Here is a 233240-nt window from a genome sequence, read left to right as displayed (position 1 = left end):
CCTGCCCTGAACCTGCCTGCTTGATCGTACTGCCTGCCCTGACCTCGAGCCTGCCTGCCACTCTGTACCTCCTGGACTCTGACCGTATGATCTTTTTGCCTGTCCACGACCATTCTCTTGCCTGCCCCTTGGATACTAATAAATATCAGAGACTCAAACCATCTGCCTCCCATGTCTGCATCTGGGTCTCGCCCAGATACTTTTTTTATACTTTAGGTCAGTTCAGATGGCTGGTTGATAACTTTTTTACTGAGGAAATTACTTTTGTTTTTCATGATCATGTTTTTGTCACACCCTGATCTGTTTCACTGGTCTTTGTGATTGTCTCCACCCCGCGCTGTGTCGTTATAGTTTTGTTAGTTACAATATTTACAAGCAATTTAAGAAAAGTATGTTTTTATCGCATTGCAATTGTAAATATTGTGAATTTGTACGATTGCGTGCAGGGCTCCCTTGTAAAAGAGGCTTTTATCTCAATGAGATTTCCCTGTTTAAATACATTTCAATAAAATATAATTCCATCCATTGGTCACTGTACAATAAGTACCATTATTACAAAATACAATTGTTATTGCTATCTACAGCCTAGTTCATCTTTGCTTTCTCTCTCTCTCTTTCTCTCTCTGGTGCCTTTTTTTCACTCATCATGGCGAACATTTCATCTTAGAAGCTGTTAAATCAGATGTAGGCCATGTAATCTGTGTCTTGAAGATATTCTGACACGACAGTAGTAGTACCTCCAAGACACAGGTTACATGGCCTACATCTGATTTAACAGCTTCTAAGATGAAATGTTCACCGTTTAATGTCCTTACGCTATAAATCTGACAGCATATTGCAGGTGGTATTCATCTGAGATGAGTCATCTTCAGAGATGAGGGGGCTGGAGGCTGTGTGGATGGAAGACATTGGATTGCATCAGACAATGGTTCCCACATGTTCACTGACCAAATGTTGTGAAACTCCAAGGAGGCCAGCATCACATCATGGACAGGACGGGTATAATACAAATATGGGCAGGATAGATCTCTTAAGGCCAAATCGTAACACAAGATCTGTGAATGTAACTCGAATTTTGGAGAAAGTCTATTTGACATCATTGCATGATTTACGCAGAATTCTGAGTTACACACGGATTTTGTGCTAATTTAACTGTTAATATACAATGAATATACAAAACCTTAACACCTGCTCTTTCCATGACATAGACTGAATGCAGGTGAAAGCTATGATCCCTTATTGATGTCACAAATCCATTTCAATCAGTGTAGATGAAGGGGAGGAGACAGGTTAAAGAAGGATTTTTAAATCTCGAGACATGGATTGTGTATATGTGCCATTCAGAGGGTGAATGCGCAAGACAAAAGATTTAAGTGCCATTGAACGGGGTATGGTAGTAGGTGCCAGGTGCACCGGTTTGTGTCAAGAACTGCAATGCTGCTGGGTTTTCACAGTCAAAAGTGTCCTGTGTGCATCAAGAATGGTCCACCACCCAAAGGACAACCAGTCAACTTGACACCACTGTGGGAAGCATTGGAGTCAGCGTGGGCCAGCATCCCTGTGGAACGCTTTCAACACCTTGTGGAGTCCATGCCCCGACGAATTGAGGCTGTTCTGAGGGCAAAAGGGGGGGTGAAACTCAATATTGGGAAGGTGTTCCTAATGTTTGATATACTCAGTGTAGTGTTTATCAAGAGGGTTGAAGATCTCAGCCCACAACTTTCTCACAGCTTGTCTGGTCTGCTAACTCTACTATGTCCCTCATGTCATGTTTCATGACCTCTGCAACCAAGCCAACTGCATATTAAACACTGCATCGTACACATACTCTGTGTCTCCAACCATATCTAAGTGCACCTATGTGTCAGCAACTTAAGGTAAGCATATATATGACATCTTGAGAATCCTCTCACCATGCTGTGACATCTGGTAGAGGTTCAAAAACACATGTATCGATGGCTACATCATTATAAATGTTGAACTCAGCTCTGCTGCAGAGACTTATTACCACAGGGACTAACACTGAAAGTCAATACCAAACATAGAAATAGAAGGGGGGCCATGACGATGCAGTCAAATTGCCATGTTTTAGCAATTGTAGTTCTATAATTGCACGCGCATCTAGTAGGGGAGGAGTCTGGTCATAGGTGTGAGGGTATTTGGGTGTGGGTTGGGATCAGTGGAGGCTCCCCAGAGGAGGAAGGGGAGGACCATACTGTCTACTACTGAATGCATAAGATACAGCTAGCTAGCACTGCAGTGCATAAAAGGTGGTGAGTAGTTGACTCAAATTGAACAGTTTTGAACAAATTCATTTCTTCCTAAATTAAGGTGAAGCAAGAGAGAGAGAAATAGCTATATTTGGTAGTATATATACAGTTGAAGTCGGAAGTTTACATACACTTAGGTTGGAGTCAAGTCGGTTATGATATCTACTTTGTGCATGACACAAGTAATTTTTCCAACAATTGTTTACAGACAGATTATTTCACTTATAATTCACTATATCACATTTCCAGTGGGTCAGAAGTTTACATACTCTAAGGTGACTGTGCTTTTAAACAGCTTGGGAAATTCCAGAAAATGATTTCATGGCTTTGGAAGTTTCTGATGGGCTAATTGACATCATTTGAGTCAATTGGAGATGTACCTGTGGATGTATTTTAAGGCCTACCTTCCAACTCAGTGCCTCTTTGCTTGATATCATGGGAACATCAAAAGAAATCAGCCAAGACCTCAGAAAAAAATTTGTTGACCTCCTCAAGTCTGGTTCTTCCTTGGGAGCAATTTACAAACTGACCTAAGACAGGGAATTTTCACTAGGATTAAATATCAGGAATTGTGAAAAACTGAGTTTAAATGTATTTGGCCAAGGTGTATGTAAACTTCCGACTTCAACTGTATATATACAGTGGGGGAAAAAAGTATTTGATCCCCTGCTGATTTTGTACGTTTGTCCACTTACAAAGAAATGATCAGTCTATAATTTTAATGGTAGGTTTATTTGAACAGTGAGAGACAGAATAACAACAAAAAAATCCAGAAAAACGCATGTCAAAAATGTTATAAAAGGATTTGCATTTTAATGAGGGAAATAAGTATTTGACCCCTCTGCAAAACATGACTTAGTACTTGGTGGCAAAACCCTTGTTGGCAATCAGAGGTCAGACGTTTCTTGTAGTTGGCCACCAGGTTTGCACACATCTCAGGAGGGATTTTGTCCCACTCCTCTTTGCAGATCTTCTCCAAGTAATTAAGGTTTCGAGGCTGACGTTTGGCAAATCGAACCTTCAAGCTCACTCCACAGATTTTCTATGGGATTAAGGGCTGGAGACTGACTAGGCCACTCCAGGACCTTAATGTGCTTCTTCTTGAGCCACTCCTTTGTTGCCTTGGCCGTGTGTTTTGGGTCATTGTTATGCTGGAATACCCATCCACGACCCATTTTCAATGCCCTGGCTGAGGGAAGGAGGTTCTCACCCAAGATTTGACGGTACATGGTCCCGTCCATCGTCCCTTTGATGCGGTGAAGTTGTCCTGTCCCCTTAGCAGAAAAACACCCCCAAAGCATAATGTTTCCACCTCCATGTTTGACGGTGGAGATGGTGTTCTTGGGGTCATAGGCAGCATTCCTCCTCCTCCAAACACAGCGAGTTGAGTTGATGCCAAAGAGCTCCAATTTGGTCTCATCTGACCACAACACACCAGTTGTCCTCTGAATCATTCAGATGTTCATTGGCAGACTTCAGACGGGCCTGTATATGTATTCTTGAGAAGGGGGACCTTGCGGGCGCTGCAGGATTTCAGTCCTTCACGGCGTAGTGTGTTACCAATTGTTTTCTTGGTGACTATGGTCCCAGCTGCCTTGAGATCATTGACAAGATCCTCCCGTGTAGTTCTGGGCTGATTCCTCACCGTTCTCATGATCATTGCAACTCCACGAGGTGAGATCTTGCATGGAGCCCCAGGCCGAGGGATATTGACAGTTCTTTTGTGTTTCTGCCATTTGCGAATAATCGCACCAAATGTTGTCATCTTCTCACCAAGCTGCGTGGCGATGGTCTTGTAGCCCATTCCAGCCTTGTGTAGGTCTACAATCTTGTACAATCAGCAGGGGATCAAATACTTTTTTCCCCCACATACATACATACATACACACACACACCTACTCATTCAAGGGTTTTTCATGATCTTTTACTATTTTCTACATTGCAGAATAAAATTGAAGACATCAAATCTATGAAATAACACATATGGAATCATATAGAAACCAAAAAAGGATCGTACCCTTTTTTCAATTTTCGGCAAAAATGACATACCCAAATCTAACTGCCTGTAGCTCAGGACCTGAAGCAAGGATATGCATATTATTGATACCATTTGAAAGGAAACACTTTGAAGTTTGTTGAGATGTGAAATTAATGTAGGAGAATATAACACATTAGATCTGGTAAAAGACAATACAAACCAAAAATATGTGGATGTTTTTTTCCCCCATCATCTTTGAAATGCAAGAGAAAGGCCATACAGTACTTTCAGATAGGAGTCTAGTTGTAATTTAGATGTTTGCCACCAGATGGCAGCAGTGTGCGTGCAAAGATTCAGACTGATCGAGTGAAGAATTATTACATTACTGCACAATATTTTGTATCAAGTCTGCCAGGAGTTTTCCCAATTGTGCCAAATTGGTCAAATGATACATTTTCAAGTACATAACTATAGAGAACATGCTATGGTAATGCTATGCTATGATAATAAAAAATATAAGTTTACACACCCCCAGGAATGTCATACATGATGGATCATTAGCTTATACACTAACTTTCACACATCTAGATGGCCGGGCGGGGTGTGTGTGGAGCTAGAGACAGCAGTGGGGTAAAACTGTAGACCCCAGTTCCTACATTTGAACATAAAAATGGATTTTATCAAACAAAACTATGCTACATTTTATCTCTGGGACCTCCAGGATGACAAATCAGAGCAAGATTACTGAATGTAAGTACATTATTTACCTTCAGAGGTGAATTTATCAAACCAGTTGCCGTGATAAAAGTGTTTTGTTGTTGTGCACTCTCCTCAAACAGTAGCATGGAATTGTTCACTATAATAGCTACTGTTAATTAGACACTGCAGTTGGATTAACAAGAATTTAAGCTTTCTGCCCATATAAGACATGTCTATGTCCTGGAAAGTTGGCTGTTGTATACAACGTCATTATAGTCACATTATCGCATGTTAGCAACAACCGTCCCGTAGAGGTTAAACAAATCTAAATATAATTATATTTGAGAATCTTCAAATAGCCACCCTTTGCCTTGATGACAGCTTTGCACACTCTTGGCATTCTCTCAAACAGCTTCATCTGTAATACTTTTCCAACAGTCTTTTAGGAGTTCCCACATATGCTGAGCACTTGTTGGTTGCTTTTCCTTCACTCTGCGGTCCGACTCATCCCAAGACATCTCAATTTTGTTTAGGTCGGGAGATTGTGGAGGCCAGGTCATCTGATGCAGCACTCCATCACTCTCCTTCTTGGTAAAATAGCACCTACACAGCCTGGAGGTGTGTTGGGTCATTGTCCTGTTGAAAAACAAATGATAGTCCCACTAAGCCCCAAACATGATGGGATGGCATATCGCTGCAGAATGCTGTGGTAGCCATGCTGGTCACTCAGAAACATGCTGATCACTCAGAAATGTATTCCAGTGTCTGCCTACAAGCAGAACATCTTTGCCAGTGTGTGTGATTGTGTAGGCTACCTGCCCCTCCGAAGCATAGGCTACTGCAGTCTACTGACATTCCAAGCGTGATTGAGAATTGTTTTTTTTTCGAGAACTATGGATTAACTTTTTCAATGCTAGTTAAGAACACTATAGTTATCACGTGTCATATTGGATTCATAAAGTACAAAAAAGTACAAAAATATATATTTTAAGTGCCGCACTGCTACCTAGCTCTGGTCCGACGTTAAGCCAAATCTCAGAAGTTCCAAGACACTCAAAGCTCATTCATAGAAGCCGCTCCTACTTAGGTATAAATCTGTGGGCCTATTTCAGATAATGCATGTCATAACAAGATGCCCAGCACTTCAAGCCAAGCCTCCACTTCCAACCTCTCTAGCTCTCTTCCGACCCACAAAAGTTCAGTCGCATCTCTGCCCTACACTTGTCTTTCCAAAGCATGTAAACAACTATAGCTTGCAAGCTCCATAGCAAGCAACTCTATCTGCACTGATTGGTGAAGTAATTAAATGTCAAGCTAAATGTAAAAAAATGTTTTAAAAGGAACAGAAAGGAATGATATAAACCATTACTTTTTTTTGTTCGAACCAGTTCAGAACTTTACCGGTGTCATGGCTGTCGAAAGGATCAGACCAAAGTGCAGCGTGGTTGTAGTTCCACATTTTATTAAATCTGTGAAACTTTGCAAAACATAAATAACTGAATTTACAAAACAACAAACCGTGACGCAGAGAGAAACAAACACTACTCAAAAGATAATAACCCACAAAAACAGGAAGAAAAAACCCCTACTTAAATATGATTTCCAATCAGAGGTAACGAGGACCAGCTTCCTCCAATTGGAGATCAATCCAAACAACCCCAACATAGAAATAGAAAAACTAGAACTTAAACATAGAAATAGAAAACATAGAAATACACAAAACACCCCCTGTCACGCCCTGACCTACTCTACTATAGAAAATGACATCTTACTAGCGTCAGGACGTGACAACTGGTCGAAACAGCGGAACGAAAAAATATATAATTTTGGTTCCAACCCTGTAGACGAAACTGAAGTAATCTAAACTGGGCACTATTTGATACGACAACATTTGATACTGTATGTAACAGCCGAGCAACAGGCAATAAGACGAACAGTGCAAAAATGTCTCTGTCAGTCAGCATCAGTTATATGGGGCCATCAGCATATGCTATAACAGGAAGAACAGGCAGAAAGCCTAGACTTTGTGTTCTACAGGGTGGTATTTATGCTTGAGCCAGCCCAGTACATATATTCCTGCAAATACACTAAAGATTTATTCTAAACAGAAACGTTGTTTCCATCCAACCATTTAATGCGGATTAATTACCTGACGCATGAAAAAAGTAATGACCGGGCTGATGGAAATATGAAATGCCGGTACAATTTGATAAATGTCGACAGACAATTTGTTCATTTGACATGGTGGGATCTTTTTGTGTCTGTAAAATTAATTATGCAAAAAATGGCGATGATATGTTGTGTGGTCCTCCCACTAAAATCCGGGAAACCATGCAGTTTATTAGGGTACAGATGAAATAAGTTATGATGAAATTCACGGTGTTGTGAATGTGCAAAGTGATGAGCTTGGCTGCCATTTGACAAATAAAATAATATTGCTCTTATCCATAATAATCTCATAATGTACGTAGCCTACCCGCACTGTATCTGCGAGCTGTTGGCTAGAGCGTATGTGTCAAGACCAGAGTGTCAAGACCAGAGTGGGCACATTTGCTAAATACAGTGCCTTGCAAAAGTATTACAACCTGGAATTAAAATTGATTTTTTGGGGGGTTGTATCATCTGATTTACACAACATGCCTACCACTTTGAAGATGCAAAATATTTTTTCTTGTGAAATAAGAAAAAAGACAAAAACAGAAAACTTGAGGATGTACAACTATTCACCCCCCCGAAGTCAATACTTTGTAGAGCCACCTTTTGCAGCAATTACAGCTGCAAGTCTCTTGGGATATGTCTCTATAAGCTTGGCACATCTAGCCACTGGGATTTTTGCCCATTCTTCAAGGCAAAACTGCTTCAGCTCCTTCAAGTTGGATGGGTTCCTGCTTGTGTACAGCAATCTTTAAGTCATACCACAGATTCTCAATTGGATTGAGGTCTGGGCTTTGACTAGGCCATTCCAAGACATTTAAATGTTTCCCCTTAAACCACTCAAGTGTTGCTTTAGCAGTATGGTTAGAGTCATTGTCCTGCTGGAAGGTGAACCTCCGTCCCAGTCTCAAATCTCTGGAAGACTGAAACAGGTTTCCCTCAATAATTTCCCTGTATTTAGCACCATCCATCATTCCTTCAATTCTGACCAGTTTCCCAGTCCCTGCCGATGAAAAACATTCCCACAGCATGATGCTGCCACCATCATGCTTTACTGTGGGGATGGTGTTCTCGGGGTGATGAGAGGTGTTGGGTTTGTGCCAGACATAGCATTTTCCTTGATGGCCAAAACGCTAAAGTTTACTCTCATCTGACCTTCTTCTGACCAGAGTCTCCCTCATGCCTTTTGGCGAACACCAAATGTGTTTGCTTATGTTTTTCTTTAAGCAATGGCTTTTTTTCTGGCCACTCTTCCTTAATTCAGCGTCTCATCCCGTCACCGGGATCAAAATCCAGCGAAAAATCATATCGCCAATTAGCATTAAAAAAAAATCATAATTTAAAAAAAATATATATATATATATATATATATATATTTTTTTATAGATACACCTCTCCTGAATCGACCCACGTCGTCCGATTTCAAAAAGGTTTTACAGGAAAAGCAAATCATTAGATTATGTTAGATGAGTCCATCGTAAAAAGCAGCTTCATAGCCATTTTCCGACCAACCACTTGCATCACATATAATCAAAAAACAGCTAAATGCAGCACTAACCTTTTACAAACTTCATCAGATGGCACCCCTAGGACATCATGTTATACAATGCATGCATTCTTTTGTTCAATAAAGGTCATATTTATATATAAAAACAGCATTTTACATCTCTGTCTGAGGTTGACTACATAATTTCCCCTCAAAAGCGTCCCGGTAAACAATGCTACATTTCCCTAAATTACTATCCTATAACGATTTTTTTAATTTATATTGTCTACCTAACATTTATAGATGAATATCTCTTGAGAACACCTGTCATACCAGATTTTAAATTAACTTTACTGGGTAATCACACTTTGCGATAAAAGGAGATGCGATACTCAGAAAATGAGCTAATATACAGAGCTCGGCGCCATCTTGGAAACAATCGCATGTCACATCTCATCTTGTATAATATTGTCAATAATCGCCTACCTTTAGTTGTCTTCATCAGAAAGCATCCCAGGTCCACAACAGATGTATTTTCGGTCAAAAAGTCCATACTTCACGTTCCATTAGCCTGATGTTGGTAGCACGTCCTATGGCTCTCTCCAAGCGCAGGGCTGAAGTTCCGGATAAAATGCGATTCTCCCGCATGTAGGTTCGTTCAAACATGTCAAACGTTGTAAAACATTAATCTTCAGGGCCTGTAACACCAAGAGAGCCAATAAGATTCGAGGGGGATGATGTCATGGCCTTTAAAACCGTTTCCAAAGGTGGGGGCAGACATGGCCGCCGGCGTCATAATGGTGATGGCCCATCCCCTGTGACCAATTTCTAACTCGTCTCATTCAATGAGTTTTGACTCTATAAGGCTCAAACCACTGTGAAAAGACTGGCGACATCTAGTGGAAGCAATAGGAAGTGCTCACTGAACCATGGTTAACGGTGTTATTTATAGGGAAAGATGAGAAGTCGAGTCCACAATTCAGAATTCCACTTCCTGTTTCAATCGGTCTCGGGGTTTTGACTGCCATTTGAGTTCTGTTATACTCACAGACACCATTCAAACAGTTTTAGAAACTTTAGAGTGTTTTCTATCCATATATAATAAGTATATGCATGCCCTAGCTTCTGAGTTTGATTAGTAGGCCGTTGAAAATGGGAACGATTTTTTTTCAAAATGCGCTATCCTACGGTATCCTCAAGAGGATAAAGCTCAGCTCTGTGGAGTGTAAGGCTTAAAGAGGTCCTATGGGCAGATACTCCAATTTCTGCTGTGGAGCTTTGCCGCTCCTTCAGGGTTATCTTTGGTCTCTTTGTTGCCTCTCTGATTAATGCCCTCCTTGCCTGGTCTGTGAGTTTTGGTGGGCGGCCCTCTCTTGGCAGGTTTGTTGTGGTGCCATATTCTTTCCATTTCTTAATAATGGATTTAATGGTGCTCCGTGGGATGTTCAAAGTTTCGGATATTGTTTTATAACCAAACCCTGATCGGTACTTCTCCACAACTTTGTCACTGACCAGTTTGGAGAGCTCCTTGGTCTTCATGGTGCCGCTTGCTTGGTGGTGCCCTTTGCTTAGTGGTGTTGCAGACCCTGGGGCCTTTCAGAACAGGTGTATATATACTGAGATCATGTGACAGATCATGTGACACTTAGATTGCACACATGTGGACTTTATTTAATTCATTATGTGACTTCTGAAGGTAATTGGTTGCACCAGATCTTATTTAGGGGCTTCATAGCAAAGGGGGTGAATACATATACACGTACCACTTTTCCGTATTTATTTTTTATTTTTTATTTTTTGAAACAAGTAATTTTTTGTGTATATCCATTACATGAAATCCAAATAAAAATCCATTTAAATTACAGGTTGTAATGCAACAAAATAGGATATACACCAAGGGGGGGTGAATACTGTTGCAAGGCACTGTAACGCAACAATTATGGTAGTTTACTGGTAAACGTCAAAAGTTTCCAGTAATGTACCCTCCCTTTGCAACCCTAGCTGCACACAATGTGACCTATATACTACTTTCAAGCTAAGAAAATGTATGTAAATGTGTAATTTGAATAGCATCCCTTTAAGATATTCTATACCCTAAACATCCTCGCAAGCATGAGCTAAGCACGGAAGTTCGCCTAAGCTATTCTATAAACTTCATCCCAAGCACGAGGTTAAGCAGTAAGCACAGAAGTGCACCATATGTTGTGCATGCCAACATGCCGCTGTCTACAGAACTATTCTGACAAGGGACATACCGGTGGGATAGAAGCGGGTGGAAGGGAGGATACAGAGACCCGATGTGTGTCACACTAGCCAGCCTGGGAATGCAGAGTGATGGTATTCCTATCCGGAAACTAAGTTACACAGCTTTAGGCTTCTGGATCCTGCACAAAGATCATTTGGTAGACGTTAAAGGCTGCCGGCACTTACACGCAAGAGAGACAGGGGTGGGGGACAGGGGACAGAGGTGGGGGAGAGTGGGGGAGGCGCTCTGGAAGGAGTGGGTAGGTATCCATGTTTCTGAGGCACGAGAATCAGGGTCACCTTCAACCACGTCCAGAAATATCACCCACCAGCCAAAAAAGTGTGATGTTTTCCTCAGGAGCAGTGCCAGCGACAGACCCCTTTACCCCTGTCGTTCCTAACTGTCAAGCGCTACGTCATCTCACAGCACCCACTTCAGACCCACAATCATTCGCCACGCCAGATAACGCATGTGAGCTCCATGAGATCATGTCGTCCCCGTTGTTCCACCTCGTGATATGAAATTCAGCAGGACCGTCATCTCACAGGGAGCCACCCGTCACCAACATGACAGAAATCCACTTATCACTGCGGTAAGGGACACCACACACCATGCAAGGAGCGTGTCGTGTCGGCCCAGGGGTACACAGCACAGGGGTGGCCTTTTCTGATTTCCCCCCTCCTTCCCCCTGCCCGAGAGTTTCTCCTTCTTTTCTCCTGCTCTCATGGGGAGCCATATCTCATAACTTTCGTCCCTCTCTTCAATGCCTTGCCCACTAGTCAACACAGAGCCAGTCCTGACCTCCGTGGGGCCCTGAGCAAAATTCTGCTAAGGGGCCCTCCTACCTGACCCGTGAGCCATCTAAACCATTTTCCATTGCCACACAGTCACACTTGACACCCCAGTGCTCCCACTACAATCCTCCCTCCTTTAAAACAGTTTGCTCCATCTGTCAGTCTTAGAATAGACCTATACAGAACCGAATGAAGTATAAACAAACAATATTTATTGAATATAATATTTTCTAGAGAATCTTAAGATACGTGAATATTTACATTAGCATAAATACAAATTGTAGAAAATATTAAATGTAGAAAATAATCCAATATAACACTAAACTTTGGCTCTGCTGCCTGGTAATTAGTCCAGTCCTCACAATATTATACAATTAGCTTTGTCGATATTTTTCTCTGTATATATCAACGATGTCGCTCTTGCTGCGGGTGATTCCTTGATCCACCTCCACGCAGACGACACCATTCTGTATACATCTGGCCCTTCTTTGGACACTGTGTTAACAAACCTCCAAACAAGCTTCAATGCCATACAACACTCCTTCCGTGGCCTCCAACTGCTCTTAAACGCTAGTAAAACTAAATGCATGCTCTTCAACCGATCGCTGCCCGCACCCGCCCGCCCGACTAGCATCACTACTCTGGACGGTTCTGACTTAGAATATGTGGACAACTACAAATACCTAGGTGTCTGGCTAGACTGTAAACTCTCCTTCCAGACTCATATTAAGCATCTCCAATCCAAAATGTAATCTAGAATCGACTTCCTATTTCGCAACAAAGCCTCCTTCACTCATGCTGCCAAACATGCCCTCGTAAAACTGACTATCCTACCAATCCTCGATGATGTCATTTACAAAATAGCCTCCAGCACTCTACTCAGCAAACTGGATGCAGTCTATCACAGTGCCATATACCACCCACCACTGCGACCTGTATGCTCTCGTTGGCTGGCCCTCGCTACATATTTGTCACCAGACCCACTGGCTCCAGGTCACCTATAAGTCTTTGCTAGGTAAAGCTCCGCCTTATCTCAGCTCACTGGTCACCATAACAACACCCACCCGTAGCACGCGCTCCAGCAGGTATATCTCACTGGTCATCCCCAAAGCCAACACCTCGTTTGGCAGCCTTTCCTTCCAGTTCTCTGCTGCCAATGACTGGAACGATTAGCAAAAATAGCTGACGTTGGAGACTTATATCTCCCTCACTAACTTTAAGCATCAGCTATCTGAGCAGCTCACCGATCGCTGCAGCTGTACACAGCCCATCTGTAAATAGCCCATCCAACTACCTACCTCACCCCCATATTGTTTTTATTTACTTTTTTTTGCTCTTTTGCACACCAGTATTTCTACTTGCACATCATAATCTGCACATCTATCACTCCAGTGTTAATTTGCTATATTGTAATTACTTCGCTGCTATGGCCTATTTATTGCCTTAACTCCTTACTCCATTTGCACACACTGTATATAGATTTTTCTATTGTTATTGACTGTACTTTTGTTTATCACATGTGTAACTCTGTGTTGTTGTTTGTGTCGCACTGCTTTGCTTTACATTTACATTTTTACATTTAAGTCATTTAGCAGACGCTCTTATCCAGAGCGACTTACAAATTGGTGCATTCACCTTATAATATCCAGTGGAACAACCACTTTACAATAGTGCATCTAAATCTTTTAAAGGGGGGGTTAGAAGGATTACTTTATCCTATCCCAGGTATTCCTTAAAGAGGTGGGGTTTCAGGTGGGGGAGGCGAGCAGGCCAGAGGTGGATGAACGCAGTGCCCTTGTTTGGGTGTAGGGCCTGATCAGAGCCTGAAGGTACGGAGGTGCCGTTCCCCTCACAGCTCCGTAGGCAAGCACCATGGTCTTGTAGCGGATGCGAGCTTCAACTGGAAGCCAGTGGAGAGAGCGGAGGAGCGGGGTGACGTGAGAGAACTTGGGAAGGTTGAACACCAGACGGGCTGCGGCGTTCTGGATGAGTTGTAGGGGTTTAATGGCACAGGCAGGGAGCCCAGCCAACAGCGAGTTGCAGTAATCCAGACGGGAGATGACAAGTGCCTGGATTAGGACCTGCGCCGCTTCCTGTGTGAGGCAGGGTCGTACTCTGCGAATGTTGTAGAGCATGAACCTTTACCTTGGCCAGGTCGCAGTTGTAAATGAGAACTTGTTCTCAACTGGCCTACCTGGTTAAATAAATACAAAATATGCAATGTAAACATAAGCCTATAGGCTATGGCTGCAGCGATATGTCTTAAAATAGTCAAATAAAACCTTTATAGCTGTGTGATGAACTTTGGTTCCCTCTACAGCCTGGGCATTTTCAGCATCAGCATGGGGACCAGTCTATCTGGACTGTCTGGAAGAAATTGAGAAAATATGTCACATAGTTAGTTAAGCAGACATTTACACAAATGCACTTCTGCCATACAATCTTAAATGTTACTAAGCGTGTAAACATTTGAATGTTTGAATTAAAATCTTACCATCAAAATATTCCTCTTCTGCACTTTCTTGGGGCAAAATCATCAATGATTTCATCATAGAACATGTGTTTCCCCACGTCATGATGTATGCTCATGATGGCCGGACCACTCAAACATTCCTGTGACATGGGAGACCTCAGGTAGCTTTTGATGAGCTACTGTTACTGGTAGGGTGACTGAAATTCTTAGGGCTATCCAAAGGTTAGGATAGAGTTCCTCCAGGTTTTTCTCACAGAGAAAGGAAAGCAGCTCAAAGGCAGTCATCTTATCTGATGGCAGATCTGAATCTCGTATGCCAAATCCATTCCACTGATGTCACAGTCATCTATGAAGGTTAAAGTGTTTTCAACTTCCATGCAGTGAGCCTTTAAAGATTCACTGGACATCTGAGAGGCAGTGCTGATGTTCAGCAGCACTCCATATTTGGTTTTCACCTGGTTGAGTGTTTCAAAGCTCTCATCCATGGATGTCACAGCAGAGTCGACCACAATGTTGAAGTAGTTGACTTCAAGGTTTTTCAGTGCGTCAGTCCCTGGTTCATCAGGAGCCTCATGGCTGAAATGCCTCTTGCTGTTTCTCAGTCTCTTCTCTTTCAGAACAGCCTCCACATTCATTTCTTCACAAATGCTTTTGGCTGTTGTCTGGGCCTCAGAGAATCCAGTTTCCCGGTATGTAGTGAGGGAGGCCTTTGCATTTGAGATGAAATTCACTGCGATATCCAACTGCATTGAGTGGGATTGGAGGAGCTTGCTCAGCTTGTTTGTCATTGTCAGTATCTCACACCATACGACACAGCAAATCAAGAAGCGGTAGGACCCAACTTCCTCTGCAAGTGCTTGTGCCTCCACTTTGGCCACAGGATCGTTGATCGTCTGTCTGGCTTCCAGTAATGCCTCCCGAACCTCAGAAGCCTGATTCCTGATTCATGAACACTTTGGAGTCTACTCTCTCAAGAGCGTCTGCTAAATGACTTAAATGTAAATGTAAATGTTGTCACTTCATGACCTCACGGTTGTGTTCACGTGTTTCTTCAAAACACTCCATCTTTGTGTATCAGCTGAAAATAAGGTGAAGAGCTTGTGCACATGTCCAAAAAACCCAACTGTATATTTTGAAGATTCGGCAGCATCTGCAATGACAAGGTTTAGAGTATGTGCTCCACATGGGATGAACACAGCTTTGGGTTTTTTTATTGAGCAGTCTAGCTTGTACTCCTTGGTGCTTGCCCTTCATGTTTGCCCCATTATCATAAGCTTGCCCTCTGCAATATTCAAATGGAATCTTAAGCTCGTTCAGCTTATCTAACATGACAGTGGACAGATTCAAGCCTGTTGTAACCTCAACATTCACAAAGCAGAGGAAGTGCTCGTTGATCTCTGGCTTTCCCTTTAAAGCCACGCTTCTCAGAATAATGGACATTTGCTCCTGGTGACTAATGTCAGTTTTACAGTCCAAGATAATGGAGAAGTACTTTGAGTCTCTTACTTGAGTCACTATTGCTTCCAGAATCTTGTCACTCACAATCTGTATCAGCTCATTCTGTGTGCGCTTCCCAAGGTAATGAGCATATATGTGTCTTTCCATCTTTCATTTCGCTGAGATGATTTTCCATAACGGGGTCAAATTTTGCCAGTAATTCAACCTCTTTTAAGAAGTTTCCATTATCTGGTTGGAAGAGTTTGTGTGATGAACCCCTGAATGCTAGGTGTCTTTCAGCCAGAGACTAGGTGATACTTATTAAACGTGAAAGGACATCCCGCAATCTCTTTCTTTCAGCCCCCAAAATTGCCTTTTGTATCTGGTCAAGAGTCTGTCCCCTACTTAGGCGCAGATCAAGTTCTCTCAACTTAATCATATTGTTTGTGTGTTCAGGACTACCCTCATGGTATTTCAGAATGGCGTTGATATTTGACTAGTCATTCACGCCTTCCTTTATTATTTTGTAGTCTTTTGTAGAAAAGAGCTTACAGCAAAAACAATACACAGTGTTGTTTTTGATTGCGTATGAAAGCCAGCTCCTGGTAATCTTTCCCCATTTGACAGCTGTCTCTGTAACAAGGCTGAATGGAAACCTCTTCTAGACTTGTCTTTAGGGTAAGAAAAATCCAGTCCTGGTTTGAATGGACCTCTGCGCACTAACTCAGTCCTCATAAAGTCTGTTAAGACTGGGGGTCAATCTGCTGGGTCATTTGGTGGAGCAGCAACTGTTCTATTAGGGTCTGAGCTGCTTGTATCTGATGCTGGCTCTACACCTCTTGTTGTGCTAGTACGGGCTGAGGCTGCCTGTACTTCAACTGGGTCTGTGTTAGTACCTGCTGAAGACGGCTGTATTGGGTCTGTGTTCATATTTGCTGAAAGCTGGCTGTACTGGGTCTGTGTTAGTACTTGCTGAAGCTGCCAGTACTGTGTCTGTGTTAGTATTTGCTGAAGCCAGCTGTACTGGGTCTGTGTTAGTACTGGCTGAGGCTGGATGTGGATCAACTGAGTCTGTGCTTGTACTGGCTGATGATCCAGCATCTCCTCTACTGACAAACTTAAGCATTGCACGTGTAAATTATAGATAACAATACTATTATTAATTGTATCAGCTGCATCAGGCCCATTCAAAATGGCTCCCCTAGATTTCCTTTTATACATTTCCAAATATAAAATATTATTTATACTATGGCTTGGCTGAATAATTGATGGTTATTATTTACTGAGAAATGTGCATCCATGTTGCCCAGTATGTCCAGATAATCAACATTTTAAATTCAATATATAAATCAATAGTCAATGTCAATCCATTTATTTCCATCTTGCATTAGTCCAGAGTTGTAACTAAACCTTGACTGAGAGACTAGATAATCATTGTCTTGTTTTAAAATTATGTGCGCCTTTGAGGAGTGCCATCACGCCCATATATTGTCTGGATGGGCCCCACAGAGGTTGCTGCTGGAAAGCGCGAGTTTTGTGCAAGCGCATATGGAACGTGTGTTCACGTGAGACGCGGTTATATTTTCCGAAATGCAGTTTATCAAACGTAATAAATAGTTGTATTTCAATCTCACTTTTGTCAGGCACAAAGTCACAGAACACAGCCCTGGAAGTGGCTGGCAAGCAAGCAAGACATAGACAGACCAAGAGATGCACTGCCCAGCTAGGTTAGCGAGACAGACAGACTAGAGAGAGATGCACTGCAAGCTAGCACATCAACTTAATGTTACTCTTATTTGCTGACATCAAACTTGTACAGGAGAGAACACAAGTTTACCTGATTGCTGTTCCCACAATTCACCCTCATGGTGTTTTTCTTTCTCTTTTTGTGACCAGAAAGACAGTTCCGCCTCATCCTCTCAATGAAGTTGAAAACATTGACACCCGCTTTGACACGAGGGGGAGGCTGAACAAGCTGAACATCCAGCTCCAGAGGACACGAAGGCAGCTGCGTACCGTTCTCAAACCCTTGCTCACCAGGGAGTTTAAGTTCCTTCTGGCCTCTTCAACAATGTTGTACTGTACTGTATTGTATGACCTGAACTGCTCTGTGCTGGCTCAGATATTATATTTTCACATTTGCCTTTCCAGCCTGGTTCCAGCAAATCTAAAGCCTGTAAAAATGTGTGATAGCATAAACCTCAAACAGGTATCACAGTCATAAACAGAACATACACATATCAAAAAGAATCATGAGAATAGCACGTGGTTGAGTTTGCAAAGTAGCACCACGATGTGTGTGTAGTGCAGATTATATTGCAAGAACCATTCATAAATAGGTACACAGTACAGTAGGTGTGAGGTTTAGACCTCATCTTCAGTTGGTAAAACAATGATCAGATTCCCCTTTTTCTTTGTGGAGCTGACCAGAAGAGAAAACTGATTCCCTAACAAACTCTCAAACCCTCTGGGTCCAAGTGTACATGAGGTGCTGACACTCTGCACGGCGCCTGCCTGCCTCTCCCATGACCCCCTCTGACCCTCATCCTCCACCCAGGGGACACACCCTGTACCCACTACTGAGCTGAGCTAGACCAAGCCAAACCGAGCTGTACTGCACCAGCCTGGTCATAGATCTACCATAATTGCTGGAAGCATGCTGGAAAGGACGATGTGAAAGAAAATAGAATCAATCCAGTACAGTATTGGTTTGTATTGGCATGAAAGCGTGAATTGCTTAAGTATCTTTTCTCCTTTACCCCACAACAGAGACCAACAGCTGCAGGAACCTTAGAAACACACCAGGCTATCCCCAAAATCCAAATATCCCTTCCCAGCACAAGTCAGATGGCCTTCTTTAAATGTCACACACGGCCCACGATCACCAGAGAACAAAATGTTCCCCTTCTAACACTGAGAACATTGTCCATTTCTATTTGTGTGTTGGCTCTCCTCGACTCTACAAGTGCCAAATAGTTTCCCCTTACAAACTGACCAAAAACTACATCAATTCACAAAGGATCCTCTTGTCTCCGCCAGTGATCGCCATAGAAGAGCGGCCAAATTACGAAACAACGTGTTTTTGCCAACATCGTCCCATCGAGGGAAGGCGAACAGGTGGACGGCACAACATGGGAGACAAGGCTGTAGGACAAGGGCCAAGGCCTCTCCACCAGCAATGTGACTTCAACGGAGGGGATAGTGCTGACAGTTAATAATACAGAGAAAGAGTTACAACCTGATCTACATGTCTAATGAGGGCACTCGGGGAGTGGCGCAAGGCCCCCGGAGACATGCCTTCATCTGTCTTGGATGCCAGCGGTTCCGATTTGCATGTTTTGGTATAGAGGGCTGGCGGAGCAGCGGTCCAAGCTTAAACACATGCATGCAGCATCTCTTAACCCTCCCCCCCTTGCGGCTGGAAATGAAGCCATCATTTCCGTAAATAAGACAACTGGGCCTAGAGGGGCAGGTGAGACAGGAGCCAAGCTGGGGGAGACAGGTGCAGGTGTCATCTAGGCCCCTCCCGCAAAACCTCATCCTCTCCATCGCATGTACCTGTTTGTGGGGGCATCCTGCCAAGCACCAGAGACTTCTGAGAATATCTTACTCACCCATACCACCTTCTGACACTGTCATACTCACTCATACCGCACGAAGGGATTTTATGTATTTTCATCTTTGAATAACTGACCACACACACACACACACACACACACACACACACACACACACACACACACACACACACACACACACACACACACACACACACACACACACACACAGAGACTCTAGCCCCATACACTTAACTTTCACCTGTAACTCTTCAAACCTGTTTCACTGGCGAAGAATCAATCTCAATTTCACTTGCTGTTATCCCTCTAAGCCAGGTAATTCCCAAACTGGGGTACGCAATGCCATCGGGGGTACGCAAAATAAAAATGTGATTCACATTTTCAAACATACATTTGGGGCTATACATTTGGGTGAGGTTTTTTCTCTTGCCTGAGTAGCCTCTTTTCACTGCCAAAATTCAAATTAAACCATCTAGTGTTCAGCAAAATAACAACACAATGACAAATACAGGTAGCCTAGTCAAATAATTAACATCCAATCACATTAACCTGTTGCGTAATCGTACTGAAGGTAGCTAAGGCGTGAAGCGCAGGAGAGCAGAGATGTCAATGTAGCCTCTTTAATAGGCAAGTCCCAAAATGGTACAGGTACAAGGTCCATAAACGCCCAAGACAATGGAACACACAGTTACTCACGGAAGGAGGAAAACAACGCTCCTACTATACTTAACACACGGTCCCACACGTGAATAAACTGAGGAACAAACCTCCATGAGCAACATGAAAATAACCCCGCACAAACCTAAGCGGGGAAACGGGTAAATATACACACAGAAATTAAAGCAAATGAAAACCAGGTGTGAATGAACCAAAGACAAAACCAACAGAAAAGGAAAAATGGATCAGTGATGGCTAGTAGGCCGGCGACGCCGACCGCCGAGCACCGCCCGAACAAGGAGAGGAACACCTTCGGTGGAAGTCGTGACATAAACATTACTCTCTGATGGGAATTCCACTAACGGTCCGTATGTAGCCAAACGTAACTGCTGCTCATGTTGGTATCTGTACTGATGGTGCAAAAGCCATGACAGGGAGACATAGTGGAGTGGTAATGCACGTGCAAGCAGTTGCTCCCGACGCCATTTGGCTACACTGCAGCATCCACCGAGAGGCTCTTGCTGCCAAGGGAATGCCTGACAGCTTGAAAGACGTTTTGGACACAACAGTGAAAATGGTTAACTTTGTTAAAGCAAGGCCCCTGAACTCTCGTGTATTTTCTGCACTATGCAATGATATGGGCAGGGACCATGTAACACTGGTTATCAAAGGGCAAAGTATTGACACATTTTTTTGAATTGAGAGACGAGCTTAAAGTTTTCTTTACTGACCATAATTTTCACTTGTCTGACCGCTTGCACGATGACGAGTTTCTCACACGACTGGCCGATCTGGGTGATGTTTTTTGTCGCCTGAATGATCTGAATCTAGGATTACAGGGACTCTCCGCAACTATATTCAATGTGCCGGACAAAATTGAGGCTATGATTAAGAAGTTGGAGCTCTCCTCTGTCTGCATTAACAAGGACAACACACAGGTCTTTCCATCATGGTATGACTGTTTGTGTGCAAATGAACTCAAGTTTATGGACAATGTCAAATGTGATATAGCGAAGCACCTGAGTGAGTTGGGTGCGCAATTAAGCATGAACTTTCCCAAAACGAATGACACAAACAACTGGATTCGTTATCCCTTTCATGCCCTGCCTCCAATCCACTTACCGATATCTGAACAAGAGAGCCTCATCGAAATTGCAACAAGCGGTTCTGTGAACATTTTATTTAATCAAAAGCCACTGCCAGATTTCTGGATTGGGCTGCGCTTAGAGTATCCTTCCTTGGCAAATCACGCTGTTAAGACACTGATGCCCTTTGCAACCACGTACCTATGTGAGAGTGGATTCTCGGCCCTCACTAGCATGAAAACTAAATACAGGCACAGACTGTGTGTGGAAAATGATTTAAGACTGACACTCTCCAATACAACCCAACATTGCAGAGTTATGTGCATCCTTTCAAGCACACCCTTCTCATTAACCTGTGGTGAGTTATTCACAATTTTTGATGAACAAATAAGGTTTTGTATGTAAGATGGTTAAATAAAGAACAGAATTATTGATTATTATTATATTATTATTTGTGCCCTGGTCCTATAACAGCTCTTTGTCACAAAAGCGCACACTAATTCTTATGTTTAATAAATGTATCGTATAGTGTGTGTGGCAGGCTTACAATGATGGCAAAAAAACAACATTTGAGAGTGCGCTGACCCTGGTGCTAGAGGGGGTACGCAACTGGAGGTTGAATGTTTGAAGGGGTACGGGACTATAAAACGTTTGGGAACCACTGCTCTAAGCCATTGCTGTCAAAATCACTCAAACCACCACAGATATCTTCTGCCTGTAACAGAAGTACTGCACAGCACTCACACACAAACACAGTCTAATATGTGCCTCCATCTGACACCAATATGATGCACCAGCACGTCAGCACAGTGGGCCCGCAACACAAAACCATACCACAGAATGCCTGTCAGCCAAAGCCAGCTGAGAGGCATTTCCCCTGATGCAAATAGCACTACTAAGATGGAGAGCGATACGATACAGGTTGTCAGGATATAATGGTATCACCATCAAAGGGAATTCCCTTCCAATCACACACAGTGAGATCCTCCATTGAGATGAGATAAAGTGTACTGTGCTTTTAGTGACACTCCTCTCCCTTTAAATCTGAGAACGCAGGCAGGCAGGCAGGTAGGCAGGCAGGCAGGCAGGCACATCTCCTTCTCCTCCAGGTCTGAGGTTAAAACAAATCTGATGGATTGCCTACACAAATAAAGCCCAGCTAGCTGCCTGCTGCAATCGGATGAGGCTTTAAAGACTTCAAACGACAGACACTGTTTTAATGTTCAGCTTCTGCTTCCGTCTTTCACATTGCAGAAAGAAACGTGCATGTGACAAATTGGGATTATGCTGTGTCCTTTGACTCCTGACCTGTGAATTTGATAAGCCCTTGATTGTTTTGATAGAGGCTTCCGGCTTGGGGTGTGTCATTGAATTCAAGTAAAGGAGTTTGAAAAGGAAGTAGACATTTTAAATACATTTTAATGATCTATACCAGGGGTATACACATTTTACCCTATGAGGTCAAAAGCCTGCTATTTGTCCATTCCACCTGATAATTAGTTGAACACAGCTGGTGTCCCAGGTCTAAATCAGTCCCTGATTCGAGGGGTACAATGAAAAAACGCAGTGGAACTGGCTTCGAGGTCCAGAGTTGAGTTTGTGGGCTCTATACTATACTGGAAGTTCCGAATCACAAAGTGGCATGCACTCATCAATCATCCATGAAGTACTCTGTAAAATAAAAAGTTCAAACCTAATAAAGGGTGCACGCTGACTGTGTGCAAGTTAAGATGCACTCTAAATTAAGCACGGGTGGCCAGACAACGTTTTCACCGTTTCCTGCTCTACATCACGTTAAAGGGAACGTTCTGGTTATTCACTCACTCCAACTATTATGCTTTTCACACACATACAAGTTGTAAACTCCTAATTCGTTTTCTGTAAGGGACACACACAGTCGGCTCCTGTGTCACAGCAGTGGCTATTGCATAAATGCCATGCTATGTCCATGGCATGTTAACCTGCTGAGGATGCCATTTCTCCAGATCACATCTCACAGCAGCCAGTACAGTACTTGTGTTATGGTATCTAAACTTTGATCCAAGTTAAGATGTCCCCATGATTGTGTGTGTTGTATGTTTACGTCTAAGAGGACCTTTGTCTTACTGGTAATGAGAGAAACTGCAACAGAATCTCAAATAACGGATTACCCTCGGAACTGACAGAGAAAGATGGTTCGTTCATGCAATAACCAGCAATTATAGGCTATTGCTGGAAATGCTTGGCTAAATCCAAACCTCTGAACTTTGTCATTTGGCATATAGATGACCTTATTTTGTGTTATTGATAACAGTCAACTATAACACATGTTGAAAGAAAAAACCTGATAAAGGATATATCCCACTCTTGATTGTTGTTGATATCCAGGCAAGTGGGGTCAGACCAAAAATGTCCATATATTAGGTGCACAAAACCGTGTTCAGAAGACCTACTGACGACAGGTGAAATCCCTGCTAACAATACTATGAAATACAGCACACATATTTAGAGCAAACCTATAGTCAGTAAAGTCCCTGCATGCTTATAAACGTTCAATGAACCAGTAACTGAAGCTAAATGGTTAGGCTATGAAGCACTGGGAAAAGAATGACCTATGAACGTCTTTAGGAAGCTTAATAATATACATATTCAATATACATAATTTAAATCATGATATCAGAGAACTGGATCACAAGACTAGTAAACGAATCGACTGTAGCCTACTTGGGTGAGACAGGTGTAGGCTAGGCTATGTATTAAGCCGGCAATAGCCAAGGCACTACACTTGTTTCTATAGATAGGCTATAAAAATAACTTCAAGATGTCAGTGATTCAATTATTTACTTGGCAAGAATAAATTCAATCTTGTAAAGCCACTGGCCATGTTGTCATGATCGCACCACACTGTAAACATAGCAAGAAGATTATGTGAATTTCAAAGCCTCAACTGACAGACTGACTACAAAACGTTGAACACTTTTCCTCCCACGCAAACGACCCGCTCAGTGGACCCTCAGCAAAAGACCACCGCAGTGCTAAAAGATTACATACAACTCGGTGTTTCTGTTTACCCAACCTGGTTTACATTGTCCTGTCAAAAAGGTATTTCCACAAAAGCCAAGTAACCCTGTAGTAAGTCTTCTTTCAAGCCTTCGCTGATAACCTTTCCTCCTTCTCTGAGACCGTCCACGCTGCAGGGCAGCTGTTGCTGACGCATGGGTGTCTTGAATGAAATCTGAGAGAGTTCTCTCAGGTAGGATCATCACTTGCAGTAGTCCAAACTTCTCACACTTTGACAGCGGCTCGTTTCTCACGCTTTAGTGATAAACATTAGCCTATCCATGACAACTGAGGACATAACAGCAACATTTAATACTGGAATAATAACATAGTAACGCAGTCATTACTTGAGTATTTTCGTGCACTGTTCCAAAACGTTGTGGGATGCACGAGAACATTCAAGACTATCTCTTTATATGGCTATCGACAGGTCGTCATTTAAACATCCTTAAAAAACAATACAGGTGTTGAATATGCTGCTGCCTACCACTCTCACTGGTCTGTTTCTTTTTCTCTAGAGTGGCCTAGATAGATTGTCTATGCCAATTTTCAAGTGGTAGTCTTTCTAAAGCAATTTTTATAACATTTAACATGTTGTTATATATATTAAATGGACATTTGAGTGCCTGGCACTTGAGTTAATATACTCTTATACACTACACATGCATATAGGCTACCTGCACTCCAACCTATATAAAATAGCACATGCAGTCAGTCACTGCATCCTACATTGCACAAATATTACAGAGATTTCGTAAAATGTTATTCATTTTAAGAAGGCATGTATAACTTTGAAAACCGATCCACATAGTGTAGGCCTAAAACTCTCTACTGTGTCGGTGTGATGAACTGAGAGAATGTTTAGGTTTCCCAGAGATTCATTAATCATATGCTGCCTTTCCTGCTCCTATTTAAATCCTGTTTCTATTCTATTAGTTACAATGTGTAACCATTGATGTCCCAGGACCAAGATTGGTAAACACTGTTGAAGTGTATAATTGTAATACATGCTGTACATGCAGACACAGCATCATTCAAAGACTGGAATTTGATACTCCTGGTATTGGATATGACTGAAAAATAATCTCAAAGACATTCATACATGAGCTGCACCTTTATTTGCCAAGGTAGAGTACATGATCAGTAAATATATTAAATGTACAGGCTACAATGTGGGGATCTCATGCATGGTAATAACCACATCTCCATACAACTTGCATCCTTGGCACAAAGTTATATTATATTCTGCTCAATCCATAGGCTTCATTAATGTCATGCAGACTGTTTTGAAGTTGATACAACTGGCTATGATAGCTGAGGTTCATAGCTAGGTTCTGAACTAATATGTATACCAAACGTTTGGGTCCATACACAGATCGGCTAGATTGCTAGCTACACATCCATAGGCATACAGGTATTTTTATCCTCCACTGTACAATAAGCAAGGGACATAGCTAGCTAGCTACGTTATTTCACCTATCTGCCTTGCATGGCAAATATCAGCAAGGCAAGCTTACAAAATTGTACATTAAATTTACAGTAAATGCTTTAGCTAGCTAGATTCTTTACATACAATGTTTCACAAGACAGCAGCCTGGTTTTCTGGTTGTTGAAGGAGTCCCTAAAACATTAAACAACCAGAATTACAATTTCATACTCATGTCAGAACACCCATAAAGCTAACCAGCTAGCTAATGTTAGCTAGTCAGCTAGGTTGCTAAATCGCGATTTTCGTAAATTAACTTTATGATAAAAAAAATATGCATACTCGTTTGTCTCTACATTAACTAACATATTCCTGTCAACTGTAACATTTTTTTTTGCATGTTTCGTTATGACGTTATAATCACTAACATTTGTTCCATCCTTGTATTTTTGTCAGCCATCTTTGCTGAAGAAAGTCTCCAGCCTTGGGTCTTATCGTGTCAAATTCGTCATGGGAACCACTCGATATGATTGGTCATCACCCAGCGGTCACCACTGGTGATTTGCATACAGTTGGGAAAAGTTTATATTTTTCACTGCCTCCCACGCCACCTTTACACCGCCCAAAGGTCCCCCGCCCTCTCAGCTTCTCACCGCTTTCCTTCCATTGAAATGAACGGGAAGCGGCGTTGGTAATTGCTTAATTAATTAAAGTGCTTGCTACATCCTGACGTGAGGTGCCAAACTAGCTGCCAAACTAACCCTAATTCAGATGACCATCCTACCCATGCCAGATTACGGAGACATAATTTATAGATCGGCAGGTAAGGAAGCTCTCGAGCGGCTAGACGTTCTTCACCATTCAGCCATCAAATTTGCCACCAATGCTCCTTAAAGGACACATCACTGCACTCTTTACTCCTCTGTTAACTGCTCATCTCAGTAAACCCGTCACTCCCCCCTATCTGAGATATCTACTGCAGCCCTCATCCTCCACATACAACACCCAGGGGCGAAAATCTGATATCAACTTTGGAGGGGACAATTACATGAAATTTTCTCAAGAGCAATTCCTGAGGGGGACACCAAAAGTAGTGCTGTAACACATAGCCTACATTGTAATATGGTAAATGTATATTGAGGAACCAAAGAAATAAGGTGTTTGCCGTACTCCTAACTACCGGTACCCAAAACTACACAACTAATCACAACAGCAATACCATTGCATTTAACAAATCTTAGTTCAGTCACCAGTTTAAGTTGAGAGTGGGGGTATCCATGGCATTTTCCAATTATGTTCCTATTTTACAAGTCAAAAAAATTGAGAACCTTTCATAATGTTGCCAAAAAAAGACTCAACAAAACTTACCTGAGACTCCCTGTCTCTGCCAGTCTGTCCCTGCATATCTGTCCCCAACTCTGCTGTCTGTGTGCCATCTGTTGCCTGCTCTGCCTAATGACATCATTGTGAAACATTTCCATTAGAATTTCATTTCTTTCTTATGAACATTTTATCAACTAGTCTTTGAGATATTAGGCTACTAGGGTTCTTACTATGCGTTTTGGTGTATTGAAAAATACTCTGATGTCCGTCTTTTATTTTTCTGCCATTTTTCTACCTGGCTGGCTGGCTGGCTGGCTACACACACACACAGTGTGTAGGTTATTTACAGTAGGAGATGGGCTTCTATCATCTTCTATCATTCTATTTGGGCTTCGATCTAAAAGGTAGCTAGCAAATGTGAAACGGATTAAAATGACAAGAGTTGACAGCTGTATGAGTTCACCATTTACACAACATATGCTGCAACCTTTTGTAATTTTAATAGTTTGTTTCATATTGGCTGGCTTCCAACAATAGCTGAATTTGCAAAGCTAGCGAGCACCAATTCAGTTTCAGTGGTGTTTGCTATAATCTTTGCTACCCGGGTTAAATAAAGGTGAAATAAAATAAATAAATAAAAGTTCCCTTGCGACAATTTAGCTTTTGCAACGAGACCATTAAATATATTTAAGACAATGGTAGAAGAGAGTGTAGTTCTGTTCAGTTTGGACTTCAGTTTATTGCTAACCTTATCACAGGGACTTTGAAGCACTAATTTACATAATCTGCATGCTGATCTTGGAATAAATTGACGATAGCAAAGATTCCATCTTTGACGACGCCACATAAATGGAATAGGTACTAGCTAGCTTAATAGTTAATATTTGCGCGCTAGCTCTGCATACTCAGCTAGTGTGTGTGCGCGATTGACTAGATTAACCTCACGTCAGTTACATTCATTGAGTGCCTTTCAGACAGTAGACACGACCCCTCTGTTACCTTGCCAACTAAGGAACTGGCAGTGGATCAAACCATTGTGAGGCAAAGGGTGGGGGGTCGCAATCTTTTGAAACTTAAAAACGCGCTATTAAGTGTCTATAATCAGCACAATTGCTTTCATTGCGTATTATTAATATTATTAAATTACATAGTTATGTTTCAGTGATATATTGGGGGGGACAAATCATATTTTTCCCAGGATGGGGGGGTCGTGTCCCCCCCGTCCCCCCTGGGATTTCCGCCCCTGACAACACCCGTTCTGCCAGTCACATTCTGTTAAAGATTCCCAAAGCACACATATCCCTGGGTCGCTCGTCTATTCAGTTCGCTGCAGATAGCGACTGGAACGAGCTGCAACAAACACTCAAACTGGACAGTTTTATCCCCAATCTCTTCATTCAAAGACTCAATCATGGACACTCCTACTGACAGTTGTGGCTGCTTTGTGTGATGTATTGTTGTCTCCATCTTCTTTCCCTTTGTGCTGTTGTGTGTGCCCAATAATGTTTGTACCATGTTTTGTGCTGCTACCGTGTTGTGTTGCTACCATGTTGTTGTTCTGTTGTGTTCCTACCATGCTGTGTTGTCATGTGTTTCTGCCTTGCTATGTTGTTGTCTTTTGTCTAGTCCTGTATTTATATTGTATTTATTTATTTATTTTATTTATTTATTTTAATACCAGGCCCCCGTCACCACAGGAGTCCTTTTGCCTTTTGGTAGGCTGTCATTGTAAATAAGAATTTGTTCTTAATTGACTTGCCTAGTTAAATAAAGGTTCAATAAAAAATTGAAATAAACACCCTTGCACAGAAGTACTTTTCGCTGCTCCGCCATCGTTTATTTGATAGAGGTTAGGTTTTTCAGTTTAGACTTCTGGCATACTCTACGCGACAGTCATCAAAGTCTTAATTAAATAGGTCATTTTTTGGAGTATTGCACAGGCATGTTTTTCAATATAGCTACAGGTATCATGGTAAATGACTAGTTTGAAGACGCAGTCTTTTTCTATCCAAACATAGTATTTAATTTCACAACAAGACAAAGTCACATTGTAACATACCAATTTTCACCAAGCGATCCAAAAAATTAAGAAATAATCATCTTAAACCAGAAATCTAAACACAATATTTATTTGGAGAGAGTTGATTTATAAGGAGTCTATTTGTGCATCTGTTCTTTGGCTTAAAAAAACATGGTTCTAGAAAGTAGTCAACATACTTCAGTGTGTGTGACCATGGAACTGTAAGTCCATGGATCCTTCATAAATCCTTCTGGTTTGTCAATAACCAACAACTATTCCTTTGGTCAGTACAACTCCAGTAATATAATCGACCAACGTTCGAGTGAGAACATACCCAGTTTCTCACCAAAGATCAAGACAGAACAAAGGACCTTATGAAAGAAAGCAGCCCAAATATATAAACGTCAATTACACATTTTTATTACATTTAGTAATGGGTCATGACCGTCCATATTTACTCTAATCTGTACTGTGTCAGTAGTGTGCCAGTATTCATCCCATTATCATTCTTATTGTGGTGGATAAAAACAGGAATGAGAAAATTAGAATGAGAGAATAGTGTGCATTGTAAATGGACTGAATTAATTCCTTCACATGGATAGCATGTTTAACCCATTTATGACCCATGTATCATGCATATAATCAAAACAGGATGCCTCATCTTGTTTTCTCTTCCAACTGAAAGTCTTAGAAGGTCAAATGTTCTCTGCATCTCAGTGTCTTGTAATGTAATTCTCTGTTTCTCTCTCGGTCTCTGTCTCTGTAACATAGTGAGCACACATATTCTCAGAAGGCCTGGAGCGTTCCAGCATTGGCACTTGCTCCTGAAAAGACAGACTGTGTGGGTGTGTGGGTGGATGTGGGTGGGTGCAAACTTAACACGCTTAAATTTTTGGATGAACATAAGGTTCAACAACTGACACATAAACTGAACACGTTCCACAGACATGTTATTAACAGAAAGGGAATAATGTGTCCCTGAACAAAATCAAAAGTAACAGTCGGTATCTGGTGTGGCCACCACCTGCAGTAAGTACTGCAGTGTATGTCCTCCTCATGGACTGCACCAGATTTGCCAGATCTTGCTGTGAGATGTTACCCCACTCTTCCACCAAGGCCCCTGCAAGTTCCCGGACATTTCTGGGGGGAGTGGCCCTATCCCTCACCCTCCGATCCAACAGGTCCCAGACGTGCTCAATGGGATTGAGATCTGGGCTCTTCGCTGGCCATGGCAGAACACTGACATTCCTGTCTTGCAGGAAATCATGCACAGAATGAGCAGTATGGCTGATGGCATTGTCATGCTGCAGGGTCATGTTAGGATGAGCCTGCAGGAAGGGTACCACATGAGGGAGGATGTCTTCCCTGTAACGCACAGCGTTGAGATTGCCTGCAATGACAACAAGCTCAGTCTGATGATGCTGTGACACACCGCTCCAGACCCTGATGGACCCTCCACCTCCAAATCGATCCCGCTGCAGAGTACAGGCCTCGGTGTAACGCTCATTCCTTCGACGATAAACACAAATCCGACCATCACCCTGGTGAGACAAAACTGCGACTCGTCGGTGAAGAGCACTTTTTGCCAGTCCTGTCTGGTCCAGCGATGGTGGGTTTGTGCCCATAGGGCCGGTGATGTCTGGTGAGGACCTGCCGTACAATAGGCCCACAGTCTGAGCACTGATGGAGGGATTGTGCGTTCCTGGTGTAACTCGGGCAGTTGTTGTTACCATCCTGTACCTGTCCTGCTGGTGTGATGTTCGGATGTACCGATCCTGTACAGGTGTTGTTACACGTGGTCTGCCACTGCGAGGACGATCAGCTTTCCATCCTGTCTCCCTGTAGCGCTGTCTTAGGCGTCTCACAGTGCAGACATTGCAATTTATTGCCCTGGCCACATCTGTAGTCCTCATGCCTCCTTGCAGCATGCCTAAGGCACAATCACGCAGATGAGCAGGGACCCTGGGCATCTTTCTTTTGGTGTTTTTCAGAGTCAGTAGAAAGGCCTCTTTAGTGTCCTAAGTTTTCATAACTGTGACCTTAATTGCCTACCGTCTGTAAGCTGTAAGTGTCTTAATGACCGTTCCACAGGTGCAAGTTCATTAATTGTTTATGGTTCATTGAACAAGCATGGGAAACAGTGTTTAAACCCTTTACAATGAAGCTCTGTGAAGTTATTTGGATTTTTACGAATTATCTTTGAAAGACAGGATCCTGAAAAAGGGACGTTTCTTTTTTTGCTGAGTTTATTAGATACAAGCAGACATGTCCACAGGATTTGTGAAGCTGTCACACTGCTATCTGATGAGTGCTGATTGCAGATATTTATAGAAAACAATTCTAAATGTATTATGCCTATTGCTTGAAGTTAGGAACATGACTAGCAAGTCAATCTGGTTATGCTACGTGTGTGTTGATCTCATTCAAAGTTGCATCACTGTAATAGGGAAACTCGTTCGAGGAGCTTACTGCAGTACACAGACAGAACACACTCAAATAGCACAACTAACTGGTAACATTGTAAAGTGCCCTAAGAAAATATTCTAATCAAAGCAGAGGGAAGCTTTTTCTCCCTGTTTTGAGATCTAATAGCTTAATCATAGTTATTTCAGATTATTTATGACTCACTATTACAGGTAATAGATTTAAACCTTTACATTTAAACCTGATTTCCTTCCTCCTGTTCGTAGCATGCATTTCTTTCTTGTTTATAAAGTAATTTAAGTCATATAAAAGTCATCGTATACATCCCTTTCCTGCAGTCAATCGCCCTCTAGTGGTATCATGAGTGGAATGTTATTACTATTTTTCATAATGTCATAGTTTATTAATTATGTTGACTGGTTTTGTTATATTTCAGTCTTTTGTGATGTATATAAAGTGTAATATTGGGATGCAAACTCAAAATTGAATTTATGTCAACTCTATATCTGGCATGGTACAGGTGACTTATTTTTTTTAAGCCCATAACCATGTGTGTGAGTTATATACTTTTATTTCAAAGTAGGTTTGTTTAAGAATACCATGAAACACTCTGTGTGACCCTGATTTAGACCACTGCAGTAAAAAGTTTAAACCGACTTTAATCCATTAACTCTGATGGAACAAACATTTATCTCTGATGGAACAAACATGGGTTGAAGCATGGGGCTGGACCCAATGGGAGGTTTTGGAAGTTAAGGGTGAATGACACTGCTTGGTGTCTTCTGGAATGGCCCAACACGTCCGCCCTGGACTGTTACTGGACTGTTACCTGGAGCCGATCCCAGACCCAGCTGGAGGTCTAGATCTGGCAAAGAGCCCACATTCCAGGATCCCATGAGCCAAACAGAGGCTGAGTCTCAAATAGCACCCTATATTAACTACATAGTGCACTAAAAGTAGTGCACTATATAAGAAATATAGGGTGCCATTTGGGACACACAGAGAGCGGCAGCTGGTGCACCCCGATCCTGCAAGCTGGATAAACAGACAGCTGGATCTCTCACACTTTCCATCCCAGCAGGTCAAGGAGACACGCATCCAACCTATAAAGAGAGCAGAGAGCGGAGATAGTTTGTGTCCCAGACATCATACATGGAGAGGAAACCATTTAAGATTATTGACCGGATGGTAGTCATAGATTGTAACGATTGTGTGAGATATTTAGGAGCCATAAATGGAACAAATTCCTTTATGAGGACAGATGCCGTTCTGCCAGCGGGACCCCTCGCCAACAGTCAATGGAATAGCAGGGCGCGAAATACTAAACAACAAAAATCTCATAATTCAAATTTCTCAAACATACAACTATTTTACACCATTTTAAAGATAAACTTCTCGTTAATCCAACCACATTGTCCGATTTCCTTTACGGTGAAAGCATAACATTAGATTATGTTAGGACATCACCTTGCAAGAAAAACCACACAGCCATTTTCCACGCAAGGAGAGGTGTCACAAAAACCAGAAATACAGCTAAAATGAATCACTAACCTTTGACGATCTTCATCAGATGACACTCCCAGGACTCAATGTTACACAATACATGTATGTTTTGTTCGCTAAAGTTCATATTTATATCCAAAAACCCAATTTTACCTTGGCGTGTGATGTTCAGAAAATGTTTTGCCTCCAAAACTTCCAGTGAATGAGCACATCAATTTACAAAAATACTCATCATAAACGTTGCTAAAATTTACAAAAGTTATTGAAAGAATTATAGATACACTTCTCCTTAATGCAACCGCTTTGTCAGATTTCAAAACAGCTTTACGGCGAAAGCACATTGTACAATATTCTGAGTACAGAGCTTGGCTATCAAAGCAAGCTACAGTGGGGGAAAAAAGTATTTGATCCCGTGCTGATTTTGTACATTTGCCCACTTACAAAGAAATGATCAGTCTATAATTTTAATGGTAGGTTTATATGAACAGTGAGAGACAGAATAATAACCAAAAAATCCAGAAAAACACATGTCAAAAATGTTATAAAATGATATGCATTTTAATGAGGGAAATAAGTATTTGACCCCTCTGCAAAACATGACTTAGTACTTGGTGGCAAAACCCTTGTTGGCAATCACAGAGGTCAGACGTTTCTTGTAGTTGGCCACCAGGTTTGCACACATCTCAGGAGGGATTTTGTCACACTCCTCTTTGCAGATCTTCTCCAAGTCATTAAGGTTTCGAGGCTGACGTTTGGCAACTCGAACCTTCAAGCTCCCTCCGCAGATTTTCTATGGGATTAAGGTCTGGAGACTGGCTAGGCCACTCCAGGACCTTAATGTGCTTCTTCTTGAGCCCTCCTTTGTTGCCTTGGCCGTGTGTTTTGGGTCATTGTCATGCTGGAATACCCATCCACGACCCATTTTCAATGCCCTGGCTGAGGGAAGGAGGTTCTCACCCAAGATTTGACAGTACATGGCCCCGTCAAATGATGCGGTGAAGAAAAACACCCCCAAAGCATAATGTTTCCACCTCCATGTTTGACGGTGGAGATGGTGTTCTTGGGGTCATAGGCAGCATTCCTCCTCCTCCAAACACGGCGAGTTGAGTTGATGCCAAAGAGTTCCATTTTGGTCTTATCTGACCACAACACACCAGTTGTCCTCTGAATCATTCAGATGTTCATTGGCAAACTTCAGACGGGCATGTATATGTATTCTTGAGCAGGGTGACCTTGCGGGCGCTGCAGGATTTCAGTCCTTCAAGGTGTAGTGTGTTACCAATTGTTTTCTTGGTGACTATGGTCCCAGCTGCCTTGAGATCATTGACAAGATCCTCCCGTGTAGTTCTGGGCTGATTCCTCACCGTTCTCATGATCATTGCAACTCCACGAGGTGAGATCTTGCATGGAGCCCCAGGCCGAGGGATATTGACAGTTCTTTTGTGTTTCTTCCATTTGCGAATAATCGCACCAAATGTTGTCACCTTCTCACCAAGCTGCTTGGCGATGGGCTTGTAGCCCATTCCAGCCTTGTGTAGGTCTACAATATTGTCCCTGACATCCTTGGAGAGCTCTTTGGTCTTGGCCATGGTGGAGAGTTTGGAATCTGATTGATTGATTGCTTCTGTGGACAGGTGTCTTTTATGCAGGTAACAAGCTGAGATTAGGAGCACTCCCTTTAAGAGTGTGCTCCTAATCTCAGCTTGTTACCTGTATAAAAGACACCTGGGAGCCAGAAATCTTTCTGATTGAGAGGGGGACAAATACTTATTTCCCTCATTAAAATGCAAATCAATTTATAACATTTTTGACATGCGTTTTTTGTTGTTCAAATAAACCTAACATTAAAATTATAGACTGATCGTTTCTTTGTCAGTGGGCAAACATACAAAATCAGCAGGGGATCAAATGCTTTTTCCCCCCACTGTATACAGTTACCCGCCAAGTTCTGGAATCAACAAAACTCAGAAATAGTATTATAAATCTTCACTTACCTTTGCTGATCTTCGTCGGAATGCACTCCCAGGACTCACACTTCCACAAGAAATGTTAGTTTTGTTCGATAAACTCCATATTTATGTCCAAATACCTCCGTTTTGTTCGCGTGTTCAGATCACTATTCCAAAGGCACAATGCGCGAGCGCAAAACCCTCGCCGAAAAGTCAAAAAGTTCCATTAACGTTCGTAGAAACATGTCAAACGATGTTTACAATCAACCCTTAGGGTCTTTTTATCATAAATCTTCGATAATATTCCAACCGGACAATAGCGTATTCATTACAGAGGAAAAAGAAGGAATGGTGCGCCTGCGTGACCGTGCAGTAAACAACTCATTGGCCTCAGGCAGTCTACTTGTTGAGTCAGCTCTTATTCTCTCCCCAGTCACATTAGAAGCATGAAACAAGGTTCTAAAGACTGTTGACATCTAGTGGAAGCCTTAGGAAGTGCAAAATGATCCCACAGACAATGTAGTTTGGATAGGCAATCACTTGAAAAACTACAAACCTCAGATTTCCCACTTCCTGGTTGGATTTTTCTCAGGTTTTTGCCTGCCATATGAGTTCTGTTATACTCACAGACATAATTCAAACAGTTTTAGAAACTTCAGAGTGTTTTCTATCCAAATATACTAATAATGTGCAAATATTCGACTCTGGGCCTGAGTAGCAGGCAGTTTACTCTGGGCACGCTTTTCATCCAAACGTGAAAATACTGCCCCCTATCACAAACAGGATATTGAGTGTAGTTTCCCTTACAGAAAAACCACATGACTTTCACGTGATCACGTGACAACATGTAAAAGCACATGTGGAAACTGCAATTTCACATGTGAAAGTGCAAATTTGATTATCACATGTGAAAATGCAATTCCACGTGAGAGTTAGGTTTTCACATGTGAATGTTTTTTACGTGTGTTAAATGTAAATTAAATATTCACATGAAAATTGTTCACATGACACTGCAAATTCCACGTGAGTGCATGTGAGGTGAAAACATGTTATTAACATGTAAATTATTAGATTTAGATCTGAGAATTTAGATTTTCAGATGTGAATCTGCAAATTTCACGTTTTTTTGTAAGGGAAGTTATGTAATGGTATGGGCTGACTTGCTGACCACACCGCATGCGCCATCGCGCACATGTTTTTTTTGTCCCCCCTACACCAGACTCGATCAGGACACGCAGGTTGAAATATCAAAACGAACTTTGAACCAACTACATTAATTTGGGGACAGGTCAAAAATAATTCAACATTTAATGCAATTTAGCTAGCTAGCTTGCTGTTGCTAGCTAATTTGTCCTGGGATATAAACATTGGGATGTTATTTTACCTGAAATGCACAAGGTCCTCTACTCTGACAATTAATCCACAGATAAAAGGGTAAACCGAGTTTGTTTCTAATAATCTCTCCTCCTTCAGGCTTCTTCTTTGGACATTAAATGTCAGTTGGCAGCCAACATTAGGTGCATTACCACCACCAACTGGAATGGAGTGTGGACCTCCGTTCATCTTTCAATCACCCACGTGGGTATATGCTCCTAAAAACCAATGAGTAGATGGGAGAGGCGGGACTTGCAGTGCGTCAAGCGTCACAAATAGAACCAAATTCTATTTTACCGCCTGGCTATGCAGACGCTCGTTGACGTGCGCAAGCAGTGTGGGTGCAATGATTGAATAACATGTATGTGTACATCTATTTTGCAACACTCACGCACGTGACGCGGGAGAGGCATGAGAGAGGATCAACTGTCATAACCGGCTGCCTCTTACTGCCAAGTCCCGACCGCTAACGTTATAGCTAATGTACAACGGTTGTGAGTAGCCACTGGTTGGGGTAAAGAGAGAGGAGCTAATAGTTCGAATGGTATGGAGAAAGCTACATTTCTATCAAAATGTTTAAAATATTCAAGTAGTGAGTCACAAACAAAAGATGCGTTATGCGAATATAGAATGCAACTTTTAAATAAAACTCATAGTCTGTAAATATGCCCGTATAGTTTCACAAACATATGCCATGATCCAAAAGCAAAGATGTCATCATTAATAGATGTTAAGTCCTCTATATGGGGAACTTTGAGCGGTTCTGTCCCGATTCCGATGGACATTTTGGTGTACAAAGCGCTCTGGGAACGTGGTAGGGTCCTGTACCTTATAGTGCCAGAAAGCCTCATCTGTCTGCTCTCCTTTTTGTTCTCCTTCAAACATTTCTAATTTCTTTAGAGATTGAGGGAGAACATAAGAATAAAAATAAATGTGATTAATACTTTCGGGACATGTGACAAATAAAGTTTGATTTGACTATTATGAAAATGAAAGTAAGTCGCTCTGCTAAATGACTGAAATGTAAAAGAAAAATGTATTACTTCATGACGTCATCTAGCGGATTCTAGCGATAACTGGACAACCAACAGCTACTTTCCTTGAAAAATAGTTTGAAACACTGCTCCCAAACACTACAAGACAGTAACGTTTGCTAACTAGCTAGCTAGTTTAAAGTTACATATATGTAACTCGCTCACCAGTGTAAATAAATATGCTGAAAATTTAGTTGAGGATCCCCTGATCACCGTAAGGACAGCGAGGGATTTGTTGCTTGTAAGTTACTTTCTTGGACTAAGAGGATCAACTGTCATCAACGGGCTGCCGAGTCTCAACTGCAAACTTTATAGCTACAACGGTTGTGGTAAAGATAGAGCAGTTAATAGTTCAAATGGTTTTTTTTAAATAGGGAAGTCAATTAAGAACAAATTCTTATTTACAATGACAGCCTAGGAACAGTGGGTTTAACTGCCTTGTTCAGGGGCAGAGTGACAGATTTTTACCTTGTTAGGTCAGCGATTCGATCTAGCAACCTTTCAGTTACTGGCCCAACGCTCTAACCACTAGGCTACCTGCCGGTATGGAGATAGATTTCTATCAAAATGTTTAAAATGTATAAGTAGCAAGTCACAAATAAAAGGTGTCATCATTCTCTATATGGGGTACTGAGCGGTTCTGGACCGGTTCCGACTGACATTTTGGCAAACAAAATGCTCTGTGAACGTCAAAGGGTGCCTTTTAATGGAAGGAAACCTCATCTGTCTGCTCTCTGCTCTCTCAGCGAAGCTGACTTGAAAGTGTCAGGTTTCAGACCCCACATTTGAATGGGAGTGACATCTAAAATTGGCTGGTCTAACCAGACAAAGGAATGATTTCATGTGTCTGTGAAATGGGAGAGTCCAGCAGATGCAACAATAACAGTTTTATCTTGCTGTGATTTTCACAGACAGATTTAGAGCTCTCAACATAAAAAAATACTAGATAATTTGATAGAATTGAAAAAAGAACACTTTCTCTTGGTCACTGACGGACAAAATCACTTCATACTTAAAGCTAAAGCTGAGGTTGTAATGAGTCTGAACACATTTGAATGGTGTCTCTGCGCCACTCAGTGGACGTTAGGGAGAAAATTCTCTGTCATCAGTTATATGAAATAGTGCCAATCTTTAATATTTATTTACAACTATAAGACAATTGTTTTTATATTTAGAAAGCATTTCAGTCATATCAAGTCCTATTGCCCACTTTTGTAAATATGGAAAAAATTATATATGATTTTTCATATTTCCATAATATTTGTACTATGTACATGAGCTTGTGTCCTCAAAAGTGACTACACCTCAGCAATTTATAACTATATTACCAGAAAGGTGATTTCCAGACCTTTCTATAACTATCCAACATTAACAGTTATTGTTTAGAGAGTGGAGAGGGTGAAAAGCTTCAAGTTCCTCGGTGTGCACATCACTGACAACCTGAAATGCTCCATCCACACAGACAGTGTGGTGAAGAAGGAGCAACAGCGCCTCTCCAACGTCAGGAGTCTGAAGAAATTTGGCTTGGCCCCAAAGACTCTCACGAACGTCTACAGATGCACCATTGAGAGCATCCTGCTGTATCACCGCCTGGTACGGCAACTGCACCTTCCACAACCGCAGGGCTCTCCAGAGGGTGGTGTGGTCAGCCCAACGCATCACCGGTGGCACCCTGCCTGCCCTCCAGGACATCTCCAGCACCCAGTGTCACAGGAAGGCCAAGAAGATCATCAAGAACCTCAGCCACCAAAGCCACGGCCTGTTCACCCCACTACCATCTAGAAAGCAGAGACTGTACAGGTGCATCAAAGCTGGGACAGAGAGACTGAAAAATCACTTCTATCTCCAGGCCATCAGACTATTAAATAGTCAACACTAGCCGGCCTCCGCCCAGTACCCTGACCTGAACTTTAGTCACTGTTTTCTAGCCTGCTACCACCTGGTACTTAACCTGCACCTTAGAGAGTGCTGCCCTATGCACATAGTCATTGAAAACGGGTTACTTTAATAATGTTTTACCAACTTCATATGTATATACTGTATTCTAGTCAAGGCTCATCCTACATACAGCTGATGTCGGAAGATTACAAATACTTAGGTTGGAGTCATTAAAATTCATTTTCCAACCACTCCACAAATGTCTTGTTAGCAAACTATAGTTTTGGCAAGTTGGTTAGGACATCTACTTTGTGCATGACACAAGTAATTTTTCCAACAATTGTTTACAGACAGATTATTTCACTTATAATTCACTGTATGACAATTCCAGTGGGTCAGAAGTTTACATACACTAAGTTGACTGGCACAGCTTGGAAAATTCCAGAAAATTATGTCATGGCTTTAGAAGCTTCTGATGGGCTAATTGACATCAGTTGAGTCAATTGGAGGTGTACATGTGGATGTATTTCAAGGCCTACCTTCAAACTCAGTGCCTTTTTGCTTGACAACATGGGAAAATCTAAAGAAATCAGCCAAGACCTCAGAAAAATAATTGTAGACTTCCACAAGTCTGGTTCATCCTTGGGAACAATTTCCAAATGCCTGAAGGTACCACGTTCATCTGTACAAACAATAGTATGCAGTTATAAATACCATGGGACCACGCAGCCATCATACCGCTCAGGAAGGAGACTCATTCTGTCTCCTAGATTTGAACGTACTTTGGTGCGAAAAGTGCAAATCAATCCCAGAACAACAGCAAAGTACCTTGTGAAGATGCTGGAGGAAACAGGCACAAAAGTATCTATATCCACAGTAAAACGAGTCCTATATCGACATAACTTGAAAGGCCGCTCAGCAAGGAAGAAGCCACTGCTCCAAAACCGCCATAAAAATGCCAGACCACGGTTTGCAACTGCACATGGGGACAAAGATCGTACTTTTTGGAGAAATTTCCTCTGGTCTGATGAAACAAAATTAGAACTGTTTGGCCATAATGACCATCATTATGTTTGGAGGAAAAAGGGGGAGGCTTGCAAGCCAAAGAACACCATCCCAACCGTGAAGCACGGGGGTGGCAGCATCATGTTGTTGGGGTGCTTTGCTGCAGGAGGGACTGATGCAATTCACAAAATAGATGGCTTCATGAGGAAGGACAATTATGTGGATATATTGAAGCAACATCTCAAGACATCAGTCAGGATGTTAAAGCTTGGTCGCAAATGTGTCTTCCAAATGGATAATGAGTCCAAGCATACTTCGAAAGTTGTGGCAAAATGGCTTAAGGACAACAAAGTCAAAGTATTGGAGTGGTCATCACAAAGCCCTGACCTCAATCCTATAGAACATTTCTGGGCAGAACTGAAAAAGTGTATGCGAGCAAAGAGGCCTACAAACCTGACTCAGTTACACCAGCTCTGTCAGGAGGAATGGGCCAAAATTCACCCAACTTATTGTGGGAAGCTTGTGGAAGGCTACCTGAAACATTTGACCCAAGTTAAGAAATAAAAGCTGAAATAAATCATTCTCTCTACTATTATTCTGACATTTCACATTCTTAAAATAAAGTGGTGATTCTAACTGACCTAAGACAGAGAATATTTACTAGGATTAAATGTCAGGAATTGTGAAAAACTCAGTTGAAATGTATTTGGCTAAGGTGTATGTAAACTTCCGACTTCAACTGTAACTGCTGCTATACACACCTTTTATATTCATATACTGTTCATACATACACATCATCATTTACAGTGAATTCGGAAAGTATTCAGACCCCTTGACTTTTTAAACATTTTGTTACGTTACAGCCTTGTTCTAAAATGGATGAATTCATTTTTTTCCCTCATCAATCTACACACAATACCCCATAATGACGAAACAATAACAGTTTTTTTAAAATTTTTTTGCAAATTTACTACATTAAATATTACATTTACTCAGTACTTTGTTGAAGCACCTTTGGCAGCTAAAAGCTTGGCACACCTGTATTTGGGGAGTTTCTCCTATTCTCTGCCGATCCTCTCAAGCTCTGTCAGGTTGGATGGGGAGCATCGCTGCACAGCTATTTTCAGGCTTCTCCAGAGATGTTTGATCAGGTTCAAGTCAGGTTCATGACATTCAGAGACTAGTCCTGAAGCCACTCCTGCGTTGTCTTGTCTGTGTGATTAGTGTCTTTGTCCTGTTGGAAGGTAACCTTCGCCAAAGTCTGAGGTCCTGAGAGCTCTGGAGCATGTTTTCATCAAGGATCTCTCTGTACTTTTCTCCGTTCATCTTTCCCTCAATCCTGACTAGTCTTCCAGTCCCTGCAGCTGAAAAACATCCCCACAGCATGATGCTGCCACCACCATGCTTCACCGTAGAGATTGTGCCAAGTTTCCTCCAGACGTGACGCTTGGCATTCAGGTCAAAGAGTTCAATCTTGGTGTCATCAGACCAGAGAATCATGTGCCTTTTACTGAGGAGTGGTTTTTGTCTGGCCACTCTACCATAAAGACCTGATTGGTGGAGTGCTGCAGAGATGGTTGTCCTTCAGGAAGGTTCTCCCATGTCCACAGAGGAACTCTGGAGCTCTGTCAGAGTACTTGGAGTCCAAGCCCGCTTGGAGTTTGCCAAAAGTCACCTAAAGGACTCTCAGACCATGAGAAACATGATTCTCTGTTCTGACGAAACCAAAATTGAACTATTTGACTTGAATGCTAATTGTCACATCTGGAGGAAACCTGGCACCATCCCTGGTGGCAGCATCATGCTATGGTTATGTTTTTCAGTGGCAGGGACCAGGAGACTAGTCAGGATCGAGGGAAAGATGAACGGAGTGAAGAACCTAAGAGATCCTTGAGGAAAATCTGCTCCAGAGCGCTCAGGACCTCAGACTGGGACAAAGGTTCACCTTCCAACAGGACAATGACCCTAAGCACACAGCCAAGACAACGCACGAGTAGCTTCGGAACTAGTCTCTGAATGTCATTGAGGTAGCCCAGCCAGAGCCCGGACTTGAACGCGATCAAAAATCTGTGGAGAGACCTGAAAATAGCTGTGCAGCGACACTCCCGATCCAACCTGACAGATCTTGAGAGGATCTGCAGAGAAGAATGGGATAAACTCCCCAAATACAGGTGTGCCAAGCTTGTAGCGTCGTACCCAAGATGACTCAAGGCTGTAATCGCTGCCAAAGGTGCTTCAATAAAGTACTGAGTAGAGGGTCTGAATACTTACGTAAATGTCATATTTCAGTTTTTGCTTTGTCATCATGGGGCATTGTGTGTAGATTCATGAGGAAAAAACAAGTTAATCCATTTTAGAATAAGACTGTAAGGTACCAAAATGTGGAAAAAGTAAAGGGGTCTGAATACTTTCCAAATGCACTATTTAATTTTTCCTTTATTTAACTAGGCAAGTCAGTTAAGAAAAAAAATCTTATTTACAATGACTGCCTACCAGTAAACAATGGGTTAACTGCCTTGATCAGGGGTAGAACAACATATTTTTACCTTGCCAGCTCAGGGATTTGATCCCACAACCTCTCGGTTACTGACCCAACGCTCTAACCACTAGGCTACCTGCCGCCCCAATAATGTACATCTGTGATTGAGTTAGTGATTCAAAGGTGTTATAACATGTTTTTAATTTGCTTTGTTTATTGAAACTGAATTGACACGCCTTGAGCTGAATAATAATATATAACTTTACTTTAATACATGCTTTTGTCACTTCTAGGTTAGACTACTGCAATGCTCTACTTTCAGACTACCCGGATAAAGCAATAACTAAACTTCAGTTAGTGCTAAACATGGCTGCTAGAATCTTGACTAGAACCAAAAAATGTGATCATATTATTCCAGTCCTAGCCTCTCTACACTGGCTTCCCGTTAAGGCAAGGGCTGACTTCAAGGTTTTACTGCAAACCTACAAAGCATTACATGGGCTTGCTCATACCTATCTTTCCGATTTGGTCCTGCAGTACATACCTACACGTACGCTACGGTCACAAGACGCAGGCCTCCTTATTGTCCCTAGAATTTCTAAGCAAACAGCTAGAGGCAGGGCTTTCTCCTCTAGAGCTCCATTTTTATGGAATGGTCTGCCTATCCATGTGCGCGACGCTGACTTGGTCTCAACCTTTAAGTCTTTATTGAAGACTCATCTCTTCAGTAGGTTCTATGATTGAGTGTAGTCTGGCCCAGGAGTGTGAAGGTGAATGGAAAGGCACTGGAGCAACGAACCACCCTTGCTGTCTCTGCCTGGCTGGTTCCCCTCTCTCCACTGGGATTCACTGCCTCAAACCCTATTACAGGGGCTGAGTCACTGGCTTACTGGTGCTCTTCCATGCCATCCCTAGGAGGGGTACGTCACTTGAGTGGGTTGAGTCAGTGACGTGATCTTCCTGTCTGGGTTGGCGCCCCCCCTTGCGTTTGCCGTAGGGGAGATCTTTGTGGGCTATACTCGGCCTTGTCTCAGGATGGTAAGTTGGTGGTTAGAGATATCCCTCTAGTGGTGGGGGGGCTGTGCTTTGGATTATATCCTGCCTGTTTGGCTCTGTCCGGGGGTATCGTCGGACGGGGCCACAGTGTCTCCCGACCCCTCCTGTCTCAGCCTCCAGTATTTATGCTGCAATAGTTTATGTGTCGGGGGGCTAGGGTCAGTCTGTTATATCTGGAGTATTTCTCCTATCTTATCTGGTGTCCTGTGTGAATTTAAGTATGCCTCTCTCTCTTTTTCTTTCTTTCTTTTCTTTCTTTCTTTCTTTCTTTCTTTCTTTCTTTCTTTCTTTCTTTCTTTCTTTCTTTCTTTCTTTCTTTCTTATCTCTCTCGGAGGACCGGACCTGAGCCCTAGGACCATGCCTCAGGACTACCTGGCCTGATGACTCCTTGCTGTCCCCAGTCCACCTGGTCGTGCTGCTGCTCCAGTTTCAACTGTTCTGCCTGCGGCTATGGAACCCTGATCTGTTCACCGGACGTGCTACCTGTCCCAGATCTGCTGTTTTCAACTCTCTAGAAACAGCAGGAGCGGTAGAGATACTCTGAATGATTGGCTATAAAAAGACAACTCACATTTACTCCTGAGGTGCTGACCTGTTGCACCCTCTACAACCACTGTGATTATTATTATTTGAGAACGTTGAGGTGACTATACTGCTTGGCGTTACCCTGGATTGTAAACTGTCATGGTCAAGGCATATTGATACAGCAGTAGCTAAAATGGTATGTCCATGATAAGGCGCTGCTCTACCTTCTTGACAACACTGTCAACAAGGCAGGTCCTACAGGCCCTAGTTTTGTCGCACCTGGACTACTGTTCAGTCTTGTGGTCAGGTGCCACAAAAAAAGGACTTAGGAAAATTGCAATTAGTTCAGAACAGGGCAGCACGGCTGGCCCTTGGATGTACACAGAGTGCGATAAATTAATAATATGCATGTCAATCTCTCCTGGCTCAAAGTGGAGGAGAGATTGACTTCCTCACTGCTTGTATTTATGAGAGGTATTGACATGTTGAATGCACCGAGCTGTCTGTTTGAACTACTGTCGCACAGCTCGGACACCCATGCATACTCCACAAGACAAGAGGTCTCTTCACAGTCCCCAAGTCCAGAACAGACTATGGAAGGTGCACAGTACTAAATAGAGCCATGACTACATGGAACTCTATTCCACATCAAGTAACTCATGCAAGCAGTAAAATCTGTTTTAGAAAACAGATTAAAAAAACATCTTATGGAACAACGGGGACTGTGAAGCAACACAAACATAGGCACAGACATATACACACACACACACACACACACACACACACACACACACACACACACACACACACACACACACACACACACACACACACACACACACACACACACACACACTTTGTACTGTATATATGTGGTAGTGGTGGAGAAGGGGCCTGAGGGCGCACGGTCTGTGAATGTATTGTAATGTTTTTAAAATTGTATAAACTGCCTTCATTTTGCAGGATCCCAGGAAGAGTAGTCGCTGCTTTGGCTAATGTGGACCCATAATAAATACAAATACACATACACCTCTCCCTCTCTTTTGCAAATTCATGTATGCAGCAGTAGCCTACTCCACACAAACTGACTCTGTATTCCAACAGGCATGCTTTTCATGGCTTTTCGCGACTATGTCCTTTATGTAGCCCTCTCTTCATGTAGCCCTCTCTCTCTAGTTGTGTGGCAGTACAATTAGACTATGTGGTTTGTAAACAGGCAGCCTATGGAATTGTGTGTGGACTGTGTGGGCCTAACCATAAATAAAATTGTGCAGTGCCTCAACGCTCCACCTAGTAGGAAATAACCCTTAAGAATATATGGTCTACATATAAGTGTCACGTTCGTCATAGGAAGGAGACCAAAGCGCAGTGTGGGTATCGTTCCACATCATTTATTTTAATGTGAAACTATGCAAGCCATACAATAAACCATACACAAATCAACAAACCGTGACAAAGAGGTGCTACATGCACTAACTCAAAATAATCTCCCACAAACAAATGTGGGAAAAACAACTACTTAAATATGATCCCCAATTAGAGACAACGATGACCAGCTGCCTCTAATTGGGGATCATCCAAAAACCCCAACATAGAAAAACAGAAACTAGAACCAAACAACATAGAAAAATAAAACTAGAATAAACCCCCCCAGTCACGCCCTGACCTACTCTACCATAGAAAATAAGAGCTCTCTATGGTCAGGACGTGACAATAAGAAAATATATATAACAACCAACTGTTCCTTTAACTGTAGAATAAGTACAAACACAAAGTAAAGTTATATCAATAAAATGTATTGATAAAGCCCTTCTTACATCACCTGATGTCACAAAGTGTTGTACAGAAACCCAGCCTAAAACCCCAAACAGCAAGCAATGCAGGTGTAGTAGCACGGTGGCTAGGAAAAACTCCTAGGAAGAAACCTAGAGAGGAACCAGGCTATGAGGGGTGGCCAGTCCTCTTCTGGCTGTGCCGGGTGGAGATTATAACAGAACATGGCCAAGATGTTCAAATGTTCATAGATGACCAGCAGGGTCAAATAATAATAATCACAGTGGTTGTAGAGGGTGCAACGGGTCAGCACCTCAGGAGTAAATGTGAGTTGTCTTTTTATAGCCAATCATTCAGAGTATCTCTACCGCTCCTGCTGTTTCTAGAGAGTTGAAAACAGCAGATCTGGGACAGGTAGCACGTCCGGTGAACAGATCAGGGTTCCATAGCCGCAGGCAGAACAGTTGAAACTGGAGCAGCAGCACGACCAGGTGGACTGGGGACAGCAAGGACTCATCAGGCCAGGTAGTCCTGAGGCATGGTCCTAGGGCTCAGGTCCTCCGGAAGGGGAGGGAGATAGAGAGAATTAGAGGGAGCATACTTAAATTCACATAGGACACCAGATACGACAGGACAATTACACCAGATTTCACTTCTCTAGGGTAGGAGGCAGTATTTTGACGTCCGGATGAAAGGCGTGCCCGTAGTAAACTGCCTGCTACTCAGGCTCAGAAGGTAGGATATGCATATTATTAGTAGATTTGGATAGAAAACACTCTGAAGTTTCTAAAACTGTTTGAATGATATCTGTGAGTATAACAGAACTCATATAGCAGGCAAAAACCTGAGAAAAATCCAACCAGGAAATGTGGAAATCTGAGGTTTGTAGTTTTTCAAGTGATTGCCTATACAGTATACAGTGACTTAGGGTTAATTTTGCACTTCCTAAGGCTTCCACTAGATGTCAACTGTCTTTAGAATGTTGTTTCATGCTTCTACTGTGAATAGGGAGAGAACAAGAGCTCCTGGAAGTACATGAGTGAGAAAATGACATGGGCTCAGTGACGCGCACTCACGTGAGAGTTAGCTGTGTTCCTTTTCTTGTTTGAAGACATTGGAATCGTCCGGTTGGAATATTACTGAAGATTTATGTTAAAAACATCCTAAAGATTGATGCTATACATCGTTTGACATATTTCTACGAACGTAAATATAACTTTTTTTTACTTTTTGTCATGACATTTTGATAGCGCTTCCTGCATTTGGAGTAGTGGACTGAACGTGCGAACAAAAAGGAGGTATTTGGACATAAATGATGGACTTTATCGAACAAAACAAACATTTATTGTGGACCTGGGAGTGCATTCTGATGAAGATCATCAAAGGTAAGTGAATATTTATAATATTATTTCTGAGTTTTGTTGACTCCACAAAATGGCGGGTTTGGTTTCGTCTCTGAGCGCTGTACTCAGATTATTGCAAAGTGTGCTTTCGCTGTAAAGTTTTTTTGAAATCTGACACAGCGGTTGCATTAAGGAGAAGTGTATCTATAATTCTTTGAATAACAGTAATATTTTATCAACGTTTATGATGAGTATTTCTGTAAATTGATGTGCTCATTCACTGGACGTTTTGGGAGGAAAAACATTTCTGAACATTACATGCCAATGTAAAATGGGGTTTTTGGATATAAATATGAACTTTATCGAGCAAAACATACATGTATTGTGTAACATGAAGTCCTATGAGTGCCATCTGCTGAAGATCATCAAAGGTTAGTGATTAAATTTAGCTGTATTTCTGGTTTTTGTGACGCCTCTCCTTGCTTGGAAAATGGCTGTGTGGTTTTTCTTGCATAGGTGCTGTCCTAACATAATCTAATGCTATGCTTTCGCCATAAAGCCTTTTTGAAATCGGACAATGTGGTTGGATTAACGAGAAGTGTATCTTTAAAATGGGATAAAATAGTTGTATGTTTGAGAAATTTGAATTATGAGATTTTTGTTGTTTTGAATTTGGCACCCTTCTATTTCACTGGCTGTTGGCAGTGTGTCCCGCAGGTGGGACGCTAGCGTCCCACATACCCCAGAGAGGATAACAGACTGACCCTAGCCCCCCGGCACATAGACTATTGCAGCATTGATACTGGAGGCTGAGACGGGGGTTGGGGGACACTGTGGCTCCGTCCGACGATACCCCCGGACAGGGCCGAACAGGCAGGATATAACCCCATCTACTTTTCCGAAGCACAGCCCCTACACCATTACAGGCATATCAACAGATCAGCAACTTACTACCCTGAGATAAGGCTGAGTATAGCCCACGAAGATCTTCTCCACCGCACAAGCCCGAGGGAGGGCAAAACTGGACAGGAAGATCACTGACTCAACCCACTCAAGTGACGCACCCCTCCTAGGCATGGCATAGAAGAGCACTAGTAAGCCAGTGACTCAGCCCCTATAATAGGGTCAGAGACAGAGAATCCCAGTGGAAAGAGGGGAGACGGCCAGGCAGACACAGCAAGGGTGGTTCGTCACTCCAGTGCCTTGCCGTTCACCTTCACAACCCTGGGCCAGACTACACTCAACCATAGAACCTACTGAAGAGATGAGTCTTCAATAAAGACTTAAAGGTCGAGACCGAGTCTGCGTCTCTCACATGGATAGGCAGACTATTCCATACAAATGGAGCTGTACAGGAGAAAGCCCTGACTCCAGCTGTTTGCTTAGAAATTCTAGGGACAATAAGGAGGCCTGCGTCTTGTGACCGTAGCGTACATGTAGGTATGTACGGCAGGACCAAATCGAAGCGATAGGTAGGAGCAAGCCAATGTAGGGCTTTTTAGGTTGGCCTTGTAACTGTAATCATTCGTTTTTGCAAAGTAATTAAATATGCTTGTATTTAGAATTCCATTCTCAGACATTTCTTGAATGCCTATTACTGTAACTCAAATGTAGTCTCTTGCATGTTTGAGTTATCTTTATAGAGTCAGATAAACATGTTAATAGGCTAATTGCATAGTCTTATTATGGGTCGCATGTAAGGTATATATAATATCATATATGATAAATATTACCCCCCTACAGAGGAGTTACTTAAAGACTGTGTCCCTGCTCTAGTTGAGGGAATTAGATTGTAAGCATTCTCTATAACAGGGATAAACTGTAAGTAGCAGTACACAGTTTCCCAAACGTGGATGCATAGTTGACCTACCCCACAATGCAGGGGTTCTTCAACTTTTTAGTGTATTGCTGCAGACTACTCCAAGGCAGTGAGTGCTGCCACCTCTTATTGGAGGCTTCTGGAATGGATTAGTGGCCCTCTCAAGGGGATGACCCAGACCCTCCACAGCCTAAGGAAGGAAGCTATGCTAAGGGCCACTGTAGCAGGTGGCCAGCCTGCTGCAGGCTCCTCTTGTTAAACTGTATTTAGAAGGCGGGAAGGGTCCCTTGGGTGTTTTAGGGCTCCAGGCAGAGGTTAACAAAGCATCTGAGGGTAGTGGTTGGTTTTCATGGTATGTTTTGATAGTGTTCTCGTAATCTTCACCGACCCCCCCATATAGGCCTACAGCGCATTTTATTATTCAAAGACATGACATAACACTGTGTAATACAGTACGTTTATGGGAGTCAAAATATTGACTATGTACAGTAACTAAAGTCTAGATCATTCAAATGTTTATGCTTCAGTGCCTACCAGGCCAAGAGCTCAGTCAGTTCATTCCAGTTCACTGAGCACACTAACGGCCAGACCATTCCTTCCCTCATCATCGGTGTCTCCCTCCTCCTTCCTTAGTCAGCTGTTCAGACCCTGCATCTGCCCTCCCACAAGTGTTCGCCCTCTCCAACCCCAAATAGTCCCATCAGGCCTTTCCCTCCCTGTCTCTCTCTCTCTCTGTTACTCTCTTGCTCTCTCTTTCTCTCCTTTGGGAGTTGTGGGCAACTAAGTTAATAAGAGAGGAAGATAGTTTAAACTCCCTTGAGTAATGTCCTGCTTCTCTAATTGTGGTTAAGCCACTGCCCCTCCATACCCACTAAGAGGAAATTATACTTATCACCCACCTTAACCCTTTACTGGCGACATGTCACAACTGATGTGCTAAATAGTGAAGAGTCGACTGGGACCTGAATACTGATCATATTTGCCATTATGAGAGAGAGAGCCCTGATGAGGTATTAGTAGCTGTCTTTTATATAACTAGGCAAGTCAGTTAAGAACAAATTCTTATTTACAATGATGGCCTACCCTGGCCAAACCCTAACAACACTGGGCCAATTGTGCATCACCCTATGGGACTCCGAATCACACCTGGTTGTGATACAGCCCGGAATCAAACCAGGGTCTGTAGTGACACCTCTAGCACTGAGATGCCATGCCTTAGACCGCTGCACCACTCGGGAGCCCGTGTAGGTGACCGCATAGATGAAGTCTTGTGAAGTTCTATCCTTAAGACTGTCTTTTTACCCTTATATAGAATGTGATCCTGGCTCCTGTGGGCTAAGCCAACCCCTCTGTCTCAGTGGGGACCCCCAAGCTGGGTATATAACTCTTCCAGAGATGGTCCTCTGTCAGCCTCCACCTCGACACACACGGTCTCACTCACACACTTTCCCATCCAGGACAATGGCCCCCAAGAAGCCCGAGCTGAAGAAGGAGGTGGCAAAATCGACCCCACCGGCTCCAGACCCAGAGAAGCCCAAGGAGCCCGAATTTGACCCCAAAAGCATTGCGGTGAGTGTCCAACTCGTAGCTCTAGAATGTATGTTGTAATTCTACGGTCTAACCTCTCTGTGAGTCTTTGCTGTCATCTCCTCTCATCCACCTGTGTTTGTAGTAGAACTTATGACAGTAAATATGAGAGAAGAGGATGCTATCCTTAGTTGATGAGTTAGAGATGTGTTAGTTGTACAGGGGAGTCTGTCAAAAGTTTAGGAATTTGCCTAGTGAAAAACCCATTGTTGTATTAGTTGGCAAAGTTCTATTGGCAAAATTTCTTGGCGTGGCTGTCCTCTGCAAAGGATGTGACATTTTCAGGGTATTTGTTTTATGTGGTTCGGGGTTTTGTGTTTGTGTAATGGGTGTTTGATTTAGTATTTCCGGGTTTTTGGTTGATGGTCTATGTGTTTGTATTCTATGGTTAGTCTGGTGTGTGTGTTTCTATGTTTGGTTAATTGGGGTTGGGACTCTCAGTTGAAGGCAGGGTTGTCTATCTGCCTTTGATTGAGAGTCCCATATATTAGGGTGTGTTTGTGTGTGTGATTTGTGGGTGATTGTTCTGTGTTGAGCCTATGCTTTGCAGACTGTCAGTTTATCGTTCGTTTTCTTGTTTGTTGTTTTTGTATTCGTGTTGATTTAATTAAATGTTCAAAATGAACAACTGCACACCTGCTGCGTATTGGTCTACCTTTTCTGATGACGATTTCGCATTATCGTCAGAAGACGAAGATACTTGTGACATGATGTAATAACCTTTCAGGTTAGTTATGTTCAGATCATTAAACCGTCTCTGCTTGGTACAGTAATTGTTGAAGATAACATCTGAATGAAATTATGTTGGAAGTAAATCAAAGTATATTATAAGCGTTCCTAATCAATTACATATTTTTTTCATTTTCTGTTTCTTTGGCCTTGGCAACTGGCATTCACCGTACGATCAAAGACTTGTTGGCGTAGTGGCACACATCTGACAGAACTTTCCAGCGACTGGATCAAGCAAACAGTTCATAGAACTGTTTTATGTTCCCAACATGCTCTTTCAATGGAAAAATAGCATTTCAACCCATAACTCTTCCTTGTCAGGTTGTTTTTCTTGGGGATGATAAAAAAACAAATTGGGCTGGTATTTGGTGCCAGAGATGTTCTACACCCGGATTCATCTGCATTCTTCTGTCTCTCTGGGGTTCTAGAACAGCCTTTCTAACGGGTCCCCAGTTGGAACTTTGCGTTCCTGTTAGTCTGTGTTGGACAGTGGAGGAGAATTAGGTTTCACACAAAGCCCACCATCTCGAAACTAGGGGGCCCTGTTACTCTTAGAGACACAAATGGGGTGTCCACAGCTGACCTTGGAGGTTTTCAAAGAACTCCCCCCATCTCATATACATAGGATGCGCCTCGGATGCACCTCATCCTTCACAATACAATTGCTAAATGTGTTTACAATTATGAGCTGGGCAAAATCAGTAGCAATATTCCCACTATTGAAGTGTTATTTTTTTCTATTTCAGATGGAGTTCACTGCAGACCAAATTGACGGTAAACTGATCTTCCTTTAAAAAATCCAACATCTTTTGATGTCAATTTTACTATTTGTTATGGGGAAAGTTTACTGGATGACCTGACCTGTTGATGACTTACTAATTTCCCCAGCTAACCCTGGTCATCTGTGTTCTTCCCCAGAGTTCAAAGAGGCCTTCATGCTTTTCGACAGGACCCCCCAAAGTGAGATGAAGATCTCTTACGCCCAGTGTGGTGATGTGATGAGGGCGCTGGGCCAGAACCCCTCCAACGAAGAGGTCATGAGAGTCCTAGGGACACCCAAGCCACAGGGTCAGTGGGCACACCAGTATTCTATAGACATTGTAAAGTAGTAGTTGTCACTGGTTACATGTTCACACAGACATAGACATCAATAATTTGCTCTGCAAGTGTATCCACCAGGAGCAACATTTTAACTGACGGCATCACAGTTTGTAGACATATCTGCCTTTGGACAATGACTCCAGCCTTTGAACATGTGCATGGCCACACCATTGCTTAAGTCGCTATCTTTCTCCTACTTTCCGTTATCTCTTTATTCACCTTGAGCTCTGTAGAGGCTTGTATGTTGATGGGTTGAGTTGGTTTCATCGAAAGTAAGTCCTTCCCTTGCTCACCATGCCACTATAGACATGAACACCAAGCTGATCGGCTTCGAGACCTTCCTACCAATGTTCCAGCACATCTCCAAGTCCAAGAACCGGGGTACCTTTGAGGACTTTGTGGAAGGACTGCGTGTCTTTGACAAGGAGGGCAACGGCACCGTCATGGGCGCCGAGCTGCGTCTTGCACTCGCAACTCTTGGTTAGTGCGCATGTTCTATGTAGCTATAATCTCATGTTTATGATGTGATTATAGATGTGTAATGTATGTTCTATGAAGTTAATGTGAAACACCTAAGGGTATCTGAATAGAGGATTGGTTTGGGGTTTGGCTTCCGTTATGGAAAAAACACATTATTTCACATGTGAAATTTCAAGTGATTTTCACGTGATCACATAACCTTTGACGTGGATAAAATGTCACATGTGAAATATTCTTCACATGAGATTTCACTGGTGATGCCCCTGCAAGCATAAATCTGTCGTTAGGGTGTCCCCGGAAAGTCACGCGGTCGGAGTGTTTTCGACTTACATATTTGGCACGCTTTTGCATACATTATTATAACGTGTATGTTGATTTATACAGTAATTATTATTCAACATGTCCTCACCTGGGATTTGGACTCACAAACTCTTGGTTCACGGCATTCAGATCTTCTTGCTATGCCACCATTTCTGTGTCAATGACCGATTTCACCTGTATTCCTACGCTTTGGACTTCAAAGTAAATCTCAGCTTTTTTTAGATACACTCAAGAAAAACTATTATATTTATCATAGTGATTGAGGAGTAACATTAAAACAGAATAGTATGGTGCACCAACATTAGACTACAGAGAAAAACATCAAATTGCTGCACTTCTGAGCATGTTACAGACTTTATGGCACAGGAGAAAGATCAGTGTAACCTAAATCCCGAAGTTGTGAGTTCAAATCCCAGGTGCGGTCATACTGAAAATTCAGTACAAAGTAATCATGTGAAAGGATTGTCATTGGTTAAAGACTTTTACACTACTTTGGCTGAACAGCAAACCACTTACCTTACACCATTTAATTTGGCTGAACAGCATACCACTTACCCCTACACCATTTAATTACTTCCCTTACAAAAAACATGTGAAATCTGCAGTTTCACATGTGAAATAGCTGTTTTCACATGTTGAGCTGAAATGTTCACAAGTGAAAGCAAAAGAGGCACATGTGAGGTCAGTTGTTCACATGTGAAACCATGTGTTCACGTGTATTAAATGTAGAGTTTACATGTTAACACCATATTTTCACATTAGAGATTTTCACATTTGAAAACATTCACATTTGAAAATTTAATTTGCAGTTTTACATGTAGTTTCATGGTACACCATGTTGAAAATGGTACCACATGTTGAAACCACATGTTGAACATGGTACCACATGTTGAAAATGTGACAACATTCTCATGTTGTCACATTTATTTCACATGAGATCATGTTTTCACGTGTAGTTTGATGTTATCACGTTATCGCATTATCTTCACATAACATCACGTGATATCATGTAATTACGCGAGATCACATGTGAAACACATTATGATCAAATGTGAAATTCATGTTTTTTCCCTTAAGGTTTGTCTATGAGGAGTCTTTAACATAATTTGAAAATGTCTCACACCCCTCCGTTACACCGGCAGGAGAGAAGATGACAGAGAAAGAGATAGAGGTAGTGATGGAAGGCCAAGAGGACAGCAATGGCTGCATTAACTACCAAGGTGACCACTTCATGCAGTGTGCTGAGGAAACTTACTGGTTCCCACCTATGGTTAATACATTCTCTGTTTCTATCGCTCTATTTCAGCCTTTGTGAAACACATCATGACTGGGTGAATGACCAAGTGAGTACAGCATTTGAACTGTGAAGTACATGACCTTTTTGTCTGCACCCTGAGTCGTGCGTCAAACTGATGCTGTAACGAAAGTGAAATGACAGGTGTCTCTCTCTGTTGCAGAATTCAAGATGTCGCTGACCCGAATCTCTCGTTTGTTCCTCTCCTCTTTCGTTCAAATCTTTGTCCTCAATGTGTGTGACCGATTCTGTGTGTCACAACGTTTCGACAACGGAAATAAATGTTCAATGTCAAACATCTAGGTCCAAAAGCAATGTTCATCTTTATATTCCATGGTGTGGTTGCGTGACTGTTTCAAAGTGACAATATTGAGAGATTGGTAACTGTTTTCAAAATGGCGTGCACTTCATCTGAAATAGGAGCACTGTGTACTCCCTAAAGTGGGGGAGATCCTCTCCTTCTTTGGTGGTCCCATTGAAATCCATTACGTAATGGGTCTCTGGTGCATTCTTAGGTTTCACATGTCAAAAGCCTGCGTCTGTCACGTACGCATATTTAGACTCGCTAATGGAGCAATGACGTGATAACGTTCCAAACAGGTGAGTGACAACTGTGCTTCTGTTTGTTAGCTACATATCTGTGAGGGTTGAGGATTTAGAGGGAGGGAGAGCAAGTTGTGAAATGTGTATATTCATGCATGTACAGCATATTATGTTGCTAAGTAACTGTTTTCTACTGGTAGAACAATAAATAGAAACATGGCCTTGTATCTATGTCAATTCAGTCACATCAGAATGCCCACGTATTAGCATCATATGTTTGGGGATCTAATTTAACCTAAGCACAATTCATAACACTGAAACCATAAACCAAAATTATAATTGCCTCAATGGTAATGCGAACTGGCACCAGAACAGTTGTATGCTGTAGCTACTGTAAGACAAGGTAAATTAACAATAATTGGAAAATCCCTAGCTTTGCTGGTGAGATGGACTGATTCGGAGGTTAGAGAGGATCTGACCCTATACACAGAGGATGAGACAACTGTTAAGAGCTCTCCCTATTTAGTGAGCGATGCCGGAGCCATTGGGTGCAGCTGCTGTTGACATAAGCTGGAGCTTATGGACTGTTGTACCGACCGACTTAACACTGAAGTATGAGGACGCCCAGCCCTGCAGATGCAGAATCATAAAAGCTAACCCACCCATCCTCTACCCCAATATGTACACATACACACACACACACATTCTTCTTAAACAACAAATATGTTTGCATGATCTACTTTCTCATTTTAAAAAAATCATATAGGCCTGTCTCCCTCCACCCATCACCTGTTGGTCATGATGAGACACCATAAACGTTGGCATCCCTTTGCCTTTTTCACACATGACTTCGGCTAATCCACGTCAGCTGTTGTTTTCTCTTTGTATTTGTAGGGTTAGATGATATGTTACAGTGTGTGAGTATTTGTGAGTAAGATCATACCCAGTGTATGGAAGAGGAATCTAGAGAGGGAGGGGAGAGGAGGGGAGGGGTCTATGACAACACACACGTCTGGAGGGAGGGTAGGAGGGTAACCTCCCTGTAAAAGTCTAACATCGGATGCCAGATAATCCTCTGGACAATAGCCTTGTCCTGTAAACAGTCCAACAGCCGCACAATCTGCCCCCCCCCCAAAAAAAAACACACCCTTGAACTCTCCCTGAAGACTGGGCTTGGCAAGGGCCAGAAAGGAGATGGACACCTTCCAGACATGGCTGGTCAGTTGGTGTAGCACTCTCCGATTTTTTTTTTTATAGCAGAAAAGATGACGGAATGATGTAAAGAGTTTGAGTCACTGACCAGTAGGACTTTAATGCAGTAACATTAGTGCATTGTATTGAGTGTCACTAATACACTACGGTAAGTATGTGTCAATGCATGTAACTGTGCTAAAACACACAGAATACTTATACAAATACTCTAGTACTGTAAGTTGTTCAGTACATTAAAGAGCATTGGTTACACTCATAAAGAAATTATACAGAATACATGCATGTGTATCACAAAATGTAGACCGCTAAGGAAGTAGCCGACACTAGTGTATGACTGACAAAAAAAGGCTGACTACAGTACATTACACCATGTTGTGCATAGTGCTGTGACCTCACAAAGAGACAAGTTTTAGCGTGGGAGACATGAACGCTTGTACCAACTCCTTAGAGCAGAGTCTATGACTGTACATTGAGTGTGCCAAACATTAGGAACACCTTCCTAATATTGAGTTGCACCCACTTTTGCCCTCATAACAGCCTCAATTCGTAGGGGCATGGACTTTAGAACGTGTCGAAAGTGTTCCACAGAGATGCTGGCCCATGTTGACTGTAATGCTTCCCACAGTTGTGTCAAGTTGGCTGGATGTCTTTTGGGTGATGGACCATTCTTGATACACACAGGAAACTGTTGAGCATGTGTAAAGCGGTGCGCCTGGCACCTACTACCATACCCTGTTCAATGGTACTTAAATCTGTTGCCTTGCCATTCACCCTCTGAATGGCACACATACACAACCCATGTCTCAATTGTCTCAAGGCTTAAAAATCATTCTTTAACCTGTCTCCTCCCCTTCATCTACACTGATTGAAGTGGATTTAACAAGTGACATCAAGGAGGGATTATAGATTTCACCTGGATTAACCTGGTCAGTCGATGTCATGGAAAAAGCATAATGATTGGTACACTCAGTGTAAGTCTGTGCTGGGGGAGGTTGTCCAGAGAAAGGATGCCACCTAGTGGCTAAGAAATCAAGGAGCTTTTTCTCAAATCAAATCAAATCTAATTGTATTGGTGCCATACACATGGTTAGCAGATGTTAATTCGAGTGTAGCGAAATGCTTGTGCTTCTAGTTCTGACAATGCAGTAATATCTAACAAGTAATCTAACAATTCCCCAACAACTACCTAATACACACAACCCTAAAGGGATGGAATAAGAATATGTACATATAAATATATGGATGAGTGATGGACGAAAGGCATAGGCAAGGTGCAATAGATGGTATAAGGTACCGTATATACATACATATGAGATGAGTAAAGTAAGATATGTAACATTATTAAAGTGGCAACGTTTAAAGTTACCCGTGATCCATTTATTAAAGTAGCCAGTGATATGAGTTTCTATGTAGGCAGCAGCCTCTCTGAGTTAGTGATTGGTGTTTAGCAGTCTGATGCCCTTGAGATAGAAGCTGTTTTTCAGTCTCTTGGTCCCAGCTTTGATGTACCTGTACTGACCTCTCCTTCTGGATGGTAGCGGGGTGAACAGGGAGTGGCTTGGGTGGTTGTTGTCCTTGATGATCTTTTTGGCCTTCCTGTGACATTGGGTGCTGTAGGTGTCCTGGGAGGCAAGTAGTTTTCCCCCGGTGATGTGTTGTGCAGACCGCACCACCCTCTGGAGAGCCTTGTGGTTGAGGGGGGTGCAAATGCCGTACCCGGCAGTGATACAGCCCGACAGGATGCACTCGATTGTGCATCTGTAAAAGTTTGTCAGGGTTTTAGGTGACAAGCAACATTTCTTCAGCCTCTTGAGGTTGAAGAGGCGCTGTTGCGCCTTCCTGACCATACTGTTTGTGTGGTTGGACCATTTCAGTTTGTCTGGGATGTGTACACCGAGGAACTTAAAACGTCCCACATTCACCACTACTGTCCCTTCGATGTGGATATGGGGGTGCTCCCTCTGCTGTTTCCTGAAGTCCACGATCATCTCCTTTGTTTTGTTGACGTTGAGTGAGAGGTTGTTTTCCTGACACCACACTCCGAATGCCCTCACCTCCTCCCTGTAGACTGTCTCGTCGTTGTTGGTAATCAAGCCTACCACTGTAGTGTCGTCTGCAAACTTGATGATTGAGTTGGAGGCGTGCATGTCCACGCAGTCATGGGTGAACAGGGAGTACAGGAGGGGGCTGAGCATGCACCCTTGTGGGGCACCAGTGTTGAGGGACAGCGAAGTGGAGATGTTGTTTCCTACCTTCACCACCTGGGGGCGGCCCGTCAGAAAGTCCAGGACCCAATTGCACAGGGCAGGGTTGAGACCCAGGGCCTCCAGCTTAATGATGAGCTTGGAGGGTACTATGGTGTAGAATGCTGAGCTGCAGTCAATGAACAGCATTCTTACATAGGTATTCCTCTTGTCCAGATGGGATAGGGCAGTGTGCAGTGTGATGGCGATTGCATCATCTGTAGACCTGTTGGGGCGGTATGCAAACTGAAGTGGGTCTAGGGTGGCATGTAAGGTGGAGGTGATATGATCCTTGACTAGTCTCTCAAAGCACTTCATGATGACAGAAGTGAGTGCTACGGGGCAGTAGTCATTTAGTTCAAAGAAGGTGTTTAGTTTGTCTGGAAGCGAGACATCAGTGTTCGTGACGTGGCTGGTTTTCTTTTTGTAGTCCGTGATTTCCTGTAGACCCTGCCACATACGTCTCGTGTCTGAGCCGTTGAATTGCGACTCCACTTTGTCCCTATACTGACATTTCGCTTGTTTGATTGCCTTGCGGCGGGAATAACTACACTGTTTATATTCGGCCATGTTCCCAGTCCTCTTTCCATGGTAAAATGCGGTGGATCGCACTTTCAGTTTTGCGCGAATGCCGCCATCCATCCACAGTTTCTGGTTAGGGTAGGTCTTAATAGTCACAGTGGGTACAACATCTCCAATGCACTTCCTTATAAACTCACTCACAGAGTCAGCGTATAGATTGATGTTATTCTCTGAGGCTGCCCGTGAACATTTCCCAGTCCGTGTGATCAAAACAATCTTGAAGCGTGGATTCCGATTGGTCAGACCAGCATTGAATAGTTCTAGTCACGGGTACATCCTGTTTGAGTTTCCGCTTATAAGACGGTAGGAACAAGATAGAGTCGTAGTCGTATTTGTTGAGGGAGGGCCTTGTATACATCCCGGAAGTTAGAGTTGCAGTGATCGAGTGCATTTCCTTCACGAGTGCTGCAATCAATATGCTGACAGAATTTAGGTAGCCTTGTTCTCAAATTTGCTTTGTTAAAATCCCCAGCTACAATAAATGCAGCCTCAGGATATATGGTTTCCAGTTTACATAGAGTCCAGTGAAGTTCCTTGAGGGCCGTTGTGGTGTCTGCTTGAGGGGGTATATACACAGCTATAACGATAACTGATGAGAATTCTCTTGGGAGATAATATGGCTGGCATTTGATTGTAAGGAATTCTAGGTCGGGTGAGCAGAAGAACTTAAGTTCCTGTATGTTGTTATGATTACACCATGAGTGGTTAATCATGAAGAATACACCCCCGCCCTTCTTCTTCCAAGAGAGGTGTTTATCTCTGTCGGAACGACGCATGAAGAAGTCCGGTGGCTGAACCGACTCCGACAACGTATTCTGAGAGAGCCATGTTTCCGTGAAAAAGAGAATGTTACAATCTCTGATGTCTCTCTGGAAGGCAACCCTTGCTCTAATTTCGTCTACCTTGTTGTCAAGAGACTGGACATTGGCGAGTAGTATACTCGGAAGCGATGGGCGGTGTGCACGCCTACGGAGCCTGACCAGGAGGCCGCTCCGTCTGTCTCTTCTGCGGCGACGTTGTTTTGGGTCAGCTTCTGGGATTAGATCCACTGTCCTGGGTGGTGGTCTGAACAAAGGATCCGTTTCGGGAAAGTCGTATTCCTGGTCGTAATGTTGGTAAGTTGACGTCGCTCTTATATCCAATTGTTCTTCCCGACTGTATGTAATAACACTTAAGATTTTCTGGACTAACAATGTAAGAAATAATACATAAAAAAACTAAATACTGCATAGTTTCCTAAGAACTCGAAGCGAGGTGACCATCTTTGTCGGCGCTATCTTGATTCCTGTTCCCATCTCTGTTCCTACTTGACTGCCTTTAGTTGAAATCTAAAATAAATCTGCCTCACATGCCTAAAACCAGACTAGAACAGAAAGACATATTCTGTCTTCTTACACGTACAATATATTGGCCCTGTGATAGACTAGTGTCCTGTCCAAGGGGTGTGTGTGTACATTAAGCTGCCTCATGCTATAGAAACAGCCAAGGCTCATGCAAGGCTACTTACTTACTTACACTAATATGGCAATTAAATATTGCAATTAAATGAACAGTGCCATACCATAGCCTACACACTATTATGCAAAGCTGTAGTGAGTGTCAATATGGAATAGACAGAACAATTTCAAACCACAGAACTGCAGATGGGATTTATCTTATTTATTTGGCTTTGAACGACCTTAATCAGTAGTAAAATATGAATATTTATTTCAAGGTATGTTAAGACCAATTGTTAGATATTGTTTACAATGTAAGAGAGGAATAATTTCAAATCACCTGAAATAAAATGCAGACCAAACACACCATAGTAATTTCAGACATGTACCATCTGCCTCTTTCTCCCCCTCTCCCTCCTTTGTCCCTAACTGGAGGAAAAAAATGCATGCTTATTCTCAAGTGGTCTGGTTGCTAAGCAACTCCAGGGGCTAACCTCAACCCTGCCTTGTGGTTATGACTTCCTTAACAAAGTGTATGACACAATGCAATGCTTTCTGGCAACACTCTGTATGTAACATGTATTACACATGCAAACCATTGCTTTGCAAAATATCAGTATGAGTTTCTAGGTGGCTCAATATACCAGACCTGGGGTGAAATATGCCAAGTACTTTTATATAATACACTTGAAGTGTGCTTGATTTAGTTGGAATTTGCACTTTGGGGACTATTCCATTGGTTACATAAGGAAACAAATGATATTCCATTCACTGTAAGTGTATGTGTAGTCTAGTTACACGTAATTACACAATTGTAACCAATTACTGCCATCTATGGTTGGTTTAGTATGGAGGAGTGTTAGAACAGTCAGTCTGCCAGAGCAGAAGGCCAGACCTATAGATGTTTAAAGGTCACTAACTGTGGCAAGCATAATGCTTCCCTTGCTATACCCCACCCACAGGTTTTAGGGCAAGAGGGGTATTGCCACTCCCTCTAAGCAGGTTTTCCAGTAATTCTTACATAATCATCGATAAATTGACATTAAGCCAGGCCTAGAGGAATGGAAATTCAAATATATTAGATTAGATGAGACATTATTTTAATGTGAGAAAATAACAAAATGTAATTGGTAAAAATTGTGTCTGTCACCTATTACGTAGGGCAGAAGGCTACTTAACAAGGTAGGTCTCCCATTGTGTCATTCGTTTGGGTTAGCATTGTAGAAGCCCTGCAATTTGTTCATATCAGCTAAACTAGTTTTAATATCATCATCTAACACCATTTTATCAACATATCAGACAGAGGAGGCTGGTGGAAGGAGCTATAGGAGGACGGGCTCGTTGTAATGGCTGGAATTGAATAAATGGAAAGGTGTCAAACACGTCAAACATATGAAAACCACATGTTTTACTCCGTTCCATGAATTCCATTCGAGCCATTACAATGAGCCCGTCCTCCTATAGGTCCTCCTACCAGCCTCCTCTGAGATCAGTGTTGGCCTACACACAAACCTCTTTCATTTCAAGCATTCTAGTGCAGAACGCTCAGGAAGGATTTTCAGAACAGTCTCTGTCTGTACTCTGGCGCCCTCCTCCCCTTCAGGCCGCCTAGCGACAACTACTCTTCTCTGTCGGGTGTCCACTGAGTGACTGCAGCTGGAGAGACAATAACTGTCTGCCACACAGGTAAGAGAGAAAGACGCCTTATATATTTATAGCAAACCTAGTACATTCTGCAAGACAATTCTCCTAGGTGTCTTCGATTGATTAAGAATTCGAGCAGTTTCCGGTTTTTTTTTCCGGGGCAAAACAAAAGCGCCATTCATGCTTATCATTTAGCTTTGAGGCACCGAGCGAATCTTTCTTTCCGTTGCCTAGGTCTGGGTGTGAGGAGAAGTTGGGCCTGGGTACTGTCTTGCTTTCGCTAGCTGCTTCATCACAACAGGTACGAGCCCCAAACAAGCCATGTGGACAATTGGATCAAAAGTAGCTAAATGGATTTGTCCATAAACATGCACTTTGTAGTTTGTTATATATTTTGACTTTTAACTTAATTATTGAGATATGACAGCTGTCATGATGTGTAAACTGAGGCTAAGCTAGCTAATGAATGTAGCCAAGGGTTGTAATTTAGTTAGCAAGCTACAAATGAGCTAGCTAGCGAGCAAACTAATTAGCTTAGCGTTAACTATCTAACTAGCCAATCATTATGGCCACAGATTTTAGCTACGATTTTAAGATAGTAGTGCCCTTCTTTTTTTTTTTTGCCTACTTGAGGCCTGTCTTTACTTTGGGTAGCGTGTCTTGCTTGAGAACTGAAAGAAGAAATCACACAGTGTTCCTTACAGGATAGGTTTTTGCCTGATATAGCATTTCTGCTTTGATCCAAACGTAGCAAACGTTTTAGTTAGATTTCTGTGCATCTGGATCCTATGAAATTGGATTTTCTCAGCGGTGCTTTCCGCGGACAATGGTGCTGATGTTGGCTGGTGGCTACACTTTACCATCAGGCCACTTATTGTCAGTGGCTTGCCTGACTGTGGTTACTTGTTGTCCACTATAGACAGCCAAAAGTAGACTGTCAAACGAATGTTATTTCACCTGCTTATTACCTAATTCGCCAACTGTTAATTATTAATATTTCAGGGAATGCTTTGTAATGGTTTGGTCTTGCAGCACCTCCCTTTCCAGGGATGCATGCGATGTCAAGTACTGCTATTACAACTTTGTAATCAAGTAGTAGGCCGGGTGTTCTTTTTAAGCCATTTTGTTAGAAAATGTAGACCTCTTCATCTTGGCTCAAAGTCTAATCTGATTTGTGAGGAGATGAATTCCGCGAGCCCTTGCCATGTGGCGCTTTGTCTAAAACAAATCGATTCACGGTAGAATCGATTAACTGTTGTTCATACTATTTCGAAATGATTCAGCACCCTTGTAATTTTCATATTGAGGTTTATTCTTGCCAAATTGGGCCATAAGATGATGCGGTTTGTCGGTGCTTTTTCTGTGGCGGACACACCTCTTTCTCGCTCTGCCCTCCGCAATTTGTCATAGCTCTTGTGCTGTGAGTTGCAGTGAGAGATGAGCATGCATTGTTTCGCTACTTGCCGGTAGGTCTGTACATTTGTTAGATGAATCCAACACTCTCCATTAACCCTCGACACTTTTTGCTCGAGGTCGAAATCATAGACAGAGTCTATTGCAAAGGAATATCGAGGGACAAAGGCTTATCTCTCTCCTATCCAATTCCTCCGCCACGCCCATCTTGTTAAATGTATCCCGGAGAATGCTGTAAGAATTGTACTTCCCTGAACTCATACGTTGGACATCTGTAGAAATGACTTATTCCTTATTCCTGTTTGAGGAGCTCTTCGAGAACTAGACATAATTTCCATTATCATTGTATTATATGCTCATTAGTATTGGGATATAGCCTAACTTAAGAAAATTAGGAAAATGGTTTATTCCTAGCCATCATTTGAAGGTTTTGTTGGTACAAAAAAAATGCTGACAAATGTCCCTCTACTGTCTGAGAAACGTTAAGTTTTCACATTGCCATGCATAATTTGATTGGACCGCCCAATTAGGGAGCTCTGTGAAACATGTCTAAAGCCTAATTGGATGAGCTGGTCTGAGGGCTACATGCTACTGCAGTGTAGTATGATATTCATAGGACATACTATGATTCAATTATGCCCCTAATTTATGGCGGTAATTTGTTGTTCTGTGTTCTCTGCAGGGAATTTACATCTGCACTCATCCGTTTTGACCTCACTGAATGGGATCAGAGGCAGGGACCATAATTCAGTTAAGACTAGTTCTACAACGTTACCCCAGCAACAGTGTTTTTAGTATTCATTTTCAAGTTAAGTTAAAGACTAAACTGGCGGTCACCTAACTCTTTTTATAAACAAGATGCACAAAACTAGAGTGCCTCATTGTGATTGGATGACGAAAAAGAGATCCTAGCCAACACTAATTGCCATTGGTCCAATATTTAGCCAAAGCACTCCTTACTTTCTGCACTTCAGGGTTCACTATGAGTCAAAGAGTTGTCTTGGAGACCCATGCTGAGTGCATTAGCGTAGCCTAGTGTAAGTTGCTGCTGAGACCCAGCTGTAGGGAATAGGGCGCCATTTGGGATCGCTGTCTGTCTGCCTGCCCTGGCACAAGCAGCTGAACACATGCCTCTGTGCGGTCATCAGCGGTCCATGCCAGCAGATGTCTCTCACACTCAACAGCTGGCCAGATGAACAGGACATGACTTGTTAACTTAACATGATCGTTCGCACCCGTGAAATAAACCTTATAAATCTCAAACCAGTCCATTATTCTTAAAGGACATTGGATGACCAATGTTACCAAAGTATGTCATGGTTGACAACTCTTACTAGCTTCATCTCTGTTGGTTGCATTTGAGTGCACGATAAATCGGTCTGCGTCCTTGCTCTCTCTCTTGCACTCTGTTATAAGATGTACAGATGTATAGGAATTAGTATCCCACGCTGCTGCTATTTTTCCTCAGGGACATTTGCAGTACAGGATGCACGCAAATGCCAGACATTCTTTGAGGGCCACTCTCACTGATTCCCTGCGCCATGAGCCTCTGACATCTTAGCATATATATGCAGAATTACTTTAACGTGCTAGCTATAAACAAACTGGAAAAGCAGGTCCACCCTTATTTATGCAGTCATTGGATTCACCTAACGTTTGAGAAGGAATAGGCTACCTACATTTTAGCCTGCATTTAATGTGGAATACATAAACCTATCAATGATATTGACTGAAATACTTGAGGATACCTTTAGCCTAATTAATGAACTGCTCCGTCCAGAATTCCCTTATACCTCATGCAGGTAGGAGATCTCCAGAACAGATCCTAGGTCTGGTCCTGGCTCTCTGTCAGATCTCAAGGACACGCATACTCTACTGTTGCACAGGAGGTTGGTGGCACCTTCATTTGGGAGGACGGGCTCGTTGTAATGACTGCTGCGGGAATCAGTGGAATGGTGTCAACCACATTCCATTCGCTCCATTCCAGCCATTATTATGAGCCGTCCTCCCCTCAGCAGCCTCCACTGTACTGCCGTGTGCTGTGGTGTAAGGGTGGTGCAGGTAGCAAGGTCACTGAGCCACAGCACTGCGGAGACGGACAGAGCCCAGGTGAGCTTCCTTTGGTTTAGCTGGCTCTCTACTAATCTGGGATTATCTTGGGCTCGTTGTGATGCTGATTCTTTGAGTGGTGGTTAGACTCTGCCTGTAAGGATGTTAGGCTGCCTAGCCTATTTCCTCTTAGTTGTTTTGTGTGAAAAATCCTGAAGTAGGCCTAATGTTACTCGACGGTATTCATTCTCCACCACCACTCATCATATTTGTGTATTGAGGAGAATAACATCTTAACAGTAGGACCTAACACACCCATGGGTCCTGATTCAGCACCGGGCCAACCCTGGGCAGGAACACGGTCAATGTTTCTCGTGTACTTTTTTTTTTTTAACCTTGAGACTGGCTGGTTCTCAAGCTCAAGAGGAGTGGTAGCCTAATGCTGCACGCATGAGCACCATTTGCACTGGCGCTCGGAGAGCATCTTTGACATCTGTTTCCAACAGATACTGAGGTTTCCTGAGGAAGCCGGCACCACCAGCTCTCCCTCTCTCTCTCGCTCTCGTTCTCTTTCACTATGTCTCTTTTTACTCCCCCCCCCCCTTCCCTCTCTCTCTCTCTTTCTCGCTCATCTCGCTCCACAGAGCACGGCGCTGTAGAGAGCTGCCTATAGATAGCCTGCTCTGCCCTGGCCAGGCCTCTGAGGCAACCGTCTGTAGTATGAGACCAATGTTCATGGTCCACATGGATGCCGCTAGAGACGGAGAGGGGGACAAAAGGGAGAGGGAGCGCGGTGACGTCCTGCCTTTATCCCATCCATTCCTAATAGCGGGGACCGACTGTGGAAACTAGGTCATATCCACTGACCGAGGCAGCCAACTGTGAGTGGAGCGGGTGGGCAGGACTCATGGAGTGGGTGACCCTCTGTCAGTAAAGACGAACGCCTACAGATCACACACGCACACATCCCCATAACCCACTAGCCAAAACCTCAAGCTGATTCATGGTTACTCTCAGCCTTAAGTCGGATGTATTGACAACATCATGCAGCCCTGCTCTGTTTGCAGCACGGTAACAGTGTTTCTTTCCAGCCCAAGACCCAGAGACATGTTGACTGTGTAACGGAGAGGCTGCTTGTTCTATAAGTGATCTATCTATCTGTAGCAGACTCTACACCTGTCGCAGACCGGCCAACTCATTATGATTTAGCCTGGGCTTAAATGTGCAGACATGTCACTGTGTGTTTATTAGTCAACATGCTGAGTAGAAGATTCAGACCCAGCGGCCAAAACCGGCTACAATGGTATCATTACAGTGACTTTAATGCCGCAGTTGCAACCAGCTTTTCCCGCTGGGGAGTGGTTAGAGACTCTTGCATTGTGAGGGTGTCCTAGACCTAACAGTAGGGTGTGTCCAGGGCATCTTGGCTGCTATATTTTGGTGACGGGGGTGATGACTACCTTGAAATAGACGGTTCACTTTGAGTCTATGAATATCAATGGACTCGCTGGAGCCATCCGTTTATTTACAGTTGAAGTCCGAAGTTTACATACACTTAGGTTGGAGTCACTAAGTGTAATTCACTGTATCGCAATTCCAGTGGGAATTGAGTTGACTGTGCCTTTTAAACAGCTTGGAAAATTCCTGAAAATTATGTCATGGCTTTAGAAGCGTCTGATAGGCTAATTGATATCATTTGAGTCAATTGGAGGTGTACCTTTGGATGTATTTCAAGGCCTACCTTCAAACTCAGTGCCTCTTTGCTTGACATCATGGGAAAATCAAAAGAAATCAGCCAAGACCTCAGACAAAAATTGTCAGCAAAGGACCTTGTGAAGATGCTGGAGGAAACAGGTACAAACGTATCTATATCCACAGTAAAACGAGTCCTATATCGACATAACCTGAAAGGCTGCTCAGCAAGGAAGAAGCCACTGCTCCAAAACCGCCATAAAAAAGCCAGACTACGGTTTGCAACTGCACATGGGGACAAAGATCATACTTTTAGGAGAAATGTCCTCTGGACTGATGAACAAAAATAGAACTGTTTGGCCATAATGACCATCGTTATATTTGGAGGAAAAAGGGGGAGGCTTGCAAGCCGAAGAACACCATCCCAACCATGAAGCACGGGGGTGGCAGCATCATGTTGTTTGGTGCAGGAGTGACTGGTGCACTTCACTGACCTGAACACTAGGAAGAAGAGCGCTGCTTTACCCTCACTGTGGCATCAGAGGATGGTGCGTCTTTTTAATCTTCCCATGAAATAGCCTAGCCAAGCCAGAATAAACTACGGCATTTGTACTTTCAACACTTGAGTGCATTGGAAGATATCTTTGGAAGCTTTCCCACTTGCGTTGTTCACACTACTAGGATCTACTTCGTTTAGCTTGTTCCTGGCATCTGAGAGTGTTTGTAGTGAAGTCAACGTTGGGGCCCGCATGCCCTGACTGAACCGCTGGAGATCTGAAGTGAAGGGGGGGGGGGGGGGTGGTGAGGGTGTGTCCTAGAGGACATCGGTGATGACTGACAACAATGTCTTCTCCCTGACCCCCTGACCTGAGGGAGTGTATAGAGCCAGGCCTAGTAACATGGAGGAATGTTGAGAAACCATGTCAGTCAGTCAGCTGATGGGGACGGGATCAGCATGACTGGAATGTCCTCTCCTCACAGCACTGCTCATAAATAAATACAGTCTTTGGCTTCTGTCACCACAGTGAAGAACACAAGAGCTCACAGATTATGACAGTGTCCCTTGTTGAAGATGCAAGACCTAGCCTACTTTTGGGTTTGCTTGTCATCGTCCCCTCCTGAATCATTGAAAATAATACTGTGACTAATTTAGTTTTGTGACGGATGGTGGGCACTCTGTAGGGTAAGTTGTTCTGAGTTCAGGTGGTATTTTTAGGCCTAAAAATACTGCATGAACTCAGAGCTACTGACCCTACGCAGCAGGTCTGTTGCCTAGCCCTAAATTAAGGGGGGGTCCACCAAAAAATACACATTGGTTTCCTTACCCTGTAAGCAGTCTGTGGCCAAGATATAACAGCAAATCCATGCTTTGGTTTAGTTTCCTGAGCACTGTTTCCAAATGCTAACGTTTTTAGCATATGTGGCACAAGTCCCATTCAAGTCATGGTACAGATGTTAGCATTTTTCGCGCATCTACAGTATGTTCCATGGACTGCTTACAGGGTTGTAGTGGGGTAATATTTGATATATGCATATTATATATACCTCACGTGCGACTCATAATAAGACCAAGCAATTAGCCTATTAAAATGTTTATCTGACTCCATCAAATATAGTTAAACCATGTGCAGTCAAGTATTATGTGTTTAGCTGACTAAGATCAAGGACTGGTCATGAGGAGCGAATATCAAAGCAAGTATTTTTTTAATAACTCTGTAAAATGAATGGCTTCACATCCAAGGCATAAGGCTTAAGGTACAAGGCAATACTGACATTAACAAAGCATCATTCTAGGCATATACACTGAGTGTACAAAACATTAAGGACAGCTGCTCTTTCCATGACGGACTGACCAGGTGAAAGCTATTATTAATGTCACTTGTTAAATCCACTTCAATCAGTGTAGATGAAGGGGAAGAGACGGGTTAAAGAAGGATTTTTTAAGCTTTGACAATTGAGGTATGGATTGTGTATGTGTACCATTCAGAGGGTGAATGGGCTAGACAAAATATTTAAGTGCCTTTGAACGGGTTAGGATAGTAGGTGTCAGGCGTACCTGTTTGTGTCAAGAACTGCAACGCTGCTGGGTTTTTCATGCTCAACAGTTTCCTGGGGGGAGGGGAATCAAGAATGGTCCACCACCCAAAGGACATTCAGCCAACTTGACACAACTGTGGGAAGCATTGGAGTCAACATGGGTCAGCATCCCTGTGGAACGCTTTCAAAATCTTGTAGAGTCCATGCCCTGATGAACTGAGGCTGTTCTGAGGGCAAAATCCATGTCTCAAGGCTTAAAAATCCTTCTTTAACCTGTCTCTTCCCCTTCATCTACACTGATTTTGAAGTGGATTTAACAAGTGACATCAATAAGGGATCAAAGCTTTTACCATTACAGGCCGAAACGGATTGAGATTATGTCACTTTGATGTCATTTCAACCAGTTTTGCCCAGTATTTCCCCATTGGGTCTGGGTTCATGATCCTCTTTATCCCCAAACAATACCGGCTTCTCATGGAGTCAGGATAATGCCTGCCAGAGTTGCACAAATTGCATCAACATTTTCAAATAGGCATCTGAAAATAGAGCCAAGGTTGGGGGGGATTTTGGTCCGATCACCAGAAACCTTGTTTGAACTTGACCTTCTTTCTTGTAATTACAGAGAAGATTAGGCTCTGGTTTCCTCTTTGGGGAGAAATCACTGCAAGGCTTTTGTGAACTAAATTGTGTAATACTGTGTGGTAATTTCAGAACAATCCTGTTTTACATGTAACCGGTCCGTTTTTCCTTAGCCTAGCAGCTTCACCCTCTCGACTATCCCAAGAGGGCAGTCTTCCAGTGCTGAGTCACAGCGACAGTACAGACGGCCCTGGCTGGAGCCACAACAGTGACGATGTTAAGAACGGACACTCGGGAAGGAGGACCCCGGAGAGGGCAAGGTGGATGCATTGCTGTAGCCTTTCTGGGATCTTGTTTCTGGTCTTTTCTGGGACAGTGAAAGCAGGAAACCCCAGTTCACCACATCAGAAAGAAACATCCCACTGTTCCATATTGTAGCAGCTTGTTTTTCTGTTTCTTTCTGAAATTCCGTCTCTGTCCCATGCGATGCTCCCACCCATTCTTCTGACTCTCCTGTCTTTCTCATCGGGATTAGACTGAACCAGCTGTTTTTGTCAAAACGTTCCTTGTCCTTCCGTGCGTCCCAAATGGCACCATATTCCCTATAGGCACTACTTTGGGCCCTGGTCAAAAGTAGTGCACTATATAGGGAATAGGGTCCCATTTGAGACACTATGTGGATCTGCATGGATGGGTAACGAACACTCCGGGCTGCAGACTACAACCGTTTTCCCCTCTCTCCCGTTTCCTCTTTAAAATTCTGTCTGTCTGTGTCCCGTGGTCCGGCTGCAGACATCGGATGACACCTCGCCCTACAGTTACACAACAGTCAGGTGGACTTCCCGTAGTCGACACGTTCTGCTTCACCCCGTTGTCACGCAGAGGAGAAAGTGAGTGTTGAGGAAGTGGAAAGGACTCTACTTTCAACGCAGTCCGGCCTGGAGTCGCTTATTTCAAGAGCTGCCCGTGGCAACAGTTCATGCAGTATTCGCTGATCGGGTTCAACGATAGTCCTGCAAGAGTTCAGTGGGTTGGGGTTACGTAAAGGGAGAGAACTGTTTGTTTCGAAAGGGGCTTAAGCTTAATGAAACCCCAATCGGGTCATTAAGATCATCTCATATGGACCCACCCCCCAGACACAGAAAAATATTCTGATATACGGCATGTGTTATGCTCAAATCACCCACGTACTTGCTTCTAATTTCACATGGATATACATGGTATGCTAAAACCGATTTCAAGTGGAAAACTGAAGACTGCGTCAAGCCTAATCTGAGAGGAGAACATCTAGGCTATTCAGATTTTTATATATGTATGTATATTGGAAACGACACCAGAGGAGAGATGTCTCTATTTTACCATTGTATCTGCCATCTGACATTGGGGACGTAGGCTAGAATGAGGCTGAGTATTAGAAGACTGAGGAGAGTTCCTCCATTTCTTCTCCGTTGGATTCTGCTGTATCATGCCGCTGCACTGGGCTGGGCGTGTGTCCCCCCCTGTATGAGCATGCGCCAGCTTTCTTTCTGCAAGGACCAGAGGCTTTGCAGGCGCGCCTGCCTTATCCTTCCATCCCTTTGCCCCCCCCCCCTCTCTCTTTCGCTTTCCTCTTTCGCTCTCCTTTCTCTTTCCCTCTCTCCTTTTAATCTCTCCTCTCTCTTTTCCTTTCCTTCTCCCAACAACAGTCTCTTTCCCCATGTCCCTTCCCTCTCCAGCAGTCTTTCTCTCTCTCTCCTCCCTGTCAGTGTCAATGTCTGTGTCGTCTTTTCTGTCACTCCCATTCCCTCGCCATCTTTTTTCTTCTTCTTTCTCCCCTCGCCCTTTACCGCCCCTCCTCCTCCTCCCTCAGACGCTGTCCCTCCCTATGTGTCGTCTGCTTTCCTTCTCTCCCAGTTCTCTTCTCTCCATCGTTGAGCTAGGCTAAATCCCACGCTGCGTACTTTGTCCTTGCTGTGTTCTATCTGCTGCTCTAATACTTTCTCCCTCTAGCTTTCTCATTCCTTTTCTTCCAGCAAGGCAGTGGGGTAAGGGCTGGGTCCTCTCTGATGCGTTCGTGTTTAGAGTGACCCGCCTCCCTCTTTTTCTCTTTCTCCCTTCTGTCTCTCTCTCTCTCTCTCCCTCAGACTTCCCCCCTCTCTCTCCTTCTCTCTGCTTGCTGCAGCGACTGCTGATGAATATTAAAGAGGAGAGAGAGAGGCTTCCTTTGGACTCTCTCTGAGTGCAGTGCTGCTCTAGCCCCCCCTCTCCTGGCTGTCTGCTGATATATAGGGGTGTGTGTGTGTGTGTGTGTGTTAGAGAGAAGTCTGATTCAGCGAGTAGCTCTCCAGGCTGACAGAGCTCCAAATCAACTCAGCCCCTTCTGCCATTTTATTCCTCCCACTCCCGCTTTTTTAGAACTGCAATATGTAACTTTTTGGGCAACCTGACCAAATTCAAGTTATAGATCAGCCATTCTCATTGAAAGCAAGTCTAAGAAGCAGTAGATCTGTTCGATATGCACTATTTCTATGCTTCCTGTTCTTAAGTTTCATTTTTGCGTCTTACTTTTGATTTTGTACGCCAGCTGAAAATACAATATTTTAGATTGTACAATAAATCCGAATCTTTTTGGTCACATAAACTGAGAAAAAAAAGCAGTGATACTAGCAATAGCAGTGTGAGGGTTTCTTCTTTTTCTCATTTCATTCAACTGTTACCGTGCACCTGCAACAAAGATGGCTCAGACGTGCGAGTGCCTTTTTGAATTACGTCACATCAAATGAAATTGGGCAAACTTTTTCGAATTTCAGCAACCAGGACATGGCAGAGCGATTTCTGCATATTGCACCTTTTTTAAGTGTTAAACAAAGACAATCCACAGAGGAGATGACATGGTACTGGGGAGTTTTTAGGTGATACTCTTGAGATTTGACCACTTTTAAGCTATGTCCTAGACAAATGGAGACATCGGTTAACACGTCCTGTCTCAATGCTCGGGTGGCGCGGGACGAAGATTAGGTGTAAAACGCCTGTGAGACGCTCAACAGAGGATTAACGTGAGCGTCCGTCTGCCCCTCTGGCATTTCAGATCAACAATCATATCACCAGTTTGGTCTCCTCTCTCCCTTCCCTCTGCTTTTTGGATAATTGCCTCCTTTCTTAGTACCTCTCCAACAAGCCGATAAATGGGGCCCTGGGCCCTCCTTTTTAGTAACTGAGTGAGCCTATTCGCATTTAGCATGTCTTTCCCTGTACCTCTTTGTTCGAGCCCTGAGGTAGACGAATTGCAGTGGGTTGACAGTGCGTAAGGAGGTCTGTGGTTCAGGTACACGTCAGGCTGTGATGCTCTTTGTAAATCTTCTTTGTCTCTCTCTCTCTCACACACGCTCCCTCTCTCTCTTTCTCTCTCTCCGCCTCCCTCCCTCCCTCCCTCCCTCCCTCCCCCCTCCCTCCCTCCCTCCAGCAATCAGGCCAAGAAAGAGAATCAGAACACAGCTGCCAGACCAGTCGCAGGCCAACTCAAATTACAGGGTGGGCTTGGCCAGGACGTGGTTTCAGCCCTTCTCCCTCGCCCAGTACGCCCATCCCCCGACCTCTGTCACTGGGAGAAATGAAATGATGTCTAAAGATCACTGCAGTCCAGTCATTGTTTGTTAAATGCTGTGTGTTTCAGAGGACTAGACCCTCCTGATTTCATGTTTTTCCTCTCTAGGCATTGAGACTAACTTAGCCAATACTTATATCTTATACTATTTGTCCAGGACATAGGCTAGCTAACAGTTGCCAAGTGCTCAGATCTCACAGTGGCCAGATCTCAACCTGTCTATGTCTATTTAGAGTGAGGTCCTATTAAAAAAAAAAAGATCTTTTTTTGTCAGAACAGTGGCGTTTCACTGCAGTAAATTAGTCTATAGAGACGGCCAAATATAGACAGCTATGCCCTTGACTGGTTGGCACGCCTTAGGAAGAACTGTTAGGCACAGGTCCAAAAGCAGGTGCTGATTTGTGTTGTCAGCAAACTAAAAAAACAGTCTTCTGTGCAGTATCGCTAAATGACGCAGTTCTACAGTCTTGTAAGTTAGTCCAGAAAATATACACACGTGCAACATGACCCCAAGCATAACAGAAAACAATCGCCCGCTTAATAAGAAGCGCAACAACTCGTCCACATAACACCAGCCAAACCGCTGGACTTAAGGAAACAGGAACAGGATATGCCTGGCAGGTTGTCACGCACTGAGCTGCTGCCGTGTGTATTTTGAGAGGAACTCTCTCTTCCCCTTTGAGAAGACAGGAGGAAATCCCCCCCCCCCCGCATTAATATCATTGGTGCATCTGATCTTGTAGTCTCTATGAGCTGCAGTGCACAGCTTGTTTCTGCATGAGGAGGAGGAGGAGCGCGCGCGTGTCTGTGTGGTGTCGTCTTTGAGCTGCTGTTTCTGCAAGAGCAGGAGAGCAGCTCTCATGGTTTGCCAGTGTTTAACTTGGCCACTTCATCATCTTGCTTCATAACAAATAGAAGCACGCTCGCATTACAGTACACCAACCCTGACATGATGACCTCCGTTACAGGGAAGTAGCTCATACGTGTAGCTCAATATCACGATGAATCATGATTATCTAAGCTTAGTTGAGGAAGAGGAGGATTGCCTTGAGTCTGTAGAGTAACTCAAAAGGTTCGAATAGCCTAGGTGTCGTCTCTCTACATTCACTACTGAGGTGACAGCTTTGCTTGGGGCCTCGAATCGGGGAAGAATACGCTGAGACATTAGGCCTACATTGCATTGACATGTCCTTTGGTACCACATTAGAAATGATGGATCTTTAGGGCCTACCTAGCAAAAGCCTCAAGAAACAAAGCAACCTAGCCTGTCCTTTCAAATCATGATCACTGAGAAAGGGCGTCAGAGTCCAGACAAATGTTTCTGGAACTTCATCTTCCCCCCCTAGCCCCGCCAGTCTGTTGTTGCTCCACGTCTGTCTGCGTTAGCAAAGTCCTTTGACTGCATAAAGCTTATATAAGACAAAGGAAAAAGTCCTGATTGTCCCTATCGGTCCCTATGAGGGGGCGACATGGAAATCGCAGCGTTGCAGCCCGTTGGTGTGACAATGGCCATAAGAGTTGGCAAGACAGCAGCACAAACGGATATGGGACCAGGCTCGGGCTGCCTGGGGTGAGTGGACAAATCCGTTGCTGTTCTTGTACGAAGGTTCTGGGTTGGTGACTTAAGACCTTTGGGTCGAAAACACTGCACAATAAAACTGTGGGAGATTTCAACAGTGCGCTGGTATCTGTCTTTCTTTAGCTCGGCAGCCATATCCCTGTCTGTGGGGAACAAGCATGTGTGCTGGGTGTCGATTTGGAATCGTTGTCAATGACTTCTCTGTCACCTTCACCCTTTTCCATTGTAGCCCATTACTGAGATCCCACCAACTTTGGTAGGTTCTCGCACGCCTCTGCTCCTCTGACCCACTTTAAATAAGCCAACAGCAAAGCAATGCTTAGAATCCTCTCAGTTCAGTCCGGGTTCCATGCGGTCTGAAAAATGTGATACAGCACCGTCTCATTTTTTTTCAAGGCATTATTAAAATTCAGTCATTATCTATTTCCACCTGCCAAAGTAGTCTCACGTGGATAGCATCAAAACGAAGTAGAGCATTAACTCCATGGTTTCTCTTCCGTCTGTCTCCTCTCCTCGCAGCCTGAACTCGTTTCACCATGGATCAGCATCAGGACTTCAACTCGAGCCTGGACGGCCACGCCGCCGTGCAGTTCAACTCTGGGGAGACCACGGCCTCGGCTGCCCTGGCCAACATGACACTGAAAGAACCCCAGGACCAGCAGGAGGTCAAGAAGCCTAACGGGATGCCAGACGCACACATGGGACCTGGGGTCACGGAAGGTCAGTGACGGACTTGGTCACCAGGACTGTAGATTGTGACAGCAGAGGGTGGTTATGGAAAAGAGGGCAATCAGATACACGTTCTTGGAAAAACAGTGTCACGTTTTCTTAGAATCTGCTCAATCTGTCTTAGTGTTTTCTTGTAGGCCATAATGGTAAAAAGCAGACCGAGGCGATCTGTTGCATCCAGACAGATGGAAGTAAAGAATGTTATTGTTCTCTGCGAGACCCTTCCTTAGATTGCATGGTTAAATAACCCTACAGACATCAGTGTGCGCGTGCGTTTACAGTAATCCAGGCGTTTGGGTCAGTCTCCTCAGACAGACACTCTATAGTGTGTTATACAGACCCAACTCTCTCTTCCAGAGAACAGGATTGATGTTGAAACGAATAATCCTGACAGGCCACAAGAGCAGGGAGAGGGAAGCATACGCTGATAATATAAACACACGCTTTGGTTTTGAGTGTCATCTACAGAGGATCTTCAAAGGGATACTACGAGATTCTGGCAATTGTTCTACTTCCCCCAGAGTCAGATGAACTCGTGGATACCATTTGCATGTCTCTGCGTGCGGTATGAAGGAAGTTAGAGGTAGCCGACGCTAGCTATTGTTAGCGCAGTGACCGGAAGCCTACAGGTACAGTAGCGTACGCCTGAATCTCCCAATATCCCTATAACGTACAGAGCTTTGCCAAGTTCTGTTGGATGACATGCCCCAGCTGTCCCAGCCTTTTTAGGTTGTGATTACTGTACTGTAGGCGACAGTATGTCAGTGACCATATGAGGCCTAAATATTACATGATATAGCCAGAGTATATCTAGAAAATAATGGAAGGGATATTCCTTCAAGGATGTGGCTTCAAGTTCTCAAATCTGGTGTTTTTATCCTTAGTATTTGTCTTCACGTAGAATACTTCCTCTTTAGGGAGCAGAAGAGGATTACTACCGCTCTTATTGTAAAGCGTACACTACTGAAGAACAAAATGAACACCTTCTAAAGCAAGGCATCTTGTGTTTTGAGTTGGAAATGTAGGCCACACTGGGACTGGGGGCTGTTTTTTGTTTTTCAAAAATATATTCCACTATACCTCTTAACTTCTTGGGGCTATGTGGGACGCTAGCGTGCCACCCGTGGTGCACCCTATCAACAGCAGGTACATTTCAAGAGCGGCAAATTTGAAACCAAATAAATGTCAAAATTCAAATTTTTCAAACATACAACTATCTTACACCCTTTGAAAGATAAACATCTCCTTAATCTAACCACGTTGTCCGATTTCAAAAAGGTTTTACGGCGAAAGCATAAAGTTAGATTATGTTAGGAGAGTACATTGACAATAGCTGTGTAATGTTTTGTCAATTCAAAGACAGGCGTCACCAAAACCATAAAACCAGCTAAAATGATGCACTAACCTTTTACAATCTCCATCAGATGACACTCCTAGGACATTATGTTAGACAATGCATGCATTTTTAGTTCTATCAAGTTCATATTTATATCCAAAAACAGTGTTTTACTATGGCATTGATGTTGAGGAAATCGTTTCCCTCCAATAACCGGCAGTCAAGTCAGCACCACAAATTAAATAATTAAAATTAGAAAACATTGGTAAAATATTATATTGTCATTTAAAGAATTATAGATTTACATCTCTTGAACGCAATCAACTTGCCAGATTTAAAAATAACCTTACTGGGAAATCACACTTTGCAATAATCTGAGCACTGCGCCCAGAAAAATATGCTTTGCTATACAGACAAACGGCCATGTTGGAGAGATCTAAAATCGAAAATACTATGTAAATAATCCATTGCCTTTGATTCTCTTCATCAGATGTCACTTCCAGGAATCCCAGGTCCATAACGAATGTAGTCTTTGTTCAAAAAAGCTCATCATTTATATCCAAAAAGCTCCGTGTTGTTAGCACATGATCTAAGCCAGCCGGACTTCTCGTCATGAACGAGGGGAAAAAATATATTTACGTTCGTTCAAACATGTCAAACGTTGTATAGCATAAATCATTAGTGCCTTTTTTAACCAGAACATGAATAATATTCAAGGTGGACGAATGCATTCTCTTTTATAACGTATTGGAACGAGGGTACCCAACATGAACTCGCGCGCCAGAGTCTAATCGGCCATCACCGTTCCATGGCTCTTGTTCGGTCAGATCTCACAGTAAAAGACTCAAAACACTTTGTAAAGGCTGGTGACATCTAGTGGAAGCAATAGGAAGTGCCAAAACATTAATTAACCCCTGTGTGTTTCAATGGCATAGGCTTAAAGGTAATTCAACACATCAGGTATCCACTTCCTGTCAGAAAATGTCTCAGGGTTTTGCCTGCCAAATGAGTTCTGTTATACTCACAGACACCATTCAAACAGTTTTAGAAACTTTAGGGTGTTTTCTATCCATATATAATAAGTATATGCATATTCTAGTTACTGGGTAGGATTAGTAACCAGATTAAATCGGGTACGTTTTTTTATCCAGCTGTGAAAATACTGCCCCCTAGCCCCAACAGGTTAACTGCCTCGCTGCGTCCTCAATATGTTCACCAACCACCTACCTCAAAATATAGGCTAGCCCGCTCTTTTGTTCCCGCTAACCTGAGGTGATGCCCGTTTTTTATTTTAAATTTTTTATTTCTTCTCTCTCACAAACAAATAATCTTGCCTCTGTCTCTCGTAGAAGATTTGCTGGAGCTGTCACCGGAACTGGAATCACAGCCTCAAGCACCGGTGTCAGAGGTCTCTGTGTCTAAAAGCGCCCTCTCGGGTATGCCACTCCTCACCTCCGACCCCTTTATTTCTAATAGGGGCTGTGTGAGCTGCAGGGATGGGCTCAATTCCATTTTGATTAGTGTTCATTCGGGAAGTGTTTCAGGAATTGATTCATGAATCTTGAAATACTTCATCAACGAATCATAAATTGATCACGAATAGATTATTATGAAATGGAACCGAGTCCACCTCTGGTTGTGATTGTTGTGGCTTCAAAAGCAATTTGCTCATTGGTTCTTTTGGCCTCTGCCTCTACGCCAATCATCATCCAGCTTCTTGTCCCAACTACCTCAACATGCATTTGTTTTCGCGTCTTGCTTCACAGCTGCCTGCTTCACTTTTCACAGATACCCCCGAGTGCCTTTGTATCCCCCAAAATCAGGTGCTGCTAACCTCTCTTTTCCTCTGTTTTTCTCTCTTCCTCCAGTTTTCAGTTTACGTAATCACCGTCTACATCGACCAATGCTTCTTTTTAAATAGTTGCCTCTGTCTCTCTCTCTCTCACTCTCATTTCTACAGACAAAGGTCAGTTCTTCTGAGGGCGTCTGCCTTTCCTTCCTAATGCATTTTTAATGAAATCTCTTGTCAGGATTTAAGGATGATCCTGCTGCTGGACTCTCAACAATCCATTATTTCCTGCTTCTGTTCATAAATTGCATTTTTTTTTTGTTAATTCTGAATGATTACGCCATGCTTCTGAGTTCTGTTCTGAGTTCTGTTCTGAGTTCTGTGTGGGTGAGCTATCTTGTTGTTGAGGCTTTTCAGAGCACTTTTTATTCGGGTCACACAGACACCCCCCCCCAGGTCGTAGCATCAGGCCTACAGTTGTGGCTCTTGTATTCATGATTGTCAGCATCCTTACTGTTAGCATGACGTTTTAGGCTGTTGCCACGTCAAAGACAGTGGACGTAAGCTTCCTGTATTTAGACAATGGCCCCGCCGGCGGTCAGTAAGTTAAGAACCATCGTGGTTTTTGAATCTGATAACGGCGTTGTGTAAGTGGCACTCTGCAGTAACATGGTCTCTCACAGTCACAACCTCAGAATAAGGGGGGTGTTTCTGGGCTAATGGGTCAATATGGTCACCACTTAACTGGTGCTGTGGCCTTGGTCAGCACGGTGGCGCCATGGTAACAGAAGGCTGAACCCCACGTCCCTATAGAGCCATAGCTAGTCACCTTAGAGCATTTTAAACATGGCTCGTAGGATTGATGTCATGGACTTCATTCAGCCTCACACTCGGTTCATTTACCGTAGGACGTGATGTCACGGGGGTTCATAATGCTTCGTATAATCGCGTCCTTGGTGTTATAACCCCTTTAGCTACTAATTCACTCAGTGACTCCAGGTCTCTCAACTGTCAGTGGGCCTTTATTCAACAACGATTTATGGTATTGCCAGAAGGACAAAAGGCACTTTGGCGGTTGTGTTCTCAACGACAGCCCACAGCTATAGATACCACAGCGTCTGCTCTACCGTGCGCCACAGACGAGCTTTGGCTCTAACCCCTGTCCACGGAAAACATGAACGATTGAGCAATTTCCATGAATAGAACGACGTGCGTAATGTAATTAGTTCACTTCCTCCAAACCTTCCTTGAACCACCGGCATGAACAATATACGGCAGGACAAGAGGACAAGGCTAGATATCTAGATTCAGGCCTACATTGTAGGGACTCGCGTTCCTTTCACTGAGTCTATTGTATGTCTGCTACCAGCATTAGTCCGTAAGTTACACTCGTCAACACAGGGTAGCCGACTGTAATACAAGGACCATGGTGCATGTGTCTGGCGCTTTAGTCCTTAACTGGGGTTCAGTGACTCTGACTGCCCTAATTAGCTGGAGGCAAAATCATTTATAGCCACTTAGATGATGCTGAGCTGGCAGCCTGAGAAATGTTAATTGTCGATATGGAGGAATCATCAAGCTTTCCTGAAATCCAAATTTGCTGTTAAGCGTTTCTTATTAACGCCTATGCTAACCCCCCCCTCCACCCCCACCCCAGAAAATGTTAGGTACGGTGCCTTCAGAAAGTATTCATACCCCTTGACTTATTCCACATTTTATGTTACAGCCTGAATTCACCCATCTACACACAATAGCTCATAATGACAGTGAATATTTTTGTTGTTGACATTTTTGCAAATTGATTTGAGAATAAAAACCCCAAATATCTTATTTACATAAGTATTCACGCCCCTGAGTCAATACTTTGTAGAAGCACCTTTGGCAGCGATTGCAGTTGTGAGTCTTTCTGGGTAAGTCTCTTAAGAGCTTTCCACACCTGGATTGTGCAACATTTGTCCACTTATTCTTTTCAAAATTCTTTCAGCTCTGTCAAATTGGTTATTGATCATTGCTAGACAACCATTTTCAGGTCTTGTCATAGATTTTCATGTAGATTTGAGTCAAAACTGTAACTCGGCCACTCGGGAACATTGACTGTCTTCTTGGTAGGCAACTCCAGTGTAGATTTGGCCTTGTGTTGTAGGTTATTGTCCTGCTGAAAGGTGAATTCATCTCCCGGTGTCCTTTAGGATTTTGCCTGTGCTTAGCTTCATTACATTTTCTTTTTTTATCCCGAAAAACTCCCCAGTCCTTAATGATTACAAGCATAACCATAACATTATGCAGCCACCACTATGCTTGAAAATATTGAAAGTGGTACTCAGTAATGTGTTTGGGGCAAATCCAATACAACATAAGACTTTGTATTAAGGATTTTTTATTTTTTTATTTTTTCAGTATTAGGCCTACTTTAGTGTCTTGTTGCAAACAGGATGGATGTTTTGGAATAGTTTTATTCTGTACAGGCTTCCTTCTTTTCACTCTTGTCAATTAGGTTAGTATTGTTGAGTAACTACAGTGTTGTTGATCCATCCTCAGTTTTTTAAACTCAACTGTTTTAAAGTCACCATTCTTCCTCTTCGGCAACTGATTTAAGAAGAACGGTCGTATCTTTGTGGTGACTGGTTCTACTGAAACATCATCCAAAGTATAATGAAGCTTACCTTACGTGTGGGGTACAGAGAGATGAGGTAGTCATTCAAAACTCATGTTAAACACTATTATTGCGCAAAGAGTGAGTCCATGCAACTTATGCGACTTGTTTAAGCAAATTTTTACTCCTGAACGTATTTAGGCTTGCCATTTAAAAAGTGGTTAAATACTTATTGACTCGAGACCATTCAGCTTTATTTTTGATTGAATTTGTAAACATTTCGAAAAACAGAATTCCACTTTGCGATTACGGGGTGTCGTGGGTAGGCTAGTGACAAAACAATCTCAAAGGAATCCATTTTAAATTCAGGCTGTAACACAACAAAATGGGAAATAAGTCAAGGGGTGTGAATACTTTCTGAAGACACGGTAGATCAACAGATAGACGGTGTAGGGCAGCCGTGACTGTCCCTGAAACTACACTTGTGCAAGACCGAGAGTGGTTTTAGCGAGCTTTAGACTAGAGGACTTATTTCAGCAGGTGGCTTGTGTGTGTGTGTGTGTGTGTGTGGTTAAGTTTGATCATACATGTGTGAGTTCTCGCTGTATGTTGGAGATCAGCTTACCGGTGCCTGTAGAAAGTCTAATGAAGACCCCCCCTTTTTTTCTCCTTTTGTCTTCTTCCCCATCCTCTTCCTCTCTCATCGAACCCTGGACCACGCAGCTACCGGAGGGATGACCGCTACAGGTCAAGGTATGACCGCAATGCCCATCTGACATCTCTCTTCCTCAGACTACATGTAGCCATGAGGAAGTGGAGTTTCCGAGACCGACTACCACCCATACATATCCGTATCAAATCATCATCGACGTCTTTTTTTTTTCTTCAGATATTCACCCCAATAGCTCGTATACCAATTGAAACCAAGATCGGGTTTAGCATTGAGAGTAAAGGACAATCTCCAGTATTGATTTGAACCACAACTCATCTCAATCACCATTGTAGTAGTACCACAGCGTTTGCATTATAGAACAGAGGACACTGTGTTATTGGAATGTTTCACCATATAGATTCCCAATTTTATATTGATCCCTCGAAACGTATTCATCTTAAGTGGGTAACGGAGTTTGATTTCAAGCGCAAGGTTGATCATTTAAGGATTTCAGAATGGTTCTTGCGCTGAGTGATACCACTCCATAGCTATAGTTTTAACCATTTTAATTAGTTTAACGTTACAAACATTGGAGTAAAACAAGCTTTTTTGGGGGGGGTTCTGACGGGACATGACGGTTGAACTAAGATCGAGGCAAAAGTTCTGTTCTTCAAGAATCAATGGGTAGATATCATTTATAAGTCCAGAAAAATGTGTAGCAACTGCAGTTTCCCCCTTTTTGTAAAGGAAGAAACCATGATGTATTGTACGTGAGGTTAGCAGCCAGAAAACCCGCCCCACCGCAAACCTGCATTTGCAAATGAAACAACCCGGCAGCCAGACTAGCATTGATTCATCGCCATTGCGATTTCATTTATCACAACAATCCAAGAGCGAGAGAAATTCAGAGCTGTTGGGTCATTGTGAGTACTGTGTTGAATGAGATACTTTTTTTTTTTTTTTGTATTGATATGGCTTTGCTTTGACTTCTGTTGTGCATTTTGGTTTTATTTCTTTCAGGCAGAAGTCGAGAGCTTAGGGTCTGAGCTGTTAGGTGCTTTTTATGAACCCATAGCTACATACATGGTTCATAGCTCTCATTGTGTAGTCTACCCATCTTTTCTGCTAGAAACATGGAAGCAAAATGTTTGCAACTGCATTGAATGTGATTTGCAAACGGAGCTTCTTATGAAAACACCTACAGCGCTCAAGATTTAGGTACCAAAACGATCCAGATAATTACAGTTGATATATTTGATGTTTCATTGTTGTTCCTGTTGATGCCAGCAAAAAAAGGTTCCTTTGTTTTGTGTTCCTGCTCCTTCAGTGGTTGTTTTCTTTCCTTTCCTTTCGATTCTTTCTTTCCCTTTATTTCTGTTCCTTTTGTTGGGTGTTGAATGTGTGTCTCTGAGGAGGAGGTATTCTCTAACACCACAGTCCTGCTGTGGATCTATCCCTCTGTCCCTTATCGTTCTGCTTCCCGGTTCCCACCACACCAGAGGAGCTCACTGCGTCGCTCAGCCCCACGCCAGGAGGCGTCAGTCCTGCCACAGAGAGCGGCCGCAGTAGCAGGTCCGGCTTTGCCGATGGCGGGAGCGAAGACGGGGAGCGGGCTGGGTCGGTAAGCCCCCGGGCGTCTCCTTCAGCCCCTGAAGCCCCAATCGAGAGGGACACTCCAAGGCTCTTCTCCCCAGACTCGCTGGGGTCTGAGGTGAAGAGGAGCTCATCTGACAAGGTCTCTGATGTCTCTGTGGGCCACAGCCTGAGCGGCTCTGGGTCTGAGGACGAGGATGAGAAGGACGTATGTGAGAGCAAGGAGTCTCCTACCTCAGCCTATGAAGACAGGATCAGTCCTGGGAAGCCTCAGAGCCCTCTCTTCATGGAAAAGGAGGGGATGAAAGAGCAGGTGGATGAAGAAAAAGAGGAGGATAGCGACGAGGAAGAGGAGGAGAGAACAGAGGTGTCAACGATCCGCAGGAGGCCACGGCGTGAGATCAGCTCAGAAGAGGAAGAGCAGCAGAAAGATGAAGGTCGCGCCCCTGTCATTCCCGTTGCCATGACCCCGGAGGAAGCCAAGCAGCGCGTCCTATCCTTTGACTACACGGAGCCTGAGGGACACCACCCGGGTCAGGGCATCCCTGCAGGGTGGCAGAACGGGACAGACAAGACCCCCCCAGAGAGCAAGAGCCCTGACTCCAATAGGGCCGACCCTGGATCTCCCTTCTCCCCTAGCACCGCAGCCGACCGGACCCAGGACCAGTCTCCTCTTATCGAGCACCAGCCAGACGCCCGCGACGCGGTGGAGCAGGAGACTGAGGAGGTGGTGCAGGAGGAAGAAGAGGTGCAGGAGAAGGTAGCTAGTCCCCTGCCCATGATTGCTGTGCCCCAGATGGAGGTTGAGCCCGTCCAGAAGGATGATGAGCCTGCGAAGACCTCAAATGACACTCAAGGCCAATACCTGGAGTCGGCAGACGAGGACGTCATCGCAGCGGTGACGGCAGCTCAGTCGGTGACCAAAGCCAAACCTGCAGAAGCCAAACCTTCAGAAACGAAGCCCAAGGCTGGCAAGCCTGCTAGTGGCCTCAAAGGTGATGCCAAAGGAGGTGCTCCTACAGCAGCCAAAGGCCCGGTCAGGAAAGATAAGAAAGTGACCGCTACTGCTGTTGCCCCTCCCCCCAAGGCCACCGCTGCTAAAACTCAGAAAGCACCCCCAAAAGATGCCGCCCCACCGGGCGGAAAAGCAAACGCTCCGGGTGCCCAGCTGAAAGGTCTGTTTTCCGTTCTAGTTTATCAATCCCACCTCTCCACCTCCTCCTCCTTTCTTTTCTCTCACAGATATTTTCTTCTTCTCACTAGAGCAACACAATAAAGCAGCACCCTTTCTGAAAAACACGCACAAAATGTGAACGTGTTCGGTTGATGAAACGGACTGCTTGTAGCCGCCACCGCCGGTTTCTTTCTCGTCTCTTCTGTGTTCAATTCGCTCTCTTTCGAGCTTTTTCTTTTCTCTGTGTTCTGTCTGTGTTTCCAGCCCCTGTTTATGTCACTAGCCTTCCTGTGCCCAAGTTATTTTCGCTGGCAATGTTTCCCCACTGGTCAGCCCCTTTTGCATGCCACTTGCATGTTTGTTGGGTGTGCAACATCACATCATCGTGACTGTGTATTTATGGGTCACCTTTCCTTCCACCTCCCGTCTTCTGAAACACACACACACACACACACACACACACACACACACACACACACACACACACACACACACACACACACACACACACACACACACACACACACACACACACACGTATGGTTCACACATGTATGCACACACACACACACCACACTCTGGCTACTGTTTCCTATCTATCATATGAGGAGAAAAGTGTAAGTCAGCACTGTTTGTCAGGTTTAATGTAAGCATCCATGCATACTATCTTCCCCTGTAGTGTAGGTGGTCTCAGAGTGTATTTGTTACACACTACTTATCATGAGATGGATCACTGGTTGTCTTTATGCTAATCATCTTAAGGTTGCCTCAATGGCCAATTATCGGTAATGATCAGATGATGGCTGATAAGCACTTGCACATGACATGATAACGAAATGATTTCCATTTCAAAAGGTACATTTTCTGTAAAAGCTTTTCTAAATGATTACTGGAGTGTAAATAATGAAATCAGTTTAATGGCAACCACCCACTCTTATCAATACAGCCATGTCACTCACTCAGGGTCCTAGTTGGACCTAATGGGGTCGTTCATTGATAGGCAGGCAATAATGTTGATATCTCCTAACTAACCATTTGAAAGCATCACAGTCACCACGGAGACTCAATTTCCTGCTTATCCAATAACATGCAGGCCTGACGTCAAATAAAAAGGACGGTTTCTAAGCAGTTGTCTGTACCACATTCATTGGCCCTAAAACGAATTTAGTTCCCGCCTCAAATGATTAGCCTAGTCCCAGACAGTGTATTATGATCTCTGAGTGGACTGATTCGGGGGGGATCGAAATCAGGCCAAGAGGCTTGAAGTCATTTTTGAAACTCTAGTTTTTAATAAAGACGACACAACGTGCTGAAACCTCCCCGTGCGGTCTAATGTCAATACGCAGATCATTTCGAATCTGGGCCAAGTTTCAAATTTAAAGTTCAATAAAAGTTTATGACAAATGTACTTTCTGGCAATGCATTTCAATGTGCTGACAATTTACTGTGAAATCCAAAAGCAACTTTAAAGCATCCGGATCCAGCAACTAGAGTAGATGACACGCATTGTCCGTTAGCATTTTCATGCCTGGGATGAATAGGCAGTTTAGCATTGGAGAGTTAGCCTAGCCTAGTACAGCGAGGTCTCAAAGTTGCTGATGAGACAGGGCTATGATATTAGTACTGACTCTCAGTCCCTTTCTTTGACCCTCTCTTGCAGCCAAGGCCGGTGCAGGGGCTGGGAAAGAAGCAGCTGAGAAAAAGGTAGGTGATCATTGATGTGTGGACCAGAGGTCTGACCTCTGGAGTGAACTTGAGATATATTGATGCCTGCTGTATCTCAGTGCTTCACTTTACAGCTGCAAAGGAGGTTCCAAACGTGTTGGCTCAAATTTGACAGAAACTTTTGCATCAACCCTCTCTCTGCCTTCAACTGAATGCCCTAACAAACGAACGGTTTTGCTCTGCAATTGCAGTACAGCACATCTGCATGTAAAGCCATTCACCAATCACACACCGTTTTTGACATTTTATTGAATTTAAGATTTTTACTGTTTACATTTTTTTAAATTGCTTAAATTGGTTTTAATTGTTTAAGTCTATCGCTTATAGCTTTTTGTTAAGTTCCACCATCGTAATGCATTTCTTTAAATGTTGTTTGCTTTCACTTTTGTCTTTTCCTTTGTGTTTCATAACACTTTTTTACCACCTTTGGTCACAAGACACCCAACGCCACCACACCTGTCAAAGCATCCACCCCCAAACGACCCTCCTCGGTCCAAACCACCCCCAACAAAAAGCCTTGGTCCTCTTCCTCTGCCCCAGCCTGCAACACTAGCAGGCCCAGCTCAATATTTAAACCCAGTCCAGGCAGTGCAAGAGCCAGAGAACCCAGGCCAAGGGTAAGTAACACACATGGACAGGCCTCAAGTTTGACCACGATCCCAGGCTCAGGCCAGCCTATCCATTGGCTCATAATGCTCAATGGCATTATGACTTGAATACTTCAAAGTTCCATGGTGTTGAATGATCTTATGCAGTGCCTCTCCTAAACCCAAAATAGTCAGTCAGTTCTTTCCCAAATTAGTCTTTTGAGTCTTTTGTTTCAACACAGGTTCATCGCTTGTTGTGTAGTTTCTAGTTTTTCCATTCTAGAAGTAACCGTACTGTTTGGTTTCCAGACTGGAGATGGGAAGACAGCCAGCACCAGGACACCAGGTGCCAAACTCCAGGGTGCTGGGACCAGGATGCAGACCAAGACCACTGCTGGAGGTCAGTCAGTACTCAGGACATGTTCAACAGATGCTCAACTCTCAATGTGTTCCTTTACACTCGTACAGCAGTACCTACAACGTGAACACATGAAATGCAATCACCATTAATCCATTGAGAGTTCCCCAATTCGAGAGAGGTTAACAAATGGAGTGTGAGCAGAGATGAGAGAGCATGATAAGGATATGGTCAGACTCCGTATCCCCATTTGAAAAAGGTTCAACTCTAACAACAGCTTGATACCTACATTTGCCATCTCTAACACGTGGCAGCTTGATAACTACATTTACGTCCCCAGCATGTTAGATGGTGTCACCACCCTTTGCTGTGCTCTCTTTGGAATGGCGTGATGGAGAGAAAAATGTACCTAGAAGTGTCTGGGCATTTTGACTTTAACTACAGGCTGAGCAAAACATCACCAGCACCTAGTTCAAATAATTGAACTTTTGCAGGTCTTGTTCCAGAAAACTTCTTCTCGGGAGCACAACATAGATTGGAATAACCTAATCCTAGATTATGTTTCTCCTAACCTTGTAGTGGATTCCCCCAAGACGCCCCAAGACCGTAGTGGCTACAGCAGCCCCAGCACACCCAAGTCCCCCGCCAGCCGGGAGGTGAAGAAGGTGGCGGTGGTGCGGACCCCTCCTAAATCCCCTGGGTCCATGAGGGGGCGCAGTCCGGTGCCCCTGGCCGCCCCCATGCCCGACCTAAAGAACGTCCGGTCAAAGATTGGCTCCACGGAGAACATCAAGCACTCGCCTGGTGGAGGACGGGTAAGGGCTTGAAACCGTTTTCTTTCGTTTTTATGATATGTAGGGTTGAAGAATTCCAGAAACCTTCCCAAAGTTTGCAGGTTTTTCGTGAACCCATGGTAAGAGGAAGAGAAGGTGAGGGAATCTGCCAACAGGAAGTCCTCCAACTGGGATTTCTGAAAAACCCAGGAACTTCTGAAAGTGGCCTGAAATGTACAACAGTAGTGCTGTTTTTTCTTAGGTATCTTTCTTCCAAGCTTGAGTTGTTTATCACAGGCCGGAATCCACGTACTACTCCAGTCATTGCGATTTCAAGGCTTATGTTTGAGTTGTGATCACAAATGGCTTTATAGTATTTGTTGAATATGTCCAGAACAATAAAAAATGGTTTGTTCTGTTATTAGTTCCTTGGAAGTTGTAAGAACGCTTTCTCCCTCCTGACTCTTTCAGGTGCAAATAGTTGAAAAGAAGATGGATTTAAGTAACGTTCAGTCAAAGTGTGGCTCCAAAGCCAATCTCAAGTATACCCCAGGAGGTGGCAATGTGAGTAACACAGACAGCATGGCGGTCAAGAGACTGCAGACAGGGACATTACCCATTTTCTAACTCCTACAGTACCCAACCCACACACTTCCATAAAGACTGGTCACTTGATCATTGATCTGTAACTGTTTTTGAGGTCAGTGCATGTCAGATATCCCTGACCTGTAAAATAAGGTCATTGCCTCATGCCTGTAACTTCTGAGGGTGATAAATCTAGCTATTGAATTGGTATCTGCAGTGCAGACACCAACCCTGAACTTTGAGGCTATCTTGCAAATAATCTGGTCTAAGTAAACTGCTAAATAGTAGATAGCAGCAAGATCCACATCGCAGCCTTGCAGCTGCTGCAGCAACCTGCCAGAAAGAGGATATTTTCGCCTCTCCTCTACCTCTTCCAGGTGCAAATTTTACATAAGAAGATCGACTTGTCTAGTGTTCAGTCTAGGTGTGGCTCCAAAGACAATCTCAAGCATGTCCCCGGAGGTGGTAATGTGAGTAACTTGAGGATGAACTCATGGTTTGGTCTTGAGTCTTCCTGCAGTTAGGACCAGCTCATGGCCTTGGCCAGAACATAAAGGCTATTCCTTCTCCACTCTACTCCTCCTAGACTTAAATAAAATGAGGACTTCACTAGCTTATAGTTACTTAAGTTTGAGTTTACAGGCTTTTTTTCATTTCTGTTAAATTTACTCTCTGATATTCTCTCATTATGGTAGCACAAGCTTTGTGAGTTTGTCAACTATTTCAACTCAATTCCTTTTAAATCAGTTAGGCTATCGCTTGATTCAATAGAGGAACATTAAATAAATCAATAAAGTGAATGGAAAAACGTTACAAATAAGATGAAGGTGCTGAGGTAATTATAGTCTTGGAAGTATTCAACGTAACAAATGAGACCCCACTCTAAATAATGGTTTCGAGTAGGAATACTTCTCTGAAGTCTTAACATCTTACAGTTGCAGCACGTTATGAAATGTCCTTTTAGCAGCACGTTATGAAATGTCCTTTTAGCAGCACGTTATGAAATGTCCTTTTAGCAGCACGTTATGAAATGTCCTTTTAGCAGCACGTTATGAAATGTCCTTTTAGCAGCACGTTATGAAATGTCCTTTTAGCAGCACGTTATGAAATGTCCTTTTATTTTTCCAAATGCGAAAACATTCAAAATCACATGTAGGCTAAATCATTTTTTTTTTTTTCAAATTAAATGTAAAACAATAAGACCTGTTCATGTGGAGGTTCAAGCTGGGATCAAGCCAAATATCTTTGAGATACTGCATTAAGTTCTGGTCACTGCCATTTGTCCCCTTAAAGCTTAAAGTTTTCATAGTTTTCAAAGACACAACTTTCAAAGCAGATTCCTCATACAGTTGCCCTTTCCAGATTCATTCCACACTGGCCTAGCTTAAATGCAAGCATTGGGATTTGATCTGTATTTCTACCCTATACAAATCAATTCCAACACAATACACTAAGTTTACAACATCGGTTTAAAACCTAGACTCTTCTAGAATATGAGAATTGCTGACCTTATCGCATCACAAGCAACCCAGTCCCCCTCACCAATAAAGCCATTGTTTCTCTCAATGAGTCACGATTACAGACCAATCAGACCAGAGTGGATGGTACAGCGTAGCGTACTGACTGTCAGCAGCACAGGTCTGTCAACCAATGTCTTCTCATTGAGCTGACTAAATGCCTTACAGTAATGGAATGTGCACGTCAGGCGTCATTAAATCTGGCTTTGGATTGATACAGTACAGCCTTAGTATACAGACCTGAAATGAGATGACCCAAAACGATGAGGGATTTACTATGATTAAATGTGCGCTCAATAGAGCTCTCCACAAAACGATTTGACGAAGTATGAGGAAAGATCCAGCGAAGTATAATTAATTAATCTATTTGATTTCTATGGGCTGATGGGTATTTTCACCAGGTTTATCTACCAGGTTTATCTCTAGGGACTACTGTGTGCTTTGGCATTCCCTAAAAAGAGAATGATCTGTTAGATAAATGATGTGAGTTGATGTTGTGTAGTGTATGTACACAGTGGGCCCTGGCACAGCGGGGATACAATAAGCCCAATTAGACCAATAGAAAAGAGTAGCAGACTAGAGTAGCATCTGAGACTAAATCTTACTTGCTTCAAGTTTCTGCAAAGGGCAACACAAAAACCACCCAGAAAGCCAAGATAAAGGCCTAATCAATGTCTTTAAAAACGTTGATTTCATTAAACTGCAACGGGACACTGGTTTAAGGTTAGGGCGTTGCGTAGCACCTTGGCCCCTTTGAGTCCCTGAAAACGGATGCATGGGTAAGGCATTAACAGGGGGCAGGGCATCCTTGCCTGGAGATGCTGTTGCCAAGTTTGTGTTTTTTGGTCTGTCTGCCCTAGATCTGTCTCCTCAAATGTGTCTCCAATAGCCTGTATGATGCACCCCAAAGGCTTGTAGTCTCAAACTCTCCAAGTCCAATACACGGTTCAGTGTCTTGAGCTGAACACCTCGACATCAGTGCTGGTTGTTACCTTGCATGGACATGGATGACGTGAATGCAGTAGTGATGAGACAAAGTAGAACGTCATTGACTTATAATGGTGGCATGGTTCTCCTGGTTGGTGTATGACCGTGAGCATGCAGTCCCAGCGGGCAAACTTTTGGGGCGGTAAATCCACAATGACGTCATTTTTCTGGTTCTGAAATTGTCCGATTTTACAACCAGTTCAAGTCATCATCTCGTTGATGACCAATATCAAGATGTCTGGGAAAGATGGTCATATTCTGGTCCGATGATCAGTTAAAGGCATCTTTTAGCTAAACAAGACATCGACAAACATTTATTATACTCAGAATACAACCTATGATGTTAACCAGTTTTGCATGCTGGGCTCAACCTGAATCCTGTCAATTGTGATATTAACCTCCAACTCATTGTCCCCTCTGCCACCACCCATCAACCTCTAAATCAATACTGTCTGTACTGTTAAGTCTACAAATCAAGACAGCATGGCATTAGGGAAACCACTGTATAGCTAGGAAGTATTTGTTTATATAGGCCATAACTAGTGACCTCTAATGCATTGCTGGTGCTGTCTAAGTAGAGATGTAAGATTCAACTCTTACAACAGAAATGATGAGGCCAGTTTATTTATAGTGGTACCGGTAAATGGATAGTGATTGGGCTGCACTGAGTTGGATGTGGCTGCAGCGTTGTAGTCTTGCTGTAGTCGTGTTTAGCTGCTTGGAGAAACGGGGCTGGGCTTCTGTTCTGTGTGTAGAGAATAATGTGATGAAAGACTGTATCTCTATGCAGCACTGACACCACCATGTGTCTGTACTGCGTAAATACATGTTCAAACTGCATACCAGCAAATAGCTGCATGTTTGGATGTGTATATGTTTGTGTGTATGTACACAAGTGGGTATATGGTTGAATTTTTTTCCTCAGCAATATTCATTTAAAAATATAGGCTTATTTTTTTCATTTTATTCAAGAGTTAACCTATTTCGCTTAGGTTGCTTTGGGAGTCTGATTTTGTCTAGATTGTCGTGTAGACTTGTTTTAAATCATGGATGGAGTGATTTTATGAGAGCTCTGGTCATTTGAATTTCATATTCATAAACTCAGCAAAAAAATAAACGTCCTCTCACTGTCAACTGCGTTTATTTTCAGCAAACTTAACGTGTAAATATTTGTATGAACAAGATTCAACAACTGAGACATATAAACTGAACAAGTTCCATGTTACTAACAGAAATTGAATAATGTGTCCCGGAACAAAAGGGGGGGGGGGGGGTCAAAATCAAAAGTAAGTCAGTATCTGGTGTGGCCACCAGCTGCATTAAGTACTGCAGTACATCTCCTATTCATGGACTGCACCAGATTTGCCAGATCTTCCTGTGAGATGTTACAACACTCTCCCACCAAGGCACCTGCAAGTTCCCGGACAGTTCTGGGGGGAATGGCCCTAGCCCTCACCCTCCGATCCAACAGGTCCCAGACGTGCTCAATGGGATTGAGATCTGGGCTCTTCGCTGACCATGGCAGAACACTGACATTCCTGTCTTGCAGGAAATCATGCACAGAACGAGCAGTATGGCTGGTGGCATTGTCATGCTGGAGGGTCATGTCAGGATGAGCCTGCAGGAAGGGTACCACATGAGGGAGGAGGATGTCTTCCCTGTAACGCATAGCATTGAGATTTCCTGCAATGGCAACAAGCTCAGTCCGATGATGCTGTGACACACCGCCACAGACCATGACGGACCCTCCACCTCCAAATCGATCCTGCTCCAGAGTACAGGCCTCGGTGTAACGCTCATTCCTTCGATGATAAACGTGAATCCGACCATCACCCCTGGTGAGACAAAACTGCGACTCGTCAGTGAAGAGCACTTTTTCCCAGTCCTGTCTGGTGCAGCGACGGTGGGTTTGTGCCCATAGGTGACGTTGTTGCCGGGGATGTCTGGTGAGGACCTGCCTTACAACAGGCCCACAAGCCCTCAGTCCAGCCTCTCTGTCTATTGCGGACAGTCTGAACACTGATGGAGGGATTCTGCGTTCCTGGTGTAACTCGGGCAGTTGTTGTTGCCATCCTGTACCTGTCCCGCAGGTGTGATGTTCGGATGTACCAATCCTATGCAGGTGTTACACGTGGTCTGCCACTGCGAGGACGATCAGCTGTCCATCCTGTCTCACTGTAGCGCTGTCCTCATACCTCCTTGCAGCATGCCTAAGGCACATTCACACAGATGAGCAGGGATCCTGTGCATCTTTCTTTTGGTGTTTTTCAGAGTTAGTAGAAAGGCCTCTTTAGTGTCCTTAGTTTTCATAACTGTGACCTTAATTGCCTACCGTCTGTAAGCTGTTAGTGTTTTAACGACCGTTCCACAGGTGCATGTTCATGAATTGTGTATGGTTTATTGAACAAGCATGGGAAACAGTGTTTAAACCCTTTACAATGAAGATCTGTGAAGTTATTTGGATTTTTACGGATTTTTACGAATTATCTTTGAAAGACAGGGTCCTTTTTAAAAAGGGACGTTTCTTTTTTTGCTGAGTTTATATATATTTTTTTTATTATTTAGCAATTTACTTCTATAAACATTTGATCAGATATATAGATTATAAAAGTGTTGTTTTCATGAATGTCAGTCATTTTGTGATTACTTTCATCCTCCTGATCATCGGGTATCTTGTCTCGCTTCTCAGGAAAACAGATGTGGGGGAATGTGTAGTAGGGAATATTCCTGTAAAAATTGAAACGAAAAGGTGAAAGGCTGGTAATCCAATCATCTAATCAAATATGTATCCTTACATACATGGCGCGGGTTAAACTGGGTTAGAAAACAGCATTGTATCGTCATAGTTTCTAGAGATGTAATGAAACATCTTTGCATCGTACCCAAGAGGGCCTTTGCATCCAAATTTGAGACCTAGTTGTTTCATTTAGATTCAAATTTCATCATTATGACCTGATTTTTGATAACGATGACTGAATTCCCTGAAATATTCGAGCTATCTTTTCATTTTTAAGGAAATTCTCATGTGTGGGTGCAATAGAATAACCCCTCTTTCCCTTTTTACATCCAATATCTATTTAGGACAATGCTAGAAGCGAGTCTATTCAGGAAGCCATTCATGGTGGTGTCCTTGCATGTGACTGATGCTGACTCATTCTAGATTGTCTCTCTGTATTCTGCCTCCTAGCATTGCCCAATAATGACCACTCCTCTGGTCTGATTCTATCTATGGTCTGGTGATCTCCTTTGTTGTTTCTCCCCATTTGCCATATCCAGGTTCAAATTACTCACAAAAAGATTGACCTCAGCAACGTACAGTCAAAGTGTGGATCGAAGGCCAACATTCACCACAAACCAGGTAACTTACGTACAGAATAAAACCTTACGGTGACTGAAATGAAACAACATGCAACAAGAGATACCCTGAGGCTATTGGTGGTCTATACTCAGCCATATCAACAAATAGTTTTATGCTCCCTGACGAATGTGAAGTAGGAAAATGTGTTGAATAACCTTTGCAGTGCTAAAGAATGCCGCTTGTTTTCATTAGGTGGAGGCAATGTGGAGATCAAATCTGAGAAGATGGACTTCAAGGTTCAGTCTAAGATTGGGTCCATGGACAACGTTGGTCATGTGGCTGGAGGTGGCGGGCGGAAGGTAAACAGTCACTGTCACTAATGTCCGAATTGACACGCACGTCTTTCAAAAAAAACAACTGTACAACCCTATTACAATCAATTACTCATTTCTATTCTGAAATACTGAATTATTCTGCCCGAATTCTGGAGTCAACACTCTGCACACAATTCATTGCTAATATTCTCTCTGGCTTCAAATCTCTGAAATCTAAACTAAATGATCACTCTTCTTGCTTGGCAAACTCTTCCTTAGCAAACTGAGCGTGCCGTGAAACTTGCTTATAAACATTTCTAAAATGTCACGCAAAAGAGCGATTAACACAGGGTCACATTGATGACTAAGTAGGCCTCTCTCTGCATTGCCAATAGGCATACGCCTGAGTATGTCATGAACTTTTTTATCAATATTTCATATAAAGCCTAACAATAGATCATAAATACATTTTATTGCAAATACAGTTACCTTAAGGTAACTGATCGCTGTTAAAAATAACTCTACCACACACAGTACATGAAGGCCAATTTTAAACTCAATACAGTAAGAAACTGAGGCAGTATTTTCCCTAATCTCGGCACCCAGAACCAAATCAGATACTCAATATTTTCATTGTTAAGCCTATATCAAGAGATTATATTTTCCCTTGCAATGGCAACTCTGGCGACCCATTCTCCTGCTCTCCTTCCTCTTCTCTTTGCCCAGCATGTTTGGGTGGCAGCACCTCCTCTCATTTAGCCTGTGTACCAGTCTCTTTAGCTAATCCACTCCATGTCATGTGCCAAAGAGAGTGGCCTTTCTGCCATCTTCAAATATGATCATTCTATCATTAATGAGCTTGAGGAGAATGGAGGATTTGATCCTGATTCGATCACCCTTAGAGCTATCCTCCAATCACAACTATTATGCAAATATTGGAACTTTTTAGTCTCCACAGAACACGCGAGTAGGGTCTATCTGCAGACCGCGTCCTACATGCCGCGCCCACTACATGCTGCGCCCACAACGCCCCACTTACTACATGCCGCGCCCACTGCCATTAAGGCTAGGACACCGGCAGTTGAGAGGAACGCACTTGTTTGAAATGGAAAAGCGTTGTGGTAGCTACTGATAAAGAAGAACATCAAGACGAAGCAGCTGCTTTACAAGTGGGATGCACTGTTGAACGTTACATCCCGAGGGGTTTGTGCTGATTGTACGGAGATTGGGACAGCCGCTTAAATGGCGTCCCTTAAGAGGGCAAGAACAACATGTACGCCAGGAGAAGTGCAGTATTTTCATAAGCAGACATATACTTGGAATATGGAGGACGAACGGAGGGAAAAAGAGAGGCAGAGGAGGTCTAAGAGAGAGGGGGAGGAAGGAAGAGGGGGAGCTTGAGTTGGTTAAAAATAGCTGGGAAAAAGGAGATGGTTTGTTAAAGAAGAACGGTAGAAAGTGTAGGCAGAGTGAGCTGAAGGGCGAAGTATCGGAGGTGGTAGGTGTGGTGAAGTTCTCGGAGCCCGAGGCTTGCACCGAGGGTCAGGACAAAGACCGTAGGAGTGAAGTTTTTGGAAAAAGTGGACCCTTGCCTTTTGGCTGATCCATTTGTAGTTTCAGTGTGGGTGAAAACAGCATTGGGTGCTGTGGAATCAGTGAAGGTAACCAGAAGTGGTCTTGTGATAATTATATGTGTTTCTGCTGGTCAGAGGTAGCAGGCACTCCGTGTTAAACGAATGGGGACAAGAGACATGAATTGTTCTGCTCTCAAGAAAAGTGCACCATTGAAAGGAGTGATTACTGGGGTAGCGGTAAATGTGAACGCTGATCAACTGGAGGGGAAGATTCTCGGTGTTTGTGATGCTCGTCGTTTGGTGCGACGCAGACAGGGTGGCGCGAGCGGAGAAACAGAAGAGTCCTTTGTCTGTTCTTTTGAGTTTTGATGTTGAGTCTTTACCCGACAAAGTGATGTTAGGATATATAAGTTGTCCTGTACGAGCTTTTGTGCCGACTACATTACATTGTTACAGGTGTCAAGCTTATGGGCATGTGGCAGCAGTGTGTAGGAGGAAGGTCCTAAGTGTGAGAAGTGTACAGAAACGCACGAGACAAAGGAATGTGTAGTATTGGGGAAAGTAGTGGTATGTGTTAATTGTAGGGGTGCCCATGGAGCTGGGGATCAGAAACGTCCCATGCGAGAGAAGCAGGTTGAGGTTTCCAGGGTTAGAGTAGTGCAGAAGTTGTCATATGCTGAGGCAGTGAAGAAAGTAGAGGAAGATGGGTCAAGGGGGAGGGATCCTGAGAGGAGTGGTGTGAGTAGTAGGTCAGTACAGAAGGATTAACCAACAAGTGATATATGTTTCAGTAAGATTAGATTATGGGATGGAATGTAAATCACAGAAAATAGAGGTGGTGGCAGCTGCAGAGAGGTATTTGGGTGTGCGAGACTTGACATCAGAAGAGTTACAGGGTGTGTTAGGTGGTGGTGACCCATCCTTTCAGCCTGAAGTAGGACTAAATAGATTTAAATAGTGGAGTATGGTATTTATTATTATTATTTGAGTGTAGTGTTAGATGGTAGGGTATTTGAAATTTAAAAAAAAGTTAGAAAGGAAAAAATAATTAAGCTAAGTATAAGGGAGTTCAGTCTAGTGGGTGGCGGTAATCCAACATTTATTGGATGCCAACCCCCGTTAAACCTCATCAAAGAAAACACTGGCAGTTATTTTAACTTTACGGCGACGGTAATCACTACTCGGTAGTGCCATGCAAGAGTTGGGTTGGCTACACTAGCCGTAATGCCGTAACGTTAACAGAACTGCGGGAAAGCAGTGCTCGGCAAGCGGGGGAGAATGACACTGTACCGGTGTTCTAGTTAGCTAGCTACTTCCCTCGCCATATCGTTAACAGAACTGCAGGAAAACAGTACTCGGCAGGCGGGGTCGAAGGACACTGTGTACCGGCCCCCTTCTTATGTGGGGTTTTTCGGCGGTTGGCAACCAACGCTGGTGCATCCACCTACTGTGCTGGAGTGTGTGCCAGAGACAGCGCAAGCAGCTGCAATGCAGTGGGCGTGGCATGTAGTAACCGCAGTCTGCAGATAGACGTTATTGTAACACATTGGTATCCGGTTGCTGAGCAACCATTTTTGTTTGTCCAGAAGAAACTAGTCTGTCAGAATTTGCTAGCTCATGTCTAAATTCTCAAACTAAATACTGCAATTCCAACCACAAAATTATTTTAAGCCTCAAAATACAACAACTTGCCTAGCTAACAGCTAAATATTTGTTTTTGACTTTGTTATTCATTATATTTTCGAGGATCCACATGTTCTCATGGAAAGTAATGTTATTTCCAACAACCAATGAGCAACTCCACCACATATTTGAATGTTGAGATTATTGAAAGGCCAGTCTCGTTGGCAATGACAAGGAGTGGAATGTTAGCTAAAGACTGGTAAGTTACTCAGACTACCTTTCATTTTCACTGATTCCAAGCTGGCACTGCAGACCAATCTCTTGCTTATTTTTGTTCTTTCTTTTAGTTTTTAAACAACTTTCATGTATTATTTTTTATTTTTTGTACAGACTTTCTTTCATTCATTTATTTTATATATATATTTTTTTTCATTTGATTTATTTTGTTTGATTTGTTTGTTACGTTTCATTTGTTTTGTTTAACACCAACGCATGTTTTCCTGTCCATACTGGGTGTGGTATCCATCCATAGAGAGAGAAGGGGAAGGAAGCCGAGGGGGTTTCTGGAGAAGGAGACACCTCCCTAAATAGGGAAGCTCCTATCCCCAGCCCTACTGGCCCCTCCACTGATCCCCCTCAGTCGCCCCGTTCTGAACACAGCCCAATCGAGGGGGCGTCCTGGTAAAGCTAGAAGTCTCCAGTAAGTACACAATGTCTTACTTCAGACTAAAACCCCAAAGTCGCCAAAATTGTCCAGTCAATTGGACGGATCAAGCCACAACAGAGATACTCAACCTTGAAAATGAAGGCCTATATTCCCCCTTAAAAAACATGCAAGCACCCACACATGCATGCACATGTGCAGCCAAACACACACCCACCCACACAGCATGCCCATAGGACTCCACACACTATCAAGAGGGAAATTGTATACATGTAACCACAAGAGGGCATCAACACAAAGTCAAGAGCCTTTCAAACTGCAGCATCACTGGTCCTTTGTGATATGCACAACCTCTTCACCATTCTACATTCTGATGTCGTCACATAGAAAGTATCATACTGGATTTGTGCTGATTTGACTTCCACTCATCCCATGTCCAGATTAAGCCTAGTCCTGGACTAGAATACACGTTTAATGGAAATTCTCCATTTAGAATTAATTTTAGTCCAGGACTAAGCTTAACGGGAAACCTGGCCCCGACGATTTACACAGACACAATCCATGAATGATGCATAATTACACATGGAAGATTTGGCTCATCACTGTTGGTGCCCTTGCTCGCCATTCACAAAATGTATCAATCTTCACTCCTGCAGATTGAAAGCCACAAACTGAGTTTCCGTGAGACGGCGAAAGCCCGCACCGACCACGGAGCGGAGATTGTCCCGGTGGAGATCATCGCAGGCGGCTCACCCGCCCGTCTTCTCAGCAACGTGTCGTCCCCTGGCAGCCAGAACATGACAGAGACGCCGCCGCTATCTATGCTAGCGGACCAGGTCTCCGCCTCCCTCGCCAAGCAAGGCCTGTGATTCGACCACGTCCCTCCCTGAAAAAGCATTGTAGGTTACCAAGGGAACCAACCACGTGATAAAAAAGAGAAACGAAGAGAAAAAGAAGCACCTCACTGAGTCTCCCTTCCTCCTTGAAATTCAAAGTCGCTCACAGGATTTGCCGACCGGGGATATCAGTCAGGGCAAAGGGGTCCGTTAATGAACAGCTGTTTATGGTCTTGATAGTTAGATAGACACAGGTAATGAAAACATATATACGTGAAAGAAAAGCAACATTATTCTATACCCATAAAAACGCAGCCAGGCCTTATAAAGACATTTACCCTCCTTTCCATTTACAGTGCAATTAATTGGGCTGAACGCAACTGCTCGCATGAAAATATTGCACATTACTTTGCTTATTGCCATGCAGTGGATGTTTGCATTTGCTCATTTATTAAGCCTTAAAATGTGAAGTAGCCAAAGACTCAACTCTTTTTCTCAACTAGAAAAGATCAGCTAAATTAAAGTGACACTGTACTATACCATTCAAATGATACTAGGTGCCAAATAGACTTGCCCTTTCGTGCTTAAAACACTCCGATATTCCCCAGTTGAGAAATCCGCGAAGATTTATTTACGGTATAATGAAATTCGAACGTTGTTGTAAACAGTTGCTGTGATGTAATGAATAGCGTGTAGGTAAGTAAATTGACTCTGCCTTTTGAGATGATTAAAATAGACATTGTGAAATTATGAAATAAACAATTTTCATGAGAAGGACAATTACAAGAATATTTAACTTAGAGTTAAAGCCCATGCATGTCCTGCTCAAAACATATCAAGGAGAGGATCCCATTGCTGAGCAATTTAAATCAATTAAGTAATCAATTAATTATGGAGTAATGGAGCTACATTGTGCATATGTCAATCAATTGGATAAGATTGCTCATTTGAAGTTGAGAGGGGGTTTTGTGTGTATGGTATAGTCTACGTGCTGATATTTTGGTGGTATATCACCAATCCTCACCAAGTTTCTTCTCAGCAGTGAGTCTGGATCTGAGTACCTCCCAGTTGATTTCTAGAATGGAAATCCATTCTAGACCATCTGATTGGTCCAGAGCCAGAACACACGTGGGTATAGGGGCGTTGTGAAATTTCGTCATTGGCTTTGATACTCTGATTGGTTAGAGATGATCCAATCGCTGATTACTTTGTTTTGTATAACACCCCTTATTTTGACGTCAACAACAAACGACTTGAATGATGGCTGTCTCAAGACTGCAGTATGTAGGAACGATTGAGCAGCGGAAGAATTCAGTTTGAGTGGTCAGGCACCTGAAATGCCACTGCACACCCACAACACACATGCCTAGACAAGTCTCAATTTTACCTGCATGAAATTCAAAACCTGATATAGGATGTGCTCCAAATCTCTACCCTACTCCCGAAGTGTGCACTTGCACACTCCCTCTGTCAAAGATGATCAAATGAGCACCCCCTACATACCCACAGCGCACTACTTACGTAGCGAATTTTAACTAAAGTAAATATTTCTTCGCAATGATAGAGCACTTTTTTTTTTACGCTGTAGATCAAACCTTATGTTGCACACTTTCTTTCCTACTAGTAGCCCTATTCTGTGGATGTAAGACATATTAAACTGCTATTTACGAATGCTTATAGATGCACCTGCTGACACCCTGCTATTATTTTTCTATACTCCCGACGCATTCTTGTTTTTGAAGGTAGTTTTTACACACTGAAGTTCTCAAGTCGACCACCACTACATGTGTGTGAATGATAACTGGCTGGCTTTCCTCCTCATTCCTCATGGTCAACATGAACATTATGTACTGAGCTGAAAATCTATAAAAAGGGGGTTAAGCGAATATTAATTGTTACGATTGAACAAATCTATTCAAGGTAAGACATGTAAGCATATTATCTACCTAAAGCCCCAAAAATACTCAAATCAAATGTTATGTCACATGCTTCATAAACAGGTGTAGACTAACAGTGGAATGCTTACTTATGAGCCCTTCCCAACAACGCAGAGAAAAATAAGGAATAAATACACAATGATTAACGATAACTTGGCTATATACATGGGTTACCAGTACAGAGTCGACGTGCAGGGGTACAATGAAATGGAGGTAGATATGTACATATCGGTAGGGATACTAAGACTGATATTCACGTTAGTCCACATATCCTTTAAGACCGTTTTAGAAAAGGTTACATAAAACAACACGATGCACCTTGTGTGGTGAATGATGTTCCGCAAAAGTGTAAGGCTGTTTTTTCCAAGTTAGTATATTATTTCGAAGCTGAAAATTGAAATGTCATGTCACTCTTCTAGTTTTTCCCAGGTAACCACACACAGTAAATTAATCTGAGGGAGTGGTTTCCTGATGTGAAAGGACAGCATAACCTCAACTTTTATTCATTAAACCTTTTAAGCAAACTGGTAATTGTACAGTTATTAAATCTGTTGCGACAAGAGGGGAAGAAAGTTGGTGCAAAGGGTGTTTAGGCCTAGGACGTAATGTCATTAATTTAAGGGAAGGAAAAGGGTAATTTGGGGCTTTTCAATGTAGTAAATACCTTTTCCCTTTTGCCTCAAAGGGAACAATGATACAAGTTGTTTCACCTTTCTCTGCTGAGTTTTTATTTTGACAGTCGTGATTGTCCTTATTGTGATGTGCATTTTATTAATATTTGGTTTACACCGATACTTGTTGCTGTAAACGTGGATTAGGAAATAAAGTCAGTATTGGAACAGCAATGTTAAAGGTTTCTTCTTTCCATTACATTTGTGAAGACGGTGTTTCAAAGAATGACAGGGGTATTTCCTGTCACACAGACCTCGTTTGTGAAATATGCAAGGGCTTTACACATGTAGAACGTACAAGCTCATAGGGAACACAAGAACACAGTTGATACAATATAATTCACTTTTATTTTGAGAAGAACACGCTGCCTGCCCGTCGGATTCATCAATCCATAAACTTTTTTTTTTGCCTCTGCATAAAGAAAGTGTTCAATATAGTGTACTTGTCGTGGCTTCTCCCTATACAATCAGGACAGCTACAGCCTGAACATCAAACATTTAAATTATTTACAAAATATACTCTTTTTGTACAAACTATTACATGCTAAAGGATATACCACTCACCCACCCCCATTCACCACGTTGGAAATTCTAAGTACGAAAATAGCCCAGACAATACAATATCGGCTTTTCAACGCTAGTCAAACCCTATTGTACATCGAAACAGTTTCTGCCCGGTGGGTCCTCCGATCCCCACTCGCAGACAGAAAACCGTAGTGGATAGGCGGGACTTCTGTGAGGAGAAAGGGACAGGCATCGATGGTCCCTAGAAATAAGAGTCCGGTTTGTCTTTCGTTCGGTCTGGACAGACACGACTCCCGTGGGAGAATTATTCACCAGGGAAGGCCTCACATTACCTCCTCGAAATGAGACAGCAGAATCAAGGAAGATGGAGACAAAAAGGCTCAACTGAACAGTGATGTGAATGATTTTTTTCCCCCCGCACATTTTTTTTCTTCTTGTGAGACTCAAACACAACTCATGACATGATTCCATACTAGCGGTAATTGGAACAAGAGCAAGGCATTGGTTGAGGCAGGCTTACGTTTAGCTAACTAACATGTGGTTTTGACTGCTGGGGCAGAGCATGAATCAGACGCACAAAGTGACCAAGTAGAAACAGCCAGGCTCAAATTGACTCCAACTGAAAGCCCTACGTGGGTGATGGCCACAGCCTTCTGACTCAAACATGAGGCTTTCTGTACAATACTCCAATTCATCTGCAGGGAGGGACAAAGCAGGGGGTGCTGGGAACTAGGGCAGCTGATGGCAGATCTGGGCTGTGTTCAGTAGGTACCAAAGTAATATAATGGGCAGGGATTACCTGGACTTGTCCACCATTTCAGAACATTTTGTTTGCTCTAATGAACACAACCCAAACTTAAAGAGTTTTGTTTTGCATTGTTACATGAAAATCATTTTGACTTAACCAACATGACATTTGAACCCCCAATAAAACTCAGAGCTTGAGAGATTTTAATCCAATTGTGGAACTGCATTGACAATCCAACAGGTACATTGACATCTGCCTTGTGCAATTCCAAAAACAGATAGGGACACAGGACCGAGACAAATTAGGAACATTTACATATTTTTGTCTCATGTTTTCTTTTACTATACCGAGTGACATGAAATTGCATGGCAATTATGCATTACAAGCTGGAAACATTGCATCGGATGTGAACTACTGCAACTCGTGTCAATAGCTAGGGTACAGAAATGTAAAGTGGAGCAAATAATGAAGGGCCTTGATCCAAGATGAAGCCAAAATACTACATTAAAAAACAGGAGCTTTCTTTGTAATTGGAACCCAACTGCACGCGTTTAGTGATTTCTTGCACATTATCCAAACCAAATCAGAAAAGCGTGAAATAAGGGCACGCACAACACATCGAAAATTAAGACAGAAATCCAATATGCACACAGTTGAACAAAGACACTGAAATCAACTTCTACAGGATCATTCCCATGTAGGGGAGGTGATGTGTTTTTTTATGTCGTTATATTAGTTAACATATCCACATGATTATTTATTTGCTTCACTTTGGCTTGGCTGATTGAATGATCTATTCAAACTAGTGTATGTGTAATCTCATATTGAGGGTGGTGTTACTTGCTGTGCTAATTTTATACACTGCCCCAACAACCACTTGTGCCATCAGTCTATGTGACGGGATTGAAAGGAAATATATTATTAAACCTATATGTAGAAAACAACTATACCAATGCAGACAAACCGAGATGAAAGAAAAGCAGACATCAAAGAAAATGGCAAACTGATTACTACTACAGCTCTGTGAAACAAGTGCATAAAGGAACATTTCAGGTTCACTCCGATTCTCTGGGGAGGGACTAATATTATTAGGTTGATTCAAGGGGACAACATAAGCTATGACAACAAGGCATTGCTGTTTTGTGTTTTACTCACTCCATTTTACATTGACATGGGGTGGGGAATAGAAAGCTACAAAGGTACACACACTGCCTGAGTGGCTGCTTAGCCCTCAGCCCATTGACCCAGAAACAGGAAGCAACTCTACGTCCTGCTCATCACAAATTCAGCTTTCAGTCTAATTTCTCTCCTTTTTTCCCCATTCACTTTTATATATATTTGTTCATTTCGGTGACCAAGAAAAGAAAGAACAAAACTGATTTCTGATGGGGGTCTCTGTCTATGTTCACTAAAAACTGTGAAAGAATTTGACTGATGTTTGAATATCAAACAACAGGAGTCCATTATTCCATTGTTGATGTAGTTCTTGTTTTGAGTCTTGTGAAAGAAAAAAAAGTGACGAGTCCTTTATGCGGGGAGAGCCTTCGTTCATCGGTGGGAGGGTCTGGTGAGAGTGGTGGTGGTGGGGAGGGCTTTCTGCTTGCTGCTGTCGTCAGGGGGAAGCGGCGAGGGGGGACCCCCGGTGTCAGACTCCGATCTGGACGAGCCCGTCTTGCATCCGGAGATGTGGCGCATGGTTCTGTAGGGGCGCTCCTCGGCGTTCCCTGGCTGCTCCTCGGGCTCCGGCGGCGGGTCGTTCTCCAGGGGGAAGCTCCTCCGGTCCCATGGGTGTACTGGGATGGGAACCTGGAGAGGGAGAGAGGAAACTCACGTCAGAGACTGGACACAGGGCTATCACTCACTTATCAAAGATGATCGGTCTGTGTATATTTATACCCAAAGGGCTGGTGCCTTCTCATATATCCTCTACAATCTGCCACAGTATTCACAAAGACGGCATGCACACCGATTAAACACCTGACGTGTGTGTATAGTACGAAAGTGTATGTGCTACGAGGAGCCTACCAGTTCTTCGTAGGTTCCGTCAGGTGTGGAGCAGCGCGTGTCTTCGTTGGAGAGCAGGCGGTAGGAGTCCCTGGATCCTATAGGGGTGTAGGAGTACCCTCCTGCTGTGTAACACCCTGGGGCGTAAGGGTAGGACTGCAGGTCGGGGCTGGCCGGGGAGCAGGGGGAGGCAGCGCTACCGTAGTCCTGCAGGGCGTGGAAGTGGGCTGTGTCCGGGGAGGAGGGGTTGTTGCTGCCCAGCAGGGGAGTGGTGCGACCGTCCGACCGGCCACTGACATATGAACTGGAAGGGGGGGGAAGAGGGGAGTTAACTTGACAACTTGACATGAAGAACAAAAATTAAGTCTTCAGCTAGACTTCAATTGAAAAGAAAGGAGAACAATAGCCTTAAGTAGAGAAACCTATCATCTAGATTCTAGAAGACCAAAGGTCAAATAGGGGCTGCTTATATTTTTCCTGTTTCACTGCATGTATGAGTGTGTGAATTGGAAATTCTTTTTTTGTTGTTGAATATCCCAACTCCCCGAGACACCCTTGGAGAGTGGGGTCAAGGCCAGCGATCATGGCGACGCTGGAGCAATTAGGGTTAAGTGCCTTGCTCAAGGGCACGGTCGGCAGATGTTTCACCTAATCCGCTCGTGGGATCTGAGAACCAGCGACCTTGGCCCAACACTCTTAACCGCCAGGCTATTTGCCAAGATGTTCCCTGTGCTGCACTGCAGTATAACATACTGGACCAGGCTATTTTAGGGAGAAACGGTGCAAAAAATGTCAAGGTTCTGAGATAAGAGAATCACAATCAATATGCAGCTCAGAACCTCATCTCTGCTACAGATCACACCAAAAAGACTGATTTCTGGATTAATAAAGAAATTAGAAAAACCTCCACATACACTGCTTCTTGGAAAAACTATGGGGAGTGGGTGGATTAGGGCAGACTGTGTGTGTGTGTGTGTGGGTCTTGAATTGGGGCAGTTCATGCTGCAGGGGTGTCTTCTTGCAACTCATATTGTGGGTATGGGGTGTTTTGGCGTGTGTTACTGACCGGCTGCCTCTCCTCTTGGCAATGGCGCTGGCCGTCCAGCTCCAGCGGGAACGCTCCTGGTCCTCGCAGGACTGGTGCAGCTGGGAGAATGCAGTGTCTGTCAGGTCCTCAACCTGGAGGGAGAGAGGGAAAGAAAGATCAGCCATCCAAGTTAGTGCTGTAACACGTTGGTTTGGTTATTACCATTAAATGTATTACATTAGAGCGATACGGTGAAACCGAAGCAGTTATTTGGAGGTTGGTGGCGGCTCTATCTAGATGTTTGACATCTTTGGGCAACTAAATCATACTCCTGGTCTGCATCAGTAAACTACACCAACTGAGATTCTGAAAAGGTCATACCAAGAAAAACATTTTTTTTTTTTTACCTCCTCAATGTCAGCCTCCTCAGCGATTGGCTTAGCACAAATGTCAACCTCCTTCCAACTGCAAAATGGAAGCCAGATAATTAATACATCAGTAATTCACCACCCGTGTGTGTGTGAGTATGCGTGTTCAAGTGAGTGAATGTACAGCTGATGTGCGTAGCTCTGGGCAGTCTCTCTTAGGCACAGATTTAGGATCAGCTTACAGTCTCCCAAATCATATCCTAACAATTGCTATTTGCCCTTCTGGACATATCTATGGATCAGCATCACAGTCCCATATCCTAACCGTTATTAATCTATTAGATGGGGGAAATTCCCAAACTGACTCTGGATCGGTGCTTAGTTTCCTGACTCTAGGCAACTTCCCCATGCCGAGGTAGACATGGCGGCCATTTTGTGTCTTGCGTACCTGGGGGTGAGGATCTCTTTGTACTGCAGTTTCTCTACGCGGGTGGTGGCAGCCACAGACATGGGGATGACGATGTTGTTGATATCAAAGGAGCTCTCTCCCCTCCTCCTGCGGATGGGCTGATGCTGTACGGGGTAGAAGGGGAGTAGGGTCAGTCACTGTCAATCCAACTGCTAAAATACTTCTACAAATTACTTTACCATTATTGTTTCAATCACATAGTACATGCATGCGCACACAGCTGTACAGGCCAGCTGTGTGTGTCGTACCGGGGTGCTGTTGTCCCTCAGGCTGCTGTTGAAAGAGGTGAAGGGCATGGAGCAGGTCTCTGAGGAGGCTGACAGCTGTCGGAGCAGGGAGCTGTGGGTGGGGGTGTGGAGCCCAGCAGATAGAGACTGGCACAGACTGCCCCCATCCAGGTACAGCTTAGGGGTGTCTGAGGAGAGGTCAAGAGAGAGCGAGTATGGGGGAAGAATAAGAGAGTAGAGAAAAATCTCATGAAATACACTGGAATCCTCCCAGATTGATATAAATCCATCTCTCAAGTACTCAAGCCTTAAAAATTCAGTAAGTGACACTGGATAAAATGGATACGGAAAAAAGAATAAAAAGTTTAAGCGATATGGAAAGGGTCAAACGTACAGTGAAAAACGGTGGAGGTGTCTACCCTTCAGAAGTCAATTGAGCTGCTCAAGCTATGAGACAGGTGTTTAGGGAGAGGGAAAGATAAAGAGAGAAAGAGAGGAAAATAAACAGACTGTAGGCAACTTACTGTCCATCCGGTCCAGTGAGTGTTCTCGGGGCCTCTTGCGTGCGTGGCTTTTGTCGTAGGGCCCATGGCCCCGCTCCCCTCGGTAGTGGGGGCGGCCCTCCAGCTTGGTGGACCCCAGCAGGCTGTCCAGCTGCTGCCTGTGTAGCTTCTCTGAACGCACCTTGTGGTGGGACAGGCCTGGTGAGGATGGAGCAACATGGAGGGTTAGGCAGTGTGTATGTTTTGCACACACACACACACACACAGGGATATATTGTATATTACATGAATACAGTTTTCTACTTTAGCCACGACCAGTCAATATACACTGCTCAAAAAAATAAAGGGAACACTTAAACAACACATCCTAGATCTGAATGAAATAAATGGGGGGCCCCACACCATGACTGACCCACCGCCAAACCGGTCATGCTGGAGGATGTTGCAGGCAGCAGAACGTTCTCCACGGCGTCTCCAGACTCTGTCACGTCTGTCACGTGCTCAGTGTGAACCTGCTTTCATCTGTGAAGAGCACAGGGCGCCAGTGGCGAATTTGCCAATCTTGGTGTTCTCTGGCAAATGCCAAACGTCCCGCACGGTGTTGGGCTGTAAGCACAACTCCCACCTGTGGACGTCGGGCCCTCATACCACCCTCATGGAGTCTGTTTCCGACCGTTTGAGCAGACACATGCACATTTGTGGCCTGCTGGAGGTCATTTTGCAGGGCTGTGGCAGTGCTCCTCCTTGCACAAAGGCGGAGGTAGCGGTCCTGCTCCTGGGTCGTTGCCCTCCTACGGCCTCCTGATGTACTGGCATGTCTCCTGGTTGCGCCTCCATGCTCTGGACACTACGCTGACAAACACAGCAAACCTTCTTGCCACAGCTCGCATTGATGTGCCATCCTTGATGAGCTGCACTACCTGAGCCACTTGTGTGGGTTGTAGACGCCGTCTCATGCTACCACTAGAGTGAAAGCACCGCCAGCATTCAAAAGTGACCAAAACATCAGCCAGGAAGCATAGGAACTGAGAAGTGGTCTGTGGTCTCCACCTGTAGAACCACTCCTTTATTGGGGGTGTCTTCCTTATTGCCTATAATTTCCACCTGTTGTCTATTCCATTTGCACAACAGCATGTGAAATTTATTGTTAATCAGTGTTGCTTCCTAAGTGGACAGTTTGATTTCACAGAAGTGTGATTGACTTGGAGGTACATTGTGTTGTTTAAGTGTTCCCTTTATTTTTTTGAGCAGTGTATATATATTTCTGATTTTGTCTAACAGTGTTAATTGACTGTAAAAACATCCTGATGAAGTAGACTCCACCACAACACTAAAGCGGTCATATTTTCAGCCAGGTCTGTGAGTGGGTCTGCGTGAGCGGAAAAACGCAAACAAAACTGGCTTAGAAACGTACATTTTAACCTTGTGCTGCAGAGCTCTGGATTATGTAACATTGTAATGAAATGATTATCGGTGTATCATGCTCCATCCATCTGTGCTCTCTGAATAGGGTCCATGCATTTGAAGCAGAAAACTACCGAAGCTTCTTCAATCAATCGCACAGAGGAAAGCGCTTTGTCATTTAGGCAGCTGAGTCACTGTATTTACCAGGAAATGCTGGGCCTCATACACCTCACACCTGAATACTACAGAGTACCAAAGAAAATAAACTTGTTATGTAGGACTGAGAATTGTCAGGCTGGTGGGGCCTCGTACGTTTCGTGTTGTTACACAGGTATATGAACAGCCAATACCGATCATATTAAGAGCTTTGCAAAACTAAGAGAACCTTCCTGTATGTCGCCTTACAGTGTACATTTGGGTCTGTAACGTTACACAACGTTTAAGGTGTAGAAAATTAACATGCTTAGGAACAAATGGCTATACGAGCCTTCCACACTGGGAGGCAATACCCCGGTGCTTGGCTTAAAGTCTCAGCCTTGGTTTTTTTGTTGAGGTGATGAGGCTTTACTTACGGACTGTGGAGAGGAGGGAGTTGGTCATCTTGTGTTTGTCTTTGGGGGTGAAGGAGGCGGAGGGGTCGTGGGGGCGTCCCACGGAAAGCTTGTGCTTCAGGGAGAGCTTCTTCAGGGGTTTGATCTTCTCCAGCGGCCGGCTGTTCCAGTGGGACTTGAGGACGCGCTGCAGGTGCAGACTCATCGTCACGTCTGCACAAACACACAGAGGGAGATGGGGGTTTGTGGTTAGTAGCAGATAAATTTTTTTTATTTTTTTTATAAATCATCTTTATAAGCTCTTGGCAAGAGCTCTCAAACTATGTTGTTTATGACTTACGACGTATCGATAATTCACTGTCCATATAGTTCGGCTGATCATTTCCTTTTACTTGTGTTTTACATCAAATGGTACGTTTGTTTCTGCATATGTACCAAGATGTTCAAATAAACCTACCTACACAGGGCACATTGTCCTGGCAAAATAGAAACAAACCACCAATCAGGTATCGAGAACTGTATAGGCGTAGATTCTAGGGGAACTACAGATCAGATCAAACTTGTAAAAACTACAAACCCCATTAACCGTGCACTACTAAAAATGGCCAACACCATTGTGTGTGCCAGCTACAGCAGCCATATTGGACCCCTCGCTACCACCTACAGACAGTAGCACTGAATGGTCAGACTGCATTGCCTTTTCAACTACCAGCCATCCCCTCTCACCAGTTGACCTAGTTCTGACTGCACCATCCATCTCCAGCCAGTCCTTTATACCTCATTACGCTGCAGACTTTTGACGCTTTCACATCTCTCAGGCCTAGCTAGCTAGCTAGCTCCTCTCATGTGGAAAAGGAACATCTGGGACTGCGAGAGAGGGCGAGGGTGGATGCAGTGAGCAGCAGTGGTTTGACAGAGCGTCAGAGTGGATTTCTCCCGCAATCCACCAGGGGGAGGACTTCAGCAGTCCCAGACTGGAAGCTCTAGAAGCCCCTCCACCCCCGCCAACCCCCCTGAGGATTTGGCCTGCTTTCATCCTGCACTCTACATCCTATTTCCCCCTGCCTTTAATCTAAGCACTGGCAGGCCCACATCACAGGTCCGGGCCACAGGCCTTTACTACAGCAGTAGAGAAGTGTGGGAGGGAGCTCACTAGTGGAAATCAGAGTCAGAATGAAATACACGGAACATGACATGTGTGGAACAATGCCCCTTGATTGGATTGAAGCTGGTGGTGCTGCTGCAAGTTCTTGATACATCAAAGCTCCAGCTCAAATTCTGCCTAGAAAACAGTCTATATAATGTGGTGCGCCTAAGTAGTCAATACTGGATCGTTATCACTTATAAACCAACTATGCTGCTCCACTACCCAGCAAGCACAAGCTGGCACAGCAACCTCTGTCCCTTGTTAGCCAACCCCTAGCCCTTGACCCAGGGCATGACGAGGGCAGAGCTACTTACAACAGTGAGAGAGAAGATGTGGTGTAACGTAGCTACAAGGCGTACGTTGTCGCCGGCTGGAGCGGGTTTGGATGTACCAACCGATCAATCTTACCGTCTGTGAGGGAGAGGATGGGGTGCACGCAGGGGTCGAACTGGGACAGCCTCTCCAGTAGAGGGCGCTCATACTGGACATCAGAGGAGGAGAGGGTGCGGCCGCCACACGTCATACACTGGGGGTTGACCTCGCAGCCGCAGCGAGGACCCGGTACGCTCAGCCTCTGGCCCTGGAGAAGAGAGGGAGGGGAAGGGAAGGGGGATGGTTCTTTAAACCTATTTAACCAGGTAGGTCTAAGTAATCGAGTGAGTGCAAATTCTCAATGCAACAACAAGGACAAACGGGTAAGATCCAGACACATGGGGAACATGTAAACAGAGGGAAACCATCTCTGAAGTAGCTCGGATTGAGCTAGTCATCATATTCCTGTTCCAACAACAACATACTGTTGCACATCAACACTGCGTCTAAAGTCTCTAAAAAATTAAACATGGGTACTTTCTACAACGCCTGCCTTCTTGTAAGGCAAACAAAATGGGACCAGATTCAATTGTTTAAGAAATAAAAACATAGATACATAGCACCACTAGCTTAGCTTTTCCTGCCATAACGTAGGGTAACGCCTTTGAAACTGTGGCGGTGCTGGTTTAACAAGATAAGCCAGAGTTCCTGTTATGTTTAACGCTTTAACAACGATCTGAAGCGCTAGGAGCTGAGCGGAGAGCTTGTTCACAGCCCGTTCCCGTTATGGCAGCGTTTCCTTTTACTGAACAGAGCACGAGTGTTGATCTGGGATAAGCTCCCCCTGTCCAGTCAAACCGCTTTGAGTTGTGGGCGTCTGTCAGGCAGCTCCTCCTAGTCCGAGATATAACGCCGCTGCTTTAAACAGAACACAAGTCAGCGGCATTCAGCCCTACCTGTGTCGTTGAAGACTAGCCACCTGTTCCAAGGCCACTTCACATGGAGGAATACACCTCTTTGGAGAATGCAGAGGTAGAAGACATCTAGCCTATACACACACACACACAGAGGGTGTGTTCTCTCTCTATGAGAGTTCGAATGCAGATCCTTAAAATGTACTGGCGTGGAGGGCTGGCAGTCATTCACCACTAACCCCATATGCTGTAGTCAGTACATTGACAAACACGTACACTCCCCACGTGTAATCACACTTAATGCTAGCACAAACACAGACGCTCGCATGTCCTTTCACACTTGTAACTCAAGACACACACAGACCGGCATACATTCACTTTTTTTTTTGCCACTTGCCCTTTGGACAAGTAGTACCGACTTTGTATTTGTCCGAAAGCTCAAGTCACTTGTCCCCCAAATAATTATGGTCTGTAACACCATGGGCTAAAAGGGAGAGCTAAAAACCGCATTGTATGATGCAAGGAATCACTTTACAAAATACAATTATCATTATTATTACCATACAGAGAACCGCAAAAATGTAGGCTACCCTCTGCCAATAGGCTTCTTTGCATATGCAAGCCTGTCTGAAAATAGAACACTGCCCCTTTAAGGCTCTCCTGGAGGATGGTTGGCTGACAAAATATTGCAACATCACAATTACAACTAATAACTGTCTTTATAACATACTTTCCTAATTTAACGAATCAGGGATCAAATGGCTAAAGTTGGCTACCTCAAGCAAGGTAACTAACAAATACGTGTTTATCTGCCTTGTAAGGCTAAAATATTCAGGCTTCAGTGGAGATCTACTGACAGCATTGGGAATCATTTGTCATTTGGGCTAGGTCTAATCATACACACATTTTAACGTTGTCAGAATGACACGACCAATGCTTAATATAACTTTCCAAATGTGTCAAGATTTATTTCTCAACTCTTTTTGAGTACTTGAGAGGCAGTTTTACAGCAGCAATATTTAGCTTTGGTTTATTAACACACCCGTTCATTATTCACGACGAGTGCTGCTGGAACGTTTAAAAAAATTTGTAGATAGTAATTTTTTTAGGACATCGGACATGACAATGACATTAATATGATGCTTTAAGCTAAACAGTTAACTAGCCAGGCAACACCATATGTTTTGAATTGGTTCTTTAGTTTATCGGTTGTCCATCGTTATTTTACAGGCCTTCCTGCTGTAAATGTCTCCCCCTCTCTCCTCGGACCCAATCACACTGGAACACACCAGGTGATGCCCACGCCATGACTTTTCAAGGATTTTCAGGATCATACGAACCCTGTTTGCTGACCAAAGGTATGCTATACCTCATCAAATAACACACTAACTAGCGAGGGATATGAGCAAACGTGGCTACGTGCAGTTCTGCGCTTTGATCTCAAAAGTGATTGACATACCCCCGCCTGTCGACGCAATATAATTCTATTCTGATGCGCTCTGCATAAATTGGGAGAACAGAGCACAAAAACGCATGTGGAGGATACTCCGGTCCAATTCTGACGTGTGTATTTGTTTGATACTGTGATTGTTTTTACTTACTACAGTATTCTATATTCTGCTCGTCGGATATTTATTTTTACGTGCCCCGGACAGGCGGTAATGTCGAGCCGTGAACAAATGTACACACACACACCAATCCACCACCCATGAGTAAAAGGACACACATTGCAGATGGCATATCCTTATAAACACACACGTAATATATAGGCTATACACAGACACAATATCAGCCGACCACTCTGTAGTTCAAAGAACACTGAGCCATACCAGCAAACAATACACCCATTCGCTACCCAGTAAAAAGAAGAAAAAGAGAGCTGAAAACACAATATGACAATGTAGCAGTGAAAGCACACCAACACAAAAACATTACACACACACACAGTAAAGCGCGCACACCAACCTTGCGGTTGAGGTTGGTGACGGTGCTGGGCCTGACGAGGCGTCGTCTCTTGCAGCTGAGGAGGGGCCGTGTTCGGGCCGACACACACGTGTCATCCTGAGGGGAGCACAATAGCTGGGGCTGGGACGAGGGCTGGTTCTGCTGCTGCTTCCTCAGCTGCTCCTCCGGGTCAGAACCCTCTGGAGAACCAGGCCGCAGGCTGGAGGGAGGGACAGTTACTCATCAATACTACGCTACACGAAAGAAGACAGAGAAACCCTGTGAATCTACCTCCACGAGCTGCTGATAAATATTAGGGCTGAGTGATTAGTGCTTTTTACGGTCGGTTCGCTTTCGATTATTTGGGTTGAATGTTGTAACACAGAAAATAAAACGATTCATAAAAGTCCCATGATGGTAGTGACTGCCCATCAGTACTGCTTGTCACTTATTAAGCATCATTTACTTTAATCAAATATTTCAGTTGTGTATATTATTTATTTTTCATTTGATGAATTTATTCTTTCATTCCAAGTCATCATCTCAGAGCTGCTGCCAATGCTTTCTGACAAAAATCCCTATTTTGTAGTTCCTCAAGGTAAACAAGGCATACTTTTATGACCGCTGAATACCAACTATCAAATCACTTAGATGATGTATTTTCAGGTTGAGAACACGAAGCGACAGCTGCTCTCTATATCCCCTCACAATCACGCATTGTTCTGCCTCTTCTGTAGCAGGCATAAAAGAAACAGAGACCGAACAAGTAGATGTACAATGGATTATGCTCTTTGTGGTTCACTACAATATCGGCCAATTGGAAACTACAACTCCCTACTACATCGAATAGTTCAGGCTGGATCTGATTCATCTCCAGAGAAACTGTGAAATGTGCGCATTGAGCTCACAGAAAAACAGAACAAAATGGAATTCAGATAATTGAACCATTGTCGGTCAACTAGTTTAAAAACCGAAAAAAATAACAGAAATGTTGGTTAATCGCTCAGCTCTAATACATATGGACAATGTAGGTCTACAGACCCATGACATAAGCTGGAGGGAAGGGAGGGACAGTCACTCATCAACATCGCAATACATGAGTCTGTATATTACAACTACTGATTATGTTCATTGTGGATTTATGTTTTGATTGTCCACTGAGTATTTGGTAGGTCTCAATGTAACAGTATGGGAGGAAACGCCCATCCCATTTATCACTATAATGAGTGTGAACACGTATTACTCGGTGACAGAAGGATTATTTAAGTATGACACAAATAACTTCCATTTACAGTTGTGCATTCCACTAGAGGAAAACAACGGCTGCAGCATGAACACATGTGCACAAACCCTGTAGTATGTTTGGGAAGGACAGTGAGCAGCTGCAATTCCCACATGGATCATGTCCCCACCCACCCACCCCTTTGTTCAGACACAGTGGTTGGCATAGAATGGTTGGCATTCCTGCAGGACACACACCAAGTGGACGGGTAAGAGGGTTCATTCGGTTGTGTCGTACCTGTTGATGATCCCGTTGACCTGTCTCCCAGACGTGCACCCTTTCCTCAGGCTCGTTTCCACGGATCCGGGACCCTCCGCCCCACCGTCTGAGCCGCACTCCTGGAACCAAACACAAGGTTGGCACGGATACCATGGAACTCCCCTTCTAAACTCTTCCAACCCACCCTCAACTCCATTCCACTACAGCCTAAGCCCAGAACAGTTGAACAACCTCCTAGTGAATTCCTCGCGCCACAACTGAATGGATAGAAAGGTCAACGGTACTTGGCATGACAAAACAAAGACCACCACTGTTTTGGGACCTCCCCCTCCTCACCCCGAGATAGTAGTCCCTCCTCCCTCCCAAGTCCCGGAGACTGGTTGGGGTTCTGTGGGCGAGTCTTGTTCCCGTCTCTCTATTTTGGGCACAGTGCCAGGGTGCCATCTTGAGCGCTGTCCTCTCTCCCTCCCTCTCCCTTCTCTTTCTCCCCTGAACTGGTAGGGAGGGACCACGCTAAGTGGAAAAGTCGCATTTGCTCTCCCTTTCTCTTTGATACAGTACATCATACGACATTGCTTAAGAGGATGACGTACTAACTGAACTGTGGACATATTCGCCTAAAATTAGGGCATGAATAGGATACGCGAGTTGACGTCTAAGAAATGAAGACACAGGCTTGTTGAGGATCTGATTGGACAGTTACATCGTCAGACTCATTTACCTGCATTACCGGGCAACCAACAGGCTCCGCCTTCACCTCCCCGTCCTCGGGTGACACGTCAAAGAGGGAGGTCTCTGCCAGCATTATGGAACCCTACGAGAGCGCAGATAGGCCAGGGTGAGCTCTTCAGTCCTTCTGATTCATAACACCAGAGGTAACAGTGGCTTTGCACCAAAGTAACTGGTTTTGGTGTAGCCACAGGCAAGGGGCACCATGAACAAGCTGTTGAAGCAATTTGCTATAAATTTAACCAGGAAGGCTAAGATATTCCACTGGGAAATCACGGGGATGGATGGATGGATGGATGGATGAAGTGAGAGAAAGAAAAAGAGGGCGAAGCAGAGGATAAGAGTGGGGAAGAGAGTGAGGGATAAAAGCAGACAGACATGTCAGAGGTATCGAGGTATGCAACATACTCTTGATACGAACAGAATAGCAAAGCGTTCCCACTTTTCTCATCCGTCGTTGAGGTGTGAGCCGAGTTACTTTGAGCGTGGGGTGCGAGAGACATGTTAGGTCACGTGACATGCTTCTACAACCCCCCCCATCTACCAATGACATCATGACTTTCACCAGGTCCGCCCCCTTCCCCTCCACTCTTGGGCTTGTTGCCAGGGCAACCCAGGTGGCTGAGACTGAGGGTGCTGACCATAGAGAAACATTGAATTACTTTAGAAAGAATAATCGTAATCAGAGTTAAGACCCAGGGTTGTATTTATTGCGGTGGTGCTGACCTTGTTGGAGCGGAGCTGACGGTAGATGTCCGTCTGCTGGCGGATGCGGTACTCCAGGTCAGACACGTGGGCCTGCAGCCAGTTCCAGTGGCTGACTATGGAGGCTCTATCCACCGCGTAGCGCCCCTCCGCACGTCTCCATCTGTAGGGCAGAGAGAGAGAGAGAGAGAGAGGAGGACAGGGTCAGAGCAGAGGCAGGAGAGAAGGGGGTGTCCGTGTCAGTGTGAGAGAGAGTGAGAGATTGTGTGTGGGAAGTGTGATTGCTTGTTCGGAGGAAGGTCAGCGAGGGTTCAGAGGTCAGTGACCAGGCCTTTTAGAATGAAGCAAAGGGGCGTCACACAAATAAAACTAATGGGGGAAAAAAGCCTCAAAAACATCCATCTACCTCCATTCACAATGCTAGCCAGAGACTTTCCTAAGCTATCACACACACATACGGGACGGGCACGGTTATTTGTTCGAACGGGCGTCAGTATTCGGTTACTTACAAGTTTATATAAAAAAATTTGTACGTTTGTTTAAAATTGTATTTAATTATCTATGTGACATTGCTACATTCCAGGGCATACCATGTCATTTGAAATTATATTAAAACAACAGGTCTATGAATGCGCCCCATAAAATTTTTTAAAAAAGAGGCACCGGTAGCCTATAGACACTTCACACGTCTAGCTTGTTATTGGTAGGTCAATCAAAGCAGCTTTACAGTCAGAGGCTCCATGTGAAGCAAGAGAAGTGGGAGATTTCTAATCAATGGAAAATCCCCCTCCCTCCAACAAGCAAAGTGCACCACCTGTCCTGAGTCACGCAAACAAGTCCCCATTGAAGTAAAACATTCGGGATATTATTTGAACAGTGAAATCAAATGCCCATGCCTAACACACACACACACACTCCCAGTCCCCCAGTGACCGATGACATTTAGTCTAATTAAATCGGCACTTTCTCTTGGCTCCCCGAGCTGCTCGACTTAGTTTGTTTCTCTTACGTTTCAATAGCAGCGGCAGCAGCACGCCATGTACCTAGTTACAAAACTGTAGCTGGCACCTTTCCACTGAACCCCTTCCCATGTGTTCTACACCTGGGCCTGCACGCCGAGTAGTAGCCGCCCCCTACCCTGAATGTGCTGTGTTCAAGCCAAGAGTTCCACACGATGGAGCTGTGAGCGAAGGACATTTTGGGTCGGAAGACGTCTCTGTGAACTCTGTGAAATGACTCAAGATTACCCTCGATCGCAATCTGTCCCAGGAGGGAGAGCGACGGAGAAACGAGGGTGGGAGGGGGCGACAGGGACAATGAGGGCAAGAAATCAGTGCAATGGGGGTAAGAGAGAGGGTAGGGAAAAGAGATGAACAGAAATGGAAATAGTGAAGGGGCATGTAGAGAGAACGAAAGACAAAAAGAGAGGGCTGCTATGTTCTTTCTATAGAGCCAACGTTACATAACCCACTTTCCTATCAGTCTGGTGAGATGGCTGGAAACCAGTGAGGCCTCTGTTGCTACAGGCCCTCCTCCTCCACCCCCATTTTTCTCCCTCCTCCCTCTCCTCATCTACTCTGGCTGGAATTTAGAGGACAACCTCTCACCACACACTATGTGTACGTCCCAAATGGCACCTTATTCCCCATTTAGTGCACTCATTCTGACCATGGCCCATAGGGCTCTGGTGAAAAGCAGTGAACTACATAGGGGACGGGATGCAATTTGGGACAGGGCCGCTGGTTCAATACTCTCCCAAACACCCACCCCCCCTACAGCTTTCATTCTCACCCTCTTTACAGCTATCAATAATCAATACAGAACAACCGAACAAGGTCACTTTTTGTTTAGAAGGGGCTGTGTTCTGGCGCCCAGAATCTCTTATACAGACACAAAGAGGCTTAAGCCTAGGAGGAAGACGTAGGCCTAGTACAGCAAAAATATGCTGTTTTCAGAATGTGGCCATGTAAAATGTATTTCCAAGTCATACATTCAGGTGAACGCTCCAAAGCGTCGCCTGTCTACACTTGCACGCACACCTTTTCATGACGGCTGGATATAAATACAGCCTTCTCTTCACAGTTCCTCCAGGAAAAAAAAAAAAGACATGATAAAATGATGTGAGAACATGCATGTATACTCCCTCTCTTCATTAGCACACATGCAGACTAAATTAGCACACCACACACACACACACCTACCTGTAGGAAAAGGAAAGTAAGGCAGCCTCCCATTTCCAAGGTTAGTGTGATACAGGAAAATAAGCCTAGAGTGTCACGTGGCCAGTTCCATAAAGGTAGCCAGTGAGCAAAAACATATGGGAGGATTTCAGAAGACTAATCAGCTACTCAGAGATGCTGTATTTTATATTCTGATTAGCAATAAAGCACACATGGACCTATAAACAAGGCCATTGTGAGGAGGGAGGTGATGGGGAACCAAAGACAAGTTATAAGAGAGAAACAATTAACTCTTCCTGTAAAACCAAACAAACACAAATCTGAACCAGGACCCCTGAGTCCACAGTCCATTTTAAATGAAGAGTGCTTTTTTTCTACCCCAAGTCTCTTCTCTTCAATTAAAAAAATTCCACATGGGCTGTGGTGAGTGTGGGGGAGGGGCAGTACGCAATGTACTGTAGTACTGCAGTCAACCAACAGGGGCAGTGAAGGGGCGAGAGAATGAACCATGCGTTGTAGGGCAGAGGGAGGGACAGAGGGAGAATGCTGGGTGTAGTAGGGCTGTGGAGAGGGAGGGACAGAGGGAGAATACTGGGTGTAGTAGGGATGTGGAGAGGGAGGGTGAGCGACAGAGGAAGGGACAGAGGGAGGAGTTTTGGCTGCTGCCTGCCTGCTGCTGAAGCGACACAATGAGTCCCCCGCTCCTGACTGTGATCCACACAGGAACAGGAAGCAGGCATACAGGAAGTAGCCACAATCACATTCTCTCTCTCTCTCTCTCCCTCTCCATCACACAAGACACACAGAGAGAGAGAGAGAGAGAGAGAGAGAGAGAGAGAGAGAGAGAGAGAGAGAGAGAGCGAGCAAGCGGGGGGAGGGAGAGAGAGAGAGAGACCGTCTTGAATGATGCAGAGGTTGCTGGTTCTGCTCGCCCCAAGTCTTAGTGTCGCACTCCTGATGGAAACAATTACACAAAACACTGGTGACCTACTGGTGTAGGGGTTAGTCTCAGTGCAAAAGCACCAGTACAGGGACAACCAATAACACTGACAATCACAGAAACACCCACACAGGAAAACACACAAGTACAATCTCAAAAACAAAACGCCAGGACAGGAGCTCCGACAAGAAGTCTCTCCCACATAAAACACGATGTGTGTGTGTAATAACAACACTCTCACACAGAGGGCATGTGAAGTGCCCCTGCAGACTTCCAGAAACCCCGCCGAGGTTCTTCACCTATAACAAGCCCTTTAAATACCTTTAACATTTATCCACGACTCGTTTCAATACGCGCTCAGAGCCGGCGAGGGCGTCCGGCAAAACAGGCCTCTTCCTCGGACTTTCTGACAATACTGTAATACAATTCTCTGTGTGATGGCCATCAGGAAAACAAGTGCCAATCTCCATCTCTGATATTCACTAAAACACACACTGTGGATTAGTAGCTACCAAACATATACCATTGAGTCACTCGCTTTTCTTTTTTGACTTTTAGCTGACATTCTCGGTTGCGTGCATGCGGTCTGGGACTTGTCTCCCCTCGGCCAGAGAGGAGAGATTAAGTGGCCATGTGCCATCCTCTCTGGTGAGGCTCCCTCTTATAGATCCATCCATCACACACTATCTGCTGCTGCTGTTCATTATCTATCCTGTTGCCTAGTAACTTTATTCTTAGTTATTTGTCCATGTCTACCTCAACTACATCACACATCGACTCGGGTGCTGGCACCCTGGGTATATAGCAAAGTTCTCGTTACTCATTGTGTATTTATTATTACTTTTCTATTATTTCTCCATTTTATTTCTCTGCATTGTTGGGAGAGGGCCCGTAAGTAAGCATTTTACTGTTTGTCTAGATCCGTTGTTTACGAAGCATGTGACAAAAAAAAAAAAAAAAGGATTTTATTTGACACACTTCCTGCGTCTCTGTGAGGCCTGACTTCAGAGACACATACAGAGGGGTCACAGAGCTCTGGGAGGCCGTGTCTGCGTGAAACAAGCCCTGGCGGAAAGATAAGGATAAGGAGTAACGTCAGTAAGGAGTATGGGCTGGCGTTGTGGTAGGAAAGTGTGTGTGACCTTGAAGCGTGGGGTCCTGTCCTCTCACCTGGGGTGAGTCATTCACACTTGTCTCTACTCTGCTCTCACCTAGGAATGGGAGCTGTTTTGCAAGGCCGAGACGATACCAGTATCACGATACTCGTTTTTATTTCCCAATATTTTTACATACAGCAGCTTTTTAAAGGACCAAAGAGTTGATTTGCGTCGCATTTGAATTTTTGGCATGGACAAAATATTGCGATAATGGTAACGCTACAGATCTACTGTTTTGTAGTGTGTGTGTGTGTGTGTGCATGTGCGAGCGCGCGTGTGGCTAGCTGTAGTAGTAATGTCCATAGTAACGGAATGCCAGACCACCAGATGATGGCTAGCTGGTAAACCACAGAGAAATAAAATTGAATCTCATGCTCAATATAGCGCTCAAACATAAACCTAGCCCACCACTCCAACATTAAACCAAATGCCTTATGATTTATGTGAAAATCGAACACTTTGATAAATATTTCAGATATCTTCAGAAGTCAGCCAGAAGCTTACGTCTGTCAGTCAGTAGTACACACACACACACACACACACACACGCAAAAACGAGAAACCCGCCGAACCAGGAAATGAACGCAGCGAGCAGTGAGGCAAAACAAAAACACAGGATATAAAAGGCGGGTGGTAATCGTCATGGTCGCTGAGGTAACAGGGGCCGAACCGTCAAAGGAAATAACATCAGACTATTAAAGGGAATGGAACGAGCGCATGGGGAGAAAAAAATAAATAAATCACCCACCCTTCTTTAAAATACATGAGCATATCTAAATGCCATTAGCAGTGTGGGATGAGCCAGGATCCACATGCTGCTTTTAGCAGCGACAAAAGAGCGAGAGGGAGGGAGGGTGGAGAGAGGAAGAGAAAGCACTTCTTCCAGTCAGCCTGTGTGTGTGTGTGTGTGTGTGTGTGTGTCTACAGGCAGGGTTTAGTGGAGAACAAAGGGTTTGATGTGCTGGGAGAGAGAGAGAAAAAAAAAAACGATCCCGCCCACCTCCCCTGTCACATGACTAGCCTTCATGGCGCAGCATGAAGGCGGGAGTGAAAGAGCAAGGCGAGAGGCGGAGGGAGGGAGTGAGGAGGCGGGAAAAAAAATTGGAGGGAGAGGGGGAGTGAGGAGCCGAGAGAAGAGAAGCTGGTGAAAGAGAAGAGGGCAAGGAATGAAGAAGTCTGGGAAGGGCATTTACAAACCCATTCCATTCCTGCTGGAAAAACACCGGGAGCTAACCAGGGCTCTTCTGAATGGTCCGACTCCAACGCCTTCATTGAGTTTGCAGATGACACGGCGGTGGTAGGCCAGATCACCGATGAGGATGAGGTCAGAGACCTGGCAGTGTTGTGCCAGGACAAGAACCTCTCCCTCAATGTCAGCAAGACAAAAGGAGCTGATCGTGGACTACAGGAAATGAAGGGTAAGAGCACGCCCCCATCCACAGGGCTGTAGTGGAGCAGGTCCAGAGCTTCAAGTTCCTCGCTGTCCACATCACGAAGGAATTAATTATCATGGTCCAAACACACACCAATACAGTCGTGAAAAGGGCATTACAACACTTCTCCCCCTCAGGAGGCTGAAGAAATTTGGCATGGGCCTTCAGATCCTCAAAAAGTAATACAGCTGCAATATTGAGAGTGTCTTGACTGGCTGCATCACCGCTTGGTATGGCAACTGCTTGGCATCCGGCCACAAGGCGCTACATAGGGTAGTGTGTACGGTCCAGTATATCACTGGGGCCGAGCTTCCTGTCACCCAGGACCTCTATACTAGGCAGTGTCAGAGGAAGACCCTAAAAATTGTCAAAGACTCCAGCCACCCAAGTCATAGACTGTTCTCTGTGTTACCGCACTGCAAGCGGTACCGATGCACCAAGTCTGGAACAAACAGGACCCTGAACAGCTTCTACCCCCAAGCCATGAGACTGCTAAATAGTTAGTTAAATAGTTAACCAATAGCTACCCAGATTAACTGCATTGACCCTTTTGACTCATCACATGCGTTGCTTTTACTGTTTGTCTATTCTGTTGCCTAGTCACTTTATCCCTACCTATATGTACATTACTACCTCAATTATCTCGTACCCCTGCATAACGACTCGGTACTGGTAACCCATGTACATAGCCAAGTTATCGTTACTCATTGTGTATTTATTACTCTCTTTGCATTGTTGGGAAGGGCCCGTAACTAAGCATTTCACTGTTAGTCTACACCGGTTGTTTACAAAGCATGTGAAATATACCATTTTATTTGACCAACATGCTAAAAGCACTGACAGGGAAACATAGCTTAAAAAAGGGCAATATATGTGTTTTAAATTAATGATATAGGCCTACAGCCATTGAAACAGTGGTGGGGTGACCTGCTTTGCTGTTTGAATCCCAGATTGCCCCTTCAAAACATGTTTTATAATGAGGTCAGATCAAGGGTGGGCCAATCCTCTACAATGACTTACACGCCTCAGGCCTACATATTCCTCTACTGTATAAAAGTATGTTTAGACCAAGTGATGAAGGATAGTGAGAGCCTTTGATAAAAGCTATTATTAAAGATGAAAGATTTAATAATACCCCATAGTATCAAAAGTGGAATTATGTATTTGGACATTTTTACAAATTCATTCAAATTGAAAAGCTGAAATGTCAGTAAGTATTCAACCTTTTTGTTTTGGCATGCTTAAATAAGTTCAGGAGTGAAACAAGTCACAAAGTTGCAGTTAAGTGTTTAACATGATTTTGGAATGACTACCTCATATCTCAGTACCCCACACATACAGATAATTGTAAGGTCCCCCAGTCGAGCAGTGAATTTCAACCACAAAGACCAGGGAGGTTTTCCAATGCCTCGCAAAGGGTACATATTGGTAGATGGGATAATCTTGATCGTAGGTCATCAATTTTATTTTCCAATGATTGTACGTTGGCCAATAGAATGGATGGCAGTGGGGGTTTACTCGCTCGCCTAAGAATTCTGAGAAGGCGTCCTGACCGCCGACCCCTTTTCTCAGTCTTTTCTTCACGCAAACGGTGGGGATTTGGGCCTGTTCCCAAGAAAGCGGTATATAATTTGCGTCTGACTCGTTAAAGGAAAATGCTTCTTCCAGTTCGAGGTATCGCTGTTCTTATGTGCAGAAGTTATTTTCGGTCGTAGACATTAGCAGCAACATTATGTACAAAATAAGCTCAAAAATAAGTTAAACAACGCTAAAAAACTAACAAAATAGCACAGTTGGTTAGGAGCACGTAAAACGTCAGCCATTCTACAGTTCATGCAGAGTAGGAGAATGGATGATCTCGGCTTGTGTGGTTCCCACTGTGAAGCATGGAGGTGGTGTGATGGTGCTTTGCTGGTGACACTGTCAGTGATTTATTTAGAATTCAAGGCACACTTAATGGCTACCACAGCATTCTGCAGCGATATGCCATCCCATCTGGTGTGCGCTTAGTGGGACTATCATTTGTTTTTCAACAGAATAATGACCCAAAACACACCTCCAGGCTGTGTAAGGGCTATTTGACCAAGGAGAGTGATGGTGCTACATCAGATGACCTGGCCTCCATAGTCACCCGATCTCAACCCAATTGAGATGGTTTGGGATGAGTTGGACCGGAAGAGTGAAGGAAAAGCAGCCAACAAGTGTTCAGCATATGTGGGAACTCCTTCAAGACAGTTGGAAAAGCATTCTTCATGAAGCTGGTTGAGAGAATGCCAAGAATGTGCAAAGCTGTCAAGGCAAATGGTGGCTACTTTGAGGAATCTAAAATATATTTTGATTTGTTTAACAGTTTTTTGGTTACTACATGACTCCATGTAGTACAAATGAAGAAAAACCATTGAATGAGTAGGTGTCCAAACTTTTGACTGGTACTGTATACATTTTTTTGGGGGATGAAAATAAAATGTGTTACTGCTAATAGCCCATACAAATGCATTGAATAACAGATTCATGACATGGAACAACAAATCACCCACAAAAAAAGACCTTTTCTCAGAGATATAAGAAAGATCCCCTATTTTGGGGACAAAACACTACCATTCATTTTTTCAACTGGTAGAGGGGGACCTTCAGATGTCTTGTGAGGCCTGTGGACGTCCTAGAGCAAAACAACCGACATGTATGTGTTCGTGAGTGTGTCACCTTTGCACAGAGTGGCCATTTGTTTGATTGGGCTACACACTAACTGTTCGGATGCTACAGACAGAAGTTGGCAGATCGGCTGTACTGACTTCAGACAAGTCCCAAGACGCTTGTGGGGGGCCATAGAGAAAAAACACCACCATGTCCGTGAGAGTCTTATCTTTCCATAGAGGGGTCATAATATACTGAACAAATATATAAAAGCAACATGCAACAATTTCAAAGATTTTGCAGTTCATAAGGAAAAGCAGTCAATTTAAATAAATTCACTACGCCCTCCCTAATCTATGAATTTCACTTCACTGGAAATACAGATATGCATCTGTTGGATCACATATATACCGTAACAAAAAAGGTAGGGGCGTGGATCAGAAAACCAGTCACTATCTGGTGGGACCACCATTTACCTCATGCAGCGCGACACATCTCCTTCGCATAGAGTTGATCAGGCTGTTGATTTGTGGAATGTTGTCCCACTCCTCTTCAATGGCGGTGCAAAGTTTCTGGATATTGGAAGGAACTGGAACAAGCTGTTGTACACGTCAATCCAGAGCATCCCAAGCATACTCAATGGGTGACATGTCTGGTGAATATGCTGGCCATGGAAGAACTGGGACATTTCCAGCTTTTAGAAATGGCGTACAGAACCTTGCGACACGGGGCCGTGCATTATCATGCTGAAACCCGATGTGATGGCGGTGGATGAACGGCACAGCAATGGGCCCCAGGATCTCATGGTCCCGTGTGGCTCAGTTGGTAGAGCATGGTGTTTGCAATGCCAGGGTTGTGGGTTTGATTCCCACAGGGGACCAGTACGGAGAAAGAAATGTATGAAATGTATGCACTCATTTTAGAGTGGCCTTTTATTGTCCCCAGCACAAAGTACACCTGTGTAATGATCACGCTGTTTAATCAGCTTCTTGATATGTCACACCTGTCAGGTGGATGGATTATTTTGGCAAAGGAGAAATGCTCACTAACAGGGATGTAAACACATTTGTGCACAAAATGAGAAAAATAAACTGTGCGTATACAATGCTCTAGCTCGGTCACCTTTCACTGCAGATGCGGTGGATCGAGACGCATCCCATGCAAACAAACGTCTCTCTAGCTTAAACTGACAGAATTTTATGGGCTTTTTAAAAATGTATTATGCCAATTAGATTTCCGCAGGGCGCGGACATCGACCTTAAGGGGTTAATCCCACTTTGTAACAACAAAACATGGGAAAAAGTCAAGGTGAGTGAATACTTTCTGAAGGCACTGTATATTGTGCGGTTAATAAGACCATCTGTGAATCAGAAGGGGTTTATGTGAGAATGGTAAGCTCTCATGTCCTGCATACCGCAGCTTCTTGCCATTTCAGCTTAGTCTTCTCTACAAGGACAACAATGTCCACAATCGAAATGCAATCCAACAATGGCATTGTCTACATTTCAACAGAAAATTGTCTACATTTTAAAGTGAACAGTGATCATAGTACTAAATTATTTTGACTGGATGTTGATCCACCATGTATAGTATATTAACTCTGTTACACAGCCAGACAGAAGGAACTTTAAAGTAGGCTGGCTTCAAGTTCGCCTGGCTTGCCAATCTGACAGCATGCTCGATTTCTGAAGGGGGCCCTATACACACACAAAAGTACCCTATCCATACACCTCTGCACTCGCACACCCCCAGCCCCCACCATCCCGCTCCACATTTCTGCCTGTAGGCACATTTCCACAGTGTTGCTCCTTTTCATTGGGGAACACATGGTCGGATGCCCGCCCGAACAAGTGACCACTTCACCCCCTCCCCATACTCAATACCCCCCCCCAATACTCTCTATCCCCTCCCACAAACCTTCTCTCCCCTACCCCAGCCTCCATTCTCTCTTCCCCCCACTATTAGCCCACTGGTGTGGGAGATAAGGCAGTAGAACCCAGTAAATAACTCTGGTTGTATGACGATTGCGTACGGACCAGGCCGGCCAGGCTGATAGGCTCCTCTCTGGGTTCCCCGATAACAGACCTGACTCTATAGACACTGAAACAAAACCACCAGCCAACCAAAAACCTGACCTGCGTCCCAAATTACATACTTTTCTCTACATAGTGCACTACTTTTGACGTTAATAGTAGTGCACTATATGGGAATGGGGTGGCATTTGGGACACAACCCTGGACCAGCATATTCCACAGGTTCTAAACTGGGCCGGGTGGGGGAGGAGAGTGGCATCATTCTTGACCTCGCTGCAATGGGGGATCATTGTCTTGCAGAGAGGAGATAAGTCGGGAAGAATAGCAGAATACTGCATTTGGAAGATCTGTAAACAATTGTGGATGTTTTAACTGGGGCACAGACCCAGACAAAACAACAAGGCTTGTTTTCACAACCCTACCAAAAGGTAGGACACATCTGGTTTACATATTTGCTAGGTTCATAACATATAATTCCTTGATTATTCAGTCAATGGTTTTTGCATATGAATTCCTTTATCTGTACACTGTTTTGAGGGCTGAAATCAACCGGAAAATAAAAGATTTGTTATAGAACAAGGTTGAGGATTCCTTCCCATTTGGGGAAGGAGACAGATTTAACCCCCGAAGGTCACATGGCTCCCTGTCTCATCTGCTGTAACCAGGCAGCTGAGGAATGCTGGAACACAGATTTAAAACTGTCATGATTCTGGAATATGTTGTCAGGATTCTGTAATAAACTCAGCAAAAAAAGAAACGTCCTCTCACTGTCAACTGCGCTTATTTTCAGCAAACTTAACACGTGTAAATATTTGTATGAACAAAACAAGACTCAACAACAGGCATAAACTGAACAAGTTCCACAGACATGTGACTAACATAAATGGAATAATGTGTGCCTGAACAAAGGGGGAGTCAAAATCAAAAGTAACAGTCAGTATCTGGTGTGGCCACCAGCTGCATTAAGTACGGCAGTGCATCTCCTCATGGACTGTACCAGATTTGCCAGATCTTGCTGTGAGATGTTACCCCACTCTTCCACCAAGGCACCTGCAAGTTCCCGGACATTTCTGGGGGACAATGGCCCTAGGCCTCACCCTCCGATCCAACAGGTTCCAGATGTGCTCAATGAGATTGAGATCCGGGCTCTTCGCTGGCCATGGCAGAATACTGACATTCCTGTCTTGCAGGAAATCTGCCATACTGCTCGTTCTGTGCGTGGTGGCATTGTCATTCTGGAGGGTCATGTCAGGATGAGCCTGCAGGAAGGGTACCACGAGGGCGGAGGATGTCTTCCCTGTAACGCACAGCATTGAGATTGCCTGCAATGACAAGCTCAGTCCGATGATGCTGTGACACACCGTGATGTCTGGTGAGGACTAGCATCACTACTCTGGACGGTTCTGACTTAGAATGTGGACAACTACAAATACCTAGGTGTCTCCTTCCAGACTCATATTAAACATCTCCAATCCAAAATTAAATTTAGTATCGGCTTCCCATTTCGCAACAAAGCCTCCTTCACTCACGCCGCCAAACATACCCTCGTAAAACTGACTACCCTACCGATCCTCGACTTTGGCGATGTAATTTACAAAATAGCCTCCAACACTACTCAACAAACTGGATGCAGACAATCACAGTGCCATCCGTTTTGTCACCAAAGCCCCATATACAACCCACCACTGTGACCTGTATGTTATCGTCGGCTGGCCCTCGCTACATATTCGTCGCCAGACCCACTGGCTCCAGGTCATCTATAAGTCTTTGCTAGGTAAATCTCCGCCTTAGCTTAGCTCACTGGTTACGATAACACCCACCAGTAGAACAGTAGCACGTTCTCCAGCAGGTATATCTCACTGGTCATCCCAAAAGCGAACACCTGCTTTGGCCACCTTTCCTTCCAGTTCTCTGCTGTCAATGACTGGAACGAATTGCAAAAATCGTTGAAGTCATATCTCCCTCACTAACTTTAAACATCAGCTATCTGAGCAACTAATCGATCGCTGCAGCTGTACACAGCCCATCTGCAAATAGCCCATTCAATCTACCTACCTCATCCCCATATTGTTTTTATTAAGTGTTTTGCACACCAGTATCTCTACTTGCAACATCATCTATACATCTATCACTCGTGTTAATTTGCTAAATTGTAATTACTTCGCTACTATGGCCTACTTATTGCCTTACCTCCTCACGCCATTTGCACACACTGTATATACTTTTTTCCCCTATTTTGTTATTGACTGTACATTTGTTTATTCCATGTGTAACTCTGTGTTGTTGTTTGTGTTGCACTGCTTTGCTTTATATTGGCCAGATCGCAGTTGTAAATGAGAACTTGTTCTCAACTGGCCTACCTGGTTAAATAAAAAGGTGAAAAAAATATATATTTATTTTTTAAAAGCCCTCAGTCCAGCCTCTCTCAGCCTACTGCGGACAGTCTGAGCACTGATGGAGGGAATGTGCCTTCCTGGTGTAACTTGGGCAGTTGTTGTTGCCATTGTGTACCTGTCCCGCAGGTGTGATGTTCGGATGTACCGATCTTGTGCCGGTGTTGTTACACGTGGTCTGCCACTGGGATGACGATCAGCTGTCCGTCCTGTCTCCCTGTAGCGCTGTCTCAGGCGTCTCACAGTACGGACATTGAATGCCTAAGGCACCTTCACGCAAATGAGCAGGGACCCTGGGCATCTTTCTATTGGTGCTTTTCAGAGTCAGTAGAAAGGCCTCTTTAGTGTCCTAAGTTTTCAAAACTGTGACCTTAATTACCTCCTGTCTGTAAGCTGTTAGTGTTTTAACGACCGTTCCACAGGTGCATGTTCATTAATTGTTTATGGTTCATTGAACAAGCATGGGAAACAGTGTTTAAACCCTTTACAATGAAGATCTGTGAAGTTATTTGGATTTTTACAAATTATCTGCTGAGTTTGTGTGTTCCCAGCGAGAGAAAGGAACAGGAAACTAAGATTCAGCATCATGTCTTAGAGCTCAATTTTTATGGAATGGTCTGCCTACCATTGTGAGAGATGCAGACTCGGTCTCAACCTTTAAGTCTTTACTGAAGACTCATCTCTTCAGTGGGTCCTATGATTGAGTGTAGTCTGGCCCAAGAGTGTGAAGGTGAACGGAAAGGCTCTGGAGCAACGAACCGCCCTTGCTGTCTCTGCCTGGCCGGTTCCCCTCTCTCCACTGGGATTCTCTGCCTCTAACCCTATTACAGGGGCTGAGTCACTGGCTTATTGGTGTTCTTCCATGCCTTCCCTAGGAGGGGTGCGTCACTTGAGCGGGTTGAGTCACTGACGTGGTCTTCCTGTCTGGGTTGGCGCCCCCCCCTTGGGTTGTGCTGTGGCGGAGATCTTTGTGGGCTATACTCGGCCTTGTCTCAGGATGGTAAGTTGGTGGTTGAAAATAACCCTCTAGTGGTGTGGGGGCTGTGCTTTGGCAAAGTGGGTGGGGTTATATCCTTCCTGTTTGGCCCTGTCCGGGGGTATCGTCGGATGGGGCCAGTGTCTCCTGACCCCTCCTGTATTTATGCTGCAGTAAGTCTCCCTCTCTCTCTCCCTCCCTCCCTCTGAGCCCTAGGACCATGCCTCAGGACTACCTGGCATGATGACTCCTTGCTGTCCACCTGGCCATGCTGCTGCTCCAGTTTCAACTGTTCTGCCTGCGGCTATGGAACCCTGACCAGTTCACCGGATGTGCTACCTGTCCCAGACCTGCTGTTTTCAACTCTCTAGAGACAGCAGGAGCGGTAGAGATACTCTCAACGATCGGCTATGAAAAGCCAACTGACATTTACTCGAGGTGCTGACTTGTTGCACTCTCGACAACTGTGATTATTATTATTATTTAACCATGCTGGTCATTCATGAACATTTGAACATCTTGGCCATGTTCTGTTATAATCTCCACCCAGCACAGCCAGAAGAGGACTGGCCACCCCTCATAGCCTGGTTCCTCTCTAGGTTTCTTCCTAGGTTTTGGCCTTTCTAGGGAGTTTTTCCTAGCCACCGTGCTTCTACACCTGCATTGCTTGCTGTTTGGGGTTTTAGGCTGGGTTTCTGTACAGCACTTTCAGATATCAGCTGATGTAAGAAGGGCTATATAAATAATTTTGATTTGATGTCTTGTCAAACCCAATTTTTCATGTTTGTTTGTTTTTTAGCGCCTGGCTTCCTGGAAAGGATTTACCGTTTTCTTTGCTAATAAAACACACATGGGAGCTTCGATCCATACAAGGAGAAGCACAGCTGCTTTCCAGGGAAAAAAGGGGGGTGGGGGGGACGACGACAACACTAAATACAGATAACTCGATGCAATACCCAGGCAACACCCACAGCTTTCTTTGAAAGGGGTAGGACTAAAACTGCAATACATTTGGGCCGCAGGTGACTGATTCAAAGCAAACGATTCAATGGGTGCAGACCAGACTGAGAACGAAGACCTGTATTCCCGGGCCCTTCTCTGTGCTTTGACTTCCCCGGCCGGCGTTGTGTTTCTTGGTGAACGGAGAGACAGAATGTGTGCTGCTGGGACGCCAAAGGGGGGCTAAAGCCTCACTGCTATGACTTAAAAGGGTTAAGTGGGGATGGAATGTTGGAACAACAAAATAACAAATAATGAGCTAGAGAGTAGGGAAAGTAGAAGAGCGAGGGAGTAGTGGAGAGCGAGTAGAGATATGAATTAGGGTGAGAGTTGAAGAGAGGAGATAGAGGGAGGAGAGAGTGAATAAAGAGTGTCTTATGAAATTGTTGTGGGGTGGTATTGGAAAGGAGACGTAGTGTTGGTTAACCCAGCGCAGATGTGAGAATGGGAAAATGACGTGTTAAAAATATTGCGTGTGATTGCACAACCCACAGGGGTTAGGGCAGAAACTCCGATACCGGTTCGAGGCGCCACTCCACTGCATGTTCCAATTCCACACGTCCCTATTGGCCCAGGCTTGTCCAGAGACTTCACCATGCTGTCCATAGATGGCCGGATAAGAGAGATCAGGGGCATTTAAATTCAGTCTGTAAGAAAATATTGTGCCAAATAATATATTCTGTTTACAAAAAAAAACACAATAATCAGGATCCATCCTTTTTTATTTTTTTACACTGGGCGTTACAGTCGTCATACATTAACTTCAGTAGCCTAAATAAAAGATTAGGCTAGGGATGTTAGCCGCAGATGCACCGGGGTTGAGGCCAATTCCAGTTAATTCAGAAAGTAAACCAAATTCCATTTAATAATACCATTATATATTTAATAATACCATTTTATATATATTATATAAAATTGGCATTAGAGTTAATGTACTTCCTGAATTGACTAGATTTTAAAATGGAATTGCCCCCAACTACGCTGGGCACCACTATTTTGCTGTCCTAACCCACAGCATATACCTTCATAGGTTCCCACAGGGAGGCTGGGCTGCTGCATGTTATGGTGAATCTTGCCTAGCGATGCCACACCTTCGTAAAGTGGTGCCAGCCAGCAACAGAGGAAGACATGTTGCCTTTGGCTGGTGATAGGAGGGGGAGGAAGGGAGTTTCAGGTTCGCCTCCATGTAAACGTATTTCAGCGTTTCAGTGCCAATGGCTTCAAACTACTTGTCCTGACAGCACACTGCTCTCTCTCTGCATGGGCTTCGATAGGGCTGACAGCCTGGCACCTATAATTAGGCTGTTTTACATTTGGTTAATCTTCAACCTATCACATGTTGGAGCTACCGCCGTTGTTTGCCTGTCATCTCCTGTCAGACTTATTATCTCATTAATCAAACAATGCAAGCCTTACGTATTGTGACACTTCAGTTTTGTTGAATGCTGTAACATTCACAATCAAATTAAGAGAGACAACTGATATACTGATGTGTACTACCGTTGATGGGTGGTAAATCAAGTAGGCTTTTACTATGATAGGACGACAAGGCTGTCAATCTAAGTTGTGATGGGTGGAAAGGTGACCCTCTAGATTGCCGCACAGGGGAGGCTCCAAGCTAGTGTTGCATGCTCTCCCATTCACCTCGGACCCATTTAGGTCAACGAAAGCAAAAAAAGGATCCTTTGAATATTCAAATTGAAAAGCTAGATTCATGAACTCAATACAACTACCACCTAAGGCCAAATGCTCTTGGTTACTTGGCAACCGGACGTCTCATTAATACTTGATCGCAATAACTTGCTTGACAAAAATATTCCTCCTCCCAGACACTGGACAACTGACAGCAGGGTCGTATTCAAACTAGGTTACATGCTGCTTCATAAAAACAGTATTAGGTGTAATTGGGGGTGTTTACAGACAGGTAAGGCTTATTATAGCCCATCTACCTGCATAGAATACAACCCAGACATTACCTTGAAAACTAGCCTAGGGCTACCTACAATGTACAATACTCTTCACTGTTCACCTCCTGCCTGTATGCATGTCAGAGAATATAACAAAAAACATGACAGACAGACCGGTCACAACGGTCCCGGCGCTCCGGTGAGTGGTATTTGTGTGCTACTAGCTCAATCAGCCCAGTGACGCAGGTGACAAGACATGGCCAGCGACAGGGAGACAAGGATGGTGACGTCACCCAGCAGAACGGTGACTCTGTTGAACGGGAGGGGGGGGGGCTGTGCATATTACAACAACAGATGGGAACAGCGATCAAAGCTAGCCACATCAAAGTAAGCCAAGCTCCTAGTCTACGCTTTGACAACAAACGCAGTACACAACAGTCTACACTTGTCATACAAGCAGGCAGAAGCAGGGACGTCGGCCCTAAAAACATACAACCTTGAAATATAGATGTTAACACCAAGAAATACACAGGCCTAGATTGGTCAAAAAGAGGAGGTGTACAAATAAATTCCATCAGCCATCCTTTATTTGTTGTATGATGAGGATGACAGCGCTTACAGAACTGAATCTGTTACGGACATTAAAATGGCAGCTCACACAATAATCCATTATAGATCTTCAAAAGGACAAAACGACCTCACGGCGGAGTTAATATCAGAAATCAGTAATACAAATTGCCTCCATAGGTCGTGAGCTATGACTCAGCTAGCCAACCCTTTGAACATCTTTTGCCATGGAAACCCACGAACTGGAAAGGGTGCTTGAAGGCCTACTACACATTACACAAATGCCTTAAATAAAAGCGGGAGGTGGGAGGGCTGGGCTGCTGTGTCACAGCGCTATGCTCCACTCCTCTCCTCCTCCAGACTACAGCACCATCTGACCGGCAGCGGCTCTCCTCTGTGTATTATTGAGCAGGCCAGGCAGGCAGGCTGCTGGGCTGCAGCTAGCTCACTGCAAGGCATGGGCTGGGCATTCCCTAACTCTAGGCTTAGCACCAGCCCTGGAGGAGACTGTCTCAATGTAGTATCCTAGCCTGGCTTTCTCTTTGTGTCGTCTGGTTTTGTGTCCGATTTTGGTACGGGAGGAGACGTCCAATTGTTTGTTGCCTGGGCTTGTATCAGTTGCCAATGTGAACGTGTGGACAAAGACTAGCACATTACAATCACATAAAGGGAAAGAGTTGTATACCGATGGAATAGAATGATCCAGATATAATTATTTTTAACGGTAATTCATCTGCTGAAAGGACTGTGGTTGAAATAAGGATTGGGGATTAAATGTAAATGAAACTGAGCCTGTTTGAAGCTAAATGGGCAGCGTTTCATATGGCACCCTAGTTCCTATATAGTGCACTACTTTAGCTGTGGACTTTTGCCATTGGTCCAACGGGGAAGGGAGTCTTAGTGTCCCTTATGACATCCTATTCTCTACCACATACTCTGGTAAAAAGTAGTGCACTATATAGGGAATAGGGTGCCATTTGGTGAGAAGCCTTGGGCTGTTGCCTGGATATAACATCAGTCTGACTGCCGGAGAGTCTCAATTAGCTGATGGGGTCAGTTAGCCTAATGGACCATGTGACCTGCCAGTATTCTACTGGGCCAATATGGTTGGCTGTTGGTGCTGAAACAGGAAGAGGAAACAGATTTGTCGGTGTGTGCATGTCTGATGAATGAGTCACAGGCCTTGGTAGAAGACTAGGAGTGGGCGTTGTGACTGAACAAATGAGTCTAACAATTAGAGAAAGTGTATGGGTGTCGATGTTCTCATATCTTGTTTTATGTGTGTGGGCAAGACTGGTGTGTGTTCATGCATTTTCATTTTGGCCTATCCATGCACCATGTCCAGTGCCCACGCTGACAAATAGACTCATAAGTTGTCAGCAGTTCCACTTGATTTGCATGAGTAGGCCTAGCCAACCCCAAAATGTGCATGTCTTCTTATTCCCCCAATGAGGATCTAGTCCACTTTCTACGCTGTTGAAGGAGAAGGGCCAAGGGGGCTGAGGAGGGAGGCAGAAGGCTGAGGAGCCTGAGTGTCCGAGCTTCTGGCAGGGCCAAATCTTTACCACGGCAGGAATCCTCTTTGCAAACAAACCCTGAGCAGAGCCCAGTAAGTAGACTGCTCTCTCTGCCCCCATTCCCAGGGTCTGCCCTGCCTGCCAGAAAATAAAAACTCACCAAGAACCCAGTGGCTTCCTCCATGGCCCAGTCCACCGGTCCAGGAATTTGTATTGTTGTCAGAAAACAACAAGATTATCTCCAACGCATTGGTGCCTCCTCTGAATTAACACAAACACATACTCAGTGGAAAGTTTTAAGTACACCACCCCGTTCAGGAAAATAGTTCTCCTACAGTGGGTCACGTGGCCGTGGCTAGCTATATAAAGCAGGCAGACAGGCGTCGAGGCATTCAGCTACTGTTCGATTGTGTTTTAGAAAGGGCAAAACGAGTGACCTAAATAACTTTTAGCGTGGTATTATCACCGGTTCCAGTATCTCAGAAAGGTCCGGCATCCTGGGCTTTTCACGCACGACAGTGTCCAGGGTTTACCAAGAACATCCAGTCATCGGGAGTCCTGTGGGTGAAAACAGCTTGTGATGAGATAGATCGAAGGAGAATGACAAGAATCGTGCTAGCTAACAGGCAGGCCACAAATAACGGCGCAGTACAACAGTGGTGGGTAGAACGGCGTCTCAGAACGTACAACTTGTCATGGATGGGCTGTTGCAGCAGACAACCCCCCCCGTTCCACTTTTATCAGCTAAAAACAAGAAGTAGCTCCAGTGGGCACGCAATTAACACTGGATAACTGAGGAATGGAAAAACATTGCCTGGTCCGACGAATCCAGGTTCCTTTTGCGTCATGCTGATGGCAGAGGCAGAATTTGGTGTAAGCAGCATGAGTCCATGGCCCCACCCTGCCTGGTGTCAATGGTACAGGCTGATGGCGGAGGTGTGGGGAATGTTTTCCTGGAACACATTCGATCCCTTGATACCAATTGAGCAACGTTTCCACGCCCCAAATAATTCAGGCTGTTCTGGAGGCAAAGGTGGGTCCGACCCAGTACTAGATGGTGTACTTAATAAACTGTCCGCTGTGTGTACATCTAGGCCTACGCACACGGCAGGGGAAGGAGGCTCACGCAGGGAGCGACGGGGCGTGTAGTCTTTAAAAGCGCTTTCAAAAGGTTTAGGATTACATGAGTAATTTAAGTAAAATCTGACTCAGACAGAGTGATATACCCCCCACCACTGGGAAAATGTGCTAATATTGAGTTATCTGCGGCCCCATGACTGCTGAAGTCATGCTAATATGCAACCTGGTTTCTGTTGACTGTTTCTCCGTTTTCTCCGTAAAATGACATGCTATTTCAAATTTAGTCACAAGTTGTTGTTAAACATATAAAAGGTCTAAGAGAAACCATGTGAGGGTCTCAGCTTGAGGAAAACATTACGAGACATGTTAAAATCTGATGCCAAAATCCTGTCCAATTGCTTTTCTTTTGCATTCACATTTTCCCCTTTCTCACGTGTAACCTTTGAATCACACCACTTATAATTACATTTTAATAGTTGTATTGTGTAGCTGTGTTTAGGCCTTTAGTTTAGTGTGTATATTTTAGTGCGTCAAATCTGCCAACCTCCTAATTCGGAGGGCACCAGAAGTTGTCCTGTCCCAACAGATGTCTAGTGTGCAAAAATCAATTTGTTTACAGCCTGGTCTTAAAAAAAAAAAAGGACTCAATAGCATTGTAATTCTTCAGTCACAGTGCCCGCCTGCCTCCATTTTGTAATAAACCCACTCCCAGCTTTGAGGGACAATTACGGGGGTAGTAGCCTATAGCAAATGAAAATCCACCGCAATATAAGGATGTTGTGTTTCTAGAGGATTCAGGCCTGGGGTGGTACAGTATAGTGAACCACTCCGGTGTGGTCCCCAGTGGTCCTGAGGCAGCAGACAGCCTGAGCCCCAACCAGCCTCTCTTCTCCTCTCTCTTCCCTGTAATCTCATTATCCATCCAGCAGACCTTTCTCCCACAGAGCAGCAGACACAGGACTCGTTTGGCCCAGGGATGAAGCATGCTCCTGGGGGACAGAGGACGCCACCCCCTCCCCCCCTTTACTATAAATATACTGGAGACTAAACGATATGGAGACCAAATGAATAGCAGTGCCATCTCTTTATTTTTAGATCCTTGTAACAGTTAGGTCCTCAAACCCCACCATTTCCGACTGAAACTGAGTAAGTTATTGAAAGTCAGTGTTTTCTCAAAAGAAAAATCAAAAAGGAGGGAACAAGTACATTAGCCATTAAAATGACATAGGCCAGGACCACCACGCGCAACAGAATAAAATGCACACAAACCTTGCAAACTAAACCAATTCACAAGCAAATCAGAGAAGTGCCATATAGGCATGCGAGCACAAACACAGTAGGTACATTAGCCTTATTCATACTGCTACACACACACACAAGCCCTTTCATTATGGGCCCGGCTCTGCGGGCGCTGCCAGGTACAGATGAGGTGTGAGAGTGAGAGCGAGAGAGAGGAGGGTGGGATAGACAAGACTAGAGGAGGAGGGAGGGACTCTGCTGCAGGTACTGAGGCAGCAGAGATGGGCGAGAAGAGCTCTTTACATACATACGGAGCTCGGGCTAGGCCTATTGGGATGGGGGGGGGAAGGAGAAGGAGGTGGGGCAGCAGCACTCTGCAAATCAGGAATTGATGAGCATACTAGTTTACACCGCCGCTGTGCCTCCAAGCACTTCACTACGGTAGGCAACTGCAGCCGCCGAAACGTTGACCGCATCCAACACGATCCAGTACATCCAGACAAACAAACTAAATCGGTAGGCGGTCTCGAATAGGCCTCGCTTTTTCAACGTCTGGAATAAAACTGTCGTATAGCTTGTTGAGCAGAAGTTCACTTTGAGGAACGCCATGCAAAGGCTAGGGGGACAAAGCCCCAAGGCCGCTAGGTTCTGAATGAATGACAAAACGGCAACCTTGATAGAGCATCCAAATGTCATATTCCATCAACCCTTTGTCTCGCAAAAAAAAAGGTCAGAGGAGCTCTCGCCGATTAAGCCTCACCAGACTGATGTCCCAAAGTAATTCGGCCATTCTGAGGAAGAAGGACCTGAAGAATCTGACAAGCAGAGCAAGAGGGGGACATGCTGCTTGGCCTGAAATAGAAAAGCCACATCCATTAAAAAAAATAAGGAGACGCTGGTTGACTAATAAAGGCTCCATTTTGTATTAGTTGGGAGCACTGTCTCTGGTTCGCTTTTTAAAAAAAATGTTATTTCTTTTTTTACCAGGGTGCGTTGGGTAGTCCAATAGGTATACGCTGTGAGTCACACAGGCCTGTATTAGCCTGGGGTGAAGAAATATCAGAGATGATCATGTTACTATAAAATGCTCCCACTGGACTAGTAAGGCCTAATGAAAACAGAATAACCAAACACAGAAAGAAACCAAGCGAGCATAGAATATCTAACCCTATGGGTAATGACACACCACAGTTCAATGGCAGCACTCCTTCCTTCTCTCTGCTCCCCAGACACACAAAATGGTCTGTCAGCCACCTTAGCTTGACTGGAGTGTGATGCACAACAGGAAACACACTGCCACACACACACAGACAGACACACACCACCACCACACAAACACATGCATAACCACTTCCTGTATCTGTTAAAGAGCGGGAGGAGAAACTGAAAGGGGTGACATCTGGTTTGTTGAGCAAACAAAGTTTGCTCGCTCGGTCTCCGCCGCCTCCGACTCAAAAACACACAACCCACATGTGCGCACAAACGCATACACGCGGCGACACAAACAAAGACGGAGCAGTGCACAGCGGGAGCTGCCCTTTAAAACCAGTCAATATCCTCTCTCTGCTGCAGGCAACAGGATACCTGAGCGGCCAATCTATTCTATTTACACTGAGCACCACAGCTACTTCTCAGACACAGGCTCTTCGATATTATGTAGCGTGAATGAGGGAGGCTCTACCTCACTTGGTTAGCACTTCTTTTCGCTCTCCATAACATGGTACTACAGCGTCACACGTTACCAGTTCATTCAAACCCGACACTAAAACGCCTAACTTTTCATACACGCAGAGAGAATACGAGCTGTGGTGTTCGCGTTACAATAGCGCTGAGACCAGCTACACTGTTTGTTATCTTGTTCTTGATACTCAAACTGTGACAGATGTTTTACATGTGCGACCTGCTCCCCTCTACCCGACCCCTCTTCAGCAAGCACACACACAGACACCACAGCAAAGGGTTCTTCAATTCCTTCTCGAGCAGCAGAGGAACTCATTTCACAGCGACATGACCAGGATTCATTGCCACTGCAGCCCCCCAGCAATCCTAACTGTAGAGCTAGGAGTTCCTCTCATAAAAAGGGAAATAGTGTAGTAACCACAGCTTAATATAAGTAGGTGGGGGTGGGGAAACCATCCACAGTCCACACTTCCCTTTAAATTGTCCAGTAGAGGGACATTTGGCCAATCAAATGGCTTAGAGGTCATTTAAATGCAGAACGCAGATTCAGCCAAGGTGTTCACTTGCAGCCGCAATGAATAAAGCTCTCAGCCATGAAGGAACACACACACACACGTTTATCTTTAAAGGAAACACTGTCCACTAGAAACGTAATCCAGGTTATCACCTCTGAAGGAGAAAGGACCTGGTCAGGTTAGGATGACTTATTTCCAACACATGCATGTGTGGATGAGACACTGGCACACACACACACACACACACACACACACACACTTCTGCTCTGTTTACAGACTGATCTTTTTCAACTTGTTCAGTCAAAATAACTAATCTTCCGACTCATTTAGTTCATTTGAGTCGGTAATACCCAGAGCACGCAGGACCCCCAGCCGGTGAACAGAAAACTCAAAATAGTAATGCTTCTACAAACCTCTTGTTGACAATAAGAGGATTGTTGGAGCTGTAATTTGTAACAGACTTGTAAAAGCGTGCGCTTCAACAATTAACATTTGTTGATTGCTAGGCACACAAATACGATTATTTGTAGGTACATATGAAACAAGGTCTAATTGTGGCCGCAACCGAACTAGATTGTGAACTGTAGGCGGGTTGATTTGCTTGACTGAAAGGTGATGAGCACAATGTCGTTCGCGAACTGCAGCACCTCAAACAATTCATTCTCGAGTTTGTTGAGCAGAGGTGGTGTATGTTTCGCTTCGACAAAGCTGTGTCCATCATAACATTCAATAATTAATTATTGTGTATTAATTCTTGCACCATGCAACCAACCATCAGCTCTAAAACATTAATTTTTCATAGTCTATGCTGCCTGCAGCGTTAGACATTGCCTGTGCGCATATGGGTCTTTCTGGAAACTAGGGCACCAGTGAGGATTTCCTACGCTGGACAACATGTTACAGCTGTTGACAAGTCATTGATAATAAAAATCAGCCAATTTTAAGATACAAGAGAGGAACATGGCTATATTCAATACAATTCACGAGTTGATTTAAAACCTGTGTAACCCTTCCTCATGGTTGGCGTCTTGACGGATTTGTCCAAAATCGTGTGACATTAAACATTACTTCTCTATCCTTCCATTTATGGCAGTGTAAGTTGCCGTGTATATATTTATTAAGTTCTTAAATTAGACATTGAAATTGAACCCTGTACGAATCCTGGATATAGCTGTCGGACAGTTTTTGGTCTAGAGATCTCAGAAAAGCAGTGTAACTAACGAAACATTTCGTGTCTCCATATGTTACGGTATGAAAACAGTTTTACGGGCGCACAAATCCAAAACAATTTATGCGAATGAGAGAAAGAAAAATGCTCCTAAGAAAAAGAGTCATCTTAAAGAGATACACTTGAAACCTAAATAGAGATACTGTCATCAACGTGTTTCTTCAATATTCATGGATAACACTGTGTTGATGGGCATTTTCAGACTGATAGTCAAGTGACAAAGAGCTGTTGAGATAGCGCATGCGATGCGCTAGCCCAAGTGATGAAAACAAAAATGAAAAAAAATAATGTCTAGAACGTGTGTTGCGAGTAATGTCTAGAACGTGTGTCTCTCATTAATTACGCCGGTGAAAACCGTTGTGCCTGGATCTAATATCTCTAGCGAATTGACGTTGATCATCTGTTTTCTGCTCGATTTACAGCAGGGTCTCGTTAGATTTAACAGAGAAAGCATCAAGTTAACGAGTTCATGTTTTCGTATGTTTTTGTGCCTCGGATTGGACACGGGGGTCTACTAATGGTTAATTGTGTAGGAGGGACTTTTGCGCAACATCCAACACTATTCCTATTAATTATTCTGGATATAAATGACAACATATTACATAGCCTAGTGGGCTTCTTCACAATATGATTGGGTAATGAAATAACATGACAAATACATTTTGGTAACCATGTCACACCTGCAATTTTAAACAAGGGGCTTGAAATAGCCTTCTTGGAAGTTGAATTTGGAGCTCAGAAATTCAAGGAGTCTACTGCAATAGGCCTACCTTGAAAAATCAGACATTTCCTAAATTTGGTCCTTGAACTGTCCTTGTAATTATTGGAGCCAATGTATACGTTCTCCTGCTCGCTTATAATTAACCATGATTTCATTTTTGATTTGTTTTTGGGAGAAGTGGCCACTTTCATTTGTTTACCGCAGCTTCAATTGAAGAGGTGTTGCGCTACACTGTTGCGGGTAAAACCATGTGGTTATTATGAGGAAGACAACATAATGCTTCAACTTGGCTTTCCATACAAATCATTCCATTACAAAATAAGTGGTTATTGGTCACTTTCTCATTATAAAAACTGTGTGTGTCAGTGGTAAAAAAGTACCCAATTGCAAACAGATTTTTTTATTTTATTTTTACGCTGGCCATACCATGGATCATGTAGCTATTTGATTCTGAATTTTAGGACCCTTTATGTATGTATGTATGTATGTATGTATGTATGTATGTATGTATGATATAAAAAAACTCAAATTTATCACACATTTAAAAAAATAAAATATTGAACTTGGCGTTCACTATACTGAACATAAATAAACGCAACATGCAATAATTTCAACGATTTTACTGAGTTAGACTTAATACAAGGAAATAATTTGCCCGCATCTATAGGTTTCACGACTGAGCAGGGGTGCAGCCATGGGTGGACCTGGGAGGGCATAGGCCCACCCACTGGGGCGCCAGGTCCAACCATTCAGAATAAGTTTCTCCCCCACAAAAGGGCTTTATTACAGAGAAATTCTCCTTAGTTTCACCAGCTGTCTGGGTGGCTGGTTTCTGACAAACCCGCAGGTGAAGAAGTCGGATGTGGAGGTCCTGGGCTGGCGTGGTTACACGTGGTCTATGGTTGTGAGGCCGGTTGACGTACTGCTTATGGTAGAGAAATTAACATTGAATTCTTAAGCAACAGCTCTGGTGGACAATCCTGCAGTCAGCATACCAATTGCATATCTTGTAGATAAGAAAACTAAGCAAATATTTTTTATTTTTTGGGGACACACACACACCGAGTACACAAAACATTACGAACACATGCTTTTTCCATGATATAGACTGACCAGGTGAATCCAGGTGAAAACTGTGATCCCTTATTGATGTCACTTGCTAAATCCACTTCAATCAGTTTAGATGAAGGGGAGGAGACAGGTTAACCTGTTAGGGCTAGGGGGCAGCATTGACACGGCTGGATAAAAAACATACCCGATTTAATCTGGTTACCACTCCTACTCAGTAACTAGAATATGCATATACTTATTACATATGGATAGAAAACACCCTAAATTTTCTAAAACTGTTTGAATGGTGTCTGTGAGTATAACAGAACTCAAATGGCAGGTCAAAACCTGAGAGATTCCTTTACAGGAAGTGGCCTGTCTGACCATTTGTTGAACTTCTTTTCCATCTCTATCATTTACTAAGGATCTCTGCTCTAACGTGACACTTCCCACGTCGTCCATAGGCGCTCAGAGCCCGGGAAAAAACAGAATGTCGTCATTCCAGCCCCAGGCTGAAACACATTATCGCCTTTCTCAAGTGGCCCATCAAGAGACACTAGCTTATGCGCGTGACCCCGACCGCCCCGCCTTTGGGATTTTTTTCCTCTGTTTGCCGAAAAGGAGATTCCCTGTCGGAATATTATCGCTTTTCTACGAGAAAAATGTCGTAAAAATTGATTTTAAACAGCGATTGACATGCTTCGAAGTACGGTAATGGAATACTTAGAATTTTATTGTCACGAATTGCGCCATGCGCGTGACACTTCTTTACTATTTCGGATAGTGTCTGGAACGCACGAACAAAACGCCGCTATTCGGATATAACGATGGATTATTTTGGACCAAACCAACATTTGTTATTGAAGTAGCTGTCCTGGGTGTGTATTCTGACGAAGACAACAAAAGGTAATGACATTTTTATAATATATGATTATGGTGAGTGCTAAACTTGCCGGGTGTCTAAATAGCGAGCCCGTGATGCCTGGGCTATGTACTTAGAATATTGCAAAATGTGCTTTCACCAAAAAGCTATTTTAAAATCGGACATATCGAGTGCATAGAGGAGGTCTGTATCTATAATTCTTAAAATAATTGTTATGCTTTTTGTGAACGTTTATCGTGAGTAATTTAGTAAAATGTTAGCGAATTCCCGGAAGTTTGCGGGGGTATGCTAGTTCTGAACGTCACATGCTAATGTAAAAAGCTGGTTTTTGATATAAATATGAACTTGATTGAACAAAACATGCATGTATTGTATAACATAATGTCCTAGGGTTGTCATCTGATGAAGATCATCAAAGGTGAGTGCTGCATTTAGCTGTCTTCTGGATTTTGGTGACATTATATGCTGGCTTGAAAAATGGGTATCTGATTATTTCTGGCTTGGTACTCTGCTGACATAATCTAATGTTTTGCTTTCGTTGTAAAGCCTTTTTGAAATCGGACAGTGTGGTTAGATTAACGAGAGTCTTATCTTTAAATGGCTGTAAAATAGTCATATGTTTGAGAAATTGAAGTAATAGGATTTTTAAGGTTTTGAAAATCGCGCCACAGGATAGCCGTGGCTGTTACGTAGGTGGGACGAATTCGTCCCGCCTAGCCTAGAGAGGTTAAAGAAGGATTTCTAAGCCTTGAGACAATTGAGGCATTGATTGCGTATGTGTACCATTCAGAGGGTGAATGGGCAAGACAAAAGATTTAAGTGCCTTTAAAATGGGGTATGGTAGTAGGTGGCGCCAGGCGCACCAGTTTGTGTCAAAACTGCAATGCAGCTGGGTTTTTCATGCTCAACAGTTTCCTGTGTATCAGGAATGGTCCACCACCCAAAGGACATTCAGCCAACTTGACACAACTGTGGGAAGCATTGGAGTCAACAAGGGTCAGCATCCCTGTGGAACGCTTTCAAAATCTTGTAGAGTCCATGCCCTGATGAAGTAGTGAGGCTGTTCTGAGGGCAAAAGAGGGAACTCGTTATTAGGAAGGTGTTCCTAATATTTGGTATACTCAGCGTATGTATGCTGAGTATGCCAAATATTACCCCTTATTTTTGTTGGCACAAAACTGCCTTCATACTTCCCTTCGTTTGTATGGGTTACCTTCAGACGAGGCCTGTGACACTTATGGGGGTCGTAGAGCAAAACGGAGAACACCATCGTGTTTGAGTCTCCCCCTTTCCATGGTCACTCGTTTGTAGCGCAAACCGTTCGGACGCTACACACGTTTTCGTGAGAAGAACAATTTTCAGTGGTGGAAAAAGTACCCCGTTGTCATACTTGAGTAAAAGTAACAGATAACTTAATAGAAAATGACTCAAGTGAAAGTGAGTCACCCAGTAAAATACTAATTGAGTCTAAAAGTATTTAGCTTTAAATACACGCAAGTATCAAAAGTAAATGTTATTGCTAAAATATACTTACATATCAAAAAGTATTAATCATTTCAAATTCCTTCTATTAGGACATTTTTTTAATTTACTCATAGCCATGGGAACACTCCAACACTGAAATCATTTACAAACAAAGCATTTGTGTTTAGTGAGTCCGCCAGATCAGAGGCAGTACGGATGACCAGGGATGTTATCTTGGTAAGTGTGTGAATTGGACCATTTTCTGTCCAACTAAGCAATCAAAATGTAACAAGTACTTTTGGGTGTCAGGGAAAAATGGAGTAAAAGTAAATTATTTTCATTAGGAACGTAGTGAAGTAAAAGTGGTCAAATATAAAGTACAGGTAAGTACTACTTAAGTAGTTGTTTGGCGTAAGTACTTTTACACCACTGTCAATTGTCGGGATGTCTCATGGTCTGAAACACTGCTCTAACACTGCCACCTTCTCACAGGTTTCGAAAGAGAGCGCCAAATGTAGGCCTACTCTGTCTACTGCACAAACAATTCAATCAGACAAAAAAAAGCACATAAAAAGGCACCTCTTGTTAACATGTTTTTCAGTCCCCCTGGAATGTAAATAAAACTGATGTTATATCATCAGACTATATAAACGATATTATGGAAATGTAGAACATTATGGAAAACGAGACTCCTCCCCTTCATCTGAGAATACGGTCTAAGCCTAGTAGCCTACCATCCCCTGAAACCACTAATGAACATGACTGTCTGTACCCCATCTATCTTTCAATGGTATTGGTCCTAGGATTTAACACAGAAAACCAGCCTAAGAGAACCTCAGTGATCTTTAGAGGGGAAGCTCTGAGCCAGAGCGGTTCTCTTGACTCCATTGGCGAAGAGCAAACACAGTGGAGTGAGTGAGTGAGAGAGAGTGAGAGAGAGAGAATGACAATGCATTAAATCACTGCAGTCACACCACCACAGGCAGAGAGGTTTGGGGTGGTGGTGAACTAGTAGTTGTATGGTATGTCCTGCTATCGCAGAGTGTGAATGACTCTGGACAGCACTACTGCAGACAGTGTGCCAGAGTGACTGCAAAACACACCGAATGGACGACTTGACCCCCATACCGACAAACTTTGTGACTACTGCAGATGTAAAAAAGGGCTTTAAGCATAAATGTGATTGCATTTGAGTAAGAAGGAGTCCTAAGACCACCATCATTTCACTCTGTAGCTATTGCTTCCCATTGTCATTGTGTTGTGCAGCCATGCAGTGGGTGTGTCACATAGCAGCTCCCATTTCAATGAATCATAGGAAACATTAACGAGCCAAGAACAAGACATTTCAATGCCACTTCAGGCTTGTCTTGTACCTGTAAAAAAAAGGGACGAGGCCCTCCGGCCCATTTAAACGAAACAATTTTTGTGGTGGTTGCCCTTGCGAAATATTCAATCAATGTGCTGCGATTGTTTTAGTAGAGCTCAATATAAAATTCCCAAACCAGTTATATTGATCTATCTGGTGGCAACGGAGGGCACCAGCATCCTGTCCTCTGGCCCTGGGATATGCCTAAACTTGATCAGATTCATTGGCACAGCCTTGCAGTAACATCAGTTGAACACTTCAGCTGGGTTGTGTCCTTTTCGGCACTAAATGGAAGTAGTAAAAGTGGAAGGGACTACCTGGACTTGTCCAATAATAAACACAGGTTCGTTTTCTGTTGCAAAACATGGTGTTACGTTGTGCCCTAATCAACACAACCCTGATGAGGAGAAAACTACGATCCAACCCCCAGGGTGTTGATGGGGGGGGTGAACCATATCCTACCATAAGCTCCAGAAAGCCATCCTGAGAAGGCAGGCGTGTTGTCGTTTCAATCCCAACCCATTAATCTAGTGGTGGTGCTGGTGGTAGCTGTCTGCTAATCCAGCGTGCTAGTAATCTCCAGACTGATTAAACAGAAGACTAATGCACCATGTGCTGCCCAACACTGCCTTTTTAAAATCAATATTGTTGTTGGAAACCTTCTGGTTAGATAAGAATGAACAATAAGAATGATTATCTATAATGAAAAAAAAAAAATATGCAGACGAAAGTATTACTTATAACAAGGGAAAAATGAAAATAATTGTTCTGTACACTTGCTTTGGGGCGAGCTAAAGTGGTCATTACGGATATTACAGATGGACCTGTAGTGTGCGAGAGGAGCATACGAGGGCCATTTGAGACACCACATTACTGTTGAGCACTGAGCAGCTAGAGTCAGTCCGGGTGGGGTTTTTTCCATTCACTGCCCAGGGGTGCAGCTGAACAGGACCCAGGATATGGCGACATGTGGTGCGGATTGCGGAGAGGACACGTTGCATGGAAACTTCTAGAAAACGGGCTAACAAAAGAGCCTGGCGTCAGGCTGAGAGACTGATGAACAGGCACACCAGGTGAACGTATCAACACAAGCCAGGGAAAGAAGAGACAAAAGGAAGGCAGAAAGGAGAGAAAAGACCAACGGATATAAAGATGAAAACCACCCACAAAAAGAAATCCTAACCAACCAGCTTGCTTCGAGGATCCTGCGAGCTAACTGGCTAAACTGGAAAGCCAACCGAAAGGTCAGCAAGCAGGAAGGAACAAGGACGTAGTGGATCCATTTGTAAATGAGTAACTTGGGTCCTTAAATCACATTGACAAGGACTCTTGGCACGGCCCTGTGAAGCACACAGAATAATTGAAGGACAGGGCACAAAAAGCCTGTTTTTCCATAGTTTGGCTAAGAGCTTAGTTCCTCTCATGCTAACTAGCCTAATGTGGGCCTAGGCTACAGGTTTATGTGCCAAACGGCCATGCAAAAAAGGAAGCTACGCTAACATGACAGGAAACCCAAACAGTTGCAATTATGGCAATAAAACAGACAGAACCAATCAGGACTAAGCTCTCACACACCAATAACCTCAGGAAGAGGTCGGTAACCGCTTGAGAGCTTTACTTATTTAAAACCTTGACACACCTCAAAGTAATCTTTCTCCCAATTTCCTTGCCATTGTTTTGGTGCAGAAGAATATAAAATACGGTTTTGCACTTAAAAGAAAATTGGGATGACAAAAGTATTGGCACAAACGAATCTCACACTCAATTTGCAGGAGGTCGCATTCACATGCCCACCATCACTAAATGTATTTCACACCAAGTTTAGCATCAGTGGGAGGAAGGATAAGGACCTAGTTCTCCATATTGAATTTGAAGGGATTGAAGGAAGGAAAGTATTGCACCGAGACCATGTGAGAACGAGTTGCTGCAGACACGTCGACAGTACTATAATACATGAGGCTTTGTGGAGAGTCCCCATAAGATGAAGAGGAGCCTGTGAGATGTGAGCACAGATGTAGAGAGAGAAGAAAAAAAACACTACAAAAAATAAACATCCTGTTATCAAAAGGCAGTTGGTTTGCATAATGGGGGTTTGGCTAGGCTCAGGCGTTTGAGACAGAGCTGCCACTTGGGCTGACAGGAGGCACTAGTCTCTGGAAGAGGCCAAAATGGAGCAGACAGCGGAATGCACCAGAAAAAGGCCTTTCATCATCATGAGTCAGTGCACTGCAGCACGAAGGCTGAAGGAGCAGAACATCAGAGAGCCAATATCAATAAAGCATCTTAGAGTAGGAGTGCTGATCAAATATCAGTTTTGGCTCATAATGAATAAGATGGGGACAGATCCTAGATCAGCACTGCTACTCAGACGCTTTGTGGATAAGGGCACAGGGCCTACTAGGCCTATCCAGAGCCTACTAGGCCTATCCAGAGCCTACTAGGCCTATCCAGAGCCTACTAGGCCTATCCAGAGCCTACTAGGCCTATCCAGAGCCTACTAGGCCTATCCAGAGCCTACTAGGCCTATCCAGAGCCTACTAGGACACTTACCTGTGACCTGTCCTGCATTGCCAACATGCTCCTGTTGCTCCTCCCAAAATAACTCCAGGAGCAAGACGGTTGTTTTGACAAGGGAAAGGGGTTCACGGGGAGGAGAAAGGTCACCAGAATGCACATCATTCTCATCGTAACAGTATTTCACAAACATATTAAGCCTGTGGATGAGTAGATATGAATCTAAAAACAACCCCAGTTAGGTAGAACCGAAATCAACAGTTCATAGAACCGTTTTATTCATGAATGCATCATATTTAGGCCTAGTGGGTTATGGGAGTGAGTGAAACAGTTGGAAGGCAGCCAAAGGTTAATGATTACAAATGGAGGATATAAGGCCAACCAACAGGGCCTAAAATGAACACAGGCTACATGCCAAACGCGGGTAGATTTTGGCTTTGCCGGGAAAGAACGTCTAATTCACCAGCCACGTTGGCGCGTGGTAACAGAGTCAAGTATGAGCACAAGTTCGAGTTGTGCGTTGTAGCAAAATAAATGGTCTAATTTACTTGAATGACTTCTAAACTGAGACTTTGTCCTCGTGTTTCTTACCCATTTACATAGTTTTGTTCACAAGCTTGGTTGCTTTTCAATGTTTGAGTTTGCTCCCACAGCTAACAAAAAGAGACATCGTTGGCCTCTACTAGTGACATTGTAGCAGGCACAAGCGATGACTCGAGTGGCCCTGTTACCAAGGTAACCTTAAAGGAGGAGCAAAACATTTGATAAAATACTCAGGTCACAGAATATTTCATTAAATTGAGCAACATACCACATTACTTCTTACTAGTAATACATTACTTGTTTTAGAAACATTACTAAGCATGCTCATCCGTTTTTCTCTGTGTAACTAAGGCAAAACAAATATTTTGGCTGGTAAAAAAAATACCAAAAAATAAAAATGAGTGGCTTGTAGATTACATTTTTTATTTTATTTTTATTAACCTCCCACAGTGGCTGGCATACAAAAAAATGTTTAGGCCCTGCCAACCAACCATCAAGCCCTCCAATAGAACCCTCAATGATGCTAATGTTTACATAAGCTTTGTTGTGTCACTATGACATGTACAAAAAGGCCACACACAAACAAGCAGACACGTACACAGAGACCCTACTCATCATGTGACACACAGACATCAAAAGCAGAACGGTCATTCTGTGTCAAAGACAATTATTGGGTTGTAAAATGAGAGCAAATCAAAACAAGACAATTTCCCTGCTTTTAGATTTTCACAAGGCGTTAACACCCCCGCCGGAGTGTTAGCGTTGCACTGTATACCGAAACGGCAGAACCTTTTTGATACTAGAACATGAAAAACTGTCTGGAACTAGAATTGTTACTTTCGGTACTTTGTCAAATGTGTCTCGTGTCATCTACTGATTGAGAGAGAACCACGTCTGTCTATCAGCACAGCCGATGTCCCCTTATAGTGCGAGAGCACCGCGCCTGCTCCATTGCTAGCTGGGCTGCACCCCCACTTATGCTGCAAAGAAGTTAACACAATTGAATAATGCAACACGGTATGTAGACATTCTGAAACCGTTAATTACTGTTCACAAATATATAACCATTACAACACTTTCACAATGCAAGATGATACCGGTAGCTTCCAGCTTTGTAGGCTAGCTTTCCTTAGTAGCTTTCAACTGAAGCTAAACATCAATTCACTGCCCTAGTACCTTGTTTTTGATAATATACAAACCATAAAGCAAATATATTGCTGATTTCAACACGGATTGTCACCAAAAACGGTTCATTTTCTTCCTCCTATGGGCCCCGCCTCAAGCCTCTCAATATCATCTTTGCTTGAGCCTCGAAATGACAGTGTGTATGACATCATGGGTCTTAAAGACACAGCACACTTTTATATCATATTGGATGATATATAACCTAACTATGACAACTATGACGGTCTCTCACACACGCAAGGCCCGTCCTCCACCGTCTCTCCCGCTGTATAAGCTCTGGTTAATAAAGTAGCTTACAAATGGACTTCTCTGCTGCTTCCCGAACTTGGATCCGACCATGTCTATACGCAACTGGTGGTCCTCGGGTTGGTTCGGGTCTCTATATTGAAAAACGGATTTATGCATTTTTGTCCGGGTGGGAAAGCCCCAGGTCCATTTCAGAACAGGTCCAAGTTTTTAGACCTCTACTTGAGAGGCCCAACATAACAACCGCTGTCACAACAGACAATACCAGGAACATTGTAAATGATGTCACAGAAACTGGACTTAGGCCACAAATAGGGTGCTTTTAAATTTTCTGTATTTAGCCAAATAAACAAACTTACCTATTAACTGTTGGCTTTTAATTTTCCTCCTGTACCTTAACCACAAAACGCACTGAACCGTGGGTTTGGTACACCACTACACCCCTAGTGTATTTACGTGTGTGTCAGGACAAACACGGCGTGCAGATAGACAGACAGATCACACAAATCAAACCTCAGGGGGTTGCTCAGAGCCAAATGTTAAAATGACCTTACAGTGGTTGCATCAGCACCACCATAGTGACTTCAACTGGTCTAGAAATAACAAGCTTTCTTTACACAAGACACAACAGACATCCAGACACACACCAAGGTGGTACCATCAACAAGCTGCCAACCTAAACTATGAAAAGCAGGAATAGGTCTGTGTGGTGAGTTAAAGTGTTTGCAAATATGTTCTCTGTTCATCATGTAGAATGTTACAGAAGTGGATGAGTCATGCCCAAGAAAGAAAACAGTGCCCCCCCCCCCTCTCTCCGTAAGAGGAGCGCCCTGTCACTTCTTAAAGGTGCAGGCGCCCCTATTTTCTTCTCCCACACGGACAGTCAGACAGAGACTGTAAAAAACAGCAGCTGTGTCATCATGCTCTCTCTCACTATAATCTGGCTGGAAGTAAGCCTATTTGGTCTTACGCAATTCGCCATGTGACCGACCAACTGCTTTCATCATGCCCGAATGTAGGTTATCCCTCATACCGCCGGTCCGTCTTTAGCTTTAGTTCACAACATTCAAACAAGGCCTCTGTGACTCTGACCCACAGTCAGGCTCACGCTGAGTCCCAAATAGCTCCTTATCCGCTACATAGTGCACTACTTTTGATCCCAGCCATATGGGCCCTGGTCCAAAGTAGTGCACTATATAGATTGGTTAGTGCCCATGGGCCACGCACTACACACAATAACCAGTGGGCCTTGTGGAGCTGGAATCAGAGGAAAGCCGCAGGGCTGAGTATAAAAAGAGCCAAACGTAGTGCCCACATGTTACTCAACCGAGGATCATAAAGAAAAGGCCAATCCAACTGAATAGGAACATCTAGCATAACCAGCAACAGCTAGCCAACACTATTCAAAAGTTAAGGTAACATGAAACAAGGTAGGACCAATACTGAATACTTCAGGGTGGATTGTCCACACACTCCCACATTATTTCATCCATCTCTGGATTAAAATCGACTCCTGCGATGATCACATTTATGGAGTCAACTAGCAAAAGATCAGCAATATCGGACATAGGATAACAACCGCACTGGAATTAACCTAACCTGGGGGCAAGATAGCTTCTTCCGGATATCTCTGCCTTCACTTCTTTGAAAACGGTGGTTTCTTAGACCCAGGCTTATCCCTGAAGACATGAAAGTGTGTTTGAAGCAGAGGACGGCACCGCACCATCAGAACAGAAGAGCCTTCTATTAAAACAGTTATTTTTTATTCACTTTCATTACCCATCACTTCATCAGGGTCACCTTCCACGAGGATGCAAGCCACATCCTCATGAACACAGGACCAGGAAGACGTAGCGCGCGGGCACACGCTTGTATGTAACATAAGTGGACCTGGATTATGCTTCCTTTCAGCAGCAGAGAGTGGTAACCGGAGATGAACCCTGAAACTGGCAGTGTTTCTCTGCTAAAACGAGACTACAGATCCCCAGTGGCTAACAACCCAACAAGCCAAGCCAGGATGGAGTCCCCCCCTTTCACTCACTCAAGCATCTTTGTATTTTCCTCTACTTCAGTCTCCGACTCCCTCTCTTTCTCCCCATCCTAAATGCCAATTTAGTCAACATTACTTCATTCCAAAAGGCACATTCCACTCTTTCTTATCCAATTAAATTGTCTGTTAAACAGGGGGGGGGGAAAAAACACATTTTCCTTTTCTCCAGGTACTTACAGAGAGATGTGTCGCTGCTCGATGTCCACCCTGGTGAGCTCGTCCTCTTCCACGTCCGTCTCTCCTCCGGAGCTGCTCTCCGTGGCGTCCGAGTCGAAGGCACTCTCCGTGGACCTCAGGTTGGTGGTTCCGCTAAGAGACAGGCGCTCCAGCTCCGCCGGTACAGAGCCGTCCTTCAGGAATCGCCCAAGCCCCTCCCTCTCCTGTGGGGTGAGGGGGGCGTCCTGGCCTCCTCGTCTCCCGCCAGGTCGGAGGGCATCCAGTGGTCCCAGGGTGCTCTCCAGGAGCCCCCCCAGCTGCTGCTGGACATGGTGCTCCACCTGCTTGGCCTGAACCACCTGGAGGCGCTTCCTCAGGCGCCGCAGACGCCCCTCGATCTCGCCCTGCCGGCTCTGGCTCTGCTGAGTCCGCTCCTTAACATCCACTCCAAGGCTGCCCAGACCCAGAGAGGTCTGTCGGTCCGTTGGGGAAAGGGATGATGTGTCCGTGACCAGCGATGGTGGCCGTTCTGAGGGTTTGCTGTCGGGGCAGTCCATGGGGGTGTTGGTGGAGGCTGCGGGGGGTGCTGGCTGTTCAGGGTTTCCAGCAGGGTTGTAGGACAGTCCTGTGGGCTGCTGGTGCTGCCCTCCCCCGTTGAGAGGAGAGTTTCCTCTAGAGGCAGCTGTGTGGGGTTGGGGCTGGTGCACCGGGGAGTCCAGTCCATGTCCAGCAGGAGGCCTGTTATTACCTCCATTGACCGCTGTCATACTGTCCCGGTCGCGGTCCGCCCCGTTTTTGGCCAACTTCTTGGCCACGCCGTTGACCGGTGGCGGCGAGCTTGACAGGGCAGGGGGACCACCTCCTCTGCTGTTACTCATGATGCTCTTCAGCTGCTCCTCTGAGAACTCCAGTGTCTTATGTTTCCTGGGCAGGAAGCTGGGCAGAAGGCCGTGTTTCTGTAGCAGGACGCCTTGCAGCGTCAGTGACTCATTAGTAGAGGGAACGGACGTCACGTCCGAGCACAGGTACGACGCCACCAGAGGCTGTAGTTTCCCAAGAGGTGTGGAAGGAGCCTCGTTGCCTCGCGGCGACTCCTCCCTCCCCTTACCTGTGATGGACCCCCCGTGGGGACCGCGCTCTTCAGAGGCCTTGCGCTTGACGGCGCCGTTGCTGGAGACGAGGATGTGACTGGTGCCGCCGCTGCTCTCCACGCCGCTCGGGGAGAGGTTGGAGGAGGGCGGAGCCAGTTTGAAGCGGATGCGGTGAGCTTCGGCCGGCGCGTCGGTTAGAGCGGGCGCCATCGCAGCCATGCAGCACAGGGAGGGGGCGGGCGAGGGGGCCTCTCCCGGTGCCGAGGCCAGCTCCACACCACCCACCTACCGCCTCGCCAGAGGACAGCCTAGGAGAGAGGGGGAGTCAAGAGATCTACATTAAAAACACAGCACAACATCCATGAGCCATTTCCAACGTTCACACTTGATAAATCATCATTCACTGTCATCCAAACCAAGAGCATTCCATGTAACTCTTCAAATTTGCCCATAGTAGTCATAATGATCTGGCCCTAATGCCACATTACTACTCTGCAAGAAATCCGGTTGCTGACAGACAGTGAAGCTTTTATACATATGAACTCAGACATCAATTACATGTTTCTGGAGCACAGAGGAGCAGGTGCGTAGATGAAACCATAGCTGGAGGATAGAGAGTGAAGCGGGGGGTTAATTTACCAGCAGTACTACATTGAGAGGAGCTATGCAGCTTAATTTATGTCTGCGTGGGACACAGGAGGGAACAGCTGATCTCACCAAATGTAGGTCAGAGCCCTAGCTGGAGCAAAGGCCTACCAAAACGCATCCAGACAAGGGGGATTTCAGCAGCCGATCGGGTAGGTTAACAGGATTTTTAAAAAAAAGAAGGAAGGAGCAGAGTGATGGGAAAAGTACCCTACCAGGGGTAATTTTCAAAGTATTTTCCTGAAGCTCAGATGGGCTTTTTAGACCCCATAGCCAAACTATGCTCACCATTTCAATGTGTAATTTGGTTATATGTTGGCAGGCTGCCTGGCTAATGTAATTCAAGAACAAGGGAGGGTATAGACTGAGGAGAAGACAGGTAAATCATAATGGTGGAAGGAAAAATATGCAGGTGGCTGGCTGGCTTTGCAAGTGCAAATTATACTAGCATGATTCTAACATAACTGCTCAATAGAAAAATCTGTGAGTAATATTTCTAAGAAATGTTCAGGTCATGAACACACACAGGTCAGGCTGACACGACATGAAATCACTATTCATTTTCTGAGAACACAGAGCGAGAGAGCAGACTTGAGTGTTATGTTCTAAAAGGGTGCCGTGCTGTAACACTGCAGATCCAAAGGGTGTGGTGATGGATGGCACAGGTGTTAGGTTACACTGTGTAGCTGCGTAAAAGGATAGGCTACATGCTCCATCATTTCCTATTAGATTAGATTTATTTTTTTTATCACTAAAAGGCAGCGTTATGCTCAGCTTTATAACATTTGTCTACAAAGAATGCAATAATGTAAAGCGATGCAATAATGTAGAGAATCACGTAGGCTTGTCTTACGCAAACGTGTAGCCTACGACTTTATTAGAATGCAAAAACAATGTCCATGTTTCATCTTCAAGATAAATGCAAAGCATTTGCTGGGCTATTTGACCCAGTAAATCAGGCATTCAAACTATTCCCACTTCCTGGGTGTAAAATTCCTTTTTCAACTTGACTCAAAAATTTTTTTTGCAATACTGAATGTTTCTCAACAGGGAGGGTGTTTTATTAACAGTACCAAGTAAATGAGGAAATATTGACCTGTGTCCCTGAATGACACTCCATTCAATATTACTTAACAGCTGCACTATTTTAAGCAACAGCGCTAGCAAGCAGAAAGGCAAGAAGCTCCTAAAAAGAAACTGAAAATGCAAATAGAAACACCTTAAAAATAAGGGCAGCTGCTACGAACTGACGAGGGGAGGAGAGGCATATGTTATATTCGTCCTAATCTTGTGATAATGTTTTACTCAAAATGCCTTGCGTGTGACGGCCATGGATGGGCTGGGACAAGCTGGGACGTGGAGCTGCTGCAGTAGGGGGGAGGGGAGAGGTGTGAGGAAACAAGTTGTCCCCCATCTGGCCAACCACATCTTACTGGACAGGATAACACTGACAACCAATCGAAGCCGAATGACAGTCAAGGCAACCAATTGGATGGTTCTGCATGATTGCTAGGTGGGGAATGTTGAACAGCAATGCAGATTAGGGCATATCTCCTCACAACATTTTGAGGGAAAATGTAAGGGAGAGAAAGAGTGAAAGAGGGGGACGGGAAGGCCTAAGTCATTTGATTTTCTCTCAAGCCATTTCTGGAAGCACTTTTCAGAAATGCTCTTTTGTGAGTTGTTTTCCTAAGGCTGCTTGCTCCCCCATGTTGCTGGTTGAGTGGGGAGATGGCTTAAGTAGTGAATAGATTCTAGAACATTCTGGAGGGGTATGTTTATTTGACATGCATGAGAGGGTCAACTTCCACTGTGCTAATCTGAACCCATCATCTGTACTGCTGCTACCATATGATGAGTGGTCAGGTGGGGGGGTGGAAGGCCCCACATTAAAAGGAGGGATGGAGTCACTCCAGTTGTGGACAGGGTCCCAGGTGTTCATTTTTGTATGGACACACACGTGGTGCGCCATTTGTTCACCCGCACCAGCCGGCAATTGCTAACCCATCTGCAACCACCTGACTATATGTGATAAAGTGAAAGAGGCCTGCACCCGACCCTAACCCGCTAACATATCAAATGTGCCGTGGGCTACAGTCCGAGACGGCAGATTGTTCTTTTGACATAGGGTGCAGGATTTTTTTGTTGCATTATTTAGACATGTTTCTGCTCATAATTTCCAACATTTTTGGTAGGCTGTTAGTCAGCTTGTCTATAATTAGATACACGCTGCTTCTCTTCTGTCATTATACAGTATGCTGCCCTAGAGTACTAAATAAACCCTTGCTCACCAGAATGTCACAAATCGATAAGAGTGAACGCTTCAATCTAGTTGACGTTGGTAAAGTTCTCGGTCATCTCGGATTCTTTCGCGGAGCAGAACCTTTTACGGACCGGGGGAGAAAATGCTACGTTTGACCGATTGTAAGGAAACAGAAAGCTGTGAAAACAACCTAACATGTTTCTGCCAAGATTTCAGTTCCTTCTGGATGCATATTTGATGTGGCTGAAATACTATCAGCTCTTATGATGCTGATGAAGATAGATACCGTCTGTAGAGGTGCTAACAGCGCATTTGCATTCTCTCAAGATGCTGAACGAAATAAATCATATTTCTCCACTCCTGTTCCCTAGTCAAAATGTAGCCTACATTTGGTGCATTATTTTACTGCAAGAAATGCCTTATTCTGCAGGAGTTAATATTAAAGCTATGCGAGGTTATAGACCTAGTCAGTGTCCAGATTTCATTTTCTATTTTACCCATCTGAACAGTAGGCTACAGTTCCCTTGGCGTGCCATAGGCCTATTTGAAGTCCCCATCTTGTGACTGTCGAATTTATATAGCGCCTCACAATCGCCACACATAATCAAAATCGTTCCCAGTCTTTACTATACCCCCCTTTACTTTCAACTCTCCATTTCGCAGCTTCAATGTAGCCTATAAATAGCAGAATAATTATACATTGATGGACTTTGTCCAGGTATTCTTCTCTCTTTATTCAACCCGCCCGCCACCCATCTGCCCTTCCTCCGCACAACATTTCATGACCCTAAACCCGACCAACCCGCGGATATAACCGTGGGGACTGCGGGTTATGAGTCAACCCACGCATCGCACACAGTCTCTGAGGAGTTACTGTACCTTGGTATTGTGTCATGTCAAACTAGACACTAGAACCGTGCAGCTGTGTCAACTATCAACTGAGACAATAGTCAGAGCCAATGGCATAGCAGCACCTAGCAAGGCCAGGGCAGACATAAGCCTATTTAAAGGTGAAGGGAATGATAGATGTTTAATTAAAATGTATGTAGTTCTGTCCTTGAGCTGTTCTTGTCTATTGATGTTCTGTATTATGTCATTCTACATTATGTTTCATGTTTTGCGTGGACCCCAGGAAGAGTAGCTGCTGCTTTTGCGACAGCTAATGGGGATCCTAATATAATACCAAATACACGCTTGATTACCCAACACACACACACACACACACACACACACACACTACTCTAGGGATGGGCACGGTTAATCAAATATCCGGATATCCGAACGGACAGTTTGAATACTAATACTTGATTATTCATTTTTGGAGATTATTTTTTAGGCCTATTTTAACAATGAAAAAAGCTTCATGTAAATGATATTGTTGATGTTACACTGGTACACACAAGGACATACTATGACATTTGAAATGCTTAATTGAGTAAAACAAACTTTAGAATATAGTGTTTACTTACAGCGCATTGAGCTACTGCTGCTTCAGACGCAACGTGGCGTTGACAGTCATTCTTTACAGTTGTGCACTGTAAATGTACCCTACAGGACAAAATAATGGTTTTATTTTCAAGCTCATTTTCACTCCGATGGGCTATGGGTTGCGTTTTACATGAAAAGGTATTTTACTATTATAGTGCATTAAGCCCTACGGTCAGCCCTGACAACGGTATGCTATTTTCTCAACTTCAAACAACGATTAGCCTATAGGCACGCACACCAATGGCGAGCCCTCAAAGACCTGCTGGCACAAATCAATACAACAAAAATTATCACCAGAAAACTTTTGGGGGGAAACATAATCAGCTATATGATGGCAAAACGTCAGATATCTCTTTCACCGTTGCTGTTAGCCAAAAAGTACTACTATAGCACCCTGGAAACTACTGCACACTGTTTGGGACTCATTTATTACACAGATTATGTTGCAAAACAGAAGCAAATGTAACTAAACAGGGAGGAACGTACCTGAATTTGTCCAATATCAATTTGTTTTGGCTAATGATTACACCCCAGCTGTTTGCATTATGATGATTGGTCAATTTTTTATTTATTGCAAATACCCGGAAAATAAATATTGATAGTATTTGAACAGTGAAATAAAGCTCCTGCCCAAGTTACCCCCCACAAAATTAAAATCAGTGCAGCCTGCTCTTTCTCTTCACTGATGATGCGTGTGTTCAGTCTGCCTGTTGCAGGTAGAACATCCTAGCCTATTCATTGACGATAGGCCCTGTTTTACTGAAGTTACGAGACAGTGCGAGGCAAGAAATTCCAAAATACAGCATACTATTGCGAGATACAGCTTTTGATTGCCGATAGATAGAACCCTGCACTGTCTATGCCCATCTATACTGTGCCCCTCCCCTTTCAGTCCCTCGCTAGTTCACTGGGAGTGTTTATGGGAGTGTTTGTGTTCTCGGAAGTACAACTAATTAGTCTCCTCCGTTCCAAAAACACAAAATCTTATGAGTCGATTCTACTAAATGTCTTGGTAAACCACTGTATTTGACTGAGATAGTTTTGTTTTCAGGACAGAGTGGTCTGTGCACAGGCAGCTCAAGATTTGATTGACAGTTCTGGTTGTCTAGAGATAGACATTAATCCCGCTTCAGAAAAAGCATTACTTCACAGACAAGTAAAATGCTGTAGCGCACCCTTAGAAACAAACATGATGTATCCGATGCCCTGTCAAGGGTATGTGTATATGTATGTATAAAAACTGTGGTAGATGTATAACTTCATTGCCCGACCCTAGTGGTCACACATATGCACTGCTTGACTTGGACTGGACTAGGTGCCGGTACTGTTTATATTTTGGTGCAGGAGCTCCACAATACTTTTGAGCTAATATTGTATAAGATGTGCAGGAGCTCAAGCAGTAGAAAATGTGAGGTGCCGGTACTCTGCGCCGGTGAGCTCATGCTCAAGTCAAACACTGTACATACGTAATAGGACCATTATTCTGCATTGTGAATTGATGTGGAATATTATTTTATTTTTTTATTATAATTTTAATGGAAAACCAATTTTAAAAAAAATGGCAGTTCAATTTGTCACATCGATTGTCAGATCCTTGCTCTGTAGAGTGTAGCCTTTTTTGTCAAACTGGACTTTGGTTCCTTCAGAATATGTCCAGATACACCAACTCAAGCAGAGAAATTCACAGTGAAACTCTCATGAAAGGCTCTGACTAGAACCCTATTCCCTAATGGGCCCTGGTCAAAAGCAGTGCACTGTATAGGGAGTAGGGTACCGTTTGGGACGCACTATAGCCTGCCTGCAGCGGAAGCTATGTGGAGGGAAGAGCTAACCCAGCCACCTGCTAGAAGCACATTACTAATACTGCAGCCAGGTTCAATCTCAGTTCACCAAACCTCAATCAAATAATCCTTTCGCCATTCTCAGCACTACAGTAGAAAACAAGAAGGCTACGGTACAACCCCTCCCTGCTCAAATGTATGTGTTCACAATTCCCTGGGGAACGGACAGGGGTGTGAATGACAGTTTGATTCAAGTAGGGTTACATAAATTGAATGTACTTAGTAAAATTATTATGCAAATATGGCCCGAGTTACATAGAACGACAAACAAGATTCATCTAATAGCCCAAAACTGTCAGTATGACAAGAACAACTTGGCACGTTGTCTACCAGAGCTGCCAGTTACCTTTTGTATCAGCTACTGCAGGCCCAGGGTTTCTTAATGGGTGCTTTCCCAAGTGTCTCTACATAGAAAAACATTTAATCAACTTAAGCCTTTGAGAGGCAGCAGGGAGGGACAGATATGAGGGAGTTAGGCTGTCTGGGGAAGTCCCGTCCTACACTCTCCAAACGATGTTACAGTTTGGATGGAGTTAAGAAAGAGAACACTGTTTTCCCATTCAAGGGAGGAAATAATTGTATGTTGACCAAACTTGACATACGCATGTGCTCACAGACACATATGCACGCACACACACACACACACACACACACACACACACACGAGTAGGCTGAAACAACTTGGGCTGTCGCTCAGCGTCACACTCATAATAACCCAGCAGAGTAAAGATCCAGTGAGGGTTTGGAATGTAAGGTGACCTCCGTTGGGCTGTTGTGTCAGAAAGTGAGATCAGACTATGGCAATGACTCAGCAATACCTCACTCTACACTAGGCACCAACTAGACTACAGAGAACATTCTGGAGGATGTTTGATAAAACCAGGGTCAAAAGTAATGCCTATAGCGACTTAGGGTTCCAGTTCAGACGTAGATCAGGGATAGGGAGGAGGAACAGAGCACAGTCATACACCACTCATTCCAGACACCTCTAGCATGTTTATTCACAAGGTGATGTCAGAGACAAGGAGAAAGAGAGAAACAACGAAACATTCACAGCACACATTTACTCGTGACTTAGGCTAATTCCATTGCATACAGTATAGCCTGTTTTTAGCCTCTGGTAATTTCCATGTAAAAGCACCAACATGTGAAGTTCAAGTCAAATCTGGTTCCAAATGAAAGCTAAGAGTCTATATTTTTAACCTGTTAGGGCTAGGGGGCAGTATTGACACGGCCGGATAAAAAACGTACCCGATTTAATCTGGTTACTACTCCTGCCCAGTAACTAGAATATGCATATAATTATTGGCTTTGGATAGAAAACACCCTAAAGTTTCTAAAACTGTTTGAATGGTGTCTGTGAGTATAACAGAACTCATATGGCAGGCAAAAACCTGAGAAGATTCCAAACAGGAAGCGCCCTCTCTGACAAGTTGTTGTTCATCTTGGCTCTTTTTATTGAAGACTGAGGATCTTGGCCGTAACGTGACATTTCCTACGGCTCCCATAGGCTCTCAGAACCCGGGAAAAAGCTGAATGATATCGAGGAAGCCTCTGGCTGAAACACATTATCGCGTTTGGATAGTGGCTGGTCAGAGTACTCTGAGACTCACGCTCGTGCACGAGGGCACGAGATGTATTTATTTTCTCTCTCTTTGTACGTATACAGGCTTTCCCGGTCGGAATAGTATCTCTTTTTTAACGAGAAAAATGGCATAAAAATTGATTTTAAACAGCGGTTGACATGCTTCGAAGTACGGTAATGGAATATTTAGACATTTTTTGTCACGAAATGCGCCATGCTCGCCACCCTTATTTACCCTTTCGGATAGTGTCTTGAACGCACGAACAAAACGCCGCTGTTTGGATATAACAATGGATTATTTGGGACCAAACCAACATTTGTTATTGAAGTAGCAGTCCTGGGAGTGCATTCTGACGAAGAACACCAAAGGTAAATCAAACTTTTCTAATAGTAAATCGGAGTTTGGTGAAGGCTAAACTTGCTGGGTGTCTAAATAGCTAGCCCTGTGATGCCGGGCTATCTACTGAGAATATTGCAAAATGTGCTTTCACCGAAAAGCTATTTTAAAAATCGGACATATCGAGTGCATAGAGGAGTTCTGTATCTATAATTCTTAAAATAATTGTTGTGTTTTTTGTGAACGTTTATCGTGAGTAATTTAGTAAATTCACCGGCAGTGTTCGGTGGGAATGCTAGTCACATGCTAGTCACATGCTAATGTAAAAAGCTGGTTTTTGATATATGAACTTGATTGAACAAAACATGCATGCATTGTATAACATAATGTCCTAGGGTTGTCATCTGATGAAGATCAAAGGTTAGTGCTGCATTTAGCTGTGGTTTGGGTTTATGTGACATTATATGCTAGCTTGAAAAATGGGTGTCTGATTATTTCTGGCTGGGTACTCTGCTGACATAATCTAATGTTTTGCTTTCGTTGTAAAGCCTTTTTGAAATCGGACAGTGTGGTTAGATTAACGAGAAGTCTTGTCTTTAACCTGTTAGGGCTAGGGGGCAGTATTTGCACGGCTGGATAAAAAAATTTACCCGATTTAATCTGGTTACTAATCCTACCCAGTAACTAGAATATGCATATACTTATTATATATGGATAGAAAACACCCTAAAGTTTCTAAAACTGTTTGAATGGTGTCTGTGAGTATAACAGAACTCATTTGGCAGGCAAAACCCTGAGACAGATTCTGACAGGAAGTGGATACCTGATGTGTTGTATTACCTTTAAACCTATGCCATTGAAAAACACAGGGGCTGAGGAATATTTTGGCACTTCCTATTGCTTCCACTAGATGTCACCAGCCTTTACAAAGTGTTTTGAGTCTTCTGGAGGGAGATCTGACCGAACAAGAGCCATGGAACGATGATGGCCCATTAGACACCTGGCGCGCGAGTTCATGTTGGGTACCCTCGTTCCAATACGTTATAAAAGAGAATGCATTCGTCCACCTTGAATATTATTCATGTTCTGGTTAAAAAAGGCCCTAATGATTTATGCTATACAACGTTTGACATGTAAATATATTTTTTCCCCTCGTTCATGAAGTGAAGTCCGGCGGGCTTAGATCATGTGCTAACAAGACGGAGATTTTTGGACATAAATGATGAGCTTTTTTGAACAAAACTACATTCGTTATGGACCTGTGATACCTGGAAGTGACATCTGATGAAGAGAATCAAAGGTAATGGATTATTTACATAGTATTTTCGATTTTAGATCTCCCAAACATGGCGGCTAGTCTGTATCGCAACGCGTATTTTTCTGGGCGCAGTGCTCAGATTATTGCAAAGTGTGATTTCCCAGTAAGGTTATTTTTAAATCTGGCAAGTTGATTGCCTTCAAGAGATGTAAATCTATAATTCTTTAAATGACAATATAATATTTTACCAATGTTTTCTAATTTTAATTATTTAATTTGTGGTGCTGACTTGACTGCCGGTTATTGGAGGGAAACGATTTCCTGAACATCAACGCCACAGTAAAACGCTGTTTTTGGATATAAATATGAACTTGATAGAACTAAAAATGCATGCATTGTCTAACATAATGTCCTAGGAGTGTCATCTGTTGGAGATTGTAAAAGGTTAGTGCATAATTTTAGCTGATTTTATGGTTTTGGTGACGCCTGTCTTTGAATTGGCACAACATTACACACAACTCTTGTAAATGTACTGTCCTAACATACTCTAAATTTATGCTTTCGCCGTAAAACCTTTTTGAAATCGTAAAACGTGGTTAGATTAAGGAGATGTTTATCTTTCAAAGGGTGTAAAATAGTTGTATGTTTGAAAAATTTGAATTTTGACATTTATTTGGATTCAAATTTGCCGCTCTTGAAATGCACCTGCTGTTGATGGAGTGCACCACGGGTGGGACGCAAGGTTAAAATGGTGTAAAATAGTCATATGTTTGAAAAATTGAAGTTTTTGCATTTTTGAGATATTTGAATAACGCGCCACGGGATTACACTGGCTGTTGAGTAGGTGGGACGCAAGCGCCCCACCTAGCCCATAGAGGTTAATAAAAGGCATTTGAAATATATCAAAACACAATAAATGAAGAAAACCCCTGCCAACTAATATCAGCACTTACATTTTGTTTAACCTGTTAGGGCTAGGGGGCAGTATTTGCACAGCCGGATAAAAAACGTACCCGATTTAATCTGGTTACTACTCCTGCCCAGTAACTAGAATATGCATATAATTGTTTGATTTGGATAGAAAACACCCTAAAGTTTCTAAAACGGTTTGAATGGTGTCTGTGAGTATAACAGAACTCATATGGCAGTCAAAACCCTGAGACAAATCCTGACAGGAAACTGAAATCTGATGTGTGGATATCACTTCAAACATTTGCCATTGAAACACACAGGGGCTTGCAATTCATTTAGCACTTCCTATGGCTTCCACTAGATGTCCCCAGTCTTTACAAAGTGGTTTGAGCCTCCTACCATCAAAATTGACTGAAAGAGAGGATGTTTACCTTGGTCACAGGGGATGGGCCATTACCATTGTGACTTCGGCGCCCATGGGTACTCTCCCTTTTCGAAACGTTTTGAAAGACGATGCAACCGTCCCAATGGAATATTATTGAAGCCCTGGTTGAAAAAGCCCCTAAAGATTTATGTTATACAACGTTTGACATGTTTGAACGAACTTAAATATATTTTTTTTGCTCATTCCTGACGACAAAACTACATTTGTTATGGACCTGGGATTCCTAGACGTGCCTTCTGATATAAGATAATCAAAGGCAAGGGATTATTTACAATAGTATTTTTGATGGTTGATCGTTCCAAGATGGTTCCAACATAGACTTCTTTTCTGGACATACCACGTCGTTTATTGCAAAGTGTGATTTCCCAGTAAAGTTATTTTTAAATCTGGCAAAGAGATGGCATTCAAGACATGTTAACCTCTATGGGCTAGGTGGGACGCTAGCGTGCCACCCGTGGTGCACTCCATCAACAGCAGGTGCATTTCAAGAGCGGCAAATTTGAATCCAAATAAATGTCAAAATTCAAATTTTTAAAAAATACAACTATTTTACACCATTTGAAAGATAAACATCTCCTTAATCTAACCACGTTTTACGATTTCAAAAAGGTTTTTACGGCGAAAGCATAAATTTAGAGTATGTTAGGACAGTACATTTACAAGAGTTGTGTGTAATGTTTTGTCAAGTCAAAGACAGGGTCACCAAAACCATAAAACCAGCTAAAATGATGCACTAACCTTTTACAATCTCCATCAGATGACACTCCTAGGACATTATGTTAGACAATGCATGCATTTTTAGTTCTATCAAGTTCATATTTATATCCAAAAACCGCGTTTTACTATGGCATTGATGTTGAGGAAATCGTTTCCCTCCAATAACCGGCAGTCAAGTCAGCGCCACAAATTAAATAATTAAAATTAGAAAACATTGGTAAAATATTATATTGTCATTTAAAGAATTATAGATTTACATCTCTTGAACGCAATCAACTTGCCAGATTTAAAAATAACCTTACTGGGAAATCACACTTTGCAATAATCTGAGCACTGCGCCCAGAAAAATACGCGTTGCGATACAGACTAGACGTCATGTTGGGGAGATCTAAAATCGAAAATACTATGTAAATAATCCATTACCTTTGATTCTCTTCATCAGATGTCACTTCCAGGTATCACAGGTCCATAACGAATGTAGTTTTGTTCAAAAAAGCTCATCATTTATGTCCAAAAATCTCCGTCTTGTTAGCACATGATCTAAGCCAGCCGGACTTCTCGTCATGAACGAGGGGAAAAAATATATTTACGTTCGTTCAAACATGTCAAACGTTGTATAGCATAAATCATTAGGGCCTTTTTAACCAGAACATGAATAATATTCAAGGTGGACGAATGCATACTCTTTTATAACGTATTGGAACGAGGGTACCCAACATGAACTCGCGCGCCAGGTGTCTAATGGGACATCATCGTTCCATGGCTCTTGTTCGGTCAGATCTCCCTCCAGAAGACTCAAAACACTTTGTAAAGGCTGGTGACATCTAGTGGAAGCAATAGGAAGTGCCAAAATATTCCTCAGCCCCTGTGTTTTTCAATGGGATAGGTTTAAAGTCAATACAACACATCAGGTATCCACTTCCTGTCAGAAAATGTCTCAGGGTTTTGCCTGCCAAATGAGTTCTGTTATACTCACAGACACCATTCAAACAGATTTAGACACTTTAGAGTGTTTTCTATCCATATATAATAAGTATATGCATATTCTAGTTACTGGGTAGGATTAGTAACCAGATTAAATCGGGTACATTTTTTTATCCAGACGTGCAAATGCTGCCCCCTAGCCCTAACAGGTTAATCTATAAGTCTTTGAATGACAATATTACATTTTAACAATGTTTTAGAATAGTAATTTTGTAAATTGTAGCGCTGATCATCGGAAGCATTTGAGGGAAAAGATTTTCTGAACGTCATGCGCCGATGTAAAATGCTGTTTTTATACATAAATATGAACTTTATCGAACAAAAAAATGCATGCGTTGTGTAACATGATGTCCTAGGAGTGTCATCTGATGAAGGTTGTCAAAGGTTAGTGCTGCATTTAGCTGTGTTTTGGGTATTTGTGATGCATGCTAGTTGCTTTGAAAATGGCTGTGTGATTATTTCTGGCTGGGTACTCTGCTGACATAATCTAATGTTTTGCTTTTGCTGTAAAGCCTTTTTGAAATCGGACAACGTGGTTCGATTCAGGAGAGGTGTATCTATAAAACGGTGTAAAATAGTAATATGTTTGAGAAATTGAAGTTATAGCATTTGAGGTTTTGCATTTAGCGCGACGTGATTCCACTGGCTGTTGATTAGGGTGGGACGCAAGCGTCCCACTGGCCCAGACAGGTTAACCTCTGGGCTTGGCGGGACGAATTTGTCCCACCTACGTAACAGCCACTTTAAGCCTGTGGCGCGATTTTCAAAACCTTAAAAATCCTATTACTTCAATTTCTCAAACATATGACTATTTCACAGCTATTTAAAGACAAGACTCTCGTTAATCTAACCACTGTCCGATTTCAAAAAGGCTTTACAACGAAAGCAAAACATTAGATTATGTCAGCAGAGTACCAAGCCAGAAATAATCAGACACCCATTTTTCAAGCTAGCATATGTCACATAAACCCAGAAGACAGCTAAATGCAGTACTAACCTTTGATGATCTTCATCAGATGACAACCCTAGGACATTATGTTATACAATACATGCATGTTTTGTTCAATCAAAAACCAGCTTTTTACATTAGCATGTGACGTTCAGAACTAGCATACCCCCCGCAAACTTCCGGAGGAATTCGCTAACATTTTACTAAATTACTCACGATAAACGTTCACAAAAAGCATAACAATTATTTTAAGAATTATAGATACAGACCTCCTCTATGCACTCGATATGTCCGATTTTAAAATAGCTTTTTGGTGAAAGCACATTTTGCAATATTCTAAGTACATAGCCCAGGCATCACGGGCTAGCTATTTAGACACCCGGCAAGTTTAGCACTCACCATAATCATATTTACTATTATAAAAGTTTGATTACCTTTTGTTGTCTTTGTCAGAATGCACTCCCAGGACTGCTACTTCAATAACAAATGTTGGTTTGGTCCCAAATAATCCATCATTATATCCGAATAGCGGCGTTTTGTTCGTGCGTCCCAGACACTATCTGAAATGGTAAATCAGGGTCGTGCGCATGGCGCAATTCGTGACAAAAAATGTCTAAATATTCCATTACCATACTTCGAAGCATGTCAACCGCTGTTTAAAATCCATTTTTATGCCATTTTTCTCGTAAAAAAGCGATAATATTCCGACCGGGAATGTCCATTTAGCTAAACTGAGGAAAGTAAACAAAGCTTTCGGTCGACGCGGGCACGCGCCTGAGTCTCACAGTACTGTAACCAGCCACTACCCAAACGCGCTACTTTGTTTCAGCCAGAGCCTGCAAAGCCACGATTCAGCTTTTTGCCGCCTTCTGAGACCCTATGGCAGCCGTAGGAAGTGTCACGGGACAGCTAAGATCCTCACTCTTCAATAAACAGAGACAAGAAGAACGACACCTTGTCAGACAGGCCACTTCCTGCCTGAAACCTTGTCAGGTTTTTGCCTGCCATATGAGTTCTGTTATACTCACAGACACCATTCAAACAGTTTTAGAAACTTTAGGGTGTTTTCTATCCATATGTAATAAGTATATGCATATTCTAGTTACTGGGTAGGAGTGGTAACCAGATTAAATCGGGTACGTTTTTTATCCAGCCGTGTCAATACTGCCCCCTATCCTAAACAGGTTAAGAAACATTGGCCTGTGCCTTGAAATTCCGTTACCAAAAACCCACATATCTTTAAGATATTTTCTAATTTCTCTCGCTCATTAGGTAGGATAATGAAAGTTCACAGAAGTAATAAGTAAAAAAGGTAGAAACCATATCTATTTGGTTCCTTAATTATTAAGTGATTAAAACTTGTAATTAACCAAATTGATAACAGAATTTCCTTAAAAATCAGTAAATGAATTACAGCAATTGAATTGGCTACAATGGGAAATCATAGCAGTCAATCCAGTCTTCCCTTCCATTGGTATATTATTACGTTCAACTCATAACCATTTTCATTGTTGGCTGGTGGTCAAAGCTCTCTCTTTCTCTCAAATACATAATAAACAAAAGTGAACCTAACAATTAAAAATGTCAACTCAAAAGTTTCAAAAGGAACAGAGACATTTCAAACGTCACATGGCTATGTACAGTGTTATAACAATGTGCAAGTAGTTGAGGTACAAAAGGGAAAATAAATAAATATAGGTTCTATTTACAATGGCGTTTGTTCTTCACTGGTTGCCCTTTTCTTGTAGCAACGGGTGATAAATCTTGCTGCTGTGATGGCACACCGCGGTATTTCACCCAAAATATATGGGAGTTAACCTGTTGTGGTATAGGGGGCAGTATTTTCACGGCCGGATAAAAAACGTACCCGATTTAATCTGGTTACTACTCTAAAACACTCTAAAGTTTCTAAAACGGTTTGAATGGTGTCTGTGAGTATAACAGAACTCATATGGCAGGCCAAAACCTGAGAAGATTCCATGCAGGAAGTGTCCTGTCTGACAATTTGTTGTCCTTCTGTTGCATCTCTATCGAAATTACAGCATCTGTGCTGTAACGTGACACTTTCTAAGGCTTCAATTGGCTCTCTAAAGCCACCAGAAAGTGGAATGGGGTGTCTGCTGTCTCTGGGCAAAGTACAGCAGCAGAGTTTGTAAGTGGTCAGCCTGGGGACAGTGAGACTGGAGATGCGTGGTCACGAGAATTCTCCATTTTTTTCTTTCAGTCTGTGAATGAATACAACGTTGCCCGGTTGGAATATTATCGCTATTTTACAAGTAGCATAAAAATTGATTTTAAACCGTGTTTGACATGCTTGTCACGAAAGGCGCTCACGCGTCACCGTTTAGATAGTTACCTGAACGCATGAACAAAACGGCGGTATTTGGATATAACTATGGATTATTTAGAACCAAAACAATATTTGTTGTTGAAGTAGAAGTCCTGGGAGTGCATTCTGACAAAGAACAGCAAAGGTAATCCAATTTTTCTAATAGTAATTCTGAGTTTAGGTGACCCCGAAGTTGGCGGATGTCAAAATAGCTAGCCGTGATGGCCGAGCTATGTACTCAGAATATTGCAAAATGTGCTTTCGCCGAAAAGCTATTTTAAAATAGGACATAGCGATTGCATAAAGGAGTTCTGTATCTATAATTTTTTAATAATTGTTATGCATTTTGTCAACGCAAGGAAGAAGCCACTGCTCCAAAACCACCATAAAAAAGACAGACCACGGTTTCAACTGCACATGGGGACAAAGATTGTACTTTTTGGAGAAATGTCCTCTGGTCTGATTAAACAAATATAGAACTGTTTGGCCATAATGACCAACGTTGTGTTTGGAGGGAAAAGGGGGAGGCTTGCAAGCCGAAGAACACCATCCCAACCGTGAAGCACGGGGGTGGCAGCATCATGTTGTGGAGGTGCTTTGCTGCAGGAGGGACTGGTGCAGTCCACAAAATAGATGGCATCATGAGGAAGGAAAATTATGTGGATATATTGAAACCACATCTCAAGACATCAGTCAGGAAGTTAAAGCTTGGTCGCAAATGGGTCTTCCAAATGGACAATGACCCCAAGCACACTCCAAAGTTGTGGGAAAATGGCTTAAGGACAACAAAGCCAAGGTCTTGGAGCGGCCATCACAAAGCCCTGACCTCAATCCGATAGAAAATTTGTGGGCAGAACTGAAAGAGTGTGCGACCAAGGAGGCCAACAAACCTGACTCAGTTACACCAGCTCTGTCAGGAGGAATGGGCCAAAATTCACCCAACTTATTGTGGGAAGCTTGGGGAAGGTTACCCGAAACATTTGACCCAAGTTAAACAATTTAAAGGCAATGCTACCAAATACTAATTGAGTGTATGTCAACTTCTGACCCACTGGAAATGTGATGAAAGAAATGCAAGCTGAAATAAATCATTCTCTCTACTATTATTCGGACATTTCACATTTTTAAAATAAAGTGGTGATCGTAACTGACCTAAGACAGGGAATTCTTACTAGGATTAAATGTCAGGAATTGTGAAAAACGGAGTTTAAATGTATTTGGCTAAGGTGTATGTAAACTTCGTACTTCAACTGTATGCAATATTATGAACTGGGTGGTTTAAGCCCTGAATGCTGACTGGCTGACAGCCGTGGTATGTCAGACCGTATACCACAGGTATGACAAAACACTTATTTTTACTGCTCCAATGCCGTTGGTAAAAAGTTTATAATAGCATTAAGGCACCTCGGGGGTTTGTGATATATGGCCAATATACCACGGCTAAGGGCTGTGTCCAGGCACACTGCGTTGCGCATAAGAACAGCCCTTAGCCGTGGTATATTGGCCATATACCACACCCTCTCGGGCCTTATTGGTTAAATATATATCCCACCTTGTGTGACACGCAGCAACTACTTGGCTGGGGAGCTGTGATTGAAGTGCTGAAGATACCAATTAAAAGCTGCAGTAATTTATTTTTAAGTCTACTAAATTCTGCTGAGTGCCCTTGTTGCCACAGTAACCTCCCGCCTTTAAAGGGGTAGCTGATATTTTGGTTAAAAGACTCGGGTCACAAAACATGCAATAAGAACACGCAATATACCACACCACTTCTTACTAGTAATCCATTTATAATATATCTTTGTGTGTGTAATTATGGCGAAAAACATGGCTGGTAAAAAAAAATCTAAGTGGCGGTGTTCAGACTTTTTTTTTTGGTCCACTGTGGCCGGTGGTTGTTTTGGCCTCCATGGCCTGCTTCAGATAAAAAGATCAAACATTTCAAAACAATGGACAGCATTGTCTATTGAAAAAGACAGGTCTAGTGGTTAATACTAACTGCAATCCGTTTATTTTTTCGCTTGACGATTTCATAACATGCATCAGAAGAGAACTATGCAAGAACAGGGGGGGTGTTGTAAGGCAAATAAACATGGAAGAAAGTGCAGATATGTGGCTGATGTAACGTGGTCAAAGGTGCTGGCACATATCCAGGATAAGCCCATAAAGGCTAGCTCAAAGATCTATCAAAGCTCGTCACACACACACAATACCATTTTTGTATTAGTGTTATTTACTTATTAAATATGTTATGACAGTACTTAGGAAAATGTATCTGTTGTCTTAACGCCCTACTACTATGGCATTCATAAGCCTAAAAAGTGTTGAACAATATCAGGAAGTCTTGAAATAGCCATGCTGAAAAGCTGAGTAGATTTTTTTGTACTGTAGTTTAGTGATTGAGATATTTATTAACTGCTGGGGCTACAAAGACAAAGAGCTGTCACAGCCGTGACCTTTGAGAGGCCTCCTGCAGGGGACCAATCAGACTGTCAATCACAGACTGAAGAGAAGGTGGGAAAGAGGACAGCTCACATCTCAATGAACTGACGAAGACCGTCATTTCGACTCAAAAACACATGTTAGGCTGTCAAACATATGTCCTCCACTCTCCAGCCTCCTCCAGTTATTCTGAGGGCATAAACTAACAAGAGGAAAGATGGAGACTGTCTCCTGTCATATGATGACCTCGCTCCAATAGGGCCTTGTTCGGGCAGATAATTAACAGAAGCCTACGGGAGTTAAACGAGAGAGTGGTCTAGTCCCTAAATAATGATCCTGAAGAAAAACAATGCTGGATGTTTTGATGAAGGCAACCGAAAGCTTAAAAAACTACATTTTTAAAGTAAACACTGCAAAGGCCAGCCTTCAAAACTAGATCATGGGGTTGCGTCATCTCATTTATTTTTGTTGTGGTTGTCACATCCCATTAACGCACTGAAAAAAAAGCACCATTGAATTTGACACATTTATTCCACCTATACAACCAGGCAAGCAAGAGTTGTTACATGTTACACATGTTGTTACGAACAAATCAATATTCTCATGGACAACCCTGAGCCACATTGCTCGCCAGGCATGGCGGTGTGCGGAGCCGAGCATTGGAAACAGGACTCCTGAGAGAGCCCTTTAAGACCAACCCTCCCAGTCTAACCAGTTGCAGGCGTATAAGAAGCACCACCCACCCAGCGATACCCTGTCCAACCAAACGCAGGCTTCGTTTAGGACATTCCCCGCGATGATGCGTATTTCACACGATCACCTTATTCTGATTAGGCCCCTGCCACCAAGTCAGGTTCCGTATTCTACACCCGTCGACCCCTATTCTGAACACAATGCAAAGAGGTCATTAAAATGTGGCTATTCTTCGGTGGAGGCAGCCATCGCAGAGGCAGCACCAGTAAAACCTGAAATGGATCAACCTCCAGTAGAGAGGAAAGTATGTAGACTATGCTAAAAAGGTTTAAATTAGGAAAACAGGCTAGTAATTTTGTCATAACACAATATACTGTATTTACCATTGATGATGGTTAAGCATAAAGGTCTAATGTTGGTCGAAAACATTATTACCAATCATAATCAAAATGCTAAATAGGGCCTAACGGTAAGAATTATGTATTTATATATATTCTACCTATTGACAGAAGCATCAAATGGTTATCCCTCACCTGGTCCAGTACCAGGTAAATCCATCAGACTCTCCAGCTACTCGTATTGCAGCTGAAGGTCGTAACCTTTATCTCTGCAATCCGTGGAAACCGACTACATGCTGCAGTTAATGTGTCCGGATCAAAGTTCCCATAATGACTGTGTGTGTGTCCATGCATAGGCCTGTGTGTGATGTGTGTGTGTGTGTCAGAGCATGTGAGAGTAGTTCAGCTGTTGGAAGCTCATGGAGTGGTGCGAAACGCTTCATGTCCTTTCCTACAGCTCTGCTAAAAAAACGCTCCGCACTAACAGAAAAAAATAATACAACTCCGCTCCATTCATTAAAATCACAATTTAACCAACACCCATCTATTTTTTTTCCTTGGCTCTACCAATTTGTTTTAAAGTATTGAAACCAAACCATATGGATTTGAATGAAAAGTATTTGAATAAACATGAACAGGTGAATGTAAGAAGCGAACATCAATTAAAATAGGCTACATGTGTTATTAAAACAGCATATAAACACTAAATAGGTCAGAACCCAGACAGGAAAACTAAGGAATGAAAATGAATTATTTAGGCTATATTATTTCAAGGCTATAGCCTACAAAGACATACACTGTGAAGCATTTGCGAGTGTGACAACAGGCTGGTAGGGACATAAAGCTCTCAGCATTTAAACATCACGTTGTATTACATCATTATAGTCTATAAATTGTACATATAGGCTGTGACTTACTTATAATTAAATACAAATGAAAGAAATTCTCAGTACCTTTGAATTCCTTTTTTGAAACACAAGTTTGGCCAGTCTGTGGCGTCAGGCTCATGTGATGGTGCCTGGAGAGCTGGCCAGCAGTGGAGAACACCCTCTACACTTACAGAGCCACTGGGGATGCTAAACACCCTTTTGGCCACTCTTACCAGGTTGGGCAGAGATGCAGAGTTGTTGTTTTTATTTTTCTATTAGGAGGCCTAAAGGTTTTTAGGCACAATAACCCAATCAAAACGGAAAGCTCATTGAACGTGGGAATATGCCAGGCCTATTGGGCCAAAATCTATTATGGCCTGTTGTAAAGATAACGGAAATTAATGAAACGTTTAAGAGACCTGATTTTTTGTTTAGAGATACTTTGCTACAATGACACACTTCGTTATCTACCCACCTCATTCCTTTCTTTTAGCATGTGCACATAGTAAGTACACGTCATACTTTTGGGATAAGCGCATTTTCAGATTCCACGATGATTATTTAGTTGTAGACACTCCCTCTCTTGGCCTTGGTCCTCATCTTTATAAGTCACCTTGATTTAGCCCCTGTGTTTTATTAGTTTCTTTATGAAAATATTTAGCAAACTCCATGACAGTAGATAAAGCAAGGGGCTAGAGCAGCACACAAGTAGATTACAAATGCAAGCTGGGGTGGGGCGCTACTGGAGCGAAATTGGAGCACATTTGTTGTTCCTCAACATCGAGACACTTGCGTTCAGTCTGCATGGTCAATGCAGCGCATGCAACAGTATTGATGACAATGATACTGTTTTCACTTTGGTCCTTAATATAAATCCACTAGTGTTCTGTAATTACACTTAGTTTGTGTTTATTACATCGGCAAACAGCTAGTTTGTCTTTTTTTTAGAAAGTTGGGCCTAAATCTGGTTAGCTGCTAATGCTAATCGCTAACTAGCTAATAAATGTACTGAGTCAGAGCAAACGTAACTAACTATACAGCCTGATAATACCAGAGATGGTGTAGACCTAAATCAGCATGTTGTTTGTGCAACAGTATCTTCTAAATCAAAGAAGAATATGCGAAGCAAGAATGTGTTTGCTACATGAAGTAGCTAAGAGAAAACATTCAATGTAGGCAAAGATTATAGGGTCCCTTAAAACTTCATCGGGGTAGGGGGCAGTATTTTGACGTCCGGATGAAAAGCGTGCCCGTAGTAAACTGCCTGCTAATCAGGATTTGGATAGACAACACTGAAGTTTCTAAAACTGTTTGAATGATGTCTGAGTATAACAGAACGCATATGGCATGCAAAAAACCTGAGAAAAAAATCCAACCAGGAAGTGGGCAATCTGAGGTTTGTAGTTTTTCAAGTGATTGCCTATCCAGTATACAGTGTCTGTGTGGTCATTTTGCACTTCCTAAGGCTTCCACTAGATGTCAACAGTCTTTAGAACGTTGTTTCATGCTTCTACTGTGAATGGGCAGAGAATAAGAGCCATTGGAATCAGATGACTGAGAAAATGACATGAGCTCAGACAGGCGCACGCCCGTGAGAGTTAGGTGTGTTCCTTTTCATTTCTGAAGACAATGGAATTGTCCGGTTGGAATATTATCGAAGAGTTATGTAAAAATCATCCTAAAGATTGATGCTATACATCGTTTGACATGTTTCTACAAACTGTAATATAACTGACTTTGTCTGAACTTACTGCGCGAGCACAGTGCATTTGGAACGCTGGACTGAACGCGTGAACAAAAAGGAGGTATTTCGACATAAATATGGACTATCGAAACAAAACAAACATTTATTGTGGAACTGGGATTCCTGGGAGTGCATTCCGATGAAGATCAAAGGTAAGTGAATATTTACGTCATTTGTGACTTCTGTTGACTCCAAAATGGCAGGTATCTGTATGGCTTTTTTTTTTTTATGTCTGAGAGCTGTACTCAGATTATTGCAACGTGTGCTTTCGCCGTCAAACTTTTTTGAAATCTGACACAGCGGTTGCATTAAGGAGAAGTGCATCTATAATTCTTTGAATAACAGTTGTATATTTTATCAACATTTATGATGAGTATTTCTGTAAATTGATGTGCACGCTAGCGTCCCACATACCCCAGAGAGGTTAACCTGTTTAGGATAGGGGGCAGTATTTTCACAGCAGGATAAAAACATACCTGATTTAATCTGGTTATTACTCCTGCCCAGAAACTAGAATATGCATATAATTGTTTGATTTGGATAGAAAACACCCTATAGTTTCTAAAACTGTTTGAATGGTGTCTGTGTATAACAGAACTCATATGGCAGGCCAAAACCTGAGAAGATTCCATACAGGAAGTGCCCTCTGACCATTTCTTGGCCTTCTATAGCCTCTTTATCAAAAACAGAGGATCTCTGCTGTAACGTGACATTTTCTAAGGCTCCCAGAGGCTCCCAGAAGGCGCCAGAACAGGGAATGATGACTCTGCAGTCCCTGGGCGAAAAACAGTAGGGCTTCTGGAAAGTGGTCGTTCTGAAAACAATGACACGGGTGCGCGCGTGCATGTGAAGACTCCATTTTCAATTTTCAGTGTTTGAACGAAAACAAGGTCTCCCGGTCGGAATATTATCGCTATTTTACGAGAAAAATCGCATAAAAATTGATTTTAAACAGCGTTTGACATGCTTCGAAGTACGGTAATGGAATATTTTGAATTTTTTTGTCACGATACGCGCCGGCGCGTCACCCTTTGGATAGTGTCTTGAACACAAGAACAAAAAACTGAGCTATTTGGATATAACTATGGATTATTTGGAACCAAAACAACATTGGGTGTTGAAGTAGAAGTACTAGGAGTGCATTCTGACGAAGAACAGCAAAGGTAATCCAATTTTTTTTATAGTAAATCTGAGTTTGGTGAGTGCCAAACTTGGTGGGTGTCAAAATAGCTAGCCATGATGGCCAGGCTATCTACTCAGAATATTGCAAAATGTGCTTTCACCGAAAAGCTATTTTAAAAATCGGACACCGCGATTGCATAAAGGAGTTCTGTATCTATAATTCTTAAAATAATTATGTTTTTTTGTGAAGGTCTATCGTGAGTAATTTAGTAAATTCACCGGAAGTGTTCGGTGGGTATGCTAGTTCTGAACGTCATATGCTAATGTAAAAAGCTGGTTTTTGATATAAATATGAACTTGATTGAACAAAACATGCATTCATTGTATAACAATGTCCTAGGAGTGTCATCTGATGAAGATCATCAAAGGTTAGTGCTGCATTTAGCTGTGGTTTTGGTTTTTGTGACATTATATGCTAGCTTGAAAAATGGGTGTGTGATTATTTCTGGCTGGGTACTCTGACATAATCTAATGTTTTGCTTTCGTTGTAAAGCCTTTTTGAAATCGGACGATGTGGTTAGATAAAGGACAGTCTTGTCTTTAAAATAGTGTAAAATAGTCATATGTTTGAAAAATTGAAGTTTTGGGATTTTTGAGGAGTTTGTAATTCGCGCCACGCTCCATCATTGGATATTGGCGAGGCGTTCCGCTAGTGGCACATCTAGATGTAAGAGGTTAAACACTTATCAACACTTTGGTTCCTACCCGGTCACAATAACTACTCCCTGGTATTCTCATTAGTTGTCATGTCAATACACTGTATTCCAAGTGACCACTACTATATTCTAACTATAGAATTAGAATTTCCAAAATTCCAACAGTTCACCCAAGTGTTTTGCTCAATGTCACAAGTCAAATCACAATTGTAACATTGGGTTAAAAATAAAGCTTACATTTTTTGCCCATATGTATGTGTTGCTATCCTTGGGCCACACAATACTCAGAAAGCAAATGTAGAACTTGTATTATTCAAAAATATAAAATACTGTCAAATACCATTAAAAAAAATGTCATACCATGGTATGATCTTTTGGCCTTATCTACCATGGGGAAATACCTAGGCCTATATACATTTTCGTTCAAATCAAAAGGGGTGTAGTCAAAAAGTGATGAAATCATATGGAATGACCCAGAGAGGAAGAGAAGCATGTGCGCCTCTGCACTTTTAATTGGGCCATTATGCCATCCGGGAGCACAGGCCACAGCACACTGAACTTTAGACTATAGGTCGGGTTCAACCCGTGGGTATACTCACTCATACACGGTACAGCACACCTGGTTTCGTAAACACTATGCAGGTGGTTTCTGCCTTTGATGTCTCTTAATCGTTCAGGTTTCTCCATGAGAAGGGAAAAAAGCTGAAATACACCATAGTAAACAAGGAAAACAATTGGGTCTGAAAATAACTCTGTTCCTCTTATCTCAAAAGGTTGAGATTTCAGCCAGCTGTCTCAGGTACTCCCAGCTGGGGCAATCAGTTGACTGTAGGGTTTTAAAAAACACACAAAAACAAAAGCCAGTGTCTGAATAGGCTAACTGGCATAGAGAGATGTAAAACTCTGAGGAACCAGCAAACCTATGGTGTGTTTCTGTGCTCCCCAAATCACCCAATGATATGTGATGCATACGGTTCCACTTCCAGACTGGTTTGGTGGCTTCAGCACAGGAGTGAATGGGGGCCAGTGTGTCAGTCAAGCCACTCCCTACAGAGCCTACCAGTGGTCAGGCTTCCTCTCAACCCTGTCTAGGTTCTGGGCAACTCCCTTGTCTGAAGTTAGGCCTGGAGGGGTGAAACACTTTGGCCTTTAACTTTTAACATCCTACTAAGCCATGACAAGTCCAGGCAGGAGTCTGGTAAATTAGCCCATTGCCCTTGTTCTTAGCCCATCTTTTTTAAATCAAAGTTTATTTGGGGATTTAAGTCATTTTCACCACTGGTTTCTCTTCAGGCCATTTACATTGTTTGCCTTTTTCCTCCCTTGTTGAGTGGGGTTGATATATTTGTCCTGCTTCTCCCACCTGGCTGGCTGGTCCATGTTTCTCTTATGTGAGGTGGAGGGGGAAAAAAAAAAAAAGGTAAAGGATTTTCAGGAATGGAGCATTCTGGGAGGAGAGTTTGAACAAAGAGATTGTTTCAGGTGTGTTCCGAGCAAGGTTAAGTTCAGAGGGAGGCACTGCCCTTTGGTTTGAGATGGATTGAGGTGGAGGGAGGGGGATGTTGGCTTGAGGGCATGAAACGGGAGGGTGTGTGCATCTGAGTGTACTTGGCCTCGGCAGACTAGGCTTGAACTATCAAAACAACCAGCAAAGACGTTGTTTTAGTGAGCCAAATAAATAGTCACCCTTCAGCTCTTTCTCCAGTCAGGATTCCAGGAAAGAAACTAGTGTGTGTTTCCATATAAGCAACAGCTCAAGTATATGTCAAAGCAAGGTGTACAATACCTGCAACCCAAAAACACAAGCGACAACAACTGCTTCTACAGAAAACCAAAATAGCAGCTCATTTAGATGTATGAATAAAGCTGTGATTGCTCAGACTGATTTCAAGTGTGTCTGACTGGAACAGATTATTCATCATGAGCTGAAGTCTTCAGAGAAGCCAGACATTAACCGTCTGAGGGGGTCTGAACAATACCAAGTAATAATATTAGTAAAACCAACAGGCTCTGCTTTCATCTCTCCAAGTCAATCGTCTGACAGGACAAATCCCAAACCCAGTGCGCCTATGAAAAACACACTGCAGAGCTGTACATATAGATTTGCATAATCATCAGAAATAGGCCTAGATTTTGGCCTAACCAGCAAAACAGATGTTGCTTTATGCACATTATCGTCTGTAGCCTACAGCAGTAACCAGCCTCTATTGGTTGTTTCCTGGTAACTCAGTTTCTATATTGATTGGTTAGATGCAAAATTAGGACAGAAAGATCTAGAATATAGGCTGAGGAAATTGCTATATGCTCTAAGTGGCTAGGTGCTAGGATAGCCTAAATCAAGGCCAAAAATGTATACACATACCTTTTTAATAACTTACAAGAGGACTATTTCTGTCCACAATACGGTGTTACGTAACGCAACACTTCCTACTTAAAATGCAACAGGCAAACCATAATATTTTCATACTTTCGGTTGGCACTGGCAGTATCTAACATTTGCAACAATGAGACAATTTTCTTGGAGTGGAATGCCCTGGAAAACTGATTAAAGTGGGGAACCGTTAACATTGCTGGGAAGGACAAAAGCTGAGAGTAAGTGGCTTGAATCCATGCTGTTTTCCCATTCAGGTTATTGAGTACCCTCCCCTGAGTCAACCAACGGCTTCAAAATTCATAAACTAGATACTTGTTGTGTTAGCCTCCTCCTACGGTTGCTCCAATACCACACACACACACACACACACACACACACACACACACACACACGTCTCGAAGACGGCTGATAGGATTCCACCCAGATCTAAAGGGTCAATGGGGGGGTGTCTTTATCAATTGTGTGGCTTATCAAAACAAATAAGAGGAGTGAAAACAGGCAGTGGAAGGACTCACACTTCCAGCAGCATATTCTCCCAGTCCTACACCATATCAAACAGGCTAGGGAGGGGCCATGTAATCTGAGTGAACAGCTCTCCATTAAATTGGGTATAACATGGAACCAGGCCTGAGCTAGCGGTGCCATCAGTCCAATGCAGCAGCAGGCGAGGTGCTCATCACCCTCTATTCATAAAACGCCTCTTTGACTCCAACACATGGGCTGCAATGGGGACAGGGTCGTGGGGGAGGTCACCCTGTCTGGCTAATATGTGCAATCAGTAGGCTTTTTTCTCTATGCTCCACAGTCAGGGCAAGTCCTGTTTATGTGTATTTAACCTCCTGAAACCATTTCCCAAAAAGCACATGTCAGCCAGACCCTGATCTCTCTTGAAATTTAGTCAATGGATTTGCAAACTGCAGAGGCCCCAGAACAGCAGCAGAGCACAACAGTCAAGGCCTCACTAGCTCAGCTACACCAAGAGTGAGTGTACTGTAGTGTACCCACCCATAATGACAGCAAACAATCAGGAAGATGAACTTCCTTCAAGATCTCATAATCTCACTAATGTTCATCTTGTGGGGAGGGGGAGTTCACACACCAGAAAATGACAGCACATATGATGCAAGGATATGCAACTTAACACAAAATATCATGGAAAACTACAGATGTGTAACACACTAACCAGGGGTTGAGCAGGTTAGTGTGCAATTAAAGGGATTCACATGAACACAGTTCCTGGTTGATAAAGGGATGGGGCAAATTACAATATCTGCGCTGACGTTAGACAGTATACAAGCACATAGGAGACGGTTGAGATCATGGCATGGCAAAACCTAGATGTGTTGATATTGAGTACAATGATTATATTGTTCCTTGTCTTTTTTCTAGCGGCCTTGTGTATATCGCTAAGTCACAATTTAGGCTAAATTGAAATGTTACAATTATTTAGCAAACTAGCTAGGTTGGTTTCTGCTAAAGGACATTATTTGTATTTAACAATTAGTGGAAAACGTGGCGCCTGCAACTGCCAGTGGCTGCGCCATTATGTAAACCTCGCCATAGATTACTCAATTGGAAATGTATCCAAAATTATAATGTAATCTATGCGACAATGCATTTTCTAGGTTAACGTTTAAGGATTGCGAAAATGGTTCCCCTCTCACACGACTGCGATCATTCGATAGAATTGCTTGGGTGTGTATATTATGCACGATTAAGTTTAGAATGCGGTGGCGCAGAGATGCATTATATCGTGGGCAATACAGCAAGCTTGCAAACTACGTTTTTAAAACGGCCTAAATACATTTATATAAGTATGTTAGTAGACTGACTAGGGGTAATTTGGATACTCAATCAAGCGCTTCGGTGAATAAGGCTTGACATTGACACAATTGTAGCTGGTAACGTTACAGTTAAATGTTAATATCAATGTTTTACGATTATGTCTGGCCAGCTGTATTTTCCCTCTCACTCTGCCATATTTTAAGAATGTCACGGCTCATGTTCACTGGTTAGCTGTAGATTACTATAATGGTGTACCCTTGGCAGCAGAACCTTCAGCTACAGCTAATGCAGTAAGAGTAACAAACCTAACGTTACCTACACTGTCTGTAGCTACAACTTGGATTTGAAAGGAAGGTAGACCCAGCTATGCAACAAAAGATACAAAATAAATCACACAAAAAAATGGTTGAGCATTACTACAAATGCGAGATGACCGGTGTGCAGGTTACCTAACAAGTTTATTGCTAAATGATGTTGCAACATTTCAAAGTTATTTTTTACTACGGAGTTAAAAGTAACAAAGAAAAAGGAGGAACCTACCACGTGATGAGGAGCCGATCCGGTTAAATTTTTAGAAACAAATCCCGCACTTTGATAGTAATTTCATCAAGGAAACAAAATATGTTGAAAAACAAATAATTCGAGAATGCCTCTTCACAAAATCCGTCTCGTGCGATCCAAATTGGGTAACCCCGTGTTACTCCCGAAATCACGAAATGGGCGAAACAACGAGTACTTGAGGAACCGAGTCAGCTTGCTCTCTTCTCTCTCTGCAATTATTAATGCTCAATCTAGTTTATTTTAAAGGCGGTTGAATTCGAATTGACCTTGTCATATTTCCCAACGCCATTTATCGACGATTTGTTATGTATTTTCCCCGGCAATCCGTTTTTATTGTTGCAGTTTTAGGGAGAGCGTCACACAGAAAATGGCGGCTCGCTCCTCTCCCTCGGATTTCAAGTCTGACAAACAGAACCCGAGAGCAAAGCCGCGGCGGGAGACATTCCTCATACTCGCCACTAGTGGAACTTCAGCCTGTCTCCGCTAGAGGGAGCCAAAGTCAAGCGTTCCATTTTCTACATGACTGAAACTGGGTTGCTGTGTCTTCCATCATGGCTCAATTAAATCGTGACTTGCAGTTATTACATGTCACGCAAGAGCCGGAATGGATCCAGTTTCATTATAACCCTATATCAAAACGTGGTTCTGAAGGATTGGAGAAAGTGAATGGTTATGGGTTCATAAACCAGGACAAGGACACACGGTTAGTCATAAATATCTATGATACTACCCTGCAATGTTATGATAGCATGTGCGCCAAAGCATTCCCCAATCAGAAACACTCTTTTCACACCAATTCGATACCGAAGTGACTTTTTCATAGCAGGTTAGTATAATTAATGTAGCAGGTTAGGAGACTGAGGTTAAGGTTAGGAATAGAGTTAGAAAAGAGTTAGAAATGGTGTCCTAACCTGCTACGAAAATCACCTTGTATCTAAATGTCATGAAAAGAGTGTGTCCCATTCACCCCATAGAGGAAATATATGGGTGTTGCATAGAATTCTAATGTAAGGCCAGGGGGAACCAAAGAACACAACACTATTTCCATTTCTTCAATGCAACAGAGGGCTACAGATGGGCAACACAGCCGATTCTGTTGCAAAACCTTTTGTTCTATGAGAATCTTCATCAGCTAACGTCACTTTTTGTGAATTTTGAAGCATTTATGTAATAAAAAAACACATAAAAGGCTTCCCAATTCATAAAGGTCATCTTAACTGACTGATATTACCCCATAGAACAAAACTTATAAGATCTCTTAAGCCTGTGTTAACCTCAGACCTTATTTTCAGCGTTTATCCCAAAACCTTATTCTTCCCCCATAGGAATGGCTGAATGAACCAGAGGTTACTCATTTACGGTTTTTAGGACTTCAAGCTGGCGAGCTTTATATAGGCAAAGGATGGTCCTGTGATCTCTAGGGTAATCTAATTGCAATCATTCACTATATTACTTACAAATCCAGTTCCTTTCATTAGGCAAACATAAAACTGCTTACAGTTTCAGACGACAATAAACATCTATATGGATGTCATATCCCCTGCCTTATGATCCCTGCCATTGATATTCCACCTGTTCTGTATTCTGCAACTGTCCACTCTACTAATGTACTATTCCGCCATCTAGTGGTATTTAGTAAAGTTAACACCCCCTATATTGGATAAACCACTCCTCCACCTGTGTCAGCATATGACTCCCGCACCGTATTGCTGTAACAGTCTTTAGGTTGCTATGCCAGACAGTGACACAATATTGTAGTGATACATCATTTCAGATTATAGTGAAATGTCAACCATAGTCATTTCTGGAACAATGCACTTTGGCAATCTGTCCAAAGTTATTAAAACCAAGCACTGTGCATGTAATACCCCTATGCATGATGATGACACATGATCAATACTGTATCATGAAACACATGTGTCGTGTATACATACCTTGCAATAGCAAAGCTCACCTCCAACCAAATCCATCCTTAGGGTAAAAATATCCACTGTGTCTTCCAGGTACAGTGCATTCAGAAAGTATTCAGATCCCCTCACTTTTTCCACATTTTGTTGCATTACAGCCTTATTCTAAAATGGGTTAAATTGTTTTTTCACCCTCATCAATCTACACACAATAATCCATAATGACAAAGCAAAAACAGGATTTTAGAAACCCTATTCTTTTTTTATACATTTGCAAACATTTTTTAAAATATTTCTAAAAACCTGTTTTCACTTCATCATTATGGGGTATTGTGTGTAGATTGATGAGGGGGGAAAATGATTTAATACATTTTATAATAAGGCTGTAACGTAACAAAAGGTGGAAAAAGTGAAGGGGTCTGAATACTTTTCGAATGCACTGTGACTTCCACAAGGTAATTCCTCCACTTCTTTGTCCGAGGTACCTGTACATACAAACAAATTGCATTATAAATCAATAATATACCTATAAATCATGACTGACATAGGCCTACTTGGCATGGCCACTACAAAGAATGTCGAAAAACACTATTTGTACAGAACATTATGTGATCGATTTTTGTTGTTCTGAGTATGTATGACAATCATATTATATTTATAGAATGACCTGGCATTGTGCCATGTTCAAAAATTATTCTGCAAGTTATCTTGTTCAATTTTGGTGAAGATTTACGTGCAACTACAGTAACACTAGACTAGGACACAATCTTCCACAGTCTTCAAAATGAAGAATGAAAAGTGCATTCATTTGAGACTCAATACTCTGTTAGCTTGACTGATTTTGTGGAAACGGGCTGTAGCCCATAATCAAATATGTTGGCTAGCTAATAGCTAGCGAACTCCACGGCCCTTGTCTAAGTAAGTTAGCTAGCTGGCGCGTCTAGCATAGCTTGCTAGCAATCCCTGTGCTAAAATCTATTACTATCTTATAAACGTAGCTAACCATACACAATATCACGCACTGTGACTTACTGTGCAATATTCTACTGTAAATATCACAATGTTATCACAATTATTTACTATATAGTGTATATAATTTTGCAAGTGTGTGTGTGCCTACTGTACGACACCCGAAGAACGATAGCTAGCTAGATACACTATTTGGCCTGTTGACTGCAACCCCACAGTAACGTTAGCAGTTTTACCTTAGCATTTCAAACTTGATCATCAAATAAATCAATAACATATAAAATAACACACTTCAATCCCATCTCTATTCATTTTATCTTCCAACATAATCCGTTTTGTAAAATTACGTGAGATAAACTCAGTTTTAACATGACAGAGTGAAGAATTCATGTTCACTTACCTGCACAAGTCAACCAGTCTTGAACCGGAATTACCCGCCTGCCTAGCACTGTGATTCGTCAATTTGGTTATGCAGCGATGGCGATTGGTTTATTTGTCCTCTGGTCTGCACGGATGGACGTCCAGTTGAAAGTAAATAATATGGAAGTTTACCAGTTGTTGTCATTAATATACAAGCTCAATAACAGTGCAATACTTTAAAATAAAATAATTTGGTTAGACTAAATAGTTAGCCAATTACTCTTCAACGTCAATTTCACCAAATTATCCCGGTCTCCACCAAATCATTTGCCACAAATTACTTTGTATTTAGTCTCCAAATGTCAACCCTTAATTGGCTAAACGGAGCATAATTTGTACCTAGTAATAGCCACTGAGAACAGTCGAAGCTGTTTATTTGCTTTTTCAGCAACCTATTACGGTGTTAGATGTGTTGACAAGCTGATGCTGGGTCACAACAATTGAATCATTGTCATTTGAAGGGGCTTTTCTTCAGGCTGCTGTAGTGTGTAATATTACATTGCAGGACTAAAATTGCATTATACAGAGATAATGGTGCTAGCCTGTGGTTGTGTGGAGTGGCCTAGTTGTCGAGGACCTGAAATCGACTAGGTGTATTGTCAGTTAATGTCATGCCCCACTTGCAGAGGTCTTTCTGTCCTTCTACATGATAAGACTAACCTTAAAATAACCTTCTAAACGTTATACATTGGCTCCAAGTTCCTGCTTGCATCAGATGCAATGTCCTGCTATGGAAGTGAGGGCAAGGATACATCAGATGCTCTTCCCAGTTCTTCTGATCCAGGTCCTCAATTGTGGAAATATCCTCCCACTGCTGTCAGAACCGCTGAGTTATCTTCATCTCCTGTCCTGAAACAATACTGGTTTCCCCCCACTTATAAATCATGAACTAATCATTAGTGTTCTCAATGCAATTAATTGAGACTTGTGATATAAATCCATACTTAATTTAAACTAGGCTATAAACTGTTGTTCAGTCCCCCAATCATTGTCCAATTTACTCTGATCAGCATCTACTAAGATACATTGTCTTATCAGGTGTTTGTAAAGGCATACGCAGCCAACAAGTCTTACATTTACTGTCTTATCAGGTGTTTGTAGGCAGACGCAGCCAACAAGTCTTACATTTATTGACGTCACATTTTGGGGGAGTACAAGGCAGTCAAATAGAGGTCATGTTTAAAGTAGTTTATTCTATAATCTCAAATATCCTTAAAATGAATAGCACATATATACATGAACAGACATTATCCCCAAAGACAGAACACATTTTAAGACCCCGACGCACTTGCAAAATGACAACATAATATTTTGACCTGGCTGTGCAGAGAAATTAAGTTGTTTGCCTTAGAAAAAAAGGACCAAAACTTTAGGAAAGGCATTACAACTCCTTGATATGGGGCAATATTTCTGAATGTGGCACTGAGATTACTTTCCCAACTGTATGTTAAGAAGCACATTACGAAACATTGTATACATACACACAGAATCACTGCTGAATTCCCCAAACACACATTTGGATGTTTGGGTGATTAATTCTAGACCACATGCATCCAAATATTGAAACTGGGCATTTCATCCCCGTCATCATACATTGTATTAATGTGGTCAGTGAGGACCAACCTGTGGTAGGCTTGTGCCAGATCAGTTTGTGCTCTTTCCAACTCTATTAATGTAATTGTCAAGCCGAATATGTTTGGTACGACGAATGACAAGTAGTTGGCATGATAGCTCAAACAGACTGACACTCAGGCTAAACCTGTGGATGATTATCATATTTTAGCACATTTGTTTCTAGAAGTATTTCATGATGAATCACCTCAAAAGAACTGCACATCAAATCTTGTTGACAGGTTGATTAACCACTGGCTTCTCATATCGTTGTCAATAAGAGGCACTTCTAAAACAAACATGGTTAAATGTCACTTTTATTTATACATCTGTGATCGAGATATCTGTCATTGCTAGATCAAGTAGGAGATATTATCTGTCTGCTTTAGCTGAAACTTGCCGGGCCATAACCATGGTTGGAACACATTGGACATCCCAACGCCTGGAGAAAAGGCGAGAAAGGTGCTTGACCTCATTTCTCTCCCATACATTTACTCACGGACCAATCAGGAGAGAGGAACCAAAGAGTTACAGGCTATAACACAAGTGTTTATTCAGAGTAAAGCTGATAAAAAGAACATAAAAAAACTAAACATTAAGACAGGAACTTCCATGAATGTTTGTTGTTTATTCTTCTTCCGTGGGCATGAGCACAGCGCTCCAAACCTAAAAGAAGCGAAAGTGATGTCTTTCAATGATGATGGGCAGGACATTCAAAATCAGCACTGATGGGGCGATGTGGTGCTGATGAGGTATTCTAGGAAAAACAAACCAGAAACGAAAAAAAAATAAAAATAAACGTCCACACATGGCTGCATGGGAGCCGACGAGAATGATAAGCCAGTGAGGACTAAGGCATGACAGGAGAAGGACGAGGATGGTAGTGGTGTGTGTAGGGGTAGAAGAAAACGAAACCAAGAAATAGCAGATGATGAAAATAAATCGGAGGTACTGTATTAGCAGCAGTTTGTTTTCCTTTTTTTCCTCTTCCTCTTTAATACTGGAGTCCAGAGGTTGGCTCCAGATTGGCATGGTTTTTAAGTCCAAAAGAGGGGTCGGGGTGGAGGGGTAGGGTCAGGGGAGTTACAAGACCTCGTCGCTCTCAGCGGTATGGAGCTGCGTGTCGTCTGCGTCGGTCATACTGCTCTCCTGCGACTCCTCCACCTCAGCTGCTGGGGACAAGGTGGCGGTTAGAGGTCAAAGCATGGCTCCTGACAGTGGCACTTTTCAGCTTCCTTCTTGAAGTAACAGACAGAAACCTGACCATATTGGCATTCTCGCCCTAAGATATGTACTTTAGTGGTAGGCCACTTGGCTACACCTTTCTGGAGTGTTTCACATATACTATTCAAATTCGGACGTATATTGACTCAATTATTTACTAATAGTACTCAATGTTTAATTTTAAGGCTGTCAAATATTTTGCATTCATAAATGATGCAACTCATAACAAATGTACAGGTCATTGCCATCATTAACAGGGAACTAAATGGTCATAGCCATGCGTCAGTCAGTCATGGCAGTCACAGTGGTTGTACCTGAGTCATAAGGGTAGTCCTCAGTGACAGGCTCCTCGTCGTCAGGGAGGTACCTCTTGTCTATGGCCTCTTTGATCTGATTGTTGGCTCCTTTGGGATCCAGGTCCATGGCCCAGGAGAAATTCATCAATGCCAAGTGGGTCTGGCCCAGCTTCTTATACACCTGAGGGGAACAATAGGGAAGAAAGCGTTTGATTAGAGCAGGACACACCATCCATATGTATACATTCGTAAACTAGGAAATATGTCACTAAACCACTACCTACATTTACATATTGCCACAATTACCTCAACTTACCCGTACCCCTGCACATTGACTCGGTACCAGTACCCTTTGTATATAGCCTCATTATTGTTATTTTATTGGGTTACTATTTCTCCTAGTTTATTTAGCAAATGTTTCTTACTTTTTAAAAACTCTGCATTGTTGGTTAAGGGCTCGTAAGTAAGCATTTCACGGTAAGGTCTACACTACACCTGTTATATTCGGCGCATGTGACGAATAAAATTTGATGTCATAAACATCTCATAGCTATTTAGTCCATTGCACAAAGTCAGACTATATGAGATTTGAGAGGTGAGTGTAAAGTGGTCTATTATTGAGTACGAATATCAAAGTGACAGTCAATTCTTCACTTATGGTCGGCTCCTTTCCTCGTAATCCCCACAAAAAATAAAAGTTTACATTTGCTTACCTTTCCTATTAAAAAGTAAACAAGGGACTCTTTGGGCACTATTTGTTTCAGCTCTTCAAGCTCTTGAAGAGCCGCCTGAAAAGGGAACACAAAAACAGTTTGCTTAGACTTAACCAATAGAAAATACAGTGAACAATGATAATATTAATATGGAAGAAGAGGAATTGTGCTGAAAAGTAGGTTAGTCAGTGTTCGCTTGTGAAATGCCATATGGACCTACCTTGTACTTCTCATTAGCGAAGAGGATGGAGGCCCTGTGGAATTTGCATAGAGGGTTCTTGGGGTCTATGTTGATCGCTCTATTCAGGGTTTCTAAAGCATGGTCAGACTTCTTCAGTGCATGCTGAACCTGTGTGGAAACAACAGGAAACATGGAGCACGTTAGTTAGTGTGCCATAAAGAACATTGGAGAAATATGACTCAAGTACCAAATGTAAAATACTACAGGCTTTGAAAATAGTAACAATAATACATATGATTTATAAAAGTGTTTTTCTAAAACATAAAGATGGTTTAAAATAAATAAATAAATCGGCATATAATGTCTTGAAGTGCCCTAACAGACTGAGTGAGCTGAAAGAGTGAGTGTAGCGGGCCACTCACCACTCCGATGTGGCAGAGGAGCACAGAGCTCTGAGGGTTGATGCTAAGTGCCTTCTTGAAGTGAATCTCTGCCAGGTTGAACTTCTCCTGCTTATAGTAGATCATCCCCAAGCCATACCTGGAGATGGAGGGATAGAAATAGAGACGGAGAGAGGAGAGAGGTGAGATAACAAGTGTCTCCCATAATCCTGAATTATTCACTAATATCAAAATATGACGTTTTAGCTTTAATTCCTTACTGAGACTTCAGATTATTAATCTGCATTAAGGTAATACAGTGCTGTGTTCGAGAACACCTCAAGCGAGACCGAGTCGAGACCGGGAGGGGGACCTAGGGTTCGAGACATAGTCAAGACCAGAAAAATGCGAGTTTGTCAAATCCCCACCATAAGAGTTCAAAATGTCCAGTATTTCTGTGTTCATATTTCAGAACATATGGAATCTTTAGATATTCAGAATAGTGAAAAAAAATGCATACTGGGGGAAAATAGAGCCAATCTACAAATTATTACTAACCCAAACACAGTGGGGAACAATGGGCCTTCTACAGGCTAAGGATTTATAAAACAATGATTATAATAATGCTAATTCTATTATTTTCAATGTAGTTTGATTTAATCTCTTCAGTTTTTGTTGGAAAGAAAAGGTTAACGCTGCAGAGAAAAAAATTTATCCAATCAGGATTTCTTTGCTGGTCTCTGGGGAGATAAATCTACCTAGTTAAGTCAGCCATTGGCTAGGCCATCAGAAGCTAGAAAAAGGCTTCTGCTATTCAACTGTAATAGGGCCAAATTTTGGAATGACAATGAAATCAACCAATCACATTGACTTAATGAGTGGGACCGTTTTTTTACAAAAACATATGGAAACTTCTGCACTTTTGAAGGCCGACAGGTCACTGCGCAATAGCGAGCAGTAGTTTTCCCACGGTCTAGCTAGCTGGCTTTTGTTGTCGGCTAGTTTGCAGCGGCTGCAGCAGGTGTTATCAAAGAGGATGTTGTTGCTAATTTGTTAGCTTCTCCCTTTTCAAGAATAACTTTCAACAATAAGTTTTATTGTAGCGCACTTGCTGTTAGCCAACTCTTTGAAAATAACTTGTGAGAAACAGTGTTGCATTGAAAGTGGAACTGACAGCATTTTAGCAACATAAAATCGTATACAAATCTGTTCATATACACACACTAGGAAGAATGACACTTAAATTCTGACAAGCAACCACTGGTCATTTTTACGTTTCATAAATTCTTAGTATACGTAATTCCCAAACATTCTAAGGCATTTGTGAAAATTCTATAGCAATATAAAGTGGGAAAATGGCTGTGCATTTGGACAATTAATAGTCCCTGCAGTTAATAAAAATTTATAAAAACATGTCTTGTCCAGGACCGGAGTCTACACAGACCGGTGCGCTATAGCCTATCAGAGCTACAGTAGACCTTTATATAATCATGCCATTTGCTACATGGGCCTGCAATCATTCACTTTGAACTGGACTGTGTTTACAGGCAGTTGTAACAGCTCAACTTTAGATCATTAGAACGCATTCGCCAAAAGCCACAAAAATGTTTAATTGTGTAACAGTCGTTCAAGTTCTTGCTAGCTAACCAAATGACACCTGCATCTCTAGCTTTGTATAGCCACCGAAAAACGATATGGGGGGGAAAGAGAGTCACTTACACACTCCTCCAATGGCATGACATCTTGCTAGCTAGCATTAGGCTCCAAGTTTTTAGCTTGCTACATAAATAGATATAGCCACATTATGACTGACTTGTGATCATTCCCTTGCTAGTTTGATTGTATTGACATTCCCAACTTTTGTTACATTCATCCGTTTTTATATTGAGTCATTGAAACTGAAAAAATGCATCCCGAATGGAGGCAGCAAACAATGTAACAGGCCAGCTGTGATTTTAAAACCTGATCATTTTTGGATTACCAAGAAATGTATTGGTGAATTATAGGGATGCACCAATATGACATTTTTGGCCGATACAGATATCCGATATTTTCCGTGCCAAAAAACCCGATACCGTCATTTACAATTTTAGCAGCCTTTTAAGCATTTTAGTACAGTTAAATAGTTGAAACACACACACACACACACACACACACACACACACACACACACACACACAACCAAAAAGTTATTTTGTTGGTATTTATGCATGTCCCAATTACCAGTAAAACATAATCAAACCCTATTTCTTTCAATTACTTGCTGTGCTGTTTTGTTGTTCATTTGTTCAGTCGTTTCATTCTCAACCATAATAGAGCATTTTCACATCTATTACGATTGTAATTCAGATTTTGTCACATCCACTATCACTCCAAGGTTGTGCACTAACTCACCAGGCATTGTAGTGGCGTGTGTTGACTCTGATGGCATTACGGAAGCAGGCCAGAGCCTTCTCCAGCTCCTCTGTGAGGACAAACTCATGGCCTAGCAGCGTGTAGGCGTAGGCAAAGCCCGGGTTCACCTGGATGGCACGCTGAAAGAACTTAATGGCTATGTCATGCTCCCTCTGCAGACTGAAACAGTTACCAGCCACGCACCATGCCTAAGGGGACAAAGAGAGAGTTGGGGAGGAGGGAAGGAATAGAAGAGGAGCGGAAGGAGCAAAAATATGGATTTTTTTAATTAAGGCAACCATACTCCAAGACAGAATCACTTGTAAGCATTTCCCAATGGAAAAGTCTCAATTGAACGTACTTTTTAGTCCAGGACTAGACATGTGGATACGGTACATGCAACTGTTTGTCCCAGTGTGTTAGTTAACTACGTACCTCTGGTGAATTCTTGTCCATGTCGGTGAGGTCTTTGGACAGGGCCGACAAGGCCACGTCCTTCTGCAAGTGCCAAAGGGTGGTGGAGTAAATCTCCATGCCCTCCACCCGGTAGCTCTCGATGCGCCGCACCTCTGAGAAGATCCTCTCCGCCTGCAGGGAGGGGACAGGAGGCGAATAGTGAGAAAAGTTTCTAACCGAGCCATTGAGAAGAAGCAAAAGCCACCATACACAGCCATCGACCACTCTTTGCATCCATTTGACAGTCTTAACCCTGTGAAACTGTAGTAAGGACAGGAGCACATCTAGCTTCAGATGCCCACAATCCCCGTTTTAGGTATGAAAGATGAACCTAGCAAAAGGCGGCTCTCCCTTACCTGCATGTATTCGGCCAGCTCAAAGTGGGCCCTGCCGATCTGTCCCAGGACCCACCCTGTGTTGTAGTGATGGGAGGGCAGCTGGCTCAGGATGCTGATGGCCTCCTTACAATTGTAAGAGCAGAGGGCCAGGTACCCCCGGCCGATGTCTCGCATCAGTGACATCAGGCCATCTGGAACACAGAGGGAAAAGAGGGGTTTGGAGATATGGACTTGTGATGGCATCTTTGTAAGGACATTGTATGACAAGGTGGCTAATAAGACTATAGAAATGTAGTACAATTCTAACAATGTAATGCAGTAGTATTCTGAATGTTTTTTTTAATTCAGAAAACTACTGCATTACATTCACATAATTTGTTTTTAATGGCAGTGTATCCCTACATCTCACCTCAACATCTTGATATGGTCAGGCAAAGAAGACAAAGTCAAAGTGTGAGAGTTAATTCTAACAGTGTCCCAGCTCACCTGCAGCAGCCTTCTGCAGACTGAAGACCTGGAACTGAGGAGAGCCCATACTGACTTTCCCCTCTGTCATGGACGAGTCCAGCTTGAGGATCTCAATGCTCTCGTTCAGATTGGATGGGGTGATGCCTCCCTTGCCCATTTTTGACTTGGTCTTCCGGTTGGGGATTTTGGTGGGGAATTTCATTTTCAGCTTCTTGCTATTCTCCTGTTGAGGAATGTTTGTTTGTGTTTAGCATCTCAAAGACATCTGCTAACGTCAGAACCATGCCCCCCCCCCACACACACACTTTTGATATTTGGTAATAGGAAAAAGAGGAAAAAGAATATCTTTGCCAAGAATCTCAGCAGCACAGCCCAGTGCCAGTCTGTTTTGTGCCAACCTCTATTCTATATAGAACAAAATAATACATATAAAATGCAATCTCTGCTCATAAATATAACACTACTTAAAATGCTAGACTTGAGAGCGAACTGATGTTTTTGTTTTCCTGGTTCAAAAGATGCACCACAAATCCTACTGTCCATCTCAATTCCAGTATTTGGTTATATGTTTAAAGGAAAAATCAACTCAAACTATATTTTGGTATTTGTTTCATTAGTCCACAGTCCCATAACATATTGCATATCAGCAGTCAAGTTTTCAAGATATTGGACTTTCAAGAAGCAAAGTGTCACTTGCCATATCATCTAATTTGAAAAAAAAATGTCATTGTAAAATTCCCAAGTAGTCTCTGCTACGTTACCTTGGCAGTAGAGCTGGCACTGGTGAAGAGTCTGGAGCTCCGTCTGGGCTGCACGTTGGGAGGAGCAGCGATTGTGGGGCTCAGCACTTGAGGCGTAGTACTACAGTAGGCACAGAAAAACAGAGCACAACAATGGTCATCAGGTCTTCATACTTAGACAACCACTAGCACAGAGAACACCAACGCCATGAGTGACATTTTGACCAAGCAGAAATGCTGCAGTGTTTGAAGTTTAAAGCACAACACTTGACTCAAAACAAGTATGGACCACAGTTTCATAACATTTACACAATTTCACTCTGCATGAATTCTCACTGAAAATAAACAAGTATTGTGAGGACAGCTGTCTTTTTTGGCAATATCTCTGCATTTCCATAGTGTAAACATGGGTCCATATGGGCCTTTTAATGAGCACATACCTGGTCTGTGGGGGGGCAGTGGTCTGAGTCTGGTTGAAGGGGATAGGGATGATCTCCCTGCTGTTGCCACTCTGTGCAAACACCGACTTCGTCCCCGGCTGACTGATTCTCGCTACAGACTTGAAGAGGAAAAAGTGGGAACAAGCTATTTTTTTTTTAATGTCCAACAAAACATCGTTGACCTCCATTGTTGAATCTGTCACTGAAATTAAAGGAATCTCCTTTGAAGTAGAAATGTTTTCTATTCAGCGTGCATAGAACGATTTTTACACACAGTGTGTTGCTCTTCGATCAATGCTCCAAATAGGAGAACCACATAGCGGTTGGCGTGTTGTCTTCATTATAGCAATGACGCGTGCGTACCTTCTTTGGTGGGACTCCGGGAGGGGGTGGCTCCATCCCCGAGCCACTGTGAGAGTAGTTCTGCAGATACAAGGGGTCCCCTGGGCTGGGCTCCAGGGGCAAGATTCCAAAACTGGGAATAAGATCATTGAAATGGATTCTCAGTATTTCTCATCTACATTGTTGACTTATTCAGCTCTGTATAATTTAGCCTATCATCCAGAAGTCCCCATGGAGGCCATTTACATCCAGTTGCAGTACCAGAGAAGCCTTTAATGCAGGTAGAAAAGCCCTCACAGAACAAAACCGTCGTAGAGGACAGAGGAAAAGCAGTAATCAAGACGTCCTCTGAAGCCAGTTATCATTAAGTCTCCCTAATTACAGGCTAGTGGACAATGGAGTTGGAGGATGAATGAGAGACTAGTATGTACTGCAGCCAAGTGCACAATATCAAATTATAACCTAAATAATGTTACTTGACTACAATTTTCAAATACATGGACAAATTACTAGCGGAGTGATCGCTGACAATATAATAATGTTCTGAGGAGAGTGCCAATGCATATGCCTCTATAATGTAGGGTGTCCAAATAAATAAAAAAAAAATGCATATTTTGACCAATGGGTAAAATAACATTAAATTGGGCTCCTAAGAAAACCAATGCTCCAAATCTCATGTCTCTATCATAATCCATTCAAATGTTAGAGTTTTCACCCTTGTAGGATGACTAAATCAATGGAGGCCAGAGAAGTGGTCAAAATACTGGAAAATATTCTGCTAGGCTGGATGCTGTGCGATAATTAATAAGGCAAACTGACAAGTTCACCGTTTAACTCAACATCTTTCTTATAAAATCCGCAGGACATAAAACAATATAGAGGTAAGATAGATATTGATTTTGACACATATGTAATGCTTTCATATTTTAGTATAAACTTTTCGTATTAATGTGAAATTCCTGCTCTACTTCAAAGATTTCACAAAAACAAACGCATCTCTGTGAAATGTCAACGGAGCATTGAGTGTGTACCAAGCTTTTATCTTCAAAGTCTTTTACATTTAATTCAGCTCGTGTCATGCTAATTTAGCTTTTTGCGACCCGCGGAGACAACTTTGAAGATAACCACAAAATGCTAAATCCTTAAAATCCTTAAAACCGCTATGTCAACAAAGCTTAGCTTAGCTTAACGGATGTATTTGGTTACAAAATTAAAAATTATATTAAAAGACCCCACTGAAAGATTTAGAACATAAATAATCATATTTGTCTTGGTCAAATGTATTTTATAAACATAAGGAAGTGAAATTGAATCACCAAAGTGCATTTGTACCCACTCTGGGCAGAATGGGTGGACACCCTACATAATAACACTGTAAAAGTAGTCAAAGAAGGAAACATGTGGGAGTGCCTCAACACACAGGGAATACACGCCACACTCAAAATACAGTGCCACACGACACTTATGAGCAGATTGACACAGGCACGCGTTATCTATCCACTTATAATAAAACAGCCCAACACATGTAATAGAGCCTCTACTGAGAAAAAACATCATGTGTGTGTACGGGGTGAGACCACCAGTACCTGGGTGTTAGGGGGCTGAGTGCTGCCGGTCCCCCCAGTAGACTGCGCCCACTCTTGGGTTTGTTCTGCACTTGTTTGGATAGCAGGGAGCCGCCTGTACCCAGAGGCCCTACAGTGTCCGGGGAGATGACGGACGAGTCGATGTAGGACATGGTGGAGTCTGTGTTCAGAGACGAGTACTTCGAGTTGGAAGACTCCAGGTTCAGTCTGTTTAATTCCTACAGCGGAGGCAAAGGGAACGAGACAGCAGTTGTCAGTTCTTCATTGCACATTTGGATAGGCAGGTTATTACAAAGAACTGTGGTCTTTGCTTGTGAAGTGAAATTTATCATAAAGCGTTCATTAGGGGTGTAACGGTTCACCAAACCCACGGTTCAGTACATATTGCGGTTTTTGGGTCACGATTCAGTAAATTATCACCTTACTGTAGATAATTTTAGTGTTGGCAAAAGATGTCAAACTAACCCAGGAATAGATCATGAGCCATATAATGTAGGGCCCTATAAAATCTGTATTATTTTTTTGCCTGGTTTCATTTAGTTTTTCCAGGTTTCAGATTTATCCCATTTTTCAGGTTCACTCAGAAATTGGAGGTCCTGGGGCCTCCCGAGTGGCACAGCAGTCTAAGGCACTACATTGAAGAATCTCAAATATATTTTGATTTGTTTAACACTTTTTTGGTTATTACTTGATTACACATGTGTTACTTCATAGTATAGAAAAACCCTTGAATAAGTAGGTGTCCAAATTTGACTGGTACTGTTTGTGTATATTCACTAACGTTCAAAAGTTTGGGGTCACTTAGAAATGTCCTTGTCTTTTAAAGAAAAGCAAATTTTTTTCACATTAAAATATCATAAAATTGATCAGCAATAGAGTAAATTACTATTGTAGCTGGAAACGGCTGATTTTTAATGGAAAATCTACATTATGTATTTTTCTTTGAAACTCTATCTAGAAGGCCAGCATCCCGGAATCGCCTATTCACTGTTGACATTGAGACTGGTGTTTTGCGGGTACTATTTAATGAAGCTGCCAGTTGAGGACTTAAGGCGTCTGTTTCTCAAACTAGACACTAATGTACTTTTCCTCTTGCTTAGTTGTGCACCGGGGCATCCCACTCCCCTTTCTATTCTGGTTAGAGCCAGTTTGCGCTGTTCTGTGAAGGGAGTAGTACACAACTTTGTAGGAGATCTTCAGTTTCTTGCCAATTTCTTGCATGGAATAGCCTTCATTTCTCAGAGCAAGAATAGACTGACGAGTTTCAGAAGAAAGTATTTTGTTTCTAGCCATTTTGAGCCTGTAATCGAACCCACAAATACTGACGCTCCAGATACTCAACTAGTCTAAAGAAGGCCAGTTTTATTGCTTCTTTAATCAGGACAACAGTTTTCAGCTGTGCTAACAAAATTGCAAAAGGGTTTTCTAATGATCAATTAGCCTTTTAAAATGATAAACTTGGATTAGCTAACACAGGAGTGATGGTTGCTGATAATGGGCCTCTGTATGCCTATGTAGATATTCCTTTTTTTTCTTCCTTTTTTTAAATCATCCATTTCCAGCTACAATAGTCATTTACAACATTAACAATGTCTACACTGTATTTCTGATCAATTTATGTTCTTTTAATGGACAAAAAAAAGTGCTTTTCTTTCAAAAACAAGGATATTTCTGTGACCTCAAACTTTTGAACAGTATATATATATATATATGTGTGTGTACATATTAAAAAATATATATACATTTGGGTTCACATTGCGGACCGAACCGAGGTCCCCGTACCAAACAGTTCAGTAAGAATAAGTTTACTGTTACAGCCCTAGTGTTCACAGATCACCTTCTTCCACAGTCCCAACCCCTGACCAAACACCAGGTCAAACACTCTTTCATCTTGGCACCAATGGAATGCAAGCCATCATTGTAAAGAGAGCCAAACCTATCCTTAGAAAAATATGAACAGGAATACTGGGTTTAAATGGACAGGGGGAGGGAGAGTTGAAGGGACGTACTAAGGTGTCCTGGGGCGTCTCCATGAGCACCGTGTCCACCTGGCGGTGGGGCATGTTGTGGCTTGGTGTGTGGGCAGGGCTGATGGGGAACAGGGGAGGGGCTCCACTCCCACCGCTAAAGAACTGCAGGGACGTCAGTCTGAAGATCTGCTCTGGGTCCGGACGATCACCTGACAACAAAGATACAAGTTAATACAATCAGCTTAAGAAAAGGGGGGGAGGGAAAAGAGTGGATTTGAGCCTGAGCACCGGTCAGGGAATTAGATTTGGATCTGCCATCATGCATGGGATTAGGACCAGTGTTTCTCATGTTTGTCTTACAATGACAAGTGAATCAAACTCTATTGTTAATGCAAATACATATTCTACTCTATCATCTTAACATGCATTATATAACTAACTATCCTACCACCCACCCATCCCAGCTGATTGACTGACTCACCAATCTGACAGAGGGACTCAAAGGGAGACCACAGGAAAGGATTCATACTCAGGCTCTTCTGATAACATTCAGAACCTTTGGCCAGACGATCCGTTTTGCTGCATAAACAGAAGGAAGAAGAAAATAATGATCTCGATATTGAGTGACGCATGTGGGTGACAGGCACGCAAGTGCAATCACACAACAAAACACATTGCGCCCGGTTACGTTAATCTAATTCAGAACATTCAGGCTAATATCTTTGTCAGGATTAGCTTGTTACTGTACCTCAAATCTAATTTATAACAGGAAGCAACCACTCACCAATAACCTTTGCTTAACCGCTACATTGGTTTTCCTGACATCACACAGTAATAATGCAACAGCACTGTGAAATATACCAGCACACCACATTGTTGTTTAGAGTCTGATTTCTGAGATGGTTAAACCTTAGAAATTGAGACAACAGCATTTTGATTGTGGTTCATGCATGTCTAAATTGTAACATGATGTTCATGAGTAAGTGATAATTAAATGCTCGGACATTCTAGCCCACTGGCTGAGCTTACATCATGTTCTAAATACAGTATCTCTGTAGAAAAGGACATCCTCTGCTTAGGAGGCTGCTGCAGCCCCTTCATGCATTCAAATAGTCCATTTGAATTGACCAAGGTAACATCCAAGTATCATTCACAGACATGCCTCCTCTCCAATTCTCAATTTCTGCTCCCTTTAATTCATTAGCAACACCATGGGAAGCTGAATTAACAAGGTTTCCTTCAGGACACAATAAACGAGTCCATCGCGACTACGCCCAACCCTCTTCACTAGGGTGCAACGTCTATCACTCAGTTGCATAGTAAAACATTAGGTATTGCTATGTGATAGCTAGCAGACAAGCAACCAACTCTCAATTGAAAACGTTCCCCGAACATGCTTTAGATTGGTCAACAATGAAGTAATGAACATGGTTATCCTACCAATAGATTTGCCCCAATAGGGACAATGTGAAACAGGCAGAGTCTCCAAACTCTGTGACGATGTCCTCCTGGCTCTTCTGTTTGTTCAGGACCCCCCCTGTCAGGATCTGCTCTCCCTCTGCAAGCCTGGGAAGAGAAGACCGGACCACTGATGTGAGCATACAGGGGTCAAAGAGGGAGGGAGCTATCCAGACACTCTGGATTCAAAGCATGCACAATGCAATAGCTATGAGACCTAAAACACTAGAAACAAAATAACATCCTTACTTGCTCAGTTCCACACAGCACTTGGCGAGGAGGTATTTGCATTGTGGCGTTGTGCAGCTGTGCCCCTTGAGAAGGCGGTATGCCTTGTAGGCCTTTCCTGAACGATAGTAGCATGTGGCTAACAGAAAGAGGGCCTCCTCCGAATGCACTGTGAGGAGGATAAGAGATGCATCCAAATAATGCATTTGCATAATTTGCACTTAAATTAACATACAGATACATACTCTGACACACACACAAACACCAAAAGCACAATCCCAGATGACTAGGAGTTATAAATATAAATGTTATTCATTTGGCTCTGACATTTTCAGACTTGCACTGACAGCATTAGATTCCTTTTGGCATGTGACCAATGTTCATACTTGACATGTTATTTTGATCGACTCATGTCTACGCTATAGCCTAATAGTCCACTGCAGTGTTTTGCGTTCCACATTAAAGCAACAGCAGCCTACAGGCTATTCTATAAGAAATGACAATGTGTTCTAAAACCTGTTTTGCATGTGTCAGTCAGGCCCCACAAGCCACCATCATGTCAAAACCTTTCAGAAGTATATGTGTGGATTAAAGCAATCAGGTGGAACTGTACAGTTGTCTGCACAGTAATGTTAAGCTGAAAGAGGAGGAGCTCAGCTGTGCTGCAGCATGGACAGGATCTTCTTAAAACAAGAGGGGTAGATTTTATTACCTTCAGCATATAGTCTCTCGGCCAGGAACACGGCATCTCTGTAGGCATAGTGGTTTAGTGCATGCCAAACAGCAGCCTAGACACAGGGAGAGAAACAAACATCTGCATCTCTACATATTGTCACACAGCCTACTATGATTGTCTGATCTGGTGGTGGCTCTGACAGCAAGCTTTACAACTCACTAATAATCAATGGCCTAATCAGTCAATAAGCACATGCGTTGATAATACATTCTCTGAATACAAAGCTTGCAGCTTATTATAGCAAACTATTCAATCTTATGGCTGGCTGTTAGCTAGATAGCTATGAAATGTTGACACAGCAAACAACCATTAGCTAGTTACATTCGACGGGCAGACAATGCTATCTTTAAAAAAAAATGTTTTGGGGGGGGTTCACTGGTCTAGGGCTTAGGCGAATTTCAGTTTTTCGTGGTGTCAAACATTTAGCTAACGTTATTTCATCGTTCGATATCAATACCAACATCTGTGGCCATAGGATAACTTAGCAATGTAACGTCTAGCTAAGTACCTCAACTCAAATGGAGGTACTTGGCTGTTAGTTAAGATAACGTTACTTGGCTATGTCAGAGCTGATGATGTTTAAGGTTACGGTAGCTAGCTGGCATGTAGCTAGCTGCATCAAATGTTCAACAAACGCTATGTCAATGCAGGCAGCAGTTATCTATGTAGCTAGCTAGCACTGAGTAGTTAGCTAACTAGCCAATGGTTTTCAACATTTTCAATTCAGCTGTCAAAATGCCCATTTACAATACAACCTGAAATAACCAACACCTTGGTCAACATACTAGCTAACTTAGATGCTAGCTTAACGATTTTAGCGTTAGCTAATGTTATGTTGCAGGGAGAATGACATCGAAATAATGTCAACCATCATCAATCTGATCAGCTGTAATGTTTAGCTAACTAACTAACTTTAGTTAATTTAGATAACGTTATCTGAAAAACTCACTTTACTGTCATAGTCTAAGTTAGTAACGTTAATTAGCTAAAGTTAGCAAGTTATGTTAGTCTAGTTTGCCAGTGGCTAACTAGATTACTAACATTAACCAGATAATTTCAAAACAAATGTTGAGGCTCCATAACTAGTAGCGAGTTAATGTCGCTAGCTAAATATGGCTAATGACTGAGTACCTAGTTAGCTGGCACCTACCGCTATCTAATTTCGTATACCTGGCTGACAGTGGCCGTTCTAAAGAGTACCCCTGTGTGGTATATATTGAATAACAGGCACTAGTTTATCGATTTTAACAACTATGCAACTATTCGGAGACTGCTAACTGGCTAGGCCAAACCATTTCTTCTCAGGCCTCGGTGTAGCAGTAGTGGACCTTTCTGGTAGGGAGGTAACCATGCAGGCCACAATACATTCCTCTTGTCCTGCATGTGACAGTTCTCTTCTTGGTATAGCAAACTGCTTCGTTACCTGAACAGGTTCCTGCAGCACCGTCATTCCGTTGTCAGGCTCCTTCTCTCGTCCACTGTTTTTTGTTTCCCTCTTTCTTCAGTTCCTTTCTTAGTTCAGTATCCAGGCCAGAAGTAGCTCTGAAGATTTGAACACAACGACCGTTACCGACCATGCCGAAAGCTCCCGAACATATCCGAAACAGATGCAAACGTATCAGTTTACGAATAGAATCGAAGATCAGCGAAAATGTCCGAAACTGTTGCTAGCTGAAATATAAACTCGTGAATCAACCATAGAGACCGATATAACTAATCTTTATATCTGTGTAAGTAAATCCGAGACACTATGTTTAGTTTGATATGTTACGTTTCATATGGTATGTATTAATTTCTGGATGTCCATCATCCATTTCATATGATATGTTACGAAATGCAATTCCTACAATATGTCACGAATTTCAAAACGTATGATATTGTTACTCATTCCAATTTGTTGTTGCCAACGTTAGCTAGGCTAAGGGTTGGGGTTAGCTAACATGCTAAGTAGCTAAAACGTAGTAAGTAGTTTCAAAGTTGCTAATGAGCTAAAATGCTAAAGTTGTCCATGATGCTTATCGAACATGTAACCGTTGGGTTGCAAAACGTTCACGTTACCAACAACTATCCTTTCATTTTTGCCTTAACAGGGCTTGACATTAACTTTCTTAGCCACTTGTAAGTAGGACAGATTTTTTTACTTGTCTGAAAGCTCAATTAAAAAAAGGTCTGTAATACCATGGGCCAAAAGATGACTGAAAATTGTGTTGTATGATACCAGGAACCACTTCACAAAATATCCTTCATTATTATCACTGGTATTGACAATGGAAGGCTGCTGGTCTCTGATACTATGTATTATATCTCCTGCCGTTGTGGCCTTGAGCAAGGCACTTACAAAGTAAAATAATGCACTGATAGGCTACTGTATAAAACACGTGGTCCTTCAACCCTCCATCTGGAGAGCTACTTGATGTGCAGGATTTTTATCCAACCCTGCTCAAACACACCAGATTTAGCTTATCAAGGTCCTGTTATTTAAAAAAAAAAATGTTACAATGTGGTGTGTTCGAGCAGGGCTGGCGCAAAAGCCTGCACACCCAGTAGCTCTCGTGGACTCTCCAGGATGAGAGTTGGCCACCTTACAAAATTACAATTACAGCCAAATACTTTTGATGTCTTTATAAAAAAAATCCCTCATTCAATGAACCAGGGATCAAATTGCCAAAGTGGATGAAGTAGCTAACTAAGATGTTTATCTATTTGTAAGGTTAAAATATTCAGTGTTCAGGGGAGATCTTGACAGCATAGGAGTTACTTGTCAATTAGGCTATTCTAAGAATATTTTTTTACTTTGTCAGAATTACATGGCCAGTATTGAATAGAGGAGAATCCTAGCCAATTTTGAGCACTTGAGAGTTGGTTTTACAATCGGAGTATGCTGCATTGGTTTCATCAACTGTGTGTTGGCTGGCCATTTGTGGTTATACACGAGTGCCAGCGCAAAGTTATTTTAGGACATCAGACAGGACAATTACATTAATGCATTGTAATAGCTAAATAGTTACACTAGCGAGATAACTAGCCAAATTACACACATTTTTTAATTGGCTATCTATTTAGTCTGTTGTATATCATTATTTTACCTGCTGCAAAAATGTCTCTCTCTCATCTGGCAATAGCCCACTGGCACACACGCAGGTGATGCACACCATGGCTTTCCAGGATTTTCATTGCTTACCAAAAATGGGCTATAACTGGACAAATAACTCACTAGCAATTATTATCAACAAATGTGCAAACGCGGCTCACTTTGATCTCAAAAACTCATCTTGCGACTGCATGATTGAAAGAGTGCTTGTGCCTGTCAAATCAAAGATTATTTGTCACGTGTGCTGAATACAACATATGTAGACTTTACAGTGAAATGCTTACTTACAGGCTCTAACCAACAGTGCAATTTCTAAGTTAAATTTTAGCGAAGCTATATACAGGCACCAGTTAGTCGGGCTGATTGAGGTAGTACAGAGAGGGAAAAAAGTATTTGATCCCCTGCTAATTTTGTACATTTGCCCACTGACAAAGAAATGATCAGTCTATAATTTGAATGGTAGTTTTACTTGAACAGTGAGCGATAGAATAACAACAAAAAAATCCAGAAAAACGCATGTCAAAAATGTTATACATTTATTTGCATTTTAATGAGGGAAATAAGTATTTGACCCCCTCTCAATCAGAAAGATTTCTGGCTCAAAGGTGTCTTTTATACAGGTAACGAGCTGAGATTAGGAGCACACTCTTAAAGGGAGTGCTCCTAATCTCAGTTTGTTACCTGTATAAAAGACACCTGTCCACAGAAGCAATCAATCAATCAGATTCCAAACTCTCCACCATGGCCAAGACCAAAGAGCTCTCCAAGGATGTCAGGGACAAGATTGTAGACCTACGCAAGGCTGGAATGGGCTACAAGACCATCGCCAAGCAGCTTGGTGAGAAGGTGACAACAGTTGGTGCGATTATTCGCAAATGGAAGAAACACAAAAGAACTGTCAATCTCCCTCGGCCTGGGGCTCCATGCAAGATCTCACCTTGTGGAGTTGCAATGATCATGAGAACGGTGAGGAATCAGCCCAGAACTACACGGGAGGATCTTGACAATGATCTCAAGGCAGCTGGGACCATAGTCACCAAGAAAACAATTGGTAACACACTATGCCGTGAAGGACTGAAATCCTGCAGCGTCGGCAAGGTCCCCCTGCTCAAGAAAGCACATATACATGCCCGTCTGAAGTTTGCCAATGAACATCTGAATGATTCAGAGGACAACTGGGTGAAAGTGTTGTGGTCAGATGAGACCAAAATTGAGCTCTTTGGCATCAAAGAGTGTTTGGAGGAGGAGGTATGCTGCCTATGACCCCAAGAACACCAGCCCCACTGTCAAACATGGAGGTGGAAACATTTTCTGCTAAGGGGACAGGACAACTTCACCGCATCTAAAGGGACGATGGACGGGGCCATGTACCGTCAAATCTTGGGTGAGAACCTCCTTTCCTCAGCCAGGGCATTGAAAATGGGTCGTGGATGGCTATTCCAGCATGACAATGACCCAAAACACACGGCCAAGGCAACAAAGGAGTGGCTCAAGAAGAAGCACATTAAGGTCCTGGAGTGGCCTAGCCAGTCTCCAGACCTTAATCCCATAGAAAATCTGTGGAGGGAGCTGAAGGTTCGAGTTGCCAAACGTCAGCCTCGAAACCTTAATCACTTGGAGAAGATCTGCTAAGAGGAGTGGGACAAAATCCCTCCTGAGATGTGTGCAAACCTGGTGGCCAACTACAAGAAACCTCTGACCTCTGTGATTGCCAACAAGGGTTTTGCCACCAAGTACTAAGTCATGTTTTGCAGAGGGGTCAAATACTTATTTCCCTCATTGAAATGCAAATCATTTAATAAAATTTTTGACATGCGTTTTTCAGGATTTTTGTCGTTGTTATTCTGTCTCTCACTGTTCAAATAAACCTACCATTATAATTATAGACTGATCATTTCTTTGTCAGTGGGCAAATGTAGAAAATCAGCAGGAGATCAAATACTTTTTTCCCTCACTGTATGTAGGTATGGTTAAAGTGACTATGCATATATGATAAACAGAGAATAGCAGTAGTGTAAAAGAGGGGTTGGCAGGTGGCGGGACAATGCAGATAGCCCGGGTAGCCAATGTGCGGGGGCACCGGTTGGTCGAGCTAATTGAGGTAGTATGTACATGAATGTATAGTTAAAGTGACTATGCATATATGATAAACAGAGAGTAGCAGCAGCGTAAAAGAGGGGTTGGGGGGGGGGCACACAATGCAAATAGTCCGGGTACCCATTTGATTACCTGTTCAGGAGTCTTATGGCTTGGGGGTAAAAACTGTTGAGAAGCCTTTTTGTCCTAGACTTGGCACTCCTGTACCACTTGCTGTGCGGTAGTAGAGAGAACAGTCTATGACTGGGGTGGCTGGGGTCTTTGACAATTTTTAGGGCCTTCCTTTAGGGCCTGGTGTAGAGGTCCTGGATGACAGTCAGCTTAGCCCCAGTGATGTACTGGGCCGTACGCACCACCCTCTATAGTGCCTTTCGATCGGAGGCCGAGCAGTTGCTGTACCAGGCAGTGATGCAACCAGTCAAGATGCTCTCGATGTTCCAGCTGTAGAACCTTTTGAGGATCTGAGGACCCATGCCAAATCTTTTTAGTTTCCTGGGGGGGAATAGGCTTTGTCGTGCCCTCTTCACAACTGTCTTGGTGTGTTTGGACCATTCTAGTTTGTTGGTGATGTGGACACCAAGGAACTTGAAGCTCTCGACCTGCTCCACTACAGCCCCGTCAATGAGAATGGGGGCGTGCTCGGTCCTCCTTTTCCTGTAGTCCACAATCATCTCCTTTGTCTTGGTTACGTTGAGGGATAGGTTGTTATTCTGGCACCACCCGGCCAGGTCTCTAACCTCCTCCCTATAGGCCGTCTCGTCGTTGTCTGTGATCAGGCCTACCACTGTTGTGTGGTCTGCAAACTTAATGATGGTGTTGGGGTCGTGCCTGGCCACGCAGTCGTGGGTGAACAGAGGGTACAGGAGGGGACTGAGCACGCACCCCTGAGGGGCTCCAATGTTGAGGATCAGTGTGGCAGATTTGTTGCTACCTACCCTCACCACCTGGGGGTGGCCCGTCAGGAAGTCCAGAATCCAGTTGCAGAGGGAGGTGTTTATCCCCAGGATCCTTAGCTTAGCGATGAGCTTTGAGGGTATTATGGTGTTGAACACTGAGCTGTAGTCAATGAATAGCATTCTCACGTAGGAGTTCCTTTTGTCCAGGTGGGAAAGGGTAGTATGGAGTGCAATAGAGACTGCATCATCTGTGGATCTGTTTGGGCGGTATGCAAAGTGGAGTGGGTCTAGGGTTTCTGGGATAATGGTGTTGATGTGAGCCATTACCAGCCTTTCAATGCAGGCCTACAATAATGATACTTCAATGAGCTCTGCAGAGATTGGGAGGACAGTGAGCAAAACATTGTATCCGGAGGACACTTTGATCCATTTCTGATCCAATTCTGATTGGAGTAGCCTAATTGTTTGATATTGTGATTTTGTTTTTATTGTCCCTTCGGACAACTTAAACCAATAATCTGCTTGTCCAACATTTATTTTACTTGCCCAGAGGAAGAGGACAAGTGTTAATGTCGAGCCCTGCTTAAGTAACCTGCTGTTTTATGTAGCCATACCAAATGTAACATATACTAATTTGAGTGTCCCAGATTTAAATGTACTTTGTTACATCTAGTCTATGAGACCAGGCTGGCCATTATAGTGTCTGTGACAGAATGGGAAGTGCCATTGAGGCTATAACCCATAGGAATCTTCACTCAGTTGACTACTTTAAAATGTTGGAAGCATGGTGGAAGCCCTCAATGGATCTACCCGTGCTAAAATGGCCTTTTGGCCAATAGAGGCCATTATCATTCTATATGGTATTAACATTTCATATAGTCCAGCACAGTAGACGCGTCATAATATCCATAAAACCTAGCGGTAAAACCAGGGAATGGTTCCAATCATTGTTTCCCAATTCATTTTTACATCTGGGATATTAGAAGTACTTCCTATAAGGTCTGTGTTTTGTGTAGACTTACCCTGGCGTGATATTTTGATAGCCATGTAATTCTCTCTCGGACAAGTTTTTATCAATATATTTGCATCAATTTACTCTCCAAAATGTGAAATGCTAATTAGCAACAGAGAAACCCTCAGCAAGACTATAAAACTCCTGCAGGAAGCTCCTACACATCATCTCTAGCCAACATTGTTAGCTACCGTTCACCAGTGTGATCAGAGACCTGTGCCCAATCGTGGTTTTAGCTTGCCACTGACTATAGTTAGCAGAGCAGTATATAGATAGATATATTTTAAATACATGGTTTTACTTAGCCTAGATAATTATTTGTGCAGTATGTCGACATTGGTGTCTATTTCAGACCTTAAATCATTTTTCAAGGATGAGTATAAGAGCATTAAAAAGGAAGTCTGGTCATGTTGAGAAGTGCAGCTATAGTGAGGGGCAATTTACTGGTTTGGTCAGGGCTAGCATGAGGGATTAAGTTTATCCTTTGTCAGTGAGTGTAGCTATTAAGTTACATTTGAGCATCTTAACAATACAATGTTTTCTATACTGCTGTCAACATTCTACAAGGAAAGAGCCACTTAATCGATTATATAATCACTAACTAGATTACCCCGGATACCAGACGTAGATGAGTGATAACTCAGCTCTAGAATGTAGTCATTGAGGAGAATGAATCTAAAAATGTATTGATGTTCAGAATTGACTTTGTTTAGGCATCCAGCCTTTATTGTAGTTTCATGACCAGAGACAAGTCTTCAAAGGCACAGTATGTATTTATTCGGGGTGGTACATGCATTCACACAGTCTTGATTTATATGACCCTTCCCACTATATGATTGATATGTCAAGTGACAAAATCCCAAATGATCAATTAAAAGTTTATGGAAAAACTGCACTTGCCCTCATGTGAAAATTACAGTTTCTTAAATATTCTACAGCTGTAATATCATCAATCAAATCAAACGTTATTTATATAGCAGATTTCTTACAACAAATGCATTTCAAGGTGTTCAAAGTCATGCATTGAAAGGAATGTGGCACTTAACATCCTTCCTCTTGGCAGGTCTCTAGGTGACCAGGGGATTCTCTCTACCACATGCGAATGCCCCCCATGCGGCTGCATTGGCTATTTTTGCGGTTCACAATATTGGTTGTATGGATGTGGAATGCGAGTGGAGGAAGCTAGCCGTGCCCAACCAGGTGCAGTCAGTAGAGGACCTGTACCCGGCCGTAGACTACAACCCTCTGTCCCGAGAGCCCACGGAGGAAAATCTTCAGTGGCTAAGGAATCTCCAAGGCAGGTTCAGTGTGATATGGCTCCTTGAACCTGAGCAAGAACAACTGCTGGGGCATGCAAGCATCCTGGCTGGCATGGCGTTGTCGTTGGAGGAGCATGAAGCTATTCTGCAGGCAACAGTCGGACAGCGCACCAACTCTAACTGGCACACCATGAGGAGAGGGAGGTTGACGGCCAGCAATTTAGGAGTAGTGGTTAGGGCCAAGCGCATTACTCCGTCGCTGCTAATAAAGGTCCTCAGATCACAGTCATTGGTTGGAGTGTTGTATGCAAAGTGGGGCACAGAAGAGGAGGGCATCAGATGATCTCGTCAGCACCACAGCAATGGTGGAAGTCAAGTGTCCCTATAGTGCAAGGGACCTTACCATTGAGAAGGCAGTGAAGTCGAAGGATTTCTATATCCAGGAAGAGGGAGGGTCTTACCGCCTCTGTGAAGACCATTCTTACTGGCACCAGGTCCAAGGGCAGCTCCACATCACTGGAAGGGACACTTGTTTCTTCATTGTGTGGACGACCTTTGGCAGACACATATTGCTGGACTAGAGGAGTTTAAGGACCACATGCTACCAAAGTTCGCATTGCAACAGTGAACATCTGTAAATATCTTGTAAATAGTATGTGCACACATCCATTTTTGTTCTTATTCTAACTAAGTGGCTAATGTTAGCAAGCTTGCTAATTTTAGCTAGGCTAGGGGTTAGGTTAGGGTTAAGTTTAGAATTTAGGTTAAAGGGTTAGGGGAAGGGTTAGCTGCAATACATCCTGGACTGAAGAAGCAGACAAATATGAGAAATGTGGTTGCCCCTCTGATAAATTACACATTTCTTGATGTAGGTACAGTGAGGGAAAAAAGTATTTGATCCCCTGCTGATTTTGTACGTTTGCCCACTGACAAAGAAATTATCAGTCTATAATTTGAATGGTAGGTTTATTTGAACAGTGAGAGACAGAATAACAACAACAAAAAATCCAGAAAAACACATGTCAAAAATGTTATAAATTGATTTGCATTTTAATGAGGGAAATAAGTATTTGACCCCCTCTCAATCAGAAAGATTTCTGGCTCCCAGGTGTCTTTTATACAGGTAACGAGCTGAGATTAGGAGCACACTTAAAGGGAGTGCTCCTAATCTCAGTTTGTTACCTGTATAAAAGACACCTGTCCACAGAAGCAATCAATCAATCAGATTCCAAACTCTCCACCATGGCCAAGACCAAAGAGCTCTCCAAGGATGTCAGGGACAAGATTGTAGACCTACACAAGGCTGGAATGGGCTACAAGACCATCGCCAAGCAGCTTGGTGAGAAGGTAACAACAGTTGGTGTGATTATTCGCAAATGGAAGAAACACAAAAGAACTGTCAATCTCCCTCGGCCTGGGGCTCCATGCAAGATCTCACCTCGTGGAGTTGCAATGATCATGAGAACGGTGAGAAATCAGCCCAGAACTACACGGGAGGATCTTGTCAGTGATCTCAAGGCAGCTGGTTGGTAACACACTATGCCGTGAAGGACTGAAATCCTGCAGCACCCGCAAGGTCCCCCTGCTCAGGAAAGCACATATACATGCCTGTCTGAAGTTTGCCAATGAACATCTGAATGATTCAGAGGACAACTGGTGAAAGTGTTGTGGTCAGGTGAGACCAAAATGGAGCTCTTTGGCATCAACTCAACTCGCCGTGTTTGGAGGAGGAGGAATGCTGCCTATGACCCCAAGAACACCATCCCCACCGTCAAGCATGGAGGTGGAAACTTTATGCTTTGGGGTATTTCCTGCTAAGAGGACAGGACAACTTCACCGCATCAAAGGGACGATGGACGGGGCCATGTACCGTCAAATCTTGGGTGAGAACCTCCTTCCCTCAGGCAGGGCATTGAAAATGGGTCGTGGATGGGTATTCCAGCATGACAATGACCCAAAACACACGGCCAAGGCAACAAAGGAGTGGCTCAAGAAGAAGCACATTAAGGTCCTGGAGTGGCCTAGCCAGTCTCCAGACCTTAATCCCATAGAAAATCTGTGGAGGGAGCTGAAGGTTCGAGTTGCCAAACGTCAGCCTCGAAACCTTAATGACTTGGAGAAGATCTGCAAAGAGGAGTGGGACAAAATCCCTGCTGAGATGTGTGCAAACCTGGTGGCCAACTATAAGAAACGTCTGACCTCTGTGACTGCCAACAAGGGTTTTGCCACCAAGTACAAAGTCATGTTTTGCAGAGGGGTCAAATACTCATTTCCCTTATTAAAATGCAAATCAATTTATAACATTTTTGACGTGTTTTTCAGGATTTTTTGTTGTTGTTATTCTGTCTCTCAATGTTCAAATAAACCTACCATTAAAATTATAGACTGATCATTTCTTTGTCAGTGGGCAAATGTATAAAATCAGCAGGGGATCAAATACTTTTTTCCCCTCACTGTATATTGCAAAAATATGATCAATGGCTCATTCAACAGAAGACAACATCCCACATTATGACAGTGGCCAGTTTTGAAATCTGACATGTATGAAAGACGTTTTTACAATCTAAAAGTTGTATCCCCATTAACTTCCAGTGTAGGGAGAGCGGCTTTATCACAGTACTACGCCATACGAGCCAAATGTCTTCCTGCTTGAAAGGCAATAGCTCAGATACACATGAAAGCATGAAATGACGCCGGGAATCGATAGAACATCTCTCAGAGATGCACAAAAACAATATAACATTCAAAATGGGTGAATCTTTCCTTTAAGTACTTTACACCACTTAATTTTTGGGCACCCCTTCTAATATCAATTAATACATCTCAAAGAGCATCTCTACCAAATTGTCTATCTGCTGTGTAACGGTTTCATCACTTTTTGATGCTAAGGTCCTGGATAGATGTTTAGCTAAAGGGGTTAAGTAACCATACCAAACAGAGTGTCTCGGATTTACATACAGAATAATGCGAAATGCTCTGAGACCAGGTTGGCTAACAAGCTACTTCAAATGCTGATATTGACTTTGATATTATTGTGTGTAGCTAGCTAGCCAGCCAGCCCATAGAGAGAGCATTGAGGGTTTTGCATGTTGACTTGAGCTGCAACAGATTTGTCATCCTTATTGCCTCCGATCTGGCAGACTCACTAAACACAAATTCTGTGTTTGTAAATTGTCTGTCTAAAAATAATTAAGGAAATTGTACCGTCTAGTTTGTTTAATACAAGGAATTTGATGTATTGCATTTACTTTTACTCAAGTATGACAATGAAGTACTTTTTCCACCACTGTACTTAAGTACATTTAAAATCAGATACTTTTACTCAAGTAGTAATTTACTGGGTGAGTTTTACTTAAGTCATTTTCTAGTAAGGTATCTTTACTTTTACTCAAGTATGACAATTGAGTACTTCCTCCACCACTGCAAAAATTGGGGCCTGGCACCCCTATTTGTTTTTAAACATAATCCAATATGGCTGCCATAGCTCATTTATTGAGAACATGGGTAATTTACTCTGAATATGACAAACTGGAGATGGTGGTTCTTGCATAGGCTGTCACATTATGATACAATTTATGTAATATCACCTTGATATGAAACTTATGGAGCGGATTGAAGCGTCACGTTTGGTAGAGATGATCTTTCGGATGTATTAATTAATATTTAAAAGGGTGCACTTCTATGCATTCACAGGTTGTTATACAATATCAAGGTTTCACGGAAAGGGCAAAAAGACAGCATGGAAGTCATTTCCAGAGGTGACTAATGCCTTTGTTTCGATGGCAGCTGAACCATTTCATACCTTGATCTGGATTCGTTCACTTTGCTTGAGAGATACACCTGTGTTCTCTATGACAAGACAACAGCCTAGATTGTGCCACTGATCTGAAGAAGGATCTCTTCTCCAATAGGTAATTTTCAATGGGGAACATACCCCAACACAAGATGCACTGCTGCACCATGCAAACCAAGCAGTTTATCAAACAAGCGTTTGGTCAACAAGTCTGAAAACCATTCAATCGGCACCTTCACCAGAAAGTTTTGGGTGGGCTAAAACAGTTGATTCCTGGACACCTTTGAGGAAACTCTTACCAGAGACTGACAACACTTGCAGAGAACTCCTGTGGTGTAGCTGTAAAAGTGACCCCTTCTGTTTCCAGAAGTGTCGATTCCAGGATGTTGGATTGTCATACACTGACTGCATTATTCCATTGTGCTGGCACATGAACCAGGGCCCTAAGTCCTTTTTCTTCTTCTTCACTAATCAGAACTTAAGAATACATTTGATGTATTATTACTTGTTTTTTGTTATTGAAAATGTCACTGTTTTAAATATGACTATGGATTTATTATTGTCTCCATTGGTGGCTATTTTGAATTCCGCTTCCTGGATCATTTTGAAATGAGCACCCCTTCTGGGATGTTTTCATATAACCTGAGGAATGTTTGTACCAAATGTAATGTTTTTGTCCGCTTTGTAACAGGGCTTTTGTTCTCGCTAAGGCCCCGGACTTATCAATATTTGTATCTATTGTTAATGACCATTGACCTAAATAATTGATAAAGTAAAGCATGGACTATTTATACAATTTTTGTATGGCACTGATATGTTTTAATGTAAACATCTAAAGAATATAAGCATAGAAAACCAGGATGTACAGTTGAGTTGTTTTCTAGAGGAGAGTGAAGAAATCCATAAAGATGCATTCATTGCGGCGCCATTCATTTCATCCACAAGGCAGTGTAGCAGTAATGAAACACTAGATGGTGCCAAAAGACTGTCGAGATTAGAACAATGACTACGACACTACTCCACTCAACATATGCAACTTGTATTTCCATGCAGCATTCCATATGCGTTGTCCTAACAGACCTGATTTGCCTCCCTTCTGCTATACTCTCTTTTCATATTCGGATAACCACACCGTTGCTCTTCACGTACAAACAATATTCACATACAGCCACATACATATTATTCTTGACGTAACTTCTTAATGTGCTTTCAAACTAGATGAGTGATCAGGCCAGAAGACCATTATCCGCTGTTTTCTCTTAGCCATCTTGCAGTTATCCCCCTGATATAACACAACACAAAGGTCACGACATATAGCATACATCTGGTCTGTCATATCCTGGCAACATACTTCCTTCACAGCTGCTCTGGAGAATATGATGCTAAAAGGGGAATGAGGAATGTTGTTAAATTATTGTCCAGTGTCACAGAGTAAAAAGGGTAGCCTAATAATAATCACACTAAGCGTGAGAGGCACATACCATGCTGCTGGACATGTTTTGCTGAAATATATTCTACTGTCCTGTAGATGGTGGATAGCTATCGCTGTTCAGTTTGAAAATCCATGTCTGAATTTATTCATGAGTGTATGAAGAAATGAAGAGTCAGAAGTTACATTGTTCACTCATTATTGTATCAATCCATTTTTACTTTTTATGTCACATTGTAGGTAAAACACAGCACTAAACTAGGATGACTAACATGCCCCAGGTTCATGTTTATTCTGCCAAGAGACATTTCAACAACAACACTTCTATCTATGAATTATGGATTATGAATAGATTGACCGGCTGTCAACGTTAAAGAAAAGCACATGAATCTGTAATCAAATCCTATCAAATGAAATCACTAGAATAGATTCAAATGTCTTAGCTTACACCACATCTAAGTAAAAGTGTTGTTCCCCAACTAAAAACTGGGTCATGGATTGTGTGTGTGCGTTTGGATATAATTTTTTACCAGTAATACCGTAAAATCGACAGACAATCCTTACATGGGAATGAGCTTGTCCTTTAATTACAAATCCACATGCTGTTAGCACAGGGCAGGCTATTTCTGAGGTTCATAAAACTATCCGCAGTCTTCCCACGGTGTGGCTAAAGCGCTGTAATACCAGCAGAGCCACATGGCCTAAGCCAAAGGCACATTAGCCTCTGTCAGTCTCAGACCAGTTAAGGTCCCACATTGTGACATAACCTTCTGGCCCATTGAGGGAGTATTGCTGAATGAGTGAAATGTTGCAGCAAGTGAAGACTGATGGAGGGTACAGTGTCATGACACAGGCCATATCAGTATGTTTGACAATGTACAGTATCTGGTGCTGTCTGGACCAAAATAGTATGGCATGTCATACTATTTCTGTCCAGACAGCAGATACATAGGCGCTGTTTCGCTCGCTCGGGTGCTTTCTTCGGTGATATAGTTTCAGCAGAGAGGAAGAGGTGAAGCGAGAGGGCTCACTCGCCAACATCTGTCCAGTATAAGCCCAATGCATTTCCATGGAAATAATATGCAGACCTAAGCTTGTTACCTGCCTTCCTGCCTTTGGGACAACGACTCCTATTGTTAGGGTGGAGACATGAGCATCTCGTCATTATATACATATCTCTGGTTTCAGCCTCTTGGGAATTGGAAAGGAAAGTTGGCAGGTGCACAGAGCACTGTAAGGATGCTGGATTTCCCGAAAGTAAATTGAAGTTTCGCCAAAATTTTATAATTACTGCTGTCTAAATAAAACCATTCAAAATACTTCACCAGGGAACATGACTTAGCCACAGAGGACCATTAGACCCTTTCTTCTTTAAGGTTGCAGCCCCTATTATCATCAAGCCTCTCTCACTTTTTTAACCTGTCTCTCCTCTCTGGGGAGGTTCCCATTGCTTGGAAGGCAACCATGGTGCGTCCTTTATTTAAAGGGGGAGATCAAGCTGATCTTAACTGTTATAGGCAAATTTCTATTTTGCAAATTTATCAAGTGTTGGGAAAAACTTGTCAATAATCAACTGACTGGCTTTCTTGATGTCTAAAATATTCTCTCTGGTATGCAATCTGGTTTCCGCTCAAGTTATGGATGTGTCACTGCAACCTTAAAGGTTCCAAATGATGTCACCATTGCCCTTGATTCTAAGCAATGTGCTGCTATTTTTATTTTTGATATGGTAGACCATTTCATTCTTGTGGGCCGGCTAAGAAGTATTGGTGTCTCTGAGGGGTCTTTGGCCTGGTGTGCTAACTACCACTACCTAGAGAAAGCTTGTTGGACACTAAGAATGCTTTGTTGTAAAGCGTTTAACACAAAATCCGTGGAGGGGCCAGCTGAGTATAAGACTGTATCATCTGCCTATAAATGGATGAGAGAGCTTCCTACTACCTGAGCTATGTTGTTGATGTAAATTGAGAAGAGCGTGGGGCCTAGGATCGAGCCTTGGGATACTCCCTTGGTGACAGGCAGTGGCTGAGACAGCAGATTTTCTGACTTTATACACTGCACTCTTTGAGAGAGGTAGTTACCAAACCAAGCCAAAGACCCCTCTGAGACACCAATATTCCTTTGCTGGCCCACATGAATGGCTAGCTATTTGTAACTTCAAAGGGTTACTCGCCCCAAAAAGATATCTTGAGAGAGTAGCTCTGAGTCCAGTAGGCTATAAAAGTATGAGATAAAATAAATAGTAGGCAGGGGTACTTGACAGGGGGAGGCAGACGGTTAAAAGATCGCCAGGTGGAATCCAAGCAGCAGTGCAGCAGGCAACGGGAGTAGGTGTCACGCTTGGGAGAAGCTTTTTCGGGAGGCAGATTCCTTTTAGAAAATCCCAGCTAGCTAGCTAACGTAGCTAGCAAGTCTGTCCACAGTGGCTTGTGCTCTCTGCATTTTTTATTTGAACTTTTAGATGTTTATAATTTGACTTCCGATTTGTTTGATTAAGCACGTGACAATGATTTTGAGAAAGGAAAACATTATTTAAATGAAATTATAAACTGGGTGGGTCGAGCCCTGAATGCTGATTGGCTGTTAGCCGTGGAAATCAGACCGTCTACCACGGGTATGAGAAAACATGTATTTTTACTGCTCTAAAATACGTTGGTAACCAGTTTATAATAGCAATAAGGCACCTCAGGGGTTTGTGATATATGGCTACTATACCACGGATAAGGGTTGTGTCCAGGCACTCCACGTTGTGTTGTCACAGGCCGGCTCATAGCCTGTGGCAAAAATGAGAGGACATCAACAACCGGTATAGGCCAATTCAAAAAGTTCTTTATTATAAAACAAAACTATTAACTCTAAACAAAGAAAAAGGAATGAGCTGTGGAAATGTCATTATGTAGGTAGGGTGCATGGATGTGTGAATATGTGTGTGTAAACATGACTGAGTGGAAACTAAATAAACCAACAAAGGAACAAACAAAACAGGATCATACCTGGAGGAGCAGGGAGAGAGAGAGAGCAAGCCAAGCGAAGCCAGAGAGAGGTTAGTGGAGCAGTTTGTTAAATACCCTGAGCCCAGGTGGCTCCAATCACACCAGCTCCAATCACTAACGACCCTCCTCTGCCTGCAGGAGGAACCGCCCCTGCACTGCAGAGGAGGAGCCGTGACAGTGTCATGCATAAGAACAGCCGTGGTATATTGGCCTTAGCCGTGGTATATTGGCCACATACCACACCTCCTCAGGCCTTATTGCTTAACTGTTCCCACAAAAATGTGCATAGTTTATATATAAATATGGTAGGATAAATTGCAAGCTTCCCCAAACTTGAAACTCACGAGTTTCCTATGGTCTTTACTATTACAGCAATTTAAACAATGCGTGCAGGGGTGTACACACATAGGAGGTCCCGTGAAAAAATGGGCCCACCTACGGAAATCCCATCCAACTGATTTGTTCTGGCGCGGGGTCTGAGGTTACAACAACCAAACAGTCAAAATAACGGAGAACCATTCTGCATTTACAATAGCTTTTTAATAATCAACAGTTTTAATCAGTGACTCATTTTACTTTGATAGAATTATTCAGCTCCATGACATCGACCGTTTCAATCCATTTTCTTCTGTGGGATGCCTAATGAACATGACTCTGATTTTCATTGCAATATGTTTTCCTCTGGTGTGTCCTCCTGAACAGGCCCAGGTATTTGTTTTTCGTGTGTTTACCCTTCCCTAAGCCTCTCCCCACTTGTTTTTATATTGACTCTAATTAGACTCCAATGAAACTCCATGAAGCATTTTTCCCCTCCAGTCAGGGCTAGTTGTCCACAGTTTACCTGGACTTTAAAACATCACACACACAAAGGAAATATAAACATTGCCTCCAGGACATGAGTCCACCTGGATTCAAGATCTGGCACATGTGGGGAAGGGTTAGGCTTAGGGTTAAGGTTAGGGTTGAGCCATTGTGTGGACATAAAACTAGGGTTAGGGTTTTGTTGAGGGTTAGAGGTGGAGCTAGGGTTAGGGGTTTGACCTACCGCTGGTATTTAGCATTGAGCCACAAATACAAACACTTTGGCCTATAGCCTGCAGTCTGTCAACGACCAGAGGAATTGGCTGACTGCACAAACAAATAGGACCAGGCTTACTTTCACCATCCAAATCCAAGGTTGTGTAAGGGAAAGGGGATACCTGCACAACTAAATACATTCAAATGAAATGTGTATTTCACAGTTAACCCAACCCCTCTGAATCTGAGAGGTGTGCGGTGGTGGTGGTGGTGGGGGGGTAACTGGGCAGAACGGCAGATCTTTCCACCTTGCCAGTTCGGGGATTCGAACCAGCAAACTTTTGGTTACTGGCCCAATGCTCTTAATTAACCTCTACGGGATTGGTGTCCCTATACCGGGATGGTTGTTGCTAACGCTTAAATTCTTGTTAATCTAACTGCACTGTCCAATTTACAATAGCTATTACACTGAAAAAATACCATGCTGTTTGAGGCGAGTGCACAACAACAAAACACTTTTATCACAGCAACTAGTTTGATACATTCACCTCTGAAGGTAAATAATGTACTTACATTCAGTAATCTTGCTCGGATTTGTCATCCTGAGGCTCCCAGAGATAACATGTAGCATAGTTTTGTTTGATAAAATCTATTTTTATATTCAAATGTTGGAACTGGGTTCTACAGTTTGAATCCCTACTGTTTCTGTTCAAGTGGTCTTTTTATCTCCCCCACAGCAGTTGTTAGTAATCTCATTCAGCACTGTGCATGATATTGGGATCTTGTTGAACATGGTTGAAGTGATTGAGATGAGTGAGATGTAGCACTGAGTGAATACCATCTAGCCTGGCTACATTGTAATCAAGTGTCCTCGAATGTCAACAGTGTGTCACTCAAGAGGAGAGAGAGAGGTGCAGTTCTCTTTGTCATGCACACACGCACTCAAACTCAACTCACCTCAGACCCCACCTCAGGGCTCACTTCAGTGCCCCCTTATGTTTTTGTTTTGGAGGTCAGAGATACCAGCTACCCCTTGGCTGTAGAACAGGGGCCAGACAGACAGACAGGAGTGTCTGGTGTGTCAGTGGCTGTAGGTCTTTTCACCCCCACACCAACAGCCCAGATAGAAAAATACCTCATGCAGGTTAGAGTTGTTTTGACCATGCTGTGGTCGCTATGCTTATTAGGACAATAAAGGTGGTGGCAGGAGAGGCTTCCTTATGTAAGCCACTAAATGGCTCATCTCCCGCTCTCCTTCCCTCTCCCTCCCTCTTTTCCAAATTTGTTCAATATATCTTCCCATCTTTCTTTCTCTACATGTTTTTTGATCTTAGTTCTTGTACCCTCCTCTTTTGAGATAAGATGAAATACTCACCGGAAGCACCACAGCATAATGGCTGATGATGCGTTACCACAACTCATTCATAACACACTGAACAAAAATATAAACGCAACATTTAAAGTGTTGGTCCCATGATTCATGAGCTGAAATAAAAAATCCCAGAAATGTTCCATACACACAAAAACTGTATTTCTCTCAAATGTTGTGCACTAATTTGTTTATATCCTTTTTAGTGAGCATTTCTCTTTTGCCAAGATAATCCATTCACCTGACAGGTGTGACATATCAAGAAGCTGATTAAACAGCATGATCATTACACAGGTGCACCTTGTGCTGGGGACAATAAATGGCCACTTTAAAATGTGCCGTTTTTGTTGCGTAACACAATACCACAGATGTCTCAAGTTTTGTGGGAGCATGCAATTAGCATACTGACTGCAGGAATGTCCACCAGTGCTGTTGCCAGAGAATTGAATGTTTGGTTCTCTAACATAAGCTGCCTCCAACGTCGTTTTAGAAAATTTGGCTATACGTCCAACCGGCCTCACAACCACAGACCTCGTGTAACCACACCAGCACAGGACCTCCACATCCGGCTTCTTCACCTGTGGGATCGTCTGAGGGGTGCTGAGGAGTATTTCTATCTGTAATAAAGCCCTTTTGTGAGGAAAAACTAATTCTGGTTAGCTGGGTCTGGCTCGCCAGTGGGTGGCCTATGCCCTCCCAGGCCCACTTATGGCTGCACCTCTGCCCAGTCATGTGAAATCCATAGATTAGGGCCTGATGAATTTATTTGAATTGACTGATTTCCTTATATGAAATGTAACTCATTAAAATATTTGAAATTGTTATATTTTTGTTCAGTATAGAATCAAATGGCTGTAGCAGCTCAGGGTTGTATATTACCTATACAGTACTATACAATGATGTTATTAGAATAGAGACAATTACTTCTCAATATGTCTTCCTAAACATAGGTCATTCATCATTACATTGTTTGAAGGAAATATAGATCGATGAGTGAGGTCAGGTCATACAGTACATAACACTTGTTACTCATTTAATATAGTGTGGTTGGTGTATAGACAGCCCTTACTTGAAGCAATCTCTCTAATCTAGAGGCAAGACTGATCAATTTGTTTACATGTTAAAACTGTGTGTTTTCCGTCAAGTGTGGTGTTTACCCAGCTAGCTAACGCTCTGAGAACCTTATGTTTCCTAGAGGATGGTGACAGGGTGGTTGTCCTATGGTTATTTTGCATACAACCTTCCCACAACTTTCTGGGAATGGTGCAGGACAGTTGCTTGGCTTTGGAACATTCTTGACAAAAAAAGTAATTTTCTTTTTGTTTCATTACTTTAACGGAATGTTTCCTAAAAGTTCAAATATGGTTCGATTTCATTTCAATTTTGGCAATGTTCTAGGAAAATTGTACAACTTGTTTGACATTTGGAATGTTCTCAAATAGTTTAGAGAACATTAAGAAACAATGTTATTCTGTGGGAATTTCAGTACTTCAGCATACCGTTTCCTACAGGTTTCTTCATGGTTCTATTTAAAGCCATGTTCTCAAATTGTTTTATGAATGTTAAGAAACAAAGTTCTTCTGTGGGAATTTCATTACTTCAGCATAACATTTTCTACAGGTTTCCTCATGGTTCTATTTAAAGTAATGTTCTCAAAGAACGTTAAGAAAACTTTCCATAAAAACCACAAGAAAACATTAACGTTCAGAGAACGTTCCAAGAAGGTTATTTAAAAACGTACATACAGTTCTCAGCATCAACAAAACAATCTCTATCCTCTATCTTGTTCAGTGTGTTCAGGTTTGTTGACCTCGCCCACTAATTAGCCACACCTGATCTTAATGAGCGCTTGTTTCCTTTGAAATGGGGTCTGTTTGAACAGACTAAAATGAACAGCTTTGGTAATATGCCTGCATGCTGTGTGTTGTGAACCCCTGGTTGCACAATGAATTTCCCTGGTGGGACAATAACAATGTTTTTGTTTTTTTACTTCCAGGTAATAGTTAATGGATCAAATATGTCTGGAGAATTTTGTGATGAATTCAAAATGCAGACTGACTTGGCATATTAAAAGGAACTGCTGATGTCTGTCAACACTCAAACACAGAATACATGGATTTTAGTTTTGTGCAGGGGCTTTGCTAGGGCATGCCATTCATGGATCAATTCAATTATGACTGTTAGAAATATAGAAATACACTCAACCTCTTTGGTAACCATGAGAGGTTATGGGGCCCTTTGTGCCTGCCAGTAACGAGTCGTTGACGTTTAAGTTTAGGGAGGACGATTTCTCTTTTTTTATGAGCATGGCCTTATTTCTATTACAGCATATTGTATGACTGTCATTCATATTCCATTCACCCAGTTCAATGTAACATCAATAGGTTTAGGATACTACACGATACTAAAATTTCTCTATACCTATCATGAGGTTGCAACAATCTAGCTGATGAATGAAAGTTTACAACATAGGTACACGGGTCAAGAGAATAAAAATTAGAGTAATCAAAATGACAGACAGTGACACATTCAATACTGCCTTGCACACTCTTGCCTGAATCGAGCTGATCTAAGGTGTAATCATTAGTCCAACAGTTGCAAACAAGAGTTTCTATTGGACAAATTCAGGTGTTTCTCGTTTCATTCCATTTGCTTCAGTTTAAGATATGTTTTTCAACAGAATTCCTTGCGTATCTACCCCCTCTCCTCCTCTCACCTTTCTCTTCGCTTGTGGACTTCAGTGGTCTGTGGCCAGGCGAAAAAACATTTCCAAGCCAAACCTTCATATCATAACCTCTAACTGCTACACACAGCCTACATCATTGTCACCATATTAGCTAATGTCAAAGCTAGTCAACATAGCTACAAGAACTAACACGTTAGGAAACCCGCTACTATCATGCAATATAGGGTACAGTTAGAAAGCAGTTTTGCAGTTACATAGGCTGACCGCAGTGGCAATAAATTAATAAAACCAAAAGCTTACCTTTACTTGAAAGGGTTCTAGTGTTGGATAGCCATAGTCAGCTAGCTAACATAGCATCCCTTAGCTGCATTCGCTAGCTACAGTAAGTGAAAATGGGAAAAAAAAACACATATGTGACCAGTTTCAGGAAACTAGGCATATGTCGCAAGTCACGACTTCACAGTAGAGCTATTTTAACGTAAATTTTTTTAAATCAAAATGCGTTTTTGGGCCGAAATGCCTTCTGGAACATGTGAAGTTTCATGTGCCTTAATAACAAACTTGAATACCATCTGTAAATATGAATACAATTGTTAAATGATGAGCCTTCTTGGTTAAGCCACAGAAAAAGTGAGCAACCTTCCCACTAGCCATGATTGGCTGAGATAATGAGTGGGCTGGACATGCCGAGAGAGGAGTTCGGATTGGTCTGCCATATAGAAGAAGACTTCTGTCTAATTGAGCTGGTCAGTCTGTGTTGGTAATCCTGTCAAACGCGGCTTTAAAAAAAATGTATTGTGTAGTGGAGCTGCATAGCTAAGTGTTGCTCTCCACTTTCTGGAGGACCAAGTTCTGAAATCAGTGGAATTAGAGTTAGATAGCTAAAGAGATGGAGAAAACACCTGTCTCCCGATTAAATCTTCAAACTAAGGGCAACTGTGGCATGGCATCCGTGACAGGGAGACGCGTCCATCATGCATGATGATGTAAACAGGTAAGCTAGTCTAGCATTAGCTAGCTACATTTTCAAATATTACACATTTCTAATTATGACAAAGTGGTTTCATTTCAAGCTAGTGTACTGTTATCTACAGTTGAAGTCAGAAGTTTACATACACCATAGCCAAATACATTTAAACAACATTTTTCACAATTCCTGACATTTCATCTTAGTAAAAAATTCCCTATTTTAAGAATGTGAAGTGTCAGAATAATAGTAGAGAGAATGATTTATTTCAGCTTTTATTTTTTTCAGCACATTTCCAGTGGGTCATAAGTTTACATACACTCAATTAGTATTTGGTAGCATTGCCTTTAAATTGTTTAACTTGGGTCAAACGTTTCAGGTAGCCTTCCACAAGCTTCCCACAAAAAGTTGGGTGAATTTTGGCCCATTCCTCCTGACACAGCTGGTGTAACTGAGTCAGGTTTGTTGGCCTCCTTGCTCGCATACACTTTTTCAGTTCTGTCCACATTTTCTATAGGTTTGAGGTCAGGGCTTTGTGATCAGGCCACTCCAATACCTTGACTTTGTTGTCCTTAAGCCATTTTGCCACAACTTTGGAAGTATGCTTGGGGTCATTGTCCATTTGGAAGAGCCATTTGCGACCAAGCTTTAACTTCCTGACTGATGTCTTGAGATGTTGCTGCAGTATATCCACCTAATTTTCCTGTCTCATGATGCCATCTATTTTGTGAAGTGCACCAGTCCCTCCTGCAGCAAAGCACCCCCACAACATGATGCTGCCACCCCCGTGCTTCATGGTTGGGATGGTGTTCTTCGGCATGCAAGCCTCCTCTTTTTCCCTCCAAATATAACGATGGTCATTATGGCCAGACAATTCTGTTTTTGTTTCATCAGACCAGAGGACATTTCTCAAAAAAAGTACGATCTTTGTCCCCATGTGCAGTTGCAAACCATAGTCTGGCTTTTTTATGGTGGTTTTGGAGCAGTGGCTTCTTCCTTGCTGAGCGGCCTTTCAGGTTATGTCGATATAGGACTCGTTTTACTATGGATTTGGATACTTTTGTACCTGTTTCCTCCAGCATCTTCACAAGGTCCTTTGCTGTTGTTCTGGGATTGATTTGCACTTTTCGCACCAAAGTACGTTTGCCTCTAGGAGACAGAATGCGTCTCCTTCCTGAGCAGTATGGCGGCTGCGTGGTCCCATGCTGTTTATACTTGCGTACTATTGTTTATACAGATGAACATGGTAGCTTCAGGCATTTGTAAATTGCCCCCAAGGATGAACCAGTGGTCTTGGCTGATTTCTTTTGATTTTCCCATGATGTCAAGCGAAGAGGCACTGAGTTTGAAGGTATGCCTTGAAAAACATCCACAGGTACACCTCCAATTGACTCAAATGATGCCAATTGACCTATCAGAAGCTTCTAAAGCCATGACATCATTTTCTGGATTTTTTCAAGTTGTTTAAAGACACAGTCAACTTAGTGTATGTAAACTTCTGACCCGCTGGAATTGTGATACAGTGAATTATAAGTGAAATAATCTGTCTGTTAGCAATTGTTGGAAAAATTACTTGTGTCATGCACAAAGTAGATGCCCTAACCAACTTGCCAAAACTATAGTTTGTTAACCAGACATTTGTGGAGTGGTTGAAAAACAAGTTTTATTGACTCCAAACTAAGTGTATGTAAACTTCCGACTTCAACTGTAACTAGATAACGTTAGCTGGCTGGCTCCTTAGCTGATGTTATTTTTCGTATCCCAGAGCTTTTTGCTTTGCTAGTTAAAGCCAAATGTTAGCTACCTGGTTGGTTAGCTCCCAGCATATTCATGCAGTGTAGCAACGACATGATTTGGCACTATGTTCATTGTTGTTTAACTAGCTAACTTTAGCTGGCTGGCTCATTAGGTAGCATTACGTGACGTGTGTGATCTTACACGTTGTTTACCTAGCTAGGTTCCTTGTTTACTTAGCTAGCTAGCTACATGTCTTAAGCTAAAGTGTACAACACATGTTGAATATGGCCGGTGTCAGTAAAGGTCTGCAAAAAAGCGTCGTGAAATTGTTGCAAGCAGAGCTGGTTAGGCTGTTTTCATGTTATCCATAGGTAAACAAATCATCGGCCAGAGCGCCAAGGGAGCGCTCTGAGGGCGAAACAAGATGGGTGGGGCTAAAGCTTAAGAGGGTGTGAACAATGCTGTATGGGTGTAGACAAAGAAGAGCTCTTCACTAGATACCAAAACATTCAACGATGCAGTGTATGATATACCATTTTGTAGCTCTGAGTCTCTACTTTTATCCAATGTAAAAAACACAATTTCAAATTTCTCTACATAAGACCGAATCCAGGTGGTGAGTCACATATAGCTATAGCTCTCTCTCTCTTGCTTCTTCAATTTTGTTCAATATTGTTCAACTATTGTCTTTCTCTCTCTTTGAGTCAACTACTCAACACATTTTATGCACTGAGGCGCTAGCTAGCTGTAGCTTATACTTTCAGTAGTAGATTCATTCTCTGATCCTTTGATTGGGTGGACAGCTTATCAATTCATGCTGCAAGAGCTCTGACAGGTTGGAGACGTCCTCCGGAAGTTGTCATAATTACTGCGTAAGTCTATGTAAGGGGGTGAGAACCATGAGCCTCCTACATTTGTATTGAAGTCAATGTATCCAGATGAGGATGGAAGCTAGCTGTCCTCCGCCTACACCATAGTGCTACCCCACAGAGTGCTGTTGAGGCTACTGTAGACCTTCTTTGCAAAACAGTTTGAATAAATTATTTGGTGCCTTGAATATATTTAGTATAGTTTTATCTATAAAGGATAACTTTTTTTAGGTTTTACTATTTTTAAGAAATTCACTGAGGAGGATAGTGCCTGCATTTGACCCCCCCAGAGTGACAGGAATTTAAAGAATAGGAGGACCTTTGCCAACCCCAGTAGACGAGGTACATGCCTTATTCAAGTAGCGTTTAAAGTCTGGGAATCAATCTACTTGTACTGGCCCTATTTGACTTCCCTTTAATTTTCTGTCTGTAAAGTCAAGTTTACAGGTTCCTGTTTTTTTGGAAGGCCTAATTTGACAGAATTCAGGACATCAGGCTGCTTCTTTGTTTTGGCATTTCTATTCCATTTTCTCTTCATCATTTGGTATTTGAACAGCAATTTGTCATGCCACCTGCTGTGTATGACTACATCTATACCCTATTTGACATTTCTTCAGGCTAACAATGAACCTTTGACAGAGAACATTTTTGAATAGGTGTTCCATGCTCTGATGAAACATAGTCATTACCTTTTTCAGAGTTTCTAGTATGTTCTTCTACTAGTGCTAGTCTATTACAATTATTTTGGATGGCAGGGAATGGGTACATCAAGAGATGTAACTGAATATGAAAGTTGTCATAACACAGCAAAAGGATACAATGCTGAAAAATGGTGCCCCATCTTTTTGTCTTTGCGACTCACTCCAATTTTAGACCTTTAAATACTAGCCTCACTGATCCATTACCCTGGTTTTAAACTTCCAGTCTTTTACCTTTTGAACCTGGCCTGTTGTCACTAGCATCCAGACTAGCATCCAGACTAGACTAGCATTCATCTCTTTTACATGATTATTACTATACAGTGCATTCGGAAAGTGTTCAGACCCCTTGACTTTTTCCACATTTTGTTACGTTACAGCCTTATTCTAAAATGCATTAAATAAAACATTTTCCTCATCAATCTACACACAACACCCCATAATGACAAAGCAAAAACAGATTTTTATAAAAGTATAAAAATGACAAACAACTTATTTACATAAGTATTCAGACCCTTTGATATGAGACTCGAAATTGAGCTCAGGTGCTTCTTGTTTCCATTGATCATCTTTGAGATGTTTCTACAACTTGATTGGAATCCACCTGAAGTAAATTCAATTGATTGGACATGATTTGGAAAGGCACACACCTGTCTATATAAGGTCCCACAGTTGACAGTTCCTGTCAGAGCAAAAACCAAGCCATGAGGTTGAAGGAATTGTCCCTAAAGTGCCGAGACAGGATTGTGTCGAGGCACAGATCTGGGGAAGAGTACCAAAACATTTCTGCAGCATTGAAGGTCCCTAAGAACACAGTGGCCTCCCATCATCCTTAAATGGAAGAAGTTTGGAACCACCAAGACACTTCCTAGAGCTGGCAGCCTGGCCTAACTGAAGAATCGGGGAAGAAGAGCCTTGGTCAGGGAGGTGACCAAGAACCCGATGGTCACTCAGAGAGCTCCAGAGTTCCTATGTGGAGATTGGAGAACCTTCCAGAAGGACAACCATCTCTGCAGCACTCAAATCAGGCTTTTATGGTAGAGTGGCCAGGCGAAGCCACTCTTCAGTAAAAAGGCACATGACAGCCCGCTTGGAGTTTGCCAAAAGGCACCTAAAGGACTTTCGGACCATGAGAAACAAGATTGTCTGGTCTGATGAAACCAAGATTGAACTCTTTGGCCTGAATGCCAAGCGTTACATCTGGAGGAAACCTGGCAACATCCCTATGTTGAAGTATGGTGGTGGCAGCATCATGCTGTGGGGATGTTTTTCAGTGGCAAGGACTGCTAGACTAGTCAGGATCAAGGGAAAGATGAACGGAGCAAAGTACAGAGAGATCCTTGATGAAAACATGCTCCAGAGTGCTCAGGACCTCAGACTGGGGTGAAGGTTCACCTTCCAACAGGACACAGCCCTAATCACACAGACAACCCAGGAGTGGCTTCGGGACAAGTCTCTGAATGTCCTTGAGTGTCCCAGCCAGAGCCTGGACTTGAAGAGACCTGAACATAGCTGTGAAGCAATGCTCCCCATCCAACCTGACAGAGCATGAGGATCTGCGGAGAGGAATGGGAGAAACTCCCCAAATACAGGTGTGCCAAGCTTGTAATGTCATACCCAAGAAGACTTGAGGCTGTAATCACTGCCAAAGGTACTTCAACAAAGTACTGAGTAAAGCGTCTGAATACTTATCCTAATGTGTTATTTCCGTTTTTTATTTTTAATACATTTGCAAAAAAAAAAGTGAGTTTTGTAATTATGGGGTATTGTATGTATGTAGATTGATGAGAGAAAGAAAACTATTTCATTCATTTTAAATAAGGTTGTAACGTAACAAAATGTGGAAAAAGTCAAGGGGTCTGAATACTTTCCGAATGCAAAGTACATTATACACCAATCAAATGAGATACTGCATGTTGATGAGATTTACCTCATATTACCTATTTTAATGGCTTCCAATCTATACTCTTAGAAAAAAAAGAGTTCCAAAAGGGTTCTTTGGCTGTCCCCATAGGAAAAACGTTTTTGGTTCCAGGTAAAACCCTTTTGGGTTCCATGTTGAAAGCGAAAGGAAAGGGAGTGGAAAGTGAAAACGTGGAAAGGGTTCTACATGGAACCAAAAATGGTTCTTCAAAGGGCTCTCCTATGGGTACAACGAATAATCTTTTTAGATTCTAGATAGCACCTTAGAACATTATTTGCAAAATGTGTTTTGATTTAAATTGTCGCCCCATGGCCCCGTCTCCCAGCTCCATTATCCTTAAGAAATCGCAGTACCTCATAACCAAGGCCATGCGGACTACAGTGGGTTTCATAATTCTGGGTGGGCTCCCAGGTGCGCAAATGCAGAACCCTCCATTTTCACCTCAGTACCAAGATGGCTCTCAAACCTGAAAAGAGTGTAAATCTTTGTGATGATGGGTAAAATGGAGGCAGTTTGCTGACCCTCGAGAGGGGCCCAAAAAAACAGAGCACCAAACCACTTTGTCATATCATTGTTGTATCTTTGTGGCATGGACTTGAATCTTAGGCCCACCATGAATTATTCATACATTGGCTTTTCCTTGTGGGTAAGGGGTGAGATTGGGACAAGCTATTATTGGAGCATCATAAGATGGGTCTAGCAATATAGTACAGATGTAGGATCTTACATTTGACTAGTATTGTTGTAGCAAAATAATCCTGCAGCAACCGGATTTGAATGTTTAGTCCATAATGTTGCTTGATCGATGGTTAGGCTATTAACTGGACAAAAGTAGGCTAAATGAAAAAAGTAATACTGTTAATATAACTCTATTTTAGTGCAGGTTTTCAGTGAATTTATGTAAATCACAAAGCTCATCTGCATTTTCTGCAGCAAAGAAAAATTCTCAGCAACAAAAGAGTGATCAAATTAAATCCTATACCTGTTTGGTTTACAGTATTGTTTTCTATATGAGTTTGCTACTATGTGAGAAGATGGTCTGGATTCTAATCAACCCAGGGCCATCCTTTGTCTTTGAAGAACAGAGGTTTTAAAGGGGTAGAGTATTTGGAAAGTGTCGTGTTAAGGCCTGTGGGCTGAGGGCAGGGTCGAAGACAACAACCGTGTCCTCACAAGCACCACCAGAATGACACACCAAGAAGACCTTGAAGGAGGCAACCATTGGCATGTCATGAAAGGATAATTGAACAAGGGGCCAGTGGTATTTTTGCAGGGCCTTTGGGTAGAGATCTTCAGGCAATGTGGCATTAATGGGAGTGATTCCAAGCAATATTCCTATTCCCGCTCTGCCCCCAGGGAGAGTAGAGCTATTCCGTGTTTGTTTCCAGGCTTGCTGAGATTCCACCCTAGTTAAAAGATTCTGACATGTAGGTACCTCAACAAGACTGTAATGTGCCAGTGCCGCAGGCTGAATAAGTCTTAAGACAGTGAAGAGGCTGCTCCCAAAACAAACCAGCAACGACATAGGGATAAACACATCCATATTCATGGAGAGGAAAGTAGATAATAGATTAATCTGTGCGCTCTCTTAGTAAACAAGAAACTGCAAGTTGTTCGTAGACTTATGTCAGACCAGTCTCGCAAGATTCAAATTAGATAACACAGAAGTCCATCTCCATTGAGAGGATTCTAGTCTGCTTTCATCAGACTGGTAAAAAAGAAAATAATAGTTTGCGTTTTTTTAAGCATTCTAATCTTGCTGTGGGGTATATAAAACAAGTTCAGCTATATCCCTTTCACAGTACTTCAACCTGCAGTGTGTGTGTGTGTGTGTGTGTGTGTGTGTGTGTGTGTGTGTGTGTGTGTGTGTGTGTGTGTGTGTGTGTGTGTGTGTGTGTGAATTGTGAACCCTTTACTTTTGAACAGGAGAGATGGAGTAGAGGGCAGGACCAGGGATATCCTGATAAATGGCTAAGGCCAAGATCTTTCCCTCACATCTTTAATCTTGGCAACCGGACAGGACTGGACAAACCTCTGGAACCAAACACCATCAGAAAGCTATAGAGGTGTAGACTGAAGGTGCCCTTATAGACTGGTTTAAAGCCAGTTGCTCATGTTGAGTGATATAGGTTTAGGATTAGTGGTATGTTGTATCAGAATTTCCGTGGATACGTCTCAAAGTGCATAAGGAGCTCAACTTGCTCATCCATTTGAGTATCTAAGTGGTTCCAAGGCAGGCCCGGCACCACGATGGTGCAAAAGGGGGCATTGCCCCCTTAGTTGGAATATTGTGGCCCCTCAGTTTTGTATCCCTATCACGTTTGAGATAAGACCTAAATGCAGACAACGTTGAATTAACAACAGTTTATTAATCCAACAGGGGCAGGCAAAAGACAGGTCAAGGCAGGCAGGGGTCAATAATCCAGATGGGTGGGGCAAAGGTACAGGACGGCAGGCAGGCTCAGGGCAGGCAGAAAGGTCAAAACCGGAAAAACTAGAAAACAGGAACATTCGAGAGACAGGAACAGAGGGAAACCCGCTAGTAGGCTTGACGAAACAAAACGAATTGGCAACAGACAAACAGAGAACACAGGTATAAATACACAGGGGATTATGGGGAAGATGGGCGACACCTGGAGGGGGGTGGAGACAATCACAAAGACATGTGAAACAGATCAGGGTGTGACAGCTTATGCATAAGCATTAGCTGTCTTGCCACACCAAACTGGAAGTCTTCCGACTAGCTTGGAAAGACAGTACTGTGCTGTATTGAAGAGCCCTCACTGCTGCTCGATCATTCTATTTTTCCAACTTAATTGAGGAAAATAAGAACAATCCGAAACAGATCAGGGTGTAACAGTCCCACAATCGGCCCTCTCCGTCAATCCCAACCGATTTGTTGTGTATGCTTCATTCATGCAACTCCCTTGCATGCATCATAGGTCATACACATTTTACCAGTTGAAAAAACACATTTGGATTGGCCTTCACAGTAGAAGGGCGGGGTCAATTTACATTTACATTTACATTTAAGACATTTAGCAGACGCTCTTATCCAGAGCGACTTACAAATTGGTGC

General features: G+C 43.0%; 4 protein-coding genes across 19 annotated transcripts; 2 read left to right on the top strand and 2 right to left on the bottom strand.

Annotated features, from left to right (window-relative positions):
* Positions 1-50208: 50208 nt before the first annotated feature.
* On the top strand, positions 50209-54637 carry myl4 (myosin, light chain 4, alkali; atrial, embryonic). The gene is made up of 7 exons (XM_014192600.2): positions 50209-50396; positions 51890-51917; positions 52062-52211; positions 52551-52724; positions 54188-54265; positions 54352-54388; positions 54503-54637. Exons 1-6 carry the CDS (start codon positions 50223-50225, stop codon positions 54378-54380), a joined length of 633 nt encoding a protein of 210 aa, XP_014048075.1. The 5' UTR covers positions 50209-50222; the 3' UTR covers positions 54381-54388; positions 54503-54637.
* Positions 54638-61874: 7237 nt separating this feature from the next.
* LOC106600872 (microtubule-associated protein tau) lies at positions 61875-102420 on the top strand. 10 transcript variants are annotated; one of them, XM_014192611.2, is made up of 15 exons: positions 61878-62041; positions 62234-62300; positions 69943-70089; positions 75451-75651; positions 78346-78432; positions 82102-82131; positions 83530-84798; positions 86458-86501; positions 86960-87139; positions 87419-87509; positions 88047-88282; positions 88712-88804; positions 94606-94687; positions 94880-94986; positions 99459-102420. In XM_014192611.2, exons 4-15 carry the CDS (start codon positions 75468-75470, stop codon positions 99669-99671), a joined length of 2616 nt encoding a protein of 871 aa, XP_014048086.1. In that variant the 5' UTR covers positions 61878-62041; positions 62234-62300; positions 69943-70089; positions 75451-75467; the 3' UTR covers positions 99672-102420. The 10 variants fall into 10 exon arrangements, with proteins under 10 accessions (XP_014048087.1, XP_045570927.1, XP_014048084.1 ...); XM_014192612.2 differs by lacking the exons at positions 62234-62300; positions 69943-70089 and adding an exon at positions 98671-98838 and having other exon boundaries at positions 61875-62041; XM_045714969.1 differs by lacking the exon at positions 62234-62300.
* A 155-nt stretch (positions 102421-102575) lies between these two features.
* Positions 102576-185663, bottom strand: LOC106600871 (KAT8 regulatory NSL complex subunit 1). Of its 6 annotated transcripts, none has more exons than XM_045714965.1 (16): positions 185402-185663; positions 159448-159526; positions 154001-155378; positions 117346-117487; positions 116612-116704; positions 115909-116009; positions 114411-114609; positions 111628-111799; positions 110094-110285; positions 108139-108315; positions 107636-107802; positions 107367-107491; positions 106958-107015; positions 106590-106702; positions 105545-105827; positions 102576-105325 (listed from the first exon to the last, which is right to left on the bottom strand). In XM_045714965.1, exons 3-16 carry the CDS (start codon positions 155287-155289, stop codon positions 105068-105070), a joined length of 3369 nt encoding a protein of 1122 aa, XP_045570921.1. In that variant the 5' UTR covers positions 155290-155378; positions 159448-159526; positions 185402-185663; the 3' UTR covers positions 102576-105067. The 6 variants fall into 6 exon arrangements, with proteins under 6 accessions (XP_045570921.1, XP_045570922.1, XP_014048082.1 ...); XM_045714966.1 differs by lacking the exon at positions 185402-185663 and adding an exon at positions 183447-183882; XM_014192607.2 differs by lacking the exon at positions 159448-159526 and having other exon boundaries at positions 185402-185606.
* A 2273-nt stretch (positions 185664-187936) lies between these two features.
* cdc27 (cell division cycle 27) lies at positions 187937-203935 on the bottom strand. Of its 2 annotated transcripts, none has more exons than XM_014192617.2 (19): positions 203748-203935; positions 202301-202376; positions 201610-201757; positions 201343-201468; positions 200384-200481; positions 199942-200111; positions 197933-198150; positions 196368-196479; positions 196005-196123; positions 195586-195685; positions 194843-195047; positions 194375-194547; positions 193998-194150; positions 193563-193771; positions 191211-191328; positions 190828-190956; positions 190608-190682; positions 189913-190075; positions 187937-189546 (listed from the first exon to the last, which is right to left on the bottom strand). In XM_014192617.2, the coding sequence occupies exons 1-19, from the start codon at positions 203772-203774 to the stop codon at positions 189458-189460; spliced, it is 2508 nt and encodes an 835-aa protein (XP_014048092.1). In that variant the 5' UTR covers positions 203775-203935; the 3' UTR covers positions 187937-189457. The 2 variants fall into 2 exon arrangements, with proteins under 2 accessions (XP_014048092.1, XP_014048093.1); XM_014192618.2 differs by having other exon boundaries at positions 187937-189543.
* Between the last annotated feature and the right edge of the window lie 29305 nt (positions 203936-233240).

Source organism: Salmo salar, chromosome ssa03 (assembly GCF_905237065.1).
Source record: "Salmo salar chromosome ssa03, Ssal_v3.1, whole genome shotgun sequence".
NCBI lineage: Eukaryota > Metazoa > Chordata > Actinopteri > Salmoniformes > Salmonidae > Salmo > Salmo salar.
The sequence above is the reverse complement of the archived record's forward strand: the minus strand, read 5'-3'. Positions and strand labels throughout refer to the sequence as shown.

Bases quoted from the DNA above. Each gene is read 5' to 3' on its own strand.
- myl4 (XM_014192600.2), top strand. From the start codon at position 50,223: ATGGTCCTCTGTCAGCCTCCACCTCGACACACACGGTCTCACTCACAC. The intron at 50,397-51,889 runs GTGAGTGTCCAA...TTTCTATTTCAG, and splicing joins TTGACCCCAAAAGCATTGCG to ATGGAGTTCACTGCAGACCA. The intron at 52,212-52,550 runs GTCAGTGGGCAC...ATGCCACTATAG, and splicing joins AGGGACACCCAAGCCACAGG to ACATGAACACCAAGCTGATC.
- LOC106600872 (XM_014192609.2), top strand. From the start codon at position 75,468: ATGGATCAGCATCAGGACTTCAACTCGAGCCTGGACGGCCACGCCGCC. The intron at 75,652-78,345 runs GTCAGTGACGGA...TGTCTCTCGTAG, and splicing joins GGGACCTGGGGTCACGGAAG to AAGATTTGCTGGAGCTGTCA. The intron at 88,805-94,605 runs GTGAGTAACACA...TGCCATATCCAG, and splicing joins ATACCCCAGGAGGTGGCAAT to GTTCAAATTACTCACAAAAA.
- LOC106600871 (XM_045714965.1), bottom strand. From the start codon at position 155,289: ATGGCTGCGATGGCGCCCGCTCTAACCGACGCGCCGGCCGAAGCTCAC. The intron at 107,803-108,138 runs GTAAGTTGCCTA...ACCTCTCCTCAG, and splicing joins CTCACTGGACCGGATGGACA to ACACCCCTAAGCTGTACCTG. The intron at 107,016-107,366 runs GTACGCAAGACA...TCCATTTTGCAG, and splicing joins AAAGAGATCCTCACCCCCAG to TTGGAAGGAGGTTGACATTT.
- cdc27 (XM_014192617.2), bottom strand. From the start codon at position 203,774: ATGACGGTGCTGCAGGAACCTGTTCAG. The intron at 201,758-202,300 runs GTAATAAAATCT...TCCTCCTCACAG, and splicing joins CGAGAGACTATATGCTGAAG to TGCATTCGGAGGAGGCCCTC. The intron at 189,547-189,912 runs GTACAACCACTG...CCTTGTCCCCAG, and splicing joins GGACTACCCTTATGACTCAG to CAGCTGAGGTGGAGGAGTCG.